The sequence below is a fragment of the Lytechinus pictus genome, chromosome 6 (genome assembly GCF_037042905.1).
Source record: "Lytechinus pictus isolate F3 Inbred chromosome 6, Lp3.0, whole genome shotgun sequence".
NCBI classification, from domain to species: Eukaryota; Metazoa; Echinodermata; class Echinoidea; order Temnopleuroida; family Toxopneustidae; genus Lytechinus; species Lytechinus pictus.
In genome coordinates, this window is record NC_087250.1 from 15,576,379 (window position 1) to 15,792,059 (window position 215,681).

General features: G+C 36.9%; 3 protein-coding genes across 5 annotated transcripts; 1 reads left to right on the forward strand and 2 right to left on the reverse strand.

Annotated features, from left to right (window-relative positions):
* The first annotated feature begins 27,312 nt into the window (after window positions 1–27,312).
* On the forward strand, window positions 27,313–57,389 carry LOC129263724 (leucine-rich repeat protein SHOC-2-like). Of its 3 annotated transcripts, none has more exons than XM_054901631.2 (16): window positions 27,313–27,357; window positions 34,174–35,126; window positions 36,629–36,697; window positions 37,919–37,948; window positions 40,162–40,347; window positions 41,088–41,183; window positions 43,005–43,125; window positions 45,444–45,646; window positions 46,549–46,653; window positions 47,623–47,737; window positions 48,392–48,516; window positions 50,933–51,020; window positions 51,712–51,781; window positions 52,632–52,699; window positions 53,355–53,524; window positions 54,774–57,389. In XM_054901631.2, the coding sequence occupies exons 2-16, from the start codon at window positions 34,977–34,979 to the stop codon at window positions 54,816–54,818; spliced, it is 1,641 nt and encodes a 546-aa protein (XP_054757606.2). In that variant the 5' UTR covers window positions 27,313–27,357; window positions 34,174–34,976; the 3' UTR covers window positions 54,819–57,389. The 3 variants fall into 3 exon arrangements, with proteins under 3 accessions (XP_054757606.2, XP_054757607.2, XP_063957109.1); XM_054901632.2 differs by having other exon boundaries at window positions 27,316–27,461; window positions 54,774–55,683; XM_064101039.1 differs by having other exon boundaries at window positions 27,328–27,681; window positions 54,774–55,683.
* Window positions 57,390–80,020: 22,631 nt separating this feature from the next.
* On the reverse strand, window positions 80,021–172,818 carry LOC129263243 (uncharacterized). The gene is made up of 42 exons (XM_064100428.1): window positions 172,791–172,818; window positions 172,094–172,284; window positions 171,251–171,419; window positions 169,257–169,394; window positions 166,717–166,784; window positions 163,339–163,473; window positions 162,358–162,526; window positions 157,373–157,522; window positions 149,845–149,979; window positions 148,747–149,028; window positions 147,352–147,618; window positions 145,239–145,376; window positions 142,799–142,909; window positions 142,047–142,204; window positions 139,718–139,881; window positions 137,675–137,889; window positions 136,295–136,429; window positions 133,400–133,593; window positions 132,383–132,536; window positions 131,817–131,980; window positions 129,608–129,670; window positions 128,039–128,141; window positions 123,951–124,130; window positions 123,186–123,319; window positions 122,242–122,382; window positions 119,045–119,119; window positions 117,560–117,718; window positions 115,152–115,379; window positions 112,968–113,127; window positions 103,219–103,393; window positions 102,570–102,655; window positions 102,149–102,244; window positions 100,672–100,841; window positions 97,569–97,808; window positions 95,859–96,028; window positions 92,704–92,847; window positions 91,824–92,009; window positions 90,027–90,121; window positions 87,672–87,748; window positions 83,107–83,175; window positions 81,325–81,445; window positions 80,021–80,226 (listed from the first exon to the last, which is right to left on the reverse strand). The coding sequence occupies exons 1-42, from the start codon at window positions 172,816–172,818 to the stop codon at window positions 80,021–80,023; spliced, it is 6,243 nt and encodes a 2,080-aa protein (XP_063956498.1).
* Window positions 172,819–173,739: 921 nt separating this feature from the next.
* On the reverse strand, window positions 173,740–200,349 carry LOC129263246 (lactadherin-like). The gene is made up of 13 exons (XM_064100429.1): window positions 200,312–200,349; window positions 199,148–199,317; window positions 197,870–197,967; window positions 196,457–196,694; window positions 194,158–194,430; window positions 191,810–191,926; window positions 189,707–189,909; window positions 188,478–188,667; window positions 186,565–186,681; window positions 180,664–180,869; window positions 176,671–176,842; window positions 174,400–174,504; window positions 173,740–173,744 (listed from the first exon to the last, which is right to left on the reverse strand). The coding sequence occupies exons 1-13, from the start codon at window positions 200,347–200,349 to the stop codon at window positions 173,740–173,742; spliced, it is 1,932 nt and encodes a 643-aa protein (XP_063956499.1).
* Window positions 200,350–215,681: the final 15,332 nt, after the last annotated feature.

Here is a 215,681-nt window from a genome sequence, read left to right on the forward strand (position 1 = left end):
TCTTATCATGTTTTTTTTCAGGTGAAATCCACTCAGGGGATGGCCAGCCATGCCCCCATCTGTTTACGCCTCTGAGATGTAGGCTATACTCATGATCTTAATCTTCGATTTTCCAAAGTAGGGGGGTGCATTTTCTCAAGTAAAATTTGACAACCCCCCAAAAAAAGGTTATCACAGAAAAATTGTCATTTTGTCTCGCGTAAGATTTGACAAGTAAAACAAAAAAGATGGTTACTAAAAATAAAAGACTGTCATTTTGTCCGTGTAATATTTGGCAAGCCTCCCCCCCCCCCCAAGGTTAACATATCGGAGGCGCGATAGCTCAGTCGGTAGAGCGGGGGTTTCGGATTCCGGTGACCCAGGTTCGATTACCAAGTGGTGCGCTAGTGCCCTTTGGTAAGGCATTTATCCTCATTACCAGGTCCCTCGGAGAGGACCTTAAGCCGTCGGTCCACTGGTTGCTTGCTCACAGGCATTCGTGCTTGTTTAGCAGTCAGGTAAAAAATATCGATATAACATAACATTAAAAAAAAGTGAAGGTCATTTTGTCCTGCGTGAAATTTTAAAAGTAATAAAAAGATGGTCACTAAAATTGAAGTTCATTTTGTTTGTGAAATATTTGGCAAGCCCCCCCCCCCCCCAAAAAAAAGGTTTTAACTAAAAATGATTGAAGGCCATTTGTTCCTCTTAAAATTTGTCAAGTATAAAAAAAAATCACTAAAAAATGAAGGTCATTTGTCCCACGTAAAATTTGACAAGCCCCCCCCTAAAAAAAAAAAAATGAAAGGTAACTGATAATGATTGAAGATCATTTTTTTCTTGCGTAAAATTTTACAAAAAAAGTGTGTCACTATTTGGCGAGCCCCCTACCCCCCCCCCCAAAAAAAAAGGTTTAACTAATAATGATTGAAGGTCATTTTGTCTCTCGTAAAATTTGACAAATAAAAAAAAGTTGTCACTAAAAAAAGAAGGTCATCTTGCCGCACGTTATATTTGGCAAGCCCCCACCCCCCCCCTAAAAAAGTTTGTCATTAAATATCGAAAGTCATGTTGTTCAAAGTAAAATAAATTTGAGAAGCAAAAAAGAAAAGGACAAAAAAGAGCAAAGAATATGAACAAAATATCCCCATTACAAATATTGCTGTGATTCTCATAAGGAGGTGGGGGGGGGACATAACTTTGTACGAACGACATATTTTTTTTTACATCCAAAATATTGACTATGAATCTCAAAAGGTGGAACGGGCCAGAAATGCTCAACCACCCCCCCCCCCCCCCCCCCGATCTGCCACTGATTCCAATCGATAATGACTTTTCCCTGCAATACTGATGCTTGAAATCAAGATACTGAAGATTGATATATTGTAATATAAATTATGAACGTCTGACAAAAAGATAACCAACCGATCACCTGACCGATCAGCTGACCAGTACGTGAATCACATCGGAGTTGATCAGTCCCCACAGCGTTTGGAACGCTCACCAAGAATTCAAGAAAAAAAAAAACTTTTAACCATTGTAATAGATTATTTAAGATGTTAAGAACTAATTTATACCAAAATTTTTACCATCCAATTTGTATTAAGGCGTACATTTGCCAAAGTCCTTGTGTGCAAATAGAAACGGCAATGTCTAACCGGTTTTATCACTTATGTCGCCTATGAGGTCCATACATGTAATGTTGGACCTCATTGGTACTAGGAGTGTTTTTAACATATTTTTAAATTTATTAAAATAAAAAGGACACAAAAAAGAGCAAAATCGCTTACCTCGGCCTGGAAAGTGGCTTCGCATGTTTCTTCCACGGAAATAAAAGGAATGTCGTTGTTGGCGCTAATACAGTTCACAACCTTAATTCAGCTTGTCGGTATTTTAAAAACTAGATTCTTGATTCATTGTATGCGCAATTCCAATGATTTTTGATAAAATACACCCATGGCTCATATCATCTCGCGTGCGAAGGAATATCATTCATAATAACGCGACACATCCATATACTACTGGGCTTTCGCCCACTTAAAACATCACACATAATTAGGGATTTCACATTCTGCTATGACACTTACCCAATCATTTAGATCCTTCCGTGACTTCTCCTTGAAGTTTCTTCTAAAAATTTTCTTGATCTTTAGTGAAGATTTCACGGAGATAAAATTTGGTCAGCACCGATATCAATTTTCGTCTAAAGAGGGCGCGCGATTTATATTCATATCAAAGACACAACAAGGAAAAGACTAGGCACCTACACTATTTTACACGCAAATTGACGCAGGTCATTACGCAAAGTCCGTGAAGTGTCCAATCTTTTCATTGTAAAGACTTTGGTATACCGTATTATTGATGTTCGTTAAAGCCTCAGGGACTCGATTTTAAGGCGCGCGAGAGCGATCGCGCGCTACATGCGCTCCTTAATCCATTTTTGGTAGCGCGATTAATAGCGCGCCTCGCGATAGCTAACCTGCGCGAAAATGCCTAAAGTCGCCCTCGAAATCACCCAAAATCATGCTTTCGGGGGCGACATAAAATCTGAATGTCGCCCCCGAAATTATTGCCGAGTGATAACAACTCAACGGCCCACTAGTGCCATATGCTCGAGCTCCGCTTACCATTTAAAAACCATCCAAAATCCACACTCAAAATCACGAATAAGCCTTAAAAGTAGCGAGTAGCGCAGTTTCAAATTCCGAAGTTGCGTTATTTTTTCTGTACCACGTATTTCCATACACACATGGTACCAGGTATGGAAAAAAAAAATCAACGCAACGGTCGGGAAAGAGTTGCATGTATAGGGGTCCATTATGACTACCACCGTGTGCCATTTCGAATGCACATGTTTCCCCTACAGATATCACAATTCTGTGATAAAATAATTCGAATTACACAGGAAATAATTCCCAGAGTCTAGTAACCTAGCATTGGTGAGTTGTCATTCGGCTTTGCTTTTCAAAACGGCTTATTAACTTCCAAAATAAGTTATCTAATTTATCAATTATAACTGAAAAATCATTTGTTTTCTTTTTCTAGGGGATGAGGTATTATATCAGACAATAAATCATCAAACAAAGCTCCATCTTTTTTACAAGGACGGCGGCAGGCTCACGCATTGGCGCTTTTACTAGCTAGCCAGTTGGAGCTCTGTCTCTCTGCCAGAGCTCTGGGGGACAATTCGCTCAGTAAAGGCCTCAATGATGGTGATTTTCTGTTTCAGACAGAGTTTACATTTCAGGAATATTATTCAAAACTGCCAATAAAGTTTGATGATTTCTTCATTGTCATGTATATTTAAGTTCTTAATGAATACATTCTCACCAAATTTAGACTCCCCCATAGAGAAATTAAATTTTCATGGAGATCTGCGTTTTCAAAGAACTTCAGGAAAAGTTAGGGTACGTAAGTGGGCCTTTATTAAATGTACATGGCTGACTAGGGTATTGTACTGGAATAAATGGAGTAGAAATTAGATATTGAATTAATTTATATCCAAGTCCAACTCACAGTCACACACACACGCACACACCCACCCATCCACACACACCCACATCCAAGATTCTAAACATGATAAATAACTTTAAAAATCATACAATATTAAACAAAAAGTAATAATTCCTTAATAAGTGAACAGGTATTCCTCAAAATACAAAAAAGTAGCATTTAAAAAGAGCCCCCGAAATTTGACAAAAAAATTAAAATGGAGCCCCCGAAAAAAAAAAAAATTGTCAGTGACTTAACTTTTAGCCAAAGTCAAAACCTAACTAAAACAGGTTTTACAACACACAATCTAATTACAATACATTGTAAAACAATTTAATTATAAATACTTCCTTTGGTTGCTGATTGTAATTTTATAGTACATACATTTCCTCCATCCATTTTGTTAATTGGGCAAAAAGCTCCCCTTGTATGTTGAAGAAGAGCTTTTTGAAGTGCTCCTCTACCGCTCTCCTTAAAAGTTCTAGGAGAGCTTTTTATTGCTCCCCTTATAATTATAAAACCGAGTCCCTGAAGCCTGTACTGCTGGTTTCGTTCTAGGCACGTATATTTTTTTCAATTTTTCTTTATTAGTCATCGTTTTAAATTAATTGCAGAAAAGTGTTATCATCGCCAATAATAATCTTAAATTATGTTTTTGACATGTTTGAAGGTATTTCATTTATTGGTGCCCATAATTAGTAAATTAATCATAAGAATTGCGCATTCAAAGAATTTAGACACAGTTATAAAATTACCGAGGAGCTGAATCAAGGTTGTGAAATTTATTAGCGCCACCAACGGGCCTCCTTGTATTTCCGTAGGGGGGCTGATTCAGCCCCCCCCCCCAGTCTTATTAGGGTTAAAAAAAACATTCTATAGGCCTACTGATTGTTTTTAATATACATTTGATCAGAATTCTTGAATTAAAAAAATAAGTAGTTCAAGGGCTTTATTTAAAGATTTGAATTGAATTTGTATTTCATGCACTAAATTTGGTATAATTGATTCAAATGAAATAAAGCATATATTGATTTACCGGTAATGAAATTAAGCTTTGAAACCCCATGTACGTCAATTTCTTCCATTGTGCAAATTCTCCTCGCCCCCCCCCCTCGATTCAGACTCGGTATACCTCGGGACTACATGTACATGTATATGTTCATGTATTAGATTAGGGAATAAAATGTCAAATTACTTAGGCATTCAATTTCCATGATTTAGTAATTTTGGGGGAAATATGAACTTTTTTGTTGTAAATTCATTAACAAAATTGTGGTCATCTCTTATTTAAAACATCAAGAGCTTTATATTATACTGTATTTAGTGTATAGTTTAATTGATTTAGAGAAAATTGCATCATTCGTTGGAAAAATATGTTTTAAAACGATTTAAAACATTTTAAAACAATAAAAAATGTGTGTTTTTTTTTTTTTTTTAATAAAAAACGTTTTTTATCACAACCCTGCCCTTGAACCGCTTCGTTATGACGTACCTTCGATTAGCGATGTTACAAAATGCCGTTTTGAAGAACAATTTATAGACAAAAATTATTATTTAACAAATACTAAAATTTAACACGTTATTATAAATAATAATAATTAAAACAATTATTATAATAATTTTCATCTATAAGCTACGTAATAACGAAGCGGTTCAAGGGTCAAGCCTATTGTATTTGTGGTGTTTACGAATGGATAGAGGGGTCTACACGAGATCGGTCTGGTAAGAAACTCTCATTTTTCATATTTATAATAGCAGACTTTTTGTACCTTCATACGCATTAGGCGTATGAAAGTGTATAGATAATATAAAATCCAACAACTTTATGTGATTTCCAGCTCTAAAGATAGATTTCCTAGGGAAATCCATCCGTGTGTATATGTCTCGCTTAGTATGGCCTATGGGGAGCATTTCAAGGCTCCGTGACGCGTGATGTGAAAGTATATGTAAAAATATTTTAAAATATGGAGTCCTGCTGATTTTGCCTTAACTTAAGTCACTTATTCATTGAACTAACTTATTTCTTTTTCTAAAAACAATTCTGCTGCAACCTTACTTTTTACAATAGAGGGCCTACACAACAAATGCCTGAAATTAAAGTTTTTGAGCACTCTGGTGAAAAAAATAGAGATTACAAAATTACTAATGAAAAATAAATCACAACTAACGTTAGACCCGGGGGAGGGAGTCAAATATATTGCTGTACACATGCGTGACCCAAAAACGTGTTTAATGGGGTGTTTTTCCAGTTTTGGATGCGGGCCGCACGTGCACTCGTTAAAGGGTATCAAAAACACTGGTTTAAAAAAAGGTGGTTTTTGAAAGACTGGTCAATGGCAGGGTTCCCAGCCCATCGGGGAAAATTATTTTACTTTTTTTCAGTCAGGGAAAAATCGGGGAATTTGAAAAAAAATACCTCAAATCAGGGAGCAGTACAGAAGCAGCAGTACATTTGACTGGCCATTTGCCAATCCATGTCCCCTTGATTTGTGAGTCTCTTTCGCAGGTAATTATACTTCATGAACGATAATACGATCCATTTCTACTTTCCTGTACTTTTGTAGATTTTAGGTATTTGACATTCCAAGCAGAGGGTCTCTTCTTTACCAAAAGCCACAATGGTGAGTTCATGATCTTATATCAAATTAATTCAAGAGATTTCTCTCTAAGTGCCATATCCTGAGACATCTATAGGCAATTATGGCATGCCACAAATCTCTGTTTCTGACTGGCCCACTGTATAATATTATTTATGTATGATTTCATTTTTGTTCTTTTCTGATTTGCTATTTATTATTTTAAATTTGTTTTTATTGGCCAGGTGCCTTGACCGTTCCTTGGAATGGGTATATGTGCACATTAGAAATGTTGTTATCATTACTATTACTAAAAACATGTGAGGATCTCCAGTGTATCGTGATCTATTTTATGGATGTCCTATGGTCAACGCAGGAGCATATTTATTATATTCTTTGGCCCTCTACAATGCCTGAAACATGTACTCGAACAGTGGCCATAAATAATGCGGGAATGGGAAAATCATAGTGCAATGCCACCACAGATGTACCCATTGTTCAATTATTGTAGCAGATGTAAAATGAGGCGTACAGGCAACGCATGCTTCATTTTATTTTCCATTTCCATGTATTGAGTGGCCATGTGAATGTAAAGAACTTTGGCTACCTACGATGCCACCGAAACCATTGATTTATCTATTGTGCCATTATAGTAGCAGATGTAAAATGAGGCAGTGTTGGGACAAATGTTTCATTTTATTTTCATTTATTGATTTATTCACATCCATTGAAATATTTCAATTATATATAAACAGTAACAAGAACACAAAAACCAAGAAGACAAAAAAAATATATGATACAAGTAAGATTTAGGCTAAGATTGTACAAAAATCTTTTTACAGTGCATAGATAGAAAATGAATTATAGAAAAATGTTTTTTTTTATGTGTGTGTGTTCTTTTTAATGAATCTCTTTATTTTCTTTTATTGACTATCTTTGTACACAGTCTGCGCTGTTCAACTTTCAAAGTTTATTAACGGTGGTCTTACTCCTCATATGCACCTGTGCGTATATCAGAGCTCTTGCCCCGAGACTACTTGATAAGAATAAAGAAGGGTAAGTCGTGATTCGCCCAATTGTTCCACGACGTTTGCTCCGGTGACAATTGCTCCGCTCTAAATTGCATTCACTATAAATTGAATAACTACATGTAACTTCAACTCTAGATTTAACACTAAACACTTCTCTAGCCCTGAATCTATAAAGAAGCCCTATCTCAACCTTAACCCTAACCCCACATCTTAGACAAAATGAACCCTTGAGCAATCGTTGCCGGAGCAAATGTTGTACCACCCGCCGAATAGTTTATTCCCAACAGTCTGTACTCTGAAGTTTGGTGTAATTTAAATCATGGTCTAAATCTGCGCTTCGACTATACATGTAGGTAGCCCCTTGTGATATTAACCTAAACACTTTTGGCAAAATCCCAGGAGATATTGGTATTTCCCTTCCAGGTGGGATATACTGTAAATGCCAGGAAGTATGTACAGTACAATATACAGGGAGGTACTGGGAAATGCTGGAATATGCTTGAGAAATTACCAGGGCAATACCTGAAAATATTCAAGAGGTACTTGTATGTTTTTTATTTTCTCCCTGCATTTCCAGCTATTTCCCATTTTCTGCAAATGCAGAGGATTTCTTTTGGGTTTAGCCTTTAGTAGGGGAGACGCAACAATAGGGTAATCCTTTGCGCGGACACCCATGACCCTGGGCTTATACAGTACACAGTTACATAATTACACCCATTCATACATATATGTATATATAAATGTGTTTATATTTGCTGTTAATATTACCATTATGTTTTTATTTTATGCTTACTTGCTTGGTAAGATACGTAGGGGATGCATCCCCTACATGTACAAGTACTCACCCCGCCCCATGGGGCGGGGTGAGTACTTCCAAAGTCTCTGAAATAATACAAAAAGGCCTGTATTCTGAAGTCGGGTTTTAATTAAACTCTTGATTAAAGTTGTGTTTTAACTATGTAAAGCCAATAGTGGCATAAATCTCTATTTGGTACAGGTTCAATGAATCAGCTCATTCACTCTCATACCATTCTTAACTGTCTGGGAAGGATAATAATAAGATAATTGTCTTCCACTGGTAAAGAGCAAGGTGAGCATGAGAAATATACAATCTCAACAATATTTTTGAATGTTTGGCTTCCCATAATTTTATCACAGAGTTAGACCATGGTCTGGGTAAAACCTGACTTCAGAATACGGGACATAGAATCCACTGAAACAAGCAATGAAACAAATGGGAAACCTGAAGAGCGTTTCATCTCTCTGACATATCGTCAAGTCTGTCAACTTTCCTGGATTGTGATTGGCCGATATGCACTGACTTGTACTATATAATGTTGGATAAGAACAGATTTTGATGGATAAAATATCCAACAAGTGTTTCATAAAATGGTGACACTGCAACGATGGCTCAGTGTTAATATCTCAGAGGGCACAGGGTTAGAGTTAAGATTGTAATAGAGATTTTGCTCCATAATAAATCAAACTAGGGTTTAGGGTTTATTGAGTTTAGAAGGTAAGATATTATGTTTGGCAAGGAAAATGAAACCTTTGGTATAAAAAAGCTTGTGCGAAAACAGAAAAATCAAAGGAACAGATCAACAAAAGTTTTAGAAAAATTGAAAAAAATAATAAAGTTATGAGCATTTGAAGTTTAGTTCATTTTGTAATGTAGATCTTCCCATTGGCGATGCGACAAAGATGTGTGATGTCACATGTAAACAACTTTGCCATTACTTTTGGTAAATATTTCACATAAAACTGCTTTTATCAAATGTATCAGTAGATCATGTATTCTTTCTATAGGAGGGCAGGTAATCATTTTTCAAAGAATATTTTGTGGATAAAGAGTTTGTATCATCGTAAGAAAGATCAAAAAGAGACATTTTGTGGACATTTTATGGTCCATCAAAGGGAAAGTTGTTTACATGTGACATGACACTTTGTCGCATTGCCAATTGGAGGGTCTCCATAGCATTAGTGATTGCAATATTAAAATGCTCATAACTTTCTCATTATTTGTCCGGTTTTACTCAAACTTTATTTGATCTTATTCTTTGATTTTTCTGTTTCCACACTAGCTCACTTGTTCTAAAGGTTTCATTCTCCTTTAATAACGTGCAGATTTTCCTTCGGAGCAATTGTCGCTGGAGCAAGTGCCATGGAACTCATGAAACACTGAAACACCCCCCTCCCCCCCTGGGATGGAGTCAGACAGTTCTCAGGGAAAATAAAAACAAAAAAAGAAACTATTAAGCGAACGATGGCCAATTGGGATGCAGCATGAGATATTTTCATAACTTTCCTAAAATATTTTCTCTTCTATTTTTATCCCTAGGTTACTTGGCATTTTCTGGAAATGTGCACGCATCGGAGAGAGGAAGAGCCCCTATGTTGCCGCTTGCTGTGTTGCCATGGCGATAAGTATCCTATTTTGGACATGAGGAAAGAAACAATAAAACTAACCTTCTGAAAGACTAGACAATTTTGTTAAGATTTGTCGCAAGGAGATGGAGTGACTAACGTTCAACAAAAAGGGATGATTACCAGGAGACATGTGCCTGTGGGACTAACAGTGGATTTCATGTGAAATAGGCACTGTGAAGAATAGTAATTTACAAATCTGACAATTACACAACAGTGGACAATGGATGAAACCGGCTGCCAAGCACTCACTAGAAATTGGTGAGAATAGTGGTATTTTTAATACGTGTAATGCTCGTTTTGTGGATTGTAAAACATAATAATCTTGATTATAGGAATGGTATTGTGCAGTATAGTAATGAGCTAAGACCAACTGATCAACCAAACTGATTCCCCTTCCCTTGTTGAAGCATCTTGGTGTGCCTGTTCATCAGGGGTCACTGCCACTGGACAGTGGAATTGGTTATGCGAGAAATAAGCTGCTCAAAAGGGGGTGTTTTTTGTAGGTGTGGAACATGAACAGTGCATCAAAAATGAGAAAAAATCCCCCAAAATCATGATGAGACATCTGCAAAACATCTGTGTTTAGCATGTTCTAGCGGCCTGCCCTTGAATCCCATTTTAAGGTACGCTTTTTAAGACGATCTTGCGAATGCTGTCCACTCCAATGGCAGTGACCCGCCCCGACGGTTCTGACTCTCGACTTGTAATCAGAGGGTCGTGTTCAAATTCTAAGTGTCTGGAATCTTGTTGAAATGCTTCAGACAAGGTAATGTGTAAAGACCAAGGTAACACAACCCTTGCCTAACTTGCACTGTAGACAATAAGCCAGCAAAAATCATTCATAATCTAGGAATATTTATTTTGATAATGAAAGGACATATGGCCTTGTGCTCAGTGCTTACTCATGCATTGCTTGACAGGCCGCTGTCACTTTTTGGCAGGTGTTAGCCAGGATTGGGCTCAATTACTTTCTTTAATAATAATGATAATAATATAGGGTATTTATATTGCGCACATATCCACCTTGTTAGGTGCTCAAGGCGTTCATATATTACCCGGCTAAGCTAGGCGTTCATAGCGCACACAGCTTTTTAAGGAATTACTTCCTACCAGTACCCATTTACCTCACCTGGGTTGAGTGCAGCACATTGTGGATCAGTTTCTTGTTGAAGGAAATTACGCCATGGCTGGGATTCGAACCCACGACCCTCTGTTTCAAAGTCCGAAGACTAATCCACTGGGCCGCAACCTTTAATTACAATTACGTAATTGAAGAAATGTTAAATTACATATATTTTAATTAAATTACTTTTTTTTAATTACTTACCAATTACTTTGGTCAATTACAATTACAATTTCAATTACTTTCTAGAAAAGCCATAAATGAAACCAACTTATAATTCTGTACATAGTACATGTACCACCTATTTCAACATAATTCTAAGCTACACAGAAACTGACAAAGTGAAGCAACAGATTTTGCCTGTTACTCTCTAAGATGCTGAAGCAGTTGACAAGACAAAGATTATGAAATTAACTCATTTATCAAGTAAGTTTATTATAAAGTAATTTAATGTAGTAAAAGGTAATTGACAGTAATTGAAGTCAATTACTTTTTTCCAATTACAATTACTTTCCCTTTCAAAACTTCAATTACAATTTCTCAAAAAATGTAATTAATTATATAATTGATCAATTACCTTGTAATTGAGCCCAACCCTCGGGGGCCTGTTGCATAAAACTTTTTATCTGAGAAAACTAAGGTTAGTCTGATTTCTGCCATTTACTTTAACACGGCAAAAACTCCGGTAAAAACAACCTGAGTTTTCTCAGGTAAAAAGTTTTATGCAACGGGCCCCTGGTGTTAGCTGTTACTGAGAGTAGCAATACGAGTCATTTTTTTAATTATGTGAATGAAAATGTAAGCCATTTCCGTTCTGGGGGAGCCTACTTTATTGTACTACATGTATGTATTATGATTTATGAAAGAAATTATTCATGTACTCATCAATGTCTTTGTTCTTTTCATTAGCTGAATGCATCTAGGTAATAATTATGTAAGCCTACGATATAAAATGTTTAACTTAAATCCTTTGATGTTTGTTGATGTTTTCTTTCTGTTTCAAAGAGTAAACCATTAGTTAATAGTGAAATACAAGTCAAAGATGAGGTGAAGTTTTGATGACACAACATTTGCTCCTGTGACGATTGTTCAGATCCAGACTTCATTTCGTCTGAGATAAGGTTCGATACGGTTTTGTATTAGGGTTAGGATTAGGGTAGGGTAGGCCTGTAATAGGCCTACCGAGTTTTAACGTCACCAATTTTCTAATTTTGCATATCAGCATTTTTTATACCATATTTCGGTAGAGAATGATGAAATACCTTCATAAGTCGTAACACAAATTTGGTGGGAATTGGTACCTGGGGGTCCAGATATGACGTCACGAGTACAATTATTATATAAAACATTGATATGAACAAGGAAAATAATACAGAGTCTGATGCTATTACGGTATTTGACCGATTCCTACCATATTTGGGTTTTGAAAGTATTTGAACATGCTCTACCGAAATATGATAGGCAGCATAACCTTTGTTGCAATAAACCTTTTGGGTATCGAATAGCAAATTCTACACTCTATTGTAAATGCAAAAGAGCTAATCTTATCCCTATATCACACTCCTCTCAGAATGAGATGAGGGACGAATAATTTTGGAGTGGAATTTACATCTTTTGAGAGTGGTTAATGGCTCCTTCTGGAGTGAAGATTTCTGAAAATATACACTGTTCACTCCAGAAAGAGTAATAATGCACTCTCAAAAGATGTAAATCCCGCTCCAAAACGACTGGTCCCTCGTCTCACTCTTAGATGAGTGTGGTTATAGGGACCCGGGGCCGTTTCATAAAGATGTTCGTAAGATAAGAGCGACTTTAAGATTGACTGGTGAACCTTTCTTACGCGCTAGACCATCGCCAATGAATATACCATTTACCACAAGAAAGGATCACCAGTCGTTCTTTAAGTCGCTCTTAACTTACGAACAGCTTTATGAAACACCCATCAGATTAACTCTTTGGCATTTAGAGTGTAACAAATGCTACCACAGAAAAATGTTGATTTGAATCGATAGAGACAAATCAAACAAGAATAACATTGAAAATTTCACAAAAATCGGATGTAAAATAAGAAAGTTATGACATTTTAAAGTTTTGCTCATTTTTCACAAAACAGTTATATGCACAACTCAGCAACATGCAAATGAGAGAGTCGATGTCCCTCACTCTCTTTTCTTTTTTTATTGTTTGAATTATACAATATTTCATTACAGATTGGACAACAAGGGCCAGTTTTACTGAATCATAAAATGTTAGAACAATTGTAATTCCCCATGTTCATGAAGGAAGACAACTTATTTCACCTTCCAATAAGGAGAAAATTAAAATATTTCATATTTCATATATTCGAATACAAAAGAAATAGTGAGTGGGGGACGTCAGTCCCTTCATTAGCATACTGACCAGGATGTGCATATAACTGTTTTGTGAAATTTAGCAAAACTTTAAAATGTTATAATTTTCCTATTTTTCATCCAATTTTGATGTAATTTTCAGTATAATGCTTGTTGAATTTTTCTCTTTTTATTCAAATCAACTTTTAGATAGCATGGTTATGGTGGACATGTCCTTTAATTCACAAGACCCTAATATTAAAAAATTCATTATTTTGTTTTGCCCCCCTCTCCCTGACGAGTCACAACACATGCAAGGGACGTATCCCTGCCCCCCTGACGAGTCAAAACTGATCCCTGCCGAGCGACAAGTGGCCCCCTCCTTTGAACTTGATTACCTTTTTTTTTTTGCTTGTCAAATATTTTTCTGGTGCAAAATGTCCTTTACTTGTGGTCGAAGACCTTTTTTTTTCCTTTTTTTTTTGCTTGTCAAATTTTTGGGCGGACGAATTTGCCCCCCCCCCCCTCCTTTGGAAAATCCTAGGTACGCCACTGATAGTAGGTAATGAACGAGCTGATTTCTATGCTAAATAAGCTCTAAATATAGGCCTAAATCAATTGAAATAACCAACTCCTATATCCTATTTAATATTATAGAAATGGTTTCTTTCAATGGCAATTCAGGTGGCAAAACCTCCTTGTACCTTCTATAAAGTAATCCAAAAGTCGGTCTCACAAACACCAGCTTAATTGCTCATTAGACGTGCAAGAAAAAAGATATTTCGTCGACTTCGATTAGGTCATACAGGACCTAATGAAGATCTTTGGCGAATGAAAACACACCCTACATGACACTGCAATTCATGTAAAGAGATAGAAACAGTAGTTTGTCAAATGCCCCAAGTATAATAGAAAGATTAATGCTCATTGCCTAAGCAGACTTCACCAATCCTGACAAAAGTCTTAAACTCCTAAATTCACAAGACCCCGGGACAAGACCCTAATATTAAAAATGCATTATTTCGTTTCGTTCTCTGAACGAAACGCTTCCATAAAGAGTGATTTGATAAAGGGAAAGGTTTAGTGTTTGTTTGTTTATCTTATTTTGTATTTGGTTACAAGAAAAAAAGAAAGACAAATCTATTTTAGAGTTATCGTTAACATTGTTTATCTTTATTTATTTGTTAATATGAATTATTTTCTCCTTCTGACCACATAAGATAGTGGTAGGGGAGAGCCGCCCCCTCCCCCCCCCCCCCCTTTCATGCTCTTCTAGGATCGTCATTTCTTGAGCAGGAAGGTCGTGCTTTAGGATGTTTAAAGGTCTAGGTAATATCTACATATACCTTATTTTCAGCAAGGATATGCATACGGGTTTATGCAAAAATGGGAAGGAAAGAAATTTTCGCTGCAGGGCGAACCTACCACACCCTATATAGGGCAAGTTCCCCTGTTAGGCGGGGCGAGTTCGCCCATTAGTAGAGCGGATTAGCTCCAAAAATCACAACAATTGTGCAAATTTTGACTAAAGCATGAAACTTTCACAAGTATTAGTATATGCCGTAAGATTTATTTTAAAGGTGGGAGGTAAATTTTAAAATGCCATTTTCGGCCGTTGCCATGGCAACGGATTAATTTCTCAAAAATGACATACATTCCCATGTAAATGGTAAATAAACATGATATAGATGACCAAAATGATAATTTTCAAGTTCCCAATTGAATATATATAAAATTTAGAAACATTCAAAATTAACAAGATAGTTCCAATTGGTCTGTTGCCATGGCAACGGCTTGTTTTTCCCCAGAAAAATAAAAAAATTGATAAAAAAAACGTAGAATAGGATTTATCTTTAATTTCCCCTAATTTTACAGTGTTAAACAATTATATTTTGGTTGCTCAATGTATAAACTACATCTCAAGCCATTGCCATGACAACCAAATAACATCTAATTTACAAAAATAACATGGTAAACTAGACAATGGACAGGTGGAAAATACAACTGGAAATGACTTAATCTGTATGCTTAAGTTTTGACCCCCTCATTTGAACAAAAAATACAGAGTGTTCTGCAGGAGTTCTTTATAAAGATAAAACATTATGTTGCCTTGGTAATGCTTGAATTAAATTAAAAAAAAACGAATGTTGCAAAGATCCCGTTGCCATGGCAACAGCTTATTTCCCTCTAGAAAGGTAAAAATATTGATAAAAATATAGAATACATGTATGATCATCATTCCATTTTCAATATTTTTAAGGTACTAATCGAAATATGATTGTGACTACATTTATAAATATAACATCTTAAGCCATTGCCATGGCAACCAGATAACATCTAATTAAAAAAAAACAGCAGGGATGACAAGGCTATGGATAGGTGAGAAGTACAATGAAAATTAACTTATGTAATATGCATAAGGTTTGACCTACTCAATTAATTTAGGGGAAATAATACAGTGAGTGTTCTGCATGAACTAATTGGAATGATACAGATTGATGTTGCCTTGGTAATACTTGAATTCAACGATAAATAGCAATGTTGCAAATTGCCTGTTGCCATAGCAACGGATCATTTAGTACCAGCTTTTATTAAAAAAGGACTATAGAATCTGGTTTTTCTTGCATTTCCCCTAATCTTAGTGTGTTAAACATAGATATGTTTGATGCAAATTGTTTAAATAACATCTAAAGCTATTGCCATGGCAACCAAATGATATCTAATTCACAAAAAATATTAATTTGGATGACAAGATCATGGACAGGTGGAAATACAAATATAACTCAATATGCGAAAGCTTTGGCCAGTCATTTAATTTTGAACAAAAAATTCACTAAGTATTCTGCATGAGTTCATTAGAATAATAAATTGATGTTGCCTTGGTAATACTTGAATTAAACGATAAATATTAGTAATTCAAATGTCCTGTTGCCATGGCAACAGCTCATTTCCCCCAGAAAAGTATCAGCAGCTTTGATAAATAAAAACATGATAAAATCTGATTTTTCTTTCATTTCCCCTAAGTTAAGGGTGTTAGAAAATATATGTTTGCTGTTAATATGTAGATAACATCTTCAGCCATTGCCTTGGCAACCAATCAAGATGTAATTTATAAATACAAAAAAAAATACTGTTGAAATGATAATGGTCAGGTGGGATGTAAAATAAAGGTTTACTTAAGCTACATAATGTTTGACCAGTCATTAAGTTTTGAACAAAAATTACAGTAAGTGTTCTGCATGAGTACAATAGCATGATAAAAACTGATGCTGCCTTGGTAATGGTTGAATTTAATGATATCATTTTTTTGCAAATGTGTGTTCGGTTGCCATGGCTACGGATCATTTTCCCCCCCAAAAATACCATCTTTGATAAAAAAAAAATACCTAGTAGAATCTTATTTTCATTCATTTCCACTAAGATTAGGGTGCCAAACATACACGTACATGTTTGTTGTTAAATGTATAAATAACATTTTAAGGCGTTGAAATGGCAATAACATAACATTTCATTTTAAAAAAAACATAGCTGACAAGATAATGGACCGACGGAAAATACAATAAAATTAACTGAATATGCGTAAGGTTTGACCTACTCTTTTAATTTTGAACAAAAGTTACATTAAGTGTTATGCATGATTTCATTAGGATGACAAAAATTACTTTTGTTTTGGTAATGCTTGAACATAATGATGAATATCAATGTTACAAATGGCTCCAGAAAAGTACAAATTTTGATAAAAATATGTTTATTTAGTTCCTTTTCCTTATAGGAGGTTGCTGAACATAAATATGCTAAATGATAAGCACCATCTTATTTCATAATACATGGCATCGAAATAAGACCTACAAAAATCACATCAGACTTTTTTTGGCTCAAATAAATTCCCGAAACTCTAATTTCGATGCTGGACAATTACGTTCAAAGTATTCGCAGGCGGCCATTTTGAAGAAAGCGTTTTGGGGTAATTTGTGTTTTAAAGCTGTTCATCATATCAATATCTAAGGGGATTATAGGGGTTGATAAATCAAAATCTTAAGTCTATTTGAGGAGTAGACATGGTCTTGATATCCTAATCAAGGTAAATACAGTAAATCAACTTTTACATGGAGATCATGAAATCATGCCTTGTCCGACTGTTTTAGCATACTTGGCTTGAAATACGATAGCAAAGCACTATTAGGCATCATCTGCCAGGATACACTCTTTAATTCCTGCATACAAATATCAGAAAATTGTTACTTTGTGAAAATTCCCATCATTTCTTTAAAAATTCATGAAAATTGCCGAAAATTTAAAAAAATCCCACAAAAGTCACGTTTATTCCCATGGAAAGTTTCCATCAAGAAAATTCCCGAGAATTTTGCAACCCGTCTCCCCCCCCCCCCTCCCAAAAAAGAAAAAAAATCATTATCAAGAAAAAATACAGAGAAAGTGAAAGAGAGATGGATAAAATATGATTATTTTACGAATAATATACCAAAAATGAAAAATTTGTAAAATTTTGCTCTGTCGCTGGCTCGGTGAGAACATTTTAAAGTAAATTTTGCTTGATACGTCATATCTGGCCCCCTTAAAATTGCACTGCTGATTTTGACGAAGAAAATGTTGTAATACTGTGATAATTTTTAAAGTAACATATGAATCTATTCAACGCCAAGTGTAATCTATTCACTGGTTATTTTACATGAAAAGTAGACTGGTCAAATAAGATAAAAAATACCTTTACTGGTTGAAAGGTTAAAAATAATTTAAGCACTCAAGGGTATTCCAAGATGGTGCCCTCAGTGGGTGCCATAGGCTAAAAATCCACAATTCATCCATTACTTGATAAAATTGCTTTAATTTGGTTTCTATTCATTGGTTTTAAGGATCAAGTAGTACATTGGACCAAGTTACAGGGAAAGCCAGTGGTCTGGAATGTCCAAAAATCTAAGATGGCTTCAAAAAAATTGAATCTAAAATGGTTGCTGATACCTAAAGCGGACATAGCTCATTTCATATTGGCCTGGAGGATGATATTTTGGTGTCTAAATCATTGGTTTCAAGAGTCTAACAATATTAGTACAAGTTACAATGACAGTCAGGTATATTCGAAAATCCAATATGCCTTCCAAAAACTATTCTAAAATGGCTGCTGATACTTAAAAGTGGAATAGCTCCTTTTATATTCACCTGTGAGATATGATTTTGGTGTCTAAACCATAGTTTCAAAAGTGAAATAATAAATTAGGACATAGTTTGTTCAATATCTGTCTGGGGAATATGATTTTGATGTCTAAACCATCATCATGAAACCATGGTTTAATGCATTAGAACAAGTTACAAGGACAACCAATGGACTGGTATGTTAACAAATCCAAGATGGCCTCCAAAATGGGGTCTAAATTGACTGTTGTTACTTCAAAATGGACATATAATTCGTTAATAATACACATTGGGGATATGATTTTGGTGTCTACACTAGTGTTTCAAGGGTCAACTAATACTGTACATTGTGTCAAGTTGAATAAACAGTCAGGTGTCAATATTGTGTCCAAAAATTCAAAGATTGTTTGAAAAATGGGGGTTTTAATGTTACTTAAAAGTGGACATAGTACATTAAAAAAATACTCCTGAGGATGTTATTTTGGTGTCTACATTAGGATTTCAAGGATCAAATGATGCGTTGGGACTGGTTACAATGATGTATAGTTGTCCATTTTGCCTGAAAATCCAAGATGGCTTCAATGAATGGGTTAAAAAATGACGACTGTTACTTTGAAGTGGATATGATATCCACTTGTGAGAATCTACCTTGGATTTTGGACAAAATTGAAAACTAACCATCCTTGTTACTTGTCCTAATGTAATAGTGGACCCTTCATACCACAGTGTAGACACCAAAATTGTTTCTGACAGGTTGTATGAACTCTGATATTTTTTGAGTGATAGAAGTCATTTTAGATGCCATTTTGGTCACCCTCTTGGATTTTTAGGCAATTTGGACAACTGGATATCATTGTAACAAGTCTAAACGTATTTTTCGAAACTGTAAACCAAAGTTTGAACACCAAAATCATTTTTCCTTGGTTGACTTTCAATGAACTATGTCATTTTTTAAGCAACAGACTCCAATTAAACCCCGATTGTTTGAAGCCATCTTGGATGTTTAGACATATTGGATTACTCACTGTCCTTGTAACTTGTTCCATGTCATGATGTATTTACTGACTTTTAAAACCATGGTTTAGATATCAAAATAATATGCCATTGGCAGATATTACACAAAATATGTCAATTTTTTTGTAACAGGGCTTTTCTATAATCCATTTTTTGAAGCCACCTTGGATTTTTGTCATACTTGACCACTGACTGTTCTTGTAACTTGTCCTAATGTATAGTTTGACACATTTCACCATGGCATAAACTTATTCCAGGATATTAAACAAACTACGTTTTTAAATGCAGCAACAACAATTTTGGACTCCATTTTGGAAGCCATCTTGGATTTTTTTTTAATATACTGGACAACTGACTGTCCGTGTAACTTGTCATAGTGTATTACTTGGCCATTGAAACCATGGTCTAGACACCAAATCATATATCCCAGACGGATATGAAATAAGCTATGTCCATTTATATATCAACAGCCATTTCAAACTCCATTTTCTCAGGGTCTTGGACACATCAGACCACTGGCTGTCCTTGTAACTAGTCACAATATACTACTTCACCCTTAAAACCATTGCATAGAAACCCCATTAAGCCACTGAAATTAGATGTCATTTGGTTGTCATGGCAATGGCATAAGTTATTTGTATATCAACAGCAAACATAATGCTTTGCACTCTAAAATTAGGGTAAATTTATGACAAAATGCAGATTCTAAACTGTTTTTCGATCAAATTTGGTACTTTATACGGGAAAAAAGGAGTCATTGCCATGGCAACGGGCTATATGTAACAGTGATATTTATCATTAAATTCAAGCATTACCAAGGTAACCTCAAATTTTATCATTCTAATGAACTAATGCGAACCACTGTAATCTTTGTTCAAAATTAATTGACTGGGTCAAACCTTGAGTTAATAGATTGCATTTTCCACCTGTCCATTATCATGTCAACCATGTTATTTTTTTCAAATTAGATGTTATTTGGTTGCCATGACAATGGCTTAATTAAGATGTAATTTGAATGTTAACAGGAAACATATCCACTCTTACCCTAAAATTAGGGGAAATGAAAGGAAAAAATCAGATTCTACAGATTTTCTGATCAAAACTGGTACTTTTCTTGGGGAAATGAGTAGTTGCTATGGCAACAGGTCATTTGCAACGTTGATGTTTATCGAATTCAAGTATTACCAAGGCAACATCAATGTTTATCATTCTAATTAGTTCATGCAGTCATTGTAACACTCATTGTATTGTTTCCCCTAGATTAATTGAGGTCAATCCTGATGCATACAGTGATGCACATCAAGTTAATTTTCATTTTTTTTCACCTGTCCATATCCTTGTCATCCATGTTTTTTTTTTAATTAGATGTTATCTGGTTGCCATGGCAATGGCTTAAGATGTTATATTTATAAATTTAGTCACAAATATATCTCGATTAGTACCTTAAAATTATTGAAAATGGAAAGATGATCATACATGTCTGTATTCTACATTCTTATCAATATTTTTACCTTTCTAGAGGGAAATAAGCTGTTGCCATGGCAACGGGCCCTTTGCAACATTCGTTTTTTAAAATTTAATTCAAGCATTACCAAGGCAACATAATGTTTTATCTTTATAAAGAACTCCTGCAGAACACTTTCTGTATTTTTTGTTCAAATGAGGGGGTCAAAACTTAAGCTTACAGATTAAGTCATTTCCAGTTGTATTTTCCACCTGTCCATTGTCTTGTTAACCATGTTATTTTTGTAAATTGATGTTATTTGGTTGCCATGGCAATGACTTGAGATGCAGTTTATACATTGAGCAACCAAAATATAATTGTTTAACACTGTAAAATTAGGGGAAATTAAAGATAAATCCTATTCTACAACGTTTTTTTAATCAATTTTTTAATTTTTCTGGGGAAAAACAAGTCGTTGCCATGGCAACGGACCAATTGGAACTATCTTGTTAATTTTGAATGTTTCTAAATTTTATATATATTCAATTGGGAACTTGAAAATTATCATTTTGGTCATCTATATCATGTTTATTTACCATTTACATGGGAATGTATGTCATTTTCGAGAAATTAATCCGTTGCCATGGCAACGGCCGAAAATGGCATTTTAAAATTTACCTCCCATCTTTAAAATAAATCTTACGGCATATACTTATACTTGTGAAAGTTTCATGCTTTAGTCAAAATTTGCACAATTGTTCGGCTAATCCGCTCTACTACATAGGGAAAACAGTGATATATGAAACAAAATGATGTGTTCAAAGACACCAAACTTTTTTTTCATACTGAAACAACAACGACTTCTAGCTCGATAATCTATATAATTTTATGAAAAGTTATCATGATTTAGCACACATATCGACATACTTGCATGTCATGTCATGTTTATAAGGATATGTTTGTAGGCATATGGGTCTATAATGTAGATAAAAGTGGGGAGGACCTGCCCGTCGCAAAATTCAATTCAATTTTATTTTCCACAGATTGATTCAAAACATACAATATCAGTACAATCGAATACATACATAGATAATAACAATACAAGTATAAATAGTTACAATATATTAGATAAAAAGACATAAGATCAAAATGTGGAGGGGATTGACAAAGGCCATATTGATCTATCAAGGTCAATCCCCAAAGGAAGAAAAAAAAATGGAATACATGAATTACATATGGAAAAAAAAGATACTTGACCTCAAAACCACAGATAAAGCAAAAGAAAGTAAAAGACTAATAAAGGGGAGGGAGAGGCAAATATAAAACTACCTTGAGGAGTAAGAAGGGAAAGTTTATATTTTCGTTTGAAAGACAGGAGTGTGGGGGAATGTTTGAGTTCATTCGATAAAGAATTCCAAAGTTTGGGTCCGATATATTGAATAGTGTTTCGTGAAAATGTGTATTTGAAATTTGGAATAAAGAGATAATTAGCTTGTCTGGTTAGACGACCAGTAAGTGATTTATTTTGTACAAAAAAAATTATTAAGAAAGTTTGGCAAGAGATTATTGTAATAAGAGTACATAAATATAGCAGTTTGTTGATTATTAATTTGATCTATAATTATAGTAAGTATTTTATATTTGGCAAAATGGTGCTGTATGTGAACGAGGGTTAGAGTTTGTGATAATTCTTAATGCACGTTTTTGAAGTATTCTTAGTCTACTCAGATGGCAATCAGAACAATTTCCCCAAACAATATTACAATAGTTAAAATGAGGTAAAATCATTGTATAATACAGATTAAGAAGGATATTCAAAGGTAATATAAGTTTAAGTCTGTTCATGACACCTAATGTTTTTGCTACTTTACAAGACACGCTGTTAATATGTTCTTTCCAAGTAAATTTTTCATCTATGGTAATCCCAAAAAAATTAGTAAAATGAACAAATGGAATATTACAACCATTGATACTTACATCTATTTCATTACAATTTATATTTCTATTTTTAGGTTGGAATAACATACAAAAAGTTTTATCAAGATTTAATTTAAGTCTATTTGCTAAAAACCATGAATTGACCTTAGATAATTCAGTAGAGAGTGTGTTATTTAGCTTCTGTACGTTGTCCCCTGTTAAAAATAAATTAGTGTCATCTTAAAAAACAATTGGTTTGAGTATATCACTAACATATTGAATATCATTAACGTATAAAAGAAAAAGTAACGGGCCCAATACTGATCCCCGGGGTACGCCTAAAGAAATTGATTTTATTTCAGAGGATACATTATCAATTGATACATACTGGACTCTATTACTTTAATAACTTACAAACCAATCCAAGCAAGAACCTCTAATTCCATAGAATTTCAGTTTTTCTATTAAAATATTGTGATTGATATACAATCAAACACCTTTGATAAATCTAAAAATATTCCGATCAAAAATTGCATATTTTCAAACGTTTCAGAAATGGTATTCATAAAATCAAGTAATGCCTTATACGAAGAATATTTTTTCCTAAAACCATATTGTCTATTATACAAAATATTATTACTACATTATAGAAATGACATGAGGCGAGTATAAACAATTTTTTTCAAAACTCTTAGAAAATGTAGAGAGTACTGATATTGGACGGTAGTTATTTAATACACATTTATCCCCTTTCTTGTAGACAGGAATAACTTTCGCTAACTTAAGCTTACTTGGAAAAATCCCGTTTTGTAAAGACCAATTAAAAATATTGCACAAAGGTTTTACAAATAATAAAATAGTCTTTTTAATAATGTCAACGTCTATGTAAATGCATTTAATAACTTTTTCGCTGATGTTGGGAATTACATTGAAAGAACATTACCAGTTGCACAGAATCATTTGTCAGAGTTCCTTCCTAAGAAATATCATATACATTCTATATTCATGAATTCCATTGTAAGCAAACATCACACCTTTCAAAAAAAAAAATTATAACTGCATTCATGAGTGTCTGTAAAAAATACAAGAAATTTGAACAATTTATTATTTTACAAAATGGACGAGTCGCCGTCATTTTCTGGAATTCCGAGCAAATGACCTCTAGCCATGCAAGGTATGTTGCTACCTTGGACATGTTTTTGATATTACATCATCAACCTACATCCAGTCACAGCAAACTGGAAGATCAAGTGGTGGACGGACTTGCCCCGGGGCGGATTAGCCAAGCTCTCCCCTACTTTATTTTTCCTTGTTTTAGAATATATCTTTCTTCATATTCCTTGTAATTTAGGGGGCCTATTCTATGCTCCTTATTAAAACAGAGAGATTATAATAGGAAATGAAAGGAGAAAAAAAGAAAGGGAAAAGGAAAAAAAAACTTAAAGTGTATGATGTCTACATGTAAATAATTGTTATCATTATTTACCCCCCCCCCTTCATTTTAAGAATCTTTGCACTATTGAGTTAGGTTTGAGGTACGATTTTACTACATTAATGGAGCAGATCGAAGAGAAGAAGAGAGAGGGAGAGAAAAAAATTGTACAAAATCACCTTCATGGTCATCTTAAAAAACTTACTCTCTTCTTCTTCGATTTAACAATAGAATTTGCACCATTTCATTTATGAAAGCCCTTATTTTAGTTGCCCCCATACATTTCGAATTATCCAATGTATATAAATTTCCCCATTTTTTTCAAAGTGGATTCAACCGGTTTCAGGGGCGGCGTACAGGGGGGGGGGTCTGGGGCACAGTGCCCTCCCCACTTTTTGAAGCACGGAAAAGTGCCCTTTTTACGCAAGAAAAATGCCCCCTTACGAACGTTTACAGTGCCCCTTTCATCGGAAGAGGACCCGTTTTAAATGTTTCCAAGTGCCCTTTTTTCGTATAGTGCCAATATTCCCCAAAATGCGCATGTCCTCCTCATTCACCCGAGAAAGACCCGTTTTATGTGTTTGCATGTGCCATATTTCGTATCAGTGCCACATTTTACCAAAAAATCCCCCCCCCCCCCCCGGCCTCCCCTCAGATCGTGTTCTGTGCCGGCCCCTTTCACCTGAGGGACCCGTTTTATGTCTGAGCGGCAAGTTCCATTTTGCCATCTTGGTGCATGCCCTTTCTCGTATCAGTGCCCCCTTTTACCCAAGCAAAGTGCCCTTCACGAACATATCTTGTGCCCCTTTCACCTGAGAAGGATCAATTTCATGCCGTTAGCAAGTGCTCTTTTGCCATCTTATGCCCTTTCTCGTACGTATCAGTGCCTCTTTTTACCTAAGAAAAGTGCCCCCATGAACGTGTTCTGCATGTGCATGCCGGCCCCTTTCACCTGAGAAGGACCAGTTTTGTGTTAACGAGTGCCCCTTTGCCTTCTAATAGGTGCCTGACCTTCATATATCAAGTTGTACGGGAAAAAAAACACTTCTTTCATGCCCGATCAAGCGCCCGGTTTCTTTATTTAAAGCCGTTCTGCTTCCTTCTGCAAGTAAAAATGAAAAAAATTGTCAAAATAATCCTACGTGCCTTAAGTTTCATGAGTCATGTGAGTGTGGTAGAAAACTGAGAAGTGCAACTGAAATGCCCTTTTTTCCCTGTGCCCTCCACTTTCAACTTCGCTCCACCGCCACTGACTGGTTTTAGTAGGGAAATTGGAACAAATTGAAATGCAGTTGTCAAGCGCGCGTAGCCAGGATTTCATTTTGGAAGGGGCGGTAAATGCACACGAAGCGCGCTCCTAGCTAGGGGTGGGTGCAGGGAGGGGAGTTTCTCCCCCTTTCGATCTTTCATCAAATAAAAATGAAAAGGAGCCGTCTCTCTTGTCCCTGGTACCTATATCAGCTCCAATTCAGTTGACTTTATTGTGATTTTGAACAGCTTTTTTTCAAAAGTTTTTGTGAACGCTCAAAAAAGAGATAAAATGGAGGTAATTAAAATAATAATCATTCCGCTCAAAGCGCGGAAGCTATAAAGCGTTTTATTAATTTCTTGGAAAAGGAAAGGGTCCCTGGAAAAGGGTATTTTCTAAGCTTATATTGGATGCTTCCCTTGGAAAGATCAGATTTGATTACAAACAATTTAGCGACAGTGTATATCTTTAACTCGCAAAACAGAGGAGAAGAAGGATATATGCCGGAGGAAGATATTCCTTCCCGCGCAGAGCAATGAAACTCATTCAAAGGGCGGACGTTTCATCAAATACAGATATCTCTACCAAATCGGCTCTAATTCACTTGGTTTTCTAAGATAAATGAACTTTATTACAATTAAGAAAAATAGAGCCCCAAAAGTGTTGAAAATTCTGTGATTTACTGATTCGGAAATGATATAATTGTGTAAAGGATCATATGTGTAATTTCTTTGACTCATCCTGAAGCGCTTCATTTTGAATGATTAAGAAACTGATGAGTGTCATGAGGGCGCAAAAAAAGACAGGAGATGAATTATGTCCTATGGGAAATTACATGAAGTTTCATAGAATTTGAGAAATATTTTGTATTTAAAAAAAAATCTAATATACGACAAGAATTAAATGAGGAACATGTTTGGCCCCTATAATTATGGTTATAATGAGCTGAAAAGCGCGAGAATTGGCTATTATGGGGGTGACTATAGGCCCTAAAGATTTACCCGCCCGGGGCCGACCCGACCAGAAGTGTGGAAATGTTGCGTGATCAATGTTAAAAAAACAGATGACTTAATACTTCGGCCTATATAGGCCTTACTCAAAAATGTTAAGGCAATTAATTCTAAATTTACCAATAAAAGAATAACCCACAAAGCTTCCTTTCTTCCCTTTCCTCCCTTCGCCTTTATTCCCCTTCTTTTTTGTGGACTTTTTTTTTTTTTGGGGGGGGGGGGGGGCGACCGCGCCCCCGGCCCCCTGTCCTGGCTACGTACTTGCCTGGCAGTTGCCTATTTGGTTTCAACTGGAACCAATTGAAACCAATTGACAACTAGCAACTGCCAACTAGTGGTTCCAGTTGCCCAATTGGTTTTAACTGGAAGTCTGGAACCATGAAATTGTCAACTGGTTTCAATTGGAACAGTTAAATAATTTCCCTATTTAAACCAGTTGGCCATGCAACTTCATCAGGGGCCGCGGAACGGTTTTCAAAGTGGGGGGCTGAGCCAAAAGTGGGGGGGGGGGGGGCTGACCATGCTAAAAATCACAATCATATGGTCATTTTTAAGTTTTTGTACACGGTTTTGGAAAAAAGTGGGGGGCTGAAGCCCCCCCCCCCCCCGGTTCCGCGGCCCCTGTTCATGGCTTCAATTGGTTTATTTGCTCTGCATGTAGTTGGTTTCAACTGGATTTTGGTCTTGGGGAAAGAATCGAGGGGGGAAAATAGTAAGGAGTTTGCGTTGAAGTAAAAAAAGAATGACTGGTCGCCATTATACCCAACAAACAACAACAGCAGATTGTCTGCAAGTTCGTAAGGGGAGGGGGGGGGGGGGGTCTCAATTGAATTAATCCTATTCCGTCTGGGTATTTTTCATACGCCCTGTATATCTTGGATTGCTGACGTCATTTCAAGGGCAGCTGAGGTCTTTGGAGTCAATTTGAATCATAAACTAAGCGTGTAAAGATCGATAGGTTTTTTTTTTAAAGTTAGATAGTAATAAATCGCAAAATGAAAAAAAAAGATTATTAATATATTTTAAAAGATTGAAAAAGTCATTAAAAATTTATGAATTCAACATGCGATTGATCATTGATTTTTATTTCACCCTTTTAGTCATTGAATCATTACATTTTATTTATCTTATCAAATTGGCAATGTCATTAAAGCTGTAGTATTGAAGAACATCGGCCGTATTCACGTAAGGATTTTTCTCATTAAATGCCTCGTTTGCTTTATTAACGTCATTAGCATCAATAGAACCACGAACATTTTAATCTTCAAAACTGTATGCATGAATATGAGGTACATTTTACATGAGAAATGTCTTGTAGATGTAGTGAAATGCTGATTTATGTCTTCAATTCCTTGTGACTGTTGTGTTGATAAATAAAACCCGACGATGTCGATGAGTAGAATTTGGCCCGGCCCGATGTATGATGAGTGGAAAAGGCATTCAGAGCCTAGCCTGTGGGCCGGTGGTGCTGTGCAGCTCAGAAAGTGTACGGCCATGAGGGTCAGAATGGTATGGTTTATAAGTGTGTGAAACTAGTGTTTATCATTAGAGTTTTACTAGACTAAAAAATCAGTCTATTTCTGTCAGACGGTCGGTGATATATAGGCCTAGGCCTAGGCCTAAGTAATAGTATACCCAGTTATGTGTCCGGACGATCAATTTTAGAAAGTCATTTGGAAGAATTTACAAGTTAAGTTTCATCAATTTTTAGTACAAAACGTTAGGAAATATTATAGAGAACAAAATAGAAGATGATTACAACTATTGAATTCATATTTTTTTGTGTAATCCAACTTTTAGACAAAAAAGAAGGCTTCAAAAATATAAAGTGTCCGGACACCCGACCCCCCATCCTACATCTCGGGGGGGGGGGGGGGGGGGGGGGGGGGGCACTCGACCAAAAAAGTAGTAGGTATGTGCCGCGGGCGAGACCAAAAACGGGGGCCTTGGAACGGGTTTATTGTAAAAAAGAGGGTCCTCGGAATGGGCTTCGGAACTACAAATGTTTGTGAAAACGGGAGTCCTTGGAACGGGTCGCCTGCGTGTGCATCCCAATGGAACGGGCATGCAGCTAGCACGGCGCACGGCCGCCGGGTGCGCTCGCGCAGAGGCGATGGTTGGACAGCGCTCTGCGGCCGCTTTTCACCAAAAATTGCTGGAACGACGTAACGGAAAATATGCAAAGCTTTGGAGCGGAGTCGGTCTTCTTTTTTCTCGATAAGAAGAAAATGCTATGCTTTGGAGCGGCTTTCTTTGTTCTTTTTCTCAATAAGACAAAAATGCTATGCCTTGGAACGGAAATTTGAGTGTGAAAATGGGGGTCCCCTCCGCGGCACATACCCACTATGCATTATAAACTGAGTGCCCCCCCCCCCCCCCCCCGGGATATACATGTACCGGTATGTAGCCAGGAGGCTTCTTGAGAGTAAAAATCATTTACTAACGTATGCTTACTGATGTACTCTCAATGAAGCCAGGGATTCCTTCCTATTCATCTGCGTGTACCGCCAGAAAAACCTGAAACTTTCGCCCCCAAGATTTCTACTTTCCATCTAAAACATCTAGCCATAAATCATGTACATGGGATAAAACTTCATTTCCGACATTTCATAACGTTGGGGAAGTACAATACTCAATAGGAAACAAGATGGCGGCGTAAATATCGGGCAAGTCTCTTCCGTCTTTTCACAATATTTTTCTCATTTTTTAATGAATTCTTGTTTAAAGATAAAACCGAGAGCGTAGAAATGTTGGAAATGAAGTTTTATCCCATACATGATTTATGGCTAGATGTTTTAGAAGGAAAGTAGAAATCTCGGGGGCGAAAGTTTCAGGTTTTTTGGCGGTACATGCAGATGAATAGGAAGGAATCCCTGGCTTCATTGAGAGTAAGCATACGTTAGTAAATGATTTTTGTCTCACCTGCATAGCAGAGTGAGACTATAGGCGCCGCTTTTCCGACGGCGACGGCGGCGGCGGCGGCGACGGCGGCGTCAACACCAAATCTTAACCTAAGGTTAAGTTTTTGAAATGACAGCATAACTTAGAAAATATATGGACCTAGTTCATGAAACTTGGCCATAAGATTAATCAAGTATTACTGAACATCCTGCCTGAGTTTCATGTCACATGACCAAGGTCAAAGGTCATTTAGGGTCAATGAACTTAGACCATGTTGGGGGAATCAACATCAAAATCTTAACCTAAGGTTAAGTTTTTGAAATGTCATCATAACTTAGAAAATATATGGACCTAGTTCATGAAACTTATACATAAGGTTAATCAAGTATCACTGAACATCCTGCATGAGTTTCACGTCACATGACCAAGGTCAAAGGTCATTTAGGGTCAATGAACTTTGGCCGAATTGGGGGTATCTGTTGAATTACCATCATAACTTTGAAAGTTTATGGATCTGATTCATGAAACTTGGACATAATAGTAATCAAGTATTACTGAACATCCTGTGCAAGTTTCAGGTCACATGATCAAGGTCAAAGGTCATTTAGGGTCAATGAACTTTGGCCAAATTGGGGTATTTGTTGAATTACAGCCATAAATTTGAAAGTGTGTTGGTCTAGTTCATAAAACTTGGACATAATAGTAATCAAGTATCACTGAACATCCTGTGCGAGTTTCAGGTCACATGATCAAGGTCAAAGGTCATGTAAGGTCAAAGAACTTTGGCCACGTTGGGGGTATTTGTTGAATTGCCATCATATCTCTATAAGTGTATTGGTCTAGTTCATAAAACGTGGAAATAAGAGTAACCAAGTATCACTGAACATCTTGTGCGAGTTATAGTAGTTTTCAAAATCAGCACTGCTGCTATATTGAATCGCGTGATGCAGGTGAGACGGCCAGAGGCATTCCACTTGTTACTCTCAAGAAGTCTCCTGGCTAGATATATGCTCCGCTAAGTCTGACTTGTCTGGCTCCATGGCATCCCATGCTCCGACCGTCAATAGACAGAGTCTCTCATAATTAGACTCTAACATTACTATTTATTTGAAGTGGGCCGGAGCCCAGAAGGTAACCATAGGCTGCCACAGGCAGTAGAGGTGCATGGCCAAGTTGGGAGACTGTCTCCCATGTGAGAGATTTCTAGACAGGAGGCTTCTAGAGAGTAAAAATCATGATTTACTAACATATTCTTACTCTCCACGAAGCCAGGGATTCCATCCCATTCATCTGCGTGTACCGCCAAAAAACCTGAAATTTTCGCCCCCAAGATTTCTACTTTCCTTCTGAAAGATCTAGCCCTAAATCATAAATGGGATACAAGTTTTACAACTTCATTTCCGACAATTTTACGATATCGATTTCATTTTTAAACAAGAAATTCATCAAAAAAATGAGAAATATTATGAAAAGATGGGGGAGACTTGCCACTATCTTGTTTCTCATTGTTCTTCGCCACGCGTCTGTAACACTGGCAAAGTACAATGTTTCTGGTTTTTTGACGGTTCACGCAGAGGAATGGGATGAAATCCCTGGCTTCGTGGAGAGTAAGCATACGTTAGTAAATGATTTTTACTCTCTTGAAGCCTCCTGGCTAAGTAAGATTATCTCCAATATTAGAGACTTTTAAAAAGAATTTGGGTATCCAATTTCAGAGAGTCTCTAGTTTGGGAGACCAATATCCTTTGTTTTCATTTGTTGCAAATGGATTAACTTGGCGGCAAATTAAAAGTTGATAAGCAGATTCCTCATCGAAAATTACCCCTTTTCACCATCTACTTTTGTTTCGATAAGGTTGTCATCCACACACAAAATGAATTGGCCTCTGACCTCAGTGAGACAAAATTTTGGATGGAAAGAATTATGCAAGTCTCCGATATTGGAGATTGTTTCCCATATTGGAGAGAGTCTCTCATATTGGCTGTGCGCCTCTACTGACAGGCATGGCAACAGGGGTACCTTCGAGGTTGGGGGCAAAAAGCCCAAATTAAAGAAGAAAAAAATCATTCACCCACCTCAATTCAATGGATGAGGCCTAACCGACAGCAGAATACGTACATCGAGGCGGTAGCCCGCGAAGTGGGCCGGAGCTCTCTGGGTTATCATATTACATGTAGAACTTGTAGTGCCAGTGCTTCCTACGATGCTTAACTAACTACAACATCTATAGATAGGGAGACCGCAAGATTTTTCATCAACCACTTCATTATAGTGCAAAATAGAAATCTACCAAATTTCATAGTAATCCATGAATCGGTTTTTGAGTAATAAAAAAATTTGAATGAAATTCAGCCAAATGCTCCCAAATAGGCTCTGTAGTATTATTTGTCACAACACACACACAGCTGAAACACATGACCACACACAAGAGTGCAGATATTTTGTGTGCAGTTTTGCATTGGGCTTTATGGAGTATGGGGGGGGGGGGGGAGGGTATTTTGAAATAAATTCTGACACTTTGATCCAGAAGGAAAGGTGAAAATTTAGTATTTCAATTGGCTTTGCCATTATCAATACTAAGCCTGAGTCATATCGATTATTTTGAAAAACCGGTGTTCGACAGCTTTAATTCGATCGAACATCGATGAATCGAATTTTGAAGGCGCGGCGGGGAAAATCGAGTCCATATTTTGTTTGCTCCGGCCGTCGCGTCAATGCGCTATGCACGCATTGCATGCAGTGAAGGTATGCGCTGGCTGGGTGAGCGTTTCACAAGCAGATGACAGAGCAAAGTTCGTTTGTATTTTCCATGATCACAAAACACAAAAAAGCCGGGGACCAATGCAGAATTCTTCCCAAAATATCATCAACAATGATATTTGCAGATGACAATATATAAGTTTAAAATGAAACAATATCAAAGACATGAATCACGCAGAGTCGATCCGAACGATTTTCGGTCAATTAGCATTCGCGGTCCAGACTCGCACACACCAGCCCCGGCCAGCGCCAGCAAAAAAGTGCAACCAGCGGGAGCACTGTAACTTGCCTGAGATTGTGTAGTTATAGATCCAAAATGAGCTCCAAATTGACGGGAATAAATACGTAATTTTATCTGGATGGTCATTTGAATTGGTATTCAATGCTGATATAACAATTGTGAGGAAAGATTGTGGAATATGAATAATGACGATGTTCGAGAATTAATCCTGATATGATAATCCATATTTTCTTAATTTTAGACACAAGACAAGATCAGAGCATGCGATCGAAATAAATATGTCTGGGATCGAGCATTAAATTCATATTAATTATTATTGGATGTTAAATAATTACGATTTAATAAGATTTTATGGCCACACAATGTCAGCAAAGCATGTCATGTTCATATGGAAGTATTTATAGTATTATACTGGCATTATTTTTTATTTTTATTCCATCTCTGGCCTGGACGTCTCTGTAGCTAGCTAGCTCCGAGAAAAAGAAGCACAATGCGCATGCGCGTTCGTTGACGTAGGACATATTTTCCATTCATGAAAATCAGAGCCCGAAGTTGGGCACAAATTAGCTTCAAATTGATGGAAAAAAATATCACGCAATTTACTCTGTTTTGTCATGTAAAATGTTATTATATGGAGATATTACGATCTTGAAAAAGTTTCTGCATGTTGACAATGTTCGAGAATCAATCCTGACGTGATAATTTTTTTTTTAGACAAGTGCACTCGCTCAAGTCGATCTTCATGTGATGTCCGTCATTGAAAATTGAAACAAAATACAAACGTTTCACATCAAGCTCTAAATTCATATTAATGATTATCATATGCAAATTATTGTCAAATATTACGATTAAATAATGTTCTATGGTCATGATATTAATATTGTTCATGATAGCAAGGTTTATTTTACGTTGATTGCGTCAATTTTCCGGCCATTTTCTGTTTTGATTAAAGCACAGTACAGCGCATGTGCTGCACGATCGATGACTTCCATTCATGAATTCATCGTGCATAAATTATCTCGGCACGAGCAGACGAGTAAGACTCGAACTATGATCGAAATAAACTTCAAATTAATGGTGAATAGGCATCATAATTACACAATTGGTTTCATTTTGGGGGGAATACAAATCAAGTAAGTAGTACTAGTAGTCAAGTTGGACATTTCTGTTTATTTTGATGATTGATTGTGGGAACCAAACGAATCGGCCGGCCGATGTATTTTTTTTTTTTTTTCGGTGCACCGATTTTGCAAAATCTGCACCGGCGCTCGATGACATCGATCGAACACCGATTTTAAAATCGATTTGACTCTGGCTTAATCAATACTACAAAAACCTGCTAGTTTACAAAAAATTGGTACATTTATTCACAAGATACAAGACTTTGAAGTTTCTTTTTTTAATGCTACATCAAAATTATGATAGTAACCAAATGTAAACTGTAAGCTATTTGGAGCATTTTATTCTCTTTAATTTGATACCAAAATCATTAAATCTGGATAACGGGATCATATGTCAGAAATATGAACTTTGATTTTTCCCTGAAAACCCAAACCATTTTTGGCTGTGTGAATGCGGTGAAAAGGGCGAAATTTTTAGCTCTGTGTGCTATAGGAAAAAGGGTGAGCTACCGCACCTTCCTCAAATACTGCTTAATTCCCCCTTTTGGTAGGGGTAAAAGAGTGCGCTAAAGCAAAGTTATTAATGAAGAACGTAATTAGCTTACCAGTTTTTCCCCCGTTTGTGAAATATGTGATTTAATATCCAAAATTTTGATTTGAAAGAGCCGGTGTCAGTTTCCAACGATCGATCGTTGTCGTATTTCTTTTTCAGGTTGAGCCCTAGCCAATGAATGCCCAGCCAATCACATGATTGGCTGGTGCTTTGTTGGCTCAAGCTGCAAAAGAAACATGACGATCAATCGTTGGAAACTGACACCAGCTCTTTCAAATCAAAATTTTTGATATTGAATAACACATTTCACAAAGCTGCTCATCTAAATGTTGCCCATTGACTGTGTAGCACAAACAGCCAAGCTCTATTTTCTGTTTTTGGTTTGCTTACTATATTTCACCTTTATATATCTTTTAACTTCTCAGATTTACAGGAATTGCTGAAGAGTTTTTTGACAGACCAAGAAGCAGTTCCTATTGTTGAGATGCGTAGCAGAGGCCAGAAGACACCGCAAAATTTTGAATGAAACTGGTATGAATGGTTCCATAGCAAGTACAAATGTGGATCTACATTATCAAAGCAAACAAAGTTCACCAAATTGATAACCATGGCTTCATCTTAGAGTTGGTTAGTTGACTCGGTTCTGATATCCAGATATTATAACACTCATCTTGCGGTGTTGATAGAGTTCGGCCACAAAAGAGACTTCAGTCAAACTACATTGTTGAACATGTTAGTATGAACACTATTCCAAGAACAAGTGCAATATCAACAAATTGGTTAGCCAAGTGTCGGGGAAGCACTGCAGAGGTGTCCAGGACCGGGTCGTATTGAATGCATGCATTGTATGATGTTTGCCTTGCAATGCCTGGACATTGAGAAGGTTAAGGTTCAAGCCATGATGAACTGATTATCATCTTACATTGATTTGACTTTTCACACTGTCATTGTTTGAGGGTACACTGAGGAAATTACATGTTCAAGATGCTTGGGCAACAAAGCTTCATTATAGAACCATAATAACAGACAGACAGAACATCATCTTGTTTCAACTGAGTGACCCCCTGTGAAACCCCAACACTTAAAGGAGGATGAGACAATACATAAACTCTGTCTTTGTCATGCTGTCCATGTGTAAATCCTAAGCTACAGCTCACTGAGGACGTTAGTACTTTTGGTGGCAGCGGTGGGATAATTGGATTTGAAGGCCACGCACTGGGACGCTGGCATGGATGCCAAGGGGAAAGGCAAAGGGGTGGACAAGTCCTCAGCAACCCCAGAGAATGTCAAGAAGCAGGTGATGGTGAGGGTTCCTGGAGACCAGGTCAAGAGGCCAGGGCCAGGCAAGAAGAAGACCAGGAATACTCATTCTGAGGCGGTAAGTAGTCCAGGGCACTGTAACACAAAGCTTTGTGTTGAATATGAAATATTAAAGAACGCTTCATATTGGTTCCTGGTCCTTATTTTGATCAAATTTTGAAGGTCACATTGATCCAGATTTCAAGAAAAAAACCCCACTGATTCTGTACACTGTATGTGGCCCAATGGAATGAAGTGATCAGTGAAACACAAAAGATCCATCACCGCGAATGATGATCGATGGTGAAACTACCATGTATAACATGACTCACTTTTGACCATTCTATTACAACATTCTTAATATGCAGAATACAATAACTTTCATGCCATGGGGTCCAGGGTCCCGTAACACAAAGATTAGTAATTTATCGTATGCTTGATTTTCACGATTGATTGTACATTGTAGTCAATGCAATCAATTGTAGAAAATCGTACGATCATTTCTAAGTTCTGTGTTACGGGACCCAGATTTTGATCAAAATTGCCAAATCCACATGTACATATGTAGGTACATGCACAGGCAAACTGACTATTATAAATCCACCTTTTATACAATGCAAGTCAAATATTCCCCACCCCAAGGCCCCAAGTCAAAGCAATTTTCCCAACCAGGGCTCCGTAACACAAGATAACGAACAATAAGTGATAAGTGATATAAGTTCATTCAAACCAAGCAAGTGATATAACAATCGCTAAATAAACTGACCAATCAATATTAATGTTACACGTATGCGCCTGACCAGGGACTAATCAGTGAGGTTCTTTCATATTTGCAATCCATCGCAAACCTTTGTGTTACTGAGCCCAGATTATACAAAATGGGTGTTACACTGTTATTCATACTTGTATAATAATGATTTGGATTTATATTGCGCTTTTTGCTCAAGGATTCAAAGTGCAACCATGATTAGCCCTTCTTTAGCTCGAGCTACGTGTACCAATTTACACTGGCACTCAGTGCATTCAAGGAATTAATCCTACTGGGTACCAATTTACCTCACGTGGGTTGAGCGCAGCACAATGTGGATCAATTTCATGCTGAAGGAAACTACGCCATTGCTAGGATTTGAACCCACGACCCTCTATTCCAAAGTCTGGACACTGATCCACTCGAGCGCCCAATCAAGGTAGCTGTGCTAAAGCCGGGGTAATAATAACATAGTGTTAAGCAGGGCCCGCTGGGAGAACAGTTTTCAGAACTGAAGTGGCTACCGTGGGTAATATATGACATTATTACTGGGTCACAACGCTCCACTTGTACATGTCTATAAAGCAGAATTTCTCCTGATATGAAAAGATTTCTTTGAATTCATATTGTTATTGAAAGCAAAGTTACATGTACCTACAGCAAACAAGGAAGTGGAGCATTTTACAGGACCTGTTCACATGGTGATATCTACACGCACATATCAACAGTGTGAATGGGGCCTATAAAATTATTCAGGGCCCATTCACATACTGGATAATTGCATGCACATAAATTGTATTTTTTTTATTTCGTAATTGACACTGACACTGTAGGATCTGAGCAAGGAGTTTGCAAAATGCAAGGAGCAAGGGGACAGAAGACTTGATCTTAGCAAACTATCGGTATGTTGCAATTGGTTTTTGGTCTAATACCAGTTGGTTTTCATTTTGGGAATATACCTTGTTTGATTCATGTCAGTAATTCCTATTTTATAGAAAATTTACGTGAGAAAAATAATTTCTTTACATATGTATTTAATAAATATAATGGTTGAAGTGAAGGCAATTGATTGAATGTAAGCATAATTTCTTCCAAAGTTTTTCTTTCTGTTAGGATGACAAATGTAAATCCTAAGATATTTTAAGTGATATTTGTGCTGTAATCGAATTTATTTAACCCACTTTTAAAACTGAGTTTCCATAAAATTATTTGAATTATGTGTTTCTATTAAACTCGGTGATAATTTAAAACATCTATATTGCTGAAAACATATCAGTGATTTTAGCATTTATGAACTTAATGTAGTAGATTGAAAATTTTTCTTAAGCAATAAATCTTTAAAGGACAAGTCCATCCCAACAAAATGTTGATTTGAATAAAAAGAGAAAAATCCAACAAGTATAACACTGAAAATTTCATCACAATCGGATGTAAAATAAGAAAGTTATGACATTTTAAAGTTTCGCTTAATTTCACAAAACAGTTATATGCACATCCTGGCTGGTATGCAAATGAGGAGACTATGACGTCATCCACTCACTATTTCTTTTGTATTTTATTGTATGAAATATTCTAATTTTCTCATTGTCAAGTGATACAATGATTAATTCCTCCCTGAACATGTGGAATTAGCATTGTTTGATACTATATGGTTCAGTCAAGTTGGTCCTTATTGTCAAATGTGTAAAAATGAAATATTGTATAATTCAAACAATAAAAAACAAAAGAAATAGTGAGTGATGGACATCATTGACTGACTCACCTAGTTGTGCATATCACTGTTTCGTGAAAAATAAGCGAAATTTTAAAATGTCATAACTTTCTTATTTTACATCCGATTTTGATGAATTTTTCAGCACTATTCTAGTTTAATTTTTCTCTTTTTATTCAAGTCAGCATTTTCCTTGGGTGGACTTGACCTTTAATGTCTGTAGGTTAAATATGATTTGATCATTATAGTTTTTTTTTTCATATTGCTTATTTTCTCCTTAAAAAGTGTAGTTGATTTTTAGGATTACATGTATGACACTGCGTTGTATAGGTGTACTCTTTATGTCTTTCATTTGTTTTCTCATTGTCTCTAAATTATTGATTAAAAAAAAAATCCTTTTTCCCCCATTCAGATCGCCATTCTCCCGAGTTCGTTGAAAGATGTAAGTACATAAAGAAGCATTTAAACAATACTTTGTGTGAAAATAGGATTGAAAACCAAACAATTAAATCGTTTGCGGTCATCCAAAGCGTCATGTCACACATACAACGGTGCAAACACATTTGAGAGAAAATCGACATCAAAGTTTATTGTAATTTTCACACTTACATGTAGTTTCCCAGCCTTACAACATATTCATTGCTAGAAAAATACATGGTTGGAAAGACCAAGAGAATTGCTTGACTTTGGTATCTTCATTTTTACACGAAACCAAGAATGAGAGAAAATATCGCCAAAGAGCTACATGCTTGTAATTTTGGTTTGAGCTGTTTAGATTTCCCCTGTACAAAAACGCCATAGGAGATACAACAACCCTGACAGCGATTTCAATTTCGCTTTTTCATGTGCAAAGTCAATGCAGTGCCGATACGACGGTTTGACTGACCGCGCATTTGCATATTAAGGACGTTCCACAGTTAAAGTGAAATCCATGTCATTTTCACCAAACTTTGCACATAGATACCTTAGAACCTTAATATTCGAAATATGCAAAAATTAACATAGGTCCATGTGCTTGATTTTTTGCTATAGAGCTTCAAAGTTCACCCAAATTGATGTTCTTAAGAATTGCGCATTCAAAATAATTTGGCATTTTTAGACCTCGCAAGATTACTACAATGAATTTAAATCTTTATTACTCAGTCAAAATACATGAAAAAGTCATCAAATTTCGCAAGAGAGTTAATAATTGTATCGTTAGAAGGGATAATCTTTTATAGTGCTATTTGTTTGCAATTTTAAGTCTAACAGCACTGTCAGTTCTTAGAAATGGTGTAAAAGATAACAAAAACCCAATCTCAAAAATGTGAAATTTCAATAACAAACTACAAAAGTACAATAAATGCTGCACTTTATTCAAAATCCATGTCATTTTCACCAAAATTTGCAAAGTTGTAGAGGAAGGTATACCTAAGAGGTACAAACATTAAAAAATAGGGGTTCATGTGCTTGTTTTCAAACTATCAGCATTTTTATTAGAGCAAATGTGCTTTTTAAAACACCAAAAATGCGCCGAATGCTTTGTATCTATGTGAAGAAAAAATCAAAACCACTCTACCATTTATTCAAACTCGGGGTCATATTCGTGATTCTTGGCAGCACTGCAGAGTAAAGTATTTTGAAATTGTAGAGATATTTTTAAAAATGGTCCATGGAATAATTCCATTTTCTTAGCTTCATGAAATAACGCATCGGATCTGCAGTTAGAGTGCAGATGATGAGAAAAATCAGCTCATACCCACAGCTAATTAATCACTTGTTCATCCATTGTGACGTCAGCGCGCAGAATTTAAAATATGCGCAGATCATAATGCGCACAAACATAACTGTGGAACGTCCTTAAGTGGTGTTTGCTTTGCTACAGTACACGTTTCCTATGGGATTTGCACATTTTTTCAACAATTTGCATGGCATTGCCGTGAAAATTCCCACATATCTCAGAAACTTCAATAAATTGCTGCCTAGAAATTTAATTATAAACAGAATAGGACTTAATTTTCTGCAAAAATCTCAAAATCAATTTTTTGACCAAAATAGACTAATACGATAGTTCGGATGAATGCCGACAAAATAATTTGGTGTCAGTGATAGGACAAACATACTCCCGATGGGTTTTACATGTAGGCTGGAATGGCAAGAAAAATCAGAATTAATCCAATCAAAACAGAAACGCATAACATGGCTGTTTTAGGAGAGTATTCATGTGCCCCTTTTTCCCAGAGGGTTGGTTGATTTGAATTTCTTAAAGCTACAAAGTGGATTAGCAATCAAAACACAAAACACTGTTATTCCAAGAGATTGCACCATATTCCTGACATTTTTTCTTAGGGTGTCTTTTTATATGAAAAACAACTTTTATGTGAAAAACAATAGATTCAAGCAAGAAAATTCAGAAATGCTCCGAAAGTCCTATTTGGTCAACAGTATCATTTGTATGGATGTGAGAGTTTTTAGTTGATTTCAGCTAATTTTTGTTCTTTTTTTCGTTTAGCTTATTTCTAGCTTTTTGTCTGCAGGAAATTGCCCCTGTGACCTTCAGCATCCGTTTGGCCGCCGCTGGCCTAACCATTCCGATTTGACCTCGACGAAACACAAAACATAGCTCCCTCTCCCTTCTCAGCCTGTGATAACGATTCATCTTCTTTCTGTTTTTAGCTCACTCAGCTTGTGGAACTGTATCTCTATGGGAACAGACTCGTTTGCTTACCTGCGGAGATAGGTTGCCTTTGCAACCTGGAGAGATTGGCGCTGAACGAGAACTCACTGACGACATTACCAGAAGAATTGGAGAAGTTGAGCTCCCTGAAAGTCCTGGATCTGAGGCACAATAAACTTAAAGAGGTAATTACATTAAAACCTGTCTATTGTGACAACCTAAGGGAAACACAACATGTGACCTTTATTGACAGGTGGCTGCTACAGACAGGTCCCTATACACACTATCTGCCTCCATAGGAATGGACCCTTGGTGGGACCTGTAACACAAATCTAAACAATCATCGTAGAATTTTGTATACGATTGATTGCATTGACTACCTTGTACAACTAATCATAGAAATCAAGCGTACAATCAATTGCTTACTTCTGTGTAACAGGGCCCTGCAGTTCACATGTACATATACGTGTAAATCACGCACCCTAATGATCGAGAGATTTTATGCAAAGAATAGGATTTGTGCGAATACAGATTTGAAAAAAAAGAGACAAATTTAGAGAAGACACTGGGAATCATATCTCGATGGCCCTTCTCGACTTCTTGGGAGTGTTTCATCAACGTTTTGCCGACATGCTGTAGAATTTAACATCTTAACTTGATTTGGATTGGCTGAGAAGCAGTGTTACCATTGTAACTGTTAGATAAAATGGGACTTGTCGGATAAAAGACCTTTCATGAAATGCTTCCAGGAGCGAAAGTGACAGCAACTTTGCAGTCAAATTCCATCAGATATCAGACAACAATTTAAACAAGGCCAGCCTAGTGGGGCCTGTTTCATAAAACTTTTTATGATTACAAATATGCAGTTGAAAGCTACTGAGAATCATTCAATTTGATTGGCTGATTGATTTTTTTTTATAAACAGATTCCTGTTGTGGTGTATAAGCTTCTTTCGCTAACCACATTATTCCTCCGCTTCAATCGTATCACCCAAGTTGATGAAGACATCCATAACTTAACGGTAAGTGCATCTTTATCTTTATTTGCAGTTTTTAGCACCAGTGAATAATGTAAAGGCCCTGACAATATTTTTCAGCGTGGACCGTCAAGAATCCATTCTGTTTTTATACCTAGAGTTGTTACCCAAACCGGGTGGGTGTTTCATAAAGCTGTTCGTAAGTTAAGAGTGACTTTAAGAACGACTGGTGAACCTTTCTTATGCGCTAAATAATCACCAATGTACATGCAATGGTGAACATCATTTACCACAAGAAAGGATCACCAGTCATTCATAAAGTCGCTTTTAACTTACGAACAGCTTTATGAATCACCCACCTGTTGCGGTACGGGTCGACCTGCCGGTATGCCCCCAATCGCTGGTTGCATGCTTTCGAGATTACAGACCCATTTTGTGGTACAATGCCACCCCCAGAACTTTGCAAAAAAGTGGATTGAATTGGTGATTTTTAAAGTGAATTCACTCAAGATTAGTTGGAATATATTTTCCTGATGTGGGAATAGCATCATGGTGAATACATCGATTACACATAGATTGTGTGATTCAAGCCTCGGGTTCAAACCCAAACGCGTCAGCGGGTCCCACTTGCAAATCATTGGATTATACAGGTCGGTATGGGTCGGGTTTTCACTTGTTGGTTACAGCACTAGTTTCACCTACTATTAGGCCCGGGACTTTCAGGTATTTTTGTCTCGGGTACCCACAATAATTTTCGGGCAGGTACCCGAAAATCATGTTGCATGAAAAAGACTGATGGAACAACCTCCATAACATAGTGCCATAGGTAACGTTATCCAGCCACTGCCGCAAGCCAATTTATGAATGAAAATATAGTAAGCATGCGCAGTGCAATCCTCCCGTGCCCCACGCAGTATCCCATCAAAACAAGTCTGCAATACTCTATCACCTCGTACCTAAATCGATCTAGAATTCGAAATTTCCTATTTCTTATATGAATTATGAAAGGTTTTCTCGGAGGATCTGTTTTCTCACTGATGTCACACGGGTAAGCAAATTAGGATTACTTCTTGCTTTTCCATCAAAATCTTACGAAGTAGCGTCGTATAGCATCATGTTTGTGAGTTTGTAGAATCTATCGCTTCATGCACAAAGTCAATTGATTTCCGGGTTTTGGAGCGTGGAAAGCACCAGCCAATCACGACCGTGTTACCATTTTCGGTTAATGATGAACTGAAAATGGTAACACGAACATGATTGCTAGCGCTTCGTATGCTCATGCTGCAAAATAAACGTGGCGAGGATTGAACAATCTCAGTCACAACTGGAGAAACTTGTTGATTTATAGATATTCCGAGGGTAATTGGTGAGACTTGTGTACTTTTGTGATGAGTTACAATCATGTCTTACACTACGCAATTCAAATCATATACATTTACATTATATTGGTTAGCAATTTCGGGTATCGGAGGCTTCCGGGCGGGACCCGGGTACCCAGGTTTTAGTCCCAGCCCTACCTACTGGCCCGTATTCTGAAGTCGGGTTTAACTTAAACTCAGGTTTAAAGTTGTGGTTTAAGTATGGCAAGCCAAAAGTATCAAATTTTTATTAAGTTGTATGTTTCTTATGTTTACTGTGCTCTTTCCTGATTCATCGATGGTGAAGACAATCATCTATTTATACTTCCTACACAATTATGAATGATTTGAGAGCCGAATGAGCTAAAGTTTGATATCTCTAATGTTAGTAATTATGTAATAATTGGCTGTCCATACTTATACCACAACTTTAAACCTGAGTTTAAGTTAAACCCGACTTGGGCCACTATCTTAATTATTTTGTTGTCATCCTGTTTTCTACCTGTAGAAGCTAACGATGTTGAGCCTGCGGGAGAACAAGATCAAAGCATTGCCGAGAGGAATAGGAAAGCTTACACTTCTGACAACGTTTGACGTCTCTCACAATCACCTGGAACATCTTCCAGAAGGTAAAATGTGACTTACTTAAAGGACAAGTCCACCCCAACAAAAACTTGATTTGAATAAAAATAGAAAAATCCAACAAGCATAATGCTGAAAATTTCATCAAAATCGGATGTAAAATAAGACAGTTGTGACATTTTAAAGTTTTGCTTCATTTCACAAAACAGTTGTATTAACATCCTGGTTAGTATGCAAATGAGGGAACTGATGACATCACTCACTATTTCTTTTGTATTTCATTATATGAAATATTTTGATTTTCTTGTCATTGTCATGTGAAATGAAGTTTCATTCCTCCCTGAACACGTGGAATTCCATTATTTTAACATTTTGTGGTTCAGGCAAGGAGGTCCTAATAGTTAAATTCGTAAAATTTGAAATATTGTATCATTCAAACAATAAAAAACAAAAGAAATAGTGAGTGAGTGACATCATGTAACATGGATGTAACTGACTCGTTCATAGAACTATTCTGTGAATAATAAGAAAAACTTTGAAATGTCATAATTTTCTTATTTTACATCCGATTTTGATGAAATTTTCAGCATTGTGCTTGTCTGATTTTTCTCTATTGATTCAAATCTACATTTTTCTGAGGTGGACTTGACCTTTAAAAATGAAAACCTTCAATATTTTGAAAATTTCTCTACACAATCCTGTTACCTTATTACAGTGGTCTACATCCGGCACTATGCCCGTGCGGTGATCGGGGATGTCAAATTTACACTTGGTCAGAAATAGCCAAGTTAATATAGGGTTACATGACGAAAACCTTTCATTTGAAAACACTTTACCCCAGTTTCCCTCAATCAATTCTCTTCTCCAAGTACGACAAACCATAACTGCCCCAAGCAAGCAATTTAAGTATCAAAACACCTGTTTCTTGACCTCGGTCCGAAGATAACACAACAGCCCGAGCAAAGCATGCCGTCATTTTAATTCACTTACTTTCCTTATTTCGAGGTCGATTTTCTTCGTTCGAACTTGAAAATGGACTAACATTGGATTTTTGAATACTATATGCATTTGAAAACGTGATTAAATATCGAATACAATAATTTCATTCCGAAGGTCCTACTACAGGCAGAGAAGTCTTACGTAATAGCACAGCTGTTGTTTATCATTTCGTCCTTGGCTCAACGCTCATAATCTGGCCTGTGGAGGTAAAATTGAGACAGCGGGGATTACCTGGCCTAGCGGGATTGATCAGGCGGGTGTTTCATAAAGCTGTTCGTAAATAAAGAGCGACTGGTGATCCTGTCTTGCGGTAAATGGTACACACCATTGGCGAAGATCTAGCGCGCGAGAAAGGATCACCAGTCGTTCTTAAAGTCGCTCTTAACTTACGAGCAGCTTTATGAAACGGCCCCCTGGGCTTGGAAATGATTTTGGGATTTACAAACGCAAAATGGGGTATAGAACCGCAGTTTGCAATCTGAACTGCGGTCTTTCTCCAAACGGGGGTTTGATGTAATGTATCACTAAAAGGACTGGGGGATGATGCCCCCCCTTGATTCACACAATATTTTCATAATGCACAGAGATAGAACCGCAAAATTTAATGACTTTTTTCATTTGAAGTCTTGCGCAACTTTTGATACCAAATTCGATGTGACTTTTTACGAGACGATGTCATGCCGATAATGATTCTTTTTTTAAAATACTTTTGTGTGCAAAATAAGGAAATTCATAAAAGGTTGATTATTTATCATTTTAATTTGCTTTTTGGAAAACTATAGATAGGATTAGAAAGATGTTATCTGGGAAAAGAAGAAAAATTAAAGTGAAATTGGGTGGTAAATATGCAAATATTGTTTTCATGAATAAATTGAATATTTTATTCATGATAATAAAAGAAAATTAATATTTTTCTTTTACTGGCTTATATTCTATGTTGTGAGGAATATGTGTGCCAATTTCTGGTGTGATCGCGCAAATGGCAGCCTAGATCAGAAGGGGGGGGGGGAATCTTGCTCCCCCCCTCCCAGTCCAAGATGCATCTCAAATAGTTCAGTCCTTTTAGGGTTAAGTAGGTTGTTATTTTCTACCAAGTGTTATAAATTTCACTAGACTAAAACGAGAAAAATATAACCTCTTCTTATTTGAAATAGAAATTGGGAACTATTCCCATTGGTCCGTAGACCTTCAGCACAATGAGTTCCTGGACTGGTTCTTTCCGTTACTATAACCAAACAATGCTCTTCTTATTTGAAATAGAAATTGGGAACTGTTCCCATTGGTCCGTAGACCTTTAGGACAATGTGTTCCTGGACTGGTTCTTTTCATTACTATAACCAAACAAACCTCTTCTTATTTGAAATAGAAATCGGGAACTGTACTCTGCTATCCTCACTGGACCTACAGCACAATGAGCTCCTGGACCTCCCTGAGTCTATTGGTAACCTCAACTGTTTGAGTCGCCTTGGCCTGAGGTATAACCGACTTACCGCCATCCCAAAGAGTCTCAGCAACTGTGTCAATCTTGAGGAATTCAACGTCGAAGGCAACAACATTGGTATCCTACCAGTATGTACCTCGGTTCAATTCATTCATTCTTTTGCATTAAAAACATTCTTGTACATTCATAGTAAATACACGTAATACATATAAGAGCGACAGATAAATGCAAGGGTAACGGGACGTAGGAAAATATGTTTACTCTTTGGTTTTGCTATGTCCCGTTGCCTCGGTCATTCATCTGTAACGCTGTCTAATATATTTGTCAAAATCTGCCCCTGAAAAATTGGTTATGCACTGATTTCTTCACCACTTGACGTTGGGAATGCCTTGCTTTACATTTTACCCAACACCCAGTTGTCTAAACTAAAAAAGCTCCAAAACGTTGCAGCACGTATGCTGATTGTATCCAAAAAACATGTTCATGTCACGCCCATTCTGAAATCTCTACATTAAAGGTCAACGGTCGCATCATCTTCAAAATCCTTCTTGTATTTCATGCAATTAACGGTTCTGTTTTACAATACAATTTTTTATTTCATTAACAAATACACTCTTTTCAGGTCCCTATGTTCATTAAACTCATGTTCCCTAGTTATCAAATCTGCTTAGACATGGGGTACAGGCTTTTCGTCCATAGGAGTGGATTTAGTGCATTATTATTATCATCATTTATCGGTCTTCAGGTTTTGCGATACAAGAATCAAAGATTAGAATAATAATGACCAATGCACCAAAAAACATACATGAAACCAATGAAAACAGCATTCTTACACAAATACAAATGACAAATGTAAATAGCAGAAAAAGTTGTTGAGTTACTATCAAAGTTTCAAAATGAAACAATGGAAAGTGAAAATCAATAGATCAAAAACTGTCACTGTAGCATTAACTGATTTTATGTTTTTCTCAAGAACTAAGTATTGAAGTAAACTATTCAGCTTCCACCCTTCTCCATCTCTTCATCACAGGAAGGACTTCTTTGCTCATTAAACAAACTGACAAGCATATGCCTGTCAAGGAATAACTTCACTGCATACCCAGTAGGAGGACCACAGCAATTTGCTACAGTCGATGTAAGTAATAAATTCTTATTTAGCTGTACTGTGGCTCAGTTCATGTCTCTTTGGTCTCCGAACCTCATGGTCAAGGGTTCAAATCCCACCGCTGCACTTCCATCCTTTGGCAAGGCACTTGTCTACATTTGATTCACCCACTTTTTAAGACCAACTGGTGATCCTCTCTTGTGGAAAATTGTATAAAGCAAAATGTTCATAAGCAATGGTTTAGCGCGTAAGAAAGGTTCACCAGTCGTTCTTAAAGTCGCTCTTAACTTACGAACAGCTTTATGAAACGGCACACTGTTTTACTTTCAATTGGTCCAATGCCAATTCGTCCAATTACCAACTTGTATACCATAATTTGGTCTACCATCAGTTTGTCCACTATCCACATGGTCTAAACGCTATTCTGTCGAGTCGCCATTTCGTCTGATAACCAGTTGGTCCAATAGCCATTTAGTCCATATACCATTTGGTATAATTAGACTGTTATTTGGGCAAAATGAATGAAAAGGAAATCGGTATTAGACCAACTGATTATGAGACGAAATGGTCAAAGACAAACTGGTGATTAGACGAATGACAAAGGGATTATTGGACCAAATGGTTGTTGGACCAAATTGTTACACAAAATGTTGATAGACGGAATGGCATTAGACCAAATGAAGGTAGAACATGTGATGTGCGGACGAGTTGGCAATAGACAAATTGGCAATTTACCTGGTAGGAAAGCATTCCTAGAATGCTTGATTGCCAGCTGAGAGTAGCTTGCCTCTGACGGGGTTATAGTATACAGCGCTAAGAAGTGTTTTAAGAATTGCTTTATAAATGTAGCTTGTTAATTTAGTCATTATTTAAGTGAACAACCGACTTAAAGCAATGGCTTTTAGTAAAATGATTATTTATTGTGCTTGCATTAAGATCTGTTTGATTAACTGACTAGTACAACATGATTCCTTTTTTTTCCAATTCTCTGTTTCTCAGACGATCAATATGGATCACAATCAGATCAACAAGATTCCTTTTGGGATTTTCAGTCGATCAAAGTACCTGACCAAACTCAACATGAAGGACAACCAGTTGACTGCTCTTCCACTAGGTGAGTGTACAATCTGTCTCAAAGTCAGAAGACCAATCTGGGCCACAGTGCTGTACATATTGCTGTTCATTGTACAGATTTATATCTCGGTGCCTTGCTGGTTCCATGACATTTGCTCTGGCGACAATTTGCTCCGCTGGAAATTCCACACATTAATGGACTGACCATCTTCAACCTTGGGTTTAACGCTGTACCCTACCAGAAAACCTGAGAAAATGTTCTTTATTCCACAACCATGAAATGATTTGGTCCTTACCGGGTCCATGACATTTGCTCCGGCGACAATTGCTCCGCTAGAAATTCCACACATTAATGGACTGATTAACTTCAACCTTGGGTTTAACGTTATACCCTAAGCTAACATGAAACCTGAGAAAACGTACTTTATTCCACAATCACGAAAATTTACCTGTTTTCTGGTAAGCTTTCGCTTGCTAGGCTGCAAGCTTCGTCAGACAATCATAGCTGTAGTAGCTGATTATGGGTGACTAACATATGGCTGACTAGCAGCTACTAACATAAAACCCTATTGCAACCCTAACCCTATATCTGAGATGAAATAAAGCCTGGAGCAATTGTCGCCGTAGCAAATGTCTTGTCACCGCCTTGCCGGAGTCTCTTATAAATCTTTTTTTTTTTTACTTTGTTTATCAGATGTTAACAGTTGGACGAGTATGGTAGAGCTGAATCTTGGCACAAATCAGATCAGCAAGCTGCCAGAAGATATTGAACACCTTACATCATTAGAGGTTCTTATCCTTAGTAATAATCTTCTCAGGGTGAGTTATCAGAAACTATTCCACTTAGAGAGGTACAGAATAAAGTCTAAGATATTGAATACCTTACATCATTAGAGGTTCTTATCCTTTGTAATAATCTTCTCAGGGTGAGTTATTAAAAACTATTCCACTTATAGAGGTACAGAATAAGGTCTAAGATATTGAACACCTTACATCATTAGAGGTTCTTATCCTTTGTAATAATCTTCTCAGGGTGAGTTATTAAAAACTATTCCACTTATAGAGGTACAGAATAAGGTCTAAGATATTGAACACCTTACATCATTAGAGGTTCTTATCCTTTGTAATAATCTTCTCATGGTGAGTTATTAAAAACTATTCCACTTATAGAAGTACAGAATAAGGTCCAAGGTATTGAACACCTTACATCATTAGAGGTTCTTATCCTTAGTAATAATCTTCTCAGGGTGAGTTATTAAGAAATATTCCACTTATAGAGGTACAGAATAAGGTCTAAGATATTGAAAACCTTACATCATTAGAGGTTTTTATCCTTTGTAATAATCTTCTCATGGTGAGTTATTAAAAACTATTCCACTTATAGAAGTACAGAATAAGGTCCAAGATATTGAACACCTGCCATCATTAGAGGTTATTATCCTTAGTAATAATCTTCTCAGGGTGAGCAGACCTTCATTTTTGAGGAGTGCGATCGCGCCGGTGCTCCGACCGCGCTCCTAAAAAAAAATAAGGAGAACAAAAAATCGCGCTCCAAAAAAAAAAAGAAAAAACCTTCACAAAAAGTTGCTGAAATTTCACATTTTACATCTTTATATTCACGAAATAGGCATCTGTTTTCCATAATTCCTTGAAATTATTTTGATTTAGTTGGAAACTACCGAAAAAATGAAGAATATTCACCTCTTTCCCGACTCTGATTTGATTTTAAACTCGGTAAATATTGTAGTCCCATATGTAGATTTTCATGGCAACACCATGGAAGTCTACAAGTGGGACTACAATATTTACCGAGTGTAAATTCAAATCAGAGTTGGGAAAGAGGTGAATATTCTTCATTTTTCTGATAGTTTTCAATTAAATCAAAATAATTTCAAGGAATTATGGAAAATAGATGGCCATTTCATGGATTTTAAGATGTAAAATGTGAAATTTAGCACTTTTTTTGTACAGTATTTTTTTTTTTTTTTTTTTTAAGCAGGAGCACGATATTTTGTAAACGTATTGACCCAGGCCTAGTTTCACCACAGATTAATTAATAGCTACACAGCTATTGCATATACGATGTTAAGAAAAATCTACAATTTATCATACATGTATTGTATTGAATTGATTTGAGCTCCTCAAGGAGAGCAATTCTGAGGAGCTCAGTTGAGCTCAAAAAAATAAGGAGGGTGATTTATTGAGCTCCACAAAATTATAAATGTGAAGGACTGGGTGAGTTATTAATAACTATTCTACTTATAGAGATACAGAATAAGGTCAAAGATATTGAACACCTAACATCAGTAGAGGTTCTTATCCTTAGTAATAATCTTCTCAGGGTGAGTTATCAGAAACTATTCCACTTGTAGAGATACAGAATAAGGTCTAAGATATTGAACAAAAGGAGGTGGAGAAGAGGAGGAGGGGGAGAAGAATAGGAGTGGGAGAAGAAAAGGAGGTGGAGAAAAGAAAGGAGGAGGGGAGAAGGAGAAGGAAAGGAGGGGAGAAGGAAAGAAGGAGGGGGAGAAGAGAAGGAGGAGGTGGAGAAAAGAAGGATAGGAGGGGGAGAAGAGGAGGGGTGAAGGAAAGAAGGAGGGGGGAAGAAAAGGAGCTGGGAGAGAAGAAGAAGAAGAGGAAAAAGAGGAGGGGTAGAGGAAAAAGGAGGGGTAGAGGAAAAAGGAGGGGAGAAGAGAAGGAGGAGGGGGGGGGGGAGGAGGGGAGAAGAAGAGGAGGGGGAGAAGAGAAGGAGGGGAGAAAAGAACGAGGAGGTGAAGAAAAGATGGAGGAGGGGGAGAAGAAAAAGAGGAGGGGGAGAGAAGGAGAAGGGGAAAAAGAAAAGGGGGAAAAGAGAAGGAGGGGGGGAGATGAGAAAGAGGAGTGTGAGAAGAAAAGGAGGAGGGAGAGAAGAGAAGGAGGAGGGAGAGAAGAGAAAGAGGATGGGGAGAAGAAAAGGAGGGAGGGAAGAGGAGGAGGAGAGGGAGAAGAAAATTAGGAGGGGAGAAGCAAAAGAGGAGGAGGGGAGAAGAGAAGGGGGAGGGGGAGAAGAGAATGAAGTAAATGTGGAAGAGGAAAAACAAATAAGATATGGAAGATGAATCACACTGACTGAAATGTTCATAATTATATTCAAACATGAAATTTATCCATATCCTATATTGATATATTCTAATAAATCAGTAGTGTATAAAATCTCAAAACACAGTTGATGATATTAATTTCTAAATTTTTGCAGAGACTTCCAAGCAGGATTGGGAACCTGAGTAGATTGAGAGAATTAGATCTTGAGGAGAACAAATTAGAAGCTTTGCCCTCTGAAATAGGTGAGTCCTAATTTGTTTTCTCAAGGGGGCTGTCACTCGCACCTGGGGGGGGGGGGTGGGGAGGTGTTTCACAAAGTTTCTGATATATATGGTAGGCCTCTTCTCTTAGATTACTTAACTGTTGTCATGGAAAATCCAGCATTTTCTATATTCCAGAATTTATTTTAATTTCAATTTCCATGAATTTAGCTTATTCAGGAATAAAAAAAATTAAATGAATGTGAGTTTCTGCAAAGTGTATTTTTAAGCATATTTAGTGATTGAAATTCAGGATAAAACATATTAATATTGCTAGAAGAGTATGTTTTTAATTTTGTCTGTCTGTCTGGTGACAGGGATTCTTATGATGTTTTATTTCATCACAAGCTAGGTCCAAAATGTTCTTATAAATAGTACAATTCTGTTATTGTATACAAAATTTGCACTGATGATATTCTATGAGTGGAGCATGAGGGTTGGAATTAACTTGAAATGCGCTGTAAGTAATTATGGCCGCCAAGCTATAGCTGGGGTAATAATATCCAAGATCTATAGAGGTGCATAGAGACATTAGAATCATAATGTGATATGCGCTATACAAGAACTGTTTCTGTTTTTATCATTATTCTAATTTATCTATACAACAAGGATTCAGCAGGATTATTTTTTCTCGAGCCAAACAAGTAAAATGGTATCTGTGTTCTTTTCTCAGCTTACCTGAAAGAGCTTCAGAAACTATCTGTGCAGACGAATCAACTTACGCAACTCCCAAGATCCATAGGGTAAGGGAGTTGTTCAAAGATATTACAGTGAGGGTGATTGCTGCGAGTGTGAGTGAGATCCACCCACCCCCTTTGGTTGGCAAACACGCCCTTTGAATTGCGACACACCCCATTTGAATTTAGACACACCCCTTTCATTGGCACACACCGCTTCCATTGAGAAACACACCCCCTTTGAATTTAGACACACCCCTTTGAATTTAGACACCCCTTTCATTGGCACACCCCCCTTCCATTGAGACACTCCTTCCATTGAGACACACTCCCTTTCAATTGAGCCACACACCCCCTTTGAATTGGCACACACCCCTTCCATTGAGACACACACTCCCTTTGAATTGAGGCACACCCCCTTTGAATTGGCACACACCCCTTCCATTGAGACACACACTCCCTTTGAATTGAGACACACCCCCTTTGAATTTAGACACACCCCTTTCATTGGCACACACCCCTTCCATTGAGACACACACTCCTTCCATTGAGACACACACTCCCTTTCAATTGAGACAACCCCTTTGAATTGGCTCACACCCCTTCCATTGAGATGCACACTCTGAATTGAGACACACCCCCTTTCATTGGCACACACCCCTTCCGTTGAGACACACACTCCCTTTGAATTGAGTCACACCCTCTTTGAATTGAGACACGCCCTCTTTTATTGAGTCCCACCATTTCCATTGTAACACACCCCCTTTCATTGAGACACGTGTGATATAACAATCTTATTAGAAAAATAATGTAGCCATACCCCATCACACACTTTGCAAACCTTCAAGGATTACCTGATGGCAGCATGGTTCAAATTCATCAATAAATTTGTCTATTTATTTTCACTCTTCCCTAGGCGACTCACAAATCTGATCTACTTGAAGGCTGGCGAAAACAATTTGTCGTCATTACCTGAGGAAATAGGTGAGTCAAATTTGCAAACAGTGGTGGTGCCCTCTCACGGAGCATTTCAAGAAAATTCAAATCAATTGCAAGTCAATTTTGGCTTCCAAAATCAATCATAATTTTTGCAATGAATCACAAATTTTTACTCAATTGCTGGTCTACACTTTGAAACAAGAAGTCAAGTTGATTCTCTACAGTAAAAACTGATGTATGATTTTTAGGGTAAATTTGCGAATTAGGGTAAATTTGCAAATATTTTCTTCCTAGATTCCATTAGCAATGGTTTACATGTAGGTAACTCAAGATGAACTTAATCTATACTGGTATGGAATGTGAATTTACAACTCATTAGCTAAGGGAACTTGATCGATTGAAGGATTTATTGAAAATATCCATCCTCAATTACAATTGTTACAATGTATTTACAAGATACTAAGTCTTTGGTACTTTTAGCCGTATTACTGCTGTATAAGGGTGCTATGCGTCTTCTCATAGAGGCTTTTCCGCAATCCCCATTATTTGTCTGTGATGTAATGTGATGATTGGTGATGAAAAGCTGCTTGCATCTGGAATTAATTTGCATATCTGCTTCTTAATGCATCAAGTTCAAAATGATTTTCTGCAGTGAAGATTGATGTCATCTGATCTTTTACTTCTCTTTGTTATATTTCAGGCTCGCTGGAACAACTTCAACAACTCTACATTAATGACAATCACAATCTTAATCATCTCCCATTTGAGCTGGCGTTATGTTCATCACTACAGATAATGAGTATAGAGAATTGCCCTCTCTCACAGATACCGCCAGAGGTGGTAGCAGGCGGGCCGTCTCTCGTTATACAGGTGAGCGAGATTTCCCTTCTATTCTCTAACTAGTATAGAGAATTACCCTCTCTCGCAGATACCGCCAGAGTTGATAGCAGGTGGGCCGTCTCTCGTTATACAGGTGAGCAAGATTTCCTCTTCTAATCTGCTATTAAGTATAGAGAATTGGCCTCGCAGATACCGCCAGAGGGGGTAGCATGCGGGTTGTCTCTCGTTGTACAGGTGAGCAAGATTTCCTCTTCTAATCTGCTATTAAGTATAGAGAATTGCCCTCGCAGATACCACCAGAGGGGGTAGCATGCGGGTTGTCTCTCGTTATACAGGTGAGCAAGATTTCCTCTTCTAATCTGCTATTAAGTATAGAGAATTGCCCTTGCAGATACCGCCAGAGGGGGTAGCATGCGGGTTGTCTCTCGTTATTCAGGTGAGCATGATTTCCTCTTCTATTCTATTAGTATAGAGAATAGCCCTCTCTCGCAGATACCGCCAGAGGCGGTAGCAGGCGGGCCGTCTTTCATTATACAGGTGAGCAAGATTTCCTCTTCTATTATCCTGTTAGTGTAGAGAATTGCCCCCTCCCATATTTATAATTTTCAGCTTTTTTTGTACTTTGCACAAAAGTATAGGTGCTTTGCAATTTTAGCTATTTTAATATTTGGTCATTCGCACCTTCTATAATTTTGGGGGCGTCGTGGTCTAGTGCTTATGACTCTTGTCTTTCAATCTGAGGGAACGTGAGTTCAATTCCCAGCCATGGCGTGTGTTCCTTCAGCAAGAAATTTACCCACATTGTGTTGCTCTCAACCCAGGTGAGGTAAACGGGTATACCCGGTAGGAAGACATTCCTTGAATGCCAGAGGGCATGTTGGCCGCACGGCTATCGCCAGGCTAATAATGATTACATTATTGCAATGCACAGTTGAGTAGGTGCATGTATCCACCTTGTTAGGTGCTCAAGGCCCTCCTATGTTGCCTCGGCTGAATATAGCTAGTCTCCCGATTCCGGTGCTCACAGCTTTTTGACGAATTACTTCCTGCCGGTACCCATTTACCTCATCTGGGTTGAGTGCAGCACAGTGTGGGTAAATTTCTTGCCGAAGGAAAACATGCCATGGTTGGAAATCGAACCCACGTCCCTTAGATTGAAAAACGCGAGTCTTAACCACTAGACCATGATGCCCCCATTATATACATGTACAGATAGAGAAATTGTGTAATATAAATGTACAATTATAATTATTTTTTGTTCTGTGTCTTTTGTGTATAGTACCTGCGATACCAGGGCCCCTATCGTCACATGGTGTCACTCTGATTTCAATGGAGACGCACCTTGGATATTATGCAAACAGTACCGTGTAAACACTCCCCAGACAACATTTAAGACTTGTGGTAATTTATGTGTATATTCCATTGAGAAACGCTGGCTGTGTTAACGCTGGGAACTATAATCGAACTGCAAACGTCAGTGTTTTTATTCTATGTGGACAGCAGGAGGACTGCGAGAGGGTTGCGAGGTGGAGATACTGTGAAGACATTCCACTGCACGCTCTGTTATGTTAATACAACTCCCGTGATGCAGCGCTGTGTTCAGACTGATTGAAAGTGAATACAACGACCCTCCATTCATTACAGTAATGAGTGAAACATGTATGACATGTATGAACACATAGCAGGATACCAATGAGGATTTGGATTCACCATGAATATATGTTGTACAAGACGATTTATTCCTGCAAGGGTGGCGAGCTGTGTTCAGACGTATCAGAAATAAATGGTCTGATTCTCCAATCGTTCTGGTAACAAACATTATGCCATATAAAAACTCAAAAAGATCTTAGCAGAGGAAGGAATGATTATAACCATGTATCTGTGCACTGCAAGCGATTAGAATTCTACAATATATTTGTGTTCTTCTTTTTTTCCATTCGTGTGAACGCATCTTTGCAATGGCTTCGTTTCATCAGAGAATACATTAACCCAACAGGATTTGTGCTTCAGCAATAAAGAACATTATCGGAAGCTTTCGCATTTGGATGAAAATAATACGCTGTGAGCCTTCACGAGTTGGTCAGTTCCATCTTCAGAAGATTTCTATACCACTGAGAAAGGAAATGCACCAGGCTCTTCAGTGATCTATTGCAGGGGCCCGTTGCAGAAAGAGTTGCAATCAATCGCAACTCTAAAAATCATGTGCAACTTAATTTTCAACCAATCAACAGCACGAATTTGGGACTTGCGATCGATTTTTCAACTTGCGTTTAAATGCAACTCTTTCTGCAACGGGCCCCAGGCCTGCCAACTACTCATTTTTTTCCAGGAGTTACCCCGTTTTTTTAGATTTTTTTTATCAACCAAAAAGAGGAGCACTCCATTTTTCCATATATTTACTTGTGTGATGGGGTATACTGTATGGATGTGTGTATGGGTGTAAGAGTAATATCGTTTTTCAACCCTTGTAATTTCTCAATGTTTAACTATAAGAATGCTAAACATGTCTTAAAGTAAAAAGAAGTGAGGGAGACGCATCTGACATCGAGCGGAAAAATTCGCGCCACGCGACATTTTCAAATGTTGGCAGACCTGCTATTGGGTTTATATTCAATTGCTTTACATGCAGTTGATCTATTTCTCAGATAGTCTTAATAAGCCAGTTCGTAGTTCCTTTCTGCGCATGATCAAAAGATTCTACGCATGATCAGAGGAAGGTCATTTGTACTAAAGTGACATGGTGGTTTAAAATCTAATGAGATAAGCACCAACTTTGATGTCTTGATTATTCATATATTCTTTTGAATTGTGGTTTTCATTTACATCCACAAAAAACAACGATGCGTCCACGAACGACTGGTATTTCACAAAGTTGTCCATGAATTAACTACGAACTGGTCTATTGCTTTACATGCAGTTGATCTATTTCTCAGATAGTCTTAATACTAGAAGGGCTTAACTCTTTTGGGCCCCACCTTACAAAGAGTTACGATTGATCTGATCACTTGCAACTATGGACGGCCAGCAACGTCAACATATAATATTCATGTTTGTTCAAATATTTTCTAACTATAATGTATATTCATGCATTCATTTTCTTGAAAATTCACTGTGCTCTTAGTTTACAAAGGACATTGTGCAAATTTCCTATAGAAAAAATTATGACAATGATGGATTTCCATAGAGTTACAATCGATTTGATCAATCGTAACTCTTTGTAAGACAGGTCCTTGGTCTACTATCAATGTAGTCTATTTGCTGTTCGGTCTACACTCCAGTTAGTCTGATATCAACCCAAGTCTAATTGCTACTGAGTCTAATGCCCCAGTCTATCTAATTTCCACTTTATGGTACGTTTGCTTGGTTAAATGGGTCATTTTAGAGGGCTGGGTCCATTGTTGTGACATACTCAGTATTGGACCATGAGGAAAGAGACCTTACGGCAAGTAGTCAATTTACCATTCATTCACCATTACTGTGCAAGATGTAACCGCTCCTTAAATATTCTGTTGTCAATGGTATTATGTAAATGCATTAGAAGCATTATAAATTATTTATCCTGCAGTCTGCTGTACTTGACCTCAGCTTCAATATCCTTTCAGTAAACAATGTCGTGCTGCACAATATGATGCACAAAATATTGTTAATTTAAAGCTTCAGTGAAAAAAACAAAGAATAATTGACCGCTTGTTTTATCACTTCTGACGATATCATGAACAAAAATTTAGGTTTCAGGATGTGTGACATGTCACCCATAAAACCACAAATAAATCGCCAAGGAATGTTCTCCGGAAATATGCAAAAAATTAAGTAAGAATTTGAACATGTGCTTATATGAAAGAGTAATGCTTGTTAATGCTGTCCAAATAGAGTTGTTGTGTTAAATGGCAGACAAGAGTTTCTCTGAAACCACCTTTTTTCTGGACTTTTAAGTTTCACATAGATCATGTTGGCTCAGTGGTAGAGCGTCCGCCTCATGAACGGGAGGTCGTGGGTTCGATCCCTGGCCGAGTCATACCAAAGGCTTATAAAAATGGGACCTTCTGCCTTCTTGCTTGGCGCTCGGCATTTAGACTGGAGAAGGGTAATAATAACATTATTATGTTATGCAGGGCCCGCTTGTAGAGCAGTTTCCTAACTGAAGTGGCTACCCTGGGTAAAGAAAACATTATTATTATTATTATAGATTACTCGTACCTTGCTTGTGCACACATTGCAATCTCAGTGAAACTTCCACGCAGTCTGAAAAAAAATGTGTCCAAGAAACTCTTAAATTTCATCTTTTATTTTATTCTAAAACTTTAAATTTTGATGGTAGGAAGAAGCCCAATAACCCTTTCAAATAATTAATTTTCTTATTTCTACATTTTGTAAACCAAAATACTATTTTGGCCTTTGACATTTGAGTCTTAGAATATTTATTTTTTGTTTTGGGGGTGGCAAGTCACGTACAAGGTGTTAAGAAGAAATACTGAACTAAATGTTGTTCAGTATAGACAGGATATTATACAAATAGCGAATAGGCATGAGTGCGATGGTGCGAGATTTCGCATGAGGTGAAAGAAAGATGCTCTATTCAACGAGGCGTTAGCCGAGTTGAATAGAGCGTTTCTTTCTTTCACCGAATGCGAAATCTCGCACCATTGCACGAATAAGAATATTCGCTATTTGTGTTGTACAACGCCTCGGAATTTACCGAAAATATGAATCTATGAATTTACCGAAAATATAGTAATCTATGAAAAGGGAGCAAAAATACCGAAAGCAGAAAGCAAAATCCCACAAGCGCACATGACCTTGGGCAGCCTTGCGCATTTAGCAAGCAGGCTTATACGCGTATTGTTCATTTTTACTGAGCGCAATGAATTAAATCGTATCGTGACGTCACCTCCTAAAGCCGTGCAATGGTACATTTTGGACGGTACATTTTGGATGGTACGTCTTTTGTGCAACGGTACGAATGTTTGACATTCAGCCTCCCATTTGCTCGCGTACAACAAGCTAAGTAGGCGTTGTACAACATGAATTATTTGCTATTGCTGAAGAAAATAACATAACTTTGGTTTCCCTTTTCCTTGGACACACTGAACTTCATATTACTGTTGTGGTATGCGACACACTGTACTTCATACGTCTGTTGTGGCTTTCCTCCATAATATTGCCAGAGGTGTGAGTTACAAACATATTCAGTAGTTGAAGGTTCAAGCCCAGAGTCATAATACCTCAGGAGGAGACAATGAACTTTCAATTCGGCGGATTCACAATACGGTGCACCATCTCTCTGTTGCAGCGGACAGGCCGAAATTTGCAATACCTCTTGGGTAAAAGTTGACATCTGTTGCACGCGCTAGTACTTAAGTGCATGCATGCATGCAATTATTCAGTGCTAGCTGACGCGGCTCGACCGGATATGCTATTTATCAGAATCCAGGAGGTGGGAGAGAAATTTGTCCACATATTTTCTAAGCAAAATTTAGACCGTTTTTGGTGAATTCCTGCCATACGATTTGCATTTTTGAAGCATCACAGTCTCATTACAGTAAACTAGTACTGTGCGCTGCCTGTACCTGCGCACGATTTCGACTGTGTAGTTAGACAATTGGCCTGTTTGCTGCAACCGATAGATGGCGCACCATATTGTGAATCCACCGAATTCTGGGGTTAAACCAACATGTAGTTTGATCATCAAATTAACCACCAGAAGTATTGCGATTTATTGTGCTGTATCTCAGCATGGCTTGAATTTTCATGATGCAATAACCCTCTAATCTTCTACATGGCTTTTATGGTAATCTTGCTTTTGTCTACGATTTCATTTTTCCTTTGCCAAGTGAAGATGATTGGTAAAATGGAAATTAACTGTTACATTACGTCAGATATTCTTAAGTAAGATAGACATGTATGAAAATTAAACAGAACTTCTGCATTTTTCATGAAGATATGAAATAATATCCTAACTTTGTAGACCTAATAATTGGGCCGATCGAAAAAAACAAATTATTTAAACAAATAAGACACAATTTGTTTTAATTTTTTTTCTTCAAGGCTACTCTACCTTACAGTTTTAATATCTGTATTTAAGATGGCAGAAGGCAGTTCCCAGCTGCAAAGACGCATATTGAACTGTGTGAAAAAAATTACATCGCTAAAATGCTCAAATGAAACAATTTTATGATGGCATCACATTGTGTGCCACACTGTGAACACTGATACACTGTATTCAACATTGTTTAGATACTGTGGGATACATTATGAGATACACTGTATTTCACATTGTTTAGATAATGTGGACATTTGACACTGGAACAGTGAATTCCACACAGTGAATACACTGTATTTTACTTTGTGGGATACTGTGTTCTACATGTAAACTGTGAATACACCGTGGGATGCTGTATTCCACATTGTTTAGATAATGTGGACATTTGACACTGGAACAGTGAATTTCACACAGTGAACACACTATATTTTACAGTGTGGGATACATGTCCTTCATGTAAACTGTGAATACACCGTGGGATGCTGTATTCCACATTGTTTAGATAATGTGGATATTTGACACTTTGGAACAGTGAATTTCACACAGTGAACACACTGTGGGATACACTGTATTTTACATTATAAATACGTTATGAGACACACTGTATTTTACAGTGTGGGATACTATGTTCTACATGTAAACTGTAAATACACTGTGGAACACTGTATTCGACATTGTTTAGATAATGTGGACATTTGACACTGGAACAGTGAATTTCACACAGTGAACACACTGTGGGATACACTGTATTTTACATTATAAATACATTATGAGACACACTGTATTTTACAGTGTGGGATACTATGTTCTACATGTAAACTGTGAATACACTGTGGAACACTGTATTCCACATTGTTTAGATAATGTGGACATTTGACACTGGAACAGTGAATTTCACACAGTGAACACACTGTACTTTACATTATGAATACATTATGAGACACACTGTATTTTACAGTGTGGGATACTATGTTTTACATGTAAACTGTGAATACACTGTATTCCACACTGCTTAGATACTGTGGGAAATTCAACAATGTAGGACAGGGTATTTCACACGATGAACACACTGCCTTCCACACTGTGGGATACACTGTATTTCACACTGAGTCAAACTTTGGGACACACTGTATTCCACAATGTGAACACCCTGTGAGATGGTGTGAACAAATCGTGTTCCACTCGTGAGCTATAGGATACTGTGAAATGTTGTGAGACACACTATATCTGAGACACGCTGTATTGCACGCTATTCCACACTATGGCCCCTATTCTCAAGAGTCTTCAATTTTACCAACCCATGGGCTATGCAGATTTCGCGTGCATACTAATTGTACCATGGTAGAATGAAAACCTCTTTTCTGAACAGAGGACCCCATGGGATACACTGAAATACACTGTGGAATACTGTGTACCACAGTCCACACTCTGAACACACTGTTCATTCCACCATGGTTACACACTCCAAGCTCTGCCCTATAACTTGCAAGATGCTGTACGCTCTACATACAAAATAGCATCAATGGAAAATCAAGGCCCTTTTGCAGAAAAAGGAGATATTTTATCAATATTACTTGGACATTTGTATAAACTGTACTAGGTATATGAGTGTTTATTATAGTTTGATATACAGTCTTTATACCGTCTTGTCATTTTAGTTTCTATGTCTGTGCAAAATCTCAAGTTTTTGTTGTTCTCCTGACTTTCATATACTGTATACATATGTAGGATATTTGGGAAAGAATTATGTGTATTGCCAATAATATCATGTACAAAGAACCACAGGAATATGATCTTGTTATATATTGTGTTTTTAGAAGCAAGCTATATGTCTTACAGCGCCATCCTTTATCCATATTAATGGAAAGGTATTATGCTAAAATGAAGTACCATTCTGAAGTATTACCAAGAATTATGCTCCATGTATGTCATTTTTTTTTTTTGGTTAAAAACCCCTATGATTATGATAATCATTAGTAGTATTATTATATTTTCATCATGCAACTTTTCTTCTGTGAATTGGCTCAAAATATTCTTAACTTTCTTTGTCTTGCCTTCTACCAAATGGGTAAAACAAAAATGGCACCTCAAAAGGTTGTCCAGACCTGCCAACCAGTACGTTTTAGCCGTATTTAGTACGTTTTTGCAACCAAAATACGGCAGTACGTTTTTTTCTTTGAAAAATATGTTTTTTGTAAAAAAAAAATATATATATATATATATTTTTTTTTTAAAACCAAATCGTAATTTATTGAGAAAAATAATCTCTATATGTCTCTATTTCATAAAACGTGCACAAATATGGTTATTAGATCAATGTAATTTTAGGCAACTTGTTTTTTTTTTTCAATCATTTTGTTCAAACCAGGGTGAAGATATACACATGTTTTAATGTTTTTTTTTTCATCTGCAAGAGCAGTGCGCATTTTAGCTTGCATGCAGCTTGAGCGCCGCGATGAGCGAGTGCGCCAAGCATTTTATTATGAAATACACTTTTTTGGGAAAAATACATTTTTTTAAATCACAGAATACAGTTTTTCATTCCCAGAGGTTGGCAGGTCTGGTTGTCACTTTTAATGAAGAAAACATGTCATGAATACATGGCCTAAAAGAGTATCTTTTTCGAAATAGCTTGATTCCATTTTGTATGTGGTACTTCCAGAAAAACAAAATCCCCTGTCAACTTAGGCCATGGTCTAACTCTGAAAAAAAAAAATTATGGGAAGCCAACAATTTAAAGACTGCATTTACATCATGTGTTTTCTATATTGACTTTGCTAGTCAGTTATGAATGGGTTGGATGTCAAATGAGTAAACAAATTGAACTTGTACTGTTAGATATACCTGACACAATTGGCTATCCATAGTTTATAAAGTTTTTGAATTTATACAAGAGTTGAACTTGAAATTTGTTGGGGCATCATGGTCTAGGGATTATTCCTCTCGTCTTTCAATCTGAAGGATGAGGGTGTGATTCCTAGCCGTGGTGTGATTTCCTTTAGCAAGAAACGAAGCTGAGTTGAATGGGTACTCGGAAGAAATTCCTTGAATGCTTGGGCGCCAAGGTAGCCGAGCTAAAGCCGGGGTAATACTAATAGGAGGGCCCGTTTTGGGGAACTGAAGTGGCTACACTGGGAAAATATACCTCTATTATTATAAATTGAACCTTAGTTCAGAATAAGGGCCAATAACCTGATTAACCTCATCTTTGATTCTAATGTGGCATAATTATAAATATCAGGACCCAAGCGTGTGACAGAAGAAACTCATTGATTTCTGCTGTTGAACAACTTTTTGTCATTTACATTATGCAAAGTCTAACTTTTGTTCTAGGTTTCCCATGGAAGGGTTATGACTGCTAAGGAATACAAATCTTACCTATTCACTTGAGATTGTAATAGGATGAGGGAATGTCTGAACGATTAATTTCCATAAACGAGTATTGCGACTTGAGTTATGCAAATATTGTTTCTTGTAAATCTTTACTTCAAATGCATCCTAGAGTACTGAACATCGAGATAAAAAAAAATGGATAGAGCAAAAACATGCTCTTTTGAGGCCCAAAAAAAACACTTAAAGGAAAGTCACCCTGAAGAAAAGTTTGTTGTAAAAATAGCAGAAAAAATAATAAAAATATTGAAGGTTTAATGAAAATCTGTTCAAAAGCAAGATTAAGAAAGTTAATAGAATTTTAAGTGTTAGATTTGTGATGTCATAAACGAGCAGGTGCCCCAAATGTTATGTAATGCTAAATGCATGATTTTCAATTTTTTAATGCTTCCATTCCTGATGACTATTTTGTTTTCTTTTCATGATCGGGAATGATTTGTCTATTGATATAAAAAAGGTACAGTGAAAACCATTGTCAATTTTCTGAGAAAATTACATTTGATTGATTTTTTACCATTCACTATGTAGGAATGCTGCTCGCATATGACGTCACAAATCAAATAATTAAAATTCTAATAACTTTTTTTATTCTTTTATGGATTTATCTCAAACCTTCAGCAATTTTTTTTCTTTTTCTGCTATTTTAACATTAAATTTTTTGTCAGGGTAAACTTCCCTTTTAAAGGTGCAGTACTCCAAAAGGTCAAGTGCGCACACAAATCAGACATTTTCTGTGCATGCCATTTCTTACTAGCCCCATATACTGTTCATTGTGTCATGTAGTAGTTATCCCGTAGCTTCAAGGCTAAGTGTGCGGTAGCATACAAGCTCCATCCTTTTTTTTTATATTCAAGTTACTGAAGCAATGAAATCACAATTTTTTTTAGCATTCCAGTGTTTGTCTCAGCGGAGCAAGATGAAACACATCCACAATCCAAATTTGATGGGAATCGGTCCTTGGGAGCCCAAAGAGTGACCGAAAGAATACATGGTGGCCGTTTCATAAAGCTGTTCATAAGGTTCAAGCCACTTAACAATTGACTTTTGTGGTAAATGATATACACTAGATTTGCAGAAGTGTTGATCAGTGTAGTTCCTAAACAGGATCGCCAGTCTTTTGGTAAAGTTGCTCATAACTTAGAAACAGCTTTATGAAACACCCAACTGGCCCCATTGAAATGAGTATGAATTGGCCTGGAGCGGATTTTGCATGAATGGGTCTTTGCAATGACTGTCTTTTGCATTATGCTGCGCTGTATGAGACACTTTTACAATGAATTACCCGTTTCATGCTTTCGTTAAATTAAATAAAACGATTGATATACATGTAGTCATGGTGTAAGGTTTTATGTAATTCTATAAAATTGAGTTAAAAGTGAGCTAAATGGTTTAAATTGTTTAATTTCTAAAATGCCCCTCATAGAGTGGACCATAATAATGGGCACCATGAAAGAAAGTCCTTGCAAAGATCCTCTCGTGCAATCGGTCCCTGGTTCCCAAACAGGGCCCAGTCTTACACAGACTTGCGATTGATCCCATCAACCACAACTATGGACGGCCAGCAACGTCAACATCTAAAATGCATGTACAAAATATTTTCTCGATATGATGTATATTCATACTTTCATTGCTTTCTTGAAGATTCAGTGCAATTCTTTGTTTACTAAGGAGATTGTCCAAATTTCCCGTAGAAAAAATTATGGTATGGATGGATTTCCATACAGTTGAGATTGAGTGGATCAATTGTAACTCTTTGTAAGACGGGGGCCCAGAGTTTGAATTAAACCCCGAGTTCAGAAAACAAGCCTTTGACTTTAGTTTAAAGTGTGCTTAACCCCCAAACTTGACACACTACATTTATCTTCTTCATCTTTCATTATTCTGTTTAATAGTTCTATTGAGTATGTGAATAGAGTCCTAAAGCGTGACATCCTTTTGAAATATTAATTTCAATGTTTGCTATAATAACGACTATTACTTCAGTTAAAATAGCATGATATAAAAGAATAAACAAAATCAAAATAAACATTGCAGCAATAAGTGTGATTATTTTTTCTGTGCAACTGTACATGTATGTGTAATTGAGTACATGAATTTTAGAATCGCCCATGATGTCCATAATGGCTCAATTCAAGGAAAACTAGAAAATGAATTGTTTTTTATGCTAGTCCAACAAAGAGTTTGAGTCATTTTTTTCATTCATTTCTGGTACTACTAGGTGGAATTTCAAGATGTAAATTACACACAAGTTGAGCTCATGTCTCAGTATAAACAGTATCCCATATTTATCTCAATTAAGCCAAGAAATGGACTTTGGTCATTTGATAAATCTCCTTTATTATACTACTACTAATAATATAGGATTTGTATAGTGCACGTATCCACCTTGCTAGGTGCTCCTATATTACCTTGGCTGTTTTAGTCTACCGATTCCTGTGCGCACAGCTTTTTGAGGTATTACTTCCTGCCGGCACCCATTTACCTCGCCTGGGTTGAGTGCAGCAAGATGTGGGTAAATTTCTTGCTGAAGGAAAATACGCCATGGTTTGGAATCGAACCCACGTTCTTCGCATTGAAATCTTAACCACTAGACCACGATGCCCCCTTATACATCTGAAGGGAGATTACAGTTCACAAATATCAGTGAAAGAAATGCTTGTCAATACTTCTCATTACAACCAGTGATATGAATGAATTTATTCATTAATGCAATAATAACCATTTTACAAGTTTACAGCAAATCAGTTATGAATACATAGAAAAGCAAGGATAACGGGGCCAAGAAAATAGCATGAATGCTAGTCAAGTCTAGCCCCTTGTAGTTTAAGCAGATAATCTACTGAATATATAAACAGTGCCTACATAACAATTAAAAAAAAATTAAGTGTTTACATATGAAAAATATATAAATGATAACAAATATCCCATATAGATGATAACACAATTCAGTTTTCCAACAGATGTTCAACAACAGTTTTATGAAAACTTGACCTTGATATGCAGCCTAATAGAAAGAGAGAGGGCGACAGAGCCTTCTTGATGGGTTGTGATGTCGGCATCACAATCTTTTTAATTCTTCAGGAATGTTAACATAGAAAATATTGTAGAATCCCCCCTTGCTTTTGTATTTTTTCTCTCTAATTAAACATCTTGGATAAAACATTGGCATGAAAATGAAATACATGTATATCAGATTTCAGTACCAGAGTCAACCCATTATGGGAGGGGGGGGGGGGGGAAGCGGGGTCGTATTGAAAAAAAAATGCAATGAGGGCGGGGGGAGGGAGGGTGAAGACTAGAAGACTAGAGCAACTAGAATTCCAATTCCTTAAAGATAAAGAAACACTGATACATCAATTTTTTTTTCCTCACATGCTTAACTCACAATTCACCCTAACAAACAAGCAAATGACAAATTAAAATGAAATTAATCAGAATGTTCAATCATGTAGAACCTTACATGATTATTTTCATCTTTTTAAATAATGAAAATAATCCTATTCAATATCATATAAACAAGTAAAGCAATAGCCACAATATGCAAGAAACAAACAAACGAAGAGCTCAATTGCAAAAGGGGTTAGATCCATTTTTCATCTCTGATTTGTTTTGGTCTCAATGTATAGACTTTTAGTAGCTCTATTTATAAGATGATACCAAGAAAAGTTGAATTTCCCATTAAAAAGAGAACAAAAATGACAAAGAAAAATCACTTAATTTTCAAAAGGGGTTAGATCCAAAAAGGACATTTTTGGAAAAGAATATTTAAAAAATATGAAGACAGGTAGATTTCTTTAATACCCAATTATATGTTCACATGGCAGGGACGTACATCATGACAATTTAGTTTTTCATAAGAATATTGCAATATGGGAGAATGAAAAAACATAATTTTCTTGGAATGGTCCAAAGTGGATCTAACCCCTTTTGCAACCAAACTCAGATGAAGGGGGAGAGGAAGAAAGACAAAGTGAGAATGGGTTAAAGATAGCGAGAGAGAGAGAAGGTGGGATGAATACAATTATATCCTACATAAATTAAATCATGTGTGCGGATTGGTTTAGATAGCATCATGTAATCAAACATATTCTCACTATTTTGCGATGATGTCGAAAATGAAACGCCCACCAAAGGAAATGAGCTATTCCGTGATGTCAATGATGGAATAGTCGACTATTCCATCATTGGCGTCACAGATCATGACGGCGCAAGCACTAATACGCATTCCGCGCGCTGAGCGCATGGCTTCAGGAAAAGTAGGTCAGTCAGCGCAGCAGGGTTATCTTGATTCAGATTAAAAAAGGATGAACTACGAGTACAAGAACTAGATTATCAAGATCTATGATTGCTCTAACTTATTAAAGTAGGATATAAAACAAATATGTCAGGCCTTTATTTCGAAAGTATAGAGGGAATTATTCATCCTCGGTTGTACTGGCAACATCACTATTTTCCCTCAGAAATATAGTAATGCCAGTCCAACCTCGGATGAATAATTCCCGCTATACTTACTCCAAGCCTGGTATATTTGCATATTATAATTTATGAGTTGAGTTGAGGAAGAGTGAAAATACTCTCATTTATTTCTATCAATAATATATACATGTAAATGCGAACAAATATCATACATATACAAATGTAATCATGAAACATTAAGATGAGATTTTTTTTTTATAATAATGAAAGAAAAATGTGTCCCTTGGAACACCATACAACACACTCAAAGATTGTTTTATTTGAAATCTTGAAAAACCTTGAAAACTAAATAAAAAACTTGAAAAAACACACACATGCATGCACAAGAGTTTCCATGACACTTCAAACACTATCCTAAGTTAGAGTGATCAATTTCATGATAAAACTTCTACAATATACTTTAAGTGCAATGTTAAACAGTCTGGCACAAATGTAAATGTGTACATGTAGTACGTTGTGTCTGCATTTAGCTTCATTGCATCAAATAAACACAGGAGCCTGTATTCTGAACTCGGGTTTAAATCAAACCCTGGTTTAAAGTTGTGGTTTAACTATGGAGAGCCAATTGGGGCACCAATCCCTAACAGTAAACATCCAATTTATTATCTCATATGACAACCATTGTCTGGGAATGAGAACAGAAGTATTTTTCATCATTATGAAAGCAAAAGCAAACAAAATAGTAAACACAAGAAATATACAATATAAAAAGAATGTTAGAATTTTTGGCTCCCCATAATTTAAGCACAGACTTAGACCATAATGAGACCTGAGATTCTTTTGACTCCACCTCTTCTTGCTAGACGGCGGATAGCAGGCTTCGTGATACCTTGGATGTTGTCTCGTAGAACTGAGGCGCCCTCTTTATATTCTTTTAAATGTAGGCTGAAAATATTTCTTTTACAATCGTACGCTAGTGGGTAAGCGCCTTGCTCGAGTGACTATCATGTAGAACTCTTTATAATGTATTATTTTTCTACATTTGATTTATCTTGCTTCATTGCGTTAGGAATTTTTAATCCTTGATTATTTTCTTCTGGGAACCTTTATGTCTACAAGCTTTGCTTTTTAATAGGTTCCTCATATTTCACGATTTTGTATATCTTTGAAAAACACTGTACAACTATGTATTTTTTGTCATCTTCTCATAATTATGTTCAAGATGTATGTTTTTGTGGAATGTGAAACAATAAATCAAATCAAATCAAATCAAATGGTTTAAGTTAAACCTGATTTAAGAATACGGGACATGGTTTGTTGCAAGAAAATATTTACAATCAATTGCTAATATTTTGTTCCAAGTTTGCAATGGATAGATCAACTTTAAAGGGATGGTCTGGGCTGAAAGTATGTATAGCTTAATACATAGAGTAGAATTCACTGAGCAAAATGCTGAAAATTTCATCAAAATCGCATAACAAATAATAAAGTTATTAAAGTTTAAAATTTAGCAATATTTTGTGAAAACAGTCGTCATGAATTAGGTGGGCTGATGATGTCACATCTCCACTTTCCGTTTTCTTTAATATGTTATTACATAAAATTATAATTTTTTCATTATTTCATACTTGTGCGAATAATATGTCTCCCTTATAATGAAATAAGTTGCAGCAATAAATATCTAATGCACTAAATCAGTTGTCAATCCAATTTTTCTAGTTCTTGGAGGAAAAAATTTGAATAAACTTAACTTCATATAATAAAATACAAAAGAACAAGTGGAGATGTGACATCATCAGCCCACCTAATGAATATTCACAACGACTGTTTTCACAACATATTGCTAAACTTTAAAATTCAATAACTTTGTTATTTGTAAGTCCGATTTTGATGAAATTTTCGGCATTTTGCTCAGTGAATACTTCTCTATTTATTAAGCTATGCATACTTTCAGCCCGGACCATCCCTTTAAATGTGGCAAATCAGATTACAATCAATCATATCAACAATTATTTTCAAAACTTATGATGTAGGGACCGAAAATAGGTCGCAAGTTTCTTGCAATGCCCGAATAGTCAAACAAGTTCGGTTGACGTTCCAAAGTATCACTTTATCATTTTGACGAAGTCTCATAGTTCATCATGGTGGTCCGCTGTTGGGACGTTGTCCTCAATACTCCGCTTACGCCTACGTTTATATTTATTGGATCGGATAGTAGTCTGCGCCCACCGGTGGCCGTCCATGGTACTGGGGACAAAGGATACCCTTCCGTTGACTTGACCATCGAAGCCATAGCGACCCTGGTCCTTTATAATAGATGCTCCTGTAAGATTAGAGGAAAAAGAGTGGTTTATAATAAGTTCTTGTATAGTGCATAACACATTATAAATAACGACTCTATGCGCTTCCAAAGGACTTGGATATTATTACCTCGGCTGTAGCTCAAGCAGCTAGCTTCCAGCGCTCAGCATTTCAAGGAATAAATTCCTGCCAGGTACCCATTCACCTCACCTGGGTTGAGTGCAGCACAATGTGGATAAATGTCTTGCTGAAGGAAACTACGCCATGGCTGGGATTTGAACCCACGAACCTCTGTTTCAAAGTCCGGAGACTAATCCACTGGGCCACAATGCTTTATATGTCTATTCATTTCATTATTTCAATACAAGGAAAAGATATATTTCAGTTTAAAAAAAAAAATGTTTTTCAGCTTTCCTGTGTACATACACATACCTTTTACAATATAGAAATATGTAATAATATAAATGAATATTCAATAGCTGGATTTATATAGCACTTTTTGCCAGAGGATTCAAAGCTCCAACATGCCATGGCTGGGAATCAAACTCATGTCCCTAAGACTGAAAGACAAGAGTCATAACCACTAGACCACACCTCCCCCAAATATAATATATATATATATATACATAAAATAACCACAAATGGTTTAGTAAATGCCGTAGAAATAAAATCGTACATTATAAAAGGAGCGTAGCTCTCAAAAATGAAAGGTAAAGTCAAGCTCTTCGTCAGTGATGAAGAGTGTGACTTTACCTTTCATCTTTTTAGAGCAACGCTCCTTTTAAAATCTATGATTTTATTTCTACAGCATTTACTAAACCATCTGTGATTATTTTATTCCATATGCTGAAGTAGACTTTTTCTATCCTTGTATACAGAGTGCTTGATGTCCTTTCCAGGAAGAGCTTTGAATAATAATACAAGTTCACAAAGTTAACTGTAGGTTCATTAGATTTATTGCTACTCAGAGTTTCATGCAACCTACGTGAGGTGCAATCATCAGGCAACTAAATATGTGTGTGTGTGCGTATATGTAAGTATATATATATATATACATGTATATATATACATGTATATATATATATATATATATATATATATATATATATATATATTGTCACGAAATGGGTTTTATTTCGTGTTAGAAAATTATATTTGGTTGATTTATAATGATTTTGTCGTAGCTGGTGATATTACATGCATGTTTCTACACTAATAATGACGTCGATAAGAACATGAAAGTTATGCATGTTTTGAACCGTTTTTGTGGAATAACAATTTCCTGGAGATGTTTAACTGATTATTGTGGTTATCACTAGCTTGATCTAAATAAATGCTTTAATTTGGAGAGCAAAGTTATAGCTGTTCTAAGATTGTAACAGAGGTTAACTATAACAGATATTGTATAATTAATGCATAAATACAGTAAGTTGATGTACTCGTGAGGCTTTGCCTATAATTTGTTGAAATACGGCGCCCACGGGGTGCATTGCACGTAAAGTATGCAAATTGATTTGGATTCGCTATCCAATAAATAAAGTTGGTGGATGCGATCGAAATGATTTATATGATCGTTCGCATGTCATTCCACGGGGAAACCTAGGATGGATTTCTAGTCCTAGGCGACGACTGTGGTTAGATTTCCTTGTGTGTTGGGTCTTTTGCACGCCAGCAAGAGACTATACCAGGGCTTGCTCTTTTGGTAGTCTGGTTCGTCTGGAGACGGACGGTTCGGAGTCTGGAGTAGACGGCTGGTGGTCCGGAGCAGACGGGTTGGTCTGAAGCGGATGGTTGCTGGTCTGAAGCAGACGGTCGGAGGTCTGGAGCAGACAACAGGAAAACTACAAGTAGAGCAGAGCCAATGGGTGTGGTCGTGAGAGCCTGACTGCAGAAGGACCCATACATATGGTCGAAGAACCAGACGTAGTTTCCAGTACTGAACAGACGTGGTTGCAGTACTGAACAGACGGTGTTGCAGTACGGTATCAGACGTGCATGGTTGCTGTACTGAACAGACCTGGTTGCAGTACGGGATCAGACGTGGTTGCAGTACGGAGCAGACGTGGTCGCTGTACTGAACAGACGTAGTAATTGGTCGTAAGCAGACGACCGAGGAAATTACCAGAGTCCATAGGTATGGTCGTGGGAGCTTGACTACGGAGAAACCCATACCTATGGTCGAGATAGCTTAACTACAGGAATCAGATGCATATGGTCGAGAGGGCTTAACTACACAAGCTAGATGCATATGGTCGGGTGAGCTGTTGGAGCTGACAACAAAGAGTGTAGCCGTCTGGAGGTTGCCTGGTGGTGGTACTGACAGGATCGAGGCGTGTGCAAGTGTCAACTGCGGCAGTATATCTCTGCCAAACGGATCCGCGACTAAAAGTTTGGAAATCGACGTGGCAAAGACACCCGCCGGCGGCAGGCATCCTGACAAGAGCGAGCTGCCGGCGGACCACCCAACAACCCCGCACAGCGATTCCGTCACAATATATTGTCACGAAATAGGTTTTATTTCGTGTTAGAAAATAATCTTTGGTTGATTTATAATGTTTTTGTAGTAGCTGGTGATATTACATGCGTGTTTCTACACTAATAATGACGTAGATAAGAACATGAAAGTTATGCATGTTTTGAACCGTTTTTGTGGAATAACAATTTCCTGGAGATGTTTAACTGATTATTGTGGTTATCACTAGCTTGGTCTAGATAAATGCTTTAAGTTGATATGTCATTCATGCATATCCAGTTTTAGAGAGCAAAGTTATAGCTGTTCTAAGATTGTAACAGAGGTTAACTATAACAGATATTGTATAATTAATGCATAAGTACAGTAAGTTGGTGTATTCGTGAGGCTTCGCCGATGATCTGTTAAAATACAGCGCCCACGGGGTGCATTGCACGTAAAGTATGCAGATCGATTTGGATTCGCTATCCAATAAATAAAGTTGGTGGATGCGATCGAAATGATTCATATGATCGTTCGCATGTCTTTCCACGGAGAAACCTAGGATGGATTTCTAGTCCTAGGCGACGACTGTGTTTAGATTTCCTTGTGTGTTGGGTCTTTTGCACGCCAGCAAGAGACTATACCAGGGCTTGCTCTTTTGGTAGTCTGGTTGGTCTGGAGGCGGACGGTTCGGAGTCTGGAGTAGACGGCTGGTGGTCCGGAGCAGACGGGTTGGTCTGAAGCGGATGGTTGCTGGTCTGAAGCAGACGGTCGGAGGTCTGGAGCAGACAACAGGAAAACTACAAGTAGAGCAGAGCCAATGGGTGTGGTCGTGAGAGCCTGACTGCAGAAGGACCCATACATATGGTCGAAGAACCAGACGTAGTTTCCGGTACTGAACCGACGTGGTTGCAGTACGGAATCAGACGTGCATGGTTACGGTACTGAACAGACGTGGTTGCAGTACGGAATCAGACGTGCATGGTTGCTGTACTGAACAGACCTGGTTGCAGTACGGGATCAGACGTGGTTGCAGTACGGAGCAGACGTGGTCGCTGTACTGAACAGACGTAGTAATTGGTCGTAAGCAGACGACCAAGGAAATTACCAGAGTCCATAGGTATGGTCGTGGGAGCTTGACTACGGAGAAACCCATACCTATGGTCGAGATAGCTTAACTACAGGAATCAGATGCATATGGTCGAGAGAGCTTAACTACACAAGCTAGATGCATATGGTCGGGTGAACTGTTGGAGCTGACAACAAAGAGTGTAGCCGTCTGGATGTTGCCTGGTGGTGGTACTGACAGGATCGAGGCGTGTGCAAGTGTCAACTGCAGCAGTATATCTCTGCCAAACGGATCCGCGACTTAAAGTTTGGAAATCGACGTGGCAAAAGCACCCGCCGGCGGCAGGCATCCTGACAAGAGCGAGCTGCCGGCGGACCACCCAACCACCCCGCCCAGCGATTTCCGTCACAAGTGGTGTCAGAAGTGGGATCCAGTGACAATGGCACAACAAGGAAATATACAGTATCGACCGACGCCAGGAGAAATGATGGCGCACTTGGAAAGAAGCATGACAGAAATTGACCAAAGGATGGAGCAGTTAAGATTGTCCATAAGACAAACACCCGGTGCAGAATCAAGTGGACAAGATATTCCCCCAACTATGAGTGGACAAGCGGACAGAGAACCAAGGTATGACTCACAGAGGGAAGGGGCACAGCAGGCTGGATTCAGCTCAACGTCCAGAGAGCAGATGAGACGACCGTCTACTGCGAGACCCGGTGTTCATTTTACACCCCCACAGTTTTCCCCACATATTCAGGATGCGGGGATGGCAAATTTTGATGCTATGATTGGCAGACGACCACATCTGGTACCGGACAGATTTGATGAACGCACACCTGTCGAAGATTATTTGCATCACTTTGAGGCCTGTGCTGGAGTAAATGGATGGACAAAAAGGGAAGCAGTTCAGTTTCTTGCTGCAAGTCTGAGGGGCCCTGCTGTGAAGTTGTTGACCCAACAACCTGGAGTGGTGTTGACATACGACGAGTTGGTATACAGGCTCAGAAACAGGTTTGGCCTAGGAGGCAAAGCTGAGGTATACCTGGCGGAGTTGAGGCAACGTCGTCGCCAACCAAAGGAAAGTCTCCAGGAGTTAGGACAAAGAATACGGGAGCTGTGTTGATTGGCGTATCCCGAATTCGACGAAAAGGGGCAGGATTGGCTTGCCCGAGGGCATTTCCTAGATGCCGTAGTAACACCAGAAATAAGAGAAGGATTATTCCGTGCTCAACCTCGCACATTGGATGATGCTGTGGAAGCTGCTTTAAACACAGAGGCCTTTCTGAGAATGGAGGGTCAGAGGAACGAAGTAAAGCGGGCTACAAGGTACAGCCGAGCTCTGGAAGAGCAAGAGTGTGAGGTTGTAGCAGTGCGGGAACATCAATCAAGGAATCCAACTATCGACAAGATAGTAAAGGCTGTCATAGACGCCTTGGATGAAAGAGACAGGACAAAGGAAACACAAATCAGGACCAAGTATCAGGAATCAAGAAAAGATGGCGTAGAGCCACAAAGAAAAAGAGAGGAACCAAATAAATCAAAGATTGATGAACAAGAGGAACAAAGATGTTTCAACTGCAATGGATTGGGGCATTGGAGGAAGAACTGCCCATATCCAAAGAAAATGAAAGGAGGAACAGCAGCTTTTCAAGTATCCGAAAGGGAAATGATGAGCGAAATAAAAGAGAAAGATGAACAAATCAGAGTCGGAACGACTCTAGATGGACAAGAGAAAAGAGGAACAGAGGAACAAACAAGAGTCGGAGCGACTCCAGATGGACAAGAGGAAAGAGGAACAAAAGAACAAGAAAAAGAGGAACAAACCAGAGTCGGAGCGACTCTAGATATCAAGAGAAAAGGGCTTTACCTTCAAGGCAGAGTAAATGGACAAGAATTAAAATTACTGGTCGACACTGGAGCTACCAACACTCTCATTGGAGAGAACGTGTTTGACCAGATAGAGGAAATCAGAAAACCAGAATTACTACCAGTGACAAGTGTTGTACTACAAGCAGATGGATCTCAATTGAGAATCAGAGGAAAGTCAATGCTGGAAGTGCAGATTGGAGATATAGTCGTCACTACAATGGCTCCAGTGGCAAGTCTAAAGAATGAGGGCATTTTAGGGCTAGATTTCCTAGTCAAAATCAATGCTGTATTAGACTGCCAAAAGATGGAATTGAGGACCAACTATGGCATAATTCCATGCCTAGATAGTAACGGAGAATCATTCTGCAGGAGGATAGTAGCGGGAGAAGATTATTCGATTCCCCCAGGACACGAGATGGTATTAGCAGAGGAAAGAAATAGACGAGCAAGTAAAGAATCTACTAGCTCAGGGCCTGATTGAGCCAGTGACCAGCCCATGGGCATCCAACATCGTACTGGTCAAAAAGAAAGATGGCAGCCAAAGATTGTGTGTTGACTACCGTCAACTCAATGCGGAGACGATTAAAGATGCCTACCCGCTGCCAAGAATTGATGACACACTAGATTCACTTGCAGGAGCACAATGGTTCTCAACCTTAGATCTTGCAAGTGGCTACTGGCAAGTTGAACTAACTGAAGATGCCAAACAGAAATCGGCGTTTATTGCCAATGGCGCCCTCTACTCCTGGAAAGTAATGCCCTTTGGGTTATCAAACGCACCTGCAACCTTTAGCAGATTGATGGATCGTGTGTTAGCTGGACTCAAATGGGATACACTACTTGTATATCTTGACGATGTGATAGTTCATGCCAAGTCCGTGGAAGCTGAACTGGAACGACTGAGAGTGGTATTTCAGAGATTACGCCAAGCAGGCCTCAAGGTGAAGCCATCAAAATGTCACTTATTCCACACCAGCGTCCATTTCCTGGGACATGTGGTTTCAGCAGAAGGAGTAGCAACAGAACCGGACAAATTGGAAGCTGTTCAGAGGTGGCCAGAACCTACCATGGTTGGAGAAGTTAGAAGCTTTCTAGGCCTGGTATCTTACTATAGGCGTTTCATCAGAAACTTCTCTAACATCGCAAGACCACTACAAGAACTTACTGAAAAGAACCATAAGTTCGAATGGACAGATCAATGTCGGGCTTCATTCCAAGAGCTCAAGGAACGGTTAGTGTCACCGCCTATTCTTGCTTATCCACAGCCAGAGGGACAGTTTGTACTGGACACGGACGCAAGTGATTATGCAGCTGGTGCAGTGTTATCCCAAATCCAGGATGGCGAGGAAAATGTTATCGCCTATGGCAGCAAGACTTTCAACAAGCCAGAGAGAAACTATTGTGTTACACGGAAGGAACTCTTGGCCATTGTAATGTTCCTAAAACAATTCAGACCATACCTATATGGAAGACCAGTCCGGGTTCGAACAGACCATGGCTCTCTCCGCTGGTTAACCAAGTTCAAAGACCCTAAAGGACAGATGGCCAGATGGATGGAGATAATTTCAGAATTTGACATCGAAATCCAGCATCGAGAAGGTCGTAAACATGGTAACGCAGACGGTATGTCAAGACGACCATGTCGACAGTGTGGACGAACTAATGACGACATTCAGGAACAGGTACAACTGGTTGAAACAATCACTGACCGGACCTCACAGGAGATAGCTGACTGGCAAGAAGCGGACAAAGACATACGTCCTATCTACACGGCCAAGAAGCTTGACAACAAGCCTAATCGAGATGAAACTTGCACATGGTCCTTGGCTTCTAGACGTCTTGTGGAATATTGGGATGCCTTAGAACTGAAAGAAGGAGTGCTTTTCCGACGATGGGAATCAAATGACGGCAAAATGATCACGTGGCAGTTAGTCGTGCCCAGGAAAATGGTACCAGAAGTAGTACAGCTTGTCCATGCTGCAAAGTTATCAGGGCACTTTGGCCTTTCCAAGTGCTTGGGTCGTGCAAGGCGGAAATACTTTTGGGTCGGCATGACTGCTGACCTTCGTTCAGCTTTACGCCAATGTGATGTCTGTGCCAGGCGAAAACTCCCTACCAGGACTCGGAGAGCACCACTCCAGCAAAGAATAAGTGGCTATCCTATGGAAAGAGTAGCAGTGGACATCCTTGGACCACTACCAGAAATTACTGAGGGCAACAAATATGTTGTAGTAGTCGGTGATTATTTCACCAAATGGGTGGAAGCGTTTCCTGTACCAAATGAGAAAGCCAAGACTGTTGCAGAGAAGTTAGTGGAAGAATTCTTTTGTAGATTTGGGGTGCCCAGATATCTACACTCTGATCAGGGACGCAACTTCGAATCCGAAGTATTTGGTGAAGTCTGCAAGTTGATGGGGATATCCAAAACCAGAACAACCCCCTACAACCCAAAGTCAGATGGAATGATAGAGAGGTATAACCGTACCCTGATTGACACCATAGCACCCATGCTAGACCCAGCAGCTCACCAGAGGGACTGGGACAAATACCTTGCTTTTGCCACTGCTGCATACAGGAGCTGCCCACAGGAATCTACAGGTGAAACGCCCAGTATGATGATGATGGGGCGTGAAGTCGTTCTACCACCTGATCTTGCAATTCCACCAATACCAGGCACCACTGAAGATCTGGACACAGACTACGCCTTGAAGCTTCGTGAGATCATGAGAAATGTTCATGAAAAGGCTCGGGACTCTCTGAAAGAGGCAGCTAGTCGCCAGAAGCAACACTATGACAAAGCAACTGAATCAGTCCAATTTCACCCTGGAGAGTTTGTGTGGATGAGGAAGAAGACTAGAGAGAAAGGACTCGCACCAAAGCTCCAACCCAGATGGCTTGGACCATACTTGGTCGTCACTAAACTTTCTGATGTGACTTTTCGCTTGCAACTTTCTCCAAGATCACACCCAATTATTGTCCAGGCAGATCGACTCAAACCATACACTGGTGCAGCAAGAGACGTGTGGCAGTACGACTCCTCCGCCTCCAGACCACCAGACCACCAATAAGAGCTAGTGTTGGGGACGCTGATTAGCAAATTGTTGCAAAAACACTAAGGCCTCCATGATTTTAGGCCACATAGAAAGACCAAAAAAAAAAATAAATATTGAGCTGAATAATGAGACGAATCCTAATGATTTAAAGGGAAAACTGTTGTGACATGTTTTTTAATCACCTTTCTCACGAGCTAATTTCCTTTATGTCTCAACAGAAACATGTCTTCCGATAAGCAGGAACAAGATGATAGACGCACTACAACCCGTCGTTACCAGTGTGAATCTTGTGACAAGACTTATGAAAAAAAGAGTCTCTTCAAAGACACAAGAGAGAAATCCATATCAAGAAGTTCCGCTGCAATGAATGCGATTACCGGACTGGGAGGAAAGCCGAGATTGAGCGCCATCAAGCGGCTCATGCTACAGCTATAGCTCAAGAGAGAAAGCACAGCTTTACGCGTGTCTACTCGCCAAGATGTAAACCTTCTTCGACAACAACGAAAGCCAGTGAGAAGGAAGATTCTAATTGGCGTCTTGTTCGTATGGACCCTATGCCGCCGCATCGGGAAGACAAGGATCCATGACTGAGTCGATCTCTTATGAGGTCACCACGTCGCTCTGACTCTCGCTCACCACGTCGGGCAGAACGTGCTAGTTCGGCTCGTCACTCCCGTTCCCGATCACCAAGACGGAGGTCCAGGACACCACAAAAGGACATGCCTAAATCATCCGTTCCAGATTCTCCAAAGTCTCCTCAACCTCACCGATCAGAAGTGTCTCCACGGCATGGTCAGAATTCTACCCCTGAACCAGAGGAGGAGCTGGACTATGATGAGAGGTCGCCTTCACCGCTTGATTTGAGATACGCTTCTAGGAAAGTGGTGTCGGAGATGCCGTCTACCAGTGACTGGATAGAATGCACTGGTAAGGATGCTGAAACGCAGACTGACAACCCTCGCCAGAGAATTCAGGCAATCTTACAAGAGATGAGAGCCGGCGGATCAGAAGAGGTGACCCTGAACAAGTCAACCGACACATTCCAGATTCCCCCAGGTGTCATCTTTGTTCGTACCATGGAACGTTACATCACTAAGGAAGGAGAACTGTTAGAAGTAGTGACAGAGGAACTCAAGAAGAAAGAGTCGTCTTGAACAGTATCTCTCGTGTTCTTTGGAGTTGTGTTGTTAATACAAGTTCACTATAAGAAGGCATGTCATCATGTACCTTGGACATTATTTTTCATGCCGCATAGTTTTAGAGTTTTCTTTGGACTTTAGCTGTTGTGTTTTGTTGAACCTGAACATAAGTGTTTTTAGGACTCCTTTATCCGTTTTTGTGTGTGGAGAAAAGACACAATGGACAGCAATTCCGTCACAATATATTGTCACGAAATAGGTTTTATTTCGTGTTAGAAAATAATCTTTGGTTGATTTATAATGTTTTTGTAGTAGCTGGTGATATTACATGCGTGTTTCTACACTAATAATGACGTAGATAAGAACATGAAAGTTATGCATGTTTTGAACCGTTTTTGTGGAATAACAATTTCCTGGAGATGTTTAACTGATTATTGTGGTTATCACTAGCTTGGTCTAGATAAATGCTTTAAGTTGATATGTCATTCATGCATATCCAGTTTTAGAGAGCAAAGTTATAGCTGTTCTAAGATTGTAACAGAGGTTAACTATAACAGATATTGTATAATTAATGCATAAGTACAGTAAGTTGGTGTATTCGTGAGGCTTCGCTGATGATCTGTTAAAATACGGCGCCCACGGGGTGCATTGCACGTAAAGTAGGCAGATCGATTTGGATTCGCTATCCAATAAATAAAGTTGGTGGATGCGATCGAAATGATTCATATGATCGTTCGCATGTCTTTCCACGGAGAAACCTAGGATGGATTTCTAGTCCTAGGCGACGACTGTGGTTAGATTTCCTTGTGTGTTGGGTCTTTTGCACGCCAGCAAGAGACTATACCAGGGCTTGCTCTTTTGGTAGTCTGGTTGGTCTGGAGGCGGACGGTTCGGAGTCTGGAGTAGACGGCTGGTGGTCCGGAGCAGACAGGTTGGTCTGAAGCGGATGGTTGCTGGTCTGAAGCAGACGGTCGGAGGTCTGGAGCAGACAACAGGAAAACTACAAGTAGAGCAGAGCCAATGGGTGTGGTCGTGAGAGCCTGACTGCAGAAGGACCCATACATATGGTCGAAGAACCAGACGTAGTTTCCGGTACTGAACCGACGTGGTTGCAGTACGGAATCAGACGTGCATGGTTACGGTACTGAACAGACGTGGTTGCAGTACGGAATCAGACGTGCATGGTTGCTGTACTGAACAGACCTGGTTGCAGTACGGGATCAGACGTGGTTGCAGTACGGAGCAGACGTGGTCGCTGTACTGAACAGACGTAGTAATTGGTCGTAAGCAGACGACCGAGGAAATTACCAGAGTCCATAGGTATGGTCGTGGGAGCTTGACTACGGAGAAACCCATACCTATGGTCGAGATAGCTTAACTACAGGAATCAGATGCATATGGTCGAGAGAGCTTAACTACACAAGCTAGATGCATATGGTCGGGTGAACTGTTGGAGCTGACAACAAAGAGTGTAGCCGTCTGGATGTTGCCTGGTGGTGGTACTGACAGGATCGAGGCGTGTGCAAGTGTCAACTGCAGCAGTATATCTCTGCCAAACGGATCCGCGACTTAAAGTTTGGAAATCGACGTGGCAAAAGCACCCGCCGGCGGCAGGCATCCTGACAAGAGCGAGCTGCCGGCGGACCACCCAACCACCCCGCCCAGCGATTCCGTCACAATATATATATATATATATATATGGGAAATTCAATAAAATTTGTACATCCGACCCCATGTATGTGAGACCTTCATGAAATTTTCTGGTTCACATGACAGTCTTTAATGTTCTCAAATGACCATGACTTGGTCAATTTTTAAATGAAGTAAGAATTTAACAAAATGGGGGTTGGACATACAAAATGGTTGAATATTTTATGGAATTGCCCATATACACTGTATATACTTACACAAATATTTATTAACAAAGCAACATACATCACAAATACAAGACACGTTTGCGATGGAACGACATCAAGGAGCAGACGTGAAATACCATAAAATGAACTTCATTAAATTCTAAATCTTCTTTCTTTTACATGATGAGAAATTATTACTTTTTATTTGATTGGAGTTGGATGATACTATCTGTCATATTTACCATTTGACTGCTCATCCATTGAGTACTGCAGGACAAAGTAGCCACTGTTTCTCCAGAATTCAAAATCACGGAAAAAAGTATCTCCGACGTGAGAATTAAAGGCAAACTGAAATATCCTCAACTACAAATAAAAATATAGAAATAGGAGGCGTAACAATAAAAGGCATAACAAAATTTCCTGAACGACATGTACAAATGAAAATGTAGAAATAAAGAGGCATAAAAAAGACATAACGAAATACCCTGAACTACAAATGAAAGCATAGAAATAATAAGCGAAATGTGAATCAAAGTCACTAAGACATTGGTTAGCATTACAAAGGTATTAAAAAAAAACTTTGGTGTTTTAATTTATTTAATATTGTTTATATGCATGAAAAACAATTAGAAATAAATCTAATGTGTTACCCCCGGGTATTAAAGCAGTTCTGAAAGTATTCAACATTTTGTAAGTGTATGCATGCATGTTGATCCAAAATTGCCCCAAAACGTGTATGCATGTGACAATGGCCCATATTCTGAAGTCAAGTTTAAATTAAACCCTGGTTTAAAGTTGTGGTTAACCCTATCTTAACTGGGCTATTTCGGACCAATATACTGGAGTGGGTCAATATGACCCCCCCCCTCAGATCTCGGCCGCTGATTACGCGATTGCCACGAAAATTTGCACACGCGTAGAGCCGGATGTAAACTACAAGACTGTATAGAAAATTCTTCAAAATATTAATTGTTTATATTTTTTTATTAATTAATTATGCAAATAAGCGTATGAAATTTACCCTAAATTTGGTTTTTTGTGTATGTTTTTGCCTTAAACTCAATTTATATAGCTAGAAGAATGCTTATTTTTGGTGGGAGTATCAATTATTACATTTGCAACTAATATCTACAAAAAATTGCAAAAATATGATTAATTTCTTATGTATTTTATTATTTTTTAAATTCTTATGTATTTCTTTGTTTTTTCAAACCTTTGTTTTTTCCGATGAACTTTGTCAGGGACCCTTTTGCGATCATAAATAGCATAAAATGAATCCATTAAAACCAACAAAAGTGAAAATAATCATACATTTATGATTTTTGGTTGATAAACACAATTTGCATTGACTTTGTACATGGAATCACGTTTTTGAGCAATTTCGGGTCTGACATGCACTTACAAAATGTTGCGTAATTTCGGAACCACGTACCCGGGCGTCGCAAATTTGGTCTAAAAAGATGCGCAAGACTTGAAAGTAAAAAGTCAGTGAACGGTGCGGTAAAAAAATTTGGCGCGACGGCATAGTGACAAAATTTGTCGAGGGGGGGGGGGTCAAATTGACCCCCCAGTTTAATAAGGGTTAAACTATGGAGAGCCAAATGGGACACAAATCCCTAACAGTATACATCCAATTCATTAAATCAAATGACTCTCAAATGACAATTATCTGGGAATGATAACTGGACAAGCAGTATTCTCCCGAGGCAGTAATCTAAATATAACCCAGGTAGTATATTGTTTTATGTCCTCATGAAAGAAAAATACATCTTGAAGTAAAACTTTTTGAAAATATGACATTTTAGCCATTGTATGTATTGGAATACAGCATGAAAGAGTAGTCCTAGCCTTACATCACTACGACATCACATATCCGCGGCCAATTAGAAGACTCCATGGGTATAGCGACCAGTATCCGATATTGTTCAAACTGTCACATATCGACTTGTCTTGTTTTTTCTTTTTCCTCTAAAACAAGGTTTTATTTGGGTAGGATTCCCCTTTAAAAGAGCAGAAAATAGTACCTCATCAATTTTTCCTCTGAAGAGTTCACCTGAGGCTCCTTTGCCGAGGTACAGATGAGAGCCAGGAGGCTATATAGAAGTAAATGGATATCAGCATAATTAAACAGGAAGTTCACCCTGACAAAAAGTTTATTGTAAAAATAGCACGACAATGAAAAAAATCCATAAAAGAATGTAGAAGTTATTAGAATTTGAATTATTTGATTTGTGACGTTATATGCGAGCAGCATTCCTACATAGCGAATGGTAAATAAAATCAATGAAATGTCATTTTCTCAGAAAATTGAAAATGGTTTTTACTCTACCTTTCGTATATCAGTTGACAAATAATTTCACACCCGATCATGAAAAGATAACAAAACCAAGTCATCAGGGACCATAAAAAAGTGAAATTCATGCATTATATATATCACATATCGGGCAGCTGCTCGTACGACATCACATATCCAAACTTTGTCATTCTCATAACTTTCTTAATCTTTAGTTTAATGGATTTTCGTCAAACCTTTGCCAATATTTTTTATTATTTTTTCTGCTATTTTTACAACTAACTTTTTTTCAGAGTGAACTTCACCGTTAAAGCCCATCTTCAACTTTGGTATTAAGGGTCAATAATGTGAACGATATCATTGAACATGACAATATGATAACAGAATAGTAGTAGTGATTGAATGGATTTTGGTACCATAAGAATTAACCTCATATTCATAATTTTCATTTATAATTTTTGCTAACAAGTTAGATAATAATATTCAAATATTTTTAAATAAAATATTAAAGTTAAGCACAATTCTAACCAAATGAAGGATTGTAAATTTTAAAATGGGTCAAGCCGCTAGAAATGACATACTACAGTGCGTATCAAAAAACAGTTTACACTTAGAAAAAATCCTGTATATTTATACATTTGTAATATCCTGAAGATTTTTCCACATGTTAACATTGGTAAAGATCCATTTAAGCAAATGACGATATATCTGTTGAAAAATATTTATGCTTGAGTGAGAACCACTTACTTTTGAAAAGTTAGTGAAAAAGGATTTGCAAAGAACTTTGAAATAGTTATGCGAATATAAATAGACGTTAATCATGAAGAACACGTGGAATTTAGCTAGTAAAATTGATTTGAAGATACCTTTTTTAACTTGTTTCCTTCCCCAAAACACTTTGAAGAGTACATTGCGCCCTACCCCTCTCCCCAAACACCGAGGCCATTGTGATAATATTTGCTTTACACTGAGCTGTGATGTACATGAAATGGCTTAGGCTTGATTTTCATGTTTTTAATCATTGTATAGCTTGGAAAAATTGTGGAGAAACAAGTATGAAATGAAAAATGAAATGTAAATCTACTTTAAATGATAATACTTAGTGAAAAATGCTGGAGATATCTGATATAAACTCAGATCCAGCTGGCACAAAAAAGGTAAAGGTTGTGCTTACTAAGTGTGGGAATTTCAATTTGGGTGGCAAAAATTAATACAAAATGCTTGAATGTATCCGTTTTTATTTCAATTGACTAAAAGTGCAAGGGAAATGTATGAGAAATGTTTCGCAGGGTAAGTTTGATTTAGCCCTTTCCCCTTGACACAGCGTGAAAACAAGCATTTCTGCGCAAACAAATTTCTGCGAGCTTTACAAAAATGGACAGTGCTCACTCAAGTGTAACATTCTGTCAAAACTTTTACTTTCATTGGATAGATGAGACCAAACCCAAGATTATATGTGAAAAATTTACCAACATGTATATTTTTTAATTCCAGGGCTTTTTCAAAGTGTAAACTTTTTTTTTGATACCCACTGTATAATAGCCTGCTCCATGGAATTCCAGAAAAGGATATTTCAAAGCTGCAGAGAATTCAAAACTCTGCAGCAAGTCTAGTTTCCCTCACTAAAAAACATGACCACATGACACCTACTCTTAAACAATTGCACTGGCTCCCGATCAAATTTGGTTGTATTCCAAATATCACATTGTTCAGACCCAATTTAAAGACTAATCTCATAAAGAGAGCCCAATCAACATAGCCCCATTAACAGTGTCCTCAATATTTTCAATTTTTTGTTTAATTTCTAATTCAATTTTGTTTGTATATTACATATGTTCTACATTTAATTTTAGCGCTTTGATACGGATTTCATGAAAAGCGCTATATAAGACTAGGTTATTATATTAAAAAACAAATACATAATTGTTGTATCAACAAAGAGTGCTAGAAAGCAGAGATAGCACAAGGGGGGGGGGCAGGGGGCGAACACATGTAACTTTTCAGGTAATGATAATATTGGACAAAAATAAGGAGAATAAGAAAATATTATAAAAAAGGAATGAAAGTATGAAAAGAGAGAGGTCTTGCCATATAAATTCTTTATGAGTTCTCCTTTAGGTCGGTCATATAGCCCACAATCCACATATACCCTCACAGATATAACTAACAAGCGAAAAGCTCAATAAGATCTTTAAAGGAGAATGAAACCCTTAAAACCAGCTGAATCCATATCAAAGAGAAAAATCAAAGAAACATATTGTTGAAAGTTTGAGGAAGATTGAATGAATAATAAGAAAGTTATGAGCATTTAAATATTGAGATCACTAATGCCATGTAGTTCCTCCCATTGGCAATGCGACCAAGATCTGTGATGTCACACACGTACAACTCCCTCATTACTTTAGTACTTATTTCACTTATATTCTCACTTTTATAGAGTCTTTCACAAGGTGAGGTGTTCTCTTTATGAGAGGACAAGTACAGAGGTTTCATAACATTATATCATTGATGAATCGTTTGTCATATGATTAGAATGAGCAAAAAGAGATGTTTTGGGGTATATTTTCAGTGTCCAAAAGGGGAGAGTTGTTCATCTGTGACATCATAGATCTTGGTCGCATTGCCAATAGGAGGATCTCCATAGCATTAGTGATCTCGACATTCAAATGCTCATAACTCTTCTATTGCTAGTCCTATTTTACTCAAACTTTTGTTGATCTTATTCTTTGATTTTTCTGCTTTCACAAAAGCTAACTTGCTCCAAGAGTTTCATTTTCCTTTAAAGGACAAGTCCACCCTAACAGAAAGTTGATTAATAGAAAGAGAATAATCCAACGAGCTTAGCACTGAAAATTTCTTCAAATTCGGATGTGAAATATGAAAGTTATGACATTTAAAGTTTCGCTTAATTTCACAAAACAGTTATATGCACATCTCGGTCGGTATGCAAATGAGGAGACTGACGTCATCCAGGAGAATGACGTCATCCACTCACTATTTCTTTTGTATTTTATTATAGGAAATATTCTAATTTTCTCCTCATTTTCAATCCTCCCTGCACATGTGGAATTTGCACTATTTTAATACTACATGTATATGGTTCAGTCAAGTTGGTCCTTAATTATTGTCAAATATGTAAAAATTGAAATATTGTATAATACAAACAACAAATAAAAGAAATAATATGTGAGGGACATCATGCACTGTCTAATTTGCATGTCACTGAATTGTGCATATGGGCAATTCCATAGGTTGGTGGACATGAGCTCAATGTGTCTTTGTACTGTATAGCCCATCTGAACCGTAACGTGAGTAACCACTTTATCTGCACCCCTAGTAAAAACCATGTGTTCTTTATTTTTGAATTATATACAAAGTTTGTCTCCCTAATATACTTCTTTGAAATGTAAATAATCAACTTTCATAAAAGCCTTGTATGAGGACACTTTTCACTTATGTCGACTTTTCATTTTATGCATGTCCAAATCATGTACCATGACTAACCGACACATTTCAAAGATTTGCCAGGAGCATAATAAAATTTCCCAAGTTTTGTTTTTATACAAAGGATAGTCAGACTGCGTACTATGTTGTGATAAAGAGATGTTTACTTCCTATCAATAATAATGGAGTTACAGCTCCAAGTATGAGTCAAGGTGTCTCCAAATGTAACGTGAGTAACCGTGGAATAGCCCATATCACTGTTGTGTGAAAAATAAGCTATGCTTTAAAATGTCATAACTTTCTTATTTTACATCTGATTTAGATGAAATTTGTTGGATTTTTCTCTTTTTTTAAATTCAAATCAACTTTTTGTTGGGGTGGACTTGTCCTTTAAATAAGCAACTAGATAGTTGCTAGCCCGGACTTAACTTGCAGCATGCTTTGATTTCTATAAGGGTACACTGTAAATTGGGTGTTAAAACTGACGCCAGTTGGTGTCCTTTGAGGACCACACCCTGAGGTGTTGAAATTACACCCTAGACTAGAGATTGAACATAACACCAAAGAGTTTTAACAGTAACAAAGGTTATATTGACACCCAAATTTAACACCATAGTAAACTGACTATGTACACTAATCAAACACCACACCATTTTTTAAAGGGTGTTGAGCCAATGGGTACTTAACATTGTGACTGGTATGTTCCTATACGTACACCAATCAAACACCACGTTTTCATAGGGGTGTTGAGCCAACACTGGAATTCAAGACTGGACTAAAATAACCTGTGCAGTCCTCAATCTATGTACACCAATCAAACACCAATTGAAGGTTTTTGCAGTGTTAATTTACCCATTGGTTATGAGCACTGATGATAGCATCTGGAGTCGGTGGTGAATATTCCCCTTCAATGTAAATTGTGAGCTTCCCTGCATGATAAAAAAACACACATCAACACCAAAGGGGGTAAATAGGTAATGTAGATATAAAGAGAATAACTGTTATATGACACCTAGATAGATCCTTGTCATTTGTTTGATATCGATCCTTCAGCCCATTTTACAATGACGTCATCAACCGTGCAATTTTGTATCCATACAATTTTGTCCATTGCACGTGTACACCTGCACCGAGACAGCAGGTAACACAAAACGACTCGCTTTTGAAGCGCGCATGTTGTATGTACATGATAATCAGCAGACCGAGCTTGCACTGAATATTTTGCATCGAAACTCATCAATTTCAAATGAAAAGAATCAATTTTTAGGTGTCATATAAACCAAATAATGTTCTTTTCATTCGTGCAATGGACAGAATACTTCATTCGGTGAAAGATGAAATGAATGGATCATTTCATCTTTCACCTCATTCTGTCCATTGATTTGATTTGATTTATTCATTTCCACATTCCAATAACAAAAGTATAAACAAGTGTAATAATTTTTTTCTCAGCATAAAATCAGCATAAAATAACGATAAGCAAATGACATAATGAATAACATAATTATGCATACATACATTCTAACAATCCAATTGAAATATATTTATACCTGATAATTTTTGTTTTATTATTAAAACAAATAGCAGAATATATATATATATATATCGACATAATACATTTCGAAATGTGGGAGACCTCCATCTTAAGCTTAGAGCTTTAAATTGATAAAGCCTCAAAAGGAGAGGGGAAAGAAAACCAGACAAACAGTGCAATAAAAGAGACTTATCTTTAATTGCACAAATTAATAGGAATATTACCAAAAAAGTGGATCGGGAAAGACAAATTCTAATGCACTCATGAATATTCATTATTCGTATACTATCTCATGTTCAGTGATATTCACCCCCTCAAGTATGTTTGATTACCAGGGAAGAGGGGGGGGGGGAACTTCCATTGACGAGTGGATACCACGCATGACCATAGGGTTTCGAAAAACACCCTTAACAAGTATTTTCCATGTTCTGAAAATGCAGCCCTTAACAAGTAAACGGTACCCTTGACAAGTATTCCCTTACTTTAACCCTAAATCTCCCAGGGTATTTTGATTCCTGTCATTCCCGGGGGGGGGGGGGGGGGCATTATGGCCCCCCTTAAGATCTCAGCTGCGGATTGCGAGACAACGAAAATTTGCATGATGGTAGAGAATGACGTAATCTACGCAGTTGCATTAGTAAATTTCACTGAATTCATATATTTTTATTTTATATGAATTAATTATGCTAATTTATTCATGAAATCATACTTTTTGCTCTGATTCACTAAATAAAGCTCCTAGAATGCTATTTTTTTGTGAAAAAATTCTTTATAGAATTGCTAACAATTGTGAATGTATTGTATTGGTTTTTTAATTTCTTATGAATTTCTTTATTTTCTTATTGTTTTTTTTATGGAAATCGTTCCAGACTTAATTTTGATCAGAAACAAGGCAAAATTAATTAAGTTTAATCAGTAAAAGTAGAATGATACATTTATGAATTTTGGCTAAAAACACAATTTGCATTGGATTTGTACATGAAATCACGTTTATGAACAATTTTGGGGCTGACATGCACTTACATGTTGCGTAATGTCATAACCGCGTACCCGGGCGTCACAAATTTGGTCTCAAAATTTGCGCGAGACTTGAAAGTAAAAAGTCAGTGAGCGGGGAGGTCAAAAAATTTTGCGCAGCGAAAATTGTCAAGGGGGGCCATTATGGCCCCCCTTGGGAGAATTAGGGTTAACCCCCTATTGGCAAGTAGGTCTACGGCTACAGCGATAGTTCAACAGCCCCAGCATTAGCAACAATCCTTTTTTCTAGTATGTGTAATGTACATTTGAGTTACAATTACAACAGAGAATTACAACAGAAAAGCAAACATACAACTGTAAGTTTCCCCTTTTCTGCCCCATCTCCAACAGGATTGACCCTAAACATGTAGTCTTGGTGAAAAAAGTCGGCATCCTCTATACAGTATGACACATAGCTTTCCTAGTGAAATATATACCCCTTTCTCATTATTATAGTGTTTTTGACACCCTTATTGCGTTACATACGTAACATGGCCTATCTTGAACAAGAAATCCCTTTTACATGTTTCTTTGGTCACACGTGGTATTAGCTCGCCAATGGAAATTAATTTTATTTGTGAAGTGGATATATCATCAGAAACAACATTTCATACCCTCTTCTATCATGTTCCATTGAAAAATAACATAATTCTTACCTCCTATAGAAGCACTAATAGCCACATGCCTCCACCCGCCTGTAAGATTCCTAGTCATATTGGTAAATGCGTCTCTGTATTTTCCAAAGAGTGTTCTGAATGAATGCAATGAGATAATACCACCGACAAACATTAAAAATAAATTGTCTAGTACTTTTACTATTATTGAGGCACCTTATCAATAGATGGATGATGGGAACAATAGTATTCCACATTGTGTTCAAAGTGTGTTCACAGTGTTCTCACAGTGCATTAAACAGTGTATTAACAGTGTTTTCACATTGTGTTAACAGTGTTTACACAGTGTGTTCAGTGTATTCCACATTGTGTTCAAAGTGTGTTCACAGTGTCAAACAGTGTTTTGATAGTACGTTGTAATTGTCTCCACTGTGGACACAGTGCTCACAGTCTTAGACTTTTTGACGTCAAAATCGATAGGCTTCCTGGGATCCATGCTAGTATCATACACACCAAATTATATGAGCCCAGGTTAAGTTAAACTGAAGTTATCGTGTTTACAAGGACTGCAGAAAGGTAAGATGAAACATGTCTCTGTGACCTTGACCTCTAACCTTTTGACCTCAAAATCAATAGGCTTCCTGGGATCTATGCTAGTATCATACACACCAACTTATATGAGCCTGGGTTAAGTTAAACTGAAGTTATCGTGTTTACAAGGACTGCAGAAAGGTAAGATGAAACATGTCACTGTGACCTTGACCTCTAACCTTTTGACCTCAAAATCGATAGGCTTCCTTGGATCCATGCTAGTATCATACACACCAAATTATACGAGCCTAGGATAAGTTAAACTGAAGTTATCGTGTTTACAAGGACTGCAGAAGGGTAAGATGAAAACATGTCAGTATAACCTTGACCTTTTGACCTAAAAATCAATAGGCTTCCTGGGATCAATGCTAGTATCATACACACCAAATTATATGAGCCTAGGTTAAGTTAAACTGAAGTTATCGCGTTTACAAGGACTGCAGAAGGGTAAGATGAAAACATGTCACTGTGACCGTGACCTTTGACCTTTTGACGTCAAAATCAGTAAGCTTCCTAGGATCCATGCTAGTATTATACACACCAAATTATATGAGATTAGGTTAAGTCAAACTGAAGTTATCGCGTTTACAAGGAAAATTTAACGGACAGACAGACAGACGGACAGACACCAAGCATGATACCATAATACATGTACGTCTTGTCTTGGACGGGCGTATATAAAATAGCAATTTTTGGCATGACATTGTCCCGTAAAAAGTCACGTGGCGTCGCTATGTTATACCCGTATGTCGCAAATTTGGTTTAAAAGTTGCGTGACTCAAAAAAAAAGTCATAAAATTTTGCGGCGCTATCTTTTCGCGTTTTGAAAATATCGAGCGAAGCGTTGAGGGGGGCCATCATGGCCCCCCCTCAGCTGTCCTTTAACGGTTAATCCGATGGTTGAGGGTTCGAAGTGTAACAATGTGTTGACAGTGTTGCAGTGTGATCAGTGTTCACAGTGTGTTTGGTGTCCAGTGTTGCACAGTGTGTTCGGTGTTGCACAGTGTGTTTAGTGTCCACAGTGTGTTCAAAGTGTTGCACTAAGTGGTCAAAGTGTAACAGTGTGTTGAAAGTGTTGCACAGTGTGTTTTAAGTGTGTCCACAGTGTTGCATAGTGTGTTCATAGTGTAACACAGTGGCCCGTATTCTGAACTCAGGTTTGAATTAAACCCCGCTAAGAGACATAATCGTAATTTGCGCTATATGAAATTTGAGTACTATTATCATTATTATCATAATCATACTTACGAATTCTGAATGTAAAATTCGAATGATCCATCTGTTGTACTCAACAAGGGGAAAATCTCTTCATCTGATACTGGATCTATGAAACACCACATCTCAATAAAGAAATGTGCGGTCACGTGGATTGATTGTACCTCTCCGATATCGATATAAGTGGTATTCCCATCAAGCACGAGAGCCTTGTTCAATCTACACCCAAACAAAGTAGACATTTTCATTTATTTATATGATTATTCATATATTATTATTTTCATTGAGTATAATCAATTCAATTCAATTGATTTATTTAGCAATCGTCAGGTACAATACAATTGCAAAAATACATACCAAAATTAATAATCATCAAACAAATTGCATATCGATACAAATACAAAGAGAATACACCAGCAATAGAGCAATAAAAGATAATCAATATCATTATTATTATAATGATTATTACTCTCATCCTCAATTAGCATTGGGAAATATTATCACAAAAAAATGTATTATTAGTGATTCCGTTATTTATATTCTAGCATCATATAAGTATTGTTCTGTTCACATCCTCAAAGGGGGAGAAGCTAAAGAGATCAGAGAACAATATGGGGTAGGTTGGGATGGGGCGGCGTTACTATCTTCACCTTCCTGCCAAGACACTTGTATTCCACATTTGACGAGAAGGGGTGGGGGCGGGGGCAGGGCGTTACTATCTTTACCTCCCTGCCCAGACACATGCATTCCATATTTGACCAGAAGGGGTGGGGCAGTGGACTATACTATCATTACCTACCTTTCAAAACTCTTGTATTCAACAGGAGGTGGGGGGGAGGAATTCTATCATTATCTACTTGTTAAGACATATTTGACCAGAGCGGGTGGGGGGGGGGGAGGCATGGCTACCTACCTGCCAAGACACTTGTATTCCATATTTGACCAGAGGACACCGTCTTGGTGGTTCATGAATATACCCAGACGACCCCCAAGATACATGATGTCATATATATCACCTGAATCGGTTAGCAGACCATCAACGGTGAATATCTGGACCCTATATGGTATGAAGGGGAAAATATATATATAAAACACTATTAATTTGCAATTAGTGACACCTTCATTGATAACCAGATAGAATAGGCATCCTAATTACTGTCTGTCATCACACATGTAATAGTATGTCTCTACAGTCCGCTTCTAAAGACGTCAATAAAGATGAAAGCAAATATGAGGAGAGGAAGAGGAAGAACAAAACAAGATGATAATGGAGAAGAAGAAGAAGAAAAATAAGAAAAGAATAAGAATAAAAAGAAGATGAAGAAGAGGAAGAAGAAAAAGATAATGATGATAATGGAGAAGAAAAAGAAGAAGAAGAAAAAGAAGATGAATAAGAGGAAGAAGAAAAAGATGATAGAGGAGAAGAAGATGAAAAAGAAAAATAAGAAGAGGAAAAAGACAAAATAGGGAGAAAGAATTGGAAGAAGGAAAACAGTCATTAGCCCTATAACTAAATAAATAAATATATATATATATATACATGTATTCATTAAATTAAAAGATGTGAAGAAATAAAAAGCAAAAGACAGTGTCAAAGACAAAACAAGAAGAGGAAATGGAAATAGGAGGAATGAAGGGGAAGAAGAAGAAGATGAAGAAGAAGAAGAACAGGAAGGGGAGAAGGAGAAGAAGACAAGAATAACAAAGAAGAATAAGGACTATTGAAATTCATAGGACAAGGCAAAATAAGAATAGGATTCAAGTAGAGAAGACAATTTTTTTTGTTGAAAATATACATAAATATATCATCTTTTTCATTACTTTCTTTTGAATTGACTCGACTCGTTTTGCCAGGTATATAAGTACAGTGTATGTCTTTTGTTTATATCTACTTCTCTCCTTCCCTACTACTTCAATTTTATGTTGCCCTGTTTTGTTCACTTAAAACATGAAACCTGTGACCTGGTGGGTGTTTCATAAAGCTGTTCTTAAGTTAAAGGAAAATGAAAGGATAGATTTATTATCTGGTCATAAGCCAATTACACTTCACTAATTAAAATAAAATTAAAATGAGGCAGAACGGTTTCCTATTTCCCATGATATGCCAAGTCAAAGTTATCAATATTTTGATATTCGAAAGACCCGTGGAGGTCGCCATTTTGCTCATACTCCCCATATCTCCGTGGGGGGTTGTGACGTCAGCGACGTACAACTCAGTGTCCAACCCCGGCGAGCGCCTGTGATTGCTAGCGTAAAACAATGCTGATCAGGATGGTATACTGCCAAGCGTATGGCTGCTGAAATCGGTCAGAAAAGGGGACAAAATGCAGCTAGCTTTTACCTAATTCACGATCCGCAGAAGCTGAGGCCAGAAATCTCTCTAAAAAAAATTGGGTGGCTGCTGCTGACCGTGCGCCGACGTGCCTCTACTCTATACTACCTCTAAGTTAGCTCTGCTCGTTGAACAATTTCTTCGGCCGAGTAGATCTATTTGTGGCTCGAAGTCGTAGGCTCTCGGCCATCCATTTCAATACATACGTCCGCGATATGTTTTGTTTTATTTAAAATCGACGGTAACAAATAATAAACAACGTTAGATATATAGAAATATAACACAATCAACAATTTCCCGATATTCAAACGGGATAAATAACCAAACTTCCAACATAACACGATCACTCGGTTCAGGGTACATGACGGCCCGTACAGTACGTACAAATTTAGCTTTGTCAAATTTGCCAATTTGGATATCGTAAATAAATTTGTAAAATATTTCATCAAAACTCATCAATTTGTGTTTTTAATCCATAAAATAATTTAAATAGCTTTTTAATATTATTTCTAAGTGTTTTATGTGTATATTTTATTCATTTCTGGTAAAAAAAGTATCTATATTATGCAAACTTGGGGGCGGTTTCAGCCCGTATAGCTAGCTATGCGTTATGCACATGGAAGTACCGATACTACCGAGAGCAGTTTTGAACGAACCCCACAACAATGGCGATCTCCATTCAGAGACTTCGAACCTGAAGAAGCCCAACTTTGAAGAGGTGGTACTCGATACTGGGAAATCAGATTGGGGTATAAGTGGATTCATTTTGATTGGCATGTACTTATCAATGATATTATGTGGTATTCAATTTTGGGTTTCATTCTCCTTTAAGAGCAACTTTAAGAACGATTGGTGATCCTTTCTTGTGGTAAATGGTATTGGATTGGCAATTGTTTAGTGCGTATAAGGGTTCGCCAGTCGTTCTTAAAGTCGGTCTTAACTTAAGAACAGCTTTATGAAACGGCACCCTTGGCATATTGTAAAAATTGCTTGCCTCTGTTATCTATAAAGACGAATGCACACCTTACGATTAGTCTGTAACCCAAATTTGGAATAAAACGTAGTAAAATTTGATGCAAATAAAGAGATATGGAATAATGTAGGCTTACTGCTTAACCCTAAAAGGACTGGGCTATTTGAGATGTATTTGCCTTCTCGACCGCCGTTCGCGCTTAAATTTGGCACGCACATTCTCTACCGCATAAACTACAAGCTAGTACGAAAAAAAAAATTCTGAAAAAAATTATCTTTTATATATTATAAATAAAATATGCAAATTTACTCATGAAAAACATTATTTGCATATTCAACACCCAATTTCATCTTAAATTTTCTTCTTCTTTTGCAGATGTCATCTTAGTAATCTATTTTAAAAGTTTCCACAAAGAAAAATTGTGAAAACCAATTTTTTTCTTTATGTATTTCTTTGTTTTCAGAATTTCTTATATCTTTGTTTTTTCATCTTTTGTTTTTCATTGTTTTTTTCAATGGAAATTATTACAGACCATTTAACAAGTAATAAAACCCTAAATCAATTAAGAAGATCAATTAGAATGAAAAATAATCACCCTTTTATGAATTTCATCTCCCTTAGACTTTGTACACAAAGTATAAAAATGAGCCATTTTTGGCATGACAATGTCTCGTAAAAAGTCACGCGTCGTCGCGATGCTATACCCGTATGTCGCGAATTTGGTCTTCAGCGGGATTTTTTGAAAAAATAAAATGGTCATCACCTGAACTTTCCAATGGATGGTGTGTGTAAGATTTTCCATCTATAAGGTGTCGTGTAGTTCCAAGTTTTGAGGTCTCTGTCTTGCCACATCACATGGGAATAATCTGTGTACGTCTGATAAGACCACAGAGCAGCAAGGAAGTCATCGCTATGGTCCTTAGCAAATATCCTCTACAGAACAGGATTTTGTAGTAAGACGGAAAAAACAAAAAACAAAAAAATCAGGGAAATCAATCCGCACATAATTATTTATCAAAGGTCAAGTCCACCCCAGAACAAAGTTGATTTGAATAAAAAGAGAAAAATAATAGAAGCATATCACTGAAAATTTAATCAGAAGAAATTCATTGAGAGCTGTGAGATTGACCGTCTTTATGCAATTCTCGAGGAGGCGAATCTCGACCTATTCTAAATCCGTAGTCAGCTGTTCATGTCAAAAATTTTTGGGGGACAAAGTCAACCCATATGGCCAGTTTGAAGCCTCCATAACGATAGTGATTTGCAAACTTTTCAGAATTCATACCTTTCTATTTAATATACTTTAATAGTCTGATATTATTCAAAATTTTACATATCTGATTGTCTAATTTTCCCCCTTTTCATCATCTAAAAACAACTTTCTTTGCTGGATTCCCCTTTTAATAAAATACATGCAACACAATCAAATTGGCCTCGCTGCAAATCATGTGAAAAGGATTACAATTAGTGGAAGTATATGTAGATGAAATATATCATTAGTGGATAAGGTAGTGCATTAGAACCAGGGGGGTGTTTCCCAAAGATTTAAGTATGACTTAAGTCGCACAGACGTGCACATGATGTGCAACGCATGATCTTATTGATTGATACGCATAAGTGCGGGTCCTCGTAACACGATCTGACCAATGCGGTCAAGCCTTTCGTACCGTACACAACTCTGTATTTAAGTGCAACTCTAAGTCATACTTAAATCTTTTTAAAACACCCCCCAGGAGGTGGTGTTTCACAAATATTTAAGCGTGACTTAGAGTCATACTTAAAGGGATGGTCCGGGCTGAAAATATCTATATCTTAATACATAGAGTAGAATTCACTGAGAAAAAATGCCGAAAATTTCATCGGATAACAAATAATAAAGTTATTGAAGTTTAAAGTTAAGCAATATTTTGTGAAAACAGTCGTCATGAATAATCATTAGGTGGGCTGATGATGTCACATCCCCACTTTCCATTTTCGTATGTTATTACATAAAATCATAATTTTTTATTATTTCATACTTGTGTGAATAATATGTCTCCCTTATAATGGAATAAGATGCAGCAACAAATATCTAATGCACTAAATCAGTTGTCAATCCAATTTTTCTAGTACTTCTTGGAGGAAAAAATTGAATAAACCTAATAAGTGGAGATGTGACATCATCAGGCCACCTAATGAATATTCATGACGACTGTTTTCACAAAATATTGCAAAAGTTTAAAATTCAATAACTTTGTTATTTGTTATCCGATTTTGATGAAATTTTCGGCATTTTGCTCAGTGAATTCGGACCATCCCTTTAAATGTGCACGTCGGCATTTAATCCATTTCCAACTGGAACCTGGTGATACCTGTGAAAAGTCTATGGGAATTACAGAATTTAATATTCAATGGGTTTAAATACGCAATACTCTATGTCACATTCAACTCTTTGTGAAACACCCCCCCCCCCCCGAGTATTTCTTTCACAGACCTTGATGACTATTCCAGGAAGATTTGTTTCCGTTTGGAAACCGAACTGCTTCCACCATTGTACCAAGTAGAATTGCCTGATATCGTGGAAGCCGAAAACCAATCCAATGCACATGTTATCCCCCGTCTCCTCATCACCGTTGACGTACATGGTGCCCGTGTAGATCACGTCCTCAAATTTTTCGTCGCTAACCAGGAGCACAGGAACATTTTTATCTTTCTTGCCGTGGACCTCTCTTCCCTGTCACAGACAAGGTATGAAAATCAATTGAAATGTAATGTAATTGAGTGAAATTAAATTAAATGGACTGGAATATAAAAATGAAATGAAATGCAATACAGTGCAATGAAATGAAATACCATGAAATGAAATCACTTAACCCTAAATAGACTGGGCTAGTTTGACACCTAAGAAGACTGATCTGAGGGGATCTGATTCAGCCCCCCCCCCCCGGGGGGCCACTTCCATTCACGAGTGGATACCATGCGCGACCATGGGGTCTCGAAAAGCACCCTAAACACGTAATTTCCATATTCTGAAAATGCACCCCTTAACAAGTATTGGCATGTGAAACCCTACCCTTAACAAGTATTGGAAACAAAACGATACTCTTGTTACGGGTCCTTCGGTCGTCGGCTTTACCTTATTTGGTTTAGTACGACCCCACCTTCTACACCTCGCGCAAATTGGACTCTAAACACGAAGTGTTGGGGCAAAAAGGACATCCTTTATAAAACATTTTAATTTTGTTTTATCATCCCCACAAATTCGACCCTAAACACGTAATTGTCCTAGCGAAATAGATACCCTTTTTTCATTATTTTTGTGTTTTTGACACCCTTATCACGTTACGTACGTAACGTGCCCTATCGTGAAAAAGATATCCTTTTTACGTGTTTTTTTGGTCGCGCATGGTATCCACTCGTCAATGTAAGTGGCCCCCCCAGGCCCCCCCCTTATGATCTCAGCCGTTGATGGCGCGATCGGGACAAAAAATGGCACACACATTACCCATGGCATAATCTCAAAAACTTTAAGGTCAAATTCTGTGAAAAATCTCATTGCTAATTAATTATGCTAATTTATGCGTAAAATCAAAATTTTGCTCTAATTAGCTAAAAAGTGCCCCTAAAATGCTAATTTTTTGTACAGGGATCTGATCAAATGTACTTTAAAGAAATTACAACATCACATTTATTTTCTGATGTATTTTATTGTTTTCTAAATTCCTTTGTATTATTTAGTTTTTTTACTTTTTGTTTTTTATTGTTTTTTCAATTGAAATTGTCGGGGACTTTATTTTGACCATAAACAAGATGAAGTTAATTGATTTTAATCAGTAAAAGGAAAACTAATGATACATTTATGAATTTTGGCTAAAAACAATATTTGCATTGGATTTGTAGACAAATTCATGTTTTTGAGCAATTTTGGGCCTGCATGCACTTACAAAATGTTGCATAATATCGGAACCGCATACCTGGGGGTCGCAATTTTGGGGAGATCATATGGCCGGGGGGGGGGGGGGGGATCTCGACCGTCGATCGTGCCGAAAATTGGCACGCAGCTTGCCTGGAACATGATCTACAAATTTTGTACTAATTTATTTCCTGCATTTTTGCTTTTAATTATGCTCATTTATGCATAATTAGTATGCAAAATCATACTTCCTCCTCTCATTCCCTAAATAAAGCTCCAAATGTTCTAATCTTTGGTGTAGAAACTCTTTGTGGTAATCTCAACAAACAAACATGAAAAAAATTGCGATATCAGAACAATTTCTTGTGTATTATATTGTTTAATGCAATTTCTTATGTATTTCTTTGTTTGTTTACCTTTTTTTTTCAATGAACTTTAACGGGGACCCTTTTGAGATCATAAACAGCAAAAAATAAATCCATTTAGACCAGCAAAACTAAAAATATGATTATGGGTTGAAAACACAATTTGCATTGACTTTGTACACAAAATCACGTTTTTGAGCAATTTTTGGTCTGACATGCACTTACAAAATGTTGCGTAATTTTGTAACCCCGTACAAGGTTGTCGCAAATCTGGTCTCGAAAGATGTGCAAGAATTAAAAAAAAAGTGGAAAAAAAATGAAGTGATGTGAATTGCAATAAAATGAAATGCAATGTAATGTACTACAATGCAATGAAATGAAATGCAACGAAATGTAATAAATGCAATGAAATGCAATGATATGAAATGAAATGCAATGGAATGAAATGAAATGATATGAAAAGCAATATGAAATGAAATGTAACGATATGAAATAAATAAAATGCAATGAAATGAAATGCAACGATATGAAAAAAAATGAAATGCAATGAAATGAAATGAAATGCAACGATATGAAATGAAATGCAACGATATGAAAAAAAATGAAATGCAATGAAATGAAATGTAATGATATGAAATGCAATGAAATGAAATGTAATGTAATGATATGAAATGCAATGATATGAAACAAAATGCAATTTTTCGTTGCTGACACGAACGTTTTTATTCTTTTGGCCATGGACCTCTCTTCCCTGTCACAGACAAGATATGGAAATCAATTGGAATGTCATGCAATTGAGTGAAATTAAATTAAATGGAATGGAAAATAAATATGAAATGAAATGCAATACAGTGCAATGAAATGAAATCACTCAAATGAAATTAAATGCAATGCAATCCAATGATATTAAATAAAATGCAATTAAATGTAATACAATGCAATGAAAAGAAGCGCAATGAAATGAAATGCAATGATATAAGATGAAATGCAAGCAATGAAATGAAATGAAATGTAATACAATGCAATGAAATGAAATGCAATGATATGTAATGAACTGAAATATAATGAAATGAAATATAATGAAATGAAATGTAATACAATGCAATGAAATGAAATGTAATGAAATGAAATGCAATGCAATAAAAAGAATGCAATGAAATGCAATGCAATGAAATGAAATGTATTTCAATGCAATAAAGTTATATGACATAAATACACTGCAATGAAATGGAATGAAATGAAGTGAATTGAAATGCAATGAAATGAAACGCAGTAAAATGAAATGAAATGCAATATGAAATGAGATATCAAAGCCAAACCTTATCAGAGAAGAACCATTTAACTCCTTGCGTGGGGTTATTTAGATTGGCATCTATCCCATTGGTCCAATTAGAACTGTGCAATCGAGGGTTCTTCGGACAATTATCAACCTCGTCATCAAAACCATCTCCATCAAAATCAGTCTCGCAAGCATCTCCTATAAAGTTCTCTGTTGGAGGAATATAACATTGACAACACATTATCATTATAATCATGACAATTTATTGCAATGTAAAATATAGTTATGCTAGAAGTACTAAATTTCAGCTGGTTCCTTGAAGAGGAGAGTTTTATAGTTTGGAAATAAAGAGAATTGAATTCTCTGTCCTGGGAAAATTTGAAATGAAATATCATTAGTATAATTATCATCATGAAAGTTTTATCATAATTTAGAATATGGTTATGATAATATCCATCATAATCTTTCATAATTTAGGCTAGCTCCTTTAAGAAAAACATAGTTTTATAGCTTAGAAATAAAGGAATGAAATTTAAGATGAAGTATTTAAATTCATGCATAGGCATTAAAGGGGAGGACTTAACCCTATCTTAACTGGGCTATTTCGGACCAGTAAATACTCAGATTGCTTATATATTTTTATTAATTAATTATGCAAATAAGCGTATGAAATTTGCCCTAAATTTGTTTTTTGTGTACTATGTTTATGCCTTTGTGGGAGTATCAATTATTACATTTCTAACAAATATCTACAAAAAATTGCAAAAATATAATTTCTTATGTATTTTATTCTTTTTCCGATGAACTTTGTCAGGGACCCTTTTGCGATCATAAATAGCATAAAATGAATCCATTTAAACTAACAAAAGTAAAATTAATCATACATTTATGACTTTGGTTGAAAATACAATTTGCATTGACTTTGTACATGGAATCACATTTTGAGCAATTTCGGGTCTGACATGCACTTACAAAATGTTGTGTAATTTCGGAACCGGGTACCCGGGCATCGCAATTTGGTCTCAAAAGATGCGCAAGACTTAAAAGTAAAAAGTCAGCAAGCGGTGCGGTCACAAAATTTTGTGCGACGGCGTAGTGACAAAATTGTCGAGGGGGGGGGGGTCAATTTAACCCCCCCAGTTTGATAAGGGTTAAGGGGTAGAGAATAAACATTGTGTCTTGTATGGCTAGTCTTGAAATAGACTTTTTCAGATAAGTTAGTAATACAGAGAATAAAATTAGCCTATAAAAATTAGTTATGTAGAGAAACAAAAATGTTTTTTAAGAGGAAAGTTACTTATGTTGCTCCAAGGTAACATAGCTTCTATTGAAATATCAATGTAATGAGACATGAAAGAGTTTGCTATACTTCAAATGGGTCTTTATTACAAGACTACACTGCTGGGAATTCTGCAATATGGGTAATAAACCTGGCCAGATATGAGTACTTGACAACCTGAGGTAGGGCTATTAAGGTTGCAGGTATAATTCCCTTTAATGGATACATTAATACGAACCGATATCATCTACTTGATCATCATTTGGGACCAGTGGACAATTATCGACTTCATTTAAAATGCCATCACCGTCAATATCCTCATCACATGCATCCCCTGAAAAGAAAGTAAGTACCAAAATCAAGCAAAAATTTACATATATTATAATGAAATACACAATTGGTTCCAATCGTGGCAAGGTATTACTAACTAACTTTGATAAATTCTTCATCTTGTAAATAATGACATAGAAATAATCAAAGGCAATTTTATTTGTTTGCTGTTTTTGGGGGTAATGCTAGATCTGTAAAAAAACAAAATGATGGTAAAATCATTAAACCATCTTGCAACGTGCCTCTCATTACCCCCCCCCCCCCAAAAAAAAGGATACATATTCTTTCAAAGGTATTAAATACATATGAGATTTTTTTTTTAATTTTACCTTCACCATCACCATCAATATCAAGCTGTTCAGCATTAGGGACAAAAATACAGTTGTCATCGTAATCATGTACGCTGTCACCGTCTCTGGTTAAGGAATTTGAATTAAATGATAGAAAAGGAAAATTTGATATTACCTATTGTTTAGTTTCCACATAATCTCAGTATAACTGTGGAAATACAAATGGTTTACAGTAGGGGAAAGAAGACAAACATTGAGAGAAAAACAAGAAGACATTTGGGAAAATGTTAGAAATACAATAACAATCATATGTCTATTGCTCATTGCAGATGGCATAATCTACAATAATTAAGAAAAAAACATTGATAATGAAAAATTATGCATAAAATCAGATTTCTGCTCTAAATCAAGAAATAAAGGTCATTATGATAATAAATATGCAAGCACTGGTTTGTTACAAATTGTAGGCCTGTGTCACTTACAATGCTCGGCTGTATAAATAAGGACTTCCTACCCTGTAGGAAGGGATTCCATGAATCAGGATAGCCGTGGAAAGCCGGGGTAATAGTATGCAGCGCTATGAAACATTGCATAAAAAGTGCTATATAAATGATGCATATTATAATATTTTCATTATTAAAAAGAAAAAAAAAAAAAAGCAAACACTAAATAAAAGAAGCAAACATACACATCAGACTCCCCATTGTCGCACTCATCACCGTATCCATCCTTGTCATAGTCGTCCTGATCGGGGTTGGTAACGAAGGGGCAGTTATCACAGGCATCACCTAAGTCGTCCCCATCTGTATCCTCTTGATCAGGATTGTAGACAAACTTGCAGTTGTCCTTCCAGTCCTTGAGACCTAGGATCGAGGGTAAGATCATCACAGGTTATGCTCAACTCATATCCGTGAAACCGACCCCAACAGTTGAAACCTTGGGTGGGAAACAAACTTGATGTTATCCTTCCAGTACTTGTAACCTATTAACATATTAAGGGTAAGATTACCACAGGTTATGCTCAACTCATACCCGTGAAACCAACCCCAACAGATGGAAGCTTGGGTGGGAAACAAACTTGCAGTTGTCATTCCAGTCCTTGAGACCTAGGATCAAGGGTAAGATCATCACAGGTTATGCTCAACTCATACCCGTGAAAGCAACCCCAACAGTTGAAACCTTGGGTGGGAATAAACAAACTTGATGTTATCCTTCCAGTCCTTGTAACCTACGACCAAGGGTAAGATTACCATAGGTTATTCTCAACCCATACCCGTGAAACCGACCCCATCGGTTGAAACCTTGGAACCTTGGGTGGGAAACAAACTTGATATTATCCTTCCAGTCCTTGTAACTTATGACCAAGGGTAAGATTACCATAGGTTATGCTCAACCCATACCCGTGAAACCGACCCCATCGGTTGAAACCTTGGAACCTTGGGTGGGAAACAAACTTGATGTTATCCTTCCAGTCCTTGTAACCTATGACCAAGGGTAAGATTACCATAGGTTATGCTCAACTCATACCCGTGAAACCGACACCAACAGTTGAAACCTTGGAACCTTGGGTGGGAAACAAACTTGATGTTATCCTTCCAGTCCTTGTAACCTATGACCAAGGGTAAGATTACCATAGGTTATGCTCAACCCATACCCGTGAAACCGACCCCATCAGTTGAAACCTTGGAACCTTGGGTGGGAAACAAACTTGATGTTATCCTTCCAGTCCTTGTAACCTATGACCAAGGGTAAGATTACCATAGGTTATGCTCAACTCATACCCGTGAAACCGACCCCAACAGTTGAAACCTTGGAACCTTGGGTGGGAAACAAACTTGATGTTATCCTTCCAGTCCTTGTAACCTATGACCAAGGGTAAGATTACCATACGTTATGCTCAACCCATACCCGTGAAACTGACCCCATCGGTTGAAACCTTGGAACCTTGGAACCTTGGGTGGGAAACAAACTTGATGTTATCCTTCCAGTCCTTGTAACCTATGACCAAGGGTAAGATTACCATAGGTTATGCTCAACCCATACCCGTGAAACCGACCCCATCGGTTGAAACCTTGGAACCTTGGGTGGGAAACAAACTTGATGTTATCCTTCCAGTCCTTGTAACCTATGACCAAGGGTAAGATTACCATAGGTTATGCTCAACTCATACCCGTGAAACCGACCCTATCGGTTGAAACCTTGGAACCTTGAGTGGGAAACAAACTTGATGTTATCCTTCCAGTCCTTGTAACCTATGACCAAGGGTAAGATTACCATAGGTTATGCTCAACCCATACCCGTGAAACCGACCCCATCGGTTGAAACCTTGGGTGGGAAACAAACTTGATGTTATCCTTCCAGTCCTTGTAACCTACGACCAAGGGTAAGATTACCATAGGTTATTCTCAACCCATACCCGTGAAACCGACCCCATCGGTTGAAACCTTGGAACCTTGGGTGGGAAACAAACTTGATGTTATCCTTCCAGTCCTTGTAACCTATGACCAAGGGTAAGATTACCATAGGTTATGCTCAACCCATACCCGTGAAACCGACCCCATCGGTTGAAACCTTGGAACCTTGGGTGGGAAACAAACTTGATGTTATCCTTCCAGTCCTTGTAACCTATGACCAAGGGTAAGATTACCATAGGTTATGCTCAACCCATACCCGTGAAACCGACCCTATCGGTAGAAACCTTGGAACCTTGAGTGGGAAACAAACTTGATGTTATCCTTCCAGTCCTTGTAACCTATGACCAAGGGTAAGATTACCATAGGTTATGCTCAACCCATACCCGTGAAACCGACCCCATCGGTTGAAACCTTGGAACCTTGGGTGGGAAACAAACTTGATGTTATCCTTCCAGTCCTTGTAACCTATGACCAAGGGTAAGATCATCCCAGGTTATGCTCAACTCATACCCGTGAAACCGACCCCATCGGTTGAAACCTTGGAACCTAGGGTGGGAAACAAACTTGATGTTATCCTTCCAGTCCTTGTAACCTATGACCAAGGGTAAGATTACCATAGGTTACGCTCCACTCATACCCATGAAACCAACCCCAGAGCTGTAAACAAACTTGATGTTACCCTTCCAGTCCCTGAGACTTATAGGCCCGTATTCTGAAGTCGGGTTTAACTTAAACTCAGGTTTAAAGTTGTGGTTTAAGTATGGGAAGCCAAAAGTATCATTTTTTTATTAAGTTGTATGTTTCTTCTGTTTACCGTGCTCTTTCCTGATTCACCGATGGTGAAGACAATAATTTTTCATACTTCCTAGACAATTATGAATGATTTGAGAGCCAAATGAGCTGAAATATGATATCTCTATTGTTACGGATTTATGTAACAATTGGCTGTCCATACTTAAACCACAACTTTAAACCTGAGTCTAACTTAAACCCGACTTCAGAATACGGGCCATAGGATCAAGGGTAAGACCATCACAAGTAATATGCTACACTCACAACCGTGAAACCAACCGAGCCAACAGGTGAACCTACCCCAGGATTGTAAACAAACTTGCAGTTGTCCTCCCAGTCCTAGTGACCCTAGAGCCCGGGTGGGTGTTTCATAAAGCTGTTCGTAAGTTAAGAGCAACTTTAAAAACGACTGGTGATCCTTTCTTTTGATAAATGGTATATTCATTAGCGATGGTTTTGCGCGTAAGAAGGGATCACCAGTCGTTCTTAAAGTCGCTCTTAACTTACGAACAGCTTTATGAAACGGCCCCCAGCACACACTATGCAACGCGATTGCACCAAGATGCGATCGCATCAAAATTACAGTGTGCGCCAACCTACAACACGCTGCAACTGCATCCTGCTTTGTTGCAGTAGGATCGCAGACCAAAACTCAGACATTTGACATGTCAAATCTTTTTGCAATTTTGCTGATTTCAGCCAATCAGATTTGTCCTTGACGATGACATCATGGCCAATTTGTGGGGCTTCTGCAGCTCAGACAACATTCGCGCAAAAGAAGAGGCGCCATGAGATGCAGCGCGCTGCAGAGCTGTTGCAATGTGTGCGCCGACCTGCGATGCGATTGCACCAAGATGGGATTGGCAATTTGCTGGAATCGGATCTTAGTGCATTCGCATCGCATAGTGTGCGCTGGGCTCTAGATCAAGGGTAAGACCATCACGAGTTATGCTTTACTCACAACCGTGAAACCAACCCCAAACCGACCAATAATAGGTCAGGGCCGAGTAACATGAGGAGTAGCAATTGATCGCACATTTGCTTTTTACACTTCATCGTGCATTCAATGGAATCAATTATAAAAATTTGTTCTACGATCAATGCATATTTGTTATAGCATAACATTCATTTGTTCATTTAAAGTTATTTATTGAGGTAGAAAAAAAACAAAAAAACAGGACCATGACACTGATTGCGGCATGTAGCCAAATATAAAAAAAATTAATGACAAGTATTACATGCAAATTTGACAAACCACAAGGTAGTATATAATATACATGTAACTTAGAATGCCATATGACAGAACAACAAAACAAGGAACAACTATTGTTATACAGCATTAAAGTATATAAATGATATATGAAGTATAAAAATAATGAAACAAATGAAATATCATATATATATATATATATATATATACATATATATAAACACACATATATACAGTTGAGGCCAAAAGCTTACATACACCCATGGAATTCAGTGAAACTTGTTTGTTTGCCAAACATCGTAAAATTGACTTTATCTTCAAAAATATAAATACTACCATGACAAATTTGATATCAATTGAAAGAGCATATAAGCTCTTTCACACAATTGGGATGTTGTTGGGATTAAGTATATTTCAGGTGGAATTTTCTTTGAAGAAAAAAATACTTCTTGTGCCAAATGTATTTGATTGCTTGTTATTATATTTTCTAATATCATTTCATAGAAATACATAAATGTCAAATCTATGATTTATATTACATTTTCTCTCATATGTCACCCATGAACAAAAAAGTGTAATCTGAAATGTTCACATTGAGAAGTAGCTCGCACAAATATGACATGTTTTGTCAAATTTTTATTGTTAATTCGTCTAAAATATGAAGATTTTTGGGGAAAGAATTACACCCAAATATTCTTCAGCTCCTGATGACAAAGCAATGTGATGAAGGGGCATGACATACTCATTTGTTTGATATCTAATTCGTCATGATAGCGCAAACATTTTATAAGATACTGTCAATTTTAAAATGTTTGGCAAGTGTCAACCTTTCTTTGAATTTCCTGGGTGTATGTAATCTTCTGGCCTCAACTGTATATATATAAAAATCATATTGCATTACGTCAAACCCCCGTTTGGAGAAAGACCGCAGTTCAGATTGCAAACTGCGGTTTTATACCCCATTTTACGTTTGGAAATCCCAAAAATAATTTCCAAGCCCTGATCAACCCTGCTTGGCCAGGTAATCCCCGCTGTCTCAATTTCACCTCCACAGGCCAGTATATGAGCCAAGGACGAAATGATAAACAACAGCTGTGCTATTACGTAAGACTTCTCTGCCTGTAGTAGGACCTTCAGAATGAAATTATTGCATTCGATTTTTAATCACGTTTTCAAAGGCATATTGTATTCAGAAATCCAATGTTAGTCCATTTTCAATTTCGAACGAAGAAAATCGACCTCAAAATATGGAAAGTAAGCGAATAAAAATGACGGCATGCTTTGCAGGGACCGCGCATGCATCCCATCGTGTGTGGCCCCCTGCTGTGACTGTATATGCCGGACTGTTGTGTTATCTTCGGACCGAGGTCAAGAAACAGGTGTTTTGATACTTAAATTGCTTGCTTGGGGGCAGTTAGGGTTTGTCGTACTTGGAGAAGAGAATTGAAACAGGGGTATAGTGTTCTCAAATGGAGATTTTCGTCATGATTATCAAATCATGTGAGACTGTGGGTACATCAACTGAATTTGAATGCACACAAACACATGTACATGGCCATAAACAATTAACAGGGGGGTGGGTGCTCTAAAAGATGGAAACATACATGCACATGTACATTTTCTTACTGAAAATTTTTCACAAAGTAGACCAAAAGTGATCACATCAAGATCGTGCTGGAACTTTTGCAGTTCTGTGGAAAAATAACAAGAGCAAAGGGGAAGGAGGGCCTGTCATTAGAAGGTGGGACAATCAAGTAAAACTGGCTGGGTGTTTTTTTTTTAAAATAATCCGGGAATGTATGCATGCACTGAGAAATGGGTATCAATATTGCAACAAATAGGTGAGTAAAAAGGCTTCAATACCGAAACCGCCTTGTGCACATGGTGTATGAGGAGGGTAAATATTTCAACCTATCATGAAAAATAGAATAATCTTAGAGACTCTACTTATTACAATGGGGAAAATGTAAACAAATTCTGGTTAACGGTAAAATGAGATGAAGCAGGAATACTTGTTTTGGAATAACAATTGTGTCCATCTTCCGATGATAGTGGTGCCTGAGCAAGAACTTTGTATATTGAGCAAAAAAGACTGGAGGTCAGGAGTGTGTGGGTGTGTGAGGGTTTATGCGAGTGTGGGTGTGAGATGATGAAGTCTGACATTACATAAATAAGTAAAGGTCTGAACAAAATGGAATAATCTTAGAGACTTTACTTATTACGATGGGGAAAATGTAAACAAATTCTGGTTAAAGGTAAAATGAGATGAAGCAGGAATACTTGTTTTGGAATGACAATTGTGTCCATCTTCCGATGACAGTGGTGCCTGAGCAAGAACTTTGTATATTGAGCGAAAAGACTGGAGGTCAGGAGTGTGTGGGAGTGTGAGGGTTTATGCGAGTGTGGGTGTGAGGTGATGAAGTCTGACATTACATAAATAAGTGAATGTCTGAACAAATATCTTTACAATAATAGTGCAGGTTTGCCTTTAATGGTGCTGCAGTTTTTCCTGAAGCTGCCTTTCTGAAACAGTTTATAAAACGGCCAAATTCTGAAGCTGTGATCTCGTGCAAAAATACACTCAATAAAATGGCAACATGAAATCTAATTTAAGAGATCGGTGGAAAGGCTAGCCCGTGACCAATCGTTTATTTTAGCTAACAAAAAATTAATTGCTATTGACTGGTACTAATATCTTGTTCCATCGTACTGTCATGGTTTTGAAGGGTTTATTTCCAATTCATCTAATGCCAGTTCGTCCAATCACCAACTCGTCTACTACCATTTGGTCTATCATCAGTTCGTCCACTCACAACATGGTCTACTTTCATTTAGTCTAATGGCATTCCATCTAAATATCAGTTGGTCCAATAGCTATTTAGTCCATATGCCATTTGGTCTAATTAAATTAAAGTGTTAATTGTACAAAATGAATGGAAAGAAGATGGGTATTAGACGAACTGGTTATCAGATGAAATGGTAATAGGCGAATGGTGATTAGATGAAGTGACGATTGGACCAAATGGTTATTAGACGAAATGGCATTAGACTAAATGAAAGTAGACCATGTGGTAAGTAGACGAACTGATGATAGACCAAATGGCAATTGGACGAATTGGCAATTTACTGTTTTGAGATGAGAATGGTTTCACAAAATATCAAAGAACCAAATCCCTATATTGTAATACTGTACACATCATTTTTTGTTTGAACATTAGAAATATCAAACACAAGTGTTACCTTTAAAACTGTCTATAATTATGCCCTCGGCTATGCTTTGGGCATGTTAGAACTTCCAAAGTAAGCCATCCGAGTGATATTCTTACCAGTGACCTCTACGTGTATTATTTGCATACTAACGACTGAATGAAAATCACTATTTCATGCCCATCCAATAATGTGAAAGGCTCATTTTACATGCATGGCTCTGAACCAATCAGATTGCTGGAATTTTCACGTCCATTCCATAATACTTTATTATACAAACCTTCGTCATCCTCTTCTATACCTGCATTGATAACATTAGAGCAAATAGCGAGAAAACATATAAATCTATTAATTGACAAAAAAAAGGATACGTTCATAATCGTACAACGCCTACTTAGCTTTTTGCACGCAAGCAAATGGGGGGCTGAATGTGCGATATTCTGTACCATCCAAATGTACTATTGCATAGCTTAGGAGGTATGGTAATGGTACGATTCAATTCAATTCATTTCGCTCAGTGCAGGAGCAACACTGTACACGTATGCATAGGGCCTACTGGCTAAATGCGCACTGTTCAATATCAATTCATGGTATTTATTTCTGAATTCAATAAAAAAGGATACAATGAGAACAAAGTTATATATAGCTAGAGGAAATACAAATACTAGCAACTAAACAAGTGGAATACCTCTGGCAGTCTCGTCTGCATTATGCGATGCAATATAGCAGCAGTGCTGACTTTGATTAACAACTATTGAATATTTAGTCACCAAAATACCATTCATATGATAATAAAATACTATGTTCATTGATAATAAGTGACCTTTGACCTGGGCCATGTGACCTGAAACTCATTCAATGATACTTGATTACTCTTATGTCTAGGTTTCATGAACTAGATCTATAAACTTTCAAAGTTATGATGGCAGTTCAACAAATACCCCTACATGACCAAAATTTATTGACCCCAAATAGCGTTTGACCTAGATCATGTGACCTGAAACTCATGCAAGATGTTTAGTAATACTTGATTACCCTTATGTCCAAGTTTCATGAATAACTCATGACATTTCAAAAACTTAACCTTGGTTAAGATTTCAATGTTGAAAGTTGAAAGTCTTGCTCTGCTATGCAGGCGACCAACAATGTGTGCTTTTCTCAATGACTGTATTGTACCTTTTGAGAAAATACAGATGATAAATTAGCCAATAAGATTTGTAGTGGAATAAAATTATTTTTGATAGGAAAGGTACCTGTCTCGCTACTTGACTACATATTTATTGCAGTATGAATTTATTAAGTAATGAAATAGCTTTTTAATTATTTAAATGAGACTTTATTGCAAGACTACACTGCTCAGAATGTTGCATTATGGGTAATGAATCTGGCCAGATAGGATTAGTTCAGGACCTGAGGTGGGGCTATAAAGGCTCAGTGCTAATTTGTATGCCCTTTAAAACATTCAGAATAACATAAATCATGCGAACGGGGGCTTGTATTTGCTCAAAAATCCCAGAAACACATCACGATACACAATCCTCATGATGCCCTTTAATTAAAGGAAGAAAGTTGATTTATGCTCAAATTTTCACTGTTGTACTTGTTTTTGTTTATACTGTTTATACAAATATTTTATTATGAGGCTGCACTCTACAAGCTCCGCTTTTTCAGCAGCCTCCTTCATTTCCAACCTGTTTGAATGGTTGTTTTGATTATTGTAATATAAATTTTCCTTGTTCTTTATTATGTATCAAGCGATAAGGAACAAAACATTATGTAAATGTTGGAAATGCAAACATATAAAATGAAATGAAATGAAATAAAGATATGGTGTGGAGGAGTGTGGAGGACCTGTGGTGTAGTGGTTCTGACTCTCGCCTTGTAAACAGAGGGTCGTGTGTTCGAATCCCACCACGGTCTGGCATCCTTTGGCAAGGCGTTAATCCACACTTTGCCAATCTCCACCCAGGTGCTAAATGGGTACCCGGTAGGATGTGAAAGTCATTGTAGCTTGTCCAGTACTGTGTGCGCCTTACCGGCGACTGACTGGAATACTCCCCAGGGAGTGGAGGATGTGCACACATTGTGTGCGGGAATGACTGATTGAATCCGATGACCGGGGTAATAATATATCTGTAAAGCACTTAGACATGTCGTTCAGATGTATTAAGCGCTATATAAAAGCGGGTTATTATTATTATTAAAGGGATGGTCCGGGCTGAAAATATTTATATCTTAATACAGAGTAGAATTCACTGAGCAAAATGCCGAAAATTTCATCAAAATCGGATAACAAATAATTAAGTTATTGAATTTTAAAGTTTTGCAATATTTTGTGAAAATAGTCGTCATGAATATTCATTAGGTGGGCTGATGATGTCACATCTCCACTTTCCGTTTTCTTATGTTATTACATAAAATCATAATTTTTTCATTATTTCATACTTGTGTGATTAATATGTCTCCCTTATAATGAAATAAGTTGCAGCAATAAATATCTAATGCACTAAATCAGTTGTCAATCCAATTTTTCTAGTTCTTGGAGGAAAAAAATTGAATAAACCTAATTTCCTATCATAAAATAAAAAAGAACAAGTGGAGATGTGACATCATCAGCCCACCTAATGAATATTCATGACGACTGTTTTCACAAAATATTGCTAAACTTTAAAATTCAATAACTTTGTTATTTGTTATCCGATTTTGATGAAATTTTTGGCATTTTGCTCAGTGAATTCTACTCTATTTATTAAGCTATACATATACTTTTAGCCCGGACCATCCCTTTAAATGGTGAGAATCATGTTCACTGACCATCGTTGTCATCATCTTTATCACATTGATTGCCCTCCCCATCACCATCGTTGTCCAACTGGCCTGTATTAGACTTTGTCATGCAATTATCACAAGCATCACCATGACCGTCGCCATCCACATCTGCCTGATCAAAGTTGGCTACATAGGGACAGTTGTCCTGGAAGGAATGAATAACGGTAATTGTTTTTGTTATGGAATTCAAACCATAATGCTGCCAATGTGAAAGACCATCCTCATTCATTCACAGTTCTGGTACGGATTAATGTCACTATTATACATCTTCAACTATATCAAATATCCAGTATCCCCCCCCCCCCCGAAAAAGTGTCATGACTAAAAATTAAAATACAACATGGGCCCGTAACACAAAACTTAGCAATGATTGCAGAATATTTTTCTATGACTGATTGCACCGACAATGTACAATCAACGTGAAAATCAGGCGTACGATTAACTGCTATCCTTTGCACTACAAGACCAAGGACAGGTGTGTTGGCTCAGTTAGTAGAGCGTCCGTCTCACAACTGGGAGGTCGGGAGTTCAAGCCCCGGCCGCGCCAGACCAAAAGACGTCAAAAGATGAGAGTTGCTGCTACCCTGTTTGGCGGTCAACAAGTAAGGGATAGCTAAAGACCTGGCGCTGCACAGTGGCTGCCGGGCCCATGATCAATTTTCAGAGAGTACTTCTTTTTCAGATTTCATTTCAAACAATAAAATATGGATTTTCATTTGCAATAAACAATGAATAAAATGAACAGAAGGGTATGAAATATGAAATCATTTATGTTATTATGTTGAAATCTGTCAAAAAATAAGATTTCAATTTTTAAAAGATTATCCTTTCCCAACAAACCTTCATGGGACAGGATGAAAAACAATGATGATGATAACTCAAATTCTAAATGTTGTAAACTGGGCAAATATTACATTGCCTTCAAGGGGCTAATTCTTATGTATTCATGAGGTCATATCTTGGGCCACCGTGGAACAATTCCCACCAAATTTGGGTTATGGAGGCATTCACGTTCTACCACAATATAGTAAAAAAAAATATTCAAATTCAAATTGGAAAATTTATGAAATCACACTTCAGTACTCTACAGCCCCAAGTTAAATCTCAGATCTCTTGAAATTGAAATCCGGATCTCATGACCATCACCTACGTAGCTCACAAGATACACTCGCACTGCAAGTACCCCCACACAAGACTAAAGCAAAACTAGGAGATACATGTAGGTCATTTCTGATGTCAGCCCCACGACTATGGAACAAACTTCCCCTCAACATTAGGAATTCAACAAATTTACATGATTTCAACTTACAATTCTCGCTACCCCAAATAGCGATTTCGCCGAGATCCGGGAAAATCCCTGTAACGTGCATTGCATTATGGGATAGCTTTTTCGGTATTACAACTTCCTGTTCGGAAGTCCAACGCACTGTTTTGCCATTTAGATCAACAGTGCCGTCATGCACAACAACACAACGTAGCTTTCGCTCGGAAAGTTCGTGATCACAACCCTCTCTTTCACTAACAGTTTTACAGCCTTTTCTGCTAAAGTCACTAATTCTGCCTGACGCTTTCCATTGCACGGTATTCATCTGTCAGTTAAGATTTTTTTAAGTTCCGAAACTGATTTTTATCCATTTTGTGGTCGACGAAAAATTGAACGAAATGAATGCTGAATATATTTAGTGTCTAGTTGAATACGATCGTGATGTCAGGCCGGTCGCTAAATGCAAAATTTTAAGATATTCATTATTTGTTTGAATTTTTATAACCAAATAAAAACATGAATAAAAATTATTCTCACGTGAAATATATGTTTTATTTTTATTTATAATTCAAATGGAATAAAAACTGACCAAATGTAATAAAAAGTGTTATACTCTGTACATATTACGCTGATTGGCATCGATTTCAGCGTGGTGGAAAACTCAGTATCGCGAACCTTGCGCGAGTATGATCTAAACCGGAAGTGGTGATGACGACCCGACGGAGTGAAAATTATCTCGTCTCGCGCATTATGAGATTTGTGTTCCTATTTGGGGTAGCGAGAATTGAAAACCTATCTATTCCAATAGTATGTACAGCACCTAGGCAGCTCTTGCAGCGCAATAGAATATATAGAAATAGTTTATTGCGCTATATAAATGCATATTATTATTTTACGTTTCTTACAATTTCATTGTAGATTCTATCGTTGTCCCAATCATTGTCACAGATGTCTCCGGTCAGGTCGCCGTCAGTATCCTCCTGTCCGCTGTTTGGGTACCCAGGACAGTTATCACTGAGGCAGTTTTTATCCGATGTATTGGTGCACCGCATCTTCAAGTCCATCTGACCATCCATGTCGAGATCACGGCCGCAGACCAATCCATTCCCAGCCCATGCATGGTCCTCATCACACTGAAAATAACAGGCGCCAAGTTTGTTTGAAAAATAATGAGTCAGTGTGATACCCACTAATAGAAAATTTGTCCTTTATAAACAAAATAAATTTCCTGCAGCGGAGCTTGGGAACAATTTGCAATCTTACTGCACTGTGTAATTTAATACAGAAATTGGTATTTGGTGAATGAAACCACACAAACCTTCATTTTTTTTAAAGTAATCACATACATTCATGTAAAAATAACTTAGAGAATAACTGTTGTTTTGTTTTTCTGTAAAATCTTCTTATTTTCCATTTTTTCTGATTTTTTTTCTCTAACAGTCAAGGTCTGTATTGCTTACTGCACATTAAATCATATTTTTAAATTATGGCAAAAAGTACATGTCACTGTGCCAATTAATGAGTAGATTATATAAATGTGTATGGAGAAACATCCCCTGAAAAAGTTTTGATGTGGTTTTTGAATAGATATCTGTTAAGCTGGACTAAACTTGCGAGTTCATATGAAAAATTTTCCTGTTTTATCTAAAACCTCTTAACAAAGCAAGGAATGGGTTGAAAATTTACAGATATACAAAGTCATGTAATTGCTGTTTTTAGCTATCTCAAGTCCAATCACTTGACTCGTAAAAAAAAGGCTTGAATTACACTTTTAAAGAAAAAATATACAAAATACCATCCAGATTTCTAGATACATAAAAACTCATAATTACAAATAATCAATTATTAAAAAGAGTTTAAATGGCCTATACATTTTTGTACCAATAGCATGTTAGATGATTCAATTGATTATTGGGCGATTCCATGCTAGAAAAATCAGCCATTTTCACAACACTTTTCAACCTGCTGTCCAAACAAACGAGAAATCTTAATTTGTTTTGTGGTAATAATAAAGTACTACTGGGTAGTCATGTAAAAAATGACAAACAACAAAAATATGTTGTCCATTGGTGAATTAGAGGTGAAAATGCTGCATGTCATGTGGGACACTCATGAGTCCCGTACGACACACAACATTTTCACCTTTAATTCACCCACAATCAAAACATTTTTTTGTTGGTTATCACTTTTTTACCTAACTACCCACTATAGCTTTATCATTGACAAAAAGAAAATTCTATTGCTCAAGCATCCAGCTAAGAGACTAGAAACTGTTGTTGAAATGCCCCTCGGGACATGTATGGAATCATCCACTGATCCTCTACCGAAGTTTTAGAGGGGCTTTAGATCCTGTTAACAAATGCATGGTCTTTTTAGTTTTCACCAAGTTGGCCTTTTCAGTCATCGTCATCATATAACAAAAAATATATAGGGGAAGGCGGGGTAAGTTGTGACACTTTTTGCATTTTGCAAGTTAGAATTGATATGACTAATAATATTGTAGAAATAAGTACCTAGCCTTTAGGTTTGACTCTTGGGAAATATTTTTCACCTTTTTCACCTATGTATAACTTTCTACCCTCACACTGAAAGTCATTGTGACCTTTGAAAAAATAATGTCAAATGGCTCAACTTGCCCCATCTATGGGGTAAATTGTGCCACCTTCTGGGGTAAGTTGAGCCACAAAAACTATGTACAAAATGTATGCGGGAAGAGCCATCATGTCAACTTTTTATTTTAAGCCTTTTCACTTGCTAATTCTCTATAAATACTAACATTCTCTAAAGTAAAAGAATTGTCATGTGAATTTGCTCCTTTCTGCCTGCATATCAATGGTTTTTAAGGTTTTTTTATTATTATTATACATTACCATAAGAATTACTATGGCTCAACTTGCCCCATGTTGGCTGGCTCAAATTACCCCTGTCCGAACTTAATGCGATATTTTCACATCCACACATTTCTTATGCATCCATCATCTAAAAGACTATGAAAAGAATGAGAATCCATACCTGGACTAACAATTTTGTTCTTATTTCTTTATTATATTCAAAGATGTGTGTGAGTAAAAAGCACTATTTCACACCCTTTTTTACTTTTTTTGCTGAAATGTGTATTTTTCCCTCTAAAAATTACTTTTTGTTTCAAAGTTGAAAACAATGTGGTGGGGTTAAGGGTTATGCAATGGGTCATCAATACATGACACCACCACAATGTCTGACTCATTCATTATTGGCCTGGGGGTGGTGGCTCAACTTGCCCCGATACTCAACTTACCCCGCCTTCCCCTACCGATGTAGATTTATAACTTACCTCACAGTAATAATGATTCGGCCGTAAATAGTGACAGATGGCATGCTCGTTACACTCATGAGTTCCCAAGGCACAGTGGTCTATTTCTAGCATGCACCTAACTTCGTTGTTGCCAACTTGAAGGTAACCAGGTAAACATTCACCACACTGGAAACTCCCCTATTTCGGAATGGAAAATGGGTAACAAAGATTAGTGAAGGAATTTGAAATATATAATATACATATATATAATTATATACATCAAGGATTACTGTTATAAGATGTTTAAAACACATAGAATACATAATGGGATAATTCCTGATAATAAAAAAAGCCAAGAGATTAGTTTTCTATTACAATAATGAGTTGCAGATAAACAAAATATGATTGTTCTACCTACCCAATAATTATGCAATATATCATAATGGAACAACATGCACACTTACTACTATCACTTCTTATTCTTCTTTTCATACTACTATTACTACTAATGCTACTACAATTTTACTACAACTAGTACTATTAATACTCCCACTTCTTCTTTTTCTCCCTTTTCTTCTTCTTTTTGTACTACTGAATACATAATTCTACTACTGCTACTATTGCTATTTGTAGTATTAAAACTACTTAGTATAAATGTATGTTATGTACATGTATGTGCCGCAGTTGAAACCCCCATTCTCACCCTGAAATTCCATTCCAGAGTATCACCAATTTAGAATGCCGTACAAATTCCTATTTTTCCCCGTTCCAGAGACCCTTTTGGATTGCTTCGTCTAGCTCCAAAACCTATTCTGAATTTGTAAAACTGATCCAGATCACATTATTGACATCTCAACAACTAGTGAGTGACTTGTCAAGACCATCTTTTATTTTTGTGGGTAGAATCGTGTAAAAATTGACGTCCAATTTGTGGTTTCATTTTCCATCATGAACTACTCAGCCGGTTGGAGTGACAAGCTCGATCAGCGCGGAGCCTTATCCAGGCTGCCGAAGCAAGGTGCTACCATGCTATGATATATTGAGTTTGGGAGATCAGAACCCTATTTTTTATGTGGTCAGTTCCAGAGTTTTGCATTTTTAGTAATCTTTGATTCTAGAGCTGTTCCGGAGACCCCCATTTTCGGACGAAGATTTAGTTCCAGAGCTCCCTACTTTCGACTTTGTTGCACATAAGTATCATATTATTTGAGTAGCCTCCGGGACTATTTCTTTTACAACAACAGCAATAACTACTACTACTACTACTACAACTGCATGCTGATATACTACTTCAAACAAAGCTGATATGAATTCTACATGCCAGTAGCAACGATCAATTACAGCTGGGAATTAAGAACACACACAGATGACTTTAAAAGTCACTGACATAAGTGAAAAAGATAAAAGTTATTAGAAGTCAATCCATAATAACAACAATAAAACAAGTCCTTAGGAAGTGCATAAAGACGTTATAACCATATTTATATGCACTTTATAAGAAATTTGTATTATGCATCCATTTACCTCAGTATTGTTACAGTATGCATTTGCATCACATCCGCCATTATCGGTGAGGCATTCATTAATATCTGTGCATACCTGGGAAGAATGTATGACACAAAGTATGTTAAAGGAGAATGAAACCCAAAATGTAATACCACATAATATCATTGATAAGTAAATGATAATCAAAATGAAACCACTTATACCCAAATCCGATTTCCCAGAGTGGAGTACCACCTCTTCAAAGTTAGGCTTCTTCACGATCGAAGTCTCTGAATGGAGATTGCCATTGTTGCGAGGTTCGTTCAAAATTGTGACGTCAGCGACGAACAACTGCTCTCAGTACTAACTTCCATGTGCAGCTATACACAGGCTGAAACCAACCCCGAGTTTGCATAATATAGATACTTTTTTACAAGAAATAAATAAAATATACACCTAAAACACTTAAAAATATTATCAAAAAGGTATTTAAATTATTTTTTTTTTTAAACACAAATTGATGAGTTTTGATGAAAATGTTTACACATTTATTTACGATATCCAAATTGGTAAATTTGACAAAGCTGAATTTGTACGTACAGACAATACAGCCGTCCCCGGCCGCCAACTCACACGTATAGCGAGTAACCCAGCACCATGAACCGCGTTTAGCAGTAGATTTTTAACTAGTGGGTCGCGCGTGCTGAGATCTTACTTCTGGTGTCCACAACACACGACTTCTATGGCTTGATTTTTCTGTGCGCTGCAGCAATGAACCCTTGAGTGCTGGCCCCTGAACCGAGTGATCGTGTTATGTTGGAAGTTTGGTTGTCTATCCCGTTTGAATATCGCTAAATTGTTAATTGTGCTATATTTCAATATATCTAACGTTGTTTATTATTTGTTACCGTCAATTTTAAGTTAAACAAAACTTATCGGACGTTTGTATTGAAATAGAACTTAAAAAGCCCGAGAGCCTACGACTTCGAGCCCCAATACTCGGCCGAAGAAATAGGTAAAATTCTCGCTACAAACAACATCATTCCTCATTAATTTGGAGGAATTGTTGTATTTCTCCACCTTTAGTGCAGCCACACATTTTTTTTTAGAGATTTCTGGCCACTTCTGCAGAACAGGAATTTGGTAAAAGCTGCATTTTGTGCCCCTTTCAGACCAATTTCGGCAGCCAGATCCACTTTGGCCCATGTATCTTACGCTAGCAATCACAGGCGAGCGCCAAGGTCGGACACCGAGTTGTACGTCGCTGACGTCACAACCCCCCACGGAGATATAGGGAGTATAAGCAAAATGGCAATCTCCACGGGTCTTTCAAATATCAAAATATTGATAACTTTGACTTGACATATCATGGGAAATAGGAAAACATTTTAATTTTATTTTAATCAGTGAAATGTAATCAGTTTATGACCAGATAATAAATCTATCCTTTCATTTTCCTTTAATTAATATAATTTGGTTATTATCAGTAGGCTTTATAAATAAAGTATCCCCCATTCACAAAACATGTAAATTAAAAATGATTAATGGGACAATGCAAGGAACTGGCAAAAATAATGGTATCTGATATATTTATATCCATAGTTCGGACTGACAAGGTATATATATTTATATATTCCTAATAAAATGTTCAGCACTGCAATGGAAAGAGCTAGAAAACCGCTGTGACTCGAACAACACACCGACGTTAAATTTATTATAATCTGGGCGGAAATTCTTGATATCATCACCCACTGATGTGACGACGGATGTAATCCACCCGGGTACTATAAAAATGTCCCCCTAACCCATTATCCCAATACATATTCCTGACTATGGATGGTTTTGAGTGATTTTAATGTATAAAGTGCCATATTTCCCACCAACTGAATGTAAAAAAAACTATGATCATCTGATAGAAGAAGTTGTTAACATTCATTTCAGGGGGGCGGAAATTCTATCTGAATCAGAGCTTGTCCTTGATACACATTTGTTTGTAAAAAAAGGGTATGATGCAAGGCAATTCTGCGTGTTATAAGGGTGCGCGCGTGCAGCGAGGACCTTCTGTCCGCTAGTTTTCCATATGAACTATATGGAAATCCATCAATGTCGTACTTTTTTTTACAGGAAATTTGCACAATATATCTTGTGAACAAAGAGAAGCACACTGAATTTTTAAGAAAAATGAATCTATGAATATACATAACTAGAAAATATCTTAAATAAACATGCTTTTAAATGCTGATGTTGCTGGCTTTCCATAGTTGTGGTTGATCGGATCAATTGCATCACTTTGTAAGACGAGGCCCATATCATCGCAACATCTGCTGCGGTCATTTCAAGCCCTGCTTATCTGCTCGTGATTGCTCCCTTCAGTATCTATCTATATCTTCTTAGATATAGATAGATATAGATAGATATAAAAACCAAGAATTTTTTCACCCTTTTATTACAATTTAATCAACCCAATAATTGTCTTTTCTTAATATTTCCCAAATTGCAGAAAATTTCAATGAACTCATATAATGCCTTTCATGTTATTTAAATACTCTGGTATAAATTACTATGTAAGATATACTATACTAAATAGGTTCATTATTGCGGAATGAAATAATCGCTAGAGGGTATTCATTTGTCTCGCAATCTACTCTACTCTGTGATCACGAATTTCCTAGAAAGCTAGTGAACACTTTTTGCGAGAGTGATCACGAATTTCCTTGTTGACCATAGTAGATTGCAAGACAAATGAATACCCTCTAGCGATTAAGATATACTATGTTTATTGTCATGTTCCAAATGCAGATTGCAATGTTCATGTTAAAGTTATATAATTTGTTTTCTTTATCATTTTGCACGGCATGTAAACAAGAAAAGTTTCCAATTATGGACAATAAATAAAAACTCATACTTACATGCAATTTACAGTTTTATTATTGAAACTGACTTTGTATTACTACATAGCAATTGATTGCCTTTATAATCAGATGCATTAGAAAGGCTCATGTTGAATTTTATATGTTTCTTCTTTAACTCTTTCCACACGTACTTCGCACCAATGCACAATCGTTGCCAAGCGAACTTCGCATTTCACGTTTAAAGAAACAATGCATCGTTTCTCTCGCTGAAAATAATTCAGTACAGAGGGGTTCATGGCCCAGCGCACAAAGATTAAATGATATTTTGGATCTATTCTGGACGGGTAAATTGACTTTCAAATATTGTCTTCCTTGCACCCTCACCTGTCTGTTGTCTCGGGTTTGATTCAAGCCGTATCCATGGATGATATCTCCATGGTAACCAGCTGGGCATCTATCACAGACGTATCCCGGCTCTAGATTGGTGCATCCATCGGAGCTAAAGCAGGGGTCCGACTCAGTACACTAAAGACGGAGGATTTAATTTTGAAATAAACTTAATGTTTTTCCCTTCCAGTATGTACATGCATGTAGTTGTGATTGTAATCATTTCTTTATTTCAAAGAAAAGCAGTATACAAATGAACAAAGTGAAACAATGAAAGATTAACAAGCAAAACCAGGTCCATGAACCCATACTGGTTCAAGACATAAGAGATTGATTGCAAACAAAAAGCAATCATACAATAAAACTGAATAGGTGATTTAACATAAAAAAATATTCAGAAGAAAAGTTCAAAACTTAGACTAAAACCGTTCTTTTTTATTAATATAGAAACATTTTAAACTTTGTCTTCCAAGCATTTCTGGAGCCCTTAAAGATAAGAAGAATATTTGTGCAATATATAAACAAATACAATGGTAAATGAGTTTGTGATGTGTGATAAAAAATTTGCAATATTGTGCTATCTATGTGTAATTTTAATTGTATATTTATTGTTAATCTTAATGATTTCAATTCTATCTTAATATTGGCATTGTGTAAACATGTACAGTTCAGTCTGTGACTGCCAATCATGTTTTTTGCAATAAACCTGAATTGAATTGTATATTTGAGTTGTATGTGTGGGTGTGTGTCATCAATTCAGATCACACACATACTGAAGTACACATAAGGAAGGCTCACAAAGCATACAAGGGATCATGGCGACTTTCACCCACGGATCCGTTTTGGGGATAGAATTTCAGGTGAATTGGAGAGTTGATGGTTTATACAAGTGTGTGTATGGGGAGGGAAGAAGAAGTTATGACAATATCAGAGCACAATACCTCATTGATATCCACGCAGTTCACGCCGTCACCACGGTAACCGAGCGGGCAATCCAGGCAGCGATACTGACCACCTCCAGTGTTCACGCACTTCACTCCCTTAAAGCAGGGCCCGGGAGGAAGCATGCAGGGACCTTTAAAAAACAATAGATCAATGATTCATTAAAGCAAAGCAGGGCCGGAATTGGAGGAAGCATGCAGGGACCGTTAAAAGACAACAGATCAATGATCCATTAAAGCAAGACAAGTACTTCACTCCCTTTTCAAAAGCAAGGCCGGGACTCTATTAAAGCAAGGCCTAGGGGAAGCCCACAGTGACTTTTAAAAGACAATAGATCGATCATGAATTAAAGCAAGGGAGGGCCAGACTTAAAAGGCAGGGACTCCCTTAATGCAAGGCCTGAAAGGAAACATGCAGGGACATTTAATAAAAGACAATAGATCAATAATTTGGAGAACATTCCCATTATCTATTCTTGGTCAAAACATACAAAATGTTTGGAGATGAACATAGTCGCGAGGTTCCGTGGCCAAGTGGTCTAAGGTGCCCAACTACACCATGAAAGACCGGGCTTTGATAACCGGCACGGCCTCTGACTAATGTACATTTATCTACATTGCTCTTTTTATCTTCCATCAAATAAATGAAAATCCTTCATGCATTATTGATACCATGTCCACATGTAAAAAAAAAAAAGCAAACATGTCAGTTTAACTGAGTACCGGTTAATCTGACAAAGAGAACATTCCCATTACCAAACTTACATTCGCTTGCAGATGAACATAATGAGCACGGGAGGCAGTCAGCATCTGAATACTGGTTAAACTGGCAAGGGGAACACTCCCATTTGCCAAGGGAACTTGTGAAGCCACTTGGACAGCACTCACATGACGATTGCTTTGGAAGTGGTTGGTACGACCCATCCTCACACGGGAGACACTCATCTACAAAGTGCATTGAAAACAAATGTAATCGAATTGCTGAGGGGTAATATTCAAAGATAACTAATAAAAATTAATAACTCTTATTTACCCAGCTGTAAGCTGTTCTTCCAGTGGGCCCTCATTACGAGACAGGCACGTTTGATTTTTTCAGAGTTTTTACTTTCAAACTCGGGATTGAAACATTGAGATGGAATCAAATGCACCCGCTTAGTCCTCTCCGCAAACCACAGAATGCCCTCGAGCAATAGGGAGCTCTGATAACCGCAGATAAGCAGTGACTGAATCGCTATACTGAAGTCCCCCGACGTGGTGAATGAAAGTCTCCATGCCAAAAATTGTATTAAAAATGTAAATGGTAAAGTTGCCAACGAACATTCATATCCCGAAATAAACTTGGAAGCCTGAAAAATGGACCAGAAAAAGTTGGGATATTGAAATGAAATAATGAACAATCTAATGATCGACTCGCATCTCGGGGGATTCGCCGAAAATATATTGTTTACACTGTACGTCGCCCATTACCCGAGCTGGGCTGCGGCTAGAAATTTGACCTCAGGAGCAGATTAATTCTGACTGGCTTGAATTTCTGGACATTTATGATTTATTTTCATGCTATTTTATTCATCTTCATTTTGTCAAAAAGATTTCTTAAATTGATAGTTACCCCAGACATTACTTTGAATGGCTGAAAAGGACCGAGTAAAAGCCAAGATAATTTATTCAGTCTCCTTTTCTCATGTCTGTACAACAAACGCATATTGACTTATTGGGTTCCGAGTTTCGCCTCAAAACTCGGATCTCAATGTTTCACGGAGTTGCATACTTCTATAGGCATCTTTCACTAGTCTAATTCCTAGACCACTGTTACTGCATCGTAAATGTTTGGTTTGACTTTATGGTTTTATTTTGACGGATGAAGAGGGAGTTAGGAGAGAGAGAGATAAAAGGTATGTATGTATGTGTGTGTGAGAGAGGGAGAGATAGAGAAAGATGGCAAAGAGATTGAGGGAGAGAGCGAGCGAGAGAGATGAACCATTCATGCCTTCAAAATGTGTACAAGACTACCTATCATATTATCTGTGTTGCGCTGATGCGGTTTCTGTTCATGGCCTCACGGGCCTATTAACATTGGGAAAGCAAGAGATATTCATTCGAGCCAACCCATTGCTATTTTTTTAATTTTGATATGGCTGATTGACAAAGTGTATGCATATGATTGTCCATCTAACACTGATTCTATTTTTGGTAAATACTGAACTTGCTTTTCCCAAATTGGGAAGAAATATCACCAATTTTGGACTATATTTTGACTGGCGGAAGGATTAGGGCTATTTTGCTGTTTGAGGTGATGAATCTGCTCCCCCCGACGGTGTCTTCAAACACGCCAATTTATTTTTAAAATGAGCCTGTCGAGGGACCCTTTTCTGGTCAGATATGGATTGCCAGATATATATCCTATCCACTGGTAGTAAACATTCGACCCCCGAATTTCATCCTTATTTTTTATGAATTTTTTAAAGTGCCAATTTAACACACGAGTCTATGGGGAATGAATTAAGCCTGTGAGACCTCATAGGAAGATAAGTGCCCTGAGGGACTTGTTTATTTTCTTTGATAGGGCTGGAATTCTCCTTTGTTCCCATCTCAATGTTTCAATTTTCAAACGTAAGGATTTCCTCATGCTCCATAAAATAATATGTTATTATAACCCTTCTCCATTCTCATCTGTTGAGTGCATGACAAGAAAGCAGAAGGTAAGTCTTTGGTATAACTCAGCCGGGGATCAGACCCACGACATCCCGTTCATGAGGTTGGCGCTCTATTACTGAGCCCCCATGTCCAACTGAATATTGAGTTTTTAATTTGCCAGCTTAGGTGCCTTGTCATAAGTTGGAATCACATTTACATGAAGAATCAATGCGGAATGCAAGAGAGCTTCTATCAATAAATGATCCGACACGTAGTGCCTTTATATCAGAATTCCCGCTAAAAAAAGATGGCACAGACTTTTGATAAGGTACCTAATGACATGGCAACTTCTCAGCTTTTCAGTGATACCCTACTTCTTACCCGTACACCATTGATGATTCAAATAATTGATGTTTAAGACGTTGGGTACGAATTCCACTTTTTCCAAGTATCGGAAGGCCGAGATGAAACTTTCAATGGCAACTTTTTTAGGGGAATGATATCTTTGTCAATGGACATGATCAATAGGAATAGACCTTTTGTAAGATATGCTATTATGTGCAATGCTTAAAGAGAAATTCCAGTAGTTGCAGTAAACACTGATTTCATGAGAAAGTCTGTAAAACCAGGCTTAATTGTCAGTATATCATCGAGGATCTAGATCTGGTACAGTTACATAAACTGAACTTTGTGAAATCTTGAAATCTACGCTGAAAAATGTTCAGACTGAACTTCCCCAACACAGATAAGCGCACGTGGGACAGTGTATAATTATTGCTTTTGGGCCCGACGCTCTACCCGAATCCTGTGCTTATTTGCTGATTTCTCAGCAATTACACAATTTCTTCCAGAATCCTTTGGCACATGTGTTTTATTTATACAAACAGACACTTTGGTGGTCATTTCATTGGATTCTGTAAGAACTCATTTTGATATCGTTACCAAAACTAGCATTTACCTTTAAAAGGTTACAGTTCCTCTTTGATTGATCACTTTCCTTTCACTTCACTTATGATAATATATAAATTTATAGAGTGCAGAAACTATTCCATAAAGTGTATATTCTACTGCGCTTTATGGGACTCCTAAAATGCTTGTTATTGATTAAATAGATGTGTTTTATGCTTTGGTTTAAAGTTGTTTACGGATGGCGCTTTCCTAACTTCCGGGGGTAAGCTATTCCAATGCTTGGGGGCTACACAAGTGAATGTTTGATCTCCTAGTGTTACTTTTGTTTTGAAGGATGGAATCTGTAAAAGCAGAGGATCCGTTGAACTGCGCAAATTGCGACCATGATTACTGCTTTTCTGTAATGTAGCCAGAAGCTTGACCAAGAAGTGCTTTGTATAAAGAGAGGAATCTGTAAATCTTGTCTTCCACAGTGATTTATTCAGTCATGCATGGTGTGAGTAGTGTAAGGTATCAATGAAAAGATGAGTTATTCCCTCAAATGATGGTATAAATGTACATGTACTGTACTTAAATTGTAGTATTCAATGATTATTTCATATTAACCATTAAAATTCAGAATACGAGTACCTTTATTTTGATAAAGCGATTAACAAGCTCACTGAACTATGTCCTCATTGTCTGAGTCAAAGACAAGAGCAATACATCAATTTTAGCCTTAAATCAGGTGTTCCCTGAATGGGAAGGAAGTTTCAAAAAAGTTCCACTAAATATATTGTGAATGAAGAATTTATACTTTCACGATAATGAGCAAAATATATTTTGGGGTGCAGTATATTTGGACCCATCGAAGGGGAGAGTTGTTCGAGAGTGACATCATGAAGTAAGCAAGATTTGGGTTATATTTGGACCCATTGAAGGGGAGAGTTGTTCAAGAGTGACATCATGAAGTAAGCAAGATTTGGGTTATATTTGGACCCATCGAAGGGGAGAGTTGTTCAAGAGTGACATCATGAAGTAAGCAAGATTTGGGTTATATTTGGACCCATCAAAGGGGAGAGTTGTTCAAGAGTGACATCATGATGTAAGCAAGTTTTGGGTTATATTTGGACCCATCGAAGGGGAGGGTTGTTCAAGAGTGACATCATGAAGTAAGCAAGATTTGGGTTATATTTGGACCCATCGAAGGGGAGAGTTGTTCAAGAGTGACATCATGAAGTAAGCAAGATTTGGGTTATATTTGGACCCATCAAAGGGGAGAGTTGTTCGAGAGTGACATCATGATAAGTAAGCAAGTTTTGGATACCCACCTTGTCCATATCCTATCGAGTAGAAACCTGGTCTGCACTCTGTCCTTACTCCATCAAAACATGCTGTACCAGCTTCACATTGGATGCATTCATCAATACAGAACTGAAAATGATAATATAATAATTTTGATATAACGGATATTACGATCACTTCTCTATGCTTTGCCACAGAATTGGATGCACTCACCAATACAGTACTGAAAATCATACTAATAAAAAAAAAAAAGTTATTGTATTATGATTATAACGTCTCTATGGGCTCTCAAAGGGCTTGGATACCATAACCCTAGCTTTGGCTTGGCGTCCATAATTAATACAGCGCACATGCATTTCAAGAAATCAATTCCTACCAGTTACCCATTTACCTCACCTAGGTCGAATGCAGCGAAATCTGGATGCCTTTCTTGCTAAAGAAAACTCATGGCTGGGATTTGAATCCACAACCGTTTGTTTTGAAGTCTAAAGACCACTGGGCTACAAATTCCCACAATGCTCCACAGTACTGAAAATATTGAGGACAAATATTCAAAGAAACAAACCAAGAAATAACATATGTTCGTATTGTTGATAATTGTATAATTTTGCTATTTGTAAGCTTTGCTTTCTCCAGGATCACCGTTCAATACCATCAGTGTATTAAAACTGTGTTGTCAAATGTTTTGTATTGTTTTTGTATTTGATGGTTTAACAAATGAATCAAATTGAATTGAATTGAAAATAAAGATAATGTAGTGGTATGACTTCAGGTGCTTTGCATAACTATTTCTTTCTTTCAGGTGTTATGTGTAAGAGCTATGCTTGCACCAGGTGGACTCATACATACATGTACAATAGCGTACTTAACCATGACAACAGGCATCAATTTGGCACACTGCAAACTAACATAGTATGCAATGAACCCCTTCTGTAGTTCTAAAACTCTATCTCTAATCTATCTGCATGCTGGAACCAATCTCTAAGCAATCTGTAATAATCTGACTTGGGTTCAGAAGTGAACTCCTTTTATATTGGTCTGGTCAAGACTCTTTGTAGCCGAACGGGTGTTGGTCAACCTTGGATGCTTGACCAAAACATTCTGTACGTCATAATTTTACTCTGAATTGGGGGAATGGACCTTTTTAATAGTTAAGAGGGAGGAATGTAGTGAATAAGAAACCCATAAAATGTGTGTGCTTCAGAAGTTTAGCTGGAAGAAGAATGAGTAATACTTTCTAAAGAAAGTTGGAGACGGTAAACATATATCAATCAATATTAAGTATTGATTATGTATTGATATATTATTGAATATGTGAGATATATCTCATCATCACATAACAATAAAGTATAAATACCACCAATAATATAATTGCAAAAGACTATAAGAAAAAAACTTCCCCTATGAACACCCATTTGTGTAGTTGTAACATCTTGTTTTTTACAGTCCCTTTCACACATTCAGTTCCATGAAAAAAATAGGCAGTTATTTTCATTAACCGTTATTATAAGCTATTGAAATCCTTGAATCTGATTTTAGCATAAAGGAAAATAGTCAAGGAAAATTACAGACTATATGTTCATGAACGATCTTACCGTGTCATTGCATACTGCGTATGTATATGGTGGACATATATATGCATATCCATCGTGGCAAATCTGGAATAAAAATGAAGATACAGGTAGCAATCAAAATATACATACATGTATTATAATTTATAGCAACAGCATCAATTATGATGATGATTTAAATACCACTGTTGTATTCTAACTTCTACTACTGGAGATATTTGTAGGTTAAGAACAGATAAAGATGGTAATTTAGTCAATGAAATCAAGTAATGAAACAACAAAAATATATGTCAAGGTTCACATATACATTGCAATTTTGGTGTTTATTTGTTTTAATATAAAGGCAAAAAATAATTATTATTTCAAATTTTGATATTTGTGAAAAAAGTCTGCTTTTTTAAGTGCAGATATTCTGCTAAAATCTGAATTAGCTGATATTGTCTTGCCGTGTTTTCATATACTTGCAAATATCATTATTGGTCCTTATATTCAAAAGAAGTTTAAATTGTTTCATGGTATTAAGAAACCCATGCATTATGCAGATTTGTTTTATTATTGTGCTTTATTCCAGCATGAATTTAGTATGTAACACTTACCATGTAACAACTACAATTGCACTGGCTTCCCATTAAATTTTTTATACAATTCAAAATTCTACTCCTAACATTCAAATCTCTTCATGGACATGCTCCAAAATATCTCTCTAAATTAAACCAGGCACACACTCCCAGTAGGTCCCTTCATTCTGCAAATCAGCATTTCTTAACAGTCAAAAAAGCAAAAACTAAACTTTTTGGTGATAGGTCCTTTTCAAGCTCTGCCCCACGTCTTTGGAATACTATTCCAGCTTCCCTCTGTTTCGATCCAATTTAAAGACGTACCTCATGAAGAATGCATATTCAACATGTAGCCCCATTTACAGTGTACAGTGTCCTTGATATTTTTCAATTTTTAGTTACATGTATTTCACTTTTGTTTGTATATTTTGTATGTTCTATATTGTAAAGCGCTTTGATATGGATTTCATGAAAAGCGCTATATAAGACTAAATTATTATTATTATCATCATCATATGCTAAAAGCACACATTTATAATTGGGCTTTACTAATTTTTAGTGTACTCAATGAAATAGGCATAATTAAAGGGATGCTCCAGGCTGAAGATATTCATATTTCAATTAATGGAGTAAAATTCACAGAGCAAAATGCTGAAAATTTGATCAAAATCAGATAACAAATAACAAAGTTATTGAATTAAAAAAATTTCATTATACCAGTGAAACAGTTCTAGACATGTCTTCATGAATATTCATTAGGTGGGGTGATGTCATATCTCTTCTTGTTCTTTTGTATTTTTATTATATGAAATTGGGTTTATTCAAAAATTTTCTACCAAGAACTATAACAATTTGATTGACAACTGATTAAGTGTATTCGATTTAGTGCTGCAACTAAATTTCATCATAATGGAGACACATACACATGCATGAAAAAACGAAACAATTATGATTTCATATAATAACATAAGAAAAAGGAATGTGGGGGATGTGACATCATCATCATGACGTGCATATAATAAAATATTGCTAAACTTAAAAATTCAATAACTTTGTCATTTGTTACCCGATTTTGATGACATTTTCAGCAGTTTGCTATTTATTTGGAAGAGCCGTGGTGTAGTGGTTCTGACTCTCGCCTTGTAAACAGAGGGTCGTGTGTTCGAATCCCACCTAGGTCTAGCGTCCTTTAGCAAGGCGTTAATCCACACTTTGCCACTCTCGATCCAGGTGCTAAATGGGTACCCGGTAGGATGCGAAAGATATTGCATGTTTGAATTTGCCAGCGCCATAATGAGGCTGCGATGAATGCAAGGAATGCTCCCCAGGGAGTGGAAATTGTGCACTTTTCATGCAGGATTGAAATGAATCCCATGACCGGGGTAAATAATATGCTGTAAAGCGCTTTGAGCCATTCTGGGAAAAGCACTATATAAAAATTGGCTATTATTATTATTATTATTTAGATATGAATATTCTCAGCCTGGAGCATCCCTTTAGGTACATGTATACAACATCTGCAGAATCCATGGATTTGTATCAATTTACAATTGAAAACTGTTATGAGAATACAAGCCATAATGTCCTTGTGACTGTGTCATATCACTAAATGACATGAAATCAAATAAATTCAATAAGTGAACAACGAACGGCGCTTTTAGACGCGCTTGTCTCACATGTCCTTCTGGGCAATGGCTGCAGTGCGTTGCGTGTCCATAGGAGTGTTCCACCGGTGAGCGATCGCAATCATCGCGTGGCGGGTCACATCGGCCACACGTTGAACGTGATCCGTCACCCGGGCAGTAGTACGTGGTCTCGCATCGCATACAACCAAGCAGATCTGTGCATAGAAACAGCGTGAAGAGTAAACAAGTTTGAGGCCAAAAAAGTCGTGAGCTAGTATATCTTGACCTTTTTAGTACAAGAATCTAGTTTGCATACTGTTTTATTATTGTTTTAAGATTATGTCATATTTTCCCTTTTTCCTGTTCCTATTTTTTTTCTTAGTCTTGAAACATTTTTTTGAGGAGCATGGCCCCCAGCCGCCCCCACCCCTCTCTGTATGCCAGTGCATAGAAACATGATGGTATTATTCATTTTTTATTACCTGCAATTGAATAGGAAGGATAATATATAGAGTTACATGAACAACCAAGACCTCTCTTTAGGAAAGTCATTTTCCTTGGAATATTATGGAGGTCATCCCCCCCCCCTCACCTGTGAAGCACCGCCTAAGACTTACGTTTAAACTTCATGTACGGCCTGCACCCTAGCAGCTCGAAGCGCAAACCAATACGGCTGTGCCACGATATAGGATAAATCCGCAAATATATGGCGTATACTTCATCAAAGTAGTTTGTCACTGTGCTGGTCTGGTCGTAGTTTCCAATGAATACCTGTTAATGAATGAAACAATTGATAAAGATAAAAAATAAAGTCAGCCCCTTACCTGTATGTTGATGTATTTAAGGGCTGCAAACTGAATGATCTGGTGCACACTTTTGAAAAAAAAGAAAAACTTGTGGAAAAATTAGAAATAAAAACTTATCAAAACTACATGTAGAGCTTGACCTAGTCATATCGATATACATTACATGTATAGTAGGCCCCAGGTTCGATTCCTGGCAGAGACATTTAAAGAGCCTCTATGTAACTTTGATTTAATAATAATGTGACTTGTGAAGCACCAAATCCACTCTGTAGAGTGCTCAAGGAGCATAAAAAGCCAAGAGTTAAATGAAAGAGTTTTCAGAAGATTTTTAAAAGTCTCGACAGAGGTGCATTTTTATATGTCATAAAGATGTCTTTAAAAAAAAAAATCAGACTGCATGAGATAAACATCTTGATTTTTGATAACAGACCAGGGCCCCATCTTACAAAAAGTTAAATTGATCCGATCAACCACAACTATGGAAAGCCAACAACATCAACATCTAAACATGCATGTTTGTTCAAAATATTTCCTACATATGTTGTATATTCATACATTCATTGTTTTCATGAAAATTCAGTATGCTCCTCCTGGTTTACAAACTAAAGGACATTGTACAATTTTCCTGTGGAAAAAAAATTACAACACTGATGGATTTCCATATATTTGAGGTTGATCAGATCAATTGTAACTCTTTGTAAAAATGGGACCCTAATGCATATCCAGTTAATGAATATAATAGCATAAATTGTAGTTTGTAAAAATAAATCATATCTAAATATAGATTTTTTTGCGGGGATGAATCGTTTGTTTCTTTGCTGTACCTACCCTGGTCTTATTGTTTGCGTCCAAGATATCCATCCATGAGAATGTATTGTTAGAGACAGCCAATGTGAAGTTTACAACCCATGCCAGTATATCACTGGAACCCTGCGTTTTGATTCCCGCTAACACAGTGGTTTCATTCATAGATACTTGCATCCATTCACCCGGACGCGATGGGAAGTTACCTGGCACCCAACCTGTTGACAGAGTTGATTAGATGATGTTTGAATGTCTGCATGGTGACATAGACAATTGAAGAGTTTAGTTGCAAAAGGGGTTACGTCCACTTGGTACCATTCCGAGAAAAACCATGTTTTTTATTCTCACTTGTTGCAATATTCTTATGAGAAACTAAATTGTCATACTGTACTACCTTATCATGTAAACATAAAATTGGGTATAAAAGAAATCTACCTGTCTTCAATTTTTTTCAATATATTTAAAAAAAAATTGTCATTGTGGACCTAACCCCTTTTGCAAGCAAACTGAAATGAATCCAATCTCTTTTGATTAAAAAAGTGATTTTTCTTTGCCACTTTCATTCATGCTTTCATATGAATTTCAAATTGTCTTTGGTATCATCAGAGTGACTAAAAATTTAGAGGTTTAGAGACAGAAAACAATAAAATTTATGAAAAATGGACCTAACCCCTTTTGACAAATGAGGTCTTCAGAAGAGTTTGGTTGCAAAAGGGGTTAGGTCCACCCCAAGAAAATCATTTTTTTCTCTCCCATATTGCAATATTCTTATGTGAAACTGAATTTTCATGATACCCTACCATGAGAACATGAAATTGGGTATAAAAGAAATCTACCTGTCTGCATATTTTTTAAGAAATTATTTTCCAAAAAAATTCTGTGTGGACCTAACCCCTTTTGCAACTAAACTGAAATGGACCTAACCCCTTTTTAAAAAAAAGGTGATTTTTCTTTGCCATTTTAGTTCACTTTTTAATAGGAATTTCAACTTTTCTTTGGTATCATCTTATAGAGCTATTAAAAATCTACACATTGAGACATAAAATCAAATTTGATGAAAAATGGACCTAACCCCTTTTGCAAGTGAGCTCTTCAATTGTGGAAGAGGTTCATGGTACCCCACATGGAAAGTCCTAGGAAGGACTAACAAATGTTGATAGATGTGATCAGATTCAGATATTTTTATTGTCCATTATGCAATCAGGTACAAATGGAAATTCAATTTGTTCACTCAAAATAATTTAGAATGTCGTATGATACACACAAAGATTACACGATACATATCATTCTCGTCCAGAAAGCACCCTTTTTCTTTTGTTATTTTAGAAGCTTGCTTTTCAATTTTTAACAGTTTATGTGTATCCTCTTTCCTACTTACATATAATTATCCAAACAGTTGAACTAAAGAGAAGTGCACTTTCCACCATTGCCTTATAATAGACCTGCAGTATCATCTCTTGAACATGAGCGGACCTTTATAGCTTTCAAAGGAAGAACATTCTACTTTGGGCTTTGTAAGTCTGCACGGTGATATAGACAATTGTGGAAGAGGTTTACGGTACACCACATGGAAAGTCCTAGGAAGGACTACAAAATGTTGACAGATGTGGAAGTAATAACAATAAGAGCTACATCTATATAGTGTTCAATACTTTCTGTTTCTATAAAGTGCTTTACAATGTAATTATTATCACACCGTCATCGGTTCCTTGTATACACAATGTTGGCGTTTTTACCACTCCCTGGGGAGCATTCCAACGAAAATACCAAGACTAAATTGCTGGACATATACTACATTGGCTTTCACATCCTACCGGGTACCCATTTAACACCTGGGTGGAGAGTGGCAAAGGGTGGATTCATGCCCATCCAAAGGATGCTAAGCCAGGGTGGGATTCGAACAGACGACCCTCGGATGAAAAGGCGAGTCTGAAACACTACCTCAGTACTACACAGTGAAATGGATAGGCAAGAAAGGGAATTTTCAAAAGTAGAGTATCTTTCGGGATTGAGTGCAATCCTTGAAAAGGACTGAGTTGAGAAGCTGGAGTAGTTGGAGAGCTTGAATTGGATGAGAGAAAAATGCTGGTAATGGACCAGTTTGTAGTTACATCATGGACAATTTTGGTCAAATGACCTTTCATTTCTTTCATTATGATAGGCAGATTTCAAAGCGAGATATAACATATGCATGCCTTACATAGCAGGATGAAGAAATTGATTTATACCAGGTGACCAGAACAGCAAACCAATGAACACTTTATGAAGGTATTTGTTGCATTTCTACTTTGAATGTATAATTATAGCATGTTGTACAATGTACTTGGCAAACTGTGAAATACCAGTCGTTTGTGGACGCATTTTCGTTCTTTGTGGATGCAAATGAAAAAATAATTGAAAAGAATATATGAGTAATCAAGACAACAATGTTGGTGCTTACATCAGTACCAATGACCTTTCTCTGATAATAATAATAATAATACACAGTTCTTGTATAGCGCATATTACAATTATAAATGTCTCTATGCGCTTGCAAAGGACTAGGATATTATGATCATGCACAGAATATTCTGATCATGCACAGAATGGATATACAAACTAACTTATTGAACTTGTAGAGCAGGACAAAAAACAAAAAAACTCAAGTAGACGTGAGCATGTTAACTGACCGTCTCCAACTTTTCAAATCTTTCTGTTTTTTTAAGTTTTCTGACCTCCACTTTCTCGTCGATCCATTTCAATTCTATCTCCGTACCTTTAACTTGTTAATAACTTTCTCATTTTAAATCCGATTTTGATGAAATCTTCGGTGCTATTCTTGTATGATTTTTCTCTATTGATTCAAATCAACATTTCCTGTGGTCGAATTGACCTTGCAATAAAAACAAAAGTGGTTGGCTTAGTCTGAACTGCCCGAACCTGAACCAAATAGCCGCGTAGGTAGTCTATTGAGTCTTGCGCCGTCCACACTGTGACCTTCCAGGCCATCATCAGAGGCATCGAGATGAAACTCACTGATGAGTCTCGATTCCATTCCAAGAGGAGATAGACAAACTGAGGAAAGAGAGAGAGAAAGAGAGATATTTCAATTGTAAAGTATCTAAGCACTTACAGATTTATCATTATCCCGGTCATTACATGTATATTCAGTCAGTCATTCCTGTATGCAACATATCCTCCAATTGAGATCACGTATGTTTATATAAATCCCTCTCAAATGGTTTATTCATTTATTTTTATTCATTTCCAGGAAAAAAAGCATGACAACAATATAAACATTCTAAAAGAAATTTAAAATTGAACACCAGCCAATGGCTGGGGATCACCTAAAAGAATTGAAAATTCTGTCGAGAGGTTCTCCACATTGGCTGGTGCCTACATGGAATAACACAAAATAGCAATGAATGTAAACATGTAATTACAATACTTCTATATAAATCAACCTTCATCGTAATATGAAGAGATCGAAACAAAAACACAAGGTTATCGGATTAATACTTTAAGAATGAATGCAGATTGGGTTAAATCAGGAATTAGTCATTTATCAAATTAGAAACAAAGATGCTAGGTCAATTGGTTGAATTTTGAGAGTCTGAAATGAAATAAATGGTTGTGAACTCAGGTGTTGTCTGAGAAAAACCTTTAATGTCAAGAGTATTTATCGCAATTAAAGTATCCTTGGCCTTAAGGAAGATTGGTACAGTTTGTAGATATTTGTCAAAGCCATCCACTAAAGGCCTCATTCATGCACCTTGGAATACCAGAAAAGGATATTCAAAGCTGCAGGAAATTCAAAACTCTGCAGGCTGTCTCGTTTCCCTCACTAAAAAAACATGAGCATATTGCATCAACATTGCCCATCAAATTTTGCATACAGTTAAAAAATCTTCCCATAACATTCAAAATCTTTGTGGTCATGCTCCAAAATATCTTTCTGAATTAATCCAGGCACACATTCCCATTGGGTCTCTTCGTTTTGCAAATCAACATTTTTCAACTGTCAAAAAATAACTGCTCTTACTACTCAGGAAAGCTCATGGAATGTCTGCACTTCATATATCAATCTTATAATTGAGATAATTACAATTGACTTATCGTTGATTTCATTGTTTTTTTTAATTTCTTGACTCATTATGTTGTATATATTAGTATGTAAGGGGAATCACTGTTTTGCAAGTCATAAGCTTTTATTGTCATTCCCCAGCCACATCTTAATGTATATTACCGCTTTGTATTCTATGAAATTAATAAATGAATTCAATCGAAGAAAAAAAAATTTACTACAATTTTTATTCTCACCATATTTGTAGAAGTAATATTTCGGGACAGCCACCCCGATCTCTCCTGTGTCCACGCCGGTTGTGAGCCGAAGAGGGGTCCGCTCTTCATCAGCGTCAAATACACATGACTCACTCACTATTAGAGTAACGTTTTTTACCATACCTCTTCGGGGAAAACCGCCATCAACAGCCGCTAGGCGGACAGTCACATTACTCAGTAGCTCATCACGTTGGCTTGAAAAGATAAATAAAACAAATAAGGCACCATGTCAAGTCAGAGCTGCGTCTTTCCAAAGCGGCCTAATTAAGAATTCTCACACCTAACGATAGACAAAACAACAGGGAACGCAGGAAAGCTGCGGTGAAAAGACGCATAGTGGCCTTAAAGCCAGATTCCTGCAAAAAAATATGACACAGACTTTTTTACATGATACCTATGATGAACTGAAAAAAACAGACACAGAAAGAAACTTAGTTAACAAGTATTCAACAGGAATTTCATACATACCGGTAATGGCCCAATTAACACTCAAAGAAGCTAAAATAAGTCTTATGAGAATAAAAAAATACATATGTATATATATATATATATATATATATATATGCATATATACATATATATATGCATATATACATGTATATAAAAGAGACAAAGAGGTAATGCATTGCAGTTCCAAGTAAGTTTTTTTCAAAGTATTCTCCAAAATTTTTTACGCAAACCTCACGTTTTTGTCAGAGATACAAAGCTGACTGTGAGCTTTGTATCCCTGACGAAAACATGAGGTTTGCGTCGAAAATTTGGAGAATACTTGGAAAATACTATGATGGAACTGCAATGCATTACTTCTTTGTTTCCTCATCTGTGTCCAACACGCGGAATGTAATATCGTTACATATGAGCAGCTTGGTTTTTCGCGTATTGGCAATAATTAGACATTAGAAACAAGACAGGAATGATAATATTCACAAGTAATTCATGTTTGCATTGCCAACATGTTCTTTAAAAGAGAATCCAAATATTCACTAGGCATCTACCTTCTTTGGGGATGAACCGTGAAATGAGAGCAGTTTTAAAGACAATTTTATTGTTGTTTTCAATATAGCATGTACAATCTCAGCTTGACTAAGGTGACTGCTATAACGTGTGCAAAATACTGTAATGAAGGGAGCACGCTTTGAATAATAGGTTAGAAATTACATATATAGTTATACATGTATATGCACATATATACACAAGAGCAGACAGTGTCAAGTATTCCTTTCCAAGTTATAATAATAATTATGATAATAATAACATGCAACATCTATAACTTTTGAAGGTTTCCATGGCAAAGAAGAATAGTGTAGTAGGTTTCACGGTACACCATGTAGCTTTCTTGGGCAAGTGTTGGTCCTGAAAAGGACCACCCAATCTCGACGTTTCGACAAGTGTGCTCTTGTCGTCTTCAAAAAAAACTTTTAGAAACTTTGCTCACTCTCCTGATGATGACGAGAACACACTTGTCAAAACGTCGAGATTGGGTGGTCCTTTTCAGGACCAACACTTGCCCAAGAAAGATACATAGTGTACCTTGAAACCTACGACACTATGCAACATTTAAATACAATAGCACTTCATACAATGTTTCTTAGCACTGCATTCTATTACCTTGGCTAAGCACAGCTATCCTGATTGGACGCTCGAGCATTCAAGGAATTCGTTCCTACCGGGGTACCCATTTACTACACTTGGGTGGAGAGTGGCAAATGTAGGTGAACTTCTTGCTGAAGGAAAACACGCCATGACTGGGATTAGAACCCACGTCCCTTTGATTGAAAGATGAGAGTTGTAACCACTAGACCACAACAACCCTTAAACTTGGAACAGCTTTATGAAACACCAACCACCAGGCTCTTTGTAAAGATACAAGAGACCTTACAAACGACTGGGGATTCTTCCTTGTGGTAAATGATACACACAGATTTTCGTTGGTGTTGATCTCGTTCCCAGGGATCACTACTAACTTACGAACAGCTTTAGGAAACACCCACCGGGTGTGAGAACACCTTCAGAGCAACTTACACAGAATGGGCTACTTCTGAATAATATGATATCATGGCGTTATGTCCTTGATCATTGTCGTAAGCATAAACAGTTTCGATGTATTGTTGGAATACTGGGACTGGATAAAAGGTGTGGTTTCCAGGGAACACTGGGCATTGGTCATTAGCATCGTCCACATAAACCTACAAAAGGACATGAAAGCATAATAAGTACAATTATATAAAGCTATTAAACTGGGCAGCGGTCATTATTATCATCCATATAGACTTATGGTAGGACATGAAAATATAATTATTATAAAGTAACTTATTATCTGGGTATTTGTCATTTTTATCATCCGCATAAACCTATGATAGGGCATGAAAGCATAACAAGTACCATTATAAACTTATTAAATTGGGATTGCTCATTATTATCGCCCACACAGACCTATGATAAGACATGAAAATATAATTATTATAAAGTAACTTATTATCTGGGTATTTGTCATTTTTATCATCCGCATAAACCTATGACAGGGCATGAAAGCATAACAAGTACCATTATAAACTTATTAAATTGGGATTGCTCATTATTATCGCCCACACAGACCTATGATAAGACATGAAAATATAATTATTATAAAGTAACTTATTATCTGGGTATTTGTCATTTTTATCATCCGCATAAACCTATGACAGGGCATGAAAGCATAACAAGTACCATTATAAACTTATTAAATTGGGATTGCTCATTATTATCGCCCACACAGACCTATGATAAGACATGAAAATATAATTATTATAAAGTAACTTATTATCTGGGTATTTGTCATTTTTATCATCCGCATAAACCTATGATAGGGCATGAAAACATAACAAGTACCATTATAAACTTATTAAATTGGGATTGCTCATTATTATCGCCCACACAGACCTATGATAAGACATGAAAATATAATTATTATAAAGTAACTTATTATCTGGGTATTTGTCATTTTTATCATCCGCATAAACCTATGATAGGGCATGAAAGCATAACAAGTACCATTATAAACTTATTAAATTGGGATTGCTCATTATTATCGCCCACACAGACCTATGATAAGACATGAAAATATAATTATTATAAAGTAACTTATTATCTGGGTATTTGTCATTTTTATCATCCGCATAAACCTATGACAGGGCATGAAAGCATAACAAGTACCATTATAAACTTATTAAATTGGGATTGCTCATTATTATCGCCCACACAGACCTATGATAAGACATGAAAATATAATTATTATAAAGTAACTTATTATCTGGGTATTTGTCATTTTTATCATCCGCATAAACCTATGATAGGGCATGAAAGCATAACAAGTACCATTATAAACTTATTAAATTGGGATTGCTCATTATTATCGCCCACACAGACCTATGATAAGACATGAAAATATAATTATTATAAAGTAACTTATTATCTGGGTATTTGTCATTTTTATCATCCGCATAAACCTATGATAGGGCATGAAAGCATAACAAGTACCATTATAAACTTATTAAATTGGGATTGCTCATTATTATCGCCCACACAGACCTATGATAAGACATGAAAATATAATTATTATAAAGTAACTTATTATCTGGGTATTTGTCATTTTTATCATCCGCATAAACCTATGATAGGGCATGAAAGCATAACAAGTACCATTATAAACTTATTAAATTGGGATTGCTCATTATTATCGCCCACACAGACCTATGATAAGACATGAAAATATAATTATTATAAAGTAACTTATTATCTGGGTATTTGTCATTTTTATCATCCGCATAAACCTATGATAGGGCATGAAAGCATAACAAGTACCATTATAAACTTATTAAATTGGGATTGCTCATTATTATCGCCCACACAGACCTATGATAAGACATGAAAATATAATTATTATAAAGTAACTTATTATCTGGGTATTTGTCATTTTTATCATCCGCATAAACCTATGATAGGGCATGAAAGCATAATAAGTACCATTATAAACTTATTAAATTGGGATTGCTCATTATTATCGCCCACACAGACCTATGATAAGACATGAAAATATAATTATTATAAAGTAACTTATTATCTGGGTATTTGTCATTTTTATCATCCGCGTAAACCTATGATAGGGCATGAAAGCATAATAAGTACCATTATAAACTTATTAAATTGGGATTGCTCATTATTATCGTCCACATAGACCTACATTTATGATAAGACATGAAAGCAAAACATATATCATTATAAACTTGGGGTGTGTTCAATGTCAAGGAGTAGCTAATATCGGTATAATATATATTTTTTAAGCTTTGAAATAGACAAATGTACATGTATGTACCTCAATGAATAGGAAGGTTGGATGGTCTCGATCATAAAGTTTGTCAAACCTTAGTTTTACTTGGTAAGCAGGCTTTTCTTCATGGTCTAAGATAAGATTCGTGATGACTGTAACATTACCTTTCCCATACCATACGGCATTATCGAGGTTCGGGGATTCTAAAAAGAAACGCAAAGATATCATTCAATTAATTCATTTGTATTTGGAAATACCCGCTGAGAATCTTTCTCACTTTCAGTTAAGTTAAATTTAATAAATAAAGGTTAGAAGAGAGGATGAAAAAGGATGTTGGTATAAAGGGACCATGCATGTTTTATTGATAAAGTTCTGCTTCTTTTGTGTTCAATGCATATTTTGTTAATGGCAATCCTTACATTTGTATTTGATATTTAATCCTTTGTATAAGTTTGAATGGAAATGAAATGACGAATTGAATCAAGGCAACTTCAGTTGTTAAGGGTATGGTTTGAGATTTTGGGGCAGCACACCCATACCCTTTCTAAATCCACATGCCAGTCTGAAGTGACACGACATCTGCTCCGGTCTCAAATATCAGCGGGCATAGGGTTATAGCAATTGTAGTAGAGTTTTTGATTCAGAATAAAAATGTAAAGATAAGGATTACGGTTTATTTAGTTGTGGAGGTTAGGTTTAGGTTTGGCTTAATGTGAAGATTTTCCATTGGAGCAATCGTTGCCACAGCAAATATCATGGAACCCGCTACACCCCCCTGTTTCCCACCTAAGACTCACCCTGGGTGCAATTTCTTCCTGTCCATGCCCCTGAGCACAGGCATGTGTATGAAGTATCATTCAACATACAAGTTCCTCCATTAAAACAAGGATCCGGATCGCAAGCATCACCTTGAATTAGGAAGGAGAAACAATAATTGTCAGTAATGAGCCAGTTCGTAGTTCCCTTCTGCGCATGATCAGAAGAAGATCATTGGTACTAAGGTGACATGCTGGTTTAATATTTACTTCGATAAGCACTAACTTTGATGTCTTGATTATTCTTTCATTCTTTAGAATTGTTTTTTTCATTACATCCACAAAAAAACAGCAATGCGTCCACTGTTATTGTTTCAACATGCTAGTGCCTTTGAAGTAGAAATGCGACATATACACTGTACCTTCTTAGATCATTAATTGGTGTGCTATTCTTGTCAACTGGTCTAGTCAATGTCTTCATCCTGCTATGTTAGGCATGCATACATAATATCTTTCTTTGAAATCTGCCTATCATGATGAAAGAAAATCAAGGTCATTTGACCAAGCCCATGAAGTAACTATGAACTGGTCTATAATATTGGTCACAGGCATACAGATGAGTGCGGGATAAGTTTGGGGACTGAGAAAAGAAAATAAGGAAGAATAACAATCAAGTTAAATGATGAGGGGGGGGGGGGAGAAGGTAAAGGTAAAGTATGCAATCACTTTCAAGATGTACCACCATCATAAAAGTACCTCCATGAAAACAAGGATTTGGATCGCAAGCATATCCTTCAATCAAGGACAAAGATAGCCAAAAAATGTCAGTAATTTCTTGATTGATTTTATTCACAAACTATGATATTTCAACTACAAAAATCAATTTTTTTTCAAGTATTAAAGTACCTTGTCAGGACAACCAATGAAAGCTGAAAAGGCTTATTTCTAATAGGGTTCTTTAGTAAGAAAAGTTGATCACAGGTATACAGAGGACAAGATGGAGCACTGAGAAAGGAAAATAAAGAAAAAAACAAGGGATATGATGGGGAGAAAAAGGTGAAATTTTATAACTGCTTTCAAGAAGTACCGCTCATTATACAAGGATTCAGATTGCAAGCATCATCTTCAATCATTAAAGAGAAAGAAAACAAACGCATGTCAGAGATTAATAGATCTATTGGTTGATTTTACTCACAAGGTATGAGCACAAGAATACACTTGAAAAATATCAAAAACCCTCCAAAGTATTACATATGAAAGGGTCCTTTAGTAAGAAAATTGGTCACAGGCGTGCAGATGAAAAGGGGATAATTTTGAGGATTAAGAAAGGAAAAAAAACAAAAACAAAAATGGGGAAAAACAAGGGGAATGACAAGTGAAAGGGTAATATATATATATACAGTCATTTTCAAGAAGTAACGTTCATCATAAAAGTATCTCCATTGAAACAAGGATCCGGATTTCTAGCACCTCATTGAATCAGGAAGGAATTAGAAAACCGATAAATCTCAATAATAATATTGATCACAGGCATGATCTTAAGATGAAAGAGGGATAATTTTAAGGATTGAGAAAGGAAAATGAAGACAAAGATAAACGTGGGACATGCAAGGGAGGAAAAGGATAAAATATGCAACCGTCATGTTAACCCATATTAAACTGGGGGGGTCAATTTGACCCCCCCCCTTGACAAATTTCGTCACTATGCCGTCGCGCCAAATTTTTTTACTGCACTGCTCGCTGACTTTTTACTTTCAAGTCTTGCGCATCTTTTGAAAACCAAATTTGCGATGCCCGGGTACTTGGTTCCGAAATTACACAACATTTTGTAAGTGCATGTCAGACCCGATATTGCTCAAAAACGTGATTCCGTGTACAAAGTCAATACAAATTGTGTTTTTCAACCAAAAATCATAAATGTATGATTATTTTCATTTTTGTTGGTTTTAATGGATTTATTTTATGCTATTTATGATCGCAAAACGGTCCCTGACAAAGTTCATTGGAAAAAACAATAAAAAACAAAGGTTTGAAAAAACAAAGAAATTTTTTTTTGTAGATATTTGTTAGAAATGTAAGAATTGATACTCCCACCAAAAATTTGCATTCTTCTAGCTATATAAATTGAGTTAAAGGCAAAAACATACACAAGAACCCAAATTAGGGCAAATTTCATATGCTTATTTGCATAATTAATTAATAAAAAAATATAAACAATTAATATTTTGAAAAGTTTTGTATACAGTCTTGTAGTTTACATCCGGCTCTACGCGTGTGCAAATTTTCGCGGCGATTGCGCAATCAGCGGCCAAGATCTGAGGGGGGGTCAAATTGACACCCCCCCCCAGTATATACTGGTCCGAAATAGCCCAGTTAAGATAGGGTTAAGTCTGTCGCATAATGAGATTTTCATTTTGAAAGCATTTACTCTCTTGCAAATATAGGGTGGATCTAGAGCCTTCAAAAATATGTAAATTAATACCTTTTATGCAGGGGACAAACTCGACTCCATCGACCGAATCAAAGTGAAATCCACTGAAGTCCTTTGTGGAGTCCTCTGCGTATTTCGGCCAAGTTCCCTTGTTTGAATATGGCTTCAAGGTGACCACTGGTCTTTCTACTACAATAGATGAGATACATAGAGGCATTGGTACAGTTACACAGGATCGGGGCCCCATTGCATAAAAGTTACCATAATGGTAACTTTGCCATCTTATGGTAATGTGCATGGAATTCTTGATTCTGATTGGCTGTTGATCATCGTTACAATTGGATGGCAAAGTCATCATGATAGTAACTTTTATGCAACTAGGCCCTGGTGGGGTAAATAAGGGGGCAAAAATCCCCTCACCCTTGGAACCTTAATCATGTTAGCCCAACATGTGCCCCCCATGTAGGTCCTGATGACCCCCCCCCACCCTTACTAACGGCCCAATTTTCACACCTTTTAAAGGCAAGTGACGGGGAGGGGTATATCTAGAAAATCACTTGCACTTTTATATTGGAAAAAAGTGGCACAGGCCTTTCCAAACTTATTATTAAACGTTTTTTCTGAATTTCACAGTTTTCCCTGAAATTCCTCATGGCCTGTATTTTCATAAAAAGTTTCAGTGTGGAGCGTTGTGGCCCAGTGGATTAGTCTTCGGACTTTGAAACAGAGGGTCGTGGGTTCGAATCCCAGCCATGGCGTAATTTCCTTCAGCAAGAAACTGATCCATAGTGTGCTGCACTCAACCCAGGTGAGGTAAATGGGTATCGGTAGGAAGTAATTCCTTAAAAAGCTGTGTGCGCTATGAACGCCTAGCTTAGCCGGGTAATATAGGAGCGCCTTGAGCACCTAACAAGGTGGATATGTGCGCAATATGAATACCCTATATTATTATTATTATTATAAGAATACCAAGGTGATAGAATTTGTAAATAATACTGGTTGTTATCTTAACATTGTGAAAAAGTTAACCCCTAAATGTAGATTAAACTTTTGTAAAAAAAATCTCTTGCGAACCCATTCACCAGGTGGGCATTTCATAAAGCCGTTTGTCGGTTACAATTGACTTAACCTAAGACTGGTGACCCCTGCTTATGCTAAGTGATGTTAACCTATTGCTGACATCACACCTGAGAACAGGTTCCAGTCATGTGTAAACTCGCAAGTAACTTTGTGAGATACCTGCCTGGTCAGCGGGTGTCGCCCTTAATCCCAAAGGCTTTATAATTGTGTTGTCAATTAGAACTCATAGGCCCGTATTCTGAAGTAGGGTTTAACTTACACTCAGGTTTAAAGTTGTGGTTTAAGTATGGACAGCTAAGTTACATAAATCCCTAACAGTAGAGATACAGTATAATATTTCACCTCATTTGGCTCTTAAATCATTCATAATGGTGTAGGAAGTATAAATAGATTATTTTCTTCACCATTGATGAATCAGGAAAGAGCAAAGTAAACAGAAGAAACATACAATTTAATAAAAATGTTGACACCTTTGGCTTCCCATAATTTTAGCACAGAGTTAGACCATGGTCTAAGTTAAACCTGACTTCAGAATACAGGCCATATAAAGAAAACAAAATGCCTACGAGTATAGACCTTATGCATGTGACATCATAACCTCAAGGTGCCCTCTATCAGAGGATATAGGAATACACGTAAAGAGAGTAGTCAAAGTAGGCACCAACTGCAGATCACCAATGCAGGCAAGACAGTGGCTTCAGCCTCTAACACGGCGGCGTGATGATGTCAGTGCATAATAATAATAGCTGGATTTATAAAGCGCTTTTTGCCAGAGGATACAAAGCGCTATTATTACCCCGGCTTTAGCTCGAGCTACTGTCACCAGCGCTCAGTGCACGCAAGGAATTACTCCTGCCGGGTAACCATTCACCTCACCTGGGTCGAGTGCAACACAGTATGGATAAATTTCTTGCTGAAGGAAAATATGCCATGGCTACGATTCGAACCCACGACCCTCTGTTTCAAAAGCGAGAGTCAGAACCACTAGACCACGACGCACCCACATAAGGTCTATTTTGTAAAATATAGAGGATGAATATCTTTTAAGCTACACGAATGTATCCCTCCTACTGGAGAAACATACCTTTTTCAAAAGTAGCTTTTGAGTTTTTCACGCAGGCAGGGTGGTAGATGCCGACCGGGCAATATTCCCACGGAACCAAAGGGTCCGTTGTGTAACACCACGGGGTAACACGCATGCCGATATTCGAACAATTGTTGTGGTCGCCCTCATGAGATGTATAGGGATGCTCGTGGGGGAATTGCGATGACCAATACTGGCATACCCTACCGCTGACAGTCCAATTCACCACTCCACCGTAATTCTCCAAGCGTCTTGTCAAATTGCAGACTTGTTAACAAAACAAGTTAAAATAAAAGATCAAAAGAATATCATGATTCAAGAGATTTATTTCATGATATTTATGATCGCAAAAGGGTCCCGACAAATAATCAGAAAACAATAAAAAAAGGTTTAAAAACAAAAGAAAAACATAAGAATTTTAAAAAATACATCATTAATTACATTTCGCAATTTCTTGTGGATATTTGTCTGAAATCTAGAAATTGATACTCTCACCAAAAATTAGCATTTGACAAGCTATATAACTTGAGTTAAAGGCAAAAACATAAACAAAAACCCAGCGATCGCGCAATCAGCGGCCGTGATCGGGGCGGGGGGGGGGGGGGGGTCAAATCACCCCCCTAGTATATCCTGGTATGAAAAAGCCTACATGTAGTTAAGATAGGGTTAAACCAAAGCTGTAAACTAGAGCGAAAATCAAACTTATCGCTAAGAATATGGGCCATAATATTTTTATTAAAAAAGGAAAATGAAGCCTGTTCCATGCCGTAAAGGTATCTACTGTGAGAGATTTGTTTCATGCATTAGTTAAACCAAAGCTGTAAAATAAGAGTTAAAATCAAAACCAGAGCCAAGAATACCGGCCATAATATTACAGAAAAAATATTGGAAAATGACTCCTATTCATGCTTTAATGGGGAAGTTTGCCTGAGAATAAGTATGATGTAAAATTAGCAGAAAAAAATAATAAAATGTATTGAAGGTTTGAAGAGAACCATCAGAGATGAAACACAGTTTTAAAAATATTACTTTTTTTATGTGTGGCGTCATATGTGAGCAGCTTCCCCATTTATATTGAAGTAAAGAAGAAATCAGTAAAATTAAATTTGCTCAAAATATTGAAAATAGTTTTTATTGTGCCTCTAGTATATTAACAGACTAATATTATATACCTGAAAAAAGCAGTTATCATGAAGAATTTATGCATTTATATTTATACACAACATATGGGGAAAGTTGCTCGTACAGTATATGACACCACAAATCCAAAACTTAAAATTCTAACAACTTTCTCAATCTTTGATGGATTTTCCTCAAACCTTCACTAACATATTTCTCTGGTATTTTTACCAAGAACCTTTCTACAAGGCGACCTTCCACCTTAAAGGTATTTACCAAATTCAGCTGACACATTGACGCATGAAGATTGATTTGGCAAGAGTCGGCATTCTTCAAACCTCGTGTTTGGATTGGTGGTGTAACACCAGGCTGTCGAATCCCCTGAATCCGGGTTCCGGCAGTAGTTCTCCACCAGCCCTGCATCCGGGTATTGACTCACTTTTGTGTGATGGTGCGGCGATGTTCGATCCCACCGCTGGCACTCTTTGCCGTTTTTTGTCGTGTTGATGAATCCCCTGTAATCTCTCCCCTCGCTGTCTGTAAAGCACTCTTCCCATTCTACAAGGTGAGGGGATGATGTCACAGTAGTATTTATAATAATTATAATATTAATAAACAGTTCTTGTATAGCGCATATCACATTATGATTATGTCTCCATGCGCTTCCAAGGGACTTGAATATTATCGCCCAGCCTTTAGCTTGGCGGCCGTATTTACTTACAGCACCCACGTATTTCAAGGTACCCATTCACCTCACCTGGGTTGAGTGCAGCATAATGTGGATGAATATCTTGCTGAAGAAAACTACGGCATGGCTGGAATTTGAACCCACGACCCTTTGTTTCAAAGTCCAAAGACTAACTCACTGGGCAAGCACGCTCTACATATTATGGAGATTCAATAACTAAATGTAGAATACTTAGAAATACCTACGTACCATCCTTAACAAGATTCCCATAAAAAAACTGTTTTTTGCAAGTTGTGTATAGCTTTATTGCGCCACTTGTAACCTGGTGGGTAATTCACAAAGCTATTTGTATAAAGTTACAAGTGACTTTACTCACGACCGGTGATCCTTTCTTGTGCTAAATGAGATATCCCTCTGAAGCTGACTGAACAGCTGAGAATTTGTTCCAGTTGTGCGCAAAGTCATGCGTAACTTTACAATCCGCTTTATGAAACATCCACCTGGGGGTGCTGCACATAAAGTGAAGCGTTATATAGGGTCCCAATTAAACATCATTGTGACACCACTTATTCGTGTTAATCAAGAGCAATTTAAGGCCACCTTACGACTTAAAATGTTGAATGGCACATGATTTTTGGGTGTGCATGAACTGAATATTATATTTTGTTGTCACAAAATAGACTTACTGGGCTTTTCGTGCTCTTCGCCGCACGTATCTTGACGGAGCGGAATACTGCATTCTTCCCATCGTACATGGGGATTTGTCGTATAGCACCATGCAAAGGGCTCACCATCAGGATTTCTACAGTAATTGTGATCTCCTAAAAGATACGTATCAAAGGCAAATTATAGTGTTATTTCATCAGAATGTGACACCATTCAGATACAAATGACCCACGATAGAATGAGTGATCTAAAAGGTTTGCATCAATTAAAGGATTATCGTGTTATTTCATCAGAAATTAGACACAATTCAGATACAAATGACCCAAGATAGAATGAGTGATCTAAAAATTTTGTATTAATTAAAGGACGATTATCTTGTGATTTCATTAGAAATTTGACACCATTCAGATATAAATGACCCAAGATAGAATGAGTGATCTAAAAGATTTGTATCAATTAAAGGAAGATCATCTTGTGATTTCATTAGAAATTTGACACCATTCAGATATAAATGACCCAAGATAGAATGAGTGATCTAGAAGATATGTATCATTTAAAGGTAGATTATCTTGTGATTTCATCAGAAATTTGACACCATTCAGATATAAATGTCCCAAGATAGAATGAGTGATCTAAAACATTTGTATTAATTAAATGCAGATTATCTTGTGATTTCATCAGAAATTCGACACCATTCAGTTATAAATGAACCAAGGTAGAATGGGTGATCTAAAAGATTTGTATTAATTAAAGGACGATTATCTTGTGATTTCATTAGAAATTTGACACCATTCAGATACAAATGACCCACGATAGAATGAGTGATCTAAAAAATTTGTATTAATTAAAGGACGATTATCTTGTGATTTCATTAGAAATTTGACACCATTCAGATATAAATGACCCAAGATAGAATGAGTGATCTAAAACATTTGTATCACTTAAAGGTAGATTATCTTATGATTTCATTAGAAATTTGACACCATTCAGATACAAATGACCCACGATAGAATGAGTGATCTAAAAAATTTGTATTAATTAAAGGACGATTATCTTGTGATTTCATTAGAAATTTGACACCATTCAGATATAAATGACCCAAGATAGAATGAGTGATCTAAAAGATTTGTATCAATTAAAGGAAGATCATTTTGTGATTTCATCAGAAATTTGACACCATTCAGATATAAATGACCCACGATAGAATGAGTGATCTAAAAGATTTGTATCAATTAAAGGCAGATTATCTTGTGATTTCATCAAAAATTTGACACCATTCGGATATAAATGACCCAAGATAGAATGAGTGATCTAAAAGATTTGTATCAATTAAAGGAAGATTATCTTGTGAGTTCATTAGAAATTTGACACCATTCAGATATAAATGTCCCAATATAGAATGAGTTATCTAAAAGATTTGTATCAATTAAAGGTAGATTATCTTGTGATTTCATTAGAAATTCGACACCATTCAGTTATAAATGAACCAAGGTAGAATGGGTGATCTAAAAGATTTGTATCAATTAAAGGAAGATTATCTTGTGATTTCATTAGAAATTTGACACCATTCGGATATAAATGACCCAAGATAGAATGAGTGATTTAAAACATTTGTATTAATTAAAGGACGATTATCTTGTGATTTCATTAGAAATTTGACACCATTAAGATACAAATGACCCACGATAGAATGAGTGATCTAAAAAATTTGTATTAATTAAAGGACGATTATCTTGTGATTTCATTAGAAATTTGACACCATTCAGATATAAATGACCCAAGATAGAATGAGTGATCTAAAACATTTGTATCACTTAAAGGTAGATTATCTTGTGATTTCATAAGAAATTTGACACCATTCAGATACAAATGACCCACGATAGAATGAGTGATCTAAAAAATTTGTATTAATTAAAGGACGATTATCTTGTGATTTCATTAGAAATTTGACACCATTCAGATATAAATGACCCAAGATAGAATGAGTGATCTAAAAGATTTGTATCAATTAAAGGCAGATTATCTTGTGATTTCATTAGAAATTTGACACCATTCAAATATAAATGACCCAAGGTAGAATGGGTGATCTAAAATATTTGTATCAATTAAAGGAAGATTATCTTGTGATTTCATTAGAAATTTGACACCATTCGGATATAAATGACCCAAGATAGAATGAGTGATTTAAAACATTTGTATCAATTAAAGGACGATTATCTTGTGATTTCATAAGAAATTTGACACCATTCAAATACAAATGACCCACGATAGAATGAGTGATCTAAGAAATTTGTATTAATTAAAGGACGATTATCTTGTGATTTCATTAGAAATTTGACACCATTCAGATATAAATGACCCAAGATAGAATGAGTGATCTAAAAGATTTGTATCAATTAAAGGAAGATCATTTTGTGATTTCATCAGAAATTTGACACCATTCAGATATAAATGACCCACGATAGAATGAGTGATCTAAAAGATTTGTATCAATTAAAGGCAGATTATCTTGTGATTTCATTAGAAATTTGACACCATTCAAATATAAATGACCCAAGGTAGAATGAGTGATCTAAAAGATTTGTATCAATTAAAGGAAGATTATCTTGTGATTTCATTAGAAATTTGACACCATTCGGATATAAATGACCCAAGATAGAATGAGTGATCTAAAACATTTGTATCACTTAAAGGTAGATTATCTTGTGATTTCATAAGAAATTTGACACCATTCAGATACAAATGACCCACGATAGAATGAGTGATCTAAAAAATTTGTATTAATTAAAGGACTATTATCTTGTGATTTCATTAGAAATTTGACACCATTCAGATATAAATGACCCAAGATAGAATGAGTGATCTAAAAGATTTGTATCAATTAAAGGCAGATTATCTTGTGATTTCATTAGAAATTTGACACCATTCAAATATAAATGACCCAAGGTAGAATAGGTGATCTAAAATATTTGTATCAATTAAAGGAAGATTATCTTGTGATTTCATTAGAAATTTGACACCATTCGGATATAAATGACCCAAGATAGAATGAGTGATTTAAAACATTTGTATCAATTAAAGGACGATTATCTTGTGATTTCATAAGAAATTTGACACCATTCAAATACAAATGACCCACGATAGAATGAGTGATCTAAGAAATTTGTATCAATTAAAGGAAGATTATCTTGTGATTTCATTAGAAATTTGACACCATTCAGATACAAATGACCCAAGATAGAATGAGTGATCTAAAAGATTTGTATCAATTAAAGGAAGATCATTTTGTGATTTCATCAGAAATTTGACACCATTCAGATATAAATGACCCACGATAGAATGAGTGATCTAAAAGATTTGTATCAATTAAAGGCAGATTATCTTGTGATTTCATCAAAAATTTGACACCATTCGGATATAAATGACCCAAGATAGAATGAGTGATCTAAAAGATTTGTATCAATTAAAGGAAGATTATCTTGTGAGTTCATTAGAAATTTGACACCATTCAGATATAAATGTCCCAATATAGAATGAGTTATCTAAAAGATTTGTATCAATTAAAGGTAGATTATCTTGTGATTTCATTAGAAATTCGACACCATTCAGTTATAAATGAACCAAGGTAGAATGGGTGATCTAAAAGATTTGTATCAATTAAAGGAAGATTATCTTGTGATTTCATTAGAAATTTGACACCATTCGGATATAAATGACCCAAGATAGAATGAGTGATTTAAAACATTTGTATTAATTAAAGGACGATTATCTTGTGATTTCATTAGAAATTTGACACCATTAAGATACAAATGACCCACGATAGAATGAGTGATCTAAAAAATTTGTATTAATTAAAGGACGATTATCTTGTGATTTCATTAGAAATTTGACACCATTCAGATATAAATGACCCAAGATAGAATGAGTGATCTAAAACATTTGTATCACTTAAAGGTAGATTATCTTGTGATTTCATAAGAAATTTGACACCATTCAGATACAAATGACCCACGATAGAATGAGTGATCTAAAAAATTTGTATTAATTAAAGGACGATTATCTTGTGATTTCATTAGAAATTTGACACCATTCAGATACAAATGACCCACGATAGAATGAGTGATCTAAAAAATTTGTATTAATTAAAGGACGATTATCTTGTGATTTCATTAGAAATTTGACACCATTCAGATATAAATGACCCAAGATAGAATGAGTGATCTAAAACATTTGTATCACTTAAAGGTAGATTATCTTGTGATTTCATAAGAAATTTGACACCATTCAGATACAAATGACCCACGATAGAATGAGTGATCTAAAAAATTTGTATTAATTAAAGGACGATTATCTTGTGATTTCATTAGAAATTTGACACCATTCAGATATAAATGACCCAAGATAGAATGAGTGATCTAAAAGATTTGTATCAATTAAAGGCAGATTATCTTGTGATTTCATTAGAAATTTGACACCATTCAAATATAAATGACCCAAGGTAGAATGGGTGATCTAAAATATTTGTATCAATTAAAGGAAGATTATCTTGTGATTTCATTAGAAATTTGACACCATTCGGATATAAATGACCCAAGATAGAATGAGTGATTTAAAACATTTGTATCAATTAAAGGACGATTATCTTGTGATTTCATAAGAAATTTGACACCATTCAAATACAAATGACCCACGATAGAATGAGTGATCTAAGAAATTTGTATTAATTAAAGGACGATTATCTTGTGATTTCATTAGAAATTTGACACCATTCAGATATAAATGACCCAAGATAGAATGAGTGATCTAAAAGATTTGTATCAATTAAAGGAAGATCATTTTGTGATTTCATCAGAAATTTGACACCATTCAGATATAAATGACCCACGATAGAATGAGTGATCTAAAAGATTTGTATCAATTAAAGGCAGATTATCTTGTGATTTCATTAGAAATTTGACACCATTCAAATATAAATGACCCAAGGTAGAATGAGTGATCTAAAAGATTTGTATCAATTAAAGGAAGATTATCTTGTGATTTCATTAGAAATTTGACACCATTCGGATATAAATGACCCAAGATAGAATGAGTGATCTAAAACATTTGTATCACTTAAAGGTAGATTATCTTGTGATTTCATAAGAAATTTGACACCATTCAGATACAAATGACCCACGATAGAATGAGTGATCTAAAAAATTTGTATTAATTAAAGGACTATTATCTTGTGATTTCATTAGAAATTTGACACCATTCAGATATAAATGACCCAAGATAGAATGAGTGATCTAAAAGATTTGTATCAATTAAAGGCAGATTATCTTGTGATTTCATTAGAAATTTGACACCATTCAAATATAAATGACCCAAGGTAGAATAGGTGATCTAAAATATTTGTATCAATTAAAGGAAGATTATCTTGTGATTTCATTAGAAATTTGACACCATTCGGATATAAATGACCCAAGATAGAATGAGTGATTTAAAACATTTGTATCAATTAAAGGACGATTATCTTGTGATTTCATTAGAAATTTGACACCATTCAGATACAAATGACCCAAGATAGAATGAGTGATCTAAAAGATTTGTATCAATTAAAGGAAGATCATTTTGTGATTTCATCAGAAATTTGACACCATTCAGATATAAATGACCCACGATAGAATGAGTGATCTAAAAGATTTGTATCAATTAAAGGCAGATTATCTTGTGATTTCATTAGAAATTTGACACCATTCAAATATAAATGACCCAAGGTAGAATGAGTGATCTAAAAGATTTGTATCAATTAAAGGAAGATTATCTTGTGATTTCATTAGAAATTTGACACCATTCGGATATAAATGACCCAAGATAGAATGAGTAATTTAAAACATTTGTATCAATTAAAGGTAGATTATCTTGTGATTTCATTAGAAATTTGACACCATTCAGATATAAATGACCCAAGGTAGAATGAGTGATCTAAAAGATTTGTATTAATTAAAGGCAGATTATCGTGTGATTTGATAAGTAGACAATTCAAGGTTTGAAGTTGGGGGTTCAAGCATGATATGTAACCACTGAGCCATTTCAGTGAAAACTACCAAGCAAACCAGGGGGGGGGGGGGGAAATGGTGTAAAAAAAATATGTATCTTGTCTCTTTTTCAACGGTACAAAATTTGGTATGAATAAGTATGATCAAAAGAGATAAAGAGACTTGCCCGTGAGAGACAGCTCGCTGAGCGATACGCCCAAGAGTTTAGTTAAATATCCAGTTTTCTGAAATAATGAAGTCAGAATATTGGCATAGCGAAAATATATCGAAGTCTGAAGTCACGCATCATCAAAGTTAAAATGCCTTTAATCACATGATGCTATTTGAACCAATGACTATTCAGGATTTAATCTATGTAGGATATAAATGCAACTGGCACAGAGATGCCAACTTTTGGAAATCAGAATTAGGGAGGATTTGCAACCGACACCGACACCGAGCGGAGCGCTCGACCCTTGCGGCCGGGGTCGAGGGCCCGCCTTAGGGCCCTGGAAGCTCTGGGTTTCTAGATGCTCTCTGGTGCAATCTGACCCTTATTTTGGAGCATTTCACATGTTTTAAAAAAAACATTGTTCCCACTTTTTGGACATAAAAATAAAAATATCAAATATGCATTTTTACATGTAAAAAAAATGAGGGGACAATAGAAGAAAAGTACCTGTTCAACTATAATAATGAGGAATTATCCTCTTTATTATTATTAAAGCGCGGGTAACGTCTTCCTCCTCGCTGGTCCCTTGCTTGGTGAAATAAGTCAACAGGGTACTAGTGGAGCTCGAAGATCTCGTCTTCGCAATGTCCGTATGCCGTTTGCTCCCTACGTACTTCCGAATATCATCACGACCTCCGTGCTCAACTTTAATGTCCACGCTGCAAATTGTGCAAAATGTATGGTAGATTCCTCTTTCCGACTTCCGAATACACGGGTACTGGAGACTGTATTCAGTCTTATACTTCTGAGACCATTTCTTGGTCTTTTTTTGTTGATTTTCCGCCATTTCGTGTCAATATCAACCCATCAATACGCCGAAATCACACACCGATATTCCATCGCACGACTCGACAAATCCAGCGGCCGCGAGCGCACACGCCTCGCAAAGCTAGCCGGGCCTACCGGCCTGGTGCACAGTGGATTCCCGTTGGGCATATCACATGCACCAGCTTTTCGCTGCTCCTTATTTGCCTGCCTTTCACACAGAATTTAGTAGCAGCGAAACGTAATGGAGTCACTACATGCTAAAGTCAGCAGACGATACATGTACTTCCAATCCAATTTGATCAATGCAAAAAAAATCGTAATTTCGGGAGGATAAGGATGGTAATCGTAAGGGCGGGAGTTGGGATGAATTTTCGGGAGCCTCCCGATGAAATCGGGAGGGTTGGCATCTCTGCTGGCATATCTCTGACAACTCCCATTATGTGTATTACTATTCCCTCTGAGGGAGGGCGCTGTGAGATTACGACGTCACATGCATTAGGTCTATTGTACAATTGAGTGAAGTCTTACCAACACCCCTCATTGGGTACCTGGCCGCTGTACGGAAGTGGTCATGAGGTTCAAAGGAGGTCCACTTCTGACAGGTGCGGCCTGAGATAGTCTGATTCACAGACCCTCTATAATCAGACATATCGGTAGAGCTATAGCATTCTCTTGAATCTGTTGATTGGTGCAGAGAAAGATAGAACCAATTATCGTACACTCTTAAAAAAAATTTAAAGAAGATTACACAATGAGCAGTTTGCCGTATTGTAGCCATTTTGAAGCCTTTTATCTCCCTTTTTAATGCTGGTTTGAAATGAACCGTTATGTAATCCTTTTGAAAATAAGGCTAGAAAATAAGGCTATTGTGTTCATTCAGTTTCCCCCATAGGCTTTTCTAGTACACGAAACGTCTACAAAACAGCAACGAAATGAGTTTGCAAAGCTTTGATCACTGCGTTATAACATATATTCTATGAGATTTACGGAACTCTCTACCAGAGACTATAAAAAGATGCTCGTCTCTTTCTCAAGGCCAAATGTTAAATCCATGTAATTATCAGAATATTTGAAATAAATCTTCTGTGTCAATGTTTTAGTTTATCATAAAGTCATTCTTCCTTTGATTTAATCACCACCTTCATCTTCACCATTATCCCCAACATCATTTCAATAATTTGCACCGGTGTGTTCGCCCAGTTGGTAGAGCGTCCGTCTCACAACCGGGAGGTCGGGGGCTCTGGCGCTGCACACCGGCTGCCGGGCCCACGATCAATTGGGCAAAGCAAATTTTCGGAGTATTTCATTTCATGTCTATTACGAACAATAAAAATATGGATTTTCATCATCCATATCATCTCCATCTTCAATATTCAAATTATGAACAGATATTGCCATTCTGCCGTATAAAAAAGCAACAAATATTGATTTATTGAATTTTAATCTAGGATTATCATTTTTCTTTCAAGCACTCTGCATGCCTTTGATAACAATCCTTCTCCTGCATATTGTTATTATTTTAATAATTTGATATTTTCAATCCATTTTTTCCCCCTCTATGATTCATGCAAAAACAATAACCAATATACTATGTTTCGTATGTTATGGAAAAATGTATCGTATGAATTATATGAATGTAGAAGAAAACAATAAATCGAATCAAATCAAATATGAACCAACTGTTGGTTATTAAAAAGAAACTTGCATGCAAAATGAATGGGGATTTTTTGTAACAGTTGGTAGGTTCGTGTGTTAACCAACCTAAAACATGTTAGAGAGTGTACTAGAAAAAAAGAGAAGATGAACTTGATATACTGATTAAAAATATATACAGCCAGGTAAAGTCGAATTAGAACTATATAAAGTTCCCCCCTGCGCCATCCGAGAACAATTTTTTACCATATTACATGACTGTGGTATGCATTTTACATTGCCAGTATCAATGGAGAAAAAAAAGAGTATGATAATGGCACTATATTCAACTCTGTGAGGCCATTATCCAACACAAATGTATGAAATGGACAATGCGTGCAATAAGCCATGCAATGATATTATAGGACACCAAAAAGCGCTACAGTGTCATGTTAATTTGCATTTCAGTGATCAAAATAATGTTTATGTCTCTTTCTTTTAATTAAATGCATTGATGTTATCATACATAGTAATATATAAAAAATTTGAATATTTTTGTGGTATATGATATTTATTGCATTCCTCAACATAGATACATGTATATAATTATTACACAAACAAACCACTTTTTCAATACAATAAAACTTTGTATTAATTACCCTTCAAGGCTTGCAAGCTGCAATTGACAGAGCACACCAATATAAAACAGAAAAGTACACTGCCTTGATTACCGACATTGAGAATAATGGCTACCGAGTAGATTTCCTAGCCATTGAAATTGGTTCAAGGGGCTTTCTTTCCAAAGAAAACACCCAACGAATCAAATCTTTCTTTCTTTTCTTGAGGCCAGACGTACAAAATATTCTTCGATTAGAGATAATTTGAGTAAAATGGCGGTTGTTTATCTTTCTCAATATATTGTGCAAAGGACAAATCCATCTGGGGCAACTACAATCTTTTGGAGCGATAACTCATATTGTTCATTATTTCCAATCTCTCTCTCCCTCTCCCATCTCTCTCTCTGTTCTCCCCCTCTCTTCTCTCCTCATTCCATCTCCATTCCATTCCTCCTTTCCTTTCTATTGCTTTCCCTTTCTTCTTTGTAAGTCTATAATGTACATGTTGAAATTTACTTTAGATATTATGTTGACAGTGATGACATGGTATACAGTTTGTTTATTATCCATAATTTTGTTATCTTAATAGTAGGCCTATCAGATTAAGTATTGTGGTCCGGAAGTACTCCTGATATTTGTTTATGCTTATACGTAAACTAAGTATAAATATATATGTGTGTGTATGTATATTTCTTTTTTCTCTTTTTCTAATATTTACCATAACTTTTGGCTGTTATCATTTCACATACTCATTTTTTAAAGATATCTTATATGTATAAGTTATGTACCTGTTACTTACATCGAAATTGTACATTAAGTTTTATTCTACTGCCCTGCATCGACAGTAATGCGCCATGACCTATTTTGTCTTTGTATTTACTTTGTAAATTTCTTTCCTTTATTGTGACTTCAATAAAGTGATATCAAATTAAAATATACATGACAAGAAAGCCCATCATACACGACAAGTTTACTTCACAAAATTTCCTTTCTAAATGTTCAGATAAAAGTTATAGCTGTTAAAATAACAGAGAGTATTATACCACATAGAAGAGTTCACTGCTAAAATAATGCAACATACAGAGGGTTGACGGATCAACGCACGAAGAGTTAACTCCATGAGGCCATTATCCCAACTCAAATGCACGAAATAGACAGGGCATGCAATAATCAATGCAATGCAACAAGTAGTGATACTATATAACAGCTACAATGTACATGCAGACCTCCCAACATTTTTTTAAAAAAATTCTAAAATAATTGCAACTGTACGAGGAGGCATAGCGTCAGAGCGGTAAGGCCATTTTTTTTTTCAATTTTGGCCCCCAAATGGTTCAATCTGGTGCATACACTTGCATAATATATATGCGTTTGTTATACAAGCAGGTTTCTCATGTATATCCTTACCTTGAACTAGTAAACAAAACAAAATTTAAAAAAGGTGAAAAGAGTAGAGCATGTATTAGAAAAAATTAATGAGAGAATTAATTGGAAAGACACTTTGTAAATCTTAACACTTGTCTTCATACCAATCTTAGTTTGAACTAGAAATACTTGCACCAGCAACTGTTTGAAGATCCCTATAGGTTGCACTCTTGCACTGCTGTAACAGAGTAACTGGTAGACCAAAAGCTTCAGTCTCTGTATTTTGGTTGTTTCGCTGAACTGCGTTGGCTCACTCACCAATACATAGACTGAAGAGCTTGGAGGTATGTACAGACAACGTATAAGCAGTAACGTTAGATCTAACATTCGGCGGAAACCCGATTTTCCGATCGTTTTTTTGTACATAAAATTTTACATTATGAAAAAGAAATTACATCCATATTTACGAAAAAAATGTATAAAATTCAGAAATATTGTACCTTAGACCGCAGTTACCACTAATTCCTTTCAAATGATGATCGAAACATCGTCATCTTTGATCCTTTCGTTGGTCAACGTAAGTTGCCATCTTGGATGACGTCATCATCCTTACCAGTCGCTATATATCGCATTTTGTGCCGCTGCTTTGCGCTTGTAATCTACGTGCGTGCGTTCGGAACTTGTCACTCGCATTGATTCGCCAGGATATCGAAAATTCCAATCGGAAAGCCTTGATAAAAGCTCGAAGCGGTACAATGCAACAACATGAGATACAAAAGCGCAGCGTGCTGCACTGCTGGTTCAGCGCGGCGCTCTTGCTACACGCTAGAAATTCATTATTCTCCATCACTGAACTATATCACTACGGTACGTAGTATTATAGTTCATTGTTCGCCATACGGCGTGCGCGTGCATACGTGCTATACAATCGTAACCTGCTGAATGAATATGTCTACTGCCCTCTTTCGATAAAGGCATGTACATGTACATTGCTCAAAATTCCTATTTTGCGGAAAATAATGGACAATTAGCAGAAAATAAAAAAATAATAAAAAAGCTGAAATTTTCCGCCAAAAGCGGAAATGTTGGGAGGTCTGTACATGGAAGTTGCATTTCAATTCTCAAAATAAAATGGAGCCATAATAATTTGTGATACTGATTTGTGCAATCACTTTTTTTAATTTTTTTTAGTAATAATAATTATATTGGGTGGCTTTATATCACGGAATTACCAGCGATGAGCCATTCGTTAGGGGCAATATTACATTCATCTGCGAGTCATGTAATATTGACCCAACAGCTCTTGAAGTATCTTTAGTATCCCATTCTGAGTAATATAATACAAATATGACCAGCCAACACAGAACCAACAATAAGTCGCCAGGGAAGGTTCTCCATATGGCAAAAATAGTCATTTGGTCTTCAAAATGTCAAAATTTGAAATTGCAAAGTTGAATAAAAGACAACATACAAGTTTCTTTGATATCCTATTTTGCATACTGTCCAGAAGTTTCGAGACTGTACCCATCTCATGCTTGAGTGAACCCGAGCTTCAAGTGATGTTTTCTCCTTGATAATTCTTTGAAGCAATCACTGACTTTTTCTGCATTGAATTAAATACTTGTGAGAGTTATTGCTGATCAATTTCGAAAAGTTATATAACATTTTAAAGCTTAGGATGTGCCCTTTCAAGATCATTGAATATCTCAGAATTCATTTTGGGCGACTTAATGTTGGGTTTTTTTTTTTGGGGGGGGGGCAGTTCACAAGTTATATAACATTTTAAAGCTTAGGATGTGCCCTTTCAAGATCATTGAATATCTCAGAATTCATTTTGGGCGACTTAATGTTGGGGGGGTTTTTTTTTGGGGGGGGGGCAGTTCACAAATGCTTTGTTACCTCTTGGAAAGCGCTTCCTTCCCGGTCTGATATCTCGTCCAATCAACTCAAATCTGATCACTGAATGACTTTGTAGGGCCATCACGACAATTCTCACATATCGAGTAAGTACCGGTCTGTAGAAATAGTTTGTGACAACTGTATTCTGGTCGAAGTTACCAAGGAATTCCTATATATTAAAAAATATATATAGATAATCCCTTTATAAATGTGTATCATTGTCAAGATTAGAGATTCAATCATTTAGCCATAATCATACATATATATACAAGCATTTCTAACAAATATCTACAAAAAAATAGCAAATACATAAATAATTTCATATGTATTTCATTGTTTTCTTAATTCTTGTGTATTTCTTTTTCTTTTTTAATTTGTTTTCTAATATTTTTTCAATGAACTTTGTCGGGGACACTTTTGCGATCATAAATAGCATGAAATAAATCCATTTAAACCAACAAAGGTAAAAATAATAATATACATGTAGTTATGAATTTTTGGTTGAAAACACAATTTGTATTGACTTTGTACATGGATTCATATTTTTAAGCAGTTTTGGGTCTGACATGCACTTACAAAATGATACGTAATTTCGGAACCGCGTACTCGAGTGCAGCAAATTTGGTCTCAAAAGATGTGCAAGACTTGAAAGTAAAAAGTCACTAAGGTTATAACCCGGAGACTTAACAACTCGTCCACAACAATTTTTTCTTCTTGGGTGTTTTGCATCCATAAATACAATATGAGTCAAAGTTCAGTGTGTTTTTCTTTTAATAAGATATTTTTAATGTAATCCTATTCAATAATCATAGGCTTTAATTTTTTTTAAGATAGAGGTCTAACAAAGAGTATGATTTGGCAAAATACACATTTACGTAGAATTAAATAAACAAAGCTCATTTGTGCTAGTCTTGAGTGAGGACCCAATTCTTAATCAAGCTTTCAATCAGGCAGGGTCTGTGTGCGAAGGCTACTACTTACTATCTGGCGGCGTATGTCAAGAGTATCGTGCCATAGGTATTGGTCAAAACTCCGCAATACTCGGAATCTTGTCACCCATTGTTCACGAAACTCAGTCTTGCCTTGCGTCATCAGGCCGATCACCAAGAAGTTTGCCTTTAATGGTACAAATAATAAATATTGTAAAGATATAGTGCGCAATTACTGTAGGCATATACTCAACTGCGCATTACAATAATGTTATCATTATTACCCAAGCTTTAGCTGTGCTGCCTGCAGGCGCTCAGACATTCGAGGAATTTCTTACTACCGGGTACCCATTCACCTCACCTGGGTTGAGTGCAGCATAATGTGGGTAAATTTCTTGCTGAAGGAAAACACGCCACGGCTGGGAATCGAACCCACGTCCCTCAGATTGAAAGAAAAGTGTCATAACCACTAGACCGTGATGCCCCAAAATGCACTTTGTTAGCAGCAGATGATTTCGGAATCGGGATCAATTGAGCTTCTTTCCGTTGTTGTGGTACTATTCCCGTTTGGAATGATAGGTTGACCAAAGCAGTTAAAGGTACACACAATTTCATATGCATATTCTTTCAAAATCCTGAGAGCTAGGTCATGAGCTAATCCAGGTTTACCAGTCCGCAATTTCCTTAGCTTCAAGTACACATCATAAATATGAACATGGGGACATGAGCATGGACATGGTAAGAAAGCACGTAAGGACACTTTGTCAAAAGGGGAAGGTCGGCTGCGATTGACACAAAATGCTTTTTAATCGCACCTGCTACCAAATTCAGTGTTAAGATTCAGTGGTAACATTTCTCAAATTCAAAATCCCTCAAATACATCACAATTTACAATCAAAAAGTAAATAGTGATTCACTAGCCCAATTTTGATACCTGTCTCCGAGTCACATTTGGTTATGCCCAGATTTCGCAAATTCAAAATCTACTGGCTATATTGAATGCCTTCTGGCTACACAGTACATTGTACATACACACAGAACATAGTACATTCACACAGAAAACTTTACATACACACAATACACTGTACATACACACAGTACAATTTACATTCACATGGTATATTGTACATACACACAGTACACTGATAGTACTGTACATTGTACATACACATTGTACATTATACATAGGCACAGTACATAGTAAATACACACAGTACACTGTACATACACACAGTACACTGTACATACACAGTACATTGTACATACTGTACACACTGTACATAGTACAGTGTACATACACTCTGTACATCGTACATACACACTGTACATTGTACATACACAGTACATTGAACATACTGTACACACTGTACATAGTACACACACACCGGACATAGTACATACACACAGTACACTGTACATACACACAGTACACTGTACATACACAGTACATTGTACATACTGTACACACTGTACATAGTACAGTGTACATACACTCTGTACACTGTACATACACACAGGAAACTGTACATACACACAGTACATTGAACATACTGTACACACTGTACATAGTACATACACACCGGACATAGTACATACACACACTACACTGTACATACACACAGTACACTGTACATACACAGTACATTGTACATACTGTACACACTGTACATAGTACAGTGTACATACACTCTGTACATCGTACATACACACTGTACATTGTACATACACACAGTACACTGTATATACACAGTACATTGTACATACTGTACACACTGTACATAGTATATACACACTGTACATAGTACATACACACAGTAAACTGTACACACACAGTACATTGTACATATACACACAGTACACTGTACATAATTATACACTGTACATACACAGTACATTGTACATACACAGTACATTGTACATACTTTACACACTGTACATAGTACATACACACAGTACATCGTACATACACACAGTAAACTGTACATACACACACAACACTGTACATACACAGTACATTGTACATACTCTACACACTGTCCATAGTACATACACACAGTGCATTGTACATAGACACAGTACACTGTACATACACACAGTACATTTTACATACACACTGTACATAGTACATAAGTCTTGCTGAGTTCATCCCGAGTTCAGGTATTAGTACAGATTCACACTATCATAGTGGTCAATGGGTGATTTTAAGTCCGGTGTTGGCGTTGGTGTTGGTGTGGGAATTCGGATTGTTTCCCCTAGCTCCAAAACCTATTATGAGTTTGTACAACTGATCCAGATCATATTATTGACATTTCAACAACTAGTGAGTGACTTTTCAGGACCATCTTCATTTTGTTTGGTGTAATACTCGTGTTAAAATTGACCTAACACCAACACCAAAAGGCCAACACTGAACTTGAAACCAACCCTCATGATTAATTTTCAAACTTTGGTTTACATTCCCAATGTTTTGAAATACATATCATTTCTGTACATACACCCCTGTACAGTGGTGCTCAAAAGTTAGTGAACCCAGACCAAATATGAACATATTCAAAGTGTTCAAATACGGCCATGCTTTAATGCCACCGCACACCTTATGACTGTTCGTGATCTGATTTTGGAACCAATCGCATTTTGCTCATTTTCTGAAAATGTGAATGGAACATATCATTTTATTTGAGGTTAAAAGTAATGGAAAGAACACTAATATAACCATTTTGAAAGATTGCAAGCCTTTATTTTTTTAGCAAAAGCCAAATTAGTTTCAAATTGTAACCAATCGTAAGATTACTATGACGTCATTACGACTAGATATTAAAATCGCTTTTATTCTAAGAAGAATGATAGCATGATTGAATATACATGTAGGTATTCGTACGATGATTTAGAACATTACACAGTGAGATATTCCCAGTCTCAATATTAGCATCAAATTCTACTACATTTTGTTCTGAAATCGGGTTGCAGACCAATCGTAAGGTGTGCGGTCGCCTTTAGATATTCATTTATTGAAGTCAGATGATAAAATATTACATTAAAAAAGTTTGTTATTTCTCGGCTCGCAGAACATTGTAATATTGTTGCCTAAATTCAACACTCGGCATGAAGGAGTGCAATTTATGGTTTGGTTCACTAATCTTTGAGCACAACTGCATGATACTCTGAAACTCTGAATTACTGTTTTTATACTATAAGCCCTATATTTAGCCTATTTCCGATATACAAAATGCAATTCTTTTAAAATCAAGGCACCGTATTACACAAATTTGAGCAATTAATCGGTAAATGAAATGGCCAATCAAAATCGTCGTTGCTTGCACATGTTGCTCAGCAGACTGACGAAGAAACAATCAGGATTGTTCTTTCAAATTATTCATTAATCACGAACCTTTCTGTTACAGGACCTAGAACAAGGTGAACTTATAAATACCTTTAAGTCTGCTTGTATCCAGGGGTTTTTTCGGTCTCCAGACGCCCATCCTCCGCCATAAGGTGGTCCTATATCAATCAAAGTCAGATCAAGGACTTTAAACAGACGGAGCAAATACAAATATACAATAATAAACAAAAAACAATTATGTTTGAAAATGAGATTTCACCTAACTTTTTGGAAATGCTGATCACTTGGCAGGCAGTGCATCCCCCATTGAGATGCGCATAATGCCTGTAAACCTTGAGGATTGTCAACATATATAAGCCAATCACTTGAAAAGAGGACAATCACTGATTAAAACTCATTCAAATAATTAATACAGTTATAATGCAGAGAGGTAATCTATGTTCATAATTTTGATAGTGAAGATAGAGATGGTAAGGACTATTTAAATTTAATTATTTTAAAGGGAAACTAAAATTAGCAGAAAAATGCCGGTAATAAAAAAACATTGCCAAAGGCTTGATAGAAATATCAAAGAATTAAAAAGTTATTAGAATTTTAATTATTTGATTTGTGACGTCATATGCGAGCAGCATTCCTACAAAGCAAATAGTAAAAAATCAATGAAATGTCATTTTCTCAGAAAATTGAAAATGTTTTTTTAACTGTTCTTTTCATATATCAAAAGACAAATCATTTCACACCCGATCATGAATAGAAAACAAAAATAAGTCATAGGAACCATTAAAAAAAATGAAATTCATGCCTTTTACATTACATAACTAATGGGGCAGCAGCTTATTTATGACGTCACAAATCCCAAACTTAAAAATTCTAATAACTTCCTTAATCTCTAATAAATTTTCCTCAAACCTTCACGATTATTTTTTCATTTTTTTTCTGCTATTTTTACAACAAACTTTTCTTCGGGGTAAACTCCCCCTTTAAGCAGGGAGTACAACTTATGAGTGTGCTAACCAGAATGTCCAGAACTTAAAATTCTAATAACTTTTTTCAATCTTTAACAGATTTTCCTCAAACCTTCACCATTATTTTATTATTATTTTTTCTGCTATTTTTACAACAAACTTTTCTTCGGGGGTAAACTTTCCCCCCTAAGCAGGGAGCACAACTTATGAGTGTGCTTACCAGAATGCCAAGAACTTAATATTCTAATAACTTTTTTCAATCTTTAACAGATTTTCCTCAAACCTTCACCATTATTTTTTCATTATTTTATCTGCTATTTTTACAACAAACTTTTCTTCGGGGTAAACTTTCCCCCCTAAGCAGGGAGTACAACTTATGAGTGTGCTAACCAGAATGTCCAGAACTTAAAATTCTAATAACTTTTTTCAATCTTTAACAGATTTTCCTCAAACCTTCACCATTATTTTTTCATTATTTTATCTGCTATTTTTACAACAAACTTTTCTTTGGGGTAAACTTTCCCCCCTAAGCAGGGAGTACAACTTATGAGTGTGCTAACCAGAATGTCCAGAACTTAAAATTTTAATAACTTTTTTCAATCTTTAACAGATTTTCCTCAAACCTTCACCATTATTTTTTCATTATTTTATCTGCTATTTTTACAACAAACTTTTCTTTGGGGTAAACTTTTCCCCCTAAGCAGGGAGTACAACTTATGAGTGTGCTAACCAGAATGTCCAGAACTTAAAATTCTAATAACTTTTTTTCAATCTTTAACAGATTTTCCTCAAACCTTCACCATTATTTTTTCATTATTTTATCTGCTATTTTTACAACAAACTTTTCTTTGGGGTAAACTTTCCCCCCTAAGCAGGGAGTACAACTTATGAGTGTGCTAACCAGAATGTCCAGAACTTAAAATTCTAATAACTTTTTTCAATCTTTAACAGATTTTCCTCAAACCTTCACCATTATTTTTTCATTATTTTTTCTGCTATTTTTACAACAAACTTTTCTTCGGGGGTAAACTTTCCCCCCTAAGCAGGGAGTACAACTTATGAGTGTGCTTACCAGAATGCCAAGAACTTAATATTCTAATAACTTTTTTCAATCTTTAACAGATTTTCCTCAAACCTTCACCATTATTTTTTCATTATTTTATCTGCTATTTTTACAACAAACTTTTCTTTGGGGTAAACTTTCCCCCCTAAGCAGGGAGTACAACTTATGAGTGTGCTAACCAGAATGTCCAGAACTTAAAATTCTAATAACTTTTTTCAATCTTTAACAGATTTTCCTCAAACCTTCACCATTATTTTTTCTGCTATTTTTACAACAAACTTTTCTTCGGGGGTAAACTTTCCCCCCTAAGCAGGGAGTACAACTTATGAGTGTGCTTACCAGAATGCCAAGAACTTAATATTCTAATAACTTTTTTCAATCTTTAACAGATTTTCCTCAAACCTTCACCATTATTTTTTCATTATTTTTTCTGCTATTTTTACAACAAACTTTTCTTCGGGGTAAACTCCCCCTTTAAGCAGGGAGTACAACTTATGAGTGAGCTTACCAGAATGCCCAGAACTTAAAATTCTAATCAAAAAAAAAATCTTAAGGGTAAACTTCTCCTTTAAGCAGGGAGTACAACTTATGAGTGAGCTTACCAGGATGTCCGGGGTGTCTACTATGAAGGCGAGCGCTAGGTGCACATTGTTCGTTATCCCAACAATTTTTTGCCGTAAGCTGAGAATCCTCTATATCTCCATTCACCATCCCGAGAGGATAAAACGTCAGTGGTTTCTCTGGCAAAATATAAAAATAATGTTTTAATTTTATCATTTAAATAATTTGATAGGGTGCCCTTTCAGCAAAAGCTGGTATTAGTAGGGGCCCTAAAAGCATATAAACAAAACACGTATACAAATGTTAAAAAATACTCCATAATTTTTCGCTTGCATCCTTAACCCTAAATAAACTGGGCTATTTCGACGCCTGCAAAGAAGGGAGGGGGGCTGATTCAGCCCTCTTATGATCTCAGCCATCAACAGCCCAATCGCGACAAAAATTGGCACATGCGTTACCCATGGCATAATCTACAAAACTGAAAGATCAAATTCTGCAAAAAAATCTTATTAATTATGCTAATTTATGCATAAAATCAAAAACCTTGTTCTAATTAACTAAATAATGCCCCTAAAATGCTACTTTTTGGTTCACAGACTTTTTCTGGAATGTCATCAAATTTCTATTAGACATTTTCAACATTACATTTATTTTCTTATATATTATGTTTTTAATTTCTTATGTAAATTCTTTGTTTTTCAACTTTTATTTTTTTTTTCAATGGAAATTGTCGGGGACTTTATTTTGAACATAATCAAGATGAGAAAAATAATAATATACTTATGAATAAAGCCCCCCTGATCGTGATTGTTGATCGCGCAAATGCAAAAAAAAATGGCACACAAGTCACCCCTGACTTAATCTCTACAATTCAAATGTCAGTTGTACCAAAACTATTCAAATTTTTATTTTAAATTAATTATGCTAATGCAAAAAAATTGTAATTTGGCTTTAAATTTTTTAATATAGCCCCATACTGCTATAGTTTGGTCTGGATATTCTTAAGATTATTATCAAATGATTTTTTTTTTTTAAATGTCAAGATTAAATTTTTGTCTGAAATATTTTGCTTTTTTGAAATTTTGTATGTATTATGCAGTCATTTTCTACTTTGTTTTTCGTTCTTTTTTTTTCGATGGAAATTGTCGGCAGTACTATTTCAGAATAATGATACAAATTTTGGCTACATACACAATTTGCATTGGATTTGTACATGAAATCACTTTTTTGAGCATTTTTGGGTCTGATATGCACTTACAAAATGTTACGTAACTTTGGAACCGCGTACCCTCACGTCGCGAATTTAAATTTAAAAGTTACTTGAGACTTGAAAGAAAAAAGTAATGAAACATTGTCGCGTGATCTTTTCGCCTTACGGATTTATCATGAAAAATAATTAGGGGGGGGTGTTTTTGTCCCCCCCCCCGGCTGGATAGGGTTAACTGTGACTTAAAATCAAACTTGAATTTCAGTTGCGTGCAGTATAAGATGGTCAGATCATGCCAACAAGACACACACTAGCGCGCATCCATCAATCATATTACAAGTAAAATATCAAGTGCGCGTTGGTATTCAAGCACAAGTCTAATGGGCGTTGCAAGAAACTTGCGATCAATTGAAAGTGTATTTTTGATCTAAATCAATCACATTTCTTGTAATTAGTTGTAAATTTGTGACTGATTACAGAACTGCTTCTTGCAACAAGAAGTGTAATCTGGGGAGCGTTTCATCAGCAATTTCGTCTGACAAGTTGCTAGATCTTACGTGTTTCCTTGAATCTGATTGGCCAAGAAGCACTGTTACTATGGTAACTGTCGGATAAAATAGGACTTCTCAAATAAAACAAGTCCTTGATGAAAAGCTCCCCTGATTTGCTACAGATAAAAAGGATCCATTGATTGTTAAAATCCCAACAGAAAATTTGCAATTGATTGCAAATATTCTCTTCAGCACCCCCCTCCTCGTCACACAAACTCTGTGACAACCTCCCCCCCCCCCCCCCCCCGTCTATGAGAATTTTTAGTTGTATATATACCAGCATCAAGAACCTCACTCAGAGGTATCTTAGTCAGGCCAAGCAGCTCGAACCGGAAACTAATATCCCCATGCCACGTTTGTGGATAGATCCTGACATATCTGGTTTGGACCGGTTGTATGAAGTAGTTGGTGACGATCAAGTCTCTGTCTCGATTGCCATGGAAAATCTGTGAGAGTGAATTACAAAGTTAAATTTGATAGGATGAAGATTAAGCGGTGATGCCGCTGTGTTTAATTTACTTGGGCAGATAGATGTAAAACTATTATTAATAAAAAATACAAAAAGGAAAAGAATAAAACATAAACATAAATTAGGGGTAACTACGAACAATTGATAGGGACTATAGCGCAGTACCCTTAGTTTTATGCAGGGCCCTTTGTCTGTGGATACATGTACATCTATCTGCGTGATTGTAGAGACGGAAAAGACACAGAATGACCAAAAGCTTTACACCTACATGTACATGACATAGATAAATATCCACGGAAAATCTGTGTCAACATGATATTACATCACAGGCATCGCATGTAGCAACCTCAACTAGTAGCCCTTCTCATCTAAATCCCTGAATCATGTGGAAGGTGAAAGGGTGCACAGACATGGAGCATCATCATTTTTACATCATTTTTTATCTAAACAAAAGAGCTGATGAAGATATTTCTGACAGAAACTCATATATATTGCATAATTTTTCATGATATTTTTTTGCAAACTTGCTCTTTGATATACTGTATATGGAATATTACGTGAAAATATTGTGGAAATTCAATAAATTCATGTTTAATGACAAAACTTCACTTTTTTGAAGACATGAGCCCCTCCCCTAGCCCCCTTTCATACCTCTGACCCCTTGATGTTGACACCGTCCTTCCATACAGAGCCATTAATGCTCAATCTGACTCTGTATGTTGTAACCCAGTTATCATCATCAGCATTCCCTTGTAATTGTACACCTATGATGTCACGCAGGACACCAATATCTGCTTGAATCCAAGGATTGCTGTCGTCAGGAGACGGTTCTGGCATCCAACCTGCATTGGAGAAAACATCATCACTATCACCACCAAACCATCGACTTAACCATCATCATATACCACCATCGTCATCACTATCACCACCATACCACCGCCTTCACCATCATATACCACCATCATCATTACTATCACCACCATACTATCGCCTTCACCACCATATACCACCATCATCATCACTATCACCACCATACCATCGCCTTCACCACCATATACCACCATCATCATCACTATCACCACCATACCATCGCCTTAACCACCATATACCACCACCGTCATCACTATCCCCACCATACCATCGCCTTAACCACCATATACCACCACCGTCATCACTATCCCCACCATTCCGTCGCCTTCACCACCATATACCACCACCATCATCCCTACCACCACCATACCATCGACTTAACCACCATATACCACCACCATCATCCCTACCACCACCATACCATCGACTTAACCACCATCATATACCGCCATCGTCATCATCACTATCACCACCATACCATCGCCTTCACCACCATATACCGCCATCGTCATCATCCCTATGACCACCATACCATCGCCTTAACCACCATATATCACCATCGTCATCATCACTATCACCACCATACCATCGCCTTAACCACCATATACTGCCATCATCATCATCACTATCACCACCATACCATCGCCTTCACCACCATATATTACCATCGTCATCACTATCACCACCATACCGTCGCCTTCACCACCATATACCACCACCATCATCATCCCTATCACCACCATACCATCGACTTAACCACCATCATATACCGCCATCATCATCATCACTATCACCACCATACCATCGCCTTCACCACCATATACCGCCATCGTCATCATCACTATCACCACCATACCTTCGTCTTAACCACCATATATCACCATCGTCATCATCACTATCACCACCATACCATTGCCTTAACCACCATATATTACCATCGTCATCACTATCACCACCATACCATCGCCTTCACCACCATATATTACCATCGTCATCACTATCACCACCATACCGTCGCCTTCACCACCATATACCACCACCACCATCATCATCCCTATCACCACCATACCATCGACTTAACCAATATATATCACCATCGTCATCATCACTATCACCACCATACCATTGCCTTAACCACCATATATTACCATCGTCATCATCACTATCACCACCATATACCACCCTATCATCATCACGATCACATTCATCACCATACCATTTTTTTCGATCACCACCATATACCACCATCATCACCACCACTAACATAATCACCACCATTGTCATCACAGTTATCACAACCACCATCATCATAATCATCACCACCATTGGCATAAGGAAGCAAGTGACACATCAGTCAAATTTGAGTTATTGTTTCTGAAACACCATTAGTATGTTGTACGTTGAGGCAAAATTTGGGGAAGAAATAATCATTCTAAGGAAAAGATATTGCACAAAATATTCTGTTATATTGCATTGACGCCTATGTAAATGACGAACACACATTGCTCATTTACAACAAATGATAGTTTTGTAACTTGCTTCCTTTAGCCAAAGTACGGCAGCATATACCATCACCACCATCATCACCACTGTCATCACAATGATCCCAACCCCCATCATTATCATCACCATCACCAGCATCATCATTATCATCACCATCACCAGCATCATCATTATCATCACCATCATTACCACAATCATTATCCCCACCATCGTTAACACCTTCAACATGACTTGTCCATGTTAGTCAGTCATCATCATCATCATCATCATCATCACATCATCATCACCACCATCATCATCATCATCATCACCATCATCATCAATCATCCTCATCATCATCATCATCACCATCATCATCATCATCATCATCATCATCATCATCATCATCATCATCACCATCATCATCATCATCATCATCATCACCATCATCATCATCATCATCATCATCACATCATCATCACCACCATCATCATCATCATCATCACCACCATCATCATCAATCATCCTCATCATCATTACCATCACCATCATCACAATCATCATCATCATCATCACCACATTACCATTGCCATTACCATTCTTACCTGATGGCCCATTCAATCTGGCAAAGGACACCAACAATCTTTCGGAACTTGCATCAAGGCTTTCATTCAGAATAGCAGAATCTTCCATACCCAAGGGTTCAATATCTGTAAGAGAAAACACACAAAAACCAGGAAAATATACAATGCAAATATGTATAGGTCTTAAAAATCTGTTCATCATATTACCATTTTAAAGATAACCCTTCCTGCACAAGGAGGGGGTGGGGGAGGGGGGCTCCAGACAAATTTCACAATCGCCAAATCACTGCACTATGGTATAACTGAGATACCCCAGGTTCCTAATTCTGTAGTATTACTTGAGAGTGAATCTTGTAGTATTACCTGATGGTGAATGTAGTATATTACTTACCTAACCCAGTTTCATAATTCTGTAGCATTACATGATAGCGTATGTATTATTACCTTTCTAAATGTGATAACTCGGATCCATTATTCTGCAGTATTACAATATAGTGGATGTAGTATTACTTACCTACCTGCGATATCCCAGGTTCATAATTCTGTAGTATTACCTGATAGTGGATGTAGTATTACTTTAATACCTCCCTGTAATATCCCAGGTTCATAATTCTGTAGTATTACTCTTTTTTTTCTCTCTCTTTCACCCATAACAGGGGCATTTATTTTCAACAAAAATTCATTTCATATTCACATCGTTTTTCAACAAAACTCATAGATACATTTACAAAGCAACAGGCAAATTATACATTTCTTTCTTTCTCCTTTTCCTCAGAATCTTATTGATATCTAATCTTAATTTCAATTCTCTGACAAAAGTAAACCATAATTTATTTTCTCTTTCTTCTTTTCTACGTAAGTTTCTAAAAATTAACATCTTATAATTACTCCAAAGTGCTATTGTTATAATATCATCAATCTTCTTTTCTTTGTAATTTTTCAACAAAATATCGACATGAAAACAAAGGTCTACGTCATACACATTTTTAATCATTATGAATAAATTATAAAAGAAATGCCTATTCAAACTACAATACAAAAAAGCATGTATTAAATCTTCTTTGATATTACAAACTTCACATTTATCATCATTGTCCAATTGCCATAAAAACAACATCCTCTTCGTAGGAATTAAGTTATACAACAATTTCAAATTGAATTGTTTTAATTTGTTTTCCCCATATTTTTCAAATTTCTCTGAAAGACATTCTTCCAATTTATAGGATTATCGGCAAAGTCAGCCCAATATGTAGGAGCGTCATTTGTTTTGTCATGTATTAATAAAATGTGGTAAAATAGCTTGCTGGAACAGAACTTAAGTTGTTTTTCTTTTCCCTTCAGTGGTATTTTTGGAATGTCCAACGTAATACCATCTGTTAAATCATTCAACCATATTTTCGGTATCACCCTTTGTAGTTTAGAATAATCAAACAGGGCTCTTGCTTTTGTTTTCTCGGATTCAAAATATTCTTTCAGTTTCGTAAGAGATACAAATTTTCCTTCCATACAAATGTCTTTCAGAAAAATTATTTTGCTAGCGTACCAATCTCTATAGAAAAATGGTTGATTATGATATACAATATATTTACTATACCATAGAATCTGTGTGTTCGATAACAAATCATCTTTTCTGTTGATTCTTTCAAGTGTGACCATGATTTTATAATCTCAACATAAAATTTTGGCAATTTGTTAACAAACCATTTTTCAATCATGTGATTATCCATAGTACAGTTAAGAACTAGTCTGACACCCCCTACTGATTCCAAATTCAATAAAGCAAAATCTTTCCAATAACCACTTGTATCGTCAACTATTCTCGCCAACCATTTCAATCTGAAACTCTGTATTAATTTCTGAATGTCGATCATTCTAATACCACCATCCTCATATTCCTTTACAATTGTCATTCTCTTAACTTTGTCAACTTTTGCGTTCCATAAAAAATGGCAAATTATCTTCTCCAGTTTCTTTACTATCTGGTGAGGAATTGGACAAAACATAATTAAATGAATTATTTGACTTACAAGTAGAGTCTTGATAATAAGGACTCTTCCTTAGTATTACTTGATAGTGGATGCAGTATTACCTAACTGTGATATTCCGGATTCAAAATTCTGTAGTATTACTTGATAGTGGATGTAGTATTACTTACCTAACTGTGATATTCCAGATTCATAATTCTGTAGTATTACTTGATAGTGGATGTAGTATTACTCACCAACCTGTGATATCCCAGGTTCATAATGTAGTAGTATTACTTGATAGTGGATGTAGTACTACTGTACTTACCTAACTGTGATATGCCAGGTCCATAATTCGGTAGGAACTCCAGGATTTCCATGCGTAAAGCGCCCGGGTAGCTTGCATCAAAGAGGAAGTTAAGTTTCACGTGACGCGCTGTAACAGGCTTGTCAAAGTAGTTCACCACAATTGTATCCTCATCGTAGTTTGATATGAAGGTCTAAGGGATAAGAATAATGACAATTATAATGATCATATATAATAATAATAATAAAGATAATGATAACAATAATAATACTCCTACTTCTATTAATACTAATAACGATAATTCTGATAATAATCATTACATTTATATATCACATCTATTTTTACGGCCATTGGATCTATCACTGTTCCACACATCACATGCTCCACCTCTACTCCCAGATGAGCACTGGCAAATCCAGGGGGGGGGAGCAGCCGGCTCATGCCCCCCCCACCCTTTGAGAGGTATAATTAAAATTTATCATGTAAAAATCCTGTTAAAACACAACTGTGCCCCCCCCCCTTTGAAAGTAAGGACCTTTTTTTTTGCTTGTCAAATTTTTGTGTGGACAAAATGAAATTTTTGGTTGAAAACCTTTCTTTATCTTTTTTTTTGCATCAGGAAAATGTGCCCCCCCCCCTTTTTTGGAAAATCCTGGATCCGCCCCTGCAGAGGAGCATCCCAGCCAGGCAACTGTTCTACCCTGTTTTACCTGGTACCCATTTAACACCTGGGTGGAGAGTGAAAAAGCCTTGCCAAAGGACCTTAGTGCCAGGTGAGATTTGATACCTCGACCCTTGGTTTAAGAGTCAAGTGACTTATACACTCCACACGACACCTCCACACTAAGACATAAACATTGAAACTGGAAAAGAATGATTTCCAAGATTTGATAAGTGAAATATTTTGAAATATAAAACTACTTTGCGGGGAAGCGAACTGACCAACATATATGTATTGTGTGGTCTCTAACCCTAACCCTAATACAGATAATAAATTATCCTAAAATTGTATGTCTATTTGTTTTGCTACTTGGCCGTATCATAATAATTGCAATATGAATGCACCAAGTAGTAAATTTTGTGTTATCTAAACTAGAATCTATCATAAGACTACACTGCTGAGAATGTTGCTTTATGAATTAGGAACCAGTCTAAGTTAGAGCCCGGGGGGGGGGGGCACTCAAATTATATTTTGATGGGGGTGTGCCTCACAAAACGCTGAAATGGGCGTCTAAGGAACTGATCACAAGGGTAAAATACAGGGTCTTGGGAACAAAATGTATTGCGTGCGTTGTGAAAAACAGGGTCCACAGAACGGGATCATGGTACAGTGGGTATGGTGCATGCTAGCGCTGGGCATGTAGGCATGCATGTGGGAGCTAGCGGTGCATGGAGCTGCTAGCGGATTTGGGCAGGGCTAGGGAACTGAGATGTTTCGTAACGAGGGTCTTGCAAGCGGGGCAGGCCGGATCCTGAATGGAATTCTTGTCATTCGGAGTATCTAGAGAACTGAAAATTAGGTCTGAAAAAGGGGGTCATCAAAGCGGCACGTCCCCGAACCACCAATATATGGGAGTGCCCTCCCCCGAGGTTATAGTAGTCAAAGACTTGAGCTGGTACTATTACTAAGCTGCTGGTTCATACTGGCTTTAAGACATAGTCTGCAGGCACAGACCACGGTTGAAACCTTAATCAACAAGACCAGCATATATTTGTCATATTTTCAACCATTTTTTTTTTGCTTGGCAATGGCAAATCATCTTCTGCTACTGATTTTATGTTCAATGATATGTCTGATTTATTGTCAAAATATATTTGTTATATTTATGTTCTATTACATTGTTATAAAAAATAAGTAAATCAAATCAAATATACAACTTGCAGTTTAAATTTCAGAGTGGAGGGGGCCATCTGTACAAAAAGTCATTGGAGGCTTTGTATTTCAGACCACTTAACTTGAGACAAGGGTCTGCAAAAAAATGATTTGTGTTTGCCATACTTAACTCTTTGTGCGCTGGGCCATGAACCCCTCCGTGCTGAATTATTTTCAGGGAGGGAGACAATGGATTGTTTGCTCGAGCGTGGAACGCGACGTTAGAGCGGTACAGAGTGTGCATTGGTGCGAAGTACGCGTGGAAAGGTTTAATACTAATAGGTTTAAATTTTTACCTTTTATAGTTCTAAGACTAAAATATGTTCTAGATTTCTACTTTGATAAATTACTCATTTGAGCGGCACAGTACACTATACTATAAAACACCAGTGTTTTGAAGAGAAAAAAAAGGAAACAAGTGTTGCTTTGGAAAAAATCCCAGAAAAATTTTTATTCTAATTTAACTTGCTATTAAAAAAATTTACTTCATAAGCTTGCTACTAATGTAATAATTGTATAATAATATAGGGTATTTATATTGCGTACATATCCACCTTGTTAGGTGCTCAGGGCACTCCTATATTACCCGGCTAAGCTAGGCGTTCATAGCGCACACAGCTTTTTCAGGAATTACTTCCTACCGGTACCCATTTACCTCACCTGGGTTGAGTGCAGCACACTGTGGATCAGTTTCTTGCTGAAGAAAATTACGCCATGGCTGGGATTCGAACCCACGACCCTCTGTTTCAAAGTCCGAAGACTAATCCACTGGGCCACAACGCTCCACATCTTTTAAAGATGTGTGATAACTGGCTGGGATAACTCCCAACTCCCTGATTCAACGATGTGCAGTAACATTAATCAACCCTCGCCACTCTCCACTCAGGTGTAGTAAATGAGTATGTTAGGAAGATACTGCCTGTCTGCTTTTGAGCCCAACCAAGGCAGGTGTGCTAAAGCCAGAGAAATAGTACATAGGGCTTAGAAACTCTGTACTGTATTAGGCATTATTTACGTGTTGCATATTATCATCATTACTTATTGTCATTATTATTATCATTTATCAATGTTAATATGTGTTCTTAAATTGTTTACAGGGGTATATTTCAACCCACCCCTCCCTGCCTTGTCTAGTGTTTATTTATACTGGGGGTGTTTCACAAAAAATTATGTGCAATTTTAGTCAAAATCAATTTTCCAGTTGCGTGCAGTATAGGATCCTGGTAGCAGCATTGGTCAAATCATGCTAATTAACATACGCTGCCTATTCATCAATGACATTATATTTTTACATATATGACCGCATCGGCATTTTACGCATGGCTTCCAGTCACACTTAGTTTGTACAACATCCTTGTGGATTGCAGATGACATGCCATTTGCTCCTGCGGTAATTGCTCCGGGCATTATTTCATCCAAGATGGAAGGTTAGGGTTTTATATCAGACTTGGAGCTGGGTTTGGGGTAGGATTAAGCATTAACCCTAAATAGACTGGTCTATTTCCATGCCTAAGAAGACTAGTATGATCTCGGCCATCAATCGCAACGAAAATTGGCACACGCGTTACCCATGACATAATCTACAAAACATTAAGATCAAATTCTGCGAAAAATTTCATTTTCATCAGTATTAGGAAAAATACATGATACATTTATGATTTTTGACTAAAACACTATTTGCATTGGATTTGTACAGTAATTCACATTTTGGAGCAATTTGGGGTCTGCATGCACTTACAAAATGTTGCGTAATTTCGGAACCGTGTATCCGGGGGTCGCAATTTTAGTCTAAAAAGTTGTGTAAGACTTGAAAGTAAAAAGTCAGCTAGTGACGCGGTCAAACATTTTGCATGGTGGATGTCGCAAAAAATGTCTAGGAGCTGAATAAGCCCCCCAGTTTCTTAGGGTTAAATCTAGGCTAGTGTCGCTTAGTCGATAGCAGCACTATTGTTGCTTGAGCAAACGTCATGGATTTATTCAATTATCAAAATGTGTTATTTGCCAATAAGTTTTGTATATTATTTGTAACTGAAGTATCTATTATGATGTTTATTCTTCTTTGCATATTATGTGTGTATATGTTTGTTGTTATTCGAAAATGAAAGAAATTGAATTGAATTGAATTGAACCGAATTGCATACCTCTGAATTTCTCCTATCTTTAGCAGAAACCCAGTTAGAATCATTGATGCCATATGACACAGAAAATGACCGAAAGACATTGTTATGTTGAGTCCTTCCCTGGGTCATCACCCCACCAACCAGCTTGGTCTCCCGAAGATCAACCTGTATCCACGGGGAGTGGTCTCGCCAATCTGGGACCCATCCTCCGATGCCGACTCCATCCTCTACAAATGACAGAAAGAAAAAGATGGAGAAATTCGGTGGATTCACAATATGGTGTGCCATATATCAGTTGCAGCGAGAAGCCAAATTTCTTACTTCTACAAGCTTTGGGGTCAGCATCGCGCTCAGGCGCAGGCAGCCTGCATAGTAGTGTACTGTGATGCTTCAAAAATAAAAAATAAACGATTTGGGATAAGCGGAGGAAGAATCCGCCGAAAATGTTCTAAATTTTGCACAGAAATATGTGGCAAATTTCTCTCCCACAGCCAGGACCTAGTAAACAGTTGGTCTAGCCGCATCGGCCAGTGACACAAGAGATTTCGACCTTTTCCCATAATGAATTGCAAATTTCGGCCTGTCTGCTGCTACCAGTAGGTGGCGCACCGTATTGTGAAACCACTGAATTACAAAGATATGCATTATTTTAGTGGTCAATTCACTTCACCAAATGATTCACACAAAAAAAAGAGTTCACAAAAGGATGTGTTGAGTAGTCCAATACAAATTATTTATTTGTGTGTATTTTTTTTGGGGGGGGGGGGGCTTCTAGAGTTATGGAGAGCTGTGGCTCAGTGGATTAGATACCAGATTTGCAACAGAGGGTCGTGGGTTCAAATCCCAGCTATGTGTGATTTCAGTTGATCAACAATGTGTGACACTCAACCCAGATGAGGTACATGGAAATGGGTACCGGGTACATGTAGGTGACAGGATCAGTAGACTAGCTTGGCTAGGATAATACAAGAGCGCCTTGAGCACTAAATAAGGTGGATATGCGTGCTATAAAAATGCCTTATTTATCATTAAAGGAATTGGTAGTAAAAGAGATTTTCATAGAAAAGACTTTTTTGTAAGCCCCCCCCTCCCCGTTGTGTCAAAATGGTGCGTTTATTTGACTCCTCTCCCTCAAACCACCTTTTCGAGAAAGTGCAACAATCCCCAATCCACCCATGCTCCGCAAATGCAGACAACCATCACAAGCCATTGTACGATAACCTTGCACTTTCGTTAATCGTACAATATGTCCCGGTTCTGACCGGCCCAAGGGTTACGATCCTACGAAAGTATTCTATGAAAACATCAATGTTCATTTTGTATGGAAAAAAACTCAGCAGTTCCTATGAAGAAAAAAAATTCCTGAAAATTCCCCATATTCCCGCCAACTTGACGTAGAGATTTACATGTTTATAGACAAGTTTATAGACGAGTGCAAAAAATTAAATAATTGTCTCGCACTGGTGAATGAGAGAGTCCCAAATTATCACACAAATAATGATTATCCTACATCTGTCAAAGCTGGCTTGGTGTATGTATATTGAAGATTGACAAAAGGCCTCGCTATAGTAGGCCACGTATGCTTGAACCATTTACTGACTCTCATTGACAATGAAGATGGTCAGTGGAAACAGAGCAAGGTATGCCTATTTCATCAGTGGAACATGATACAGAGAGAAGGAAGTTTCGGTCAAGACCAGCTTTTCTTTCTAGTTGGGAATATTCATAGGCTTAGGATATGACTAGCTGGAAATTGTGAAAATATTGTTTTAAAAGAGGAACTTTGTTTATCACCTCTAAAATTCTAAACTGTAAAGTATTGTGTGTATTTTGTGTATTTCTTAGCAGTCCCAGCCCAGTCAGAAGTACAAAGTCAACTACCATTTGCACATCACCAAGAGTTACAATCTGATGAGGAACAGGATATCTGAACTAAAAACTTGCAAGGTATGCTTATTTTCATAAAAAAGGCCCCCTATTTCCCTTTTTTTTTGGGGGGGGGCTATAGCTACTTTTTCTGAATCATGTTATCCCATATTATAAAGCTCCATTGTGATTTGATATTTATTTGGATTCAGATTCACCAGTATTTACATTCTCATCAATGCATACTTATTGTCCATGTCTCTTATCTATATTAGTCATACAGAAAATCACTTTAAAACTCTGTTACTCTGTAGACAGAAATAAAAAGGACAAAATATTGAGAGTAATATTATGATATAATATTTGAATGAGTTTGCATACTGAATAAAAAAAAGTTATATGAATAATGATCTATAAATAGTGATCTATGATTTTTATCTGGCTATATAGATTACTACATGTGCATTATCTAAATAATATTGCATGGAAGAGTAGCTAGGGCCTAATAAAAAGTTTAAAACTTCTTAATAAACTGGACTAGATGAGTAAGAAATAATTTGTATCAGCAGCTCATTTTGTTCTTTTCTCTTTTTTGTTTACCATGCAGGTTTCGCAGGCTGTTTGAGTATCACCAGAGCAGATTAAGAACATGGAGGCCAAGCTCATAACAAGTAGTTACTTCATCGCAATTACACATTTTAAAATTGAATGAATTTGAATAAATGTGTCAATACATATTGAATGTTGCTTGAACTACACATCTGTAGAAAAAAAATAACATTAGAGTATAAATATTTAAGTCCATAGGTTTCACATAAGATTAAAATATTTTCCCAAAGGGCAAACCTACCCACCCTTTATTAATGTTCTAATCATCTGTTACAGTAGTACTTATAGTAGTGAAAGAACTTTTAATGATATTTGAAAGGGATAGATTGTATTCTGGTAATATAATCAATTCAAAATGGGTCTTTAGACTTTACTGAGGTCTGGGCTATGTAACATACATGCCTACAGACATACATAAGACGATTAGAAATAATAGGTTTTCATTGAAAATGTGCATACTAAAAAAACAAGGTGACAGAACCAAGGACTAAGAAATCACTCTCACTCCTGAGCCCCATTTCATTAAGACTAACCACTACCCTAACTTTGCCATTCCAGTAACTACCATGGACACATTAAAGCAACAGATCAACATTGAGGTTCCCATGCTAGTTACAATTTGGGCAAATTTACCATAATTTAAGTCTTTATGAAACAAGGACCCAGCTGTAGTGCTGGACATTAAGCTGTTGAATTTATTTGGGGGAAGTGAAAAGTTGCACCGTTTTGTTCGTTTTAATCCTTTTTTGTTGGAAATAGAACACAGCACTTCACAACAATAGAAAATAAGCAATTTTGTTACTGATTTACTAATGTGCAGATTTGGGAAGGCACTCTTTAGAGAAATGTGGAAATGTGCTCCCCTTTTTTGTGAAGTGCCCCCGGTGAGATTAGCATGCTATTTCTTGTCAGCAAATGTTGAAAAAATGACTTGATATTTGAGTAACCGACTTTGAGAGAGAGGTGTACGTTAATATTTTAATGACATCCTTGATGCCCCTTATATTGACTATATAAGGCTTATCAATACCTATGAAAGTGAATATACATACTTAATTTTTACATGTTTTTTCCTCTAGATTTTACCCCAAAAAATACATCCGTTCCCTTTAAACAGCCTTGTAATTTCTGTTGCTTTCATTATATGTATTTTGCTGATGTACATGTAATGTGATACTATGGCGATAAAAAAAAAGGATAGGAATATTGTAATCATATATTCAAAAATTGATTCCTTAATAAACATTTTAATTTGAAATATACTTTCTAATCTTGATTTATTCGTGATTTATTTAATCCACCAATTCATATTGCGTGAAAGATATGTGATGATGATGTTATTGCTACCAAACTATGTTGTGATGAAATGGCACTATTTAGATGATGGTAATGATGATAATGAAGGATACTTCTATATGACTGGAATATGATGGTGCTACTGATTGATTGATTGATTGATTTTGTTTGTCAGGTATCTATGGGTATAATACTAGTACAACAGGTAAGAGTATAACATAAAGTATCGAAATACCATGCATGCATGGCAAGATAGCCCATAAAAGCCATTGCAACATGGCATACTGTGACATTTTATCATAAGGTGCAGCAAAATTAAATGTTCTTCCTAAAGAGATAAATGAGTTTGATTTAAGAGTGGGATAAAAATAAAAATGATATGAGAATAACTGTTTGCTCGCATGATTATGTGGTATGTGTGGAAGAGAGAGAGGGGGGTGGGATCGATAGAGAGATTTAGGGGGCGGGCAGGTACAAACATTTAATTTTGTTTGGAAGTGATCGACCTTTATAAGATAGCCTTGATGAGAGCAAATTCATGCGGGGGGGGGGGGGTACTGGGCTATCTTTTTACTCCCATCCCAAACTCAGATTTTTTTTTTCAATCTTAAGATTTGCACCAGATTGTTCATTTCAGTTTCAAAATTAGGACAAAATGACCTCCTGATTGCTTTGCTCTCTTGCTCAGATTTCACTGATCATTTGAAGTACTTACCCCCCCCCCCAAAAAAAAAAAAAACATTAATAATTTATGGCTATTCATGTGTGTAATGAAAATAATGGGAGTGATGAACACCTGATGAATAGAGCAAAGATCGAGATCCTTAAGTTCAATCCTATTAACTCTTTGCCCGCCACGGACGACTCGCAGCACATACAGCGGACTGCCAACGACGACTCTAGTCACAGTTAGCACACAATGCATACGGAACGCATTTAATTGTAATTGTGTGGACACACATACAATAGCGACGCGTGTATTGCATTGTTTACGAATCTAGCTTCCGTGTTATAGCTTTCGCCAACGTTTTTTAGAGATTTTTCGCGTAAAATTTAGTTTTTTGAACTGCTTTAGGATATATTTCGATGAGCTTTCAATAGCTTGCACTGCTTTCCTTGTAATAAAAGAATGATACAAATTTCCACCTCCCTATAACAATAAGGGGATCAAAGTATCAATAGACGGGAAGTCTCCCAGGACGGGAAGTCTATTGAGAAGTAGCCAGGGACAATTTCAATAGAAGAGTTTAGTTCATTGTCAGTTTACTCTTTTTAAATGCCCCATTTCAATCCTAAACTGCTTAGCTCATAATGACCATAAAGACATGGATTTGGTATGTAATAAAAGCTAAAGAACACATCTTTTCAATGGACTAACTTAGAAATTTAACCTACATTAGGAAGTATTGAATATAAGAGGTATAAAATACCCTCCTAAACAAAAAATTGGAAACAGAATGTAAAGTTAAAATTCTCAAAATCTATGATTTTATACATAGCAAAAATGATACCATCGGCAAGAATATTCATTTCTCTAAAACTTTGCTACACAATTTTTTTCAATACGACAAACCAGTAAAAAGTTATTGCGAGTTGAATAAGACAGTGCACGCAAACCCCCTCTGAATGTGGCACCCCAAAATTAATGTGGCGCAGGGGGGAGTGTACGTGGCGGGCAAAGAGTTAATGAATCCCTTGTAAGCTTCCATATGTCTTTCAGGGAAATAGCTAGCAAATAAATAGTTGTATTAATTGATGTAGTAATAATCGCGACAGATACTAGTAATAATTAAAAATATGTAAACAAGAAAAGATTAATAAACAACTAAATACCTGGGGGATGAACGGGGAATGAATGGCTTAATCTTTTTTTACCAAAGACGCAGCTCTATGAATTCATTTCATATTCAATCACGTCGCACATTATGCTAATAAGTGATAATATACTTATTTCTACGCTGTGCCCGCAGGCCAATTATGACCACGTCTCCGTTTCGCTGGTGTCCCATGAAGTTGCGGTGTCCATAGGCTTGTACGCGAAAAATGGGAGTAGTGTGCACTTTTGACCTTCCAAAATTTCTCCATGTCTGACCGGATGCAGAGTTTCACCTCCCTGATTATAATGTAAAGATCTATACTGAAGTCAATTACCATCCTGAATGTTGAGACGAGCTCGGAAAGCACAATGATACTCATTCCAGCAAGAACTTTGAGTGAGTTGGTCATCTTGTATGCGTCCATCCTCCATTCCCAAGGGAGCGTATGAAGCTGAAAAGGTTCAAGAATCAGAATAATGTCAGCATAGTTCAATCCAATCCAAGGAAGGGCGGTATGGCCCAAATTAGCAAAGGTGGTTTTGAAAACCAACGGTTGAACCCATGGCAGATTTCGTGAATAAATTATGCTTAATTTACCAAGTGCATTAGACAAATTTCCAATGCTAACGCGTGCTTTTGTCACAGTGCCCCATAATGATGCTTGTTGACATGGTTGAGCACGCTATTTTATTAGTGAGTCCACTGTTTTGAAAAATGGACTCGTAACCGAAGGTATTCAAAACAACCATTGTGAATTCAGGCTTACATGTACATGTATGTGCCCAGCTACCTCAAACCAAATAAAAATCTCTGTAAAAATGGTATGTGGTCTTCGAAACAAAAATGAAAAATTTAAGCATATCTGAAACGGTGATTCTTCTCCTTCATAATGTTATAATTTTAGATTTGAACCCTAAAAGAGCCGTTATTTGGACCCCTCTTACAGCCGGGAAGGGGAGGGGGTGGATTCCACCCCCAGAGATCTCGACCTTCGAGCGCCGCGAAAATTTGCAGTGGTAGTGTGTGACAAAATCTGTGTGGTTAATATTTCTTTAAAATAATAAGATTGTTTATTTAATGAATTATGCTAATTTATGCATGAAATAAAACATTTGCTCCAATGAACTATCGTACTGCCCCAACTGCTAATTTTGTAGGATCCCGATCAAATGTACTTCAAAATAAATTGGGTACCAGAATCCGACCCTGCCCCCCCCTGGCCTTTTAGGGTAAAAGTTACATTGTAAATACTTAGATAACAAGAATACAAGTTTCTTTGGCATAAGATTTTGCAGACTGCTTGGAAGTTTCAATGCAATTGCAAATTGTCCATATCATTCTCTCCTTGTTCTTTGAAACCCTCAATTAATTTCTTCTCAATTCTCTCCTTGTTCTTTGAAACCCTCAATTAATTTCTTCTCAACTCTCTCCTTGTTTTTTGAAACCCTCAACATTTTGTGGTTCAAGCAAGGAGATCCAGTAATTGTCAAATTTATAAAAATTGAAATATTGTACAATTCAAATATTTATCAAAAGAAATAGTGAGTGAATGATATCGACTCTCTTCCACTTGCATATCACAGAGTTGAGCATAGAACTGTTTTGTGAAAAATAAGCAAAACTTTGAATTGTCATAACTTTCTTATTTTACATCTGATTTTGATGAAGTTGTCAGCATTATTCATGTTTGATTTTTTTCTATTTATTTATTTTTTCTGGGGTGGACTTGACCTTTAACTTTGGTAGCATTTGGCTGCGTTCAGGTGCGGATGTTTGAAAACTCTTCAAACTACCGAGCTAGAAAACAAGGCCTTTGCATTAGTCTTGAGTCATTGCGTTGTGTTGTGTTTGACTGTCTTTTTTTATGCGTTCAGGCAATCTGAAGCTGAACACAGGCCCAAAAGACAAGGGTGTGAGCAAGGCTTAAATGTGGTCAATGATGTCTGGGTTTTCAAACTCTGTAAAACTAAAATGAACAGGGTTAACCAATTCCCCCATTATTTCTTTTATAACTGGAATTCATTATCGAGGATCCTTAGCATCTAAATAAAGTAATTCAGAGTTGACAAGGGGAGAGAGAGAGGGAAAGAGAGGAGAAGGAGAGGGAAAGGGGGAGAGAGAGGGGGAAAAGAGAAAGGGGGAGAGAAAGAGAGGGGGAGGTAGGGGAGAGAGGGAAGGGGGGAGAGAGACAGAGGAGATCAGAGAGCGAGGAGGGAGAGAGAGTGAGGGGGAGGGGAAGAGACCTACCTGGTGATGGTATTTCAAGGACTTTCATATCTGTTTCATAACGGACTCCTATCAACTCCAATCTCAAACACGGAACTTCCCATGTCGATGGATTCATGATCACGTCGGTGACCCGGACGTATCGGGCCAGAATTTCCCGCCGGAAGTAATTCGGATAAACCCCATCTTGGTTGTTATTTCCTGTGAAAATCTGGAGATGAGAATTGGAAAACAAATGTGCATGATGATCTGGAAAAAAAGCCTTTTAATGAATATTCTAGAAGTTTATAAATGAAATAACTGAAGCCGCTTGTCAATAGTCTGTGCTAATTTTGCTGTGTGTTCAACACCTTTTTTGTTTCTTTCTGTACCAAAAATACAAATCCATTTTGAAGTATGTACTAGGGTTACTTGTGCACAAGCTGAGGAAACCAATTGACAATACTGAAGAAATAAAAGTCCGGAAACTAATCTACTGGGCCACAACGCTCCATGACAAAGATATATATTTTTAGGTGTCATATTGCCCAAGTAATGAATGCTTTTCATTCGTGCAATAGACAGAATACTTATTTCAGTGAAAGAGATGAATGGACCATTTCATCTCTCACCTCATGAAGTATTCTGTCCATTGCACTCATAAACATCCATTATTTGTATAACATTTAATACAGAATAAACTAGAGTTACACGATTTGTGGGATTCACGCTTGCTTTATTCAGATAATAAACCTGTGGGGCGCACTCCAGCATCTAACCCGGACAATGGAAAAGGGTTGTAATTCACCTTTATCCTTGTGAGCAAATCAGAAGACATATGCAAATTAAGTTATTAAAGGGAAAGTTCACCCTGACAAAAAGTAATTGTAAAAATAGCAAAAATAATGAAAATTATAAAAGTTTGAGAAAAATCCATCAAACAGCAAAAAAAAGTTATTAGAATTTCAATTATTTGATTTGGGGAGTCATATGCGAACAGCTTTCCTACATATCATATCATCTTATTATCTATCGCAATATTAGATTACCTTATTATCATTTGTCGGAATATAATAATAATAATAATCAGGGTAATAATACCAGTCCTATGATAATAAAATACTTTGTTATTTGACATTAAATGACATTTTAACTTGATCATATACCCTACGACTTGTGCAGGAAGATCAGTGATACTTGATTACCCCTACCCGGGGTAATAATAATGTGTTATGCGCTATACAAGGACTATTATTATTATATAAGATTACCTCATTATCATCTAGGTTTCTTGCGGAGAACCATGTGACCTCGTCTGAGCTGTAGATTACCCGGAAACTTGCAGGCCACAGCCACAGATCCCTGCGACCCTGGGTCATTACACCAGCAAGAGGATGGACGGCCCCCAGATCAACCTGGATCCATTCATCTGGGCCGGAATTCTTCGCACACCAATGCCCCACCAGGCGGCCATCTTTCAATATTCAAGAAAAATAAGGTTAGCGAGTTTTCAATACCACTTCGCAGATGCTTTCTGGAGTGTAGAGGAAATATTATAAATGATCATTGGACTTCATTAACGGATTACATGTGCATCTCCATAATATATCTTTTCCAATGCAGTACTGCACCTGTCCTATCAAGGATTGCCGCTTCATCCAACTTAGCCGGCATCCAGCTTTCCCCAACTTGATATACACCTTTACCTTCGGGGTGTTGAATGATCAATGTCAGTTATCATTGGTTTGATGTCCCATTGGATGGCTTGATTGATAGGGCAGCCTCATATTATAAAAGTCATCTCTAATTGTTGAAATCAAACCAATTTAGTACAAGTATTCTGTGGATGCAGTTCGTATCAAAGTTATCGTGTTTGTGTTCTTGAGATATGTCCGATTCTCATGTCACAGATCCATAGAGAAAACCTAAACTTTTGTAATGAGAGATAATCTGCAGTCTGACCAGATCTTGTTTCAGGTGTTAAAATGCTCGGAGTGCACCTTTTCAATACCACAGTGAATTGTGTAATGTCCCCTTGTCCATTTATCAAATTTCTAATATTCACACATCTTCATATCTTCAGTATCTTCATAAGATAGACTATTTCTAATTGATAACGAAGATATCTTTCAGAGGATGGTGGGTTCCTGACATGTTTGGTGTTCCTGTAGGTGATTATAATGTACTGATACTTATATCCGATTGATAAACTACACTGCATAAATCATACTTTTAATTGATTATTAGATCTGTTATCTAATTATAAAGGATATATAAAATATTTTAATATATCTATTTCAAGAAATTTAATTTCAGCATGATTACAGATTTTCTAACTTCTAAACTCTTCTTTTCTTACGGGTTCATTGAATCTGGTTATTTTCATGATTATAGGATCAGCATCAATGTTTTTATATTGGGCATGTCTAATATACCTTGCAAGTATATTATTTTCTATATACAGGTGTGGGTGTAGGAGCATGTGTGTGTATTTGTTCCTGAGTACAATTAACAGTTGTGGCAAAAGAAGTTTATCAAATGATTCAATCATTGAAGCTTAATATTTGTCTGCCATTGATATTAGTTTTTTAAAGATCTGGCAGAAAATACAAGAACATGAAAAAATATCAACGAACAATAAAATACATATAAAAATTGACTTAAATATTATATTTAAGGGCCAAACAATTATCACAATGAAACAAATGCTATTTGTACCCAAAATAATAAATGTTTTAGGTGCAATTATCAAATTATAGCATAATATTGCAAAATATGCATACATTTGCATAATCAATTAGCCACAAACAGAAATAACAAATTTTCCCAAATGGTACATGTTACTGTATGTATGCTGGATTTTGCAGTATCCATATTGGTGAAAGCGAATATTATAAAAAAAATATTGTAGAAATAAGATTATAAATGGTCAATTTGGCAGCCATTTTGTTTATGCAAATTAGGTGATAAAAACATGAAAAATTGACTTGGGAATTGGTCTTATCAGATTCAGCACATTCCAATTAGGGAAAACAGACCGGTTTCCAACTTTTACCCCAAAATGCTTCTTGAACTCAAATTCTCCCCATATTGGTCTTGTCTATGTCAAGGTTATGATATTTCAAAAACTTATAAACCTTCCTTAGGATTTCATCTGGACGTTGGTCAAGGGTCATCAAACCAAGGCAGGATGTTCAATAAGACTTGATTATGTTAAAGTCGAACAAGTAAGTCTTAGTTTAATGAACAAGGTCAATGTACATTCTAATTCACAATGACATTTGAAAAACTTAACCTTAGGTTTTAAGATTTGAATGTTGACGATGCCGTCTCGCTCTGCTACACAGGAGACACAAAAATGATATCTGCCCTACCTGCTTCCTGGTTAAGTCTGGCGCTAGAAGGTGGGTACCTTTCACTATGAAAACTGCTTGCAGAGAACAAAATATTGTTCAACCTTCCATCTTCTGCTCCCATGGTAACGAACGTTTCTAGTGGAAAAAGATAAAGGTTTTTAAGAAAGAATGCAATGGCTTCTGTGACGAATAATGCTACTGATCTTTCATAGACAATTCTGTGAATAGACCAGTTCGTAGTTACTTCTGGACAATTTTGGTCAAATGACCTTTGATTTCTTTCAGTGTGATAGGCAGATTTCAAAGCAAGATATTACGTAAGCATGCCTTACATAGCAAGATAAAGAAATTGAATAGACCAGGTAACTAGAATAGCAGACCATTCAACACTCTATGAAGGTATTTGTTGCATTTCTACTTTGAATGCATACTATAGCATATTGTACAATGTATTTTCAAAACTGTGAGATACCAGTCGTCCGTGGACAAATTGTTTTTTGTGGATGTAAATTAAAACAAGTGGAACGCCTCTGGTAGTCTCGCCTGCATTACGCGATTTAATATAGCAGCAGTGCTAACTTTGAAAACTACTATAAAATAATAATTCACAAAAACACCATTCATATAATGACATAATACCACATTCATTGACCATAGATGACATTTGAACGGTGACTTAAGACTTGTCAACTACACCCATGTCCACATTTCATTCACTCTATCCATAAACTTTCAAAGTTATGATGGCAATTCATCATTTACCCCAACACGGCCAAAGTTCATTGACCTTAAATGACCTTTGACCATGGTCATGTGACCTGAAACTCGTACAGGATGTTCAGTGATACTCGATTACTCTTATGTCCAAGTTTTATGAACTAGATCCATAAACCTTCAGAGTTAGGATGGTAATTTAACAAAGACCCCCAACACGGCCAAAGTTCATTGACCTTAAATGACCATTGACCATGGTCATGTGACCTGAAACTCGCACAGGATATTCAGTGGTACTTGATTAACCTAATGTCCAAGTTTCATGAACTAGATCCATAAATTTTCAGTTATGAAGGTAATTCAACAAATACCCCAACTTGGCCAAAGTTCATTGACCCTAAATGACCTTTGACCTTGGTCATGTGACCTGAAACTCAGGAAGGATGTTCACTAATACTTGATTAACCTTATGTCCAAGTTTCATGAACTAGATCCATAAATTTTCAAAGTTATGATAGTAATTCAACAAATACCCCCAACTTGACCAAAGTTCATTGACCCTAAATGACCTTTGACCTTGGTCATGTGACCTGAAAATCGAGCAGGATGTTCACTAATACTTGATTAACCTTATGCCCAAGTTTCATGATCTAGGTCCATATACTTTCTAAGTTATGATGTCATTTCAAAAACTTAACCTTCGGTTAAGATTTTGAAAATAATTCTCCCAACATGGTCTAAGTTCATTGACCCTAAATGACCTTTGACCTTAGTCATGTGACCTGAAACTCAGGCAGGATGTTCAGTAATACTTGATTAACCTTATGTCCAAGTTTCATGAACTAGGTCCATATACTTTCTAAGTTATGATGTCATTTCAAAAACTTAACCTTAGGTTAAGATTTGATGTTGACGCCGCCGCCGCCGCCGCCGTCGGAAAAGCGGCGCCAATAGTCTCGCTCTGCTATGCAGGCGAGACAAAAACACAACTCAAAGGAATATATGAATAATCAAGACATCAAATTTGGTGCTTATCTCATTAAATTTTAAACCATCATGTCACTTTAGTACAAATGACCTTCCTCTGATCATGCGCAGAATCTTCTGATCATGCGCAGAGTGGAACTATGAACTGGCTTATTTAACAGATGAGCAATACAATTTAAAGGGGGGGGCAAACATGGAGTATGGAGAAAGACTTTAAAAAAGCAATGAGCAAGCGAAGCAGGTGAGCAACATTTTTAAACTTAAAATTAAAAACTAATAATTTTATGATTCAATTAGAAAAGTGAGCAAATATTTGGACCTTTATAATGCAAAAATCAAAGTTTCTGATTGAATTTGATATAATTAAGCCCTGGTAGATGACTCTACATAATTTTGATTCCTGCAAAATTGTCTACCTATTATTTCTAATTTTTTTAAGATTGACATATCATTTTAAAAGAATTTCATATAAACATATAGATATAAGATTGATATATGTGCACTCAAAAACCTGGCATGGTCGGTCAAATCTTTCGTCTTTGGAAGATTCATTAGTACATCAATAAGCATTTTGTATTGATTTTTGAGGAAAAAATCCTCCCAAATGTAATGTTTTTAAATCCAATGTAACATATATTTCAATGTTATGATGATATTCCACGTACTGTATGCGTATGGAATTCCACACCATGTCTGAGGGGGTCCAACGTTACAGTATTCTACAGTAAGCGGATCTAGTTCAGTGATGCACACTGGTGCTGTCTCGTTGATAGATGGCGTCCTGCAGTAGTTATGATCGCCCAGACCCGAGTTGTAGGTGTCGTTAACGATGCTTTGCAATAACCAGTTTTTGCACGCATGACCATTCTCCGAGACACTGACAAACCCTCGATAATCCAAGCCTTGCGGGTCGGTGTAGCATTCAGGTTGATAGTTAACTAGAAAGAAAGAAAGAGTAATTAAACACCATGGCCCGTATTCTGAAGTCGGGTTTAACTTAAACTCAGGTTTAAAGTTGTGGTTTAAGTATGGGAAGCCAATTGTTACATAAATCACTAACAGTAGAGATATCATACTTCATCTCATTTGGCTCTCAAATCATTCATAATTATCTATAACGTATAAATAGATGATTGTCTTCATCAACGATGAATCAGGAAAAAAGCACAATAAACATAAGAAACATACAACTTAATAAAAATTTTGATACTTTTGGCCTCCCATACTTAAACCACAACTTTAAACCTGAGTTTAATTTAAACCCGACTTCAGAATACGGGCCCATGAAGCAAAGACAAGAATCCCCCAAAACTGCCTTCATAATACCTTTGCCATCCAATTTTAACTGCATGGAATCCATGATTTTGGCTGGCTGTTGATCCGCGTTACCATGGTAGTTATTATTGAATGGCAAAGTTACCATAATATAGTAACTTGTACGCAACGTGGCCCTGACCTGGTGGGTGTTTCATAAAGCTGTTCGTAAGTTAAGAGCGACTTTAAGAACGAGTGGTGATCCTTTCTTTTGGTAAATGGTACATACATGTACCATTGGCGATGCTTTAGCGCATAAGAAAGGTTCACCAGTTGTTCTTAAAGTCGCTCTTAACTTTATACGAACAGCTTTATGAAACGGCCCCCTGGAAAATATGACACTGTTCCCAGTGACATGACATACTGCTCCTGTCTTAATATCGCAAAGGGCATAGGGTTAGGGTTAGGATTGTTGGCGGTGTGGTCTATTGGTTAGACTCTCGTCTTTCAATAAAAAAATCTGATAAAAATTTAGATAAAAAGTACTGCACCTTTAGCAGGAATATTATTCTATTTTGGCCTGAAATGCACCATAATGGAAAAAAAATTAACTTCAAAGGGAAAAAAAGCAGTGACTCACTTCGGCTGTCGCACAATTCCCACTTCCCTGGTTTATCCGAAATTAATACTTAAACATATGGCCAGTGAGTCCCTGTAAAGATCAAATTAGAACTTGGGTGTCTGTAATTGGTGAGTGGAGCCAACGGAGTTCAGCGGAACAGCCAATATAACAGAGACCAAAGCTTTTGGTCTAAACCCACCCTAACCTCAATCATATGTTACATATTTCGTTGGTTTGTCCCAGTATGTGACCAATACATTTTCTTTCTCCGTATTTGATTGTGTTCAGGAGGCTATTTGTTTCTTCTGATATAACTAGCACCTATTCAAAGGCATTACATAAGCGTTCCATGACATTTCCTCTAGCGACAATTGCTCCGCTGTATATTCCACACACTAATGGAATAGCCGACTTCAACCCTGGATTTAATTTAAATGGAAACTATCCTAAACCTAATCCTAAATCTGTTAAAGATAAAACCATATTGTTACCCTAAAACCTTTATCTTAGACGAAATAAAGCCCACAGCAAATGTCATGTCACCGATATACAATCTGAAAATTACACCATCTGATAGTAGAAATAGATAGACACAAACTCGGGCTGCAGATGGTCAAAATAGTAGAAGACCTATACTATAGGAAATATTTATCTCATCATCTATTCTATTCCATCGAATCCTTAAAAATATTCAAAACATTTTACATATTAAAACATTCACAAGTACACGTTTCTTCCCTGATTCCATCTTTTGACTTGAAATACAGAGAAACACATAATAGTGTGGGTGCGTCGTGGTCTAGTGGTTCTGACTCGCACCTTTCAAACAGTGGGTCGTGGGTTTGAATCCTCGCCATGGCGTGTTTTCCTTCAGCAAGAAATTTATCCACACTGTGCTGCCCTCGACCCAGGTGAGGTAAATGGGTACCGGCAGGAAGTAATTCCTGTGCGCACCAGAATCGGTAGACTAGCTTAGCCGGGGTAATATAGGAGAGCCTTGAGCACCTAGCAAGGTGGATACGTGTGGTATACAAAGGTTATATCATTTTATTTTCTTATTTATTTGATAATAACCCTTTTAATCTCACCATTCTCAAATTCTGTCGCGACTTCGCCCACATACAAATTGATGTCATCATTGAATTCGCCAATCACAAAGGTCCCGATGTCTACACCAGTCCCCGTCCATTCGCTTGTATGGAAGGAAGCTGAGATGACCGGTTTGTCATCAGAAGGAAGCTCGATGTTTTGGAATTCCATGAATAGTTCTGAGGAGCACTCAAACCGTTCGGCCATAAACATATCAAATGTGTACGAATCCCCAACCTTTGAAAATGAATGGATACATATAAAGATAAGATGATGTTTGGACGAATTTCATAACACATCAAATGTGTATAAATCGCCAATGTTTTGAAGGGAGAGTGAACTGTGTGTGGTCCCTCATTGACTATGTGTTATAAATACATAGTCTTAAAATACACGTTTTCAGATATCTACTAATACTACAGAGAATAAATTGACCTATAATTGTACTTGTATAGAGAAACTAAAATGTTTTGAGAGGAAAAGTAAATATTTTGCTTCTTGGTAACATAATTATTGCAGTATAAATTTACTGAGTAGTTAATTAAGCATGTTATCATTAAAGTCTATATTACTAGGCTACACTAGCATTATGAGTCAGGAAACTGGCCAGGTGTAAGTAGTTGAGGACTCGATATGGCGCTACTGGTTCGTATCTGCTTTAAGATTAACAAATAGGACAGAATGAACTTTCGGGCATGAAATTGCATTGTGGGAGAAACTGTTTCACGGGGATTTGCAAATATTAATAACAATACAATTGGAAATTGGTGTATGATGAAAGATGTTCCCTTCACCATCATTATCCGGACCCCGTATAACAAAGAGTTATGATTGATCTAATCTACCTCAAAAATATATGGAAATCCACCGATGTCATCATTTTTTCTACAGGAAATTATAACAATGCCCTTTGTGAACAAAAGAAAGCACGCTGAATTTTCTAGAAAGCAAACAATGTATGCATATACATCATATCTAGAAAATATCTTCAACAAACATGCATGTTATAGTTGATGTTGATTGCTTTCCATAGTTGTGGTTGATTGGATCAATCGCAAATCTTTGTAAGACGTGGCCCAGGAATGAATTCATATATTGGGATATCAGGTCATTATCAGGTACCTCAATAACTAGTAAGCTGAAATCATTATCTAGCGACATATGACATGAATGAGAAAAAAAGGGGGAAATATGAAATGGTGTTAAAAAATAATTGAATATGAATAATCCAGAATTACCAGTGTGCATCTTTTTTTATGATGTTCAGATTTTCTTTCATAATTGGAACTTCAAACAGACCATAAAGACAAAATAAAAGCTCCTTTGAGCCAAGAATTAATTTCTAGCTGCCCCTAATCATTTTTTCTGTGAAAATTATAAAGTGATGAAATAGGTACAAAAAATGGGTTTACCCTTAACAAGATGGTCACATTCTCATTTGGTAGATATGACAGCGAAGCACACCTCCCATGCTTAATAACTCCTTGGTATATAGATATTCTCACCTCCCCTATGAAGAGAAGAGAGGAGCAGGTATCCATACATTTATAAAACAAAATAAATATTATATACCTAAAACTTGACAGTCACCCCCCCCCCAGTTCAGCTGCTTCTGGTGAAGCCTTGTGCTGCTCTCGACCCAGGTGAAGTGCATTGGTCCTCAAATTATTTTTGTTTTCTCTTTAATAACACTTTAGCCTATGTGGCGGCTCAGCTACTACCAGGGTAATATATGATACCAAGTATTAAGCACAGTAGAATATATATATGCATATACATGTAGGAACTGCAATATATATAAAATGTTATTATCATTAGTAGTAGAAGCGTTAGTATTACTAGTATCATCATTATTATTGTTATTAAGCTTGTTATGCTCTACAATATGCCCTTGAAATCTTGAGCCAGGCCACAAAGTGTGCAACGTGCTGATACTCAAAAGCATAAAATACATTTTTATAGATTTTTTCAAAGTCGGGTAATGTATAACGTAAAAAGCTACACAAACTTGCAAAAATCAGGAATTTACCAGTTTTGCATCAATATCTGCAAACCAATCGTTTATAAACCATTCACAATCATGGAGATGGCTGAAAATGTCAGGATACTTTTTTTATCTCCAGCTTCTTAACATCCAATGAATAAATTTGTGAAATAAGTTCTCAAAAATGAGTGTATTGCTGTGTAGTGAACATATTGTCTGAGATGAACAAAACTTAATAAGCCTGTTCACGGTTGTAAACTGCGCACAAGCAGAAAAAGGTCATTGGAGACAACCATGAAGGTGGCTTTCAAATTCACTGACATAGGCATTTGTGATTTGATAATTATTCATGTATTCCTTTCAAAATATTTATCACATCCAAGCTGAAGAGTAATAAATAGAGCCTTCATAATCACTGGTATTTGACAGTAGCCTAAACAATAGTCAAATGTGCCAATTAAACGCAGACAATAAAACAGATATCCAAACTTTATCCCTGATGTACTATTCTAGTTACCTGGTCTATACAATGCCTTTTGTTCTTAGAATTTGAATACTCTACCGGTAAAGCTTACGCAACATCTACATTTGAAAATGATAGTGCTTATCCTAATGAAAAATCACAAAGGTCATTGGAGAAAAGTTGATCGTGAGCTAACCGTGAACTGGCTTATTCCCCACAACTCACTTCAACTTCACTACATACCATCGTTGTTCTGTAGTTCGGCTTTTTTGCAGATGATTTGATGAAAGTTGTGATTTATGATTTCCATGATCAGGTGTCCATCCAAGAAGAGCCATATTTCCTCACCTCCGCCCAGGGTGATGACCTCTTGACCTGAATGGTGGAAGCTACTCCTTAGGACACTTGTGAATCTTGGATGTGGGGTCACAAAGAAAATACGTTTGACTAAGAGTCACACTTTGCATACTTCAATATTTGCCATGAAATGTAGCTGGATGTGAATTGCATAGAATATTCATTAATGTACTTACATGTATGCAGTTCTTATAACATTTCATAATGTTCTTGGTTTTTGTATTCTATTTAGTATGTGTGATCTCCCTCTATTTTCACCTCTCTTTTTCCGCCCTCTCTCAACTTTTTCGTTCTGCAATACATTTCTACTACTATCTCCACCAGCTTCCTCACTTTTCTTTCTCTTATCTCTTATTTCCATAATTATTGATGCCATTCAAGCATACGCCAAAAAATTCAATTTTTCTGTACTTGCAGCTATTGTTTTTACTTTTTTACTAATTATGTTGTAAATTGGCCCTTTCAGCCCTTCTGCTGGCCAATATTTATATGTGCATATACCAATAAACAAATCGATAAATGAATCAATTAGATTTAAATGCCAAGTTGCGTGCCGAATCAAAGACATCGGTATATTGGTCAAATCACTCTAAGAGGACGCACGCAGCTGCCTATTAATCAATAAGATTGCGCCTTAAATAATCAGGTGTGGTTAGTATTAAACTTTAAGTCGCACCCCAATCCCCTCCCTCAGTTCAAGACAAAAAGAGAATCATTGTGATACCACTGATATAGTTTTATCAAATTTTGTCTATAATGATGATAATTTCTTTTCTTCTCGTCTTCTGCTTTCCTTCCAGTTCTTCTTGTTGTTCGTTTTATGATTATTCTATTTTTTTTTTTACTCTTGTTTATCCTTTTCTTTTTCTTCTTCCTCTCCTCCTTCTTCTTCATCCTTTCTTCTTCTTCTGTACTTTTTCTTCTTCTGCTAGTTTGAGAGTTGGCTTCCTTCTTTTAATTACTTTTTAATATTTTCATTATTTGTGGTGATATGATGTAGTGATTCAGTCACTTGACTCTTAAACCAAAGGTCAAGGGTTAAAATCCCACCGGGCGCTACTGTCCTCTGGCAAGGCACTTATCCACATTAGTCACTCTCCTCCCAGGTGTTAAAGGGGAATCCGACCCAAATGAAAACTTGTTTTAGAGGAAAAAAAAATCAGACAAGCTGATAGGTGAAAGTTTGAACAATATCGGACAAACAATAAGAAAGGTATGATTTTTTAAGTTGTAAATATTGGTAATCACTTTACCCATGGAGACTTCAAATTGGCTGCATATATGATGTCATAGTGATGTAAAGGCAAGGACTACTCTTCCATGTACTCCGATACATAAAATGGCTAAAATATCATTTTATTCAAAGTTTTACTTCAAATTACATTTTTTGTTTCATGAGGACATAAAACATTATTACCTACATGTATACAAGGCATTTTAGGAGATAAATAAAAGTCATATTTTGCTCGCTACTTTCAATCCCACACCAACGAGGTAAACATTTGCCATGTTGCCCACCCCGGGCTTTGCCCATAGGAATCCTGTACAAAACAGAGGGCAATATTGGCCATATTTTTGCTAGCGCGCTTGCGCAGTAGGAGCCGAATTTGACCACTAATTTAAGTATTTGAGAAATCTGGCTGGAACCAGTTTATGAACCAACGCATTGTAGATACACAAACGCAACCCAAGCACAAGATTTGTACTCGTTGACTGTATGTGCGCGCCATGCATGATGCGCGACTACAACAATTTACGTCACAATTGCTTATTAGAGTTACTTCGCTAAGTTTGTGAATAACCTGAAATCGAAAGTAGTGATAAGCAAACAGGCATATAAATTGTTCCAAATAATAGCTTGAATTACACATTGTACAGCCTTAGGCAATAATGATCATATATTATTACCTATACGAAGTGTTTTCCGTGGCAATCATTATCCATATTTTGCTTTCTCTGATTTCGCAGCGGTCAATATCGTGCCATATTTTCTCTCTTCCGGGTTTTCCTATTGACAAATTTTATGTCAGATTTTTGGGAAATTTATCAACACAGATTTTGGGGAATTTTTTGAATGAATTTACTATATAGGTAATAATCATAATATTAACTGGCATAGAATGAGATACAAACCTATATTTCCCTCTCTGAATCCAATATAGGTTTGTATCTCATTCTATGCGAGTCAAATATTATATAAATATACTACCTGGGTCATATTTAGATTACTGCCCCAGGGGAAAGGGTACTTGCTTATCCGATTTCTTTGAAACTTTCACCATTCTTTTTTGTTTATTTTTCTTCTTTCCAATACAACATTTTATGACCAAGGCTGGATTCCCCTTTAAATGGGTACCCGGTAGAATGTGAATGTCAATGTGATAAGACGGGCATGAGTGCACGGATAAGATAACAGCAACAATTATCATTACTTTTTTAAAACTGAAAATCGCTCTTACCCAAAATTATGAAAAGCACCATCACAATCAGATAAATCCTCGTGCCCAAAGCCAAGTTCATCAATGGGAAAATAGGATTCATTCCACGACCTATAGGTAGTGAGAAAACAATCGATGGAAATACATCTTTTAGATTTAGATTTCATGTGTTTAAACCATAATAGCAATATATAAGTCTTACTCAAAAGAAAAACAAATGCAGGACTTTGATGTGTGTTTGATATTGGTGCTATGGACAAAATCACGAAGTTAGAAATTAAAGTTATTAAGGGCATGCAAACTAGCGGCAGCCTTTAAAGCCCCATCTCAAGTCCTCAACTACTCCTATCTGGCCAGGTTTATTACCCATAATGCAACATTCTCAGTAGGGTAGTCTTGTAATATAGGCCCAATTGAAATAAAACACACTAATTTACTACTTAATACATTCATATCGCAATAACTATGATACCAAATAGTAAAACAGGTACATGCAGACCTGCCAACCTCTGGGAATGAAAAACTGTATTCTGTGATAAAAAAAACTGTATTTTTCCCCAAAAAAGTGTATTTCATAATAAAATGCTTGGCGCACTCGCTCATCGCGGCGCTCAAGCTGCATGCAAGCTAAAATGCGCACTGCTCTTGCAGATGAAAAAAAAAACATTAAAACATGTGTATATCTTCACCCTGGTTTGAACAAAATGATTGAAAAAAAAAAAAAGTTACCTGAAATTACATTGATCTAATAACCATATTTGTGCACGTTTTATGAAATAGAGACATATAGAGATTATTTTTCTCAATAAATTATGATTTAGTTATAAAAAAAAAAATAAAAAAACATGTATTTTTCAAAGAAAAAACGTACTGCCGTATTTTGGTTGCAAAAACGTACTAAATACGGCTAAAACGTACTGGTTGGCAGGTCTGTACATGTACCTATCCTCTCAAACATTCTATTTTTTCTATACTCTGCGGCAATCATTCTAACAGGTCCCAAGTGAGGGAGCAAGCTAGGAAAAAAATTTGACAAAATTTTCATACAAAAAGCTAATGGATATTGACAATAAGCTGCATTTGGCAATATCTATTTCACCATCAAGTGCCTTTCCCTTACTTTTCTTTCCTTGGTCATGCAAATATTTTTAGGGGGCTAGGCCACAACCATCCCCCCCAACATTTAAGCATCTATATGTGGTCTAAGTGACACGACGTCTACTTATTCTACAATTTTTCAAATCATAATGTATGATAAACGGTTCAAAGGTCACAGAAATATCACAGAGTTATACGAGAAACTAGAAATTAGACAAAATGGCAAATGGGCTAAATTACTGAATTGCAATCAAACTGACTGGCTAGTGGACACCGGGTGTACACCAAGTGGCGATTTTCCCCACCCCTTGATTCAGTGTTCGGATCCAGGTAAGCTCAACCCCCCCCCCCCCTTTAGAGAGCCATAAAAATATATATTAGTGGAAAACAATGTGCAAAGTTTTCCTGACATAAATCACAATTCAATGGGAATGAAGACCCTTTTGGGGCTTTTTAATTTTTTTCTGTACAAACCCCTCCCTCTTAGAGCTGGCAACCTATAGAAGTAAATAGTAGTAATCCTGCAGCTCAATATAATTTTATATGTGCCATGGGGTAACAACAAATTTATTAGAAGAGGTACTAGTAATATATAAATGAACAGAATACACAATGCTCATAAATGCCGAGTTTGCTATCCCTACATGATGGTTGTGAGGTATATTTATCCAGGATGCCAGATGTGTGTTACTTTTGTGAAGCTCAATCTTGTCAGGAGAGTGCATTTAATAACTGCAGTTTCTTACAATGTGTGTATTAAAGTTGTACGTACCTATTCTACCTCAAAAGCATAAAGGTCAAAAATTGCCTAATTTGGTTTGAAAATGAACAAAATATATGACTTTTTCTGAATAGTTGCCCACCCTACATGTTGGTTGTCACTTGTCAGGTATATTTATCCAGGATGCTAGCTGTACATTACTTTTGTGAAGCACTATCTTGTCAGGAAAGTTGTGCCCCTCCCCCCCCCCCTCTTTGGAAGATCCTAGATCTGCCCCTGCCTTGGTCACTTTAAATAACATACCTATACAGAGATTCATCGGGGTACCACCACGCCGTTAGGTGTGATGTCAGAGCAACGTTCACTTCCGGGTCAGTTTTAAACCAGGATGAGAACATATCTTCTTCCGGGTCGTCGGATACTCGCAACCAAGCACCGCTGAAGATATCACGGACGTACTTGGGCGAGTTGTAGGTGGGTAGAGGAGAGGCTCTAGCAAAGTCTTCATGAGATACACTTTTTGTCGGTTCATAGATGATGATTGAATAGAAAAATAAGATTCAATAACAAAGCGTTTTTAAAAACGGAACATGCAAAGGAAAACATTGAAAATGTAATTGAATTGCCAGTAAGAATGTAACATAGCCCCACTACTACATGCGTTGCCCATGGTATAATCTACAAAATTGCATTGGATTTGTACATGAATTCACGTTTTTGAGCAATTTTGAGTCTGCATGCACTAATACATGATGTTGCATAACTTCGGTACCGTTTATCTGGGGGTCGCAAAATTGGTCCCAAAAGTTGCGCGAGAATTGATAGTACAAAGTCAGCGAGTGACACAGTCCAAAAAGTTTTTGCACTGCGGATTTATCATGAAAAATGTCAAGCGGGGTTGAATCAGCCCCCCCCCCCCCCCCCCCGGTCTTATTAGGGTTAATTTGCAACACTGTGGGTTTGAATTTCTGAAAATGCACAATTGGGATTTTTCTTTTCATGTTTTTGGATCGCTGACCCCCCCCCCCTCCAGCTATGTACAACCATATGCATGATAATGAGTCATACATGTATATATATATATATATACATGCACAGTTGAGGCCAAAAGTTTACATGTACCCATGGAATTTGGTGATTTTGTTTGCTTGCCAAACATCGTAAAATTTACTATATCTTCAGAAATATATATAATACCATGACGAATTTGGTATCAAATGAAAGAGCATGTTAAGCTCTTTCACATAATTGGCATTCCATTGGGATTATAGTATTATTCTATTCAGGTGGAATTTTCTATAAATAAAAAAGTAAAATTAGTGCCAAATGTATTCATTGTTTGTTATTATATTTTCAAACATCGTTTCATAGAAATATAAAAATGGAAAATCTATGATTCATATTATTATTATTTGTTTGGCGTCACCTGTGCCTGGGAGGCGAAAAGCGAACTGAATCACTATGACTCTCAGGTCTCTCCTCCCGATATAACTGATTGGGGGGAATGCAGGTGGACCACTACACCGGGGTTTCCCCCTACTCTTATACGAATAGTGCAGTGGGTTAACGTGCAAAGGTGATGACTCTCCTCTACACGGGGCCTCCATTTAACATCCTATCCGAGGGACGGTGTGTTTTCCATTGTAACATTACATTTTCTATCATGATATGTCACCACTGAACAAAAAAGTGTAATAAAAATGTTTGTGTTGAGAAGTAGCAAGTACAAATATGAAATGTTTTTGTCAAGTTTTTATTTTTAATTTGTCTAAAATATAAAGATTTTGGGGAAAAAAATGACACCTAAATATTTTTCAGCACCTGATGACAAAGCAATGTGATAAAGGGGCATGACATACTCATTTGATTGATATTAAATTCGTCATGATAGCACAAATATTTTTATAAGATTCAGTAAATTTTATGATGTTTGACAAGAGTCAACTTTTTTTTGAATTTCCTGGGTGTATGTAAACTTCTGGCCTCAACTGTATATATTTATGTGTGTGTATACATATAATTTACCTGAAATCGTAGGTAGAAATGGTGAAATTGAGCTGTTGGCCATTCATATCCGGGGGTACTGAATATTTTTTGGGGAAAATAACGAGACAGTATTATAACAGACTGATATTAAATTGAACATTGGCAGAAGAAATGAGTGTCAAAGAAAGAAATAAAGAGATTTCGTGCAACTAGAAATACAAATAGTTTTACTGAATTAAAAATCCATATAATTGCTGTTAAGGCTTGGTATAGTCTGAACTCTGAAATATAATTTTCCAACATTAACACAAAGTGAAAAAAGATAAAATCACTAATGTGAAATGATAAATAATAGGTTAAAAGTATAAAAATTGTGATGTTATCTTCTTTGATATAGAAATAATTGAAATAGTAATAATTAAAAAATAATACAAGTAATGAAGATTATCTAAACAATGATAATGTACGATGTAAAACTATTTAAAAAAATCATAATTATTATTGCTAGGAACAGGCACAATATTAGAATATTCTAATTCAAAGCAATATTAAACAATACCAATCTTGCACATACCACAATCCATGCAATCCTACAGAATGAAGTACTAATCAATATTACAAATACTGATAATGATAGAGATATAAAAGGCATTCCAAAGTTTGAAAATTAAAACTGATCTCCTTTGTATTTACCTGTTACTAGAGGGATACATGGTGCTTCTATGTCATTGTTCTGTGTGCCATTGCCATGTGCAGAACATTCTAAGATATACAAGCAGTGCAATGAGCTTAGTCGCCCCTAAAGGGCAAAATCAACTTCAAGGGGAAAAAAAGGGCTGAGACAAAACTTCAAAATAATTACAGCTGTGTGATTTTTTTTAATGAATAACCAAAATGTTAATATAAGAGGTGAAAATGTAACGTAAAAGAGCAGTGTTGTGAATCACATGTGCTGTAAAAATATATATCAAAACAAAGGAACATCAAGTATTAATTAAAAACAAAATAAGAGAAAACACATATTATAATAATAGGCATTTATATAGCGCCATCTATCTAGGAATATTCTATTCCGAGGCGCGATATTATTATTATTGCCCGAGCTTTAGCTCGAGCTGCCTTTCAGCACTCATGCATGCAAGGAATTAATTCTGCTGGGTACCCATTCACCTCACCTGGGTTGAGTGCAGCGCAATGTGGATAAATTTCCTGCTAAAGGAAATTATGCCATGGCTGGGATTCGAACCCAGGACCCTCTGTTTCAAAGTCAGAAGACTAATCCCCTGGGCCACAAAACTCCACATTCTCAAGTCCAGTTTACACTTAGGCCATGGTCTAAGTAACTCTTTGGCCCGAATTCACAAAGGTGGTTTTGAAAACCCACGGTTGAATCCATGGTTTATGCAGATTTCCTGTATAAATTACGCTTAATTCAGCGCAACCATAAAACATGTCCAATGCTGATGCGCGCTTTTGTCACAGTGCGCCAAATTGACGCCTGTTACCATGGTTAGATAGGCTATTTTATTCATGAGTCCACTGTTTGAAGAGTGCATGGACTCATTATTATAACCACGGCAACAGGCGTCAATTTGGCACACTGTGACAAAAGCGCGCATCAGCATTGGACATTTTTTATGTACGCGCTAAATTAAGCGTAATTTATACAGGAAATCTGCATAAACCATGGACTCAACCTTGGGTTTTCAAAACCACCTTTGTGAATCCGGGCCTATGTGACTCTTGCTGGTTAGCATAAATTCCTTATTTTGTTTATTTTTTTGAAAGTTGGTCTTAATATAGGTGCTCTATCTATATTTCCTGCTTCCACCTTTATTTTTTACCCCTCCCCTCTTCTGTAAGCCTATATCAAAATAGGAATTCAAAGGTAAAGAATTATTGCTTTGAATATTTATTCTTCTTGTGCTCCTATAAATATTCTCTTATCAGGAAATCAGAGTTTGTGTACCCAAGAATTCATGCTCACAAGTCAACATGCAAACAGTATCAAACGCGTAGTCTCATTGACGGATAACCGTTAGTGGGTTACAGTCAATAATTCCAAAGGCTCGTTATTCTGAAGGCTTGTAATTCCAAAATATGCAACTTGCCTATACCCCGATGTTTGTTAATCCAAAAACTTAAAAGGATTTGTTAATCTGAACATTTGTGGCACTATTCCGAAGATTTGTAAAGGAAATAAAGTTCGGTATTCCAATGGTTCATTAGTCCAGAAACGAAATAAGGTTTGTTACTTCGAAGGTTTGTAAGTCCGAAAACGGAATGAAGTTTGTTATTCCGAAGGTTCGTTAGTCCGAAAACAAAATAAGATTCATAATTCCAAAGGTTTGTTAGTCCGAAAACGAAATAAGGTTTGTCATTCCGAAGGTTCATTAGTCTGAAAACGGAATTAGGTTCGTTATTCCGAAGGTTTGTTAATCCAAAATTGAAATATTCTGTGACAAAGCCGGGAAAACCGGAAGGGCAAGCACGGTGAAGGGGGAGGTGGGAAGAAACACCATTGTTATGAGGATGGGAAGGCAGGGATGGTGGAATATATTTTTGTGGGGGGGGGGGGCAAAGCAAAAAAATGGGCACTTATAAAATACTAAAATTGGCATTTCGGTGCAGATATTTTCGCCATGAAGTCTTGTGTTTTGTAGTAGTTAAGTTGAGCAAAGCCTTTTTGAAGTGATTTCTGATTATGATAAGATATGTTTAGGCTTTTTTCCATGAGAGCGCTTGGCAAATTTTCAAATCTGAAGTTGTAAAACCTGCTTTTTAGTCAATTATGGTGATAATTACTGTTAAAATGGCATCCTTGCAAGGTGTGAGTGCAAATCGCAAGTTCGATCATCCTCAACACGAATGTGGTAATACCAAAGGATCATCTGTACCAAGTGTAAACATAACTAATGCAGAAATAAATGAGAACAAGTTGCACACAAAAAGTAGAAAAGGACGGACATGACCTCATATCTTTTGACCTTTGACCACTAGATGACCTTTGTCTCCATCATCCTCATGAACACATATGTAGTATTACCCAAGGATCATACGTACCAAACATAATTGATGCAGAAATAAAGAAATGAGAACAGGTAATTGAACAAAAACTTTACCTTTGGACTCCTAGATGACCTTTGATCTATCATCCTAAACAACACACACGTAATATTACCCAAGGATTATTTTAACCAAGTGTGATGAAAATTGATGCACAAAGATGTGAGAGCAAGTTGAACAAAAACTTTTAAAAAGGATGAACATGACCTCATATCATTTGACCTTTTGACCCCATCATTCTCATGGGCTTTACACATGCATGTGGTATTACCCAAGGATCGTATGTACCAGGTATGAACATAACTGATGCAGAAATAAAGAAATGAGAGCAAGTTGAACAAAAACTGTGGATATTTTTGTAACTGACCAACAGACTAGCAGACAGCATATTCAGTCGTATTCGCTGGACATCGGGGGTAACCTGGGGTGAGCGATTTTCTAAACATCGGTTATCACCAGCCAAATAATAACACATCACAGAAATAATTGCCATCGTGAGAAGGCCCCATCCATACATCAAAAATTATTTTGGCCTGGGGAGGCAGCGATCAATGTCCGGACATCGACTGAACATCTGGTAATAATCCCAGATTCATCCTACAGTACTTGTGCAATAGCCAGACGAAGAACCGGTCATCATACAATTATTGACAGAGTGTTCTACAGACATCATACGATGCCTGGGGGATTCCCTCATGGCATCTTCTTGTGTCGTGTAGTGTACAAACACGCTGAATATTGTACATGCTAAATGACGCAAGGCCCCCGATGCATCTGTAACCACCGACCATTGTCAGGCCAATGTCAATCACATTTGGTCATACATCAATGTATACCGGTCGACATCCGTCTGTTAGTGACTTATGTCCAAACAGACATCGGTTGGTAATCGGCTGATGTCTGACTGATATCTGCTCTCAAGGACTTCACCTCCGATGCTAGGAATACTGGTTGATTCACGACTGGACATCAGGCGATACTAAATCGATATGTCAAGGATGGCTGGGCGATTAGAAAGATTGGTGGAGACATTGGAAAATTTTATCTCACAGTAACTTTGTCTAATCACCCCATTGTTGCTTCCTGAGAGCCCCGACCATAGTGCCGTGACCACGGGCATCCGGTCGGCAACCAGTCAAAAATTGCCAAAAAACACATTGCAAGTACACCGTTGACCTAATATGACTGGAATTTGACAGAGGTATAACAGACCGACAGAAAAAGTGATAACTGGTCTTTGCCGAACTTTGTTCAGGCGAAACAAAGAGGGGGGTCTAAAATGAAAGCCAAACCCAAAAGTTTGAAAGTCCCAGTCGTGGGCCACTTTTCATCATTTTACGATGTCAAAATCAGGCCCAAAGAACAGTCTAAAAAATGGTGGGTGGAGTAAGATTTCCCCACGAACGGGTCGTGTGGTCCAGTGGTTAGAGCATTGGACTCATAATCGCAAGGTTGTGAGTTCGAATCCTCACTCTGCCATTGTCTCCACTTTGATAAAAAGGCCCGAGAGTAATATCTGTCATCTATAAGGTCAGCCACTATGACTGATTAACCTAGACGTAAAAATGTTTCCTAGGTAATTGGTTATATACCAGCTTGGCGTTTACCAGCAAAAATGCTGTCCTGCCGAGTTCCTATGGGAGTTACCATAAACAGAAATAGAAACAGAACCCCCCCCCACATCCATCCCAACAAAGCAACTGACTTGGCAATATCTTTCACCTACAGGTTAGAAGACTTTGCTTCACGAGCACATACATCTAATTCACAGGCAACCATCTCCCAGCGAAAATTTTGTTAAACTATGAAAAAAAAAAAAAAAAAACATATGACAGAGCCTGGCTGTTTACATACAGCAAGGCCCTGTTGGCACATATTTCACAAGCCACCATTTCTCAGTCAGAATCTACATAAATATACAAATTATTAAAAATATATCAAACTATGGATGGTCATGGCAATTCACCTACAAATTACAGAGCAAGGTCCAGTAGGCACAACATTCACAGGCCATACACCAGCTAGGTATTTACAAGACATCATATACAAGCTGGTAGTAAATCTAAGCAAAATATAATCTGACTGGGCGTTGCCATTGCTACTATAGGTTAATGGGCAAAGCCCAATAAATCAACGTAGTGGCCCTATCTTTCACCTGGACACATACTTTACAGGCCACCTTCTCCCAGCCAGAATATTCTTAAATTGAAAAACATCCCTCGGCAACAATCGCAAAAGGTCATCTGACCGGGCATGGCCGTTCATCTAGGGATTAAAACTATTGAAAAATATCCTCCCTGTCCCCCAGCCCTGGCAACAATCCAAACAAAATATCTCACTGGGCGTGGCCATTCACCTACAGTTCAAGGGACGTTGCCCAGTCGGCACATTATTCACAGGCCACCATCTCCCAGCCAAAATGTTTGTAAGCTAAAAATACATTAAGACTATTAAAATACACCCTTCCCCTCCCCCACCCCTGGCAACAATCCAAACAAATCATCTGACTGGGCGTGACCGTTCACCAACAGTTCAAGGGACATTGCCCGGTAGGCACATAATTCACAGGCCACCATCTCCCAGCCAGCCAACATGTATGTAAACTAGTGATTAAATCTATTGAAAAACATCCCTCCTGCTCCCTCCCCCCACCCCTGGCTAACAATCTGAAAAAATCATCTGACTGGGCATGGCCGTTCACCTACAGTTCAAGGGACGTTGCCCAGTAGGCACATAATTCACAGGCCACCATCTCCCAGCCAACATGTATGTAAACTAGCGATTAAATCTATTGAAAAACATCCCTCCCGCTCCCTCCCCCCCACCCCTGGCTAACAATCTGAACAAATCATCTGACTGGGAGTGACCGTTCACCTACAGTTCAAGGGACGTTGCCCGGTAGGCACATTATTCACAGGCCACCATCTCCCAGCCAACATGTATGTAAACTAGCGATTAAATCTATTGAAAAACATCCCTCCCGCTCCCTCCCCCCACCCCTGGCTAACAATCTGAACAAATCATCTGACTGGGAGTGACCGTTCACCTACAGTTCAAGGGACGTTGCCCAGTCGGCACATAATTCACAGGCCACCATCTCCCAGCCAAAATGTTTGTAAGCTAAAAATACATTAAGACTATTAAAATACACCATTCCCCTCCCCCCACCCCTGGCAACAATCTGAAGAAATCATCTGACTGGGCGTGACCGTTCACCTACAGTTCAAGGGACGTTGCCCGGTAGGCACATAATTCACAGGCCACCATCTCCCAGCCAAAATGTATTTAAACTAGCGATTAAAACTATTGAAAAACATCCATCCCCTCCCTGTCCCCCACCCCTAACTGACAATAATCTGAACAAATCTGACTGGGCATGGTCGTTCACCTACAGTTCCAGAGACGTTGCCTGGTAGGCATTTAATTCACAGGCCACCATCTTCCAGTCAAAATGTATGTAAACTAAAACTGAATTAAAACAACCAAAAAACATCCTTCCCCCTCCCCACCCCACGCCCCCACCCTGGCAACAATCTGAAGAAATCATCTGACTGGGCGTGGCCGTTCACCTACAGTTCAAGGGACATTGCCCGGTAGGCACATAATTCATAGGCCACCATCTCCAAGCCTAAATGCATGTCAAGTAAAACTGTATTAAAACAACCAAAAAACATCCTTCCCCCTCCCCACCCCACGCCCCCACCCAGACAACAATCCAAACTAATCATCTGACTGGGCATGGCCATTCACCGACAGTTCAAGGGACGTTGCCCGGTAGGCACATAATTCACAGGCCACCATCTCCCAGCCACAATGTATATAAACTAGCGATTCAAACTATTAGCCAGTTCGTAGTTCCACTCTGCGCATGATCGGAAGATTCTGCGCATGATCAGACGAAGGTCATTTGTACAAAAGTGACATGGTGGTGTAAAATTTAATGAGATAAGCACCACCTTTGATTTTTGATTATTCATGTATTCTTTTGGATTGTGTTGTTCATTTACATCCACAAAAACAACAATGCGTCCACGGATGACTGGTATCTCACAGTTTGAAAAGTACATTGTATAATATGCTATAATATGCATTCAAAGTAGAAATGCAACAAATACCTTCATAGAGTGTTGAATGGTGTGCTATTCTAGTCACCGGGTCTATTAAATTTCGCTCCTGCTATGTAAGGCATTCTTACATAATACCTTGCTTTGAAATCTGCCTATCACGATGAAGGAAATGAAGGGTCATTTGACCAAAATTGCTCATGAAGTAACTACGAACTGGTCTATTTAAAAACATCCCTCCCCCTCCCTGTCCCCCTATCCCTAGCAACAATCCAAATAAAACATCTAACTGGGAGTGGCCATTCACCAACAGTTCAAGGAACATTGACCGGTAGGCACATAATTCACAGGCCACCATCTCCCAGCCAAAATGTATGTACATGTAAAGTAGGTATTAAAATCATTGAAAAACATCCCTTGCCCTCCCTGTCCCCCCACTCCTAGCAACAATCCAAATAAAACATCTATAACTGGGAGTGGCCGTTCACCTACAGTTCAAGGAACGTTGCCCGGTAGGCACATAATTCACAGGCCACCATCTTCCAGCCAAAATGTATGTAAACTAGGTATTAAAATCATTGGAAAACATCTCTCCCCCTCCCAAAAAAGATGTGTCAAACAGAATTTTCTTCCTCTGATTTCTCTTGCAATTTGTGCAAAACCTTTTGCTTTGGGAACAAATTCTATTTATATCATGAGAAAGCTCGAACTCTCTACTATCTTACAATGTCACTCTTGATATGTGGCAACTTCTAGATGGGTCAGCAGCCAGCTTTTTCCATCAAGATACAAGACAAAATTTCTGAGTAACATAAAATCCAGAGTTCTGATTGGCTGAATGTCAAAACAGGCGCAGGTAATTTGAAAAGATTACATGGTGAGTGTGACCTTGGAGTGGCCAAGTGTGGAAACTGTTGGAATTCGACTGGGTGTGTGGTCTCTATATGACCAATCAGAGCGATGTATTCATTTTTTAAGCTGCTAAATGTACTTGGCCAATGAAAAGCTGGATGCTGACCCATCTAAAATACCTCTTCTTATAAAGACTATATCATATTGAAGCTTAGATCTTCAGCTTTATCATAATCTATATCATTTGGGCTAAAACAGAAATCAAGTGTAAATACAACTTTTGTTGGATGAAAATGATTATTTTGCATAATGCTTTAGACCAAAGTTTCACAATATTACAAAATCTCTTCAAAAATCCAGACACATGTCCTGAAAGAATGATTTTTCTTCTTTATAAAGCTACCAGAAACATACATTTTAGACAATATTTAGAGCAATGGGCAAATAAAAAGAAGTGTTCTCGTCTGCATTAAGCTCATTAAATATGCAAAAAAATTCTGGTATATCACTTGGATAAAACTAAAAGGTAGTTTTTAAAAACTTGCAGACTGACAATATGGACGTTATTCACAGGCGACCAACACACTGTCCCCAACATCTTTAATCCATTTTCTCAGGCAGCAATTGCTCAGATAAAATCAAAATTAAGATGCTTGATCCACTCCCCAATTCTTGATGCAATACATGCTTTGGCCAAAACATACACACGTATCATCCTCCGTTGAAACTATTATTGCATGATATCCTGTTATTTTTTCATTTCTTCGTTTCAGTTACTAAAATAAATCAATTTTGGGGGGAAAGACTAACCTTAATTCATTTTCGGACTAACGAACCTTGAGTCAGAGAATAACGAACATTATTTTGTTTTCAGACTAACAAACCTTTGGAATAATGAACCCTATTCCCTTTTGAGATTTACGAACCTTTTGGATTACGAACCTTTTGGATTACAAACCTTTGGAATAATGAACGTGCAGAATATTGAAACCTTTGAAATAACGAACGAAAACCCCATCAGTGCACCTCGTTTGATCTGACCAATGAGGTGAAGCATTATATACCTCACCAGACTGAGAAATTGAGTGCATTTTTGTTCACACTTATCTTCATGAAAAACCACCTGGGGTTGTTTCACAAAAAGTTACACATGTGACCCAAAAGTCATAATTAACCCTTACTTAACTGGGGGGATCTAACCCTAACCACCCCCCTTCTGTGAATTTTGTCACTTCATATACGCCGCAGCGTGAAATTTTTTTGACCGCGCTGCATGGTGGCTTAACTGTCAAGTCAAGTCTTGCAAATCTTTGAAAAAACCAAATTTGGTACGCCAGGGTACATTGTCCTACAATTACGTAATTGTAATTTTGTAAATGTATGTCAGACCGAAAATTGCTCAAAAACGTGACTCCGTGTACAAAATCAATGCAAATCATGTTTTTCAACCAAAAATCATAAATGTATGATTATTTTGTGGGGGGGGGGGGGGTTAAATGAATTTATTCTATGCTACATGTATAAATGATTGCAAAAGGGTCTCTGACAAAGTTCATTTTGAAAAATTAATAAACGAGAAAGGTTAAACAACAAAGAAATACATAAGGATTTTAAAAACAAACAATAAAAATTATGTTTTGTGGAAATATTTTCATATTTGTTAGAAATGTAATAAGTGGAACGCCTCTTGCAGTCTCGCCTGCATTACGCGATTTAATATAGCAGCAGTGCTAACTTTGAAAACTACTATAAAATAATCATTCACAAAAACACCATTCATATAATGACATAATACCACGTTCATTGACCATAAATGACATTTGAACGGTGACTTAAGGCTTGTCAACTACACCCATGTCCACATTTCATTCACTCTATCCATAAACATTCAAAGTTATGATGGCAATTCAACAATTACCCCAACATGGCCTAAGTTTATTGACCTTAACTGACCTTTAACCTTGGTTTTGTGACCTGGAACTCACAGGGGATGTTCAGTGATACTTGATTACTCTTATATCCCAAGTTTTATGAACTAGATCCATAAACTTTCAGAGATAGGATGGTAATTCAAAAAATTCCCCCAACACGGCCAAAAATTCATTGACCTTTAATGACCTTTGACCATGGTCATGTGACCTGAAACTCGTACGGGATGTCAGTGATACTTGATTAACCTAATGTCCAAGTTTCAC

Excerpts from the sequence above, each read along its gene's own strand:
- LOC129263724 (XM_054901631.2), top strand. The coding sequence starts at position 34,977 with ATGGATGCCAAGGGGAAAGGCAAAGGGGTGGACAAGTCCTCAGCAACC. Across the intron at positions 51,021-51,711 it reads AGCTTTGCCCTCTGAAATAG|CTTACCTGAAAGAGCTTCAG; the intron begins GTGAGTCCTAAT and ends TTCTTTTCTCAG. Across the intron at positions 52,700-53,354 it reads GTCATTACCTGAGGAAATAG|GCTCGCTGGAACAACTTCAA; the intron begins GTGAGTCAAATT and ends GTTATATTTCAG.
- LOC129263243 (XM_064100428.1), bottom strand. The coding sequence starts at position 172,818 with ATGGCGGTATATGGTGGTGAAGGCGATG. Across the intron at positions 103,394-112,967 it reads TAAAGATGATGACAACGATG|GTCTCAAGGACTGGAAGGAC; the intron begins GTCAGTGAACAT and ends CCTCGATCCTAG. Across the intron at positions 92,848-95,858 it reads CCATCCATTGGAAAGTTCAG|GGTCCAGATATTCACCGTTG; the intron begins GTGATGACCATT and ends CATACCATATAG.
- LOC129263246 (XM_064100429.1), bottom strand. The coding sequence starts at position 200,349 with ATGTGGATAAGTGCCTTGCCAGAGGACAGTAGCGCCCG. Across the intron at positions 197,968-199,147 it reads CGAACTACAGAACAACGATG|GGGAGGTGAGAATATCTATA; the intron begins GTATGTAGTGAA and ends TTCTCTTCATAG. Across the intron at positions 191,927-194,157 it reads TGGAATTCCATACGCATACA|AAACGTTCGTTACCATGGGA; the intron begins GTACGTGGAATA and ends TTTTTCCACTAG.